This window comes from Danio rerio, chromosome 23 (genome assembly GCF_052040795.2).
Source record: "Danio rerio strain M-AB ecotype USA chromosome 23, GRCz13ab, whole genome shotgun sequence".
Classification (NCBI taxonomy): Eukaryota; Metazoa; Chordata; class Actinopteri; order Cypriniformes; family Danionidae; genus Danio; species Danio rerio.
In genome coordinates, this window is record NC_141043.1 from 9,335,001 (window position 1) to 9,571,360 (window position 236,360).

The window sequence follows — 236,360 nt, forward strand, 5'->3', positions numbered from 1 at the left end:
TTAGAGAAGGAGGAGGGTGGGTCAGTCAATTGACCTGTCAGTGGCCTCTGGTAGGTTTACACGAGAACAGCGTAGGCACGAACGGCACTCACAAGACACATTTGAGATATGACAACGCACACAGCGGCCTCTCGTGGATTCGCGAAAACAAAATCTGCAAAAGTACGTACCTCCCGGGATGTATTTTGTGGTCTCCAGAAATGTTTATGGGACTACATTTTTAGAATGAGCCTAGATTAGTATAAAAATACCAAATGAAAGCATTAAAATTATCCTATATAAGAAACAGTTACTGAAGTTTTTAGAATCTCTTAATAAATTGTGTCTATTTTAGTTTGTGTTAGGGAAAAAAGTATGAAAGCAAGCGGATTTTGGCAGACATGATATTTAGCAAATTTCCATTGTCTATGTTGTTGCTTTGTTGTTATCTATCCTATTAGTGTGTCTTTATATGTGTGATGTGTTGTTTTCTGTCCTGTTTTCATTAGTTGAGGAGTAAACTGACACCTCAGGAGATTCAGCAGTTTGCTCTCTTACTGAGGGAATACAGACTTGGTGCTCCAATAGAACAGTTTTGCACTGACCTGCTGCAGCTCTATGGAGACTCACGCAAGTTCCTGCTACTTGGTGAGAAACTGCACTCAATACAAATGGGCCACACTTTACAATAATAATTATTAGAATGTAAAATTGTGCTTGTTAATACTGTAGGTTAAAAACTTTTTTTAAGAATTTTCCTAGAGTTAAACAGTTTTTCCATTTTTTTAATCCATTCAGCTGATCTGTGGGTCTGGCGGAGGAGGATTTTAAGCTTAGCTTAGCATAAATCATTGAATTAGATTAGACCATTAGCATCTCCAAAATGATCAACAAATTATCAAATTTTACTGATAATTTTTTTTTTTAATTTTATGTTATCCCCGCGTGGGTTTCCTCCAGGTGCTCCGATTTCCCCCACACTTTAAAGACATGTGGTACAGGTGAATTGGATAGGCTAAATTGTTCATACTGTATGTGTGTGAAGGAGTGTGTGTGGATGTTTTCCATGGGTTGCAGTTAGAAAGGCATCCGCTGCATAAAACATATGCTGGATAAGTTGGCGGTTCATTCCGCTGTGACGACCTCGGATTAATAAGGGACTGAGCCAAAAAGAAAATCAATAAATAAATGAATTTCCTATTCAAAGTTGGAATCTTCTGTATTTACATAGTGTACTAGGATCAACGAAAAATACAAAGTTGTCAGTTTGGCTTGGAACTACTTTCATTCTGTGCTAAAAATCAAAGAACTTTGCTGCGGCACCATGGCTGCAACAGGTTGCATAATTGCTAGTTGAGGACTGTTTTCAGGCACTGCATAACACCAATATTCCTGTTATAACCATTGACTTCCAAAGTTAGTTTTTCTACCATGAATGTAAATGGTTACAGGTTTCCAACACAATAATGATTTCTAACATTTATATAGCGCTTTTCTGGCACTTTACACATAGGGGGAATCTCCTTATTCAACCACTAGTGTGCAGCATCCACTTAAATGACGTGATGGCAGCCATTTTGCGCCAGACCACACACCATACACCAGCTGATTGGTAGAGAGGAGACAGAGTGATTAAGCCAATTATGATATAAGGATGGTTAGGAGGCCATGATGGACAGAGGCCAGTGGGCAAATTTGGCCAGGATGCCAGTGCTAAACCTCTACTCTTTTTCGAAGGACATCCTGGTATTTGTAATAACCACAGGGAGTCAGGAGCTCGGTTTAACAACTCATCCAATAGACAGATTCTTCAAAACATTCTTCAAAATATTTTTCGTGTTCTGCAGACCCCCCAAAAAACTCCCCATGAAAAAGTAAAGATTAAGAAAATTATGAAACAATTGTCTTTGTTTAGGTGACCTATCCCTTTTATCCTGGGTATAAAGAGTGTGCTATCTTCATTTATAGATTATACACTTACACATTTGCACTAAATCAAAAGGTTGAAATTAGAAATTGAAAAAGAAGCCTGATGAGTGGCGCAGTAGGTAGTGCTGTTGCCTCACAGCAAGAAGGTTGCTGGGTCGCTGGTTCGAACCTCGGCTCAGTTGGCGTTTCTGTGTGGAGTTTGCATGTTCTCCCTGCCTTCGTGTGGGTTTCCTCCGGGTGCTCTGGTTTCCCCCACAGTCCAAAGACATGTGGTACAGGTAAATTGGGTAGGCTAAATTGTCTTTAGTATATGAGTGTGTGTGTGGATGTTTCCCAGAGATTGGTTGGGGCTGGAAGGGCATACGCATAAAAACTTGCTGGATAAGTTGGTGGTTCATTCTGCTCTGGCGAGAATGAAACAAGAAAATGAATGAATATTACCGATGCATTTTGAAAATCTTAGAATCAATACAGAATTTATTTTTTAAAAGTTTTTGGCCACAGCTCTATTTTCAGGTCAACCGGTATATGCAAAGGAAAAGAAAAATCATTAAGAAAAAACATTTGAAAATCTAAATATTTGAAAAATCTGATTCTTTTGGTCATGATGAAACTGCCAATACTGTATATTTTTGACTCTGGCATACAAAAATAAAAATTATAACATAATTTGGCAAATATTTAAAAAAGAAAAATAAATTCAAAGGGGGCTAATAATTCTGACTTCAACTGTATGTCCACACATGTAGCAAAATGACAATAAAGCTCGACTTGACTTGAACTTTCAAGATGAAGAATCTGCTTGCCTGTGATTCAGAATGCAGGGTTAACTAGCCTAAGTGTGAAATGCCCTGTTGAGGACCTGTTTAACGTCACAAGAGGCATGTTAGGACGACTATGTTTACTTCATACTGAAGCCTGAAATAGAACCTCTCTGATACAATATTTCAAAAGCCATGATTTATCAGATTTGGCATTGCAATGAAGGTTTGTGTAATCGCTGTCTATCATTAGCTCATTAGAGGGATTAGAGTAACATGAAGCGTAATGAATATTCATCAGCACCTGGCTTGCACTGAAACAGTCATGGTGCGACATCAGCCTTTCCAACGACATCACACTTTCACAGCATGACAGAACTACAAAACTCACTACTGACTCCAGGGAACAGAAATAGGATACAGGCTATAAATAACCACAATTTACAACTATAAATAACTGTGATCCAGATAAATCTGTCACAAATACACATTTTAGAAATTAAGTCATTAAATGTTTAATTGGGTTGTTTTTTGATGCACCATGAACTATTTCCTACAATGTTCGTCACCTTAGAAATATAAGGTTCTATCGGACATTTTTGTCAAAACTGAGTTATCGGCATAGTCTTATTAAATGACATCTTATTGTTTACATTTTAAGAGTTTTTACTTAAAAAAAAAAACAAATAACAAACACATACCGTTTGCTATGGAATGCAAAAACTTTGAAGCTCAATATCTCAAAATCATTTAGAATGCAGATAGAAACTTATAATTCCAAGGTGACGTGTTGTCAAAGTGTTTATTATACTATTTTACTATGAAATATTTATTTAAAAATTAGAATTTAGACTGTAAGTTTATCCAGTTTTAGAAATATTGTTATGAGATTCGCATTTTAAAAAATGAATAAAGAAAAAAAAAAATATATATATATATATATATATATATATATATATATATATATATATATATATATATATATATATATATATATATATATATATATATATATATATAAACTTTTTAAATAAAAATGTATTATCATCCATCAATAAAAAAAATCTGAATCTGGTAAAACTTGTTTAAAAAAAAATGCAGACTATAGGAAAATGACAAACTGGCCAGCTCATTCTACTTTCTTCAGTCACAATTTAATCACTTGAATAATTAAAAATTTTATTTGTTCTGAATCCTTCTACTATTGATAAGTTTCACAATATATGATTGTATAGCAGCAATAGGATAAATGAGCTCATGTAGGGATCAAATTCTGGACTTTGTCAATGAGGGTGGGTCTTTCGAAACCCCCCGGGCTTGAACTTGACATAAATGCATTGCAAACTGTCTTTGAAATTAATAGGAAATTACCAACATAACTTGTCACAAATCTGTCATAAACATGATGGTAATGAAGCTATTATAACTGTTTAATTAATGTTTTTATCACTTTTCAACAAACTAAATTTATTACAATTTTACATTGAAAGTGTGATTTGTCAAATAAATTTATAACAGCATCTTTAATGTGTAATGACATTTTAATTAAAATTCAATTTGTACCACTGTTGTTGTTTAATAAAGAAAAAGACGAATGAAGCTGTCATAAAATTTATGATAATTATGTTTACAACAGATAATCCAGACAAATCTGTAACAAATGCATATTTTAGAAAGTGAGTCATTAAATGATTAATTGGGTTGTACAGTAAATCGACACAGATATTTTACTTGTAGGGCTTGTTCAAAAGACCCATTTATAGTAGAAATCTTATAAATATCAGCACAATGCCACTTTAGCCATCAAAAAACTCTCCATCAGGTTAACGTTATATTCATGTCATTACACACGTCATTAAGTGTCAATTATCTTTTTATGTCATTTTAAACTTTAAGATGACAATGATTGAGGTTGTTTGCTATAAAACTTCAGGCACGTGGCCAGCCTATTGAAAGTGGTGGTTCCTTTTTTTTTTTGCAGTTTGTTTATCTATTTTTTTTATTCAGTTATGCATTTTAGTGACATTTTAAGAACTCTTTGCTGAAATAGCTTGTCGGATGGTGATCATAACCACACTTTTTTGATGCACCATGCAATAATTCCTACACTGTTGTCAAAGTGCTTACCATACTATTTTACTATAAAGTATTTATTTACAAATTTGAATTTAAACTGCAAGTTAATCCAGTTTAGAAATATTGTAATGAGATTAGCATTTTAAAAAATTAGTAAAGAAATATGAAAAAAAAAAAACTTCTTTTTAAACACAAATTTATTATCATCCATTATTAAAAGAAAATACAAATCTGGTAAAACTTGTTTTAAAATAAAAACTGCAGACTATAGGCAAATGACAAACTGGCAAGCTCATTTAACTTTCTTCAGTCACAATTTGGCCACTTGCATAATTAAAAGTTCTAAATCGTTCTTCTATCGATAAGTTTCACAATTTGTGATGGCATAGCAGTCAAAAATGGGATAAATGAGCTCATGTAGGGATCAAATACTGGAATTTGTCAATAGGGGTGGGTCTTTCGAACCATCCAAACCCCCCCTGGCTACGGACCTGAACTCGACACAAATGCATTGTAAACTGTCTTTTAATTAATAGTAAATGACCAACATAACTTGACATAAATCTGTCATAAACATGATGGAAATGAAGCTGTTGTAAAATTCATGATAATTATGTTTATGACAGATTTATGACTCTTTGATTTGAGTTATTTTATATTGGTATTGTCAAGCGCTCATGACAAAGACATGCTATAATGTATTTGATTATGTCAAACTGTAATAACAAGGCGTATAAAATGCATTTACATTTAGAATTATTTAACTAAATTAATGACACTTAATGACAGTTATCATAAGCATGCTCAAACTCTCATTCATATTCATGTCATGATTATAAAGATTTCATGAACACCCCCTTCATTGGTATATGTCCAAAGACCTCTTAGATGATATTTCTGAAGTGAAGTAAGGGATAAAGCAGCTCGCAGCAACTATGTGCAACACAGGCTCAATTACATAACACTCACTGAGCCACTTATACCTGTACACTCATCTAACCTGACACGCTTGTGAGAGGCTGAGTCAGCTTAATACTGCTCTGCATTTTCATCATTCAGACTGTTGTGGATTGTTAGAGTGGATTTTTAGAGTAGAGTCACTGCGCTGAATAGAAACCTGAGAATCCTGCAACATTCCTATGGGAGAGAGACTATTTTATGGAATTAATGTGTTTAGCTGGTGAGAAAAATTTAATTGATTGTCTTTGTTTTTACAGTGTGATTTAACGATTATTACATTTTTAAAAAATAACATAAAACATTTTTGTACCTACTGTACAAGAGGTATTCACATTACATAGCAAATTATGAAATCATTTATAATTTGTAATATTTTAATAATATAAAATTGTGAATATTTATAAAGTACAAATGTTTTATATCAGTGATTCTCAAACTTTTACTTTTAAATACCACCTCAGAAAAAAAAAATTCTCTCCAAGTACCACCATAATGACTGGTATTAAAATACAGTAGCATAGTAGGTGTGATTAAGCAGCTACAGCTCTGCACAGTCCAAATACGAGGCAGATTCATGCATTTATTCATTTTTTTTTCTGCTTAGTCCCTTTATTAATCCAAGGTTGCCTTAGCGGAATGAACCGCCAACTTTTCCGGCACGTTTTAGCGAGGCAGATTATTTCTTAACATAATGAATATTTATTATTGTCAGCCACTTTAAAAATTACTAATAGTTTGAACACTAACACTGTACTGCAATTACAGGTAAAAATAAATAAAACGTCAGCTTTTAAAGGGGTGGTCCAGAATGTAGTTTTAAGGCTCGGTTGTGTTAATAAGATGCAAAGCAATGTGTGCTTATGTTTCACTTGAAGGAAATCGCGTTATTTTTTCATATAACTCACTTTGATTATACAGAGCTACTCAGCTAACATGTAAACGACTGTCATATTTTCTAGTTCCTCTGAGAGGCCCGCCTTCAAGTGACTCTGATTGGTCATCGTCATAATGTGCTGTGATTCGAGAATCGGCTCCACGTCACGCCCGGACAAGCACGCGCGTTTTGTGTAAACAGTCAGTCAACAAGTGTCTGTAATGAATGAAAATGGGATGCGGCCCTTAAAAAAAAAAAGCAATGTGTTTAAGAGAGTGTTTGTGTGCGTGTGTATACTATGAAGTATCTGTAACACGAGAAGCGCATGTGCGCGGGAGTGATGTTTATTGCTCTTTTTCTCTCATGCTCGGATTAAGTTATTTTCTGTGGTGACAGAATAAAGCATAAGATGTGGAATTAGACCTTTGTGAGCCTGGATTGATTTGTTTTTGCTGTTACACTCCAGTTGGGAGAGCATAGCTGTATTCTTTTTTAAATCAACGCGTTACAGGACGTCTTTCACGCATATCTGGAATATGCCTGTGTAAGTAACATGAATTGTTCTCATATCTTTTGCGACTTTATTGTCAGAGATGCAAAACACACGTTTGACATGCTTAAAGAGCGTTTCGCGCGAATCTCTCGAGTTCAAAAATCTGAACTTCAGCGGACATTCGCGCCGCGTTCATCAATCAGAAGCTTGCTCTTGTGGGGGCGTGATTGTGACGTAGAACCTGTTAATGTTGTCCTGCGGGGAATCCTCCAGGCGACACCGACAACAAGTCATCAAACTGGGCTTGGCTCAGTTAGAAGCACCGCTGAAAGCCTCCGTCATCCAGGTTCAGTTTCTGGAGGAGTTTATGAGCTCACAGAGCTGGATGCACCTCTGAAAGCATGTAGTGGACTCAGACACGGCCCTAAACGTATTGACGCTGTTTTTTCAGCCTTCATAAAGCACATAATCACTGTTATTTTCTTTAAAAAAATTCATGTTAGCCATTTAGTAATGAAGCTACAGTCACCGGGCAGACAGAAGCCCTACCCATCACGCGAATCCGCGTCTGTTCTGAAGTGAATTTGACACGCGAAGGAAGTGGATTTCACGCCCGAATAAAGCGGGGTTTGACACGTGAATGAAGCGAGAAAACTCAAATGTTCACGCGGCAATTTACGCGTGAAAAGCGCAATTTATCCCCGCGTTCCACGCCTGGTGTGTACACAGCATTGGAAGCCCAACAACAGAAACGGAACAGCTCTGTGGAAACAGCAGGATGGCATTTCTCCCTTTTGTGATGTCACAGGGGACGGAAGTATTTTTTGTAGTGCCCAAAATTCGTTTATTGTAAGCTTTGCTAAGCTAACTCTGTAAAAACCAAAGTCTCCCTTTGCATTAAACTTTGAGCATTTTACTTTCGGAGATGCTGTTTATGTTCACACAGCTACATTATACATCAACTAAAGTTTAAAATATGAGATCATAGTGGACCACCCCTTTAAATTAAAATGTGCTTTCAAAAGTTCCTAATTAGTAAGAATAAAACTGTTGTACTTAAATGTAAAGTATTATTATAAAGTAGCCTATTCATCAAAACCTGGAAATGTTCCTTGGATTTCATAAATATAAGCTACATGTCATCATAATCATATGTAAACACTTTGATCAATTTTGAAATATATGATCCATGTATATATGAGTTCTTTGTCTATCTTTGAAATCTAAACGTTAACTTGTATTTTATATATATGAATTGGATTTGCATATTTAAATTAGAAAGTAAAACTGCTTACTGCGCATCAGAGTAGGCTTTGTGTGTTAGAAATGCAATTTTATTAAACTATACCTGTCAACATCGGGATACAAGAATATGTTTGCCCTCCAACAACCATTACAAATATTGAAAAGAAATAAGCTTCAAATGATAAAATACAAAAGATACATAAGAAAACAAACAAAAAAAAAAGTTTAGCCAATTAAGATTTGTTTACTGATCCCATCGGTGTTATCGTCAAAGTGCTAATAGTGTGTTAATTTTTTTACTTATTTAATTATTCAGCCATTCCTTCATGTACCACTAGAAGGAAGCCTGTGTACCACTAGTGGTAGACGTACTAGAGTTTGAGATTCACTGTTTTATATTGTTTCAAAAACGTAATAACCATTCATAAGTATCTAATTCTTATCAAACCCTATTTTTTTACAAAAAAAAAAAACATGCATTTGAATTTAATTCAAATTAACTGAATTACATTTAAGAAATGTCACAATTAATAAAATTATTTAAAATGTATATTTTATTTGAATATATTTTAAAATGTAATTTATTTCAATCATTCTGACATAATCACTTGGTGTGCCATAAATATTTATTATTATCAATGTCGCAAACAGTCGTGCTGCCTAATAATTTTAAGGATTATCTGAAGTATAAAGATAAATGAATAGAAATCATTTTTATAAAGAATTCCTACAGTGTAAAAGCACTAATTTAATGACTCTCTGATGAATAAAAGTATTATTTTATCTTAACTTATTTTATCTTACTACAGTATGTTTGAATGGAGCACTGTAAAAACGATTAGATGACTTTACTTTAAAGTCATTATTTGAGTAAAACCTGTTGCTTTAAAGAGATAATTTGACATAGCGATAAACCAGTTGTCTTTATAAGTAAATGAATTTGCTCCACGATTATAAGAATTAAAAGAAAGAACATTACCACGTTACATTAACTGTTCTAATCTCTATTACACAATGTTGGTGTTTTTAGTCTATTATATATATATATATATATATATATATATATATATATATATATATATATATATATATATATATATATATATATATATATATATATATATATATATATATATTAGGGTTGGGCATCTAAGCTATAATGCCGATCCGATACGCATCTCGATACAAAGAATACGATCCGATATATTAGCGATACATTTGTGACATATTGCGATGCAACACGATACGATTCACACCCATATCACGATACGATGCGATATTTCAGCACTAACTTATTAGATCAAGTTTATGAGATGATGTGAAAGAGGATGCTGTGCCATTGAATGAGTTTGATTATTTATTAACCAAGCAAAACCAAGACTTTTTTTTACAAACTGGCTTTTCTCTCAGAGCCAAAGTGTCAGTTTACAGTAGAGGGCCATTTTAGAACATATAGCACATATTATTTAAGTATTTTCAAGATAAACAGAATGTATAAGTGCAATATATATTAAAAAAATATGTATATATTTGCACTCTTTCAACATAAATAAAATTAGCATTGCACAACAAGAATTGTGATTTAACTTTTCAACTATGAAAACAAGTTTTACAAAGATATTTTGCCACTAATTATTCAAAACTTAAGGTTGTGAACTAGCAGTGTTATGCTGCTTTGAAACATCACTGTCACTGTAAACAACAGGCTTATAAAAATATAACAAACCAGCAATCTTCTTGCTGTGAGGTGGTCAAACTACCCACTGTGCCACTGTGACACCCATTATTTTTATCATTATTATTATTAATATTATTATTATTATAATTAAATAAAAATTAACAGGAGGAGGTGTTTAAAACCTTCGTTCTCCGTGACACTAGGCTGAATATCTTTGCAGATGAACAATGCAATAGCATTCGTTATTGGCGTAGAGCGAGCAGAACTGTTGCGCATGGAAAAAAAAACTTTCAATGCTTTTCTCACCACTTTTGGAGCTGGTTGAAGCAGTGCGAAAGCCGGGGATGCAGAAACACTGGAAGATGCTTTCACAACAACACCGTGGCGCCGCTTCAAGTGAGATATCAGATTAGTCATACTGCCCGCGTATTTTACAGATGCGCGGCACATTTTGCAAATTGCATCTGTCCTGTCATGTCGTCCATCCTTAAATCCATAATGTTGCTTGCCATACTTTAGATTTAAAACTCAGTGGGGAATAAAATGTTTGTTTTGCTTCTCGCGCTTTCTGAGGGCGCTCCACTAGCTTCATCCGCACACCTGATACACTGAGTTGTAGTGTAAGTGTACACATCCGCAAGTCGGTTGCTAAGGCTTACTTTATGTAGGTCGATTAAATTATGCGCCAAAAACAGGTTGACAACACTTGTTAATAAATAAAAAATACATTCTATATTAAAAATATAAGCTGTATCTCGGAAAAATCGATGCATCTCGCAAAAACCGATGCATCTCGATTTGCTTCCAAAATTTCATTCATCCTCTGCTGCTCAACCGATGCACTCGCATCGTGCACGCGCATGACCGCGTATCGATACATATCGGTTAATCTTCCCATCCCTAATATATATATATATATAATTTTTTTGAAGATCTATGTAATTATGTCTATTTTAGAGCTTCTAAAAGCTTGATTAATTTTTGTATTGTTTATTAGATTGATAATTTTAATACCTGTACAGAGACAAATGATGAAAATTTGCCTTCTGGCTAATCCTTGTGCATTTGCAGCAATAATGTACACTGTCCCTGTCAAATAAACAAATAAATAAAACAAAATTATTAAGAATTCAACTTAAGCTGTCAACAGTTCCAAGTTTAATGATAAATGAACAGAAATATTTTTAAAGAATTTATAACGTTAAAGCATTTGAATCGATTTAATTTTTGAATAAACGTATTAGTTATTTTATCTTACTAATAGAGTATGTTTGAATTGAGCACTTTAAAAAAAAAAGGGGTTAACTTTTCTTTTTAAAAAAAGGAGTAAACCCATTACCGTAAAATGATTAATTAAATGTATGTGCGTAATTATAAAAATTAGAATGTCAACTTTACAGTTCCAAGTTAAATGTTAAATGAAAAGAAACGTTATGTAAATAATTTTTACAATGTTAAAGCATTTAAATCAATTTAATGACAATCTGCTGATTAAAAGTGTTATTTATTTATTTTTTTTTACTATTGAAGCACTGTAAAAAAAATAAAAAAACATTAGTTTACTTTACTTTAAAAAAGTGGATAAACTGGTGGCTTAAAAATATTAAGTAAATGAACTATGTGCATAATTATAAACATTAAGTTAAGTCAACTTAACAGTTCCAAGTTTCAAAATGTTTACTTTTTTAAAGAAATCAATCACTTTTTACGGGGTATTTTGATAAAGGAAATAACTGCAAAACTCTTAATGCGTCTATTATAATACATTTATTATAACTTTCTAAAGTGTTTAACTTTTACTTTGAAATACTGAAGTATTCTCATGTGCATCCCATCAAGTTTATGCGGTCTAAAAATACAACACTTGTGTGCATTCTCACGTATTTCCTCTCCCTTGTGACCAGGAATGAGGCCCTTTATTCCAGATAAGGATGTAGGAGTGTTTGAAACATTTCTGGAAGACATTGGGATCCGAGAGGGAGGGATTTTGACGGACAGTTTTGGCCGGATCAAACGGAGCATGAGCAACACCTCCGCCACAGCAGTGCGTGGATACGATGGCTGGAACATCCCGTCTGGATCCCAGGATTTCAACCGCAGAATTGATGACATCACACACAACATTGAGGCTTTGGGCTTCGAGGAGGTCAATGGAGACATAGAGGAGGAGGATTATTACTTGTGAACCAAACAGAACGAACTGAGGGAATAATAATATGTCCGCTGTGTTTTATACATGTTTTTTAACTATTGTGATTTTTATTTGTGAGAGTATTTGAATTGTTGCACTGGACCGTTTACACTGTTAGACATTTTATTGCCTTTTTGCGGTAACTTACCTTTTTTTACTTAATTTACCACAACTGCCCTTTACCTGTAAATGTGTTTTATAGTATCATGGCCCTACCACAATTTTATTTTATATTAAAGTAGCCTTTCCCCAACTTCTTTTTATTGTAAAATGCTCTTTCACTACATCTTAATTTTAAAGGATCACATCAATTTTACAGTTTTTTTGCTGTAATTTATTTACATTTTACACTGGCAGTACAAAACCTTAATTTAATAAATTCCAAACAAGTGACAGGCTCATGTGAAACAGGCTCATGTTTTTTTATTATTAATTGTTATTATGTTCATTTTAAATGGTTTACACAAGTAAATTTCGTTGATCAATTTATTTTAAATGCATTTTGTGATACAAGATGTTAATTAATATTTATATCACTAACTGTCCTATTTTTGTCTCTAACTACAGTAGCAGTACTTGAATACTTTGATTACAGTTGAATATCGCAAATTCCTAATATGCCGTAAGCTACTGTAAAAGCTTTAAAATTACTCACAATGCAGTGCATATTACATTAGTGAACGTAAAAAAATTCTGTTATTTGACTTTTTTTTTTTTCCAGCAGCAGGGAAAAATAACGATCAGCAAAATAACGATCGTTAAATTATAGAAATTTACTTTAAAATAATGGCTGTTAAATTACAGAAATTTACCGTAAAATAATGGTGTTAAATTACAGAAATTTACTGTAAAACAGTGGCCGTTAAATTACAGAAATTTACCATAAAATAATGAATGTTAAATTACAGAAATTTACCGTAAAATAAAGGATGTTAAACTACAGAAATTTACCATAAAATAATAGCCATTAAATTACAGAAATTTACCATAAAATAATAGCCATTAAATTACAGAAATTTACCATAAAATAATGGATGTTAAATTACAAAAATTTACCAAAAGATAATGGATTTTAAATTACAGAAATTTACCATAAAATAATAGCCATTAAATTACAGAAATTTACCATGAAATAATGGATGTTAAATTACAGAAATTTACCATAAAATAATGGATGTTAAATTACAGAAATTTACCATAAAATAATGAATGTTAAATTACAGAAATGTACCATAAAATAATGGATGTTAAATTACAGAAATTTACCATAAAATAATAGCCATAAATTACAGAAATTTACCATAAAATAATGGATGTTAAATTACAGAAATTTACCATAAAATAATGAATGTTAAATTACAGAAATGTACCGTAAAATAACGGATGTTAAATTACAGAAATTTCCCTAAATGTAAATTTAAGTTAAATTTTTGTAATTTAACGTTTGTTATTTTGTTATTTTACGGTAAGTTTCTGTAATTTAATAGCAGTTATTTTAAAGTAAATTTCTGTAATTTAACAGCCATTATTTGGCACCCCATCTGCCTGAAAAAAGTAACATAGCAGAATGTTTTTTTACAGAGGATGTATGTGGTATTTTACAGGCTTTTTCACAGTAAATTGTGACAAAGTCTAACAGTGTAGGTCACTTAAGTTCAAATCAAATTATGATTATCCACTTTTCCACACACATTACACATATTTTCTATGCACTTCATGAAATACAAGAGTAAATGATAAACAAATGGTGAATAAAAAAAATTTCAGGTTTTAATAGAGTTAAATTTGGCTTTTAACAGTAAAATTGTTTTTATAAACGGGTTATATTTGTATATGTGTCATCATTCTCGTCACAATTCATCCATTGAATGTCACTAATTAAAATAAACAAATTACTTTCAGTAGATCATGAATAACATCAAAAACTCGAGACAAGTCTTTCTCCAGCAATATTAAAATGCATATTGACCATGGCGTCACAATAGGCTCATTCTGAGAATGTCGCCCTATATCCATTTCTGGAGATCGAGAATTATGTAGCCAGAGCTACATATGGCAGCATTTCTTTTTTAAAATGAACACTGGCGGTATGATGCCTCTGTTTGGACGCTGTTACTAAATTGTCCAGTAGCTGGACTTGTAATTCAGCAGACTTGAGATGCAGAGAGGAGTTGACCACAACAAAGCGGTTTGAGTCTGGCGAAGAACGGTTGCAGAAAGAAGGTAAGTCAAAAACAAAAGTCAAAAAATAAAATAAACAAGTAAATAAAAGGTTGAAAATGTGGTAAGATCTGAAAACATGGTAAAAATCTGGCTTTTCTTTTTCTGGATTGCTTTTTAAAAATGTCTGTTGGGTTTAGGGAAGTGGGTGGGCGCTGGTCATTAGGTGCTTTTACAAACACTATTGGTTGGGTTTATGGAAGGAGGAGAGTGAGTCATTCGATTTGTCAGTCAGTCGACAGCGGCCATTGGTGGATTTACCCGAGAAGAGCAAATACTTTGTTACTGTACTTAAGCAGATTTTTCCACTACTTATTTTTCTGACAACTTTACTTTTACTTCTTACATTTTTACACAAATATCTGTACTTTCTGCTCCATACATTTTTTTAATCGAGCTCGTTACTTTTCTTTTTATGTGTTTGGTGGCGCAATCTATATTATTTCTTGTCATTGCGCAATTTGAGCGTCTTATTTATGCAGTCAATACATTTTTTTCATTGCGCGCATGCGTGCTGTCCCGCAGCTTTTTTCAACCAAGGCTATCATGCACCGTACGTAGGGTAGTTTATGAAGAATACTAAAAGAAATGCAAAGATAATTTGCAGTCAAATACAATGAGAATTTATTTTAGCTAAAGAAAATATATTTTTAATATATTCAATAAAAAGATATATAAAAATATTTTAAGAGTTCTATGTTTTGGACAGAATTCAGTATAAAACGTAAGACACTATTTATAAGGATTTACAGGTCTACAGAATTATTTTTAGAGTGTATGAACATGAATGGCAGCTGTTGTTTTTGATCCAGCTGCCACAAAATGATGAATGTTGTGAGTTTGCGTCAAGATGATGATACAAGGGGTGGGGGGGGGTGTACTTTTTACTTAAGTACATATTTAAGGCGAAGTACATCTTTACTTTTACTTCAGTAAAAAAAAGTGTAGTCAGTACATTAACTTTTACCAGAGTCATTTTAACCAGTTAAACTTCCCAAATTCACATGCAGAGGGGTAAATGCAAAAATTTGGTATAATTTTAAAGAAAATCCTTTGAATTTTCTTAAAACACTATTGAAAGTTTTTAAAATATCTGTGTATGTTGTCTGTGTTATAATAAACACCTAAAAAAAGAGGCGCTTTGTTTTTTTTTTTTATAAACTCAAATTTGAAAGTGTACCTTTTACCGTTCTGTGTGGTCTAGCTTGCTGTAACTAATTTTGGTGGTTCCTGCACACGTCTGTAATCATAGGAAAAATAAAAATGTCTCCACCATAATTTATTTAAAAGTTATTGTATTCCAACTGATATGAGGTGCTATACAAGCCACAGGGACCGAACATTGTTTTCATATTTCACTATTCTTTTGTTTGATCAAACATAATTCACTGTGTTTGGATCACGTCAGACATATAAAAGGATTACTTATGCACATCACCTCAAAAATAGAGGAGAATGGCCCTGAAGCGCACGGCATAAGGTAAGAGATGACAGCTGTCTGCTATCTGGGGCTGATTATTGATCATAAATGTATTGTTATCATTTCTGCGCCATGGAAACACCGTGATTCATTCGGCAACTGTTTGATATGTGAATATAATTCAGTAAAAAGAATGCTAGAACCGTATGAGCACCGGCAAGAGCTTTCATTTGAGCTATAACTTGTACATGTGTCATATAAAAAATATATAAATGAACCATTGTAAAATACCTAGCTTAGGTATTCAAAATACTGTGTATTTAAGTGTAAATAACTTTTGCACAGTAGAATAAAAACAAAAGGGATGCATATGTGCATAAAATATAGATTCTACACTTTCAAACGAAACCACTTAAGGGGGTCTGGTGCAATGCTAGCCCTTTAAATCTTAAAGCGAAAGTTGATGTTGATGTTGATGTTGTTGTTGAGATCTCAAAAAGCATACACAGCGGCCTCTGATGGATCCGAGAAAACGAAAACTGCAAAAAAACATAGCTTCTGGGTTGTATTGGTTGCATCCAAAAATGTATATAGAGGTACGTTTTCAGAATGAGCCTGGGTTCACATTGCTGTACTATTCAAAGAGAAAATCTGGACTAAATCTGTGAATTCAAAAGAGCTTTGCTCACAGATATGATTATGACATTACCAACTCCAAGCATAACATCAAGCTAATGGGTATTTAAAAAAAAAAAGCTCACCATGTATATGGATTATTTGTAACAAAGCTTATTATTTAAAATTATTTGTTTCAGTTCTTTTGATTGGGAGTTGCCCATGCTGAAAGCTCTTTGAAATGCAGCAGACACGTGTGAAAAAGTTGGATATGTGCACTTTATTTGCCACAGAGTGTGTTGATAAAAAAGGGTTATTTTGCATCCCATTTGCATTAGTAAATTTGCAAACTATTTGCATGCAGGTTTGGTTATTGATCACGAATAGAGCTCCAGTGAGGAAGTACCAGAAAGAACTTGAAAAATTACCTAACATTTAGAGAAAAGGTCAGTCAGGAAATGTGTGGAAAATATGAGGATACGAGTAAGATGATCAGATGATGACGACAGTGATGATGATGAAATGTTTCTTTTTTTTCCCAGCCAATGCACATATAATCTGCAGGAGTATATCGCTGCTTTCTGTGGGGCCAACCAGTCGTGATATACTGTACTCAGCCTTGGCATTCTTTCCGGTGACTGCCACCTTGCCGCAGTCTAATGCCCTTCCCCTCAATGCCCTCTTATCTGCGCCAACCACAGATGGCTGATGGGCACTGAGCCCGGCATTGGGGGTTATCAAAATGGCACATACATCTGTCAGGCTAAATGTTTGTTATGTAATGAGACCGGGCAGAAGAACAGAGCCAGACAGGGTTTAGATTTAAAGTTAAACCTCTCTTCACACCCAAATAATCTTACTCAAGCTATTGGGGGACAACTGTGAACAATTGTTCTGGTCCTTGTGTTAAGACAGGACAACTGAGGCATTTTTGAAGGGCTGATTTGGAAACTTCAAAATGACAAATAAGACAATTGAGTTACACTGCTGTGATAAAATGTATGTTGTAAAGTAGCTAAATGTTTAAGACTTTCTGGTCTGGCTATGTGAGCCTATAGTCTGAAATAATTAATTTTCTTTGCTTGACATACTGACATAACTGAATTGTGAAGCATTGTCTTGAATATTGTATTGGTTGTGTGTGTTATAAAATGAATGAGATGATCTAGGGAGCACATACATGTTCATTCCTTTTTGATTTTACAGCCAAAAAAATGTGCTAAATGCTTCACATAAAAGAAATTGCTTAGACAACTTGGAAGTGTTTGATAGGTTTGATTATAAGCTGTCGCTGTCTACAAACTGAAATTAAACAGGAATTAAATTGTGAAAAATGTAAACATTGACCCAGCTAGGAATTTTTGATTTCCAGGATGTTTTATGAACGTTAGTTTCTGGTTTTACCAACATTCTCAATTGGTTAAATGTTACATTTATCTTGGAGTATTATGAATGTTATAATCTTAAAGTAAAATGTTATAATATATTTCTAAATCCAAGCCCGTAGCCAGGGTGGTTCGGGTGGTTCGAAAGACCCATCCCACACTGACAAATTTGTCCCATACATGAGCTCGCTTGTCATATTTTGACTGCTAAGCCATAATAAATTGTGAAAATAACCCATGAAAGGCTTTAAGACTGAGAAGAATCTGCTGCAATAAAAAAGCGTGAAGCTCCAAAAGTGGACCATATTAAAGTGAATTTTAATTAGACTAATGATTTAACTAATTAGGCTATTGTTGTTATCATCTAAAAATCACATATTTATCATATATTTATCATTTATTAATCATTTATATTTATTTTTAATTTTTCAATATTCAAATGGCCAAATTCTGACTAAAGAAAGTTAAATTTACAGGCCAGTTTGTTATTTGCCTAATAAAACACAATAGGCTACAGTTTTTCATTTAGAAACTTTAACAGATTCCTATTTTTTCCTAATGATATATGGTGTAATAAATTTGTATTTTTAAAAAAAATGTAATGTATTTTTTATGTTTCTTTATTCTAATTCTTTAGGAAATAATTTTAGTACATCAAAAAGTGTGCTTATGATGACCATCTGGCAAGCTAATCCAGCACAAAATGTGCTTAAAATGTCACTAAATGTAGTATTTAAACCTAACAATTAAATAGAAAATGAGGTGAATAACTGCAAAAGGTACACTTTTGGAGAAAAAAAAGAACTATCCTTCACTAGGCTGACTACTGATCTTAAAATAACACTTTTTTGTCCAGATTGTGGCATATATAGATAGATTATTGTTTGATACATACCTATTCTTTAGATTGTACGGAATATAAATAATTTATAATAACAAAACTGCATAAATTCCTCTCTCTGTTTCTCTCTCTCCATCAGAGAGCGCGCCTGACGCTTTATTTAAAACCCTTAATCACCCATCAGCCAATAAAATCGACGCACGCGCGATCTATTTACTAAAATTCTGCACTCTGAGCCAATCGCATAGGAGAAGGCGTGTCCGGGTAAGTCGCGCCGCGATAGAAACAAAGCTGAGCATCAACCGTCGCTTTTACTTGAGAATGGCGGCTGCTGCGTGCAGTACGCAGAGCACACTGAATCCATGCACTGGCAAACTGCACAGAGAGCATCTGCGGAAAAATAAAGATTCGCGAAGGAGACAGGCTGCGCTTTTATTTCTCACCAATATATCACTGGACGGACGGCCTGTGCGGAATAATGTCATTGCAACGGCCCCCAGTGATGCCGAGTTTCAGTGCGCTGATATCGCCACGGCTGTCAACGAACTGTCCGCTGCGGCAAGTAGCGACGGGACCTTCTCCAGCCTCCCTGTGCCCAGACTCGGGCTGCTCGGTGTCCCGCCCATCCTGGTGCTGCCGTCTGACTCTGGGTTCAGTAACGCGGGGAGCTCCGAGATGTTCTTGGAGAGGACGAGAGGCTCGTTCTCCTCTCAGAGTAACCTGCTGTCCCCGTGCAGTCTGCAGCCCACTCCGCTCGGACCGCGGAAGTCTCCAACGCTGCTGTCGGTGCAGAGCTGCGGCTCCTCGCTGGACTCCCGACCGCGGTAGGTTCTCACAGCTTCATGTTTCACTTTAAATGCAGTTTAATATAGCGGAGCTTAATACATTCTGGTGGTTAACAACAACAACTTCTAAGTGTCCACTAGGTTTCAAAGTAACAATGTTATCAGCTAAAGTAACATTTTGTTAATTTGTTATTTATTTATTGATTAATTTTATTTAAAACAAACAAATACCAGGACCACCTAGAACTACAGTAGGGGGAGAGAAGAATATAGAAAAAGCACATAAAATAAAAATAAAATACAATATATGTTATTTTTATGTTGTAATTATTTTACTTATTAAGTGGAGAATTTTACATTATATCATTAAAACAACATATAACACAATAATAGTATGTTCTTTGCAGCATCCACTGTAAATTTAAAACATTTAAGTAAAAAAAAAAAACAGAAACGTTAAAAACATTCATACTTACATCTCTGGAATGTTCTGATGATCTGTGGTATTTTTGTTTAGCAAAACACAAATTAATAATAATAATTCATTTTGAAAATGGTCCAGCAATGGTATAGTAGCATAATTTGCCTAAAAAACTATCTATCAGGAATTATCCAGACTTTAATACTTAATAGGCATGGGCTGGTATAAGACTCTGATGGTATGATAACCATGGATAACAATATCACGGTTTCACGGTATTGTAATTACTGCTCTAAAATATATTATTAAAATGTCTGGGTAAAAAACAAAAACTTTTTCCCATTTGAACACAATTTGTTTTATTTTGAGAAAAATTCATAATATTTTGGAGCAGTAAACATGTCAGGCGAAATTATTCAAATTAATCATTGATTTCTGCTGTCTTTATTTGTTGTAAAAAAACACTGATTTCTTTACCATTTTAAAACAGCATTTTTGGATATCTTTTCTGCAGGAAATCCTGTTGTTTTAAAAAATCAAAGCAAAAAAGTGTTAAAAAAAATCTTACACACCGTAGGACAGGTATAACAGAAAATACCTAAAATACAGTTATCGTCCTCTGCCTAATACTTAACTTGTTATAACTGATTTATTATTAATTTAGAAATCCAACATAAGCTCTTATACAATCTTATATTTAAATATATATATATATATATATATATATATATATATATATATATATATATATATATATATATATATATATATATATATATATATATTAAATTGTTGCAAACTTTTAGAAAGAACTGGGCTTGAGTTGGGTCAGAGCAGGTATATTTGAATATGGATTTTACGCAACATTACATCAACTCCACTGTGTATTTACTGTGTAAATTGCCTGTAGACATGTTTGAATTCCACTCTCGGCCTTTAACATCAGAATGTGATCGTAATCAGGTCTCTTATCTCCTGTGCTCAACTTGTTTGCTTTATTATACTTCCTTTTTTAACCCTGCTTACTTTGCATCTCTCATTCTTGTGACAAAGATATTTTGAAATCATAATATGTAGTCACGTTTTACCATCGTGTTATGCAAGAACAGAGTAATACATAGGAAAAAAAAATACAATTAATGTTTATTTATTGTCTGGTGCAGTATAATTGAACATGTCACTTCCTTAACTTGGATAAATAATGTAAGATGTTAATCATTACTCTCAATCACCACATTTAGTTTGAGAGACACTGTAGAGTCAGTCATGATAATGATACCATATGGGTGCTTGGAAATGTTTACAATTATAGATGACACAACCTCATCATCACAATTTTTTTTATCCACCAGAAACTTCAAAAGCTAATTACAGAGAGCAATGTACACTCTAAATGCAAGATGTATACATAATGTCAACACTATGGCTGCACAATATTGAAAAAATGACATTGCAATATATCATTTTTCTGCAATACACATTGCGGTATTGAGTATATGCCGGCAGCAATCTCTCTGCAACTCTCACATGGTCGCCGGAAGTGGTGTTAGTGATTCCAGCAGGGAGTGCTATACCTGCCGATTGTGTGGGTCCCAACGCCCCAGTATAGTAAAGGGGACGCTATACTGCTTAGTGAGTGCTGTCTTTTGGATAAGACGTTAAACTGAGATCCTGACTCTCTGGTCATAAAAAATCCCAGGATGACCTTCGAAAAAGAGTAGGGGTCCAGGCCAATTTTGCCCACTGGTTTTTGTCCATCATGTCCTCCTAACCATCCCCATATCATTATTGGCTTCATCACTCTGTCTCCTCTCCACCAATCAGCTGGTGTGTGGTGTGCGGTCTGTTGTAATATGGCTGCCGTTACGTCATCCAGGTGGATGCTGCACACTGGTGGTGGATAAGAAGATTCCCCCAAATGTGTAAAGCGCTTTGAGTGTCCAGAAAAACACTATATAAATGTAAGGGATTATAATTTCATTCACTCAGATGACTTGAATGGCTGTATTTGGGGAAAAACAAATCATACTTTTGGAGTAATTGGGATGTTTTTGAAGAGCATTTGCATAAACTGCAATACACCAATAACAAACATTGATAAATACAGTAGAGCAAAGATAACAATAAAATAAACAGTACTTTATGTTTTATATAAACAGTGCAGTCTATTAGTTTTCAGGTACACACGTTGAATAATCAAATAAAAAAATAACATGATAGTCTCCATCGTATAGAAATAAGTACAATTAATCTTTGTTAATTAATCAATTAGTCGTAAACGTTATAATCTATTGCACGTGAATGCTTTAAACTGGCTTAAAATGTTTACGTGGACCTTAAGAACTAGGGTTGGGCGATTAACCGAAAAGTAATCAAAATCGACATTCAGAACCAATAGTCGATCAAATTTTTCCAGGTCAATTTTTTTCAATTACTTTCACTACCGGAGTCACATGACTCTGTTCTGTTAAGGCTAATTTATACGTATTATATTATGATTTATACTTATTATATTATTCTGATATTATAATTCTGCCAAGCACACGCATAAAGTCTGGCACAGCCTTCACATACCCGCACACCTCTGAAAAAAATGTAGCACAAGCTTTGTGACTGGTTGGTTTGGTAGCGGTGATGAGGGTGGGCGGCAATGAGAGACGCATTTTAAGCAATGTGTGTTTTAATTTTAGTTGTTCTGCGTTGATGTTCAATAAATGATCACAGATAATCAAGTAATGCTGCCTTTATTCAGAAATCTCTCACTTGTAGGGCTCTATTTTGACTGTCCATGCGCAAAACGCAGGGCGCAAACGCTTTCAGGGCGTGTCAGGACGCGTTTTTGCTAATTTAAGGACGGGAAATCTGCCTTGCGCTTCGGCGCATGGTCTAAAAGGGTTGAGTTTATTTTCTTAATGAGTTATAGGTGTGTTTTAAGAATAAACCAATTACAGTCTCATCTCCCATTCCCTTTAAGAGTCAGCTGCGTCGCGCCAAGAGCGCATTCGCTATTTACAGGACGCAAAGTAAGTCTAAGTGGAAAAAATGAGCATTTCACAAGCAAACAGTTGACAGTTTTTTTTACAGAAAACTGTTAAACAGAGCATCTACTGCGTGAGAATGAGAGATAATGGATCACTTTCACTTTCACTCTTGGATAGGGAAACCTTTACGCACAGACATCAATTAGTCTATAAATAAATACTTTTGTTTGTTAAGCGCAAATATTCGTTTCAAAACTATTTCTAAATTCAGTTATAATTTCCAACAAACGAATAAATGAATAATAATAGCAAAATGTGCTCAAAAAGCAGTGGTTTTTCATATTTATGTAGGCTAGAAAATAATATGTTTTGTATTATTTTAATCCTTTATATTTATATTCTATATCTATTATTATTATATTCTATATATATCCTTAATATTTAAATTTTTTCATATGTAAAGATATTTGCCTATTGCTCTCTTGTGCGTATTAAGCAGTGCGGAAGCGAAGCGCAACTCTGCGCCGGAGTATAAACCGGGTTAGTTTTGGTCTAATGAAAAATCTATTTTAGATTCTTAAAATAGCAACGCGCCAGCAGTCCGCCTCAGAACGCCTTCCTTTTTAGACCAGCACGCCTATGGGCGCACAAATGAGCGCTAATGCATTTGCTATTTAAACAGCCTAGCGCAACGCCTCAAAACGACTCTTGCGCCAAGCTTAAACTACTGACTACTGCGTCACGCCTTGCGCCACACTGCGCCGGGTGTATGATAGGGCCCGTAATATGTGAGCATATTTACTGTACTAAACCTGTGAGTGAACTATGAGGGCAAAAACATGAAATAAATAGATAAAAATAATCATCAATTAATCGTAATCAAGTTAAAATGTTTTATGATATTTAGATTTTAGGCCAAATAGCACAGCCCTGTTAAGAACACATGCATTTTTTGTAACATTGTGGAATCACTGCTAAGTCAACTGGTCAACTATGACTCCATACTGCAGATCCTGCGATGTGACTATTGCGAATGCACACATTGCAATATCGATACTGAAATGATATGTTGTGCAGCCCTAGTCTACACAGACTATACTGAGTGGTTTATTTACCATACCTGTCCAATCAGAGTGTAATCTATTTGTACTCTAAATAAATATACACCTCTATTTACAGTGAATGAACCATTTGTGGTTGCATACACTCTAGTTAGCTGTTTTGGAACAGACATTTTTTTAGTTTGTGTCCAAAATTCTTTCTAAACATTACTCTGACTGTTTTCATTTTGAATATATATGTAACTGAGACTGAGCTACTGATTGCAGAAGCTGAAATGACAAGATTTGATCTACTTCACTTTTAAATGTTCCTCCAGACATGCGAAAGTATGCAAGAAAGACTGTGTTTTCATTCTCACCACTACACACATTGACCACAGACTGAACAAGCCCCTTTCTGGAATCCAGATGACTTCACAGCCAAACAAATGTTGCCTTAAAAAGGCCATTTGCGCGTGAGGTTTTCGACTTAAGCTTGGTTTATCTCTCCAGTCTCCACGTGAGGAAGTGAAAAACTTATCATACACAGTGAGAGAATGACATTTATGTTCAGCTCTTAATCTCCTCCTCAGTCCATTGAGCAACAGGAGGTCTTTATTCTTTTAAACTGTACCTCCCCCAACCTTCTTCCCCCTTTTTTATACTGTAAAAAGGGTGTGGTTGCTTTACATGTATATTCAAACCAGACTGACTTTGCTTTTATCAGTTGGAGCTTTGAGGTCAGCCCGTGTTGCGTGTACGGGTTGTGGTGGTGTTGCTCTTCCAGCACTGCACGCCACAGTACCTGCAGAGATTAAAGCTTAAGACACTCTGTCATATTCTCAACCCTTCAAAGGGTCTCTGCAGGCCTCAGGGAATGAGCCGTAGAATAAATCAAGGCTGAACTCATTTGATTCAAATGTTATGGCTTCTTAAAATAGCAGAAAATGCGCCCAACATGCATTTAAATTGACCTTTACATGCTTTAGAGCAACTTGTCTGGGCAGATTATATTTGTGGAGCGTAGACAATTTAAATAAGTATTCATAACCTTCTTATCAGGCAGAGTGAATGCAGTGAAAGATGCATTTGACATTCAAAAATAAGAAGAGAAATTCTGAAGAGCCCAGCGAGTAGGGGCTTGCATGAATCGTCAGAATGCTTTGAGGCTTTTAGGTGTTTATGTGTTGCTTAAAACAGCTGGAATGCAATTGATGGCTGACAGATTTTTTATTAGTTTTCGTAAGGGATGTTTTGATTTTGGAGGCGGCATGGTGGCTCAGTGGGTAGTACTGTCACCTCAAGTCCCGCGTTCAAGTCCCGGCTTGGCTAGTTGGCATTTTTATGTGTAGTCCTGCAATTCTGCTTGTTCTCCTCATATTCGCGTGGTTTTCTTCTGGGTGCTTCGGTTTCCCCCACAGTTCAAAGACATTCACTATATGTAAATTGGATGAACTAAAGTGGCCGTAGTGTATGAGTGTGTGTGTGAAAGTGAGAGTGTATGGGTGTTTCCCAGTTCAGGGTTGTGCCTGGAAGGGCATCCTCTGTGTAAAACATGACAGAATAGTTGCGGAGGCCAGCTAGTAGGTGCTGTGCAGGTAAACTTCACTCCTTTGACCTCTAAAGGTGCTATGGTCTTTAACCTCCTTGGTATAGCATCCGACTACCATGCGGAAGGTTGCCGTTTCGATACCAGCTTGGAGCGGGTTGGGTGGGGTAGGACCGGCGGGTTACATTGGTGCCATGACCCGGATGGTAGTGGGGTGTATACAACAACAGGGCACAGCAGATTTAGTTCTTCTTGGCTTTGTGGCTGTTCATCAAGACGACAACAGGGTTTGTTTGCGCTCGGGTTGATCATGGCTTGTTATTATATGTATATATTATTACAGTGTAATATAAAACATGGCGGTCCTTTTGATTTTCTTCTGGCTTGTTGCTCGAGCGAATGGCGTTTCTGTAAACCAATAGCATTCAGCAGCGTGCCTAGCTACGCCTTTCGGTTCGGTACGTCTTTTGACAGTGGAAATGACAATAAAAGCGTACCGAACCGTACCGTACCACTCTGTGGAAACAGGCCATTAAAACCGATGTCACTCTCTCATATACGCAAAAGGCGGATTTGTGTGAACAGGGCTGTGCAGATGTACAAATTTACATTTGTTGACCGAAAGTTTAGGCTACTTATCAGAGATTTAGGAATTATCGGCCCAATTTGATGAACATTTTTTATTCTTATGCCTCACCCAGTATATAAAAATACACGTAAATATATTTAGATCATTTACTTTAATCATTACTATTGGAATGTGAAGAGACTTGATGTTTTTGAAGACAATCACCTACAGTACTGCACCTTTTTTCTGTCCCTATTTTGAAAGATTCCTTTGCTAATACTTTGGCACTTTGATTTTAGTCACTTTTAGTGAATAAATAAGAACACTGTAAAAGAAAATAGGGTTCCATGCAATTCCTTCATGTTGTCCCAACACAAATCAATTAAGTTAACTTAATTGTATTTGCAAATTTAAGTGGATTGAACATAAAACAATAAGTTGTCCTAAAACAAACTCAAGAATTCTAAATAAGTAGTTTGAAGAAGCAGCAAAAATAGTTTTTGGGTGAAGATGCTTACAAGTAGTACTGCATGATATTGGAACATTTTTATATTGCAATATTTTTTTTTTTTTTGCGATTTATATATTGCGATATGAATACAATTTCATCAGATTACTTAATATCTCTATTTGGAAATAATTTATAATGTAAAAATCTAATAGGCAAACTTTTTTCACATTTTTGTTGTGGTCTGTGCCATTTGCATTTCTGTATTTGCGTGTGTTGTGAGTATTTTCATGCATAACAGTTTATAAATACAGTTAAGAAAAAGATACAATTGAAATAAATACAATTGAAATAATGTTTTATTGTTTACCTGAGTGTATAGTATTCAATTACAGTAACTGAATGATAAGATTAATTTAATAAAATTAATCGTAGTTAAGGTCACAAATGGTACAATTTCATATACCTGAATGCCGTGTACAATATACCTGAAAATCATTGTACAATCACAGATATTAAAAACACATGCAAATGTTAAATTATAATACAAACTCAACATTGCATATGTTCTGTGATGTGATTTTTGCGAATGATCACACATATAAGTGCTGCCCTATTTATAAGGATTTAAGTAATTCACACAGTGAAAATTTTGCATTGAATCAGCGTGAACACGGTTGTTTTTGCAGCTGACCATATTGTCAATTGTAAATGTACTGGTATGTGGTCCATTATTAGGGCAAAAAAAACATGACCGTTCTTGCACTGGACATGCTGTGATTATTTCTATAGATGGAAGAATGCAGAGAACAGAGAGTAGAAGCAAGAGAGCTTTCTCAATTTGTGTTCATTTATTTGTTATGTTAGAAGAGCGTTCTGAATGTGGATTGCACTGTTAAAATGCTGGGTTCCACACGATCGATTTGACACACAACATGAAGGATTTAAGCTACCTTACTAGTTTTACAAATTTAGGTGTCCCAAAAAAATCAAGAATTGTGTTGTTTTAGCTCATTTTAGTTTAAAAAAATAGCAAATGTCTTCCAATACACATTGTTTTTATTTTTGTTTGGTAAATTCATTGTGTTGGTCATTATCGAAAGGGTTACTGAATCACCTGCAGAACTTTTATCTGCACATTTACAGTATGGGATTGCATAATACATCTTGCTCTAAAGGGCCTGATACACTTAAAGTGAATCTCATTTGAAATACTAAGACATAATTTCAAACAAAATGAAGGCAAAATTAAGTTTGTTAGGAATTGGTTACTTAAAGTAGTTTGAAACAGCAAGCCAAAAACTGAAAACTGAGCTTAGGTTGGTATAGACACCTTTACACTGTTTTCATCCATTATTGATTTTCCTTGGGCTTAGTCCTTTATTTATCAGGGGTCTCTACAGAGGAATGAAGCGCCAACTATTCTGGCATAAGCTTCACACAGCGGAAACCGTTCCAGCTTCAACCCAGTATTGGGAAACACCCATACACTCTCACATTCTCACACTCTTATTTAAATTTGAATCTTAACACTGTTCTCAGCAGAGTAAATGGTATTGAAATCTTTTAAATCAACTGACTATGTTGCACACCTAGCAGAAACTGTTGCTTCTCTTTGTTTAGAGGAAGTCCTCACATCTGAGTTAACTGGAACAGTAATGCGTGTATCTGTATTAGGAAAGTGCTGTTGTTTGCTGACTGACCTTGCTTGGCTCATACTCTTAAGCCAATCGCATCCGTGACCTAATCAGAATTCAAAGCTGAGGTGCTGTAGGAAGTCGTCCAATGTTCTTTCTTAGATATCTTAGGTATTACTAGATCTTATATATATATATATATATATATATATATATATATATATATATATATATATATATATATATGTATATGTATATATATATATATATATATATATATATATATATATATATATATATATATATATATATAATTTATTTATTTATTTTTTGCCTAAAATATATTAAAAAATATAATATAATATATTTTATATGATGTAAAATATATCAAAATATTTAATCTATTTTATATATTATTTTTATTTTTTTTTATTGCAGCTGGAAGGCTTTTAAAAAAGTAATGTTATTTAAATGATATATATCCACACTTCAAAAAATATTTAGGCTTAACAAATAAGATTTATGTATTATAATTGCATTTAAAACTTTCATTTATTTGGATTACATGCTTTTAACGTAATTGAGCTAGTAAACATTATGTGATTGATGTTTGTTAGTTAAACATAAATGAATTAGTGCTCACTGATGGTACCATTACTTGCAGGGAGCTGTGTTTCAGCACATGGACATGCTTTCTAACATGCACAGAGCCAGTTCAGAGAGTTATTAAAATAAAGGGGAAAATGCAAAATACAATTGAATGCAACCCTTAAAAAAAAATTCAAATTTTCACATGTGCATTGAACCGTGGAGGCCGAAAACACATATGGTTCAATATTATACCAAGTATTTAATACTGTTCAATATTATAACGGTTATTATTAACAGTTCATGCAAATATGGTTCAATGTTTTACCAAGTATTTAATACAGTTCAATATTATAAAGGTTATTATTAACGTTTCATACACATATGGTTAAATATTGTACCAAGTATTCAATACGGTTCAATATTATAATGGTATTATTTACGATTCATACACTTATGGTTCAATATTTTTCCAAGTATTCAATACCTTTCGATATTATAACGGTTGTTATTATTAATGGTTTATACACACATGGTTAAATATACTACCAAGTATTCAATACGGTTCAATAGTATAACGGTTATTATTAACGGTTCACACAAATATGGTTCAATATTGTACCAAGAATTCAATACGGTTTAATATTATAACAGGTATTAACAGTTCATAGACATATGGTGTAATATTATACCAAGTATTCAATACGGTTTAATATTATAACAGTTATTAATTACGGTACATACACATATGGTTCAATATTATACCAAATATTCAATACGGTTCAATATCATAGCAGTTTTTATTTACTGTTCATACACACAGGGTTCAATATTATATCAAGTATTCAATATAATTTGATATTATAACAGATATTATTTACGGTTCATACACAAATGGTTCAATATTATAACAAGTGTTCAATGCGGTTCGATATTATAATGGTTATTATATAGGGTTGATGCAAATATGGTTAATTATTGTACCAAGTATTCAATATGGTTTGCTATTATAAAGGTTATTATTACCGGTTATAGTTTAATATTATACCAAGTATTCAATACGGTTCGATATTATAATGGTTATTATTTACAATTCATACACATATGGTTAAATATAGTATCAAGTAGTACGGTCCGATATTTTAATAATATTATTAATGGTTTAATATTAAACCAAACTGTTCAATGTACCATACGGTTCAATATTGTACCAAGTATTGCGGCATCCATAATATGAACGAGGGCAAATTCTATACTTGCAATTATTTTTTTAGAGGAACTTAACAAAATTGTTTTCTAAAAAGACCTGTAAAGACTACGCAAAACTCACTTTTGGAAAGTTCTCGAACATAATAATATATGTCAGCTGTCAGACAAAATCCAACCACAGTTATCCTATAACTTTTCTCTAAAATCAGACAGCTGTGTGTGTTTTAATACTTGTGTATTGACAGTTTTACATGCAATAACATGCTAAATAGTATGTTAGTTCAATACTCAAAAGTAGTATATCAGGGGTTCAAAATAACAAGCTTTAAAAATATATAGGTATCTGAAACTCCTAATTAATAAATGTTAATTATAGTTCACTCAAGAAAGAAAATGTACTCGTTATATACTCACTGTCAAATGGTTTCAAACCTTTATAACTTTCTATAATCTATTAAACACAATAAGATATTTTGAAGAAAGCTGACTTCCAACAAAGACTATAGAAGTCAGTAGTTAAAGGTTTTCAACTAATCGTGACAAGAGTGAGTAAATGAGGACAGAAGTTTAAGTTTTGGGTGAGCTACACCTTTAAACTTAATGTGACTTTTAAAATTATGTTAGCGGTTCATTGTGCTGTGGTGACCCCTGATAAATAAGAGACTAAGCCGAAGAAAAATGAGTGAATAAATGAAAATTATATTGAATTTAAAGTTAAATTACCAACCAAAACAGGTTTACATAATTATTCAGAAATCATTCTACTATGCTAATAGTCAGGCCCGGATTGGCTAATCGGGAGGACCGGGAGAATTCCCGGTGGGCCGGTCTGTTTTTTGGCCGCGAGGGCCGGTGTCCCTAGCTGCTTGCACTCTCAGCAGTCACACTTTTTTTCTTCTATTTATTTATTTGACCATAGCTTTACTCTTTTTAATCATTATTTTACCGTAGTGCCGCTCTTTTTATTTATTTTCTCGCAGCCCCGTGAGAAAAATGCAGCCTGCAGGTTAACTAACGTTAATGATGATGATGTAATGCAACTATTGACCCTAAACGGCGGCACCTTAGTGAATATAAGAATTCGAATAAAATGAATAAAACACCTGCTCAATGAAAATCAAATGATTCACTATATTAATAAATCTGACATAACTTGATCAGAAATCTAAAAATAGGAGAAAAAGATTGAGCCATCAAAAAAAAAAAGTAGTGCTGTGTTCTAAGGGTCGCAAGTCATTAGTTATTTTTTACTCTCACTGTAACAGCGCCAATGTGGTCCAGTGGTAAACACATTGCATTTCAATGTAGCAGACCTGTGATCGAATCTCCCATGAAAAATCTTTTTTTTTTTTTCGATTTTATTGTTAAGACATAAAATACTGTTAGGGCTGTTGACCATTTGAATTTCTAAAGCAGCAGTTTTCTTGAAAAAGACGTGATAGTGCCATTAGTAACTGAATTGGAATTAGTCGTGAACTGAGGTGGGCCGGTCTGGCTTGAAACTCCAGGGCTGAAAATGAGTCCCACTCCGGCCCTGCTAATAGTGATATGATATATCTTTTTAGAACTTTCTGATTTTATTAAATTATTATGTAAAAAAACTATTTATAAGAGCGTACATCTTCAGTCATGCGTTTATCATTCAAAACAACACGATTTCATGTTAATTTAGGTGCAATGCTACCAAACCTCAGATCAAAGACAGATACAGCCTCGTTCATATAGTGTTGTGGCCCATGCAGCACCTCCACCACACAAGCCCACTGATTTGACCTGACATTTCACCCACTCGTTCCTCTGAAGCACTTCCTCTTCAGCCTGTAATAAAGTGCTTCGACACTTCTGCACCACCAGCACTAGTAATCTAGCCTGGTCTTTCATCCCTGTGTGCTGTTGAAACACTGGAAGCATGGAATCAGGCCATATGTTCTCTCAGCGCTTTAATGCTGTGCATGTCCAGTCCCGGCAGGATTACGTCTGGGTATTTATTCAAAGCCATGTGACGTGACTGTGGCCTGACTGCATCAACCCGGCCAAACAGCTATTGATCCTCTGGAATGAGAGGCAGGGATATTGTGAACCTGAGGTTTATTAGATCTGTTGCATGTACAAATGGGATATAAAGAGAGCAGAGAGCAGTGGTGTATGGAGGGGATTAACATTCCCACTGACTCTTAACTTGTGTTTTTGTACATTCTTTCTTAAATGTCTGTTTATTTTTGCCAGCCTGATCTATGAGATTCCCTGCCTGGCTGATGAGACTCATCCACTCCTGTGGTTTCTGCCCTTAAATGGACTACATTTAAGAATGTTTATGTGTTAGTCACTTCTCTATTTGCAAATGTGTGAACCAATTGTTATGAAACCTAAAAACAAGACCCTTCCCAATTTAGTTATCTGTGAGATACCAATATCTGTAGAAGAGCCTTGCTATAATGTCAACATGTCAGGGATAGAAAGGGTTTAAAGGACTAAAAGCGTCTGCTAAATGACTAAATGTAAAATGTAAATGTAATAAGCAATTAAGTGTCATGTTAAAATTTTAGAGACTCAAAAATGTTGTGAGGTGTAAATGTATTTGTAACTTTTCATTTATACTTGGTTATACAATTTCATTTGTTGGAAGAAATGCCTCTACCAAAACTTTTGAGTCCCTCCCACCCACCTTCCTGTCACAACCAACCCATGAACACCCAGTGAACTCTGTCATTCACACACACACACTCATACACCACATCCAATTTTGCTTATTCAATTCACCTACTTGTATATCGCACCCAAACGAAACCCGCAGGACACAGGAAGATGTGCTAGTCCAGCTGAGACTCTGACCTAGGCCTGTCACAATATCTATTTTATGAATAGCACCAAAATGTATTGCGATAAATCATATTATTGTCATTTTAAGACCTTTTTGACACTATAATAGCATCATAATGTAAGCGCAGTCTTCCAAAGAACACGAAAATTTTATTACTAACAATATTTCCTAACAATTTAATTATAGTCATTTTAACAATTAAATATTTAGGCATTTAATCAGAATGTAAAAATGTATATCCTAACCAAATAAATAATAACAAATAATAATAATAATAAATAATAAATGTTAACAAAAAAGTGCTTAAAAGGAGCTAGAAAACAGTAACAGATTGATTTTCAGTCGTCAGGCACATACATGAAAATATACTATAGTAATTTATAGTAGGGCTGCACCATATTGGAAAAATCTGACATTGCGATATTTTGTCTGTATTTTCTGCAATATATTTTATGATATGATTACAGTTTCACCAGATGGAATTATTTAGATTGATTGGGGTGATTTTGTAAAGTTGTGAATCGTGTATAAAAAATAAACAAATGACAAGCAAGAATGATTACAATAGAGCAACGAAAAAAGTAAAATAAATAATACTTTATGACTTTTTAAAAAGTAATCAGGTACAGAAATTGAATAAAAAATGACTCTTGAAATGAAATTAGTAGAATTAAACTTATTTAAAGTTACAAATGCACTTTTTTGTGCCTGAATACTTTAAACTCTCTTGAAATGCTTTTGAAACGCATGTAAATAATATAGTTTCACTCTGTTATTGGTATATTTTGCTCTGACACCACAAATGTCATGCATGTTCGACTGTTCAACTATAATCCCAACTCAACATAGCATATCCTGCGATGTGATTATTGTGGACACACACATTGTGATATCGATGATGAAATGATATATTGTGCAGCCATGATTTATAATAAATACTATAGTGTTTTTTTTTTTTTTTTTAACAATACTGACACCTCAAGTAGAGATAGAGAGGTTGCAGTATCAGCTAAAATGTGTCTTGAATTGTTTTTTATGTATTGGTAAAGGGTATCTGCGGGGTCTTGAAAAGTTTTAAAATGTCTTCAATTTCAAAAACAAAATTTTAGGCCTTAAAAATATTGTGTTGTAGGTCTTAAATCGTTTTAAACAGGTCTTATTTTTTTGTTTTGTTTGTGTAAAGCTACCCAATCGATCCAACACACATCCGATCACAAACAAATACATATTTGTATATAACTAGTGTCTGCTTTTTTGGACACATTATTTAAATGTGGCTAAGAAATAAGTAATTAATTATAGGTGAATCTTATTAGATTGGGCAAGTACTTTTTTCCTTATGGGCCATTAAAAAATAGTTCACGTTTAGCCCTGTATAAGCCGGAAACTTTATTCGTCATGGTCTAAAAAATCTCTTAAAAGTCTTAAATTTGACATTGTGAAACCAGCAGAAACCCTGGGTGTAACGGAAGAACACTGGAAAACGGAGTTAGGGATCCATGTGCAGTTTTTTAAAGAGAAGTCATGCAGGAGCATAGGACAATCCAAAATATGCAGTCTAAATGTCAGGCTAGGCGGCAAAGAATCAAAACGGTAAACAAGACAAGGATCAAAACACAGCAAGACAAAAAGGGAAAATGCTTTGTAAAGTTAGTGGGAGAAACAAGACTCACCCGCGTGTATGAGCGAGTGGTGTAAATAGTCCAGATAATCAATGATCATGAGTTTTAGCTACAGTATGTGTGCTTGTCCAAACAACTGTCAGCTGTGGCAGAAGTAAGTCTATATATTGATTATTGTGACAGGCCTACTCTGACCAGCAACCTTATGACCAATGTGGCGATGTCATTGGGATGACATGAACACTGCTGTAAAACTACCACAGCACATGCAAGAATGTACTGGTATCAGCCAATTTCCAGAACTTTTCATATTTTAGATTTAATATAATATTACATATCCATTGCAAAATGTGTAATGTTAATATTTTCAAACAAATGCATTTTTATTGTATTTTCAGATACAATAATTTTTTAATAGTATTTTTATTTACAAATATTGTGATTTCACGATTTGATTTGCGATTTAATTTTGTTGTCAAGTTCAGCAATCTGTATTGTAGCTTTTTGCTGATAAAATGCAGTGAGTGTTAGTTAAAAAAGGAACTGAAAAGATAGTAACTTACTTAAACATTTATTCAAATTAGTTTAAAAATATTCAGAAATTAAACACTCATTTTTCTCTAGAGAAACTGTAAGCAAAATATCATCACTTCACCCTTCTGTAAACGAGTTGAACTCAAATTTGGGAGATAGTGTAGCTTATTATTATACAAACAAAAAATAATAGTGGGGTGAAGCAGTGGCGCAGTTGGTAGTGCTGTCGCCTCACAGCAAGAAAGTTGCTGGGTCGCTATTTCGAACCTCGGCTCAGTTGGCGTTTCTGTGTGGAGTTTGCATGTTCTCCCTGCGTTCGCGTGGGTTTCCTCCAGGTGCTCCGGTTTCCCTCACAGTCCAAAGACATGTGGTACAGGTGAATTAGGTAGGCTAAATTGTCCGTAAGTGTGTGTGTATGTGTGTGTGTGGATGTTTCCCAGAGATGGGTTGTGGCTGGAAGGGCATCCGCTGTGTAAAAACATGCTGGATAAGTTGGCAAGAAGTCGACAAGAAAATGAATGAATGAATGAAAAATAATAATTATAAAAAAATACAGAACACTCAGCAAACTAATATGGCTGATAAGAGCCTTTGTGTAACTTATATTGTCTTAAACAAAATAATTATCTAGGGCTGAGCGATTAATCGTAAAGTAATGGAAATCGACATTCAGAACCTATAATCGATCAAAATTTTCCAGGATGATTTTTTTCAATTACTTTTCCTATGTGTCACGTAACCCCAATCTGTTAAATGTTGTGGCTAATTTCTGCTTCTGTGGCCACTTTGCAGACTCATCTGATCTCGACGATGGTATGATGAGTAGAACGATGTACTCATTCTTGAGCCTTACTTTGCACTACATTGCACTTAAAATGCACTAAACGAAGCTGCCCCAGAGATGCCTTTAGACAGCATATAAAACTTGTCATTGAACTATGAGGGCCAAAAATAAATAAATAAATAAATAAAATAATCGTTCATTAATGGCAATCAAGAGAAAATATTAAATTAATTGAAATTTAGATTTTAGGCAAAAAGCCTAAAATTATCCCAGACGCTACACAAAATATCATGGCGTTAAACGTACAGCTGTGGTACTCCAAAATGGCTAAAACAGGTGTGAGACAGAAGTGTATATCACCTTTGCCTGCAATTTTTTAAAATCCTTCTTTGGTCACTGCATTAAAAGGCACCGTGTCTTTAGCGAGGTTGTGCGTTATGGCATTAGTTATCTCCTGGGTATGGTTGTGTCAGCTGTTTGTAAGTTCTTTCTTAAACTGGAAAGTCTACACTAAGGGCTTTGTAACTACTAGCTGGTTTGTAACTAAATTTGTTAACATGTTCTTAAAGCAAACCGTAGTTAGTAGATCGTATGCTCTCGGTAAAGTCATATCGGTTAAGTCATAGTCTCATTGAATGACGTAATATCCAATATCCAATAAGAAGCATTTAAATTGGTAAACTGCTTTAGCATTCTGCAGCTAATGCATCTATATATAACTGTCCTATGAAAATGAAATGACAAATTATTATATTTGTATAGTAGTACCTTACATTACAGTCAGTCACTACAGACAACGCACATACCTGCATTGCGAGCCGTGAATGCACGCAAAATGCACATGAAGTTATCAAAACATTCAATTTTAATTTGTTGTGACTTTAAAACAAAAATATTCCCATATTACTGGTGTCCTGTTTTTCTTTGATATCAATTCATCTATTATTGCTTCTAAAGCAGCAGACGCCATCATTTCACTCGTCTGCGCTTTCCTGTTTGTTTGTTTAGGCATTCTGCATAGTTTGGTTGGGAAATTCTGATTGGGCAGAATGAAAGTGTGCTCACTTAATTGGCTAGTTAGACTGTCACACACAGATGCCATGCACGAATTTACTCTGGGCGGGGGAAATTTGATAATACATATTTCATATTGCAGCCTCTTTTTGCGATTGCGATTTGATTTTGATTAATCGCACAACCCTATTAGCATCAAAGATACAACACATGAAACATTGTCCAAACTCAAATCAATTAAGTTAACTTAATTGTTTGTTACAAATTTTAGGTTTACATATTTTGAGTTGTCCCCAAAACACTTGTTTCAATTCATTTTTAATTAGTAGTTTCAACAAGCAGAAAAGGTCATTTTCTGAGTGTGATCAAATGTGTTGTTCTTCTGCATGATTCATTCAAACACGTCTATCTTTGACCGGACACACACCCACTCTGATGGAGTCTGTGATTTGGTCCCGCCTCACCAAGCTTATCTCTTAGTTTCCCCTCCATCCCATTTTCTGGGTTTGACTTGGACTCAAATGGATTGGGGGATTTACGAGGAAATCAAGAGAGAGAGACAAAAGGAGAAATGAAATGTCGGGATCAAGTGAGCGACAGATGGGCAGCGAGAGAATGAGGTTTATACAAAGCTGGCGGCTGCTCCAGAGATAAATAAAGAAAGAAACTTTAAGTCATTTGCCTTCAGTCTCTATCTTCAGCTTTACTTGCTTTCAGTCGTCTGCACGCAGGTGCGGTCCCTCACCCGGGGTTATGATAACAGTCATTTGGATCGTGCATATCACCACACAAATTGGGGAGAGCAGATGGAGGGTGCGAATAGGGGGGGCTGTTTGTGTTTGTTCTGCACACTAGGCTTGTGTAATACTTTTCAAACCAAACAGAAGGTCTGTGTGCCCTGGTTTTGTGCCCAAAGCATGTGGCAGAAATATGCGATGCTCATGTAGGGAAAGAGGGGTTTAGATGAGACAGACTGAAGATTATGTAACTGTAGTTATGGCAAGACATATAACCCTACAGGCTGACTTTGTACGGAATTTTCAGGGAAGATTAATTTGAATCCATGGATTCCACATAATATTTAGGCTTTTTTTTTTTGAAAATTAAGAATTAGTTGAGGTGCCATTTTAAAGAAATACCCCAATAATTGATAATGAAACTCTTTTTGCACATTTTTAACAGGCACTAGATGAAATGCTACAGAAATCGAGTAAGATTTGCTTGCTCAGCCACTTGATATTCAGGCTTTAAAGCTTGATCTCCCAGTTTAATGCTGCGTAATCCATGTTTCCCAAATTATTGTAGAGCTCTCTTGGCACCATTGTACATTCCTGCGCATGAGATATTTGAGTCGTTTGAAAAATACAATCTAAAATTACCCGTGAAAAAATGCTGCAGCGCAGCAGTTCTTGACCCATTGCTTTTCATAATAATCTTCTGTTTTACAGTCTCTGCCTAATATGGAGAAAATCTGTGAAAGGAAAAATATTGATGGAAAGTTATTATTATCATAAAGATGCTCTTTAATATGTATGGTGTCCAAAAATATTTGCACAGGAAAGAAAATTGTGTACAATAAAAGTCATGGGGAGCGAAGCAGTGGCGCAGTAGGTAGTGCTGTCGACTCACAGCAAGAACGTCGCTGGTTCGAGCCTCGGCTCAACCAGTTTGCATGTTCTCCCTGCGTTCATGTGGGTTTCCTCCGGGTGCTCTGGTTTCCCCCACAGTCCAAAGACATGCATTACAGGTGAATTGGGTAGGCTAAAATGTCTGTAGTGTATGTGTGTGTGTGTTAGTGTGAATGTGTGTGTGGATGTTTCCCAGAGATGGGTTGCGGCTGGAAGGGCATCCGCTGCGTAAAAACTTGCTGGATAAGTTGGCGGTTCAGTCCGCTGTGGCGACCCCGGATTAATAAAGGGACTAAGCATACAAGAAAATGAATGAATGAATGAAAAGTCATGGGCTGGTATAAGGGTGCTTTCACACCTAAACTTTTGTTTCTAAACCTGTCTTGTTTGCCCAGTTAGCGCGGTTCGTTTGGCATATGTAAATCCAGCAATCGTGCTCGGATCCACACCAAAACAATCGCTCAGAGATCGTCTGAATGAGGTGGTCTCGACTCAATTGTAACGAACTTTGGAGCGGATTGATTTTAGTGAGAAAGCGATACGATCCGAGTTTGGCTATATCACAGTGTTTTATGGATATGTAATAGGCATACGGCTATATGAAGAGAGAATTATGAGTTGGGCGAAAGGTCATTTCAGATATTCTAAGTCTCCTGGAAGTTCCGGGAGTCTTTTGCAAATGTACAGAGACTCCTGGATGCCCGCAAACAAGTGATAATCTCCCGGAAATTGCACGTCCCCATCCCAGTCCTCAAATACGTCTCTCACCCCTTTCCAACGCATCTCTCTTTGCACCCTGTCAAACACCACCAAAAAATATCACGGTGTCAGGGTATTGTGATTACTGCTCTAAAATCTATTCATTTTCAATTACTGGGTAAAAAACAAAAACTGTTTTCCTCTTTGAACACAATATATTTGATTTCGAGAAACATTTATGTTTTGGAGCAGTAAACATGTCAGGCAAAATAATTTAAATAAGTCATTGACTTCTGCTGCTGGAGATCCTCTTGTCATAAAAAAAAAAAAAAAAGTAAATAAAAATTTTTACATATACCATAGGAACGATATAGCACAAAATGTTAGCCATTTTAAAACCTTGACTTTTCCAAACCGCAGTATACCTTGAAAAAGTAAATCATCCCATGCCCATACAACACATAAAGTTGTTTATTTATGTGTTTGCAGGTTTATTTGCTTTTTTCTGTAAACTCTTGACATAATGTTAAAAATTAACATCTGAAAATAGAAACAAAGCAAAATAACACAAAAATACAATATCTTGTACACTACCTGACAAAAGTCGTCATCAATCCCAGTTGATCATTTGGAACAGTGGCAGAAAGTAGATTTTTCTGCTGAATCATCTCTTGAACTGCATCCCAATCATCACATATACTGCAGAAGACCTATTGAAACCATGGACCCAAGATTCTCATAGAAATTTGTCAAGTTTGGTGAAAGAAAAATCATGGTTTGGTGTTACATTCAGTATGGGGGCGTTCGAGAGGTCTGCAGGGTGTATGGCGACATCAACAGACATTTGTGCTGCCCATTACATTACAAACCACAGGAGAGGGCAAATTCTTCAGCAGGATAGCGCTCCTTCTCATACTTCAGCCTCCACATCAAAGTTCATAAAAGCTAAGAAGGTCAAGGTGCTCCAGGATTGGCCAGCCCAGTCACCAGACATGAATGTTATTGAGCAGGTCGGGAGTTAGATGAAGAAGGAGGCATTGAAGATGAATCCAAAGAATCTTGATTAACTCTGGGAGTCCTGCAAGAACGCTGTCTTTGCCATTAAACATGGCTTTATTAATAAGTTCTTTGAGTCGTTGCAGTGATGTACAGTATGGATGCAGTCGTCCAGGCTCATGGGAGACATACACAATATTAGTTCTTTTTTCACTGCACCATGACTTTATATTCTATACTGTACATTATTTCTGTTAGGTGACAAGACTTTTGTCTCAGCAAAGTCAGACCTTACTGTCCTAAGTAAATCATTCAAAATTAAGCCATGATGATATTTTATTTTGGTAAAATAAGTGTAATCTAGAGGCATTTGTCTTTCATATAAGCCACTTCTGATACAAAGTGATCAACTAGAAGTCAAGTTATTATTTGTTGTACCTAAAACTTGGATAGGCGACACAACTTTCGGTAGGTAGTGTATAAAAATATAAAAACACAACAAAAAACAATGAGATAATGACAAAAAAGCTATTTAAAGCTATATACATGTACACTTTTAAAATATGTTCTTAGTTTCTTACTTTTTATGTATTACAGGTCCTGTGTCATAGTGATTGAAAAGCCAGTTATAGTCACATTATGTAAGTAAAATGTTGAAGTTGAGTGGGCAATGAGCTGTAAGGAAGGTGCAGCGTGAAACAGGTCCTGTCCAGTTTTATTAGCCACAATGACGCATTCCCTTCAGGAGGGAAACAGTCATTTGACTCACACTTCAGCCACATACATAGCACGTATAAAGCAGCACCTCCCAAGAAATGACCAAACAGTGCTTGACTCAACAGGAACAAACTGGTGTATAATAATAGATGTACAGGTATGGGCTAACATGAATCCTGTGATTGCTGGTTTTTGTGTTTTGTTTTGGTTCATTTGTTTGAAGTCGTTTGGGGTTAAATACCAGTCTGCACTTGAACTGTTTTGACTAGTGCACCGATGTCGCCATTGAGTAGCATGTATGTTGTGTAGAATTCAGGTCGAGACTTACGTAACAACTCCGAGATGAGATGTAGAACTTCATGAGTAATAGTTTAAAGATTGCGGTCTCGATTACAACACCCGTGCTATAGAGCTGCACGATATTGGAAAAAATCTGACATAGTGGTATTTTGTTTTGCTGCGATATATATTGCAATAAGAGTATAATTTCACTAGGTAATTTGCATAGTTCTATTTGGAAAGATTTCATGAATTTAGATCGACTGGGATGATCTGCAAATACATAAATTACTGTATAATAAATTACAATATAACATGCACAAATAAAAGTTAAATAAACAGTGCTTTATGGTTTTCTGGGGAGTGTAGCGGATGCACTTTTCACTGGAGAGTTGTTCAAATGAAATACATTTCTTTCTATGGTTGTCTGATCACTAGATTAGACTAGTAAATGGCATAAATGGCACACAAGACTAAGAACTCCAATCTGAGAGTGTCCGCGTGTACAAAAATTCAACAATCAATCAAGTGTAAAATAGCACGGTCAAGTAATATTTAATCATATTTTTGTCTTTTAATCTTTAATAATCTAATATAGCGATGTGACAATTGCAGATACACACAATTTTGATATTGATGCTCAAACTAGATATTGTTCATTCATTCATTTTCTTGTCGGCTTTGTCTCTTTATTAATTCGGGGTCGACACAGTGGAATGAACAGTCAACTTATCCTGCAAGTTTTTTTACGCAGCGGATGCCCTTCCAGCCGCAACCCATCTCTGGGAAACATCCACACACATTCACACACACACTCATACAACTACGAACAATTTTGCTTACCCAATTCACCTGTACTGCATGTCTTTGGACTGTGGGGGAAACCGGAGCACCTGGAGGAAACCCACGCGAATGCAGGGAGAACATGCAAACTCCACACAGAACTTCGCCCTGTTCGGCCCTACTATGTAATAATATTCTTAAATGAAAATGATTCAGCTGTGTCTATTAAAACTCTTATAAGTGTGATCGCCAAAAATATTCACAGTGACTGATACAGAGAAAGCAGTTGGCATTTATAGGTATTTTCTACATCACAGTGTGGTTTTTCCTGTTACAAAAAGTCATGACAGAAATACTGGCATACAAGATCATAGTTTGGATATAAGTACATCTGTCTGTCATAGCAATTAAAACTGAGGATAACACTAAGGGCCCTATCATACACCCGGCGCAGTGTGGCGCAAGGCGTGGCGCAGTAGTCTTTTGGTAGTTTCAGCTTGGCGCAAGAGTCGTTTTGAGGCGTTGCGCTACACTGTTTAAATAGCAAATGCATTAGCGCTCATTTGTGCGCCCATAGGCGTGCTGGTCTAAAAAGGGAGTTGTTCTGAGGCGGACCGCTGGCGCGTTGCTATTTTGAGAATCTATAATAGAGTTTTCATTAGACCAAAACAAACCCGGTCTAAACTCCGGCGCAGAGTTGCGACTCGCTTACGCACTGCTTAATACGCACAAGAGAGCAAGAGGCAAATATCTTTACATATGAAAAAATGTAAATATTAAGGATATATATAGTATATAATAAGAACAGATATAGAATATAAATATAAAGGATTAAAACATTACAAAACATATTATTTTCTAGCCTACATAAATATGAAAAATCACTGCTTTTATGTCTTCTTCATCTCGGGAGGCTTTTTCAGTTCATTCATAACAATTTGCTTTTGTATAATGTTATTATTATTAGCAATATTATTTATTATGTCCATATTTATATTTGTTTTGTTAAAAACAAGCTTAGATTTGCCCATCTGTCAGTTTTTAGACCATATGGGGCACAGCATGTGTTTTAGGATATAACTCAGGTTTTTGAAGACATTTTGTTATTATTATTCATTTATTCGTTTGTTGGAATTTAGAACTGAATTTTTAAATAGTTTTGAAACGAATATTTGCGCTTACCACCGAAAGTATTTATTTATAGACTAATTGATGTCTGTGCGTAAAGGTTTCCCTATCCAAGAGCGAAAGTGAAAGTAGTTCCATTATCTCTCATTCTCACGCAGTAGATGCTCTGTTTAACAGTTTCCTGTTAAAAAACTGTTAACTGTTTGCTTGTGAAATGCTCATTTTTCCACTTAGACTTACTTTGTGTCCTGTAAATAGTGAATGCGCTCTTGGCGAGACGCAGCTGACTCTTAAAGGGAATGGGAGATGAAACTGTAATTGGTTTATTCTCAAAACACACCTATAACTCATTAAGAAAATAAACTCAACCCTTTTAGACCATGCGTCCTGGCGCAAGGCAGATTTCCCGTCTTTAAATTAGCAAAAACGCGTCCTGACACGCCCTGAAAGCGGTTGCGCCTTGCGTTTTGCGCTCTGCGCATGGACCGTCAAAATAGAGCCCTAAATCTGTAATGTATCAATTACATTGTTACACTAGTAGGTGGCGACTGTTAAATGTACTTAACATTAAACAATTCGCAAGATTAAAAAAAACAAACTTCAAAAGCCAAATGTGAATGGGTGGCTAAATGATTTTCTGCATAATTTTCAAACGTGTTTCATTGTTTTACCCAACTGTGTGTGTCCTCAGGAGCCGGAATGCGTCTGGTTCTCCTCGTCCACGCTCTATGAAGAAAATCCACTTCATCAAGAACATGAGGCAGTATGACACCAGGGGCAGCAGGTGTGTATATTCACCTCTCTGTGTGCGTGTGTGTGGCTTTTTGAGTTGTTAATGCCAGTGATAACAGCACAGGGTGTGTGTGTGTGTGTGTGTGTGTGTGTGTGCGTGTGTGTGTGTGTGTGTGTGTGTGTGTGTGTGTGTGTGTGTGTGTGTGTGTGTGTGTGTGTGTGTGTGTGTGTGGGTCTGCTTTTCCCACACTTGTCTTGTTTTCCCTTATCTGTGCTTAAAAACAAACATTCTGCCTATCGTCTTCATTCTCTTCTCAGTTTGGCAAGAGTCCATTTACACTTGCTTTATGATGCAATTTGTTATGTTAGGAGGATATCATATCTGACAGTTTATACACAGATATTGAACACACATTTTGTACTCATTCTACTTGTACTCATCAAACGGACCATGTCTTTGAAATGTAAAGGCAGATTTTGTCTAACAAAATGGTTTTAATTTTAAAAAGATAGAGAGGATGAATGATAAAAGGATTAAGATAACAGTTTCTGCAAAAATAAAAATCACAATAAGAGTGTTAATAATAAAATTAATAATACTTATTAAGCTTAGATCATCATAATATTAGGGATGTAACGATTCACTGTGAGCTGGTTGAAAATCGCTTAAAATATGTGACTATTTAAATCGATAGAAATGTTGAACGAATCACAATACATTTTATATGCTGTGTTTACAGGCGCAAACTCACTTTACCTGCACTTTAGCGGCAGGCAAAAGGAGGGGCGGCAGAGTAAAATGACTTTGGTGAAATGCGCCACACACTACACCAAACTGTGTGCAAATACTGCAAAATGATGTTTAATAACAGAACAATGAATATAATGCACATAAACACAAAAGCACAGTGAAAAACTCCTGTCACAGACGTCTATACACAAAAACTATTAACAAGCCAAACCAAGTGGACCGGATGATTTGCAGCTGTGCTTGCTCTGACGTGTGCTACAGAGATTACACAGTGCATCAGTGTTTTTATAGCAGATAGAAGATAGAGAATTTTTTTTTCAGACTGAAAGAGAAAGTTGTTCTGTTACAGAACCAGGTATAAGTTTATTTTTGCCCTCTCCTTTTCAAATTAGTTTATGTGTATTTAAATAATTAGCTTATTATTATTATTATTGAATATTTAAAATGTTCAAGATTATCTATTCTTAAGTATATCTGTTGTGAACACCAGCGATTCACAACAGAATCACTAGCAGATCGCTAGGAAACACGCAGTTTGCTGGAGAACTACAAATCTGACGGTATATGGACTACAAGTTCCAGTCATGCAACACACACAAACACACCTGCTCCAAATCTCTATTGATTAGACTCACACCGCTGATGCTGCTCATTGACTGATTACTCCACACATATCGTCACCTTGGAATTATAAGGTTCTATCTGCGTTCAGAATGATTTTGAGATATTGAGCTTCAAAGTTTTTGCATTCCATAGCAAACATTATGTGTGTAACATTTGTTTTTTTAAATAAAAAGTCTTAAAATAAGGATGCATGCAACGCACGTAGCTTTGCATTCATACTCCTGTGCGCTGTTTCTGTTGCTCTGCAATAACATTTCCAAAATGGTAGTTGGCAGTGAGGTGTTAATGTTCCTCTGTGAGTTTCTTCGCTGGTGTTTTGTTTTTTCTGTTTTTTGTTTTTTGTTTTGTTTCATTTATGTACAAATGGTTTAAACTCGTTCATTTTGAGGCAGGAACCGGCAGACGTGCAACAACATTAACCATGAGGTAAACACAAAACAAAACTTAACATCCGGAGCTCCTTCACAGGACTTCACACTTGTAAACAATCGCTCCATCAGCTCGCGCGGCTCAAGGCCCCACCCACACTTGTCAGCGATACCAAGCCGACCAATCACAGAGCTTGCGCTACGCATCGTTGCGATGTGTAGTTACATTTTTATGCCAGAAAACATAGATTTTCTGATATTATCTTTTAAAAATGTAAAATCCCAGCACAGTCACAGTTTTAGTTTGTTTATATTAATGAGTCTTCTTTAGTTTGTATTATACTCTTTTTTATATTATTTATTTGTTTTTAAAATAGCAAATTAGTTATGGTAGTAATATATATTACTTAACAAAATATGTGCAGCATTTAAGGAAAAAATGAAAGGGCTTTTCACCTTAAATTTGTTTTAAATAATTTAGTTTAAAAATTGTGACTAAATCATATCATGAGATTAGTATGGTGAATCGTATCGAATCTTAAGTTAGGTGATTACCCTCCTCGGAGGAGGACACACACACATTACCCTACTCGGAGGAGGACACAACACACAAACACACACATTACACTCCTCCTCGGAGGTCTGTAAACAAAGCAGCACGCTTCGTGTATCAACGTGGCTTTACACGCTATATAAGAATATAGCGAGTTAAACTGATACAGAACACGTTGTTAAAAGTAACAAATCACAACTAAATACATTTGCAAGCTAGAGTAAACGAGACAACAACTTTAATCGCACATACTTACACTTGTGAAATGGAGGAAGAAACCGATCCATGTTCTGACATAGTCCATCAGTACTCTTTACTGATCCTTCCTTTTAAAAACGGCCGATGATCAATTCTTTGTAAGTGTGTGTGTGTGTGTGTGTGTGTGTGTGTGTGTATGTGTGTGTGTGTGTGTGTGTGTATGTGTGTGTGTGTGTGTGTGTGTGTGTGTGTGTGTGTGTAAGTGTGTGTGAGTGTGTGTGTGTGTGTGTGTGTGTGTGTGTGTGTGTGTGTGTGTGTGTGTGTGTCTGACTTTTTTCTGTGTTAGAGGGCGGGGCAGCAGGTTTAAAATCTCACGGGTTTGCGCGCAACTACTTGTGTTTCGTGGATACGTCATCGCAAAACACCCAATGACTCGTTATCAAGACGACTCGTTTGAAGCACTATGAGTCAACACTTTTATAGATGAATCAACAGTTTTAAACACTGTACACTTATAGATTTAAGCCTTAGCTAGATATTTCACTTCACTTAGAGCTGTGTTACACACTACGTGGAAGGGCATTTTTAAAAACCCATAATATGAGCTCTTTAAGGATTATGTGACACTGAAGAATTTCAGCTTTACCTTCACAGAAATACATTTTCAAAGCTATCCAAACAGAAAACAAATAATAAAATGTAACATTTTTTAACAACACTTATCTGAAATGTGTTGAAGCAGAACTTTTCAGCACAAATTATTTTAGAAGCATTTATTGAAGAATGACAGCAATAATGAACCCAACAATCAGATATGACTTTAGACTTGCATATCTATTAATTGGAGCTTTAGCACAGAGTCTGCTCCGCGTTAGGAATGACTGGATGGGATTTGTGTTGTTCTCTAATGGAACTGGTTGTTCTCCGTGAGATCTGGCCCCATTCCATCCAAAGAATGAGAGCTATGTTTACTAAAGTCCCATTATAAACTGCCCCAAATAGACCACGGTCCATATTTTCCGCTTGTGTTCCCAGGCTTTGGGCTTTCACACACAAATACGCACGTACCTACTCACATTCACAGGGTCACAGACAGGGCCAGGGCGGGAGAAATAAAACTGATAAGATATTTTCCAGTACAGTAGATGATCAGCGATCCTGATAATCCTGGTGTTCAGTGACCTCATCTATGGAATAAACACAGATGCTCAGTATTATAACTAAAAAAGGCCAGCTAATGCTGTGGGCTATTAACTGTTCACTGTGAGAAACAATAGAGCACTATTCCAGAATTCATCATCATTGATGATGGTGTGCTATGCAAAGTCTTTGAAGTGATATTTATAAATGACCAAAAATGAATTGGCTGATAAATTACTCGTTGCCATCCGAGTTATATGTGCTATGCAACAATGTGTTATGCTAACTCGATTAGAACGTACTGTCCGATAACTGATTAATTAACCAATAATTTTTAATGTGGATAACAATAGTAAACTATGATAAACTGCTAAATGTAATAAATTCATATAAATATATTATTTGTATTCATAATTAAAGGAAATAAAAGATTGTAACTCTCAAAAGAACCAACGAAAAAGCTGTTTTAAATATACTCAAAACTGATGTATCTAAACTATGTGAAATATCAACACAATTTGGATCTTAACTGACATTTTTCACCTGTACCGCATGTCTTAGGACTTTGGGGGAAACCGGAGCACCCGGAAGAAACCCACACGAATGCAGGGAGAACATGCAAACTCGACCTTCTTGCTGTGAGGCGACAGCACTACCTACTGCGCCACTGCTTTGCCCTATATATAGGGCATATTATATATATATATATATATATATATATATATATATATATATATATATATATATATATATATTTTTTTTTTTTTTTTTTTTTTTTTTTCATATTCCTTAAAAATCTGTGGCTAATAGATATTCATTTATTTGTTTATTTTTCTTCAGCTTAGTCTCTGATTTTTCAGAGATGATTAGTTTTTTTTTTGCTTTCTTCGTTGATTAAGTAAAGTGACCAGGTAATGCAAAAGTTGACATCTAAATGGATGTTTTACTGATTGTTTCCATCTATCAATATTGATCAATCTGCAAAGGCAATCAAATTAATACTAATACATAATTATACAAATATATATATATATATATATATATATATATATATATATATATATATATATATATATATATATATATATATATATATATATTTAGGTAAACTTGAAGTATAAACAAGAATAAAACAATTCAAAAAGCCAAATCCTACCAACATGAACAGATCTGCTGCCTGAAAATTATTTAAAAAAGCACTACTTGATATAAAAATAAAAGTCTGTTGCTGAAATAACCAATAAAATTATTGACGTAATTGCCCTGACTCACAGTCACTGTCATTTCTCTAGCCATTTCTTTACTGTCATGCAGCCGTTGATAAAGGAAATGTCAGAAAAATTCTCTAGACTGCTGCCACAGAGCATCAGTTTCTTCTCAACTGCCATTTAACCACCCTGCCACATGTCTTGGGTTAAAATGCAGTCCATATATCCACAGCCTACCCAAATTTCACCACACTTCCTGTCTATTTGTGTGACAGAAGTGAGAGAGAAGTGTTCAGTGAGGCAGATAGTGCAGGTGTTTTGCCTTTGTGTGTGTGTGTTTTTGTGTGTGTGTTGGGGGGGGGGGGGGGCATTTATGTGTTTCTAAGGCTGTCGTTTGACCCCTCTGCTGTGACAGCTGTTGTGTTTGTTTCTGATCTGAATGTACAGAGAGATTACTGTGTGGTTTGTGTGTTGAAATGTCCTGTCTATGTGTGAATGTGTGGTAAATGTGCGCTATGTTAACTAGCTTGTGTTCACATTGTAGGATCGTGTTGATATGCGCCAAAAGGTCTTTGTGTGCTGCCTTCTCTGTGCTGCCATATGGAGAGAGCTTCCACATCAGGTACTTGAACACACACGCACACACACACACACACACACACACACACACACACACACACACACACACACACACACACACACACACACACACACACATGCTTGAATATTGAAATGAAAAGGTATTTTTCTTTGGTTATTGGCAGGTGCCATTAATGCCATGTGCTAAAGCAATCTCTGTTACACCTGATGGCTTTTTACAATATAAAGTAATGCCTTTTGGAGTACACAATGCTCCGGCAACATTTCAGAGGTTGGTAAGCCTGGTGTTGGGGGGTGCCAGGATGTGACGTGTATCCAGTGACATAGTTGTTCATTCAACAACGTAACAGGAACACATCAATCAGATAAAACAGGTTTTTCAGTAACTGACTTAAGCTAATTTAACTGTTAATTTGCCCACATATGCAAAAACAACTGGAGTTTATTTGGGAAAGATTGAAGGTACCAGTAAATGTCAAGATTGAAGCTATCACCTCCTTCACTATCTGGGAATGGCAGAATATTATCATAGTTTTTGCTAAAACTTTTCGTCAGACCTTGTTAAGTAATATTGTCATAAACTGTGTAGTTTAACACAATAAAAATAAATAAAATTAATAAAAACAAGTTACACAGTTATCACAGTAATTTTCACATATGCTACAACCATACTAAACCCTCTTTTGAATCAGGTGTGTGTCACTGTTCATAACAGATAAATATATTTTCTGTGCTTTTAAATTCACTTAAATTTTACAGTTAAAGGATTAACTGTCATTTACACATATGTTTATTGTAAAAGCAGTGGAACTATGTTTATATTTCTACCTTGCATAATGTACAACTTCTAGAAAATTATTGTATGTTATAATAACTCCATCCATATGAGTGGTGTATTTTATAATGCATATGCAGTATTTATTGTTTGTAAAACTATTATACTTCAGTTTCATCATATCATTCACAATGACTTACATGTGATTCACACGGGGCTTTAGCATCAACGCTTGACGAAGCGCCTGTCTGAAGTTAAGACTCATGCGATTGTCAAAGCATCGTCAGCCAATAAAAAAAGTTCTCAAACGGCTACTATCTGAGCTGGGGAATTTGCAAAAAAGTGATCTGATATGGCTGACGCTTCCTTTGGCGCTTGAAAGTTGAGAAATTGCCAAATTCTTCATGGGTTAGGGTTAGACAATTCAGTACGGAAACGCTTGACATCACCCATTTTAAGTATTTGGGAAACGTTGACGCTGACGCCCCGTGTGAATGTTGTGTGAAAAACACAAATTTTCGTTTTTTTTGTTTGTTGCAGAAAGATATAGTTTACCTAAAAAAAATAAAAATAGAAAATAAAACATTCTTACTATTTAAAAGGTTAGTTCACCCAAAGCTGTTATCATTTACTTATTCACCTTTACTTTTCACAATCTTGTTTAACATTACTTTTTCTGTATATTTTGGAAAATTCAATTCAATTCAGCTTTATTTGTATAGCGCTTTTACAATGTAGATTGTGTCAAAGCAGCTTCACATAAATGGTCATAGTAACTGGAACAGTGTAGTTCAGTTTTTTAGTGTTTAAGTTCAGTTCAGTTCAGTTTAGCTCAGTTCAGTGTGATTTAATCATTACTGAGAGTTCAAACACTGAAATGTTGATACCAGCAGCCGTTGACTTCCATACTATGTTTTTTTCTACTATGGAGGACAGGGGTTACGAGTGAGAATAAGAACATTCTTCAAAATATCTTCTTTCATGCTCAGACACAAGGTTAAGTAAACTTTTTTGGGTGAACTATCCTTTTAAATAGTAATTTTTGTACATCCAGATGGTAGCTGTAAAACAAAAAGGTGTGTGACTATCAGTAGTTGTAAACAAGTTGGGACCCCCTGGGGGGTCGCAAGACAATGAGAAGGGGGTCGCTTGGTGATTTCCAAAAATGTCATATTTTATTAAACCATTAGAATTATCATTTCACACATAACCTGCAGAATATTAAATAGTTTTTAACTTGTAATGCCTTATATATATGCTTAATATTTAATAGTTACATAAACATGCAAATAAAGTCATCAACCTTCCATTGGATTGCGACCCCTGGGGTTATTAAACTAGATTAACATCACCGCAATAGCATTAGTTGCAGCAGATTGATTTTACAGTACAATGTTAAACTTTATGGCACTCACATACATTAAAAATAAAGGCCACAACTGAACAAGGAGGAAAATCTGCTAAAGTCTCCAAAGTTAAACCAAGAATAGTCTTGTGCTATAAACATTTTGCTCATTAAGTGAGATTAAATTAAATTAAACATAAGAATAATGATTATAAAAATAGACAGTTGAACTTTTTTGTGCTGTCAATAAGCTTGTATGGTTCCTTTTGGTGTGTGTGCACTATTGTGTGCAATATCTGTATGCTTATAACCACCTCCGAGCATAGAGGGGGTCGCAAGTCACTGGTGTTGTTATTTTAAGGGTCGCGGGCGGAAAAGTTTGAGAATTCCTGATCTAAACGGCTGATTCATTGAATCGTTTATTAAGACAAGTACTTGCCACCATCTTCTATATTTTGACAGATACAAAACACCAGCACAAATACACGATTAGCAAATTATTGTTTGATTAACTTTACATTAAAACTCAAAAGTTCTCACATTTATTCAGAGCTATGCTAAAAGAATCATTGGTGGAATCATATCAGATGGAGAATCGTTCAGTGGGAAAACTAAAATCACAAGCCGAATAGTTTCTTGTGAACGATTGTGAGCCGTCACCATTCATAGCTGTCACTGATTTGCCTAAATCTCAAATAGAAAGATAAACTCATAGAGAGATGCATTAAGCTGAATGTTCCTTCAGTGGGGTTCCTCTGCTTTCCTCTTGGGGATTCGTGTTCAGGGTTAGATTCAGTTGAATAGGGCAGGGAGGAATTTTTCCCACATCCTGGAGCTGGACATGGCATGACACAAACTTGACCCTCTCTTCTTTCCCACCCTCTACGTTATGGCTACAGATATGCTTAAAGAAGCATTTGGATATTGGGAAACTGTGTCTTTTACCTCATATTTTTGGGAGATGGACATTACACTGCCATGTTATGTAAGGGCTGTAAGTCTGTAGATAAGGGATGCTGGAGGGAGTAAATATGAAGAGCAGTGTGCTGGGAACAACACTCGTACTTACTTCTATCTCGAAGGAAATGCCTGATGATTGAGTTCTCGGATTGAATTTGGTGAGTTAAAATTGACCATTGAATTGGCTTCGTGTTGGAACTTGTTTGTTGCCTTTTTCACCAGACAGTGTTAAATTAAATGAGATGAACATGTCTTTCTGTAAACAAGGTTTTTCTTAAGCGCTTTTATTTGAAAATAGCTTATAGATTTTCGTGTATTTTAATCGTGGAGGTTAGAAGTTATTTAGGGAGGGTAATTCCTCAAAGCATTTGATTGGACAGCTTGGTGAGTGCTAAATAAAGTCAGAGATGTCGGCATGTTTTTCTTAGAAGAGCATAAAAAAATGCTCAATTTACACACATTGGCTAAAATTAAATAGTAAAATTATGACATCATTTTCTCACCCTTTACTTGTTGATATGAGTTTGACATGCTAAAATTACTTGATTTAGAGTTTAAATTATCTCTACATGCCTCCTTATTCATTTCACTTTTTGTGTGCCGTGTATTAGCTTGCTCAATAATCATGAACAAATGGGTCAGGGTTTCATATATTACAATTAGTTTTCATAATTTTCAGAGCCCAAAATGAAGGATTTACCCAATTTATCTCTGACCACACCATAAATAAACAGTTAATTATTTCTTAGCCACAAATTTTAAATGTGTGAAAACATGGAAATATAGCTGAATACTATAATTTTTATTTAACAAAACATATGCATAGTCATATGTCCTGGCTAAAGGTCACAGATCACCAGTTAACTACACATAAATGGGGAGTTATTCTTCCATTAAAGCAATGTAATTGTAAATAAAATGATAATTAAACCATGTTAATGCAAAAGAAAGCGGGTAAAAAACATACTGTGTGATAATGAAAGGATGATCACACACGCATGGTTAATGATAGACCCATAAATTATCTTTTCAAAGAATGGTTAAACCGAAAGCTACTGGCGCTGCTTACAATAAGTCAACTCTGGAACTCTTGAAAGCAGCAAGACTGTAGGTGCATGTTTCTACCTTTTTGTTTAGTCTATTTGAAAGAGAATCGATCGCATCAGTTGTGTTTCTAGACACAGTTGCTTCACAAAAGGAAACGGGAGCGCGCACGCATTATAAACAGTCGCGTGCATCACCATCAGCTGTTAGCGCGAGTGATTATCCTCTTATTCGGTATTCACCTGCTTTGCTCGCGCGAAGTTGCGAACGCAATTATTTTTGTCAGTCGTGTTGCTTCTCGATCGCCTGTGCATGCATATTGGACCATCCTTATTGTCGAACCCTGCTTTTAAGAATTATAACCTGGGAAAATTATTTTCAATCAGCCACAGTGGCTAGTAGGAGTGTCTGTCTTACATTCCACCGCCGAAATCTACCCGCATTTGGGGGGTGTTAATGTAAAGCCCTGTATATATATCTCAACAACAAAACTGTGGCTAGTGAAAATGGCAAGTGGCCAGTAACGTTGAAAAACTACCAGCCACAGTGGTAGTTTGACTGGTGGTCAAAAAAGTTAATGTCAAGTCTTGCTTACAATGTTATTATTTTAAAATACAACAAGAACATTTCCTGTGTTTTTATTTTATTTAAATGCAAGTCGTGTGAAGATTAATCCATATTATGTTTTGTTTTAAATAATATTTTACATCAATGTCTGTGCATCCTTTTTCTTTTGATTATTATTATTATTATTATGATTATTATTATTATTAATAATAATAATAATAATAATAATAATAATTCAACAATTGAAAATAAGCATCTGTCCCTGTGTTTGTGTCAGTGACCCACTTCTGGATGCTCAGCGGAGGAGACACTCGTCGGGAGGGATCTCCACCACTCTAGAGATGCTTCCCGGGCTGGAGGGTGTGGAGCTGGGCCTGTACGGCAGGGTAAGAGTCTTTCATCCTGTCTCTGAAGCTTTCAGTCAGTCAGAGAGTCGACCTGCTCAGGAATGACAGCTTTATGTATGTCTTTATTTGATGCACCCGGGAGGTTAAAGTGGCTGTCAGGATGTCTCAGCTTGATAGATGGCTTGTTCTCTGCTCTTGTTTGTTGTACAGACAGTGTCGTACGCTCAGTTCCTGTACCCAACTAATGCTCTGGATCGTCACAAACCCTCGGTGGATCTGACTCTACCCCTGCCCTTTTCCAGAAACAGCATCCCTCGCAGTTATCCGTCCTCTCGCCTCAACAGCACCGTCGGACTGGACCTGGGTATGATACACTTACACAAACACCAACATTCTGGAGCTTTTTAGTAGACACAATGATTTTTTATTCTGTAAGAAGACCTGTTTGCTGTTTTCATTATTGGGAAATGAATACTCAAGGGTTAGCTCATCCAAAAATGAACATTTCCTCACTTTCAGCTTAGTCCCTTTTTATTTATCTGCCGTCGCCACAGCTGAATGAACCGCCAACTTATCCAGCGTATGTTTTACACAACGAATGCCCTTCCAGCTGCAACCCATCGCTGGGAAACACCCATACACACTCAATCTCACACATACACTGCCAATTTAGCTTACCCAGAAGTTTAACAAAAGAAACTCAAACAGGTTTGGAACAAGTAGATGATAAGAAAACAATGGCAGAATTTATTTTTAATAGGGCTGTGCAATTAATCGAAAATCCGGTTTCGATTACAGCTCATAACGATTATGAAAAACCATTAATCGAGATAAACGATTATTCCATCATATACCGCCTATATCCAGTTCCACGTGAAAGTGACTGAAAGATGTGCTGTAATGTAACTTTTGCAGCATGGGATGCGCATCATTCATATTTTTTAAAATCGCGAAAGAGCACGTACTGTTGTGTGTGTGTGCGCGCTGCGCTTAGCCTCGGACAGGTATTGTGTGTGTGCTTGTGTGTGACTGTGTGCGCGCGGTCCGCGCTTAGCCTCAGACAGCACACGCACATCTAATGCCATCCTAATGCGAGTGCTTTAATGTTCAATATATGCACGTTGTTTAGTGATTATTCATATTAATCCTCATTTGTGTAATAAACAAACAAGTTGAGAATCAAAAAGACACGTGAAAGAGAAACCATATCGGAGCTATTCACTATTCTTAAAGTGACAGCGTGCGATATTCCTGCTGCTGTTTTTATTATTAATCAAACAACAAAAGGACAAAATCCACTCGCTGCTCTTGACTGAAGGACGTTTTTTTCTTACAGTGAAGATGCTTAAAACACAGTTTAAACAGATTTAATAGCTAATTTCTAATAACTGATTTCTTTTATCTTTGCTATGGTGACAGCACATTATATTTTATTAGATATTTTTCAAGATACTAGTATTCAGCTTAAAGTGACATTTAAAGGCTTAATTAGAGTAAATAGGCAAGTCATTATGTAACAGTAGTTTCTTCTGCAGACAATCAAAAATATATATTGCTTAAGGGGGCTAATAATATTGAGCTATTAAAAAAGGTTTTAAAATATTTAAACGTTTTTTCTTCTAGCTGAAATAAAAATAAGCCTTTCTCCAGAAGAAAAAATATTATAGGAAATACTGTAAAAAATTGCTCTGTTAAACATAATTTGGGAAATATTTGTATATGAAAATAAATTCTCAGAGGGGCGAATTATTTTGACTTCAGCTGATAATCGTTTTGAATAATCGGGATCACAATTATGACCAAAATAATCGTGATTATGATTTTTCCCATAATCGAGCAGCCCTAATTTTTAATAGAACTCTTTAGTAGAACTAACATTAGTAGATCTCTTTAATACTATTCGGTAAAGATGGTTTCAAGAGTTCACACTTAGATATTGCTTGATAATATTAGAAGGTTTGGCATGCTGTCCCAGGAGAGAACCCTGAGGTGGAAGTTAATTGAGCCCAGGACTCCCACCTGGTTGATGAGCATGTAAGGGAGTACGAGATCAGGTAGTTCTCAAGAGCTCTGCCTGGTAAAAGGAGGAGATAGGGTGGACAGGGGGATTTTTTAAATAACAAAGATGAGGGAGTAATACTAGAGGGGCTATTTATAATGAATTTTGATTCATTTGTTTGGCTTACTAATGATTACGGATGGGACAACAGCCACGATCAATCAGATCACTGTCAAGGTTGGTTGCTAGAAAAAGGACCCAGTTGCAGCAATGAACTATACAAAGGGGTTTATTGACAGAATAAGGCACAAGTAGACAGACAAGGGAATAACAAGGTCCAAACGGTAGGGGCAACATCACAGGGAAGCCAGTGGTAGAGACAAGATGGTTCCAAAAATGAACAGCCAGCCAGGAGTAGGAACAACAGTGATCAAAACCATCATGGAGCAAGCCACATAAACTCCAGACTGGCAGACCAGGGAGGTCAGGACACAGGATAGGACTGGGAAATAAGACAGGAAGCAAACATGCAGCAATAATATATAATAAAACTAAATCTAAAATAAAATCAAATATAAAAACTAGAAGAGATGGACTGACTTGGGCAATCTGATAAAACAAAACTAAAGACTTCTAGAATCTTAAAGAAAGTAATTAAACAAATCAAACAACAAATAATAATCCACTACTAATAAGACTGGGACTGACAGAAAAATGAAGTAAATACTAGAAACAAACAAAAGAAAGTAGTAGTTACAAACAAACAATAAGTAGACAAGTGAACTAAAATAGGCAAGACCAAAAGCTCAGTAAAGATACAAGGCAAGGATACAAGACAAGCTCACGTGGAACAAACAAGCTAATAACTGAGAACACACAGCACATTATATAGAACGAAACACACGTTAGACGGGTAAAAATAAGCAGGATAACAAGGTCTAAATTAGAGGGCGGGGTAATTGAAAACAAGGAGGAAAGACAAGAGGAGCACATGACCAACACAAATTAAGACACAGCAATGTAAATAAGCACAGGACAAACAGGCAATAAATAAACACTGACAGGACAGACAGGACTGCCAGGTCAGGACCATGACAATCACGTGCTTCTCTTGAAATTAGTTTGTGAAACTTTACTTAACGGAATGAACATGGGCAGTAATGAGTGTTGAAAATAAAAAATGTAAAAACAAATTTATGTTAAAAAAAATCACTGGGAAACACCCATACACTCCCATTCACACACATAGACTATGGCCAATTTAGCTTATGGGGGTAGCCAGAGCACCCAGAGGCACCATGACTTTATATGCCATACTGTACATTATTTCTGTTAAGTAACAAGAATTTATTCCAAGCAAAGACAGACCTCACTGTCCTAATTAAAAAATAGAAATCAAGGCATGATCGTATCTTATTTTGGTAAATTAAGTGTAATCTAGGGGATTTTGCCTTTTATATAAGCCACTTCTAATGCCAAATAATCAACTAGAAGTCAAGTTATTATATGTTCTTCCTAAAACTTGTATAGACGACAGGACTTTTGCCAGGCAGTGTATATTTTTGATTACGTTTTATTTCTTTTTTTTTTTTTATTGCTCCTTCGTGTAATTACTCAGCATGTAAAACATGTCAACAACATAAATACAATAATACCAAAGAAGTTTCTCAGGGATAAAGTGTCATTTCATATTTTTCTGATGTTTGTTCATGCTTATTTTCTGCTATATCTATCACACCACATCCAAGAGCACCAAAACAACATTGTTAAATATTTAGTCCATGTAACAAAACAGTCACACATACACACGAGTGCGCACTTACTCCACTCATTTCTGCAACCACTTAAATCTTGGGCACTCTGGAATCTGAAAACATCTGTTACTTTTTCTTGTGACCTTTTTTCACTTTGTCAGACTTTAGATGTGTGTGTTGCAAAAGCATTTTAAAGCTAATTCTGGACTGTGTTTGCGCACGCTAAAATTCACAGTCGTTCATGTGAAATTAAATCACAGAAGCACGCAAAAGTGCACCCCCACAACAGACAAAGAAGTGTGTACTAGTCACCGATGGGAGCTTAATAAAGGTTTAATGCTATATTATTCAAAGAGTGGGCAGAGACATTTCAATCAACTCGGTGGACACGCTTATTATCGCAGTATTCCAGGCACAGATGTGTGAAAGTGTGTGTCATAATTACTAATGTAGCTATTCTTGGATTCTCTAGTGTGTGTGTGTGTTTGTGTGTGTGTGTGTGTGTGTGTGTGTGTGTGTGTGTGTGTGTGTGAGTCACCAAGCTCTTTCAGCTCTTTTTATTTAGCAAGTCTGCATTAGCTACACTTGTGTCAGCCCAGTGTGTGTCACTAATTGTGTTGAGTATAAGTGTCGTCTTAAAGGGATAGTACAGCCAAAAATAAAGATTGTGTCATCACTCACTCTCCAGATGACAGTTATTTCATTTTTAGCTGAACTTGTGCTTGTTGGGTCAGTGCAGAAAGCTGTCACACTTATACGTGTCACATTAAGTTCTGTGGTCTGAGGTTTGACTGAAAACTTTTCTTGCGTGTGTGTGTGTGTGTGTGTGTGTGTGTGTGTGTGTGTGTGTGTGTGTGTGTGTGTGTGTGTGTGTTTTCAGGTCTTGAAGACTCTGATTATGACCCTAATATGCTCAGTGACCCCCAGTGGCCATGTGGAAAACATAAAAGAGTGCTCATCTTTGCCTCATACATGGTAAGGTGGAGGAATATAATATAATATAATATAATATAATATAATATAATATAATATAATATAATATAATATAATATAATATAATATAATATAATATAATATAATATAATAAATGAAATAGTAATATTATACATTACTATTACTTTCGAAAAATGTTTTAGGTCCATGTGGAAAGAATTACAGCAAATATTATATTTATTTTGTGAAAATAATATTAATAATATAGTTTGTTATTATTATTATACTTTATGGAATATTTTTATATTATTATTATTATTATTATTATCATCATATTTTTTGTTTTATTAAAGTAGTGTTTGTTATATAACAAACACACATACACATTACATGCATGAGGATCATTTATTTTGTTAATTCAGATATACTTGAATGTTATATTTTAAATACCATACACTGTTATTGGACGTTTATAATATTTTTTATCAGTTTAGCATATTATTAATTACATTAAAATAGCAATCACTGAAATGCAGCCGTTTATTTTATTTTTTTATGTAGAAATTAAATATGACAATCGTTCTTCATTTCTAAAATATGATTGTTTTGTTATTTATATATGACATTGTGGTATTTTGTTTTTTAGCATTATGTTTTCCAATATGAATATTATTTCACCAGATAGCTTGATAAGCTCTTTTTGAAAAGAATTCTTTAATTTAGACAGATTTGAGAATATTCTGGGTGTAAATCATGCATAAAATATAATCATATATAAATACAATAAAGCAATAAATTAAAAATGGAATTTACAGTGCTTTATAGTTTTCTGAGAAGCCAAACAGTATTCAGGTACAGAAATGTAATAATCATATGTAAAAACACTGCATAATCTTCATTGTAAATAGTTAAATAAAATAAATATTTATTAAAATTACAAAAGGTGCAGTTTTTTGTGCCCAAATGCAAAGTCACAGGTATTATTATTAAAAGATGAGAAACTTTTATCATGGCTAAATCTTATGTTTTTGAAATTATGGCTCTTGCTCATAGTCCCAACATATAAACTCAATATTGCATGTACTGCGCGATGTGACTACTGCAAACATGCGCATTGCGATATTAATGTTTAAACAATATATTGTGCAGCCCTAATATATATATATATATATATATATATATATATATATATATATATATATATATATATATATATATATATATATATATATATATTAGCCCCCCTGAATCATTAGCCCCCTGTTTATTTTTTCCCCCCAATTTCTGTTTAACGGACAGAAGATTTTTTTCAACACATTTCTAAACATAATAGTTTTAATAACTAATTTCTAATAACTTTATTTTGTCTTTGCCATGATGACAGTAATAATAATAATATTTGACTAGATATTTTCAAGACACTTCTATACAGCTTAAAGTGACATTTAAAGGCTTAACTAGCTTGATTTGATTAACTAGGCAGGTTAGGGGCATTAGGCACTTTTATTCTAGCTGAAAGAAAACAAATAACACTTTCTCCAGAACAAAAAAATATTATCAGACATGTGAAAATTCCCTTGCTCTGTTAAACATAATTTGGGAAATATTTAAAAAACAAAACAAAAATTCAAAGGGGGTTAATAATTCTGACTTCAACTGTTTATATATATACAGTCAAGTCCAAAATAATTAATTCCCCTAAGGTATGACTGTACATAATATTTAATGATCAAGATGAGATTAAGGGTTTTTTTGTACATTCTCAGAAACTATGGTACAAATAATTTTCAAAAACTTAGGAACAATTTTGTACCTTTGTAAAAGTTGTACCTTATATGGTAAATAAAATACCTCCTACTGTTCTCTACCTTTTATGATACAATTGAAATAAAAGTACACAATTGTTCTAATATAAAAGATACAAAAGTGTCGAACAACTGTCTTTTTTACAATATCTATGAAAATAAATATTACTTAAAAGGCAAAGTGATTTTATGAATAATTTTCATATTAAAACATGAATCATCATATACAGTTGAAGTCAGAATTATTAGCCCCCTTCGATTTTTATATATTTTATATATTCGATTTAAATATTTTCCAAATGATGTTTAACAGAGCAAGGGAATTTTCACAGTATGTCTGATAATATTTTTTCTTCTGGAGAAAGTCTTATTTGTTTTATTTTGGCTAGAATAAAAGCAGTTTTTAATTTTTTATTAACCATTTTAGGGACGAAATTACTAGCCCCTTTAAGCTATATATTTTTTTCAATAATCTACAGAACAAACCACTGTTATACAATAACTTGCCTAATTCCCCTAACCTGCCTAGTTAACTTATTTAACCTAGTTAAGCCTTTAAATTTCACTTTAAGCTGTATAGAAGTGTCTTGAAAAAATATCTAGTAAAATATTATTTACAGTCATCATGGTAAAGATAAAATAAATCAGTTATTAGAAATGAGTTATTTAAACTATTATGATTAGAAATGTGTTGAAAAAAAATCTTCTCTCCATTAAACAGAAATTAGGGAAAAAAATAAACAAGCGGTCTAATAATTTAAGAGGGCTAATAATTCTGACTTCAACTGTATATGTTTAAAGAAACTCATAAATATTCATTATTAAGTTTTATAATGCAAAACAACTGGTAAAACAAAAAACGTTATGGTACAAAGTGTTTTGTCACTGTAGTGGTACCTTCATGGATCAGATTTGTTCTTTTGAAGAAGGTACAATATTGTATCTGCAGGTTTTAAAACACAAAGGTACATTATTGTTTCCCATGGTACAAATCATGTCTTTAAAGGTAGAAACTGCAGTGGAACAAATTTGTTTCTTTGCCTTAAGGTACAATTCTGTTCCATAAAAAGGTGCTGCCCCAGTGACAATGATTTGTACCTTCTTTGGTACAATATTGTACTATTTTTTTTCAGAGTGTATATTTATACATTTATCCCCCATTTTCATCTTGACTTGTATTTAAAAGTTTTCTGTGAATCTTGCATTATAATCAGCAGCTCAGCCAATTAGCTTTTCACAGTGTGTTTAGATGTTTAATGCAGCAAATTCTGACTTGTTTCTTGTGTCAGAACATAAGTTTGCTCTGAATATGTATTTGCATATGAGTATGTATATGACTCTGATAGCAGCATGTCTGACCTACAGACACAGATAAACACACTCTACCCTACTGACTTCATCGCTGACCACTGGATAATACCGATGACACACATGTGCACTCTAATTCATTCAAATCTCTTTTCATTGCTGCATATCTGACTAATGTAAATTCTCAGTATTTACGGCCTCTCTCTCTCATTCTCTCTCTCTTTATCTCTGGCTGTGGTTCGCTCACAGACGACAGTAATAGAGTACGTCAAACCATCAGATCTGAAGAAAGACATGAATGAAACTTTTAAGGAAAAATTTCCCCACATCAAGCTCACGCTGAGCAAAATCAGAAGGTATACACACACTCACTCACATATAAACTTAGTTATTGATCGAACATTAATGCGTAGTGTTTCATTTCCTTTATTGCGAATTTCTGGCCTGACATGAATAAAAATAACAATTATAAAAAAGAATAGGATTTAGCAGATTTTTTTTCTTCATTTAGAAGTTTTTTTAGGGGGGGTGGGGGCCGGGGGGATCTGTAAGCAAAATTGTAAAAAAAATAAAAATAAAAAGGGGAAAAACTTCTGTTCTTACACTGTAAAAAGTGGAAACTACATGAATGAATTAATTTCCACTTAAGTTATTATGGTTTTCAGTGATAAATAAGTTGGAAAAGCGTCATCTTCTTTCTTTTAGGTGTAAAAAGTTGTAGTAATTTTTTTTTTAAGTTGATCTAATGAGGCTTTTTTCCAGTGTAGTGCATTTCCTAAAATTTGGACCTTAATCAGAAAATGATGTGCATTTAAAGGTCACTGAGTTAAACTTACAATAGTGCACAAATATGATGTTTTGTTCATGTCTTTGTCATCTCCTTATTATTTTCACTCCCTCACTTTATCAGTTTGAAGAGAGAAATCCGTTTGGTGGGAGAGGAGTCCTGTCTGCAGCCGGTCACCATAGCCATGGCGTTTGTGTACTTTGAGAAGCTGGTCCTGCAGGGACGTCTGAACAAGCAGAACAGGAAGCTGGTGGCGGCCGCGTGCCTGCTGCTCGCTGCCAAGATCAGCAGCGACCTGAAAAAACAAGAGGTCAAACAGCTGATCGACGTGAGTCTTTACAGTCTGCACACATGCAGTTGAAGCCAAAATGATCATCCTGTGAAATTTTGCAAGGATATTTTCACAGTATTTTCTGTTTTACCTGTAAAAAAGTTTTTTTTTTATCTAGAATTTTGAAGCAATATTTAAAAACTGGGCGAGGCAGTGGCGCAGTAGGTAGTGCTGTCGCCTCACAGCAAGAAGGTCACTGGATTGCTGGTTCGAACCTCGGCTCAGTTGACGTTTCTGTGTGGAGTTTGCATGTTCTCCCTGCCTTCGTGTGGATTTCCTCCGGGTGCTCTGGTTTCCCCCACAGTCCAAAGACATGTGGTACAGGTGAATTGAGTAGGCTAAATTGTCCATAGTGTATGAGTGTGTGTGTGAATGTGTGTGTGTGGTTGGTTCCCAGAGATGGGTTGCGGCTGGAAGGGCATCCGCTGCATAAAAACTTTCTGGATAAGTTGGCGGTTTATTCCACTGTGGCGACCCCGGATTAATAAAGGGACTAATCCGTCAAGAAAATGAATGAATGAATTTAAAAACTGGAAAGATCAATATTATTTGCCCCTTAAGAATTTTTATTTTTTTTTTATTTTTTTTTATTGTCTACTGAATAAACCACTGTTGTCCAATGACTTGCCTTGTTAAACAAATTAACTTGTATAAGGCTTTAAATTGCACTTTAAACTGAATACCAATATCTCAAAATAACTAGTAAAATAGTTTGTCCTGTCATCATGGCAAAGACAAAAGAGCTGAGAAATTTGTCATTAAAACTATTCATTCATTTATTTTCTTGTCAGCTTAGGCCCTTTATTAATCTGGGGTCTCCACAGCAGAATAAACCGCCAACGTATCCAGCAAGTTTTTACACATTAACCCATCTCTGGGAAACATCCACACACACATTCACACACTACGGACAATTTAACCTACCCAATTCACCTGTACCAAATGTCTTTTGACTGTGGGGGAAACTGGAGCACCCAAAGGAAACCCACACGAAGGCAGGGAGAACATGCAAACTCCACACAGAAACACCAACTTAGCCGAGGTTCGAACCAGCGACCTTCTTGCTGTGAGGCAAACATGCTACCCACTGCGCCACTGCCTCGCCCATCATTAAAACTAATCTTTAAAATGTGTTGGAAAAGTATTCTTCTTTCTATTAAACAGCACTTGAAATTAATTGAAAAAGATTTGTAATTTTACAGGAGGGCCAATCATTTAGTCTTCAACTGTGTTTTGTTTTTTGTTTGTTTGTTTTTTCAAAAGTTTGAGTGAGTATATTTTTTTCTAACATTTTTGGAATTTTGAGATCAGCAAGGCTGAATTTATTTGACAGTAAAACTTAAAAATGATTACTAATATTATCATTATATGATGTGATTTGTTCCTTGGCTGGTAAAGCTGAGTGTTTATCATTCCTCCAGACTCATTTCTTCAGTCTTACAAGTCACATGAGGCTCCAGAAATCCCGAATCATGTGTTAAAATGTAAACAATCATGTGATAAAGAGACATACTGCTGATAAAGTAAAATAAATACTTTAAAATTCTGTATTGGCTGCTAATTTAAAATCATAATAACAATTTTCTGGAAAAAGGAGTCACACCTGACTGCTGAGAGAAAAAGCAATGAAGTTATTCTCATGTGTATATATGTCCCTTGGGTGTGTACAGCAAGTCAACTTTTTATATAAAATAAACTACTAGCAGCTCTAAATGAAAGTTTTTTAACAACATTTAATAACATTAAGTTTAAAAGTATGTCTTTGTCATGATGTAAGTACATCATGTTTTACTAGTTATTTTAAGCTACAAGTGTTCAGCTTAAAGTGCAATTTAAAGGGCTAGATTGTGGCAATTAGGCCATTTAAATGAACTTGGTAGATTTGGTTTAAAAAAAAAAAGATTGGGTATCAAATTCCATAACACTCTCACCAGTGCTTACTCCTTATTTGCGTCTAATACCCTAGTTTGTCACGAGGGTGCATGAATGAAATGTTCATGAGTTAAAGTGAAACTGCCGAACTGCAGTTAAAGTCACCCAAAATTACAGGAAACTCTTACATGAAAGCACTTCACGTAAACACTTTAATTATATTGATGTATGTTAAGGCAAATAACTAGACTACAGATGTTCATGTAAGCGTAGTCAGTAGTGTCGTCGAAGTAAGAGAAAGATCCAGAAGGGCATCCTGCTGATTTGATTGAGAAGGGCACTTTTTTGTCAGACCGCTTAGCAGTCAGGTATACATCCGTACTAAACTATCAAGGTGAAAGTCATCATAGCTTGCGTAGAATAGACCGAGCTCCCAACCCAACTTTGAGAATAGATTATCGCCCTATAAGAGTCTCATGATATAATATAATATAATATAATATAATATAATATAATATAATATAATATAATATAATATAATATAATATAATATAATATAATATAATATAATATAATATAATATAATATATAATTAATCAAATATAATCAAATATAATATAATTAAATAGAATCAAATATAATATAATATAATATAGCATAATATAATCAAATATATAATATAAATAATCAAATATAATCAAATATAATATAGCATAATATAATCAAATATATAGTATAATTAATCAAATATAATCAAATATAATATAATTAAATATAATCAAATATAATATAATATAATATAATATAATCAAATATATAATATAATTAATCAAATATAATCAAATATAATATAGCATAATATAATCAAATATATAGTATAATTAATCAAATATAATCAAATATAATATAATTAAATATAATCAAATATAATATAATATAATATAATATAATCAAATATATAATATAATTAATCAAATATAATCAAATATAATATAGCATAATATAATCAAATATATACTATAATTAATCAAATATAATCAAATATAATATAAATAAATATAATATAATATAATATAGCATAATATAATCACATATAAAATATAATTAATCAAATATAATCAAATATAATATAATGAAATAGAATCAAATATAATATAATATAATATAATATAATATAATATAATATAATATAATATAGCATAATATAATCAAATATATAATATAATTATTCAAATATAATCAAATATAATATAGCATAATATAATCAAATATATAGTATAATTAATCAAATATAATCAAATATAATATAATTAAATATAATATAATTAAATATAATCAAATATAATATAATATAATATAATATAATATAATATAATATAATATAATATAATATATAATTAATCAAATATAATCAAATATAATATAATTAAATAGAATCAAATATAATATAATATAATATAGCATAATATAATCAAATATATAATATAAATAATCAAATATAATCAAATATAATATAGCATAATATAATCAAATATATAGTATAATTAATCAAATATAATCAAATATAATATAATTAAATATAATCAAATATAATATAATATAATATAATATAATCAAATATATAATATAATTAATCAAATATAATCAAATATAATATAGCATAATATAATCAAATATATACTATAATTAATCAAATATAATCAAATATAATATAAATAAATATAATATAATATAATATAGCATAATATAATCACATATAAAATATAATTAATCAAATATAATCAAATATAATATAATGAAATAGAATCAAATATAATATAATATAATATAATATAATATAATATAGCATAATATAATCAAATATATAATATAATTATTCAAATATAATCAAATATAATATAGCATAATATAATCAAATATATAGTATAATTAATCAAATATAATCAAATTAAATATAATATAATTAAATATAATCAAATATAATATAATATAATATAATATAATATAATATAATATAATATAATATAATATAATATAATATAATATAATATAATATAATATAATATAAAAATAAGACTACAAATTTTACAGTGCTAATTCCAGAAATGATCAGATGTGCTTCAACATTAGGCACGTTCAAATCAAGACTTAGGGTGCTTTCAGCACTTTTGATCCTCACCCGGGTTTGTTTGATGTCAAGGTATGGCACATTTAGCTAGTGTGCATGTGTCTTCTAAACCCATGAACCTTACCCAAGTCCACTTGTATCTGGGGCACACGTGAACGCTGGTCCAGTTCACTTCTGGTATAAATGCAATCAAACCACCAACAGAACAGCAAACTATCACTTTTATAGCGTTCATTCGTGTGTGTGTGTGTGTGTGTGTGTGTGTGTGTGTGTGTGTGTGTGTGTGTGTGTGTGTGTGTGTGTGTGTGTGTGTGTGTGTGTGTGTGTGTGTGTGTGTGTGTGTTTGTGTGTGTGTGTGTGTGTGTGTGTGTGTATGTGTGTGTGTGTGTCTGTCTGTGTGTGTCTGTCTGTGTGTGTCTGTGTACAATGTACCGTTCCTTGGAGACAAGCGGGACTCAGCCAGGGCATGTATGTCCAAACTGTATGTCCAAAACCAAAAGAATCAATAAAAGAAGAACAACCGCGATGTGCGTACATCTTTCCATTTTGGCTTTCATGTCCGTCACACAACAGCAGCTCGATGACGCAAGCGTACAGGGGTTCAGAAGAAAAAAACACGGTGTGAACACAAACCAAACGAGGACCATCGAATTTGGATACGGTCCAGGCAATTAAACCAAGTGTAAAGGCATCGTTTAAAACACATCTTCTTAGCTGTGCCGTTTCCGAATAAGCACTGTGCTACGTCTGACAGATCGCACTGTTATGCCTTTCTTTTCTTTTTCATTCTTTTGTAACCTGTTTTGACACATTTTAATTCTTTTTTTTAATAATTTTCATTCTTTAATTTCTTATACTTGTTTTTTTTTTATTCCTGGTTATGTAAAGCACTTTGAATTACCATTGTGTTTGAAAAGTGCTATGAATAAACTTGTCTTGCCTAATCATTTTGTACACATCTGTTTGTTTTATCTCTACCCTTTAGAAACTGGAGGAGAGATTTCGGATCAGCCGTCGGGAACTGATTGCTTTTGAGTTCACCATTTTGGTCGCGCTGGAAATGGCACTTTATCTTCCGGAGAGTAAAGTCATGCCTCACTACCGCCAACTGGTACAGCAGACCTGAGATCTGTGTGGAGGATTTAAGTATTAACATCAGACCAGATGTGGAAAGCAGCCTGAAGCACGGGACTTTGCGTTCCCGCCATTGCAGTTTCAGGTATCAGAGCGAATGCACATCGACACGCAGCTTTAAGGAAGATCCAACACACCAAATGATGCTTGTTATAGAAATGGACCCAGCGGCATTCGTTTTCATGGCTGCCTGTTTTTATTGTGACCACCATGGGAATAGTGCTGAGGAAAAACAGCATGGATCTTCTTTTATTAAAACCAGAGGGTGTTTAACTCTCAAGCGACAAGGGAAAAGTTGAACTCCTGCTACTTCACATGCATGCGTTGAACATTCCGTGTCTATTTACCAAAAATAACTTTTTTTTTATTTAATGTAGACCTCTACTTTTGTACAGAACAACCTACCATTCACTGTAACACTAAAGCACTTTGATTGAAACTATACATGTTTTGTATCTAAACCTTATGCAATAATAATAGTTATTAGCACAGATTATGTAATATATATATATATATATCTATATGCACTTACTTTACAGTAGCGTTCTCTGAGTGACTGAATCTACCTTAGTATTTAAACCCAATATGTTTGTTGTTTTTGATGGGACTTCATTCTACTGTGAAAAGCGCTCTATGCTAGAGCTGATTTCAAAAGAAGCACGTTTTCAGTGCTGTTGTGCTTAATCTTTTATTTATATAGGATTTTTAAAAACCCTCTTTTTTAAGTTTCACAGAACAGATAAGAACATTTTCATTTTTAGGTGAATTATTATTTTAATTATTATAGATACATGTTATTATTCAGGTGTTTTTTTATTATTATTATTAGTTGTAGTTTTGTCCCACAAAAATGCATTACATTTGATCAAAAGTGACAGTGAAGGCATTCATGATGTCTTAAATAAACTAATAAATAAATGCTACTGTGACAAGACTTTTTGAGAGCTCTATTTTCACAATCTAGGCGCAAAGTCTAGCATTAAGGCATTAATAAAGCATTATGGGCATGTCCGAATCCACTTTTGCTATTTTAAGGATGGAAAAATCCGCTCCGCCTTCTGCACATGATCTAACAGTGTTGGGCTTATTCTCTTAATGAATTATGGGTGTGTTTTGAGCATAAGGTGCATTAAACCAATCAGATCCAACCTCCATTTGGCCTCTTTACTTTCTCTTTACTTGTTTTCTTTACTTTACTCCTTTACTTTCGTGGATAAGGAAACAGTGTTGTACGCACTCCACTGAAGACATTCATTAGCCTACATATTTAATTTTGTTTGTTAAGCACAAATTATTGAATATAAAATGAATTACATTTATTTCAAAACTATTTCTAAATTCATTTCTGATTTCCAGTAAATTAATAAATGAACAATAATAAAGTGTGGTCAAACAACTGAGTTATATTCAAACACATGTCCTGTTCTTATGCCCCATATGGTCCAAAACCTGACAGGTGGGCAAATCTAAACTTGTTTTTGTTAAAACAAACTTAAATATGCATATATTAAAAATACTACTAATAAAAGCATTATACAAAAGCAAACTGTCATGAATAAACTGAAAAAAGCCCTCCAAGATGAAGAAGTCATCGAGCGTTTAAACACATAAGCGCATAACTGACGCGCTCTGCGTTCGACTTTAGACCTGCTTTCAGTTGGTCAACAGTGTGGTCTATTTCTGTTCCTCAAAATAGCAACATGCCAACAATGGTCCGTAACACACCTCCTTTCTAGACCGGCAGACCCATGAGTCCACAAAGTGGCACAAATGGATTTTCTATTTAAACAACGTAGCATAAAACATGAAAATGTGCGCTGGTCTTAAAATAGCAACAAATCGCACGAAACACTTCTTGCACCTTATTGCACCGGGTGTATGATAGGCCCCTCTATCTTTCAAAAGATATTAAATCAAATCACTTGTTATTTGCATTTTTATTCATCCAAAAATTAATAAAATTTTTATTTTGTTCCCACAAGAAATATTAAGCTTTACAACTGTTGTCAACATTCAAAGTAATTGTAAATTTTTAAGCAGCAAATCTTAATATTAGACTGATTTCTGAAAGATAATGTTACATTTAAGACTAAAGTTATGATGCTGAATAATTGGTTGTATTTCAATGGAAACATTTTACAACATTTGCTGTAATTTTGATCAAATAAGTGCATCATTAGTGAACAAATATCTTTATAATCTACTGTTTATTCATTAACTACCATGAAAAATACTGTGTCTAGTCTGAGATTTTCCTTGACAAGTTGTAACATATACATGTTGCGTACTGTATTATAAGATTTCTCAGAAACAAGAAATTTGTAAATGTTATTTGTTGAAATGTCAGTCAAAACTTGAAAAAGTTGTTTTCTTTTCTTCCAGCACCAATGATCTATGCAATTTTGTTTTCCATTAACTCACAAAGCATCCAGTTCTCAGTGTATACCCCCATTTGATTGCAGACTTGCTTTGTTAATACTGTTGTGTGTAACTGTGTGTGAAACTCTTATACAGGTCTGTAGCAGGGGTGGTTCGGGTGGTTCGAAAGACCCACCTTTCACTGATAAAGGTCCAGAATTTGTTCCATACATATGCCCATTTTGCCATACTAAATTAAAAAATAATAATAATAATAATAATTACTTGTGAAAATAACTCATCGAAGAAGGCCTTAAGATCAAGTGGAATCATGTGTTGTCTGTTGCTTCGGTGTGACTTCCCAAATACTGAATGAGGATAGGTGAATGTTCTGGCCAGTTTGTTATTTGCCCAATAAATGACATCAGACTAGTTTTTAAGTTAAAACTTCAACAGATTCCTATTTTTTTAATGATATATGATGTAATAACTTTTAAAAAAATGAGTTGTTTTCATGTTTCTTTAAATCTTGTGATGTGTGGTTGACCATGTGACAAGCTAATCCTGCAAAAATGTGCTCAAAATGTCAGCATTTATACCTCATAATTAAATAGAAAATGAGGCGTATAACAGCAAAAATGTCCACTTTTAAAAAAAAAAAAAAAAACAACCACCCCTTTCACCAGGCTGGCTACAGGCCTGTAATATTATATTTAGTTAACAGAGTTGTTAACTTCCAGAATGAACTGTCACCATTTATCCTCCACTTGTTCCAAACCTGTATGAGTTTCTTTCTTCAAATGTCTGAAGAGCTGATGGTCGCCTTTGACTGAAAAAATACTATGGAAGTCAATGGTGACAGTTCATTCTGGAAGTGACCCACTCATTGGTGTGTTGGTAATGTTGTCCACCAATGTCAATAGTATATTTTTATGACTGCATTCTTGAATTAAGGCATTATTTTCCAATAATATATTGCGAATATGTCAGAATTTGTGGTGAGACGTTTGCACTTTGAAGCAGTACATATGATATGGCCGCCATCTAGAGGACGCCATTTGCAATCACATGTTAACAGGAACGTGGTTAGAAAGTGGATTTTTGCTGTAACAAGCGTCCAAATCAGGAGACATTCCTAAACGCACCTTAATGTTTGTGTGTGTGTGCTTTCCTGTGATCTGGAGCTTGAGAATGAATATGACAGGTCGCCTGGTCCTAATGGATATAAGAAATCACTTTTACAAACGCCCAAACAAAGTGCCTAGAAATATTTGTAGCCTAATTAATATTTTGGAAAAGAAAATTCAAGAACTTGAAATAAAAGAAAACCAGTTATGCTTCATGTTATTTACTTTATTATTAACACTGTGGTTTTTTAAAACTGTGATGCCATCAAAAGGCAAAGCACAGTAACACCATTCACTGATTATTTTTAACCCTTTGTCAGGCAAAGAACCATACCGTATGGTCACTCATTGATTACTATATACAATCATAATGACTCTCTGTGCCATTAAAAATGGAACTTCTTGTAAAGACTAGGGGTTTAGGTAGCCCCGGTGTCCTGGCCAAATTCCCTCCATTGACCCTTACCCATCATGACCTCCAAATCATCCCCATCTACCGAATTGGCTGTATCACTGTCTCTTCACTCCATCTATAAGTGGTGTGTGGTGAGCGCCACAGTCCAGTGGCTGTCGTGGCATCATCCAAGAGGATGCTGCACACTGGTGGTGGTGTGGAGAGACCTCATATCCTGATTGCAAAGCGCTTTGGGTGTAGGGCCTTACACAATTAATGCGCTATATAAATACACACATTACATTACTACATATTTAGTTTTAAGTTTAAGTCAAAACATTCAGAGGTCTTCTAATAAGGAGTATCACTCCAGGTTTTTTAATGAGTATTTCAATGAGTGTCCTAAGTGTTAGATTGATTTTTAACACTCAATTTAATTCAAACTTAGCTAACTGAGCCAGATCCATATCTGTCACTGGGCAGAGAGCTGATTTTTACTCATAACTCAGTTTTAATAAAATATTACAGTTTTCAAATTGCATTTTTCATATAATCCACTCATAGTGATAATAATATTTCATCTTAGGAAATGTTTGCAACAGACTGGTTTAATATAAAGTGTTTTAGGGGCCTAAAAAATTATGACTTTTGTGTGGGAAAAACCTTCAAATCATTATTGTCTTCATGTATGTGACTTAAATGTAAATGTGTGAAAATGGTGACGTCCTGCATATATGTATTATGTGTTTAGTCAATAGACGTGCAGGTATTTGACAACCAAAACAACGAGGAACTTCCTTTACTAAGTGACTTTGACGTTTGCTGGCCTGACATGAATAATACATTGTTTTAGGCATTTTTGCGGACCTGGCAAACATTATTTCATCAATGTTGTTGCTCATGCACAAAATAAGAGAGGAAAAGAGCAAATGCTTCCACGTTTTTACATTATTGTAATTTAAGTATGCCATCAGTTCTTATTGCTTATATAAGTATTAATTGTGTCTTTATCTACAGTTCTGCTGCGGTTGTTAATTTCAATGGTCAGAAGTAAACGAATCCTCCAGACAATAGAAAACAGACTGCGTAAAATACATTTCCTCTGGTCTCCTTGCGTGGAGTTGAGCAGATTTAGCTAATCTTCCGTTATGAATTCTGATAGGAAGTCTGGGAAGGAGGCCAGAAGCAGATAAGGGGGTTACGGTTGTACTGAAGTGCTGCTGAAATCATGTAAGCTGAGGTAGAGGAATAACTTCCTCCTGTAAACCTTCCGTATGCTCGTCTTTTATGTGCTGACTGATTTCCTTTTCCCTCTCCTGTTATGTTCACAGGTGAGATTATAGTTTGTGTATGAAGAATTGTTTGTCTGTTATATGTTGAGCTATCACACACTTTCATAAATGTTTTATAAATTCATTGACAACCTGTGAAGTGAGTGATTTAATTGCATTTTTATTTCAGAAAGACCATCATTTTCTTTTTTTTTCTTTTCTTTTTTTTATTAATATACGAAAGTGAGAATATATAATCACAGTATGTTAACAAGAAATCGAAGAGACAAAAAGAGCAACAATTTTGGCAAAAGAAACAACAACAGATAACAAAAAAATAAAGAAACAAACAAAAAAAACAGGAGGGGTAAATACATTACAAGTTAAAGAAAGAGATTATATAATTTACAAAGTTCAGTTATTTTTAAAGCCTTTTTTGTAAATGAGTTAGACACTGTTTCAAAGTAATACTGCATTTCAGTAAGCAAAATATAAAAAAAAAGGTTTTTGGTTTGAAAATTTACATTTATGGATATAAAATTTTGTTAATAAGACAAGAAGATTAAGAAAATATGTTTTCTTTTTATGTAAAGCCCCCGTTCCATAATCAACAAAACCAAATAAAACATTCTCCCACAGCAAGGAAAATTCCGCATCAACATTCTCAATTATAAAAAGTGAGAAGTCTTTCCAAAGCAACCTAGAGTAATTGCATTGCCAAAATAAGTGAACCAGGGACTCAGGGTGCTGCCCACAAAATGAACAATTAATATTAAGATCTTTTTTATATCGTACTAAAAGAGTATTGACTGGGTATGTACGGTGAATAATTCTGAATGAAACTTCTTTTATCTTATTTGTAATTAAGTAGTTATTTGGGATGAGCCATATTTTTCTCCAATCAATATCCGAAACAAAAGAATTCCAATAAAAAGTAACATTTGGAACTGATACAGTTCCATTAAGAAATAAAAAACGTATTGTTTTGTTTGAAGAAGTTGCAGAGAAACAATATTTTCCAATTATTGTAGTAGTAGGGTCTAAAAGAGGTAAAACAGAAGGATAGGGGATGCCTTGGAATAATCTAATAACACCAGATGGTTTAGCATCAAATACCACAGCAAATTCTTTAGGAAGACCATCATTTTCTTCAATGGTCTTGGGTTTGGTTATGACATAGACAGTATGATTAACCTGACAGAAAAACAATGGAGGTCTATGTAATGTCCTCACTAAGATAGTGAAACAAACAAAAGTGTGTGCGTTAGTAAATTTGTTGCATTATTATTTCAAATAGTAATATATTAATCTATTAAATTTTGTTAAACAGATTCAATTAGGGTGATGGGGGATAAAAAAACTGGGGTGGCGGTTCTCATTTTTTAAGAAGGGGACGGGAGGGTGTGCTCCAACTATTGGGGGAATCATACTCCTTAGCCTCCCTGGGAGAGTTTATGCTAGGGTACTGGAGAGGAGGATATGGCCAATGGTTGAACCTAGGATTCAGGAGGAACAATTCAGTTTTTGTCCAGGCCGTGGTACACTGGACCACCTCTATACCCTCACCAGGGTGCTTTAGGGTTCATGGGAGTCTGCCCTGCCAGTCCACATGTGTTTTTTGGACTTGGAGAAGGCATTCGACTGTGTCCCTTGTGGCATTCTGTGGAGGGTGTTCGGGGAGTATGGGGTCAGAGGCGCTCTGTTCATGCAGGGACAAGACAGCCCTTAACAGAGTAGAAGTCTGGTTCGCTTTGCCGGCAATAAGTCAGACTTGTTTCCTTTGCATGTTGGACACCGGCAGGGCTGCCCTTTGGCACCAATTCTGTTCATTATTTTTATGGACAGAATTTTAAAGCATCGGGGGTCTGGTTTGGTGACAGGATTTCATCTCTGTTATTTGTAGACGATGTTCTGTTGGCTACATCGAACATGGACTTTCAGCATGCACTGGGGTGGTTTGCTGCCGAGTGTGACGCGGCTGGTATAAGATTCACCACCACAGCCATGGTGCTTCACCGAAAAAAGGTAGTTTAACATCTCCAGGTTAGAGGAAAGTCCTTACCCCAGGGCCCGGTTTTTCAAAAGGTTTAATCCGGATAAAATTGATCCGGATTTAGTAATCCTGTTTTTGCGATCAGTGATCACGTAATCCAGCTTACTTTTTGAGCCAGTTTTTCAAAGCAACATCGGATTGGATCAATCTGATCCGGATAGGAACTTTACAGGATCACTAAATCTGGATAACCAGTGCTCAAACAGGATAGGACATCACAATGTAGAACTATAGATATGTAAAGAGTAGAATAGCCAGCGTGGGGTCAATATATCTTTATTTTTATTTGAAATGAAAACTAAGAACATTTAATAATTATTAAAATAATAATAAATAATAAAAACAAGAAAAACAACACCCCATCCTCTTTAAGCAGTCCGCTCATCTGAGACCTACAACACTGTACATTGAGGATATTTATAATAAGTTTCAAATATAGATGTAAATTTAAAAAAAGACTTAATGTCAAAAACTCCATAATAGCTTCAGACTTCCTCATCTGATGTGGAGAGAGCAGCTTGTCTGAGCGTAGCCTTTAGGAGGCGGATCTCAAGTCATTGGCCTTGGTTTGCTGCAGTTTGGTTAGATTTAGTTGTTTCTCTGCCAGACGAAGCTGTGCTTCTGCCCTTTAAGTCTCTTTTTGCAATTGTTGAAAGAGATTTCAAAAATCAGTCATTGCAATTCTTTGCATTTTTTTTTTTTGTTATTCTGTAATTATTGCATGCATCACTAATAAATATTCTAAAAAGAAAAAATATTTTTCATTGTGATGAATATATATATCAATTAGTGACATAATAAAATTGATTGTTTTTGGACAGTTTTGACAGCTGTGTGGGGGTTTATTTTATGAGACCAAACTCGTTCTACTTTGCTGTAGGCCTATACTGAAAGGCTGAATACGTCAAAGCCTATACTCACTATAGCCTGACGGATAAACAAATAAAATTAAAACCTTATGAATAAATAGTATATCTCGTAAGATAATGTATGATCCAAAAATAGTATTATTTAATAAATTTTTTAAGTTTTCATTACATTTCGGGCATGAAATGCTAAATCCACCCTTCTAATGGGATTAGTTTAATCAAGGTTTTTTGGATCAAAGTGATCCAGATCCTACAAAAAAGTTCTGAAAAACCCAAACTAAAGGTTTGATCCGGATCAAAACCAAGATTGGATTACGTGATCTAATCCGATTATGTAATCCGTTTTTTCTTTTGAAAAACCCATTTTCAAGATTTGATCCAATCCCTTATCCAAAATCCTAGTGGATTACTTTTGAAAAACCGGGCCCAGGTGTAGGAGCTCAAGTATCTTGGGGTTTTGTTCACGAGTGAGGGAATGATGGAACGTGAGATTGACAGGTGGACTGGTGCAGTGGCAGCAGTAATGCGGTAGATATACCAACCCATTGTGGTGAAGAAGGAGCTGAGCTGAGAGGCAAAGCTCTCAATTTACCGGTCAATCTACGTTCCTACTCTCACCTATAGTCATGAGCTTTGGGTCATGACCGAAAGGACAAGAACTTGGATACAAGCAGCCAGAGTTTCCTTTGCAGGGTGACAAGTCGCACCCTTATTGATTGGTTGAGGAGCTCTGTCACCCGGGAGGAGCTCGGAGTAGAGCCGCTGCATCTCCACATCAAGAGAATCAGCTGAGGTGGCTCTTTTTCAGATGCCTCCTGAATGCCTACCTAGGGAGGTGTTTCAGGCATGTCCTCAGGGAAGACCCAGAACATGTTGGAGGGACTATGTCTCTTGGCTGGCCTGGGAACGCCTCAGGATCCCCCGGAGGATTCTGTGGTTTTCTCCTAAGGCTGCTGCCCCCGCGATCTGCACGAAAATTAGATGAGATGAGACTTTTATGGATTTTGTAATCAATTCCATACTACCATATGGGGTAAAGTCTAGATTGGATACAGCTGTGGATACTCAAGTCAATATAGCATAATGTTTCTGGCTCTGTACATCAATAATTGATATGTTTACATTACTGTGATTGTTGGATTTGGGGCTGAGGTAGAGGTAGATTAATAAAATACAATTAATTGTTAATTTAATAAATAATGTAAATAATTGTTGTTAACTTACAGACACAGTTGTATCCCCTCTAGCAACAATCGTACTTGGGGCTGTCTGAATGTTCAAATATGACTGGCTAAAAAGTTTGAAACCAACTTATTTTAACCACTTTTAAGACAGCCACAGTAACAGTATTGCTGAGTCTGCTTATACCCTAGATAATGATCAATGTGGCTTTCATCAGAAAAGACATCAGAATGCTTACTGGATAATACTTTACACTAGGATAATACTGCACAGTGTTTAGTCAGCTGGCCGAGACTAAATAAACAAACAACTCCAACCATGAATTTGCCTAATGCAAAACTGTAGATACTGTTATTGATTAGTGCCAGTCATTTTTCTTGGAAGCAATAGTTTCATGGAGATGGGATCTCTATGTGTGGGATATCCTTCAACCACAACGACTAATGAGAAATCCTGAACACAAAGAGGATCTCCTTCTTTTTTTATCACAGAGGAATCCCTCACATTACTATATCATAAAATGAAGATGCAAAATAACTATACACTGAAAAAATGTGTCTGCAAAACACTTATTTGTGTTGCAAACCATTTATTTATGTTGAATTTAAACAAAATAATTTTAATTTAATAAAATTCAACTTAATTTGTTTGTTTAAATTCAGCCCAAATAAATTGTTTACAGCCACTTAACATTAAAAAAATTGAGTAAATCCAAGAAATCATCTCTGAATATTTTTTTCAGTGTACCTTTAGCTGCTAGACACATGCTTATTTAAAATATTACATTTATTCATTTATTTGAACAAGGATAATAATTTATTTTAAAGAAATCAGAAAATAAATGACACTGTATATAATAACATAATATACAATAAGTTCAATAGCAAGTAATGCATGACAAAATATTGCAGTTTATAGATAAGAAAGCATTTAATTGGTCTTGATGTGATGTGATTTACATATTTTTAACAGTTTTGACAGACATTCAATTTAGTAATGGGATTGACTGTTTTATGAACAGACTAATAAGTCTATTAGTGTTCCTGCAGCTCCTTCTGAAAATGAGCCTATATAGTCTGTATCGATTATATAAAACTTTAGACGTCATCAAGCACCTTTCCATTGCAGTTAATCTGTAAAGCATCATTACTGTCTGTCTCAAGTCATTTTCTTTATCGGCATAAGTCATTAATAACAGCACTTAAAGATGTATTTAACGCCTAATGGCACCGGAAGACTAATCCTCCTGTCAATAATAATGATAAAGAAATGTAGCCTATAGACCTTTTTCTTAGAACACAAAATTACCCATTATGCTTTGCGTGTTTGCGCAAGGAGAATGCTAAGAACTTCCGGTCGGCAGCTGATGGGTATAAACAGTCACATTTGGACAACTTTGAAACGATAGTTTAATCTATTTTACCTGCTTTTGTTGTCTTTGAACTAATACTCTTATGGATCAGCGCCACCTCCTGGACTGATTTTTTATTTTTATTTTTTAAATGCGATTAATGGGATGGAAAACAACTGCTATGAGGCATTTTCCCCTTTTTGTCAGATGTCATCTTGAGCCATTTAAATAAAGCCTTGTCATCGCTAAAGTCAACATTTTCTCTTTCTTTCAAATATATTACCAACCCAAACAAATGTAATTCTACAAAATGTTTAACACACACATAGCCTACTCTACTGTCCCACTCTTTAATAACTTTGACAAAGTGAAAATATAGTCTAGTGTCATTTTGAAATGACAGAAAAACACACACCGTGGTAAAAACAACACACTAAATGAAATATAAACGGCTCATAATTAGATTGAACAGCAAATCAGCTAGCAGAGTATCAGCCACAGACTTTTATTGGTCATTTTAGTAAACTGCATGACTTACATACCTGTTAAATTTCATGCCAGTCATCTGGTTTGCTCTATAATGCAGTGTGTGTGTGTGTGTGTGTTGAAGAGCCGCTGAGCTAACAGCTGACAGGCTGGGGAAAAACACACACACTGTATTTCTGACGGCAGACACATGAACTAGGAGAATGTTTTTCTCTCGCTTAAACCACATCTGACAGATTATAACGGCTTTAACATACACCTTTCTAAGCTGTGTGTTACAAAAACACTTTGTAATCCATTTAAAACGCTATTGAAACCCATTTTCGGAGCGCAAATTACCTATTGTATACGCTGTAAATGGAAGTTCTAACCATTCTACCAGAAGACGCTGGTCGCTATGGTGCCCTCCATGCACGAGCCAAGAAAAGTGTCTATACTATGTATTAATAGGCCTAATAAATTACAATATCTAGATCTCTTTTTACCTGTTAAACACTTGTTGAGCAAACTGAAAATGCACACCAATTTATGTTGGGTTTTCTTATTTTCTAAAATGTTCTTGTCGCCACACCAAAAGTAGTCTAATCAGGTGGCTACTTGTCAAATATTTCGCCAAACAGTCCTTAGGGATACAATGACTCGCAGTCAGATATATCGCTGAACATAAACAATCATAAAGCCCTTGTGCTATAGGAATGAGGAGGTTTGCTGAAGGTGCATAGCTGTAGTGCAGTGAGGGCTTTGCCTCTTTAATAATCTTGGGCAGTTTGCGTTCATTGAACAGTAAGAATGATTAATAAATCCATATGAAAAAGTCCCTTAAAAGTCATGTCTCGCTTTTAGTTTCGGGCTTTGGCACGTTTTGCGCTCACACTACAAACTTACCGCGCCAAAGCCCAAGTGAACCGGGCTCAGGCCCACCTCTTCAAACCGGGCCAGGGCCAGCCAAGTGAACCATGCCTGAGCCCGATTCAGTGCACTCACACTTTTCAAGCGATCCGGGAAACGGGCCTGGGCATGGTGTGAGTAGGCCCTGAAGAGAATGATCATGTTGCCATAATTCATTTAATCCCTAAGCTCAGTGGTCCTCAACCACCTGTCTGTAGATCAATTGGCACTGGGCCGCACAAGAAATCATCAATTATTTTCGTTTTATTTATCATCTATTTATCTAAACGATCTTTTATTTTGCAAAGTCTTTTACTTTGACAAATTACCGTATTCTCTTGCTTATGTTTCGGTCACTTAAGCACCCAAGTTTAACCTTTTGAAAGTATTTAAGTCTTTGGAAAGTGTCTTTGTTAAGGGGAAAAGGCCAAGTGAACAACCCGCGAACTGCCAAAGTATGGATTCGCAACCCAGTTGTCAACAAATCAGGTAAATCCAGCATGGCTCTGCAAGAAGATCAATTGATAGAGATCGAAAATGGCGGCGGCCTTTTAGGGGCTATATTTAGGGGCATATCGTCACCTTAGAATTATAAGGTTCTGTCTACATTCTGAATGATTTTGAGATATTGAGCTTCAAAGTTTTTGCAATCTATATAGCAAACAGTGTGTGTGTAACAGTTCTCTTTCATACATTAATGACAGAGACCATAAGGGTTCTCTAAATGTAAATTATCAAAGTTTTCTTACATTTGCAAGTTGGAGATAAATAAAAAAAAAACGGTAAATGCAGATAGAACCTTCTCATTCTGAAAACTCATTTTCTGCTTGGAATTTTAAGGTTCTATCTGCCAGATAATTCATTAAAGCATTACTTTTCAAGAAATACAATCAAAAATATATAAACTGGTGTTGTAACAATATGTTGATGCTTGAAAAAATTTAATTTTTTGCTTTCTATAACATTTATTTCATGTTTTAGGATGAATATTTTTTCTTGTTTTAAATTAAGCATACAAGGCTGTGCTAAATAATTTTTTTCCATTGCAAATGTTAATTTTATCTAATTAATATGTTAATATTTATAAAATTTTATTATTTATATGAATTATTGAATTATATTTATTTAATTAAACTAAGTTAAATTTTAAAAATATTAAAAGCTTTTAAAGAAACAGACGATGACCAAATGAGTTGAATAAACACTGAAAAGTATTTCTACTGACTATATGTAAACAAATAAATATATATTTCAAATTTAATATATTATATATATTTTTTAATACTCATATCTTTTTCAACAATTTAAAATTTAACGGTAACACTTTACAATAAGGTTCATTAGTTAATGCATATATAATAAATTTACTAACATGAACTAATCATGAACAACACATGTATACCATTTATTAATCATAATTAAGCATTTACAAATGTATTATTAACATTAAGTCCATGTTTGTTAACATTAGTTAATGCACTATGAGTTAACATTAACTAACAATGAACTACTCTATTTTCATTAACTAACGTTAACTAACATGAACAAATACAGTAGTAAATGTATTGTTCATTGTTTGTTCATGTTGGTAAACACATTAATTCACATTAACTAATGAACCTTATTGTAAAGTGTGACCAATTTAACATTTCATCTGAATGTCTGTGTCAGTGACATATACGATCACCTCACAATAAGAAGGTTGCTGCATGGTTCGACCCTCAGCTGGGTCAGTTAGCATTTCTGTGTGGAGTTTGCATGTTCTCCCCGTGTTCGCTTCAAATATAAGTCCAAATACGTGCGGTACAGGTGAATCGGGTAAGCTAAAATTGGCCATAGTGTATGTGTGTGAGTGAGTGTGTATGGGTGTTTCCCAGAGATGGGTTGCAGCTGGAAAGGCATCGGCTGCATAAAACATATGGTGTACAGTTGGCAGTTCATTCTGCTGAGGTGACCTCAGATTAATAAAGGGACTAAGCTGAAAAGAAAATGAATAAATAAAGGAATCTCAATGTCAAGAAATGCTTCTAAATCATCACATTGACATGCATCTCAATTTTGTGTGGTGTGGCATTATTTAGCCGACTCTGATTTTGTGTGATTTTGTCTTTCTGGTGTTTCCCGCTGTCAATGGAGCAGTCTGGCGAACTGACAAAGAAAGCTGATCCTGATTGGTCATCGTGCGTGCATTAAAAATGCTGATTGGCTCACAGAAAAAACTTTATAGAGCCAAGCTAGAGTTCGACTTTGCAGATAAACCTTTTTGTTTTTTAAATAAAAAGTCTTAAAATGTAAACAACTTAAAAACATCACATTATGTAAGCTGAAGATGAAGATGAAGATGTCATTTAATTAGAATATGTCATTAACTCAGTTTCCACCAATGACTTCTACGAGAGCACTGCGAGTCACGTGACAAGAATTGAATATTCATATTTTGGTAGGGCAATATCCATGTCAATTGTCCATGGTGATAAAAAGGTTGAGGACCACTGCACTAGCTGACCAAAAATGGACAAATTCGGAATCAAATTCGGAATCGCAAGGCGCAAACGCTTTCAGGGCGTGTCAGGACGCGTTTTTGCTAATTTAAGGACAGGAAATCTGCCTTGCGCTGCGACGTATGGTCTAAAAGGGTTGAGTTTATTTTCTTAATGAGTTATAGGTGTGTTTTGAGAATAAATCAATTAGAGTCTCATCTTCCATTCCCTTTAAGAGTCAGCTGCGTCGCGCCAAGAGCGCATTCGCTATTTACAGGACGTAAAGTAAGTCTAAGTGGAAAAATGAGCATTTCACAAGCAAACAGTTAACAGTTTTTTAACAGAAAACTGTTAAAAAGAGCATCTACTGCGTGAGAATGAGAGATAATGGATCTACTTTCACATTCGCTCTTGGATAGGGAAACCTTTACGCACAGACATCAATTAGTCTAGAAATAAATACTTTTGTTTATTAAGCGCAAATATTAATTTTAAAACAATTTCTAAATTCAGTTAGAATTTCCAGCAAACGAATAAATGAATAATAATAGCAAAATGTGCTCAAAAACCTGAGTTATATCCTAAAACACATGCTGTGCCCCATATGGTCTAAAACCTGACAGGTGGGCAAATCTAAGCTTGATTTTAATAAAATAAATATAAATATGGATATGATAAATAATACTGCTAATAATAATAACATTATAAAAAAGCAAATTGTTATGAATGAACTGAAAAAGCCTCCCGAGATGAAGAAGACATAAAAGCAGTGGTTTTTCAAATTTATGTAGGCTAGAAAATATGTTTTGTAATATTTTAATCCTTTAAATTTATATTCTATATCTATTCTTATTATATCCTATATATATCCTTAATATTTCATTTTTTTAATATGCAATTGTGCGTATTAAGCTGTGTGTAAGCGAGGCGCAACTCTGCGCCGGAGTTTAGACCGGGTTAGTTTTGGTCTAATGAAAAATCTATTATAGATTCTCAAAAAAGCAACGCGCCAGCGGTCCGCCTCAGAACGCCTTCCTTTTTAGACCAGAACGCCTATGGGCGCACAAATGAGCGCTAATGCATTTGCTATTTAAACAGCGTAGCGCAACGCCTCAAAACGACTCTTGCGCCAAGCTGAAACTACCAAAAGACTACTGCGCCACGCCTTGCGCCACACTGCGCCGGGTGTATGATAGGGCCCATTGTCTCACAGATTCGCCTTGCAGCAATCCTTACACTAATTGATAGAGCATAACAAATAACATGCAAGTAGTAAATTGTAATAGCCTAAAAAAAATCCCTTATAAACCTGTGTGAATACTGATACTTTTCTTATTGAATTTCAAATAGGGCCAATTCAAAGACCAAAGGCTTTTGTTTTTCAAATACAAATGGCCTACTGATGTTTTGCTTTTATGTTTCGTGTTAGGCTATTATTTGTGCATGAACATATGTAGATATAGTAATAAACATAGCGTTTGTTTGAAAACAACATTTTTTTGTCATCATTGCTGCAAAATTATATGAGCAATAATATCATTAAATTTGAAGGGGGCCTTACAATATTTTCCAGGGGAAAAGGGGGTCTCAGACAAAAAAAAAAAGGTTGGGAACCACTGGTCTAATCAATGGTAGGCAATCATGTCATAGTATATTTTAAAGAACAAAAGTAGCCATCCAATCACGCAATTTTCCATAGTATAGACCACTGCAATTAGTGAAGGCGGGACATGTGCCGTCCTATGACAGAAAACGGGGTAGGTAACATCAAAGACGAAAGCTATTGTATATATTTACAGCAAGATAAAATCATGGACATTAAAAGGTATGTTAAAAGAAACTGTTTAGCATCCTGAAACGTGGGCAGGTCACGTTTCAACCACTGAAAGACGTCAGTATACCACCTGCTTGTAAACAAGGCTAGCGTTTGTTATGTTACATATTTACATGAGGAAAGCCATTCGGTATCGCTAAACTACTGGCTTTAAGTTGGTCAGAGGTTTGATATTTGCATATTCATGCACCGTTTTTTTTTTTTGTTTGTTTGTTTTTACACAGAACATTGATAACGTTATACACTTTACTACTTACTTTGACTGCTATTTAGGAACTAGTCACAAAACTAACAGCAATTCCTGCATTAGGCCTATAGATGTGAGAGTAAAAGCTCAAAACATAAACATAGAAAGCACACGTTAACATTATACATTGAAAAATCTGTTTATTTTTTCCAAAAGTTATGAAAGCATAAAAATATCAATCTGTAATTTTTTTTTAAATGATGAAAGTAAACGTGTTATAGATGTGACAAAAAAGTATGCAATTACAGTATACAACATAATTAGTGCGTTTACAGTATACAACATACTTAGTAGAAATTCTGTGAATTAAACTGGACAACCCAAAATAAAAAAAAATACTAATCAAAAGATAAGCTTTGTGTCTCTATAGAACAAAAGGTTGATTTTATTTTTGCATTTATGAGGGAAAAGCTTTCATATGGATGTGACACTTCCGTTATGGATGTGAAATTGGCATTTGTGTGAATTTGGTAAATATAATAAATAATATAATAAAAAAAAATAATAAATAATAATCTCCCTATATAATATTAAATAATATCTAATAATATAATAGTTTGAAAACACTGACAGAGACATTTTTGAGTATTTTTAAAGTACTGTAAACTACTTGCTTACACAAAAAATGTAGAAACAGTTTCTCTATTTTGGTGAAAGTCCCCTAATGAACACCTTTTACATTTTTTAAATGTATTAAATGTCTTTCACTGCTTTGCAGATTATACTTAATTAAATATTTCAACTAAACACTGAACCTGATGAGATGTCTGAACTGTCTAAGCTAACAGTGTATTAAAGATGTTACAGACTGGATGATCAACAGTTTTCTTCTCTTAAACTCTGACAAAACAGAATTATTACTTATTGGGCCTAAATCTTGTACACAGCAGATCTCGCAACTCAATCTACAATTAGAGGGATACAAAGTTAGCGTTAGCTCTACTGTAAAAGATCTGGGTTTCATATTAGACAGCAATTTAACTTTTAAAAATCATATATCCCATGTCACAAAAAATGCCTTCTTTCATTTGCGAAATATTGCTAAGTTACAAAGTATGCTATCACTCTCAGATGCACTAAAGCTAGTCCTTGCTTTTATGACTTCTAGGTTGGAATACTGTAATGCTCTGTTTGCTGGCTGCCCAGCATCCTCTATTAACAAACTTCAGCTAGTACAAAATGCAACTGCCAGAGTTTTTACCTGGTTTAGAAAATATGATCATATCACCCCAACTTTATCCTCCTTATACTGGCTGCCTGTTAAGTTACGAATTGAATTTAAAATATTGATTCTTACCTATAAAGCTTTAAATAATCTAGCTCCTGTTTATCTAACCAACCTTCTCTCTCACTACAATCCAACTCGCTCTTCAAGATCTCAAAACTCAAGGCTTCTGGTAATACTTAGAATAGCAAAGTCAAGAAAAGGAGGTCAAGCCTTCTCATTCATGGCTCCTAAACTCTGGAATAGCCTTCCTGATATTGTCCGAGGCTCAGACACAATCTGCGAATTAAAACTAGATTAGAGACCTATCATTTTAGTAAAGCATACTTAGCAGTATGATACATGAATGCGCTCCACACAGGTTTCTGCATCTCGTATACACTATGAACAGCAGCTACGCTAGTTATTCTCTTTATTCTCCATTTCCACCTGGGGATACTCATCCTGAGGCTCTCAGACTTTGCAGCGCCACTGATTCGATCCAAAACCAGTGACAAGATGATCCCAAGGTTTCCATATCCTGGACCAGGGCCGTATCCTGAGCAGCTGCTGTGGTGGTCATGGAGGAGTGGAGAGCATGAGACTGATTCCTGTGATGCTCCTGTGACAGATGAGTCTTCGCTGAGGTCCAGCTTCCTGCCTCCAACGCCTAGACTGCAGCTCTGGACTAGACGTTTGCTTAGTGGAAAAACAGAAATGGTCGTGCCCAACTGAGCCTGGTTTTTCTTGAAATTATTCAATTCTTCACTTTCATCAATTGTTGAAGTTTTTTCCTCGCTGCTGTTGCCACTGGCTTGCATGATTCGGGATCTGTAGAGCTGCACATCAATGGATTTGCTCTTCAGTGTTTGGACTCTCAGTAGTGATTATTAAACCACACTGAACTGAGTTAAACTGAACTAAACTTAAACTCAAATAAAGGTGAATTGATTCATCTAAAGTAAACTGTAAATGTGAGGTCAAAATACTATTTTTCATAACTGAATGTCCACAAATGCTAAATATCATATTTTAAAACTTTTGTTTTATTGGATTACAACCACAAACCCAACCTAAATCTTTCATGTTGTACTCAAATATAATGTACAGTTTTTAGAGTACATTTTTTAAAATTAAAATAAACTATAAACCTTCACACCCAAATGTTCTTAAATGCTATATCATATTTTAAAACTTTGTTGCTTTATAACTGATGGGTAGTGCCAGACAGAATCTGTGGACATTTTTTGCTATTTCTGCGCAGACATTCCTAAAAAATCTGCAGATTTATGTGGAATGATTTTTGGGAGAATCGTAAATAAAAACGTAATATATTCAATTTTTAAAAATAACACCTTTTTAACTTTTATTTAATGTTTACTATGCTAATGCAATTAGATCCACGTATTTGATCAACAAAGCAAGTCTCACATATATGTACTAAAAGACAGAAAATATTACTTTACAAGTTGTACTGTAAAAAAGTCAAATGAACATTTTCATTTTAGTCAATAGTATTACTGAAATTAATTTAAAAACTGAATAAATATAAATTTGCACACATTTACACAAGTAAATAAAGATGATGGGCTGAAAATTTGTGGAAGATTTCTGTGCGTGCAGATTCTGTGCGGGCCTACTGATGGGGCACATAGGTTTACTGATAATAATTGGTGTGTGTTGGGGGTGGGACAATAAAATTTATATTCTAAATGTATATTCTAAATGTATATTATATTCTAAACATAAAAATGTATTAAGAGAAAAAAGACAGTATATGTTCTGTGTTGCATATTTTTTATAATATAAAGTGTTTAATTTTATTTATTAGGCCACCTGATATAATAAAGTCAGATCCAGCACTTTAAAATGCTTTAATGCATTTAATGCATGTAATGTTTCCCTTTCAAAAGTGGACATTTCACCATTTTAAAAAGTAGTGAGGAAATTCACTAAGAAGTCAGGAAATCAATAAACAGCATCTATTAAAATCTTTAAAACTTTTTAAGGACTGCAGGTAAAGTATGGCCTTCAGTACTGCCATTCAATGGCATGTAGTAATTGCAGCAGCTGCCAATATAAGAAAATATGATCAAAAATTCTGTTTACTACTGTATATTGTAAAAATATAAGTATTTTTTTTATTTTTTACAAAGTAGTTAGTAGTATAGCATGCAGTATAAAATATATAGAATAAGACTATTTATTTATATACAGTTAAAGTCAGAATTATTAGCCCTCCTTTGATTTTTTTTTCTTTTTTTAATATTTATTTTTTTAATATATTATGTTTTACAGAGCAAGGACATTTTCACAGTATGTCTGATAATATTTTTTCTTCTGGAGAAACCCTTATTTGTTTGATTTCTGCTAAAGTTAAAGCAGTTTTACATTTTTTAAACATCATTTTAAGGTCAAAATTCTTTGCCCCTTTAAGCTATATTTTATCCCAATGGTCTACAGAACAAACCATCGTTGGTTATACAATAACTAATTACCCTAACCTGCCTAGTTAACCTAATTAACCTAGTTAAGTCTTTAAATGTCACTTTAAGCTGTATAGAAGTGTCTTGAAAAATATCTATCAAATATTATTTACTGTCATCATGACAAAAATAAAATAAATCAGTTCATAGAAATGAGTTATTGAAACTATTATGTTTAGAAATGTTTCTGTTGAACAGAAATTGGGATAAAAAAATAAATAAATAAACAGGGGGGCTGATAATTTTGACTTCAACTGTAGATGACATTTCTGTTCTACTCAAAACTTTATACATTTGAATAGTGTTGTTTCAGATCAACCCTGTACTACTGTGCTGCTTTAATCAGCTTAAATAAGCAAACAACCACATCCTTTGTATTAGGTTTGTGTATGCAAAACAACAGATACTGTTTGTCCTAGATATTGATCAGCGTCATACATTTTTTCCTGAAACAAATGGCTCCATAGAAGGGGAATCCTTTCGTGTGGGATATCCTTTAACCACAATGACTACTACGGAAAAGAAATCCTGAAAGAGGATCTCCTCACGAAACAAAGCGGAATCCCTCCTGTTAAATTCAGTTGAAGTCAGCATTATTAGCCTCCTTCGAATTTTTTTCGTTTTTTTTAATATATGTTCCTTACGATGTTTAACAGATCAATGAAATTTTCACAATATGTCTAATAATATTTTTTCTTTTAGAAAAAAGTTTTATTTGTTACAATAAAAATAGTTTTTAATTTTTAAAAAACATTTAAGGTAAAAATGATTAGCCTTTTAATATTTTTTCTTGATAATCTACAGAACAAACCATCATTATACAGTAACTTGACTAATTACCTTAATCTGCCTAGTTAAACTATTAACCTAGTTAAGCCTTTAAATGTCACATTAAGCTGTATAGAAGTGTCTTGAAAAATATCTAGTCAAATATCATTTACTGTCATCATGGTAAAAATAAAATAAATCAGTTATTAGAAATGAGTTATTAAAACTATTGTGTTTAGAAATGTGTTGAAAAAAATCTTCTCTCCGTTAAACAGAAATTAAGGGAAAAATAAACAAACAGTCTAATAATTCAGGGGGGGTAATAATTCTGACTTCAACTGTATATAGACATAAGACAATACAAGCCAACATATGCTGTACATGCTGCATTTGGTAGACCTGTATATTCGCACAAGTAAATAAGCATAGGCATGATAAAAACTAATAGATTTACTGCCATAGTGTACAGTGCCTTAAACAAATTAAACAAGTTCTTTTAACATTTGTTTTAATCTGTTTTTTAACATTTTTTGGGTGGAAAAATAACTTGTTTCCCACTTCAGTCTACAACTGCTCCACACCACAAAAATACAAAGAAAATATTTTTGATAACTTAGTTGACAATTAAAATGTTACAACTTTTTTGAGTTTTCTAAAATCAGTATGTCCGTGAGATTTAGAGGTTGATTTTGCAACAAATCTGAGAATGAAATAGGATAATAAAAAAAACATTTGTTAAATGAACCATTAGGTACTTCATCTTTTCTGACCTTATGATTTGCTTTTATCACTTACTTAGCATGAAGTTGCATGTATATTCTCTTTATTCCAGACAAGTCCAATAGTACAAAAGACAGACAAAAGTTGTGTGTAAAAAGGAAACATGTCAAACTGAGACAAATGACACATTTGAGGGCTCAAAAAGGCAAAGAAATGCCTCTCTCGCATGCTTTAGGTGTCACATGCAATCGCTCCCTCGGCCACTCCCTCTGCGTTACCGGCACTTACTATTTGTGTGATGGTGCTGCGCGCATCAGTTCCCCGCATTCGTCAATGACGCCCAAATTGACACAGGTTATAAAAAGATTAAACTTCAGTCATGTTCATTATGTGAAACACTATCAAAATGTCCACTGTTGATAATAATAGAGTTCTGTTTTCAATAGCGATTTTAACACTTTTAATTTAGGAAGTCCTCGGCTATGCATTGGCTTTTAATCAGAAATCTAGTGTACATAGTTTTACGTTAGGAAATGCATTCTTGAATTAACAAACAGTCGGCAAGTGGCAAAGAACAGATGTAACACATTGATCAAATGTAGTTTTCAGTCACGCTCATGTAAGTCATGTTTAACTCTTTTAGTTTTGCCTTTATTCATTTTTGATTTCCGTCTTCAACACATGATTTATTTACTACACATTTTTAAACATAATAGTTTAACTAACTGATTTTTAACATCTACTTCTTTTATCTTCCCCATGGTGACAGTCAGTGCAAAACATTTCACTAGTTATTTTGCAAGACATTTGTATTCAGACAAAGTCCCTTTAAGTATTTTATAAGTCTTTTATTCAGATTAAAGTGTAATTTAGGGCCTACTCACACCAGGCTATCCGAACCGTGCCCAGGCCCGTGTGAGTGCGCTGAATCGGGCTCAGGCACGGTTCACTTCGCTGGCCCTGGCCCGGTTGGAAGAGGTGGGCCTGAGTGCGGTTCACTTGGGCTTTGGTGCGGTACGCTTGTAGTGTGAGTGCAAAACGCGCCAAAGCCTGAAACTGAAAGCCAGACATGATTTTTAAGGGACTGCTTCATATGGATTTATTAATCATTCTTACTGTTCAATGAACGCAAAGTGTCATAGTTTATTAAAGACGCAAACCCCTCACTGCACCACAGCTGCACACCTTCAGCAAACCTCCTCATTCCTGCAGCACAAGGGCTTTATGATTGTTTATGAGCGCCAAAAGTGGCGGATCTGTTCGGCGATATATCTGACTGCGAGTCATTGCATCCTTAAGGACTGTTTGGCAAAATATTTGACTGCATGTCACTGCATATCAAACGACTGAAACGATATAACTAGAGAAATCTCCACTGTGCTGAGCGAGAGCGCTCACTGAACAGTGCAGCATCGATGATGTAAGCGTGCCCAGGCCCGATTGTAGTGTGAGTGTGGGCCGTCGAGGGAGACGGGAAGGGGGACAAGCGTGCTTTGGCCCGGTTCAAGGCAACTGTACATAGTGTGAGTACGTCCTTAGTTCCTTCCAGAAACCATTCACATTATTACAGCGTAAATTTCCAGCCATTGAATCAGCTTTTATCACTTGTTCTTGTTCACTAATACAACGATTTACATATTTATACTTAGCATTATGCCTAGTTCAGACTGCGTGATTTTAGCCCCGATTTTGGCTCGCCGACAGGTTTTGAGAAGTCGCCGACAAATGCCTGAAATCACAGGCAAATCGCTGCTCGTGCACGTGAGTGACAATCACACAGTATGAACTTTCAAAGACGCGATCTGAGAGAATCACCGATGAGTCGCCGATGCCTGCGAGATATTTGGCATGCTAAATATCTGGAGCTGTCGGCGATTCAAATCATACCGTGTGAATTGAGTTTTGACTGAAAATAACATTGGCGATCGCCTACAGCCAATGACAGAGCGGCATTCACTTGTGTGTGCGTGTGTGTATACCTGCTGCAGGCTAGCGGGAGGCTGGGGGAGAAGTTAAAAGCGATCTTTTTCGGTTTATTTGGACCCACGAAATGGAGGAAAAACGAGTGCAGGTTTGACAGGACTCAGGAGCAACCGTGTCTGTTTGACGTTTCATACAGAAAGAAATTAGTTTATTATCAACGTTAAGGAGAAATGGCTAATTCCCTTTAAACCTAGGTAAGCAAATATGAATATAAATAGCAAATAATATAATTTTCTACCCCATTAAAGGCTACTTTCTCATTATGTAGTTAATAACAAAAGACATACTACGTGTTTTTGGCTGTGAGACGTAGTTTGGACGAACTTGTTGGCGATTCTTCCTATAGTAAAGTCATGCAATGTGAAAGTCCCTGTCACCGATCCATCTTGCAGTGTAAACAAAGCAGCGACGAAACGCCAGCCCAGATAGTCATGCTGTGTGAAAACATCTGTGACACGACTAATTTGAAAATGATGCAGTCTGAACTCGGCATTAGTTAACTTTTTTAAGTTAAAAAGTGCCGCTTACCTACCAGCTATATAACAATCCCAAAATACTTCCTTAGCTTTTTTATGATATTCAGAGACATACCTATTCTAACCAGGCTTATACAGTGCATCCAGAAAGTATTCATAGTACTTTTTCCACTTTTTTATGTTACAGCCATATTCTAAAATGGATTAAATTCATTTATTTCTTCAAATTTCTACACACAATACCCCACAATGACAATGTGAAAAAAAATTAAATTGTTAAAAATGTATTACAATTTAAAAATCTAAAAAATCACACGTACATAAGTATTCACAGCCTTTGCTAAATACTTTGTTGATGCACTTTTGGCAGCAATTACAGCCTTAAGTCTTTTTGAATTAGATGCCACAAGCTTGGCACAGCTGTCTTTGGGAATTTTTGCCCATTCCTCATTGCAGTACCTCTTAAGCTCTCTGTGCTATGGTGCACAGCCATTTTCAGATCTCTCCAGAGATGTTCAATAGGATTTAGGTCTGGGCTCTGGCTGGGCCACTCAAGGGCATTCACTGAGCTGTTGTGAAGCCACTCCACTGAACTTTTGGCTGAGTGCTTTGGGTCATTGTCCTGCTGGAAGAAGAGCTGTCACCCCAGTCTGAGGTCAAAAGCACTCTAAAGCAGGTTTTCATTCAGGATGTCTCTGTACATTGCTGCATTCATCTTTCCCTTTATCCTGACTAGTCTTACAGTTCCTGCTGCTGAAAAACATCCCCCCAGCATGATGCTGCCACCCCCATGCTTCACTGTAGAGATGGTATTAGCCTGGTGATGAGCAGTGCCTGGTTTTCTCCAAATGTAACGCCTGGCATTCACTCTAAAGAGAATTTTGATTCTTGTGGTCTGAGAGTCCTTCAGATGCCTTTTGACAAATTCCAGGCAGGGAGTGGCTTCCGTCTGGCCACTCTACCATACAGGCCTGGTTGGTGGATTGCTGCACAGATGGTTGTCCTCTAGTAAGGTTCTCCTCTTTCCATAGAAGAACGCTGGAGCTCAGACAGAGTGACCATCAGGTTATTGATCACCTTCCTGACTAAGGTCCTTCTTCCCCAATCTCACAGTTTAGATGGCCGGCCAGCTCTAGGAAGAGTCCTGGTGGTTCCAAACATCTTCCACTTGTAGATGATTGAGGCCACTGTGCTTATTGGGACTTTCAGAGCAGCAGAATTTTTTTGTAACCTTCCCCAGCCTTGTGCCTCGAGACAATTCTGTCTTGGAGGTCTACAGACAATTCCTTTGTTTTCATGCTTGGTTTGTGCTTTGTCATGCACTGTCAACCCTGGGACCTTATATAGACAGGTGCATGCCTTTTCAAATCATGTTCAATCAACTGTATTTACCACAGGTGAACTCCAATTAAGCTGCTAAAACATCTCAAGAATGATCAGTGGAAACAGAATGTACCTGAGCTCAATTTAGAGCTTCATGGCAAATACTGTGAATACTTACATGTGATTTTTCAGGTTTTTAAATTTTTAATAAATTTGCACCAATTTCAAAAAATGTATTTTCACATTGTCATTATGGGGTATTGTGTGTAGAATGTTAATACATTAATCTATTTTGGAATAAAGCTGTAACATAAACAAATGTGGAAAAGGTGAAACGTTATGAATACTTTCTGGGTGCACTGTATGCTTGCTTGTTAGACAAAATATTATGAGCATGAACGTGACTAAGCAAAATGAGTCATATTTGAACCTTCACCCATGAGTGATCCTTAAACATCTGAATGAGCTGCTGCACAATCATTCCAAGTTTAGAAGAAACTCTTTTTTCTTAGAAACATTTTTTTTTTATTATTTAAGCAAGCTTTATTCTTCTACAAGAAGAATAATCGAAACATAAACAATTATATCTTGTTCTGATATGTATAACATGGATTATATTAAAAATCCTAATCATTACATTGTATTTAGAAACATTTGTATTATAAATACATTGGGAGCATTTGAATAAAACATGTAGAACACATACAACATTGTCAGGTGTTTTCAACATTTGGCAGATTTTAATGCCAACAAAAAATACATGACTTTTTGTTCACTATTAAAGTAAACTACATAGACTGATTGAAGTTTATCAATGGTAATATTGATGACATCATTATTTAGCGACACACATGCAGCCTAATGAGACTGTGACTGGTTTTACATGTAATACTAAGAGTGAGTGATTGTGTGTTCTCTCGCAGCTCTGTCTAAAAACCATGTTGATGTTTTGCAGAATGGGCACGGCATTTTCAGTGTCATTTTTACACTTTCCACATGTGGCGTTAAAGACATGTTGATGTCTGTCCATCTCGCTACGTGCCAGTCTGTGAAAAGAAAGAGTCATAAGTGGTGGAGCTCAATCACAGATCATATTCTTGATCACCATTACAGCAAAAAAAATGTAGTCAAAATAAATGTAGACATTTCGAATATTGTTTATCATTTTAGTTTTTAATAATGGAATTAGCTATTTATTATATAGGGCTTTGCAATATGACAATATATATTATGTGGGCTAAATAAAAAGTATATTGCTTATCGTTTTTTTGTGGTGTCACATATGACATATAGTTTACAGTAGTGCTTTTTCATAATTTATACAAGCAAAATATTGTATACTGTGAAAATTGCTGGGTTCCACACAATTCCTTCATGTTGTCTGAACACAAATCAATTAAGTTAACTTAATTGTTTTTACTAATTTAAGTTGATTTTACGTGAAACAATTAATTTAACCCACAAAAAAAAAACAAGAATTGTGTTGATTCAGCTCATTGTACTTAAGTAGTGTCCTGCAGGCACAGGACGTGATCATGACGTCATATTGACGTTGTTGTACCCCAACATACCCCAACGTCATGGGAAATGAAAATCGGGTTGATGTCAGAACCCAACATCAGGCCAGCATAACCAAATATCATTGTCTAATCATGTTACATCTTGACGTGTGGATGTTCCCACTATGACATGTATTAGACGTTGTATCTTTAGATGTTGGATAGACATTGAATTTTGATCACCTGACGCCAAGACCAAAGTCTAACCTAATATTAACGTCTTATGATGTTGTGTGCCTGCTAGGTTTAAACAAGCAGCAAAAACATTTTTTGAGTGTGGGAATACAGACAGAAACATAAATAAAACATTGTGAGAAAGTTCCAATCTTAAAAATGTAATTATTTACATATTATTTATATTTTATTATATATTACACTGTAGAAAATGTTGAGTTCCACACAAGCGATTTTTGTTGGGACAACATGAAGGAATTAAGTTAACTTATTAGTTTTGCAAATTTAAGTGGATTGAAAATGAAGCAATAAAGTTCTCTCTAAAAAAACTGATTAAAAAATTGTGTCATTTCAGCTGATTTTAAGTAGTTTGAACAAACAAATAAATGTCATTTTTAGAGAGTATATTATTTACTAAATGTATATACATTTTATTTAGTGTTGCTTTGTATTTTTATGTTGGACCTAATCATTCTTTTTTTTTTTGAGTATTACAAATTTTATAAACAATTTTTGATATTCTTTTGTATTTAATCAAACAGTAGCCCTGAAGTAACATGGAGATGAGTAAATTTCTGACTATATTTACTTTAACACTTTTTTGCTGGCTGTTCAAACTACTTATTTAAAATGAGCTTTATTAACACAATTCCTGAGTTTGTTTTGGGGGGTTTGGGGTGGGTGCCAAATGAATTGTTTAATGTTCAATCCACTTAAATTTGCAAAAACAATTAGGTCAAATTAATCGATTTTAATATTTAATATTTGCACATTTAAAATTGTACATATTTAATGCCTTTTGTTTCACTTATTCATACATTTCCACTGCCAACGCAATCTCACGCAATTCATACCTTTTTGATTTAGTGGCTTTTTAGTGGAAAAAATTTGAAAAAAAAAGTGGAATTTGTACGATCTAATTCGTACAGTTTATTACGATTTGCTCATCGCCCAATGACGGTTGGGGTTAGGGGTGGGGTTGGGTGTCACCCCTCCTTTTTAAAATCGTACTTTAATTTTCGTACGACCGAACTCCTACGAATTTGTACGAATTAGCCACTACACCTCACATATACATTTGTAATTGTTCATATATCTGCACACTTCTGATTATTAATAGCAACCTGCACATATATTTATCTATTGTTAATCTCTCATCATAGTCAATACAACCTGTATATAATGTTCATAGTGCATCCACCTGTAAATATTACCCATATTTTTTTATAATTACACATTATTACCTACAATATATTCCTGGTTAGACTTAAACTGCATTTTGTTGCCTTTTACTTGTACATGTGTAATGACAATTAAGTTGAATCTAATCAAATCTAAAGCAATTGTCTGTAACCCAATTCTTTTACAGTGTTCTTTAAAATAAAAAATAAAAGATAAAGAGATAGTCATTAATGTGGTCAAAATATAAATCCTTAACTGATTGAATTTACAAATATATTATTATTATTTATTTTTTATTTTATTTTTTTATCAGGAAATGAGATCTTTGTAAGCAAAGTGGGGATCAGGCATTTGCTGTTATCGCTCCAAAACTCTGGAATGGGCTTCCACTTCACATCAGACACGCTCCAACTCTATCTGCTCCATCTCAAAAGCTTCTAAACCTGCATCTTTGTTCTTTAGCATTTAAGCCTTTTTAATGTTAAAAAGTTAGCCTTGTGTTTTAATTGTAATGTAGGACTCATTTTAATTAGTATTGATTGTGTTCAGCGCTTTGGGCAACGTTGTGTTATATGAATAAACTAACTAATTAACTTAGTCATATCGCCAGCCCTATTCGCTACTGGATAGCCCCTTGTCTAACATTACTACAGACAAGACATTTTCCTATACGCTAATTTAAATTAACACATTGCAATGCACAAATACTTACTCGCACTTCCAAGAAGGATTGGCTTTGTCTGAATTGTGTCTGTTTTTCCTGCAATCTGAAACGCTCAAGAGCTTAGAGTACTCGTTAGTAACTTTTTCCAGTTTTGTCGGACAGCATGGATTATTGCAGTCAAAGCATGGCAGATGATGAAACCCGTACGCAGACATGGCAGCAAAACTGCACACCTGTTTCAAACAGCACAAGTTAGAGAAGACAGCCCTGTAGGCCGCACCAATTATGAACAGTTGCTTTGTCATATTTTCATAGACTATGAGTATGTACTCACCAGTAGCACAGAGATGTTCATGCTTCAAGCTTTGTGTTACTCTTGTCACTGATGTTCAGCAAGGCAAAAGTAGGAATGATGCTGTATTTCAGTGCTTTACTTTTATACTCTGAACATCATTCCACCAAGGACTTAACCTGACGTAATCCACCAACCTCTTTCCTACATGACAAATTTGCATGGAACAAACAGCAGGGCCGCCTATGTCTGCCTCCGTTTTCCATAATGATATTGTAACCTGTGGCTATTCAGGTGAGGGAATGGACCTTTTTCGCTGTCTAGTGGGTGAGATATGGGCACAACAAAGCCCACTGAGGAACAAAAGAGTGACTACAATACTGTGCTGACAGTCCTGATGCTGCAGGGGAAATAACCTTAAGGGCGCTCTATCAAAACACTGCATATTAATGTTGTGTGTTAGAAAAACATTTTGTTGTATTGCAATGTGCACTAGCGGACAGACAATTGTACAACATATTATTGTCTTGCTGCTTGTTCAAACTACTTAGTTTTTTGGGGAGAGCTTAAATTCAATCCACTTAAATTTGTTAAAACAATTGTTAACTTAGTTGATTTGTGTTGGGACAACATGTAGTTATCCCTACAGAAAAATCCAGCTTAAACCAGCCTAGGTTGGTTGGCTGGTTTTAGCTGGTCAACCAGCCTGGTTTTAGAGGGGTTTGGGCCATTTCCAGGCTGGGAGTCCAGCCAAAACCAGCTATGTCCTGCTTAAACCAGGCTGGTCAAGCTGGTTTTAGCTGGATTTAGCTGGTCATTTTCCAGCCTGACCAGCTAAGACCAGGCTGGAAATGGCTGAAAACCAGCCTGGAAATGGCCAAAACCCCTGTAAACCCCTGTCAACCAGCTAAAACCAGCCAACCAGCCTAGGCTTTTTTAAGCTGGATTTTTCAGCAGGGATTGTATGGAACCCAACATGTTTTATTGTGCTCAGTTAAAATAGTTGGGTTGAAAAAACCCAAACATATAGTCTAATATACTTATTATAGCACCTTCCCAACTATGGGTTGTTTTTAACTAAGGGTTATATGGGTTTTTTAACTAAATGTTTTTTTTTTTTTACTATATTACTATAGTGCTACTATTAACTTATAATTATGGTTGTGTAAATAAATAACAATAACATAATAAATAAAATATTGATTTCCCCTACATTTTAAGTTCCAGACACAGTGTTTTTATCCATTTAATATAGATCGACCATGAAGCGCACAATTGAATTAGCAATTATTAAGAGTGCTGGTGAAACAGATAAAAAAAAAAAAAAACACGACACATAAAGTAATTTGATTAAAAAAAAAAACAAACATTATTGTGTTAGAGCTTAAATAAACGTTACAAAGCACAAACAACATTACACAGGCATATTGATACAGCTGTTCTTTGTCAGTTAAATCAGTTGACTGTTGAAATTAAAAAAATTTAACCCAACTGGTTGCGTTATTAAGTAATCAACCCAATAAATGTTAAAACAACCCAACACCAAACATTTAACCCAACTGGATGAGTTATTAATAAATAACTCAATAAAGGTTCAAAATAGCCCAACAAAGCTCCAAATATTTTAACTCAACCTTTGGATTAAATAGATAACTCAATGTTTGTTAGAATGTGTCTGGATCGTTTTTTTATACACTTATACACTCTAAGAAATTTGAGGTTGTTGTGACCCAATGCTGGGTCAAATATGGACTATCCCAGCCATTAGTTAAAATAGTGTCATTTAAATTTAATTGAAAAAATGAACCAAATGGTGAGTTTGTCCATATTTGATCCAATGTTCGGTTGTAACAACTCAACATTTTCTTTAGACTGTATTTCATCATTCATCTTTCTTCTGCTTAGTCCCTTATTAGGGATCACCACAGCGGAATAAACCGCCAACTATCCCAGCGTATGCTTTACGCAGAGCATGACCTTCCAGCTGCAACCCAGTACTGGGAAACACCTATGCACAGTCATTTACACACACAGTCATACACTATGGCCAATTTAGTTCATCCAATTCACCTATAGCACATGTCTTTGGACTGTAGTGAAAACCGGAGCACCCAGGGGAAACCCATGCAAATACAGGAAGAACATGCAAACTCTAAACAAAAAGGTCAACTGACCCAGCTAGGACTTGAACCAGCGACCCTCTTGCTGTGAGGCGACAGTGGTAACCACTGAGCCACCATGCCACCCCGCTTTAGACTGTATGTTTACTTCAAAAGCTGTTAACAAATGTAATGAAGTTTTTAAATACATGAACTCTTTCTAAAATAAATACAGATTGAGAAATGATTGACGAGGACAGACTCTAGTTAATTCATTGCTGTTATGCTTAGTAATTTAATTTAAAACTAAACAAAAATAAATAATAGCAAAAACAATTGATTGAAAATGACAATAGAAAAAATCTAATTGAGTTAGGATCATTTAATTACAGCAGTGATTGGATGTGGGGTCCATGTAAAATATGGACCATACACAAACCTTTTAAATCATTATGCATAAATCAATCATTGTTTTGTTTTTTTAAATGTGTCTTCATCCTAAGATAAACATAAAAGCTAAAGCATTCCACAAAAGTAAATGTATTGGTGAGAATTGTTTTTTTTTTTTCTGTCTCAGAGAACAAATGAACCACATAACTGTTTATAAAGCCTCAGGCATTCTGAGCTTTGTTTTGCAGATGACATATGCAAAACAATGCATCTGCCTCCGAGCTACAGTATTATTTCAAACCATGACGGCCTACAGTTTATTGTTATTGTTGAGTCTGTAGTTCCAGAGAGGGTATTCCTTTTGTGTGGAATCTCTTTTCCACGATGATTAGTGAAGAAAAGAAATGACTCACGTACCATATTAATAAATCAAAAACAATATGACGACCAGTCATAGGTTAAGTAAATGTAGTTGACCTCAAATACTGAAGTACTGTACCAAACCGCTGTGTTAAAATACATGTCTTTTACAGGGTGCTGGTATTATCTAAAACTCACATAAATGTTTTTTCCAAAAGTTTTAGGAAACTTCCAAATCATTAAATTCAGGTTTTCCAATCACTTCCATAGTCACAAGTGTGTATAATCCAGCACCTTGGCATGCAGATGCTTTTGCAAGCATTTTGTGCAGAATGGGTATGCTAAATATTCCACCAGCAACTGCTAGTGGAACCAGTTAGGGACAACAACAACTCGCAGAGTGGGTTCAGCCAGCCTGATCTCACGAGAAAGCGCAAGTAATTTACATTTTACCAGTTTAATGGCTAATTTTAAAAAGGAGGCGTGGCACCTAACCACACCCCTAAACCCAACAGTCATTAGGGGATTAGCAAATCGGACTAAATTGTACGAATAGATCGTACGAATTCATCCGAATTAGCCATTAAATCAAAAAGTTACGAATTTGCAGTGAGATTGCGTTGGTTCAGCATATGCTAAAGCGCTTATTACAGAGTTAATAGTTGCATAACTACAAGCTTTGTTCAGCCTTCAGATATATTCAAGAACATGGTCGAGGAGCTGCATTTAATGCCGAGTTCAGACTGCATGATTTTCAAAGTAGTCGTGTCACAGATGTTTTCACACTGCATGACTATCTGGGCTAGCGTTTCGTCGCTGCTTTGTTTACACTGCAAGATGGATCAGCGACAGGGGCTTTCACATTGCATGACTTTACAATTGGAAGAATCGCAGACAACTATGTCCAAACTACGTCTCACAGCCAAAAACACATAGTATATCTTTTATTATTAACTACATAACAAGAAAGAAGCCTTTAATGGGTAAAAAATTTACATATTTGCTCACCTGGGTTTGAAGGGCTTTAGCAATTTCTCCTCAACTTTCTTTTTTAACTTTCTGTATGAAATGTCAAACAGACATGTGTGCTCCTGTCAAACCTCCACCAGTTATTCCTCCATTTTTTGGGTCCAAATAAACCAAATATGAGCGCTTTTAACTTCTCACTCAACCTCCCGCTGGCCTGCAGGTATACACACACACACACAAGTAAATACTGCTCTCTCATTGGCTGTAGGTGATCGCCGATGTTATTTTCAGTCAAAACTCATTTCCAACCCGTGCTCATTGTGGAAACGTAGCCCCGCGGACGTTTCTGCGGACTGCGATTTACGTCCCGGGAGGTACGTATTCGAGCGATTTTTGTTTTCGCGGATCCGCGAGAGGCCGCTGTGCTCGCTTTTTCACGTCTCGGGCGCCTCTCGGGAGCGCGCGCCGTTCGCGCCCGCGCCATTCTCGCGCGAAAACCCGCCGGCCGCCCTCCTCTTCCTCCTCCTCCTCCTCCTCCTTCCCTAAACCCGAGTGACGGTTCGCAAAAGCCGTCCAGAAAAAAAAAAAAAGCAAAAGCCCTCGTCTTCGATTTCGACCGCGTTTTCGGATCCCGCTGCGTTCTCGCCCTTATTTTTCGGATTCCGTTTTTCGTCTTACCTGATTTCTGGAACCTGCTGTTCCCCGGACTCGATCCCGGTCGTCGTAAACCGCGGCCGGCTCCTCCTCCTCCTCCGCCGACGCAACGCTGTGAGCTAAGCGGACAAACTGATTGCATCGGGAAAGCCCTCCACTCGGAGGCGAGCCGTCGGCCGGCGAAGGCGAAGAGGAGGGGCGGAGCGGTACCACACCGCCCCGCGGCGTTCACTCAAAAAAACTAAACGCGGCCTTTACGTACCTCCAGGCCACATAAATCGCGGTCTCCAGAAACTTCCGCGGGGCTACGTTTCCAGACTGAACTTGGGTTGCTCATTTCACATCACATGATTTGAATCGCCAACAGCTCCAGATATTTTAGCATGCCAAAAAACTCGCAGACATCGGCGACTCATTGGCAATTCTCTCAGATCACGTCTTTGATAGTTCATTGTCACTCACGTGCATGAGCACCGATTTGCTTGTGATTTCAGGCATTTATCGCCGATTTCTCAAAACCTGTCGGCGAGTCAAAATCAGGGTTAAAATCATGCAGTCTGAACTCAGCATAAGTCTCACATGAAGTGAAATGCAAAGAGGATGCAGAATGCTGCCACTTAAACTTTGGAGATTTGCAATTGCACTTCTCTGATCTGCGATGATACCACAGACGAGTCCGGGTTTGGCATTTGTTTGGACAATGGTACTTGTATGACTGCATTGAGTCAAGTGTAAAGTTTAGTGAAGGGGGATTATGGTGTGGGATTGTTTTGAAGGGGGTGGGTTTGGCTTCTTAGTTTTTAAAGAAGTGAAAGCGACTCTTAATGCTTCGGCATACCAAGACATTTTGGCATCTCATGCTCTTAACTTTGTGGAAAGTGTTCTAGGTATAATTCCTTTCTGTTGCAAAATGATTGCACACCAGCAGACAAAGCAAGCTTCGTAAAGACATGGATGACCAAGTTTGGTGTGGAGGAATGGGACTGACCTGCACAAGAGTCCTGACCTCAACCCAAGGGAACACCTTTATGACAAATTAGTGGGGAGACTGTGAGACAGGCCTTCTCATCCAACATCAGTGCATGACCTCACAAATGCACATCCCATGAACAATCCAAAACCTTGTGGAAAGTCTTCCTAGACATGAAACAAAAGGTCTGTGCTTAGGAGAGCAAATAAAATGCTTGATTAGCTCCTGATATTGATGAGTAAGGACATCTTCAGTCCATATAAAACTGTATACAGAAATCGTGACCCACTGACTGTAGACCTGGCTGAATAATAAAAGGATCAGCAGACTGTTGAAGGGAAAACAAAATGTACTTGTTCAATGTTAAAATGACTTGAATTCTACGATAAAAAATCAGCTTCAAATGCCTTCAAATGTAGGAAGCCTAGAGTTAAATAAAAAAGAATGCTGAAGAAGCCCAAACCTTTGAGGGTGTATGCGGTACCTCAAAATACTTCAGTGAACTAAAGCAGATCCCCAAAGATCAAGAACATGCCAACTACCTTGATGGGAATGCCATTCTGAAAGTCTTAAGCAAATACAATCGATGGAGCGAACATCTCTCTGACTGAATTGCTTCAATAAATTCAATTACCTTCCACAACTCTGAGTGACTTTGACCTTTAATTAAATCCTGGAGGAAGAAAAGAAGACAATCAGTCAGTGGCAAAGATGCTGTATGGACAATGACCCTTTTGAACTCTTCAAAGTGGCAGGTCCAGCAATGTGCTCCAGAAAAGTCCCTGCTAGAAGCTTTCTGTGACATTAGGTCTGACTGCAGCCCTGTCGACGCAGTCTACACGGACAGGCAGATCCAGAAAAAAATACCAAGCAGCATATGGATTTTGCGCCTTTAAACAATGTAAAGATGTGTACTTTTTCCAATTCTTTGTAAGACTGTTGCTCGAACTCAATTAGAAATTGACATATTTGGCATAAAGAGGAGTTTCCCCACATCCAAAAGAGTGATGTCAGCATGTTTATAGCTCATTACAATGTTTATTAGACTTTTAAAAAATGAATGGGGTTTCATGAAAGTGTTTAGAATAATAATTTGTGTAATACAAGTCAAATTACTTAATGAAAAAAATAATAAAAATAAGATATTAAACAATGGCTGTTATATCAGTAAAATACTACTGTGCTATTTCAATCAGCTGTATATATCTGAATAAACAAACAACCAACCCTTTGTATTACGTTAGCATATGCAAAACAGTAGATACTCTGAGAGACTGTTCCATGACTATTCCTTTTCCTAAAAAATGCTTCCATATCGGGGAATCCTTTTGTGTGGGATATCCTTTAACCACAATGACTAATCCAGAAGAGAAATCCTGAACACAATGGATCTCCTTTATTCTGAGCACGGAGGAATCCCTCATGTTTTGCATTGTTTTTACCCTTGAGAAAATTATATGTGTTGTTCCAAATTAAATGCGCACTTGTAATTTACTTCTTTTTTAATGTAGGATTTAAAATTCACTAACATGAAATGTAGTTCAATATAAACAGTAAATATATATTTTAAAATTACAAAGAAGTCATACAGTTGAAGTCAGAATTATTACAGAAATTTGCGCACTTCAGTATTAAAAATAGGCAAATAATAGATATTGATAATTCAATAAACGGTTATTTTGTTTAACTGTAGGATGACTTGCAAATTGTTTATCGGCTTCTTTTTATAGAATAAGTGTTAAATACAGGCTAAATCCTTAGCCTGTAGGGTAATCTGTCTTTACAGCACGCCTTTGATCTGATACTTTCTTCACGCACTTTCTTCCACTTAAAGACTCTCACGTCGCACTTTGCTGCTGTCCGTCCAACACAATAACAATAGTTTTGATTTTTTCTGATTATTTTCTTCATGATCATCTTATATTTTTTATGTCGGCTGTATATTTGACAGGATAAGATGGTAAATCAAGTCGTTTTCTGACAAAAGAAGAACGCATATACCCCGCTAAACCGTACAACTTTTCACTGGTAAATTAGGCTAATATTCCTTTTTTTAAAAATGTCTGTGGGGAAGAAAATAATGAATAAATAAAAATTATAATCTCTGCACTTTATTGATTTTTAAGTTTTAAACAAATCTTCACTATGAGCAAAAGTTTTTTCTTGAGAATTTTGAAACTGTATTGCACATTCATTTCTCAAAGTCAAACTTTTATATTTACAATCAAATTTTACAAAATAAAAAAAACGAATTACAAGGTAAAATTATCTTTATAGATAATACTTTCAGTCTATGTACTTCTCTGGAATGTACTTTAGGTACTTCTCAGAAGTCAAAATTGCACATATACTTGACTTATGCTGGCAGAAAAGTCTTTACATGCTTGTTCATAGACATTTTACATTACATTTTACATTTAGTCTTTTAGCAGACGCTTTTATCCAAAGCGACTTACAAATGAGGACAAGGAAGCAATTTACACAACTAAGAGCAACAATGAATAAGTGCTATAGGCAAGTTTCAGATCTGTAAAGTCTAAGAAGGGAAGTATTAGTAGTATTAGTATATTTTTATTTATTTATTTTTTTTGTACAGTTAGTGTGATATTCAGAGAGGCAATTGCAGATTAGGAAGTGAAGTGGAGACTAAATAGTTGAGTTTTTAGTCGTTTCTTGAAAGTAGCGAGTGACTCTGCTGTTCTGATGCAGTTAGGGAGTTCATTCCACCAACTGGGCAGATTGAGCGTGAGCGAAAGTGATTTCTTCCCTCTTTGGGATGGAACCACGAGGCGACGTTCATTCACAGAACGCAAGTTTCTGAAGGGGACATAGATCTGCAGAAGTGAGAGCAGATAAGGAGCAAAGCCAGAAGTCACTTTGTAGGCAAACATCAGAGCTTTGAATTTGATGCGAGCAGCAACTGGCAGCCAGTGCAAACGGACTAGCAGCGGAGTGACATGTGCTCGTTTAGGTTCATTGAAGACCACTCGTGCTGCTACATTCTGGAGCAGTTAAAGAGGCTTGATAGAGTTAGCTGGAAGCCCAGCTAGTAGAGAGTTGCAGTAATCCAGACATATATATAGACATATATTGGTAACACTTTACAATAAGGTTCATTAGGTAATGCATTTGCTAACATGAACTAATCATGAACAACACATGTACAGCATTTATTAATTATAATTGAACATTCACTAATGCATTATTAACATCCAAGTCCATGCTTGTTAACATTAGTTAATGCACCATGAGTTAACATGAACTAACAATGAACTACTGTGTTTTCATTAACTAATGTTAACTAACATGAACAAATGCTGTAGTAAATGTATTGTTCATTGTTTGTTCATGTTAGTATATGCATTAATTAACATTAACTAATGAACCTTATTGTAAAGTGTGACCCATATATTTAAAACTCTTATTACATATACATGGCTTGTAATCGTTTTCATATATTTTTTCACATAATATTAAATACTCCTCAATTTCAGAGACAAGGCTTGAGACTAATCCGAAACTAAATTGCAGTTTGAGTCTTTTCATCTCAGGATGCAAACCATTAATGTCTTTCTTCATTATTAAAAATAAGCTGCTTAAATACCCCTATTTAACTAAGTGTGTGTGTGTGTGTGTGTGTGTGTGTGTGTGTGTGTGTGTGTGTGTGTGTGTGTGTGTGTGTGTGTGTGTGTGTGTATAAAATTGCCAGAGTTAAAATCCTGGTGTTACAGTGTTTTAGAGTGAAGTGTTGTTTTATGGTGCTGAATTAACATTGATGGTGTAAAGAGTATCCTCTGACTGGTGTAATTATCAAAAGCCTGGCCTCATTAACACTGGCAGTGCGACATCTATACATCCGGGACATTTTACGGGGTGCGCGCTTCAGTCAGCTAAAACTTTTCTCGCGGGCGCCATCTTATTTCAGTCACCGCGAGGAGCGACGAACCCAACAGTGTGTTTGTGGGTAACAATTGTTAACTGGAGAGGTTCAAAAGGTAAGTGATGTATTTCATAAAGTTGTGTAAATCTTTTTTTCGATTTAAGTTAAAGGGCCATGACACCCCCCACTTTCGTTTAAAGTCTACTTCAGAATTTTTTCAAAAGATGCATGATTAATGGGCGTGGAGCTTCGCGAGCATCGGGCAGGAGTGGGCGTGGCCAGCAGGGGAGAAGGGGAGCGAATAACTGTTGTTGACAGTTAGCTCACAAACTGAGACACAAACCGTGAGGAGACGCATGAGTTTATAGTTCACAAAGTTAAAATGCAAAGAAATAAACAGTAATTTAATGCCCTGCTACATTTGTAATTCGTAATTTCATATACACATAACCACAATTTATAACATTATAAAGATAAGTGTGTTTATGTAAACACTATAAATGAGGATTCTCCCTCGATCCCCGGGTCTAAATTATAGATCTTGAATGCAGACTCAGTGCAGCAGGTCTCCTGACGTGTCTATTTTAACCATTAGCCCTGCTGGTAATATTTAGGCAAACACAGCAGCAGGGTGATGTGTCTGAATGTGAACGAACTCCTGATAAAAGTCAACGTCCGCCATTCTTCCATTTTCGTACTGCTCTCCCGACAAAAATGCTTGCAGCACACACACAGCTTTGCTGTATGATTGGCCCTGACATGATCGCGGGGAAAAACATGCAACAAACCCCGTGGCTCATGGAAACAAACACATACGAGCCTTAATGAATGGCTACGTGCCGTTGGTCTGTGTCTCATAGCTTGCTTGAAACTGGCATGCCTTGCCTTCGGAAAGCACGTGCTCTCATGAAAAATTAAGCAGCCGGCTCTTCTCATAGGATAAGAAAACTCCGCTATGAATAATAATGAGAAACCGGTGCGTCATCATTGCACTTGCAGTACTGCGCTACGTCGCCGATTTTGATCCCGCCCCAAAAATCATTTTAAACCCGGAAGCTGAAATTAGCTGACAAAAGCTTAAAATTATCCAGTTTTCCTCACAATTAAAGCTGACAGGCGCTAACATTGTCTTAACTGATGCTCAACACGCACAAATTTGTTAATATAAAAAAAAAAAGTTCTCCAGGGTGTCCTGAACCTTTAAGCAGTAACTTGTTATAAAAGCCTCAATATGGGCTTCGTTAACGTAACGATACGTTGAATCGTTACTAACAAAGCTATGTTTTAGCTCAGTGTAGTTAATATATTTTTGGTATTCATTTGTACATGTTACATATTAAATCTGTGTACTGTTAGCTTTAAGGGCTGGCTGCAATATTATCCACCTCCCGGCACCTTTTTTTCTCGAGCCATTTGCTTCATTAGCGTTAACTAACGTTACGCGCATCTAGACAGACGAGCTGCTCATGAACTGCAAACGCATAATATAGATTTTAAAATTTTATTTTAAAATCTTATTTTAAAAGCAATATTTTATTGACATGCTGGCCCAAATGTGTTAACGTCTCCCACAGACACCACTTTCTCCCATTCGGGCTGCGGAGCAGACAAGACTGACAATGGATGTTTTCATAACCTGGACAAACACAACATGCAAGTTATTTCATACAGTATATAAATCGAAATGCTTAACGTTAAATGAATTGTTGTATAACATCGATTTGAACGGCATTTGATCCGAAAAGTATTCGAATAATTCCAGTATTTGTAAGGGTTGTGTGCCGTACTGCGCGGGCTTTTAGTTGTAACTTCTCAGACACACCATTTGCTTAACAGAGTTGCGGAGCTGCGAGGCCAGTGTTTGTTTAACGTTACGTGATCAGCTAAAACTGTGAATTAGTTACCTCAGAATCAGAATATCCCTGTCACACAGCCCTAAATATGTGCTCAGTGTTAAGTGATGCAACGAGCATCGTCGAGGGGTTACATCTTTTGTGGAGCCGGATGATTCCTTTTTAGTATTGACCTTATTCTAAAATGAGGAAGTGTGCCTGTTTTCGCGATTGTCTTAGAACTTCCGATTCAGTCGCCAATGGGAGAAATAACTAGGAATAATAAATGGAAGATAACGGTCAAACTACTTGCTCTACAAACAAATGTTTGCATGACTATACAGACCAAGTAGAATAATATAATAAGAAAATATCAAATTGCAACATCAAACAGCGAAATGAGCAGTTTTTAATGTCTAAAAATGAATGGAAGTGAATGAGACCGGAAGTCTCAAGCCAAAAAGATTCAAATGGCAGCGCCCACTCGTCGACGGAGAATAAGGTGAATAGGGGTAACGTTGGTTTTATATTCGCATATTCGTTCATTTAGCAGTCTCTGTATTGTTTACCATGTTACTTTGAATATTTGATTATAATTAAGATGCAAGTATAACTTCTAAACAAAATTAACATTATCTAATTGACTGTGAACAATGTTGTACTTTGATAGTCATTTGCTGCTAATATGATTTTCCTATTTAGAATTTGCAAAGAATACTTTTCTGAAATTCTCTTTAATAATTTAATGTCTGAATATCCGATTATAAAACCAACTTTACCTCTATCTTTTTAGTTGCAAGTTTATTTGGAATGGATTAATGATTGTTTTATTGTGTTTCCTTTTATAATTATTTTAAAATGATTGTTTTCATATTTAGTATTAAATGTATTTGTTGCCAAGGATTATAAATCATTGCAGGTATAAAATAATGCAATGTATAGAACTGAACATTTAAATCATATTTTGTCACAATACCCAAAATGAAAACAGTACTGATTAAGCACAGACATTTAATTTTTTCTCTTTTCTTTAGGTTAGTCTTGATTGTGAAAGTGCAGTTCAAGGCTCCAAGAAATCCATAACATTGCAGAAGTAATTCACTTCCACAGATTTCTTAAATTAAGGTAAGTGTCCTTAATTAATATCATTAAAAAGTATTCTCTTAGATGACATTAACCAGCGATTTTTGAGAACAAGTCCGGCCCTATACATAATCGTATTATGCATCGATCAATATTTATATTATAATATACATTTTTGAGTAATTATTATTGTTGTCTTGGCTGCTTTTTTTTTTCAGTGAGAAGCCGAGATGAGGATTTATGATGAGTGAGATGTATCGAAAGATGATCAAGTTGGAGCAATAGAGGAGCAAATATCAGCAAAGGAGGTGACATGAGATTATTTTTGTACAATATCATTTAACCATTTTAATGGAAAAACAGATCTTTCAGGTTACTTACACTCAAATCAAGGAAACAGATCTTCACATCTTTTTAGAGGTTTTGATTTTCTAATCTTTTAATAATTATAACTATGACAAATGTAAAATTTAAATGTAAGATCCTGTTACTTGTGAGCTGTTCTGTCCTGTTTTGTTTATAAATTTACATTACATTTTATTTCATTTTTATTTACATTCAATGACCCATATTACAAGAAAGGGTATGAAAGACATTTTCTTTAAAATTATTGTATGTTTCAAGTAAAATTATTGAATGTTTCAAGCATTTTTAATTAGTGGAATCTGCATTGACAGGGCTCAACAATAAGGACTGCCCGATGGCCCGGGGCCAGCATGAGACATGTTCGGGACAGTAGAGAGAATCGTTACTGGCCCGATCAGGCCAGTGCTGCCTTGTCATCAAATTTTTATTTGCCTGCTACTATTTCAATTGTGTGCAAATACAGTCTTAGAACCGAGAAACAATTTGTGCTTTTAAGTCTCAGAATGCTACGTTTTCTGTAAAGTCGTAAACCCCATATTGCTTTTTGGTTCCTTTTATCTGATTGGTTGTTGTGAGCACGTTATTTTTTTCCACAACCTGGTAAAAACCAGAACAGTGAAGAGATGACAACATCAAATTATGAGGCTAAAAGATAACATCTGTTTCCAACATTGTGGAAAAAGATATTTACATGGGTACAACACAACGAAAAAAATGAAGCGATGTTTTGCATAATTTTCCATCACTTTTAAGTCTGCCACTTTATGTTTAGCAATAAAATACCTGCACATTTTCCATACTGCTGTATTTTACTGCTAAATATTTTAACATTTTAAAAATATTTAAATTCTAGATTCAAAGACATTATTTTTGACCCATTATTTAAAATATGTGGCTAAAAAAATAGCTATTTTTTATTTATTTATCTTGGTTGGGCCAGTGAAAATGTCTGAACTGCTGGTCCAGTCGGGCCAGTAGAAAATGTCCTTAGCGTTGAACCCTGATTGATAAAGTTTGTCCGTTATTTTACCTGCTAAATTTTAATTTTTAAATGCATGAATGTAATAACAGGGTTGTTTGTTTTGTTTTTCATATTTCACAGCAGGACTTTTGAGATGCACCAAGTGGAAGTCATCATCATGTCCAACTGGGGAGAAGTTCTTGCTGAGGCCATTTCATTTTTTGCTCATACAGGAGCAACCAATTATTAAAAGAGGAGACCAACATTTCACTATCGCCAGGAACTTCACAATGCAGATACGGCAGCACATATTCTAAAAATCTTTTCCAAGGTTTTAGACACCAAAAGATTGGTAAGTAATATTTAATATAATTAAATGCTGCTTAAAGTGCACTGCTGAGCATCTAATGTTGATAAAAATGTTCTAGGTAAATCAAGATTTTGTACCCGTGTTCAATTTGGACACATCCTCCAAGCTCTTGGAAAGGAGGGATGGACATGGACCTTTAAGCCAGAAATCATTAAAGAAGCGGGAAACTTGACTAAGACCTCTCCTGTGCAACATTTGATATCAGTCAAGAAAACTTCAGAGAATGCCTCAGATTCGTGTAAGCAAATGTTGTCAGTAAATAAGATTATAGTCATGCTTTTAATCTGATTCCACTTTATAATGTTGCTGTTTTTATGTTACCACAGACTGGGAGAGGGATTTTTATCTATGCTGTTTTTACTGGTTTACCTTTTTCCACCATCCGCTGGGTGAAAATAAGTGCCTCTGCGGTTGCAAAACTTGACATTTTATTAGGTAATATCTTACACTCCTGTATATATATACAGCAAAATCAACAGTGTTGATTCAACTCTGAGAGAGTTCATTTTAACACTTTACCGGTGTATATATAATCCACACCGGCCAGAGTTAAAGTAACATTTTCGAAAGTGTTAACAATTTAACACTGGCTCAGGAGTTATGTGTTTTTTGCTTGTTTTATCAGTAATTATTCATATACTTTATTAAAATCCAAAACATACTATGCTAGTCATGCATTATAAAACATTTAAACTTAATTATTGTTGGTTCAGAGCTAATTAGTTGTATAATAAACCAATACAAAACAACAGTGTTTCACATTTCATTTTTATTGAAAAACTAAATTCCATGCATGTTGATGTGTAAAAACATTTCAAGTGTTAGCTCTTGTAGTCATACAGAAATGTTTTGTTTTCAATAAGTAGTTTAAACCCTGCCTAAAACAGCCTAAAAGCATAAAAAACATATGTATTCACATTTGGTCCATATGCATTTTGAATGTTACAAGGTTTAATGTTTAAAATCATCAGCATCATAGCCTGAAAGCATCACAATGCATATTTAACAGTTTTCAATCACATAATAAACATTTTCATCCAAAACAAGAAAATGTATGATTTTATAGAACACTGGCAGCTCATCTTTGATCTCTGTGCATACTGCAAGTTTATATTCAGTACCATCAAGTATAGTCCAACAGGTAGAGCAAATGTCTCTTTGTATTTTGGTTTGCAAAGCATTGGCCAAGTCTCCACTCAGACAAAGAAAGAGAAAGTTCATTGGTCCAAATAATTTTTGCTGGTTCCCACAGCAATGTCAGGATATGTTTTTAAATATTGTGCACTTAGGAGAGCAGAAGCACCTCAAACTTGTCATCCACAGCAACGTAGTACCAGTCAATTTTGTCTTGACTCCTCCCCATGGATAGAATATAAGGTTGATGACTTTTCCTGAGCTGCTCATCAATGCTGAAACTCAAAACTTAAAAACAAGTTACTCTTCCCATTGTAGTCTATTAAAACATATAGGTAAAACAAAAATGTTGCTAACTTGTATTTAACATGTGACCAATATTCCTAAGCATTGTTATATACCAATGTTTCCAACGTAACCCTAAATACTAAACTACACTACTCAATTGTATGTGATCTTTTCTCATATTTAAAACGTCAGGGTAAATGTTTGATTAAGATTGTATAATAATAAATTATAAATAAATTTAAAAAAAACTTTTCAAAAACTAGTGATTAAAGAGCCCACGCAAAATATTGCTAAAAATACAAAATGTAAACATTGTACTTTAAAGATTTCAACTCTCACAACTCTGTTATTTATGTGTCTGCCTGCATATACATTAAGCAGTGTAATATTGCGCTCATGAATTCTGAAATCGTATGAATGTAAACAGTGTATTATGTGACACTACTATATAAATGATAGAGCATGATGAACGAAGCGTTAGACATTTTGTTTTGTACAATATACATTGTATATATGCAAGTATATATATAGTCATACTGCATAACCATAAAATGTGTTATTGATTTAAAGTAGAGTTTAATTAACTTTAAGTGTGTGTGTGTGTGTGTGTGTGTGTGTGTGTGTGTGTGTGTGTGTGTGAGTGTGTGTGTGTGTGTGTGTGTGTGTGTGTGTGTGTGTGTGTGTGTGTGTATATATATATATATATATATATATATATATATATATATATATATATATATATATATATATATATATATAGAGTGTAAGATATTACCTAATAAAATGTCAAGTTTTGCAACCGCAGAGGCACTTATTATTACCAGTAAAAACAGCATAGATAAAAATCCCTCTCCCAGTCTGTGGTAACATAAAAACAGCAACATTATAAAGTGGAATCAGATTAAAAGCATGACTATAATCTTATTTACTGACAACATTTGCTTACACGAATCTCAGGCATTCTCTGAAGTTTTCTTGACTGATATCAAATGTTGTACAGGAAAGGTCTTAGTCAAGTTTCCCGCTTCTTTAATGATTTCTGGCTTAAAGGTCCATGTCCATCCCTCCTTTCCAAGAGCTTGGAGGATGTGTCCAAATTGAACACGGGTACAAAATCTTGATTTACCTAGAAAATATTTATCAACATTAGATGCTCAGCAGTGCACTTTAAGCAGCATTTAATTTTATTAAATATTACTCACCAATCTTTTGGTGTCTAAAACCTTGGAAAAGATTTTTAGAATATGTGCTGCCGTATCTGCATTGTGAAGTTCCTGGCAATAGTGAAATGTTGGTCTCCTCTTTTAATAATTGGTTGCTCCTGTATGAGCAAAAAATGAAATGGCCTCAGCAAGAACTTCTCCCCAGTTGGATATGATGATGACTTCCACTTGGTGCATCTCAAAAGTCCTGCTGTAAAATATGAAAAAAAAAAAAAACCCTGTTATTACATTCATGCATTTAAAAATTAAAATTTAGCAGGTAAAATAACGGACAAACTTTATCAATTGAGTTCAACGCTAAGGACATTTTCTACTGGCCCGACTGGACCAGCAGTTCAGATTTTTACTGGCCCTGCCAAAATTTTCACTGGACCCACCAAGATAAATAAATAAAAAATAGCTATTTTTTTAGCCACATATTTTAAATAATGGGTCAAAAATAATGTCTTTGAATCTAGAATTTAAATATTTTTAAAATGTTAAAATATTTAGCAGTAAAATACAGCAGTATGGAAAATGTGCAGGTATTTTATTGCTAAACAAAAAGTGGCAGACTTAAAAGTGATGGAAAATTATGCAAAACATCGCTTCATTTTTTTCGTTGTGTTGTACCCATGTAAATATCTTTTTCCACAATGTTGGAAACAGATGTTATCTTTTAGCCTCATAATTTGATGTTGTCATCTCTTCACTGTTCTGGTTTTTACCAGGTTGTGGAAAAAAATAACGTGCTCACAACAACCAATCAGATAAAAGGAACCAAAAAGCAATATGGGGTTTACGACTTTACAGAAAACGTAGCATTCTGAGACTTAAAAGCACAAATTGTTTCTCGGTTCTAAGACTGTATTTGCACACAATTGAAATATTAGCAGGCAAATAAAAATTTGATGACAAGGCAGCACTGGCCTGATCGGGCCAGTAACGATTCTCTCTACTGTCCCGAACATCTCTCATGCTGGCCACGGGCCATCGGGCAGTCCTTATTGTGGAGCCCTGTCAATGCAGATTCCACTAATTAAAAATGCTTGAAACATTCAATAATTTTACTTGAAACATACAATAATTTTAAAGAAAATGTCTTTCATACCCTTTCTTGTAATATGGGTCATTGAATGTAAATAAAAATGAAATAAAATGTAATGTAAATTTATAAACAAAACAGGACAGAACAGCTCACAAGTAACAGGATCTTACATTTAAATTTTACATTTGTCATAGTTATAATTATTAAAAGATTAGAAAATCCGAACCTCTAAAAAGATGTGAAGATCTGTTTCCTTGATTTGAGTGTAAGTAACCTGAAAGATCTGTTTTTCCATTAAAATGGTTAAATTATATTGTACAAAAATAATCTCATGTCACCTCCTTTGCTGATATTTGCTCCTCTATTGCTCCAACTAGATCATCTTTCGGTACATCTCACTAATCATAAATCCTCTTCTCGGCTTCTATATATATATATATCTATATATCTATATATATATATATATATATATATATATATATATATATATATATATATATATATATATATATTAATGCATAACTAGTGTATCTTTAGTGTATTTGGTGTACTTTTATGTGTTAAATTGAAACAACTTCAAGTATTCCTATACTTTAAGTATATGCTTGTCTCATACTTTATCAGTGATGTTAAGAGAACTTTATTTGTATTACAAGCACATTACAAATAATTTTGTGTGTCTTCACAACCCACAGAGAAAATTTTGCCCAATAATTACTTCAGCTAATTCCAAAAAGAAATAGCCAAGTACACTTGAAGGATAACCAGAGAAAACTACAGATGAAGAGTAGTGAAGAGTCCCACCACTACTTACATTTTTTGAAAAATTTAAGTTCTCAGAACGTTGAGAAACATTATTTTTAATAACACTTTTTATGCTATTGTTTTACAACCCAAAAATAAACTTTACAGAACGGGCTCCCAGCAGGATATTTTTGGAAAAATTAGGTATGTGTTCAGAGGAAATTTCCTGGTGGTATTTTTAAATAACCTAAAAATAACCAGATTGTTGCCTCATCGATACTTTTAGGTTTTACAACATTTTTTCGTTTTTTAAGTTTAAATATTATAAATGAAATTTTGGTGACTTTTCATAGGGCTACATTTTCTTTTGCATGACAATGTCAATGTAAATCCAAAATTATAGATAAAATATTCTAAATTTAAAGTAGTCTATAGAGTTAAATATAATCAGGAATCAAACCTGTGAGTTTATTCAATGTTTTTTTTTCTCTTTTTCTATTCAATGCTAAATTAAAACAACTTTTAAGTATTCTTATGCTTGTGTAAACGAATCTAATACTTGATTAGTGATATTAAAGAGATTATTTGTATTACGAGCACATTACAAATCATTGTAATCGAGTGTCTTTGAATTAAATTTCCTTATGGAAAAAAAGAATTAGCCAAATACATTTGGAGTAAAACCACTAAAAATTCACCGGCAGGGATTGTAGGTGTCAACTACTTGTATACTCATGAGTTCACTTGCAGTACAAATGAGAAACCTAACTGTGGACTATTTGTCCACTGAAAGTTTAGTATTTGTACACAATACATAAGTATACTTTCAAAGACTGAAAAGTAGCCCAATTTAGTCCCAAGCGGTATTCAAGTAGTTGTACACTTACAAGTATATTACCAGTGGATGTTAGTACTTATTTAAATATATAATTCAGCATTACTTTTGTAAGGGATAGGCTTCAACACAGTGAGTTTTGTCCTGTATCATAATAAGACATTTCATAAACGTGTAAATCGACTTCTCTGATTCAGTTTATCACTGTGCTGATTATATGCTATTGAATGATGAAGTCAGCTAAATCTTCTCAGAAATATAAACTCAGAGCATTTCCACTGCTTTCAACATTAATAAAGGTCACATTTGTCCCCAAAGAAAAGTAAATAGCTGAAAATAATATTTAAACAAAAATTCATACACAAAATCATATAAATATTACATTTTAAAATACTTTATTGAATAAAAGCATAGTTTTACAGCATGTTAATACATATAGCATGAATGCAAAGTTCAAACATTGGACAAAATGTATGAAAAACCTTCATAATCTAAGATAATAATATAACTGTGATATATAACATGGCTTCTGAACATGAAAATCAAAACAAAATCTGTTGTACTGTTATTTATCAGACACAGAAATAACCTGTTCAGTATATTTAGGCAAGTTTTTTGCACTTCTATGAGAAGGATACTTTATAAATAGACATATAAATATGTTGATGTTAAATATGTTTAACAGAATTCCATAAATATACAAATTATTAAGAGGTTTTAAGAGGTATTTCATTACAAAATATCAAGAGCGTTTAACTAAAACATGTAGAGCACTTACACAAAAGTACTGTTTTTTAATTTAGAGGTATTCATTGTTTGGCTCATTTAAATGCAATACATGACTATGGCATTAACTTATCTGATCTTGCAGACATGATTGACAAGTTTTCTAGTTCTGACACACGTGCAGCCTAATGAGACTGTGACTGGTTTTACATGTAATACTAAGAGTGTGTGATTATGTGTGCTCTCGCAGCTCTGTCTGAACAGCATGCTGACATTTTGCTGAATCGGCACCGCTTTTTCATACTGGCATTTACACTCTTTACATGTGGCGTTAAAGACTGCCTGAGGTATCCGGTCCATGTTATATTCTGATCTGTGAACAAAAGAAACACAAATAGAGCCTATAAATTATCATCATCGGCAAAAAGTTAATTAAATAAAGATCAGTCCTGGATGTCTTTTTATCTTTATAAAACATTTCAAACATTATTCAAATAATCAAGAAAGAAAAATGTCTGAGGCTGAGTCAGAAATTGCATACTTCCATACTATATAGTATGCTAAAATCAGTATGCGAGCAGAGTAATTTGTTGGAACTCAGAGGCTGCTTTCGAAACCGCCTACAACTCAGTAGGTATTGCATTTGAATTTAAACATACTACTCGGTCGTTAGAAATGTACGTTCTATGCAGTATGAATATGAGTAGTATGAATGGAATTCAGATGTACTACATCTGCCATTTTGTCATGGTCACGTGTCCTACCTGCGTCAGTTGCGTCGCTTCACTCCAATTCATGTATTCTCTTGCGGGGCATCATGGGATAATGCAGCATGCGTCAGATGCACACTTCAGAATCTTGCTGTAAGTAGTAAGTCTTCCGGGTACTTTTCGCAAACTGATTTTCGAATCCTATGAATTCGGACATACTACTCGGCTCGCATACTGATTTTAGCGTACTATATAGTATGGAATTATGCGGTTTCAGACACAGCCATAGAATTAAAAAATCTGTATGGCAGAAGTACCCGGATGACCTACTACTTCTGGAGAGATTCTTAAGTGAATTCCCCTTAAGAGAATTCATGAATAGGAGCAAAGCAACACAACTCATGCGGGTAGGTCACGTGATCATGACAAAATGGCGGATGTTGTACATCCAATCCCCTCTCATACTTTTCACATTCATAATGTACACTCTCAGAAATACCGGTACATGAGCTGTCACTGGGGTGGTACCTTTTCAAAAGGTACGAATTTGTACCTAAAAGATTCTTCAAATTTGTAGGTACAAATATATAAGTTAAGGTACCAATATGGACCCTTTAAGTACAAATGTGTACCTTTTGAAACCCCAGTGACAACTCACATACCTTTATTTTTAAGAGTGTGTACTTTTCTAACAGCTGAGTAGTACGTTTAAATTCAAATGCAGTTCCTAGTGAGAAGTAGAAGGTTTCGTCATCAGTGGCTCTTCTAACATTAAAACACAGAAAAAAAAGTTACTAGCATAAAATGACACTTACTTGCAATCCCAAGAAGGATAGGCTTTTTCTGAAATGTTATGGTAGATCCTGCAGTCTGAAAAGTGGAAGAGCTGGGAGTACTTCTCAATAACGTTGTCCATTTCTTCTGGACTGCATGGATTGTTGCAGTCGGAGCAAGGCAGATGATGATGATGACGATGATGATGCCCGTAAGCAGACATGGCAGCAAAAATACACACCTGTTTTAAAGAAGAAGATTCAATTAGTGGACAAATACACTAACTATACAGTATGTTCTAATATCTGAGCACTGTCATAAAGATTGCTGGTTAGATGTACCCACCAACAAAGCAGAGATGTTCATTCTGATCCTTCTGTCCACTCTTGTCACTGATGTACAGCAAGGCAATAAATAGGAATGATGCTGTATGTAGGTGCTTGAGAGTTGCTTTTATACCCTGAACATCATTCCACCAAGGATTTACCTGACGTAATCCACCAACCTCTTTCCTACATGACAAATTTGCATGGAACAAACAGCAGGGCCGCCTATGCCTGTTTCGTTTTTCCATAATGATACTGTAACTCTCTGTGTAGTGGGTGAGATACGGTCACAACAAAGCCTGAAGAACAAAGAGCAGCTACAATACTGCTCTGACAGTCATGATGCTGCAGGGGAAATAAGCTCAAATGCGCTCTATAAAAGAGCACTTCATAATATTGCATATAAAGATAATACTGTGCGGATTGTTTTTGTGATTTTGCTGCATTGCAATGTAGAATAAAGTAAAATGTGTGTCTGCGCCAATAGACTTGTGGTTAAGTGCATTGTCAGCACGTTACATCATCACATCAACCTGAGTTTGATTCATGGCTTGAGGTTCTTTACTGATCCTATCCTTCCTCTATTTGTCTCTGCTCCTCACACATCTCTGTCTACACTCACCACTGTCATGTCCATTAAAGGTCCTGTCCATTAAAACTCACTCACTTTCCTTTGGCATAGTCCTTGCTTTATTGGGGGTTGCCATGGTGGAACGACCCACCAGTTACTCTGGTAGTTCTACTGGCTGCTGCCCTTCCTGCCACAATCCAACTCTAAGACTGCACTCATGAACCATCAACATCCATTCATTTTTCTTGGTATCTTTATTAATCAGGGGTCACCACAGCTGAATGAACCACCAACTTATCTAGCATAAGTTTTACACAGCGGATGCCCTTCCGGTGGCAACCTTGTACTGGGCAACATCACACTCATACACTACTGACAATTTAGCTTACCCAATTCACCTGAAGCACATGTCTTTGGACTGTGGGGGGAAGCCGAAGCAGCCTTAGGAAACCTATGCAAACATAGGGAGTACATGCTAACTCCACACAGAAATGCCAACAGACCCAGCCGGGAATCAAACCAGGGACCTTCTTACTGTGATGTGACTGTGCTAACCATTTAGCCACCATGTCACCCTCCATCAACATCCATACATCCTCTTATTTACACACACACTCACACTACGGCCAATTTAGTTTATCCAATTCATCTATACCACATATCTTTGAACTGTGGGGAAAACCAAATCACCTAGAGGAAACCCACACAGACATGTGGAGAACATGCAAACTCCACACAGAAAGACCTCCATGGTCCAGCTGGGACTCGAACTCGGGAGGCGAAAGTGCTGGGTTAAAAGAACACGTAATCTTTAAAAAATAAAGGAACTCCCCAAAACGTCAAGATTTTAAAGGGAAAAAAAGGAGATCTTTTCTGGAACATGGTTTTCATATAGTCCATCCTTGAAGCCTTTTCTGCTTATGCACCAAACCACAGTTCAGAATATCTCACCTTCTCTATGGTTATACTGGGCAACTGTAATACCTTTGCAGGGCTTGACAGTAAAATCTTGCAGTAATTGAAATATTTGAAAATTGAGAGTGTATTCGTTAGTCGTTAGTAGACGTTTGTTCTCTTTGAGGTTTATAGGTACCTGTCATGGCACTGTGGTCTTAGAAGCAGAAAATCAGGTATGTGAAGCTTGGTGAAGCTATGACGGAGGATTTCTGGTCATCCTCACAATTGTCTGGCAAGCTAATTCATGTAGAAAATGTTTGAAAGCCTAGACCAGGGGTAGACAAGTTGGTCCTGGAGAGCTGCAGTCCTGCAGAGTTCTACTCCATCCTAAACTATGCACACCTGAATGAGCCAACCAAGTAGGAGCTGTACCTGAAATTGCCCCCAATACCCTCATTCACAACTCCCTACATAAATCTACTAATATAGTCTGCTTAATGGAGTAAATGAAAGCAAGAGAGTGAGCCTCCCTTGGACAGATTAGATTTTCTTTATCAGTTCTTGTGATTGTTCATTCTTGTCCAAGACAGTCTAGTTCTATTCATGTATTTTTGACTTTTAGATTTCTATTTGTTTGCTTAATCCTCTTTTGTCCTTATGATCTAGTTATACCTTAATTTTCCCTGGATAATAATCACTGCCTGCTGGAGGTCTTTTTGTGTTAGTCTTTTGTCAGGTTCTGGTTCCAATTCTGTTCTGTGTTCAGCTCCCCATGGGCAATGACTTCTCAGGCTTGTCATGATTTTGCCAAGTACAATGCGATCCTGGATTAACATCTATATTGATCCTGGAACATCCGTTTTGTTCAAAAATGCATTTCATACCTATTCCCTACCTCTAAACCCAACCAAAACTGTAAATTATTTCCAAAATAAGAGGGTAATAACAGTTGGATAACAATCATGTAAATCTAAATGTAAGCCTAAACTTAACCTAACTGATAAACGTATTCCTTAATTCTGTTTGGCTGATTAGAATGATTTTCCAGGATCAACAAAGATGTTAATCCAGCAACTTGTTCTACTTGGTGAAATCAGGTTGTCGACTTTTCAGGCCTGTTAGTCTAATGTTTATGCTGCTAGCTCTATCTAGTATCAAGTTCTGGCCTGTGTACATAATCACATACACTAAAGGCAGCATGCGAGCTTAGTAGTATGTTCGAATTTATAGTATTCAAAAATCAATTCATGCTTATTTCTATAGCGCTTTTATAGTGTAGATTGTGTCAAAGCAGCTTAACATAGAAGTTCTAGTAAATCGAAACTGTCAGTCCAGATTTCAGAGTTGAAGTTCAATTTAGTTTAGTTCAGTGTGGGTTAATTTTCACTGCTGAAAGTCCAAACACTAAAAAGCAAATCTATCAATGCGCAGCTCCACAAGTCCCAAACCAACCAAGCCAGTGGCGACAGTGGCGAGGAACAAATTTTACCAATTGACGAAAGTGAAGGAACAAAAACTCAAGAGAAACCAGGCTCAGTTGGGTAAGACTATTTCTCCTTTGGCCAAACTTCTTGTGCAGTGTTGCAGACTAGGCGCTGGAGGAATCAAAAATCAGTATGGGAGAAGTACCCGGATGACTTCTGGCGAGATTCTGATGTGCACATCCGATGGACGACACGCTATTCCATTATGCCATGTGAAAGAATTAATGAATAGGGGTGAATTGCCGCAACTAACTTTAATGGAAAGGCACAGTCCTTAAGTGGTTTAAGTCTTTTCTTTCTGAAAGAAAGTTTTCAGTTAAATTAGTTAACTTCTCATCCTCATTTGCTGATCTCACTTGTGGCCTCCCTCAAGGCTCAGTTTTAGCTCCCTCACTTTTTTCATTATATATGCTTACGTTAGGGGCCATTTTAAGAAGTCATGGGGACTTTCCATTTTTATGTTGACAACACCCAAATTTACTTACCTATTAAGTGGAATGACCCTCTTGCACTTAGTACCTTACTAAGTAGATGAGATCTCTGTAGATGAGATCAAAATCTGGCTGTCCCACAATTTTTTATAATTAAATGAGAATAAAATAGAGGTCATTGTCTTCAGCCCTACTGATAATGTTCAGGCCTCTTGCCTAGATTTGGGCTGCTTATCTGCCTTCAGATCGCCCCGTGTCCAAAATCTAGGTGTCATCTTTGATGAGTCATTGAAACTCGACAAACAGATCAGTTCTGTTATTGGCTCCAGTTTTTATCAACTACATCTGCTGTCTAAAGTTAAACACTTTTTAAATCCCACCACTCTAGAGATGCAAACCGGGCTCATTGTGGAAACGTAGCCCCGCGGACGTTTCTGCGGACCGTGAAATACGTCCCGGAAGATACGTATTCGAGCAGTTTTTGTTTTTGCGGATTCGCGAGAGGCCGCTGTGCGTGTTTTTTTGCGTCTCAAATGCCTCTCGGGAGCGCACGCCGTTCGCGCCCGCGCTGTTCTCGTGTGAAAAGCCGCCGGAGGCTGCTGTGGAGCGACCGTCTGTCCGACTGATTGGCTGAACGACTGAACGATCAGTCGTTCAGCCAATCGGCCGACCCGGCCGCCCTCCTCTACCTCCTCCTCCTTCTTCCCTAAACCCAAGCGACGGTTTGCAAAAGCCGTCCAGAAAAAAAAAAAAGCAAAAGCCCTGGTCTTTGATTTCGACTGCGTTTTCGGATCTCGCCGCGTTCTCGCCCTTATTTTTTCGATTCTGTTTTCCATCTTACCTGATTTCTGGAACCGCTCTTCCCCGGACCCAATCCCGGTCTTCCCCACGGCCGGCTCTTCCTCCTCCTCCGGGCCTCCATTTTGCCGACGTAATGTTGCGAGCTAAGCGTACAAACTGGTAGCAGCGGGAAAGCCCTCCACTCGGAGGCGAGCCGTCAGGCGGCAAGTGCGAAGAGGAGGAGCGGCGTCACACCACCCCGCAGCATTCACTCAAAAAAACTAAATGCGGCCATACGTACCTCCGGCCACATAAATCACGGTCTCCAGAAACGTCCGCGGGGCTATGTTTCCAGAATGAGCTTGGGTTGTAGAGATGGCTGTCCATGCATTCATTACATCAAGGTTAGATTACTGCAATGCACTTTACTGTGGCATGTCAAAATCCCAGGTTTCTCGCCTTCAGCTGGTCCAGAGCGCTGATGCTAGATTTATTTGTAATAGCAGAAAATATGACCACATTACCCCTCTTCTAAGAGGCCTTTATTGGCTGCCTGTGCAATTCAGAATTGATTTTAAAGTGCTTTTACTGGTTTATAAATCCCTCATGATAATGGCAAATGGCGGATGTAGTACATCTCGGTTCCATTCATACTACTTGCATTCATGCTATATAGAACCTACTTTTCTAAAGGTCGTGTAGCATTCATAGCATAAATTCTAATGTAGTACCTACTAGAGTAGTACACAATTTTGGACACAGCCCTGGTTCTGTCCACTGCTGCTTTCACTCTTGTCTAGCCTTAATTCTAGTGTTGTCTTGTTTGGACTGTTATCCTTTGTCTGTCTAGTTGTGTGTTGTCCTATCAATAAGCACATTATGTTCACTATGCCAAATGCGTCCTCTCTCCTGCAAGCCACCTGATGCTTGATTGTTTATCATTTTTCGATTTGCACTTCAATGTTTTTACCAGCTGTATTATTCATCATTTTTCTTAATGCAAATAACGATCTTCAGCTGAAATGAAAGATACAGCCTTTGTGGCCCACACTTCAACCTACACACGTTCTCCAGAATGCTATTGCCCAATAAAATGTTGCTTCTATGTGAATGTCAACGCATTGTGTTGGCTTGTTTTATTTACAATTTGTTTGTACTACGGAAAGGTCACGTTCAGAGTGAAAGTGCTCAAGTGAAACTTACATTCTATTTGAACGACAGACAAAGGCAGGGCTACCAGAAATCATTAATTGTCTATTCTCTAATGCTTGCCTTATTGTGACACATTATAACAGTATTGTGTGAGTGGTTTTTATAAGCGCTTATGCACTTACCTGGAAAATCTACCCATTAGGAGCACCACAGGCATATGATCAACATAAGTTTAGGTTATAATAATAAGTTCAGTAAATGGGACTTGCCTGAACAATGTCAAAGCATGAATAATAAAACATCTGTCTAGTGCTACTATGGTATTGAAAGAAATGTAGTTTTTCTTTGGAGATCCTGCATGGTTTTGGTTTTCATAACTCATTATAATTATGTGCTGGAGTTTTATTTTAATTTAGTTAAGACACTTGTTTTTATTAATTATTAATATACGTTATAGTAGTTTTAGTCATTTATATAATTAGATTAACACAATCTAACAGCAATTCATTACTTTTTGTTTTAGTGTCGAATTTGTATTAATTTGTACAGTCTCGTTTGTATATCTTAGTTTTGATACCAGTTCATTAATTTATTCACTTTCCTTTGGCTTAAAGCCTGGTTTATACTTCTGAATTGAATGATTGGCATGACCCATAGCGCCTGCCTTGCGTGTAGTCATGCATTTATACTTCTGTGCGCTGTTTGTGTGGCTCGCAATAACATTTCTGAAACGCCAGCTGGAAGTGAGGTTTTTATGTTCCTCCAGTTTTTTTCGCTGGTGTTTTGTTTTTTCTGAATGCTACCTTAATGTTGTAGTAGGTCAAACTCGCTCATTTTGGGGCGGGAACCGGGGGATGTGCAATAACTGTATTCTTAAGTAAACACAAAACAAAACTTTCCATCTAGAGCTCCTCCACAGGACTCAACACTTGTAAACACTTCTAAGAGGGTTCACTCGACTCTCTGCCCCACCCACACTCGTCAGCAATACAACGCCGTCCAATTACAGAGCTTGCGCTACGTGTTGTTGTGATGTAGTTACATTTTGTGAGAGGTGCGCATGTCCACATGCAGGCTTGCATCCGCGTACGCGTGCTCTTGATGCAGAAGTATAAATCCCACGTGCACACAAGGTCAGGGAGAACAAGCAAACTCCACACAGAAATGCCAACTGACCCAGCCAGGACTCGAACCAGCAATCTTCTTGCTGTGAGGCAACAATGCTGACTACTGAGCCACCCTGTCGACCATACTACTTCATGTGATTTTATTTGTATGAAGAATAAGTAACGTAAGAATAAGTCACTTTTTCTGGCAAGATGTTATATGCTTCCTTGTGACCAGCCTTTTAGGGAGACTTAAATAAGTTTGGCTGTCATTTAAATACATCAGTTAAATATCAGATAATTCAGGAATTTACCTTAGGTGTCAGATTATCACCAATTACTGCAAGGTTTCTAAAAGTACAGTTATTTTTCAAATATCTCATAAGGTATTTTCATATTTCCAATACAGTATATAACCAATACCAGTGGTTCTCAAACTGTGGTACATTTTTTTGATTGATTGATTTCAAACTTGATTGATTGATTTAACTTAAATTAATGAAATAATTGACTTTAACTGCATATTATCTAATAAAAAATAAATAAATATGTAATTGTACAAATACTGAGTCAATAATGTATATACCACCACAATAATGTGCTATACCACCACAGTCAAAACAAAGAGCTACAAGCCTGTTTGTTTTTGGCTTATGCAAAACATCAGATAATACTGTGTGATAAAATCATCGACTCTTACCATGACAAACCATATTCCCGCTTCCTAGCATGGAGAGAATTGGTTCACCGTTGTTCATTCCCTAATGTGGGAGTAGATGATGGAGAAAATCTCCTCCACAATCAGAAAGGATTCATCTCTTATTGTGGTTTTCCACAGACAGCATTAGTCTCTATTTTAGAGTCAGGGGCACTTTTTTTAACTATGTTGCCGATATTTCCAACTATGTTTATTTTTATTTTAATATGTCATTGAACTTGACATTGAGATCCTGTTTAGCACTTGAATCTATGAAAACTGATCATCCTGTGATTTTTAGCATAATAGAAAAAGTGGACCTTTTAAAGAAAAAATACTTTGATGTATATATATATATATATATATATATATATATATATATATATATATATATATATATATATATATATATATATATATTTTTTTTTTTTTTTTTTTTTTTTTTTTTTTTTGCTGGATACCTAGTCATATGGGATTCATTAAAAATTAACATGCAGATAAAACAGCTAAGGAAGCCCTACAGTTGGAAATAACATAATGTAAAATTCCTGTGTCTGATGTTAAACCTGTTTTAAATCTGTATTTTAATAAGAAATGGCAAATGGAATGGGATGAATGTAGAAACAACAAATTGAAGTGAATCCATTTGTAAATGAAAGAAATAATTACCATTTTAAAAAGTAGACATGATCAGGTTGTACATACAAGATGCAGAATCTGACACTCAAGACTCACACCTTCATATATTGAAAGGGGAAGAAAAACCAGTAACTTATGTAAGAATATTTTGACGATAAATAATTTATTTAGTATTTAGTTTAGTAACATTTAGTATTTTTAATAGGTAGGTGTGATATCTTCCAAAACGAAGATAACAAAGTTGAACATTCCCTAATGTGGGAGTAGATGATGGGAAAAAAGCTCCACAATTAAAAAGGATTCATCTTTTATTGTGGTTTTCCATAGACAGCAATAGTCCATCTCTGTTTTAGAAACAGGCACTTTTTTGAACTATAACGCCAATATTTATTGAGTTACTATTATTTAATTCACTTGTTTCAGATGTCTTTAGACTGTGGGAGGAAACCAGGGAAAACCCACAGGGAGAACATATAAACTCCACACAGAAAATGCAGACTGGCTCAGCTAGGACTTGAACCAGCGGCCTTCTTGCTGTGAGGCTGCAGTGCTAGCCACTAAGCCACCGTATCTTCCAAAATGAAGATAGGCAATGAAGATAGGCTATAAATTTATGTTAAATTTGGAATAATTCGAATAGCTAGCTAATGATTAGCGATATAGGGACCAGTTGCGGTCAATCATATCATATGCTCCTCTCGAAATTAGATTGTGAAACTTCACAAAGTCAAACACCAACAGAAGCTCTATGAACATTATAATGTTTTACCAGATTCAGGTCAATGCGCTCCTACTTGTTGCGTTGTATAAAAATGTCTGATGAATAAGACATAAGAGATAATTGGGTTCTGCTGTCTTTTATTGCCAATGTGCTGCTCGTGATAATGTGTCAAATATGTCTTATGATGTCAAATATGTCTTACGACGAATATCTTGTACGTCATTAAACTTCAGTCTTTTCATTCATCACTGTTTTGTCCTAACTGATCTTTAGGAAAGGCTGTGATGTCACTGACAGAAAGAGTGGAGGAGAGAATGTGTATAGGTGTGTATCATTTTTTGAAAAATATTTTATATATATTTCAAATTTGTAAAAAAAAAAAAAAAAAATGGGGGGACTGACAATTTTAATGCAGCGTTTTCCTAATTGGACCACTAGAATTAAATCAATTAAAGCCTATTAAACAAAAGATGACCTTTTCTGTTTTACATTCAAACAGTTGTGTTAGCTACTGTATTGTTGTGGGTTGCTAATTTGTGAAGTTGTTTAATGTCAGATGAGTCAGTAAATGATTGATCCCTGCCCACTATATGCTGCATATATCTGTTGTTTTTAGGATGTCGGTAAGCAAAATGTCAATCGTGTGAGAGGAAGGCAGTGGAAAAAAAGGGAAATTAGGGGAAAAGTGGAGAGGAGAAAGCTGATTTGATGAACAGGAAAAGATTCTGCTCAACAAGACTCTGATCAACATTTCTTGGCAACAAAGCCAAGCAACCATGACACCAAATTTATCCTAAAGCAGACACCGTCAGGCTGTACCCTTTCATTTCAGACACAGTGGTACAGCAAATTTAAATAGCTTCATTTTAAACCAAATACTGTAGATGTGTTTTGTTGTTGTAGTAAAGCTTTTAAGTATTGAAAGAAAGCTCTTGAACAATTCAGTTCACATGAAATATCAGGTTGCAACAAGACAGCTGTATAACATATAAAGATAGATCAGTTAAGGCAGTGTTCAGGCATCACACTGCAAAAAATGCTTTTCTTACTTAGATTTTTTTGTCTAGTTTTGAGTCCAAATATCTCACAATTCTTAAATAAAGAAGAATTATCTAGACAAGCAAAACATATGTCTTGTTTTCAGCAATAATATGCCAAAATTAAGTAAGTTTTTACCTAAAACAAGCAAAATAATCTGCCAATGGGGTAAGCAAAATAATCTTATGTCAAAAGGAAAAACAAGATTGTTTTTCTTACCCCATTGGCAGATTATTTTGCTTGTTTTAAGAAAAAACTCACTTAATTTTGGCACATTATTGTTGAAAACAAGGCAATATGCTTTGCTTGTCTAGAAAATTCTTCTTGATTTAAGAACTGTGAGATATTTGGACTCAAAACTAGACAAAAAATTTAAGTAAGAGAAGCATTTTTTGCAGTGCACAACAAGAGAAAGACAGAGCAAATCTGTTAAAAGTTATTGACGCTGTGCAGCTGTTTTTGCACTATAGAAAAATTGAAGAGTCTCTAAGTGACATCTAAAATTTTAGTCTAAAATTAGCATTTTCTCAGTCTCTTATATTCATTTATTTACCCTTAAAGCAATGTAAATAACCTATTATTTACCATGAATATGAAATTACTACACAAAGAAACCTGTGAAAATAGCTAATTTTAGAAGAAATCTTCAAATGGCATTTATGGCCTTTGTAACTGAACTCTTAAATTGGACAATCTCAACTCATCTCTTCAAACATAAATACAGACCATTTGAGCTGTTGCACATATGAGGGATGCTGCTGCAAATAAAAGTAATACAGAGGTTTCATATTGTCTCATCTCTATGAATGCACTTCAGTGTCAGGCTTGTGCACATGTGCATTTAGCACCACCTGGATATTATTATAAAATATAATGATATAAATCATAAAATGGAGGTTTACGAAATGCTTGGTGTTGTGGATGTGCAGTTCAGAGTGCGTTTTGAGCAGGAAGGGTTGCTGAAGCGAAGGAATTTGGAAAACCTCCTTTTCAATAATGCGGTACAAATGTACCCAGAACTTTACAAAAGATCTCTTAACACACAATTGACAACGTTCGGATAGTCACTCTAAAAAACGTTGAGTTTTTTATTTAACCCAATGGTTGAGTTAAACATATTTGGTGCTTTGTTGTTGTTTTTTTTTAACCTTTATTTGGTTATTTATTTAATAACTCAACTAGTTGGGTTAAAATTATGAATTTCAACAGTCGACTGATTTAACTGACACAAAACAGCTATATTAATATGTGTGCGTACTGTTGTTTTGCGTTATAAAGTTTGTTTAAGCTATAACGCAATAATTTTGTAGTTATTTTTTAACAAATTACATTCGTGTCGTGGTTTTTATATCCGTTTTTATATCACCATCCAAGACCATCTTATAGAAGCGTTTGGATGTGGTTAAAATGTATTGAACATTGTGGACACTGAGTGTAGCCTGCCACAGCTGCTGGTAAGTCTCTACAGCACACAGAGCTCCATATTCTGCACATGATTTTTGCTTGCACATTAAAACTGTCTGCACTTTGTTCTGTTTCTTTATTGTTTGTAGTTCTTAATTTATTTTAACAAAAGTGTCTGGAACTAAAATGAAATGTTAAAAAAGCATTTTCAGTATTTTTGAAAACTGTATGTTTTTTATTTACCCAGCCATTATTATAAAATTAATAGTATTACTAGTAATAGAAGCAATAGCAACACCAGAAAGGAAAAAAAAAACATTTAATCAAAATAAACCGATGCATTGGGTTAAACTATAAAACCCAATGCATTGGTTTAAAATAATAACCTTGTTGTTGCTATAATAACCTATAGTTGGGTTATATGTTAGGGTATTTTTAACCCAACTATTTTAACAGAGCATAATGTGCAGTCCAGCAGTGTAACAACAGCAGTGCTTCAGTGGATTTGTCTAGAAGTTTGTGGGTTTTTGTATTAGGTAGAAACACTCTCTCTCGTCACTCCTGTGTCCTCAGCAAAAGTCCTCAGTGATTCTCAGAAAAATAAAAAAAATTGCCATCACACAAACAAGATCAGCTGGAGAGCAAAACAACAGCTCAACAATCTGTGGCCTGCAAGGAAAGCTGAAACATCCAGTTTGGAAGATTTAATTAAAAATCTTATTTCAATAATGAAAATGCTAGAAGCTTTTAAATGCATTTATTTAAGTTTTATTTATTTATTTATTTATTTATTTATTTATTTATTTAAACAAAATGTCTGTTGATTTTTGTCAAATTAAATTTTGTAAATATTATAAAATATATTTATTTCATAAAATATCCAGCAATTCTTTTGATTATGATTTCACAAAAATAGGTTTAGTTGGCATTTCTGTGTGGAGTTTGCATGTTCTCCCTGTGTTTGCGTGGGTTTCCTCTGGGTGCTCCGGTTTCCCCTACAGTCCAAAGACGTGGTGCAGGTGAATTGGGTAGGCTAAATTGTCCGTGGCATGCACTAAATTCCAGGGGTTTCATTACCACGACGTAAAATAGGCCTGGCTCGGTCGGTGTTTGGGAAACAAAAACAGCAAAAACAGCTGACCTCATTTTACTCCGTTTTACTGTCTCTGGGTTTTTGTACTTCCATTTTAAACCAAATAATAATGGTTGTGGTAAGAATAACCGTGTTTTTGTAGTTTAAAATATGGTATTCAGTCATGTTTAAACAAATAAATACCACATTTTCTGTAATAAATCGTGGTTAATTTTTCTTTCTCGATCTTAGTTAATTAACATAACTCATATTTATTTTCTATTTTTATTTAAAGTCTCATATTTATTTTCTATTTTATTTAAAACAACTGAGATCAGGACAGGTATATGATGTTAACTAATATAAAAGTGATCATACATGAAACCCCTGGGATCAGGACATCTGATGTTACTGTATATAAAAGTGATCATACATGAAACACCTGAGATCAGGACAGGTATCTGATGTTACTGTATAAAAGTGATCATACATGAAAAACCTGGGATCAGGACAGGTATCTGATTTTACTGAATATAATATAAAAGTGATCATACATGAAACACCTGGGATCAGGGCATGTATCTAATGTTAACTAATATAAAAGTGATCATACATGAAACACCTGAGATCAGGACAGGTATCTGATGTTACTGTATATAAAAGTGATCATACATGAAACACCTGAGATCAGGACAGGTATCTGATGTTACTGTATATAATATAAAAGTGATCAAACATGAAACACCTGGGATCAGGACAGGTATCTGATGTTACTGTATATAAAAGTGATCAAACATGAAACACCTGGGATCAGGACAGGTATCTGATGTTACTGTATATAATATAAAAGTGATCAAACATGAAACACCTGAGATCAGGACAGGTATCTGATGTTACTGTATATAATATAAAAGTGATCATACATGAAACACCTGGGATCAGGACAGGTATCTGATGTTACTGTATATAAACGTGATCATATATGAAACACCTGGGATCAGGACAGGTATCTGATGTTACTGTATATAAAAGTGATCATACATGAAACACCTGGGATCAGGACAGGTATCTGACGTTACTGTATATAAAAGTGATCATACATGAAACACCTGGGATCAGGACAGGTATCTGATGTTACTGTATATAAAAGTGATCATACATGAAACACCTGGGATCAGGACATGTATCTGATGTTACTGTATATAAACGTGATCATATATGAAACCCCTGGCATCAGGACAGGTATCTGATGTTAATATATATAAAAGTGATCATACATGAAACACCTGAGATCAGGACAGGTATCTGATGTTACTGTATATGATATATAAAGTATTTGACACAAAAGCCCTGGGATCGGGACAGGTATCTTAAGTTATAACAGTATTAATGTAATCTGAGAGGTATCTTAAGTTAATTTGTTTAATATAACATACACTGACTTCACATGAAACACCTGCGATCAGGACAGCTATTTTGTACTGCATATAAAACTGGACACGAAACCCCTGCGATTATGGCTGTTTTCACAATCTGCGCATGATCCGTGACCTATGCAAATTAACAGATAGGCCAGGCCCACCCGATGATGTAATATCTGTACTAAAACCCCTGGAAAAAAGTGCCTGCCAATTGTCCGTAGTGTATGAGTGTGAACTCTGTAAGGGCTGCAGTAGGTGGGATTGTAAATGTGTCATAAAGGCAGGGTAGAGACTGTAGGTACACCAAAAAAAGTCAGACACAAATTTTGATCACTTTTTGTTGGAAGATTCTTGTTTTTGGAACAGATTTCTTTTAATATGTTGAATTTTTTTCTGTCAATTATTTATGCTTCGAGGTGTTTAGAAGCCAAAACAAACTCCCCTAAAAAGTTCAATTTACTGAGATGTTTCGAACTGCCCAAACAATCTTAAATATAACTTTGTTTTGTCCAGATTTTGTTTAAAATGTTAAGGTTTTAGTTCATTCTTTCATTTTTTTTTTAATATACGAAGGCCTTTGTCATGGTATGTTCCCCAAATTGCCACTGGGATGCTGTAAAATTATTTAATCATTCATTTTCTTGTCAGCTTAGTCCCTTTATTAATCACAGAGAATGCCCTTCCAGCCGCAACCCATCTCTGGGAAACATCCACACACTCATTCAATCTCACACTCATACACTAGGGACAATTTAGCCTACCCAATTCACCTGTACCACATGTCTTTGGACTTTGGGGAAAACCGGAGCACCTGGTGGAAACCCACGCAAACGCAGGGAGAACATGCAAACTCCACACAGACACAGCAACTGAGCCGAGCCGAGCCGAGCCGAGCTAGCGACCCAGCGACCTTGCTGTGAGGCGACAGCACAACCTACTGTGCCACTGCGTCGCCGTGCTGTAAAATGCCAATTGTTATTCTATTTAGAATTTATTATATGAACATCCTCAACTGTTTCTGAGTAGTTCATCAGTACCCTGCTCATACTAGTTCTTCAAAAATTGTCTTCAGTTTTCAGCATCTTCTTAATATTTTACCACTTTCCAGCAGTGACTGTGTTTTTGACATCCAAATTTTGAACTAATTTAAACTTGTTAATGAATTTTAAAATATGTAGTGAAATGCATTTTAAAAGTAACTTTTCAACCGAATCATAATTTTTGTACATGTGTGCAGATTTAATACATTTGCACTGAACCATCTTCTCTCACCCAATCAAATCACCTTTGTGTTAAAAAAATTACATGGGAAAAAATCTCATTCTGCTAAACAGTACTTAAGCTCAAAAACTGCTTAAAGTAAATCTGATTTAAAGCAGGACACCATCATGCAGGCATTTCAGAGCCCAAATGAAATAGCCATCATGAAGATCCATGAGGTTTTGTATATTTTATTTGGAACTCATATATTAATCCTAAACAAACCTTTGTTTTTATTGCTGTTGGGTTTTGCGTACCAAACTGGATGGTGCAAGCCCCCAGGGTAAAGGGCCCTGGGACTGGCTCAGTGCATAATCCATCTCTGTCCATAAGGGACTACCATTACCTCTTTGTTTTGTCTTTATTTTAGGATTAATCTTGTTTAAATGTTGGCCGGATACTGCTTCCGTCTTCCCTTGACCTTCAAAACTTCTAAGAGTTTCAAATCTTGTTACAAACAGGCTTAATGGCCCTTTTCAAAAATCTATATACATTGTTCATCAATAAATATTATGGTTCGATTGAATCAGAGGTGAGATTTAACGCAGTGTGTATTTGCATGTGGTTTGCACACTATGTTTTTCTAAGGCTGAATATGCAAAGCAAAGCTCCATTTGCAACTTGCCTCTGATATTGGTAAGATAGTTAAATTAGGGGCAAAAATAATAATCTATCTTTTCATTCAATAAACCAGTGGTTCTCAAACTGTGGTATCCGTACCACTAGTGGTACGTGGGCTTCCTTAGTTGTACGCGGAGGAATCAAATATGTAATATTGTACATGCTACATGTATCTCAAAAAATGATCAAAAATGATTTGTATATAGTCTTTATTTATGAGGTCCAAGCAGCATTACCAGATAAATAGGCTACTATATGTTAATACTTTACATTTAAGTACAGGACTTTTTTATTATTATTATTTTTAAGAACAGCAGCCTACCATTTTTACCTTTTAAAAGCACATTTCAATATAAACGTTGACGTTTTATTTTGTTTGTTTGTTTTTTACATATAAGCACAATACAGTGTTAATGTTCAAAGTATTTATAATATTTAAAGTGGCTGATAATAATAAATATTCTTAATGATATGAATTAATCTGCCACATTTTTAAATGTACAGAGCTTCTTTCCTGGGCCCACGACACTACTGTATTTCAGTTTTGTTTCTGAGGTGGTTCTTGGTGAAAAAAGTTTGAGATCCATTGCAATAAACAATTTGTTCATTTACTTAATCTCAGGTCAGATGTAGGGTGAACTTTCCTTTTAAGGGACTTTTCAGGCAGCCAACTAGAAGAGTTGTGCAATCGAGACAGCCCTTATAAGCAGGAAGACAAAATAAAAATAAAAAAGTTACTTTTTTTTAAAACAAGGCCAGTTTTATTAGATCATTTATCGATTGGATCTTTTAGAAAATGCACTTGATATCCTAATTTGCATGATTGCCATAAAAAATATGTATAAAAAAATTTAGGCTGTAAAAAAATAAAACTGAATATAGGGTGCTATGCTTAACAATGTTGGGGAAAGTTTAGAAAGTATTTGGAGAATTATGGAGAAAGTTATTCGCCAAAAAAGTAACTTGCATTACTTAATTACTTTTTATGGTACTTTTTCTGACCTGGCTGAGGCAAGGGTGAAGAGCATGGACAGAGGGGACATGTCCCCACCAATTTCCACAGATAATTAAAATGTCCTCACCAATAATTTAATCGCCTCCAAAATAAAATATGCTTTGTCGAAATTTTATAGTTAGGCTCACTGCAGTGAAACATGGACATAAGGTGCTACAAATAAAAAAAAAGTGTCAGTCACATTAAGTCAAGGTCGCTACAAGTCCACCATAACAGTAACGTGCAATTAATAAAAAGTTTGTTTTGATTTTGGTCTCCACGATTATTACTATAAACAACAACTGAGATAAAATGGTTATTGTGTCATGCCTCCCCCTTTCCAGAAGTCTGCATTCATTCCTTGTCAAAGTAAAGTCATGTAAATTTGCTTTTGCACCATAAGACATGCTTGATTTAATGTTGTTTTTTAACACATACATTTGGTAACAGCGCCACCTAGTGGTCACAAGTTATAAACCGCTCACTAACATCAACAATTAATCAAAAATGTGCTAATAACTTTAGACTGCATATGTTTATTGTGGTAAAAATTATTTATTTTGGTCTCAACTTCTTCCTTGGGTCATGCTAAAACACTGGAACCAAATATACAACGCAATCTAAAATAGAACAGTTTTTTTTACCCCCAGTATTTTCAATGGAATTTCTGCGCTAGCCTGTTGCTACTAATGGCACTAGTGGTTACAACGGTCTTTCATCTCATTTCATGCTTGAACAACTGAATGAATGCTTAAGTCTTTTAAACTGAACATATTTAATTACATTACAACATTGATTCTGTAAAAACAACTTGAAAATAGTCGCATTAAGCTTTCACCGGGAAGTTTATCGTTGGCTCTAAAACTCTAGCTGTGCAGAGAACCCATTTCATAGTAAAATGAGGGGTGCAGTTAAGGAGTTTGCACAATATTTACCCCTGAAATGCACTTTTACCAAAATACTGTGATGTAGGCTAATTGATATGTCCATTTATTTATTTATTTTTTTTGTAAAATTGAAAGCTAAAACATTTGTCATTTGATTTTTTTTTCCACACAGTGTATCATCACTGTATTGTATTTATTTGTTTATTTCACTTTTCCAATAATAATATGAGATGTCATTTTAATGTACTGTTGTTATTTAAAACTAAGCAAGTCAAATGGAAAATCTGGAAATTATGGGAGTTTTCTGGGAGAAAAAACGAAAGGGAGGGTGTCGGGAATGTGCTTTAAGGGGGCTTGAAAAAATGTGATCCATTTTGTTCTTTGTTCTTTTTTATATGTGGATAAAACAATTGTATTCTTTAATTGTATTCTGTACGCTTTTATAAAGTTTCTTGAAATAAAACAAACGCAACTTAATTAAAAAGAAAGAGCATTTTAAAGATGTGCATGTTGTGAACATAGACTGGAGGTTGTGAGTGGGTTTGGCAACCCTGAAAGCAAAACAAAAATTCAACTGCCCCTGGTCATGTCATCTTAAAGAGCAATGGGGCCCTCTAGTGGTCCATGGGCCCTCCGCAACTTTTGTATTTCTCACAGGCTTGTTTAGTTGCACGTGGGACACGTAGACTATTTCGTTGCTCTATTTGTTCACGACTGACCTTTCCAATTTCACATCAAACACCGTGAGCGAATACCTGATGACGCTGTTTACCTTTTGCCCTTTAATGCGTCGTTATTAATTAATGACTGAGTGTCGCAGTCGCTCGCTCACAATGCCGAAGGCAATGCAGAATAAACATGCTGGAAACTACAACAGGGAACCCGCATGTAAATTTATTTGGGAAACACGTAAGTGGACCACGTCATTTAGATGGGTCGGATCATATAAAAAAATCTCAGAAGGAGAGACAAATTGGTTTATTTATCTGATGATACTTCTAGTGCACTGAGGAGGTTTAAACTGAGCTCATAATGATGCTTGTATGTCTGGTGAGTTACATGACTTTTTTTTGTTTTGTTTTACTACTGCTGGACCTATGCAAAAGAATGAGTAAAATAAAATAAAAATAAAAAACTGTATATTGTTGTGTTTATTTTGAACACATTTCTAAACATAATAATTGTATAACTCATTACTATAATGACAGTAGCTACATAATAATTGACTAGAAATTTTTCAAGACACTTCTATACAGCTTAAAGTGATATTTAAAGGCTTAACTGTTAATTAGGTTAACTATGCAAGATAGGGTAATTAGGCAAGTTATTGTATAGCAATGGTTTGTTCTGTAGAATAATGAAAAAAAAAAATATATATATATATATATATATATATATATATATATATATATATATATATATATATATATATATATATAGCTTAAAGGGTCTAATAATGTTGACCTTAAAATAGTTTTTTTTATTTATTAAAAACTCCTTTTATTCTTGCTGAAATAAAACCAATAAGACTTTTTCAGAAGAAAAAATAATATCAGACATACTGTGAAAATTTCCATGCTCTGTTAAACAATCTTTGGGATATATCTAGTTTTTTTTTGTTTTTGGAGGGGGGTTGTATAAAAAAATTGTATATAGCCTACTTTTGGGCGAAGCAGTGGTGCAGTAGGTAGTGCTGTCACCTCACAGCAAGAAGGTCGCTGGTTCGAGCCTCGACTCAGTTGGCGTTTCTGTGTGGAGTTTGCATGTTCTCTCTGCGTTTGCATGGGATACCTTCGGGTGCTCCGGTTTCCCCCACAGTCCAAAGACATGCGGTAGAGGTGAATTGGGTAGACTAAATTGTCCGGAGTGTGTGTGTGATTGTGTGTGTGGATGTTTCCCAGAGATGGGTTGCGGCTGGAAGGGTATCTGCTGCGTAAAAACTAGCTGGATAAGTTATTAACCCCGGATTAATAAAGGGACTAAGCCGACAAGAAAATGAATGAATGAATAGCCTACTTCTATCACAAGGAGTATCAGCGAGTGTGATATTGCTTTTATAAAACAGTTCAACAGCGTAATGTAGATATGTAAATAAAATTAAAAGTTACGAATAAAACTTTTGTATTGCCTACTCTTCAGATCTTTAAACAGAACTGCATTTATAACTATGCTATGCTAATATGAAATAAAATAAGATTACATATATATGTGCAACAGTTCGACAGCATAGTCATGTATATAACAAATCTAATCAAATTCCCTTTTTTTGGGGAACTACTTTCTTCTGCCATGTATTTAAATCTGCAGCTGACCATCTAAAGAGCAGAATCCTTTGTTAATTAAAAAACGTCACTTCAGAACTAGTATTCGTAATATTGCAATGTCTTAGTAATAACATAACCTTAACAAATTACATTTCACAACCAACTACTATCAGACACCCATCAGACTCCTGAATAAGTATGGGTCGAGTCATCAGAGGAGGTAAAGATGCTGGTAATGACATGCTGGAAGTCTCATCGCAAATCATCAAAACACATTTTGAAATAGACACTGTCCCTATAAATAAACTGCATATTTGCAATCTAAACCACTGCTTTCTCAGCTAGAAAAGTCTCAAAAGTTCATCTTGACGTTCAAACTGTTGTCAAACTACTGTGCGTTTAGTCCTGTGCTTGGCACTCGCTAGAGTGATCACTAGAATATCGCATATATAAAATGTATAATGAGTGTAAAAAAAAGTGCATCAAAAGGAATACATTAAAACACTTCAAGTCTGGTTGTAATTTGCCTTTTAAATGTTTTACCAACATTAAAAGGTCAGCAAAAAGTTCTTAACACAAATGTATATGTGTAGTAAATACCTGTAGTTACTGAGAAAGTTATAGTTACCTTCTATGCCTACTAGAGCTGCACAATTAATCATAAAAAGATCTTGATTCGACCCCCTAGACCAGGGGTGGCCAACCCTGTTCCTGGAGATCGACCTTCCTGCAGATTTCAGTTGCAACCCATATCAAACACACCTGCCTGTAATTATCACGTGGTGTTCAGGTCCTAATTAATTGGTTCAGGTGTGTTTGATATGGGTAGCAACTGAAATCTGCAGGAAGGTGGCTCTCTAGGAACAGGGTTGGCCACCCCTGCCCTAGACGATCTTAATACAGCATTTCGGTTTTGTCAATCATATTGTTAAGTTCAGGAGAGAAGCAAAGAAGGCTGCACAAGCCTTCACATTGTTTTACATACGTTGTTCAGCATTGTGGACACCTCCAAATGGTGTTGAAAGAGTCACATGCTGTATTTATAAGATATAATTTACCCCAAAATTGTCATTTCTGTCTTCATGTAATGATGTATTTGCGAACGTAAAATCACACGTGACGTGAGCTGACTGTCTTTTACCACAGAGAGGGTGGGCGCGCACCTCTGAATTAAGTCTACTCTAGTGAACAGAACCTGCATATGCTGTGAATAAGAGGTAATAAAGTTGTAAATAACATTCCGTTTGTGGCACAGAGAAATCGTTTGGAAGCCGTGTGAGAAGTGAACCACTCTTAACAGTGAAAATGAAACAGAAAGCGCACACATTGTTGCCAGATGTAGCTGACTGATTCCAGCCCAAAAAGTATCCAAAACCCGCCGAAATGCAAAAATACCCACCCAGTCTTCTGTATTCACGAAAATTAGGTCAGTGACAGATTTTAAGCAGAAAATGACAGATTGTAAGCAGGGGCGGACTGGCCATCTGGCAATTCTGGCAAATGCCAGAAGGGCCGGACCATTTTTTTAAAATGTGGGCCGGTCAGTTTTTTATTTTTATTTTTTATTTTATTATTATTTTTTATATGTATTGTTTTTACATGCAGGCAGCTTTTATCTCGTGCAACATGTGAATATTATGATGACATTGATGATGGTAATAATAGTAAATGTTAAGCATTTGGCCCAATCGGTGATAGTTTCGAGAGGGGCCGACTCAATCAAAGGTTACGCGGAGATAATCAAAATCTGGCAAGAATGTCAAACAAACAGTACGTATGGTAATGTGGGCTGGTGTGGCTATAGTGCCAGGGCTGAATTTTTGTCCCAGTCCGTCCCTGATTGTAAGCATATGTCTCAAACACAATAATTCAACATCAGAATTATCATCAGCATTAATGACCAGGACAAATCTAAAGTCCACCATTCCAAGTCTATACAAAATTTAGCACTTTAACCAACAGTAGACCTACACAAAGCCTATTGCTGTTTTACCACATTGAGAATAACAATAATAATAGCCCACTCATATTAACCTTTATTTTACATCTACAGAATTGTGAGAAAATCCTGATCTTTATTTTAGTCAAAAAAAATTCTCATTTTAGCCAGAATCGTGCAGCTCTAATGCCTACCCTTTAAATATTTAACTGATGAATGACAAATGAATTATGCTAAGTTTGATGATACAGAATAAACACTTTGATTGTTGTATTGAAGCTGAACAAGTAAAGATGAAGAAAAGGAGAAAGAATAAAAATACAAGGGCCCTAAAAAAGAACAAATGCAGAACCAATTTACTAAGCCATGGCCATTGTGGTACAAGAATGCAAATAGCAGGATCAGGAATGCAAATAAGAAAATACTGGGGCAATAAACATTATAACTGTTGTATATACACCTGAAGGGACTTTAATGCACAGAGAACAGCAAAATATGGCAAAAGTAATAAGTTAATAACAATAACAAAAATGCATAAAGCTTAAGAAACATACAGCTACACACATGCAAAAAATCTACCTTTACTGGCCATATATATATAAATTACATAATATAATTAAAAGGACCAATTCTGGTCCTTTTGGTCATGGGAGGTGGCAGAACGAATGCCCCCTGGCAATGGTCATATGTGTGTGTGTGTGTGTGTGTGTGTGTGTGTGTGTGTGTGTGTGTGTGTGTGTGTGTATATATATATATATATCTGCTTTGTTTTTCAGTTGGTGTTGCTGGTGACAGGACTGTCCAGCGCAGAGCGTTACCCCTGCTCCACATGCAACTGCACAGCGGCAGAATTTCTAAGTGTTTCAAATCATCTCATATACCCCATTTTAAATTATGACGTCAGCACTACATCTCTGTCTCCTTGGACATACAAGTAAGCAGATTCACATAATAGCACTATTCTTTAATTATGGCTGCATGGAGTGAAATGTGTGTTTTTCCAGATGCACTAAGGATATGGACAGGATTCCAATGGTGCTTTGTAATGCGGTCTGTGATCAGCCATGCTGGAAGTTCAGCAAAGCTGCCAAACCAGCAGGAATAAAGGTGCGAATAAGCACTTTTCGAAGGCATCCATGTGATAATGGCCGCTACAGACTCTCCAGAACACAGTATAAACTGATTGTTGGATGCACTTGTGTTAAATAATGCGTTATAAAGAAATGTTATGCATGACATTACCATTATGTGTGTATTTAAATAGATTTTTATTTATTTATTTTTTTTATTTTACTGTTATATACTAATGTAATATACTGCTGTATGTTGTCAAATTTACCAGGTTGTAACCATGCATGTGCAACATGCTGTGCAAACATTTTTTCAAGAATCAAAAGTGAAATAAAGCTTTAAGATTTTTTCCTGTTGTTGTCTTGCTGAAATGTCCACCCTGGTTTCATCTTCATCATCCTGCTAATGTTGGACTGAAGCAGCTGATATTCATTTACACTAAGGAGGGGCTGAGGGGGTTGCTGAGCTACTGTCTGAGCTTTTCATGTCATTCTACACCTCCCTTCTACACCGCCCTTCTACACCTTCCCTCCCTTCATGTGTTCAATACTTTTATTCTGTGTCATTAATTTTATTACACATCACCAGATTTGTAGACTAATTAGACTTGTTTTCTTTTCATATATTGCTTTGGTTGTTACCAACATCTGGTAATAAATATGTTTAAAATAAATATTTTCAATATGTTAGAAATATGTTGCCTGAGAAAATTGGTGACGTGTTCAATAATTATTTCCCCCATTGCATATATAGTGTATTACTAATTATGTATTGTCAATAAATGGCTCTGCAACTTGTTAATCTGAAACTGTTTTTCGAGTTTCAAAAAAACAAAAAAAGCATTATTTTATAAGTCATTATGCAAAACAAATGTTGAAAAAAAAAGCTTGTGTGTAATTTACTCACGCAAATAATTCCGCATTTAGTGTGGAAGCATTTTTAAGTCGTTGTGCCTGTTATCAGAAGTGCGTCTTCAATAATGTTATGTCAATCAGACATTGAGAACACGTAAATAGTTTCTGTGAACAAGTTGTGGTATTTGCACTTCGCCTAAATAGACTTTCCGAAACTGTCTATTTTTATTATCCTTGCCAGGGGGAAATAATCATGTAGAAGCAGATGTTTAGCCAGACTTTTACATACATACATATTGACTGGCTTCAATATAAACTGTTTTAGACAAACAAGTAAGTTTTGAGTTCTGAAACTTACAGCATGTTTTAGTACAGTGACTAAAATATCCCTGCCTTGGAATTATAAGGTTCTATCTGCATTCTGAATGATTTTGAAATATTGAGCTTCAAAAATTTGGCATTTGATACAGCAAATAATATACAGTTTTCTTATACAGTAACATGACAGAGACCATAAATGCACACCCATATAACCCTGCAGCCCAAGACCAGTTAAGCTGTGCTAAAAAATTTGTCCAGTGCAGATGTTAATTTTATGTAATTAATATGGTTATATTTATTGAATTATATGCTTTAGAGGAATTATATTTAATATTATATGCCCCGTGAATTAAATTAAGTATTTGCCCTTCAAGGCTTAATATCAAATTTAAAGACTACAGACAATAAGCTAATGAGTTGTTTAAAAGTTTAACAAGTTTAACTGACTTTCGACTTTGCAGATAAAACCTTTATTTGTTTTTAAATAAAAAGTCTTACAATGTAAACAACTTATAAAAAACATCATATAATGTAAATGAGTCATTTAATAAGAATATGTGAATATCTCAATTTTGACAAAAATGTCAAACCATAATTCTAAGGTGACTATATGTTAAAAGATCTCTGTTCATCACCACTAAGGTCACAAGTTCTGTCTTTACAGATTTGCCGTTTCCCAAATCCATCAATCCAGTGAACATTCGCAAACTGCGTCACAAACTTGTACGCTTGCAACTACACCTTTGGAGCTGTAGTTAGAAACATATTTCCTGGCTAAATTTTATTCCTAGTTATCCACCCTATGCCCTTTTCATTTAGAACATTCTAACATTTAAACTTGGAATGATTTGAAAAAAAACAAAGCATTAAAGTCATCTTTCTTACGTGTAATTTGCTTTCAAAGTATTTTTACAGTTCAGTTTTAGTGATCTTCATGTTTACAATTGTGCTCCCTTAGCAGTGCACTTTGAAAACATTTATGTCATTTTCAACACAGCCGTGGCTCATGACAAAAGCTATGGGTGACCTATTACTTAAAAGTGGAATTAATGTTACGTCTCCAAAGCTTGTGAAACAAAAAACATAGCATATGTTAATGCTTTTAATTTATAGTAGGTTATTAATTAAGTATCTGTACTGTATATGACATGGGCCTGCTAGTTAGAACATTTCTGCAGTGGTTTGCATGTGGCAAACTGTAAAAGTAGACTTTTCAAAAAAAATAATAATAATAATAAACAACATCCAACTTAATAATAATAATAATAATAAATAATATTAATCATTAATATTATTCATTGTATTGTTGAATTAGGATTTTTTTTCATTTTCTAACAAATAATAAATAATCAATTTCATATCTTAGTAAATAGTCTCTTTATATATGATTTATATATGATATTAGAATATCTTTTGTAAGGGATTTTGTTTTTTTTAATTTAATATGCAATGTTCTCAGTACTATTTGTAAAGGAAATAGGCTCTATATGTATTCAATTAATGTGGAAAACGAGTGCATGTTTTTAACAAATAATATTTTTCCAATGTGCGTGCCTCTAAAACAATATAATTTGCACAAAAAATAGATCCCCATTTAGAGCATTATTATGGGAGTTTGTTGTGGAGTTCATTCAAGCCTTTCTGCAACGATGAGTCACACACAATGTCGTTACAAAGTTCATGTACACACACAGCGCTCGCGTTTAACTTTGCACTGTTTTTGCATGGCAAGTTTGACAGAATATATGTTATTATCTGCTGCATGGATCTACGTTGTGTTCATGTACAAAAAAAAAAACTGATTTAACAACCAGATTAAAGCGTCTTCTTTTATAATTGTACTGACACGTGGGTATGTTAAAGATGCCAAAATCACTGAAAAAAAAGAGACTCTTTGACTTATTGACTGTGGACACACTATACCTACACACAGTTCTGTCTAAACAGCTTACATAAGATGATATTCGTCATGTCAGCATGAAACAGATGCAATGAAGTAAAAAAAAAAAAAAAAGATAAAAATAGAGCAGGACTTGTTTTTTTGTCCATGGAAAATTGATTGGATGTTTGTAGTTTGCTGTTTGTTGATCTCATGTGAATAACAGGTTGTTCTGCCTTCATTGGCAAACACTTAATCCAAGATGACGAGAGATGTTGAAAATATTTCACAATACTCAAGTCAGCGTTGACTTCCGGCTCACACAAACTTTGGAATGAGAGGTATTCCCTTTCCCTCGTGTAACTCATTTCATGTGTCATCTTCCACAGACCCGCGTAATAGTATTTTGCCTCAAGCTTTACAAAGCTAGCCTCTATTGTTTAGCATTTAGCGCATCAGAAAAAAAAGCACAAAACACAGCAGGTGTGAAATAGCTGGATAGCATTAGCGTTGACGTTTGTTATTTTGGTTTTGCTTCCTTCAGAATACTCAAGCAAGGTGGTCATACCCGTGGGTTTGCACCATATTTATAGAATAGAATATATGAATAGAATTCCAGTGAATGTTTTAATGAATTATGTATGTGCGTAAGCTGCATCTCAGCTACAGGATTGTTACTAGAAGGGATTCAGCTGCAGCCGGAAGTAACAAAAACTAATTTGTAATATTTATTAAATTACCCATTAGTTGTATGTTATTAACATCCACCAACCCTCACAGTAATTATTTTTGTACAGTTTCAGAGGAAATATGCTATATTGATGTGTGCAGATGCAGCTGATACAGCAATTGTATTATATTTTAAATGATTAACTTAGTGTTTCAATGATATTGACAAATTTAAAGATTTAAAAAGTCCTAAATTGTTGGATTCATCTCTTAATGTATGAGTTAAGAAGTTCTATTTGATTGATGTCATCTTTTCATATGTGTTGTCCTTGAGGTCCTCAATGCTTGGTATCATCTCTTCACATGTGTTGGATCACATCATGGCACTGCACAATCCAATAGTATCTAAATGCAACCTTAATGATTAGATTGCATCACTCAACGATGCAATGTCAGACACGATGCACTCAATGGAGTGAGTGAGGTCATTCTGATGGGTTAGAGGCGGGGTAAGGTGAGCGTATTAAAAAGCACTGGATGCAGCTCAGATTGCACTGCACCAGGTCTGCATCTAGACTTCTTTCGCACAATCTCTACAGGCCTCGAGATGAGTATCCCCATGTGGAACTAGAGAACAAAGAAAATAATTAGCGTAGCTGCTCTTGATAATGTTTTTAAACAAGAGATATTAAATATCAAAGCAAAAATGAAGTGATGAAAATGAAAATATCAGTTATATAAACAAACATAGAAACAAACTTAAAGCAAAGCATATAAGTATTTTTTAACAAAATGTCTGGTACATTAAGACAGGAGGAGTGTGTCCTACAGGTGTTTGTCAAGCACTCTCATGCATATTGTTTTTGATGCATTGTGTGTATGCTTTACTAAAAAGATAGATCTTTAATCTAGTTTTAAAGTGAGAGTGTGTCTGAGCCTCGGACATTATCAGAAAGGCAATTCCAGAGTTTAGGGGCCATAAATGAGAAGGCTCAACCTCTGTTAGTGGATTTTGCTATTCTAGGTAGGCTACTACCAGATGCTCTAAGTTTTGAGATCTTAAAGAGTGGGTTGGATTGTAGCGAGACAGAAGGTTTGTTAGATAAACAGGAGATAGATTATTTAAAGTGTTACAGGTAAGAAGCAATATTTTATAATTAATACAGAACTTAACAGGCAGCCGGTGTAAGGAGGATAAAATTGGGTGATGTGATCAAAGTTTCTAGGCAGAAAGTATCTGGCTGCTGCATTTAGCATTTGCTGAAGTTTATCAAAAGAGGATGCTGGGCAACCAGCAAATAGAGCATTACAGTAACTCAGCCTAGAAGTCATAACAGCATGAACTAGCTTTTCTGCATCTAAGATGGATAGCATACTTTGTAACTTAGTGATATTTCTCAGGTCAAAGAAGGTGGTTTTTGTTAAATGAGACAGGAGATATTCAACTGTTAAGTTGCTGTCTAATATAAAATAAAATATTTCACAATACTGAAGTAAAGTCAACGTTGACTTCCGGCTCAAACAAACTTTGGAATGAGAGGTATTCCCTTTCCCTCATGTAACTCATTTCATGTGTCATCTTCCACAGACCCGCGTAATGGTATTTTGCCTCAAGCTTTATAAAGCTAGCTTCTATTGTTTAGCATTTAGCGCATCAGAAAAAAAGCACAAAACACAGCAGGTGTGAAATAGCTGGATAGCATTACTGTTGATGTTTGTTATTTTGGTATTGCTTCCTCCAGAATACTCAAACAAGGTGGTCGTACCCGTGGGTTTGCACCATATTTCACACTGAAAATAATTCCAGTGAATGTTTTAATGAATTATGTATTTGCGTAAGCTTCTTCTCAGCTACAGGATTGTTGCTAGAAGGGATTTAGCTGCAGCCGGAAGTAACCAAATCTAATTTGTAATATTTATTAAATTACCCATTAATTTTATGTTGTTAACATCTATCAACCCTCACAGTAATTATTTTTGTACAGTTTCGGAGGAAATATGCTATATTGATGTGTGCAGATGCAGCTGATGCAGCATTTGTATTATATTTTAAATGATTAATTTAGTGTTTCAATGATATTGGCAAATTTAAAGATTTAAAAAGTCCTAAATTGTTGGAATCATCTCTTGATGTATGAGTTAAGAAGTTCTATTTGATTGATGTCATCTTTTCATATTTGTTGTCCTTGAGGTCCTCAATGCTTGGTATCATCTCTTCACAGGTCTTGGATCACATCATGGCACTGCACAATCCAATAGTATCTAAATGCAACCTTCATGATTAGATTGCATCACTCAACGATGCAATGTCAGACACGATGCACTCAATGGAGTGAGTGAGGTCATTCTGATGGGTTAGAGGCGGGGTAAGGTGAGCGTATTAAAAAGCACTGGATGCAGCTCAGATTGCACTGCACCAGGTCTGCATCTAGACTTCTTTCGCACAATCTCTACAGGCCTCGAGATGAGTATCCCCAGGTGGAACTAGAGAACAAAGAAAATAATTAGCGTAGCTGCTCTTGATAATGTTTTTAAACAAGAGATATTAAATATCAAAGCAAGAATGAAGTGATGAAAATGAAAATATCAGTTATATAAGCAAACATAGAAACAAACTTAAAGCAAAGCATATAAGTATTTTTTAACAAAATGTCTGGTGCATTAAGACAGGAGGAGTGTGTCCTACAGGTGTTTGTCAAGCACTCTCATGCATATTGTTTTTGATGCATTGTGTGTATGCTTTACTAAAAAGATAGATCTTTAATCTAGTTTTAAAGTGAGAGTGTGTCTGAGCCTCGGACATTATCAGAAAGGCAATTCCAGAGTTTAGGGGCCATAAATGAGAAGGCTCAACCTCTGTTAGTGGATTTTGCTATTCTAGGTAGGCTACTACCAGATGCTCTAAGTTTTGAGATCTTAAAGAGTGGGTTGGATTGTAGCGAGACAGAAGGTTTGTTAGATAAACAGGAGATAGATTATTTAAAGTGTTACAGGTAAGAAGCAATATTTTATAATTAATACAGAACTTAACAGGCAGCCGGTGTAAGGAGGATAAAATTGAGTGATGTGATCAAAGTTTCTAGGCAGAAAGTATCTGGCTGCTGCATTTAGCATTTGCTGAAGTTTATCAAAAGAGGATGCTGGGCAACCAGCAAATAGAGCATTACAGTAACTCAGCCTAGAAGTCATAACAGCATGAACTAGCTTTTCTGCATCTAAGATGGATAGCATACTTTGTAACTTAGTGATATTTCTCAGGTCAAAGAAGGTGGTTTTTGTTAAATGAGACAGGAGATATTCAACTGTTAAGTTGCTGTCTAATATAAAATAAAATATTTCACAATACTGAAGTAAAGTCAACGTTGACTTCCAGCTCAAACAAACTTTGGAATGAGAGGTATTCCCTTTCCCTCATGTAACTCATTTCATGTGTCATCTTCCACAGACCCGCGTAATGGTATTTTGCCTCAAGCTTTATAAAGCTAGCTTCTATTGTTTAGCATTTAGCGCATCAGAAAAAAAGCACAAAACACAGCAGGTGTGAAATAGCTGGATAGCATTACTGTTGATGTTTGTTATTTTGGTATTGCTTCCTCCAGAATACTCAAACAAGGTGGTCGTACCCGTGGGTTTGCACCATATTTCACACTGAAAATAATTCCAGTGAATGTTTTAATGAATTATGTATTTGCGTAAGCTTCTTCTCAGCTACAGGATTGTTGCTAGAAGGGATTTAGCTGCAGCCGGAAGTAACCAAATCTAATTTGTAATATTTATTAAATTACCCATTAATTTTATGTTGTTAACATCTATCAACCCTCACAGTAATTATTTTTGTACAGTTTCGGAGGAAATATGCTATATTGATGTGTGCAGATGCAGCTGATGCAGCATTTGTATTATATTTTAAATGATTAATTTAGTGTTTCAATGATATTGGCAAATTTAAAGATTTAAAAAGTCCTAAATTGTTGGAATCATCTCTTGATGTATGAGTTAAGAAGTTCTATTTGACTGATGCCATCTTTTCATATTTGTTGTCCTTGAGGTCCTCAATGCTTGGTATCATCTCTTCACAGGTCTTGGATCACATCATGGCACTGCACAATATCTAGAGGCCTCAGGATAAGTTTCCCTAAATGGAAATAGAGAACAAAGAAAATAACTAGCGTAGCTGCTGTTCATAATGTATTTAAAAAAAGAGACATTAAATATTAAAGCAGAAATGAAGTTTTATAAATGAAAATAGTAGTTATATAAACAAACATAGAAACAAACTTAAAGCAAAGCATATAAGTATTTTTAACAAAATGTCTGGTGCATTAAGACAGGAGGAGTGTGTCCTACGGGTGTTTGTCAAGCACTCTCATGCATACTTGTTTTTGATTCATTGTGTGTAAGCTTTACTAAAAAGATAGATCTTTAATCTAGTTTTAAACTGAGAGTGTGTCTGAGCGTGGGACATTATCAGGAAGGTTATTTCAGAGTTTAGGGGCCATACATAAGAAGGCTCAACCTCTGTTAGTGGATTTTGCTATTCTAGGCTACTACCAGACGACCTGAGTTTTGAGATCTTAAAGAGCGGGTGGGATTGTAGCGAGACAGAAGGTTTGTTGGATAAACAGGAGCTACATTATTTAAAGAGTTACAGGTAAGAAGCAATATTTTATAATTAATATGGAATTTAACAGACAGCCAGTGTGAGGAAGATAAAATTCGGTGATGTGATCAAATTTTCTAGGCAAAAACTCTCTGGTGGCTGCTGTATTTTGCACTTACTGAATTTTGTTAATAGAGAATGCTGGGCAACCACAAATAGAGCATTACAGTAATCCAGCCTAAAGGTCATATTAGCATAAACTGCTGTTTACAGGATTTTGGCCCATCAATAATGTTTTGTCTAAGAAGGAAATTGTTGGTCAATTAAACAAAAGGAAATTGTTGGTTTTTCAGTCTTTGACATCTTAACAATTAACATTGTTGTAAGTTTCTTCAGCAAATCATGGTAGTAAAAAAAAAAAAGAAAAACAACAAAAAAACGAGATTGACTGGTCATTATTTTTATTTTGAAAAAGCTAAATTAAACAAAATATGAATGTAAATGAGTCTAAAAATTAAAGCAGTATTAAACATTTTTATTGCCTTAATACTTGAAACTATACACGATAGTCATTTTCTTTTCGGCTTAGTCCCTTTATTAATCTGAGGTCGTCACAGCGGAATAAACCGCCAACTTATCAGCATATAGTTTAGCGCAGCGGATGCCCTTCAAGCTGCAAACCTTCTCTGGGAAACTATACACGATATTGGAAATAAATAAATGAATATGGAAATATGGAAAGAAAAGCATTAGGTTCGTTCTACTCTATAAAATCTTTTGTCTGAGGTACTGGTCTGGAATTACACATAGGTAAACTTATGAAATATAGAAAATTGCATGTAGTGTAAATCTATAGTAGCGTGCAGTTAAAATGTATTAAAATAAACATCTGAATGTGTAGTTTTTGGGTGTTTCCAAAATACACTTTGACAATTAGAAATGGTTGCTGCATGTTTTAAAAAAACCCCAAAGATTTAGCCTGAACTGGCTTGATCTGATATCCAAAATATCCCATGAATAATAAAACGTAAATGTTTTTTTCGGTAGTTTCCTATTTTAATTTTAGGGACAACATTTCACAAAATTTTATCTTTCTTCTTCTTCTTTTGTTTTGATTTGGCGGATCGCACCAGTTAAAACTTTTATCTTACATTTCCTATTTCGTCACATCCGGACCCTTGCTCTTTCCTTTCCGCGTCGGCCATTTGTGTTAATCGGTAAGAACACCACGAGCTCTAGTGTTTAGTTATATTTTAACTGTTTTGAGCGCATATTTGCCACATGTTTGGTATTGCATTTATGTACGGAACAGTTATACACAACATGTGTCGCATGTATGCTTGCTAAACCGTTTTCCGTGAGCGTATTTGTGTTAAAATGCGGCAGCAGGGCTCAGCCGCTAACGTTAAACATGTGGAGAGACGCGCTCTTTGAGGCCGCTCTCATAAAAGGAATTGATTGAAATAGTAAATTAATGAAGTTTAAATTGTAAATACACAAGTATGTGTCTACATAGAGCTAATTTAAATACAATTTGACCGGTTTCTCTGTTTACCGCAGACCGAGTTGGTTGACAGTCATCAATAAAAGCGAAGATGCAGAACGACGCTGGTGAATTCGTGGACCTGTACGTCCCTCGTAAATGGTGAGTTTACCACAAACTCGATTTTATGAATGTTTATATTAGTGATATTGTGAGTTTCACACACGGTTCTAACTGTCTGTCTTGTTCTGTGCTTCCACAAATGTTTAAGTTGCTCAAATTACACATTTAAATTCACTCTGCATTGGGGTAAAGATAGTTTTTTTTATTTCAGAAAAGTATTTTTTCACGTTCTAAATAGGAAATCATATCAGCCAAAAAATATTATCAAAGTAACATTACAACATCGTTCACAGTAAATTAAATATTGCTAATGCTATTTTGAAGTCTGAATATTTGCATGTGATTTCACACCAAATATTCAAAGTGGCATAGTAAACAACACTGGGATTTTGACAAGTTTTCACTGTGAAACATTGAATGACTGTGAATATAAAGCATACTTTAACTCAATACATTCCGTCACCCTCATCTTGGTCAAGCTGTTTGTTTTTTCTTGTTGAACAAAGACATTTAGAAGAATGTTGGAGAAAAACAGCTATTGCTTTTATAGTATTTTATTGTTTTTATCGTAAATGGCAGGTAGGGATGTGCAAATCGATGCTCGAGTATCGATATATCGATTCTTAGAAGCTTTTTATTTGGTATCGATAAATTTTAAGTGGATATTTTAACTACATTTTAATAATTTCTGCATAACTAAATGTTTTAGCGCTGTGACGCTTTGTATACAAGACGTTACACCAAACAATCTGCGGCGGAACGTGACGTGAGCGATTAATGTGCATTTCAGATAACTTATGTACTCGACACACGCAAGTCACACACTTCTGCATTGTGGAATGACATGAAGGCAGAGAGGTAACGCAAGGTGTTGTGGTACTCATCAGCTGAAAAAGTGTTGCACGAGCAGTATTTGTCATATAAAAGTCGTACACGGCAACAATACAAACAGCCTTTATAAACACAGGCAACATACCTTGAAACTTATAAAAAAGCGGAACAAAAACAAGCTGCCCAGTGTTCCACTGCTCAGTCTCCCTCTGTCCAACAAAAGACATTATAGGAGAGTTTTAAAGGTGGCAAACCTCTCTCTCTCTCTCTCAATTCAATTGTTGCTTTATTGGCATGACAAATGCTTTGCCAAAGTTTACATTAAAAAGAATACACACATGCATACATACATTTAAACATAGTAAACACAGCAAATGGTTGAATAGTATTATAATATAATAATAATTAAATAAAATAATAATACAGCTCTCTTTTTCTCTTTCGTTACCATTAGGTACGCCCTCCTCCCCCTTGAAGTCGCATTAAATGTATTATCTATATAGCGCCATATCACAGCTTTTTTTAATAAACAAGCTAAATAACCGTATGTTATATTTAATTTATACAACACCATGTCATTTCTGTTCTGTGCTCGCGTCACTGCAGCTAAAATATATACAGATGAAGACATCCCAATCTCTCGAAAGTTATCATTAGTTTGCGGGCATCCATGAGTCTCTATGCATTTGCGGGAGACTCCTGGATGCCCGCAAACTAATGATAATCTCCCAGAAAGGGCGTGTCTCCCGCCCGGTCCTCAAAAACGTCCCGCATACCTCCTCACTCTTTAGATACGTCGCGCACATCCCATGCTGTGATGTGGAGATTTCTCCTCTATCTAGTGTCTAGTTATGACCTCACCTGGAAGCTCTGTGTGTCTTTCGCAAATTCATACCGGCTCTGTGATGCCTCTAAAGGAATTAAAAGACCCGGGAATCATGGCGACGAGAGTGAATGAGCAAGTAAACAGATCGCGAGAGGCACAGTGATGGTCTAAACATTACATTTGATAGGTTAAATGAATAGAGCAGTAAAGATATCGCGAGTGCAAATTCTCCACCTTTCATTGACAGATCTGCTGTCAAAAGTAAAAAAAAATAGCTAAATATTGGAATGGTCCTGTATGCATTTAGGCCTTTTTTTATTTTTTTATTAATTTTTTTTAATTGTATTTACTTATTTATTTATTTTTACATAAAACAGTTTTTTGTTTTTGACTATTACAAATTCACTAAAAGCTGGCTGGAATTATTAGATGAAACTTTTTTTAACATAAGTATTTAAAATAACTTCTTGTTATAGACTCATTGCTATAAGAAGCTGTGTATATGCCTATTTTCTTTTAGTAGACCTTTTAGATTTATAGATGTGCATTTTAACTAATTTTCATCATTTGCAATGTTTCCAAATTGCATTGTTTTTTTTATTTTTCTGTGGCGGTTCATTCTGCTTTGGTGACCCCTGATAAATAAGGCACTAAGCTGAAGTAACTCAATTGTGTGTAAATGTTGCAGAATTTTCCATTTTTTGGGTGAACCATTCTCTTTAATATTGTGGTAAAGTTGTTTTGTATTTGCACATTTAGACTAACCTTATCCACTTGAGTCGTGACAAATTGAACACCGTTTCTGAGTGAAAGCTGCTGCTCATTTGAATTGAGAAAATATTTGTTTATGACCACTTTCTAGTCCTATCACACATTAAAGTGAATTTTATGTAAAATCATGGTGTCACTTTAGAATTATAAGGTTCTATCTGACATTTTTGTCAATTGAGTTATTGACATTCTTATTAAATGACAACTTATTTACAATATGGGATTTTTTTTTTGTAAGTTGTTTACATTTTAAGACTTTTTATTTAAAAAAAAAAACAAATGTTACACACATACTGTTTGCTATGGAATGCAAAAAAATTTGAGCTCATCTCGCTTCGTGTGACATCCCACTTTATTATTATAAATTATAAATTCAGAAAACTATTCTTCTACATTCTAGATGGGGAAATCATTTTAGCAGACAATGTCGAAGTATGACCTGTCACAGTCATTTAAATATCCTAATGCTAATGTTGTTTTAAAGTCATACTTGCATGCGATTTCAGATCGAATGTTTAACAGGGGCCTTCCATAGAGAAGTGTTTATTCATTTTTTAATGCCGAGTTAGTTAAACATATGTTGCGCTCATACCAGTATGCCATGATGATTCATCTGCATTAGCCTTTGTATTGAACATGAAAGTCTGAATGTGTATAGAAAACCAACTTTACCTCAATCCCCTTCATTATGAGCACACACATCCTTAATGAGTTAGTAAATATTAAATATTGTTTTTCTTTTCTTTCAGCTCTGCTAGCAACAGAATCATTGGTGCCAAGGACCATGCCTCCATCCAGATCAACATTGCTGAGGTTTGACACTAGTTAATCTAGCATTAGTGTATATTCTAGTTATGAGAAGTATATTGTATGTAATATTATGTGTATATATCAGGGGTTAGAGATGCGCGGATGGGCTATTATTTCATCCGCAACCGCATGACAAAATTAATCATCCGTCCGCCATCCATCCGCACTAACATTTTAGACCAATTTTTAAAACCGCACCCGCCCGCCATCTGCTGATTGGGCTCTTTATTTGAATGGCTTATTCCTTTTTTTTATTAAATTAATGTTTCTTTATTGATCATTATATAATAGAGAATGACTTTAATGTAGACATGCAGTTAATCCAAACGTGTAAGTCATTAATTGACGACGCTTTGAAGTGACGCTAAAGATACGAGGACGTGTCTTTTCACTTGATTCGATTCCTCGGTCCTTCAGTCTTTTCCTTGCGTCCTTCCCTCGTATCCCGGTGGGGTGGAAACACGAGGAAAGAAAGCAAGGAAAGGAAACGAGGATGCACAAATAAGAAATGAGAAGCGCCCGAGCTCTCAGAATATCAGCAGTGAACTCCGTCTCCAATCGGCGCACAGGGACAAAAATAAATAAATAGCCTAAATTAAACTCATTGTACTATACAACTTTTTTTATTGTAGCCTAATAGAAAACGCATTGACACATCATTTCAACATGCTGCTATTTAGCCTACTACTAAATGCCTATTTCACTTAATTTTTTAGTAAATAGATAGAATAAGTCATTTACATTAATGTTTACATTTGTAGTTGTCCATAGCAACCCCAAAAACGTATACCTGCTTGCCTTGCACATCTAATTAATGGGCACAGTTTTTCGACTATTTTTTATTTTTTGCTGTGGATGTTATTGAGCTTGTAGAAATCTGAAACAACACAGTTCTGCGACACAGATTAACCTTTATTGATATCTCTATCAGACAATACCTATTTTATATGCCAAAAGAAACAACAGGCAGTAAAAAAAATATTAACATAAATATCTTAATGTAGGCATAGGCTATTGTCGCATGCTTTGGCAAACAGTTGAAAATTTTTTTAATAAAAACGTCATATCGTGCCTAAGCCTTGTAGGCTCAGTCACCCCCACAATTAGAAATTAAATTAGAAAAATAGATATGCCATCCCTCTTTGAGCGAACCTGACCAGGCTAAAGTGCATGTATGACAAGTGCCCCAATAACCCATGGACTTAGGATCATCCCCATTCCCCTCAAACTTGAAATAATACGAAATATATAACGAAAAAAAATAACGAAATAATACGCCATTAAATTTGCGACAAAGAAATTCTGGTAAAATAGCCTCGGAACGTAAAAGCGAGGCCAACATGTCTAGAATAGAATAGGCTAAACCAATATGAACGTAAAATTATCAGCTGACCGAACTCAAAAGTTTATATTGAACATATGTGTAGCCTAAATAACATAGGCTAATTGGTTTAATATGCCTGACCTTAGGTCTAGTTTGATTTTTTTCTTGGCACAATGCAGGAATAAAATAGCATCTACAGTGTCAGGATTCAGACGGGAGCGCCTGCATAGCCACTATAATGCGCCCTGCTGCACTGAAGGAGCGCTCGCTCGCAGCACTTGTTGCTGAAATGCATAGAATTCTCTTGGAAAGGTGCTGTAATCATGGGAATGCCTGGTCTTATTTCTCCCAAAGGGAAAGTAGATTTTCCTCTGCTGATCCGTCTATACGGAAGTTTGTAGAGGAATACTTCTGTACACTTCATCCAGAATTAGTGTATCCGATTCCTCCTCCCATTCTGTGAAGTCAGTCCTAGGCTTTTTCGTTGGTGCGCCAGCTATGAATATAAAATCAGTACAACCGCCCGCCACCCGCCCGAATTTAATTAAAATATTATTTTTTCGTAACGTCATCCGCCCGATCCGCGGTTTATCCGCGGAGTCCGCGGCTATAACCGCCAACCGCGCATCTCTATCAGGGGTCACCAAACTTGTTCCTGGAGGGCCGGTGTCCAGCAGATTTTAGCTCCAACCCTAATCAAACACACTTGATCAAGCTAATCAAGGTCTTACTAGGTGTACTTGAAACAACCAGGCAGGTGTGTTGAGCCAAGTTGAAACTAAACCCTGGAGGGACACCGGCCTTCGAGGACCGAGATTGGTGACCCCTGATATATATCTATAATATAGTAAACTAAGCAAAAACATTTTTTGTTGCAGGAAACATGTTACCTGCAACCAATAAAAATATTTGATATTAGCCACTTCTCATACAGGTTTTGTTGTGCTATAAATAAGAAATTAACATTTCAACTACAATTAGTATAAAAATGGCAAATTTAACAAATATAAAAATCTTTTTCTCAGTCTCTTGTGTGGATCTTTACTCCTGCTGTCGTCATCTCTTTGTATCTATGCAGTTTACTAATTGGTTTATTTTACTTTTGTTTGACTTTAATAATCATATTCTGCCACTGTCCAAACAAATATAAATTAGTTGTCTAAATTAGTTTGAAAAGTTGTCTAATATTTGTTTAAATAATTAGAAGTTAAATATAGTTTTTTGGTACCTATTTAACTTTTGGATTTTTTTTATACAATGTCAAAAGCGTGTTGTTTTATGGTATCTATGGAGTCTTAAATTCCACAGTATAAACATATTTTGTATGTGTACTACGTATATATGATTAACAGTGTTAAGTATGATTGTTTTTTTTTTCTGCAAATGTGTTGTGTGGTATTAAAAAGGTTTTAAATTTAACTCTTAGAAACCTGCAGATACCTTGTGTTTGATTTATACATATGTCATATGCTGGATGACCGTGGAACATTATTTCATGATTTTACATGGTTTCTTCCAGGTGGACAGGGTTACAGGCAGGTTCAATGGACAGTTCAAGACCTATGCCATCTGTGGCGCCATCCGTAGAATGGTATGTTCAGACACTCTTAAAGCTCATTCTGCTGCACAAGTACAACATGTGTAGGGAATTACAAAGGTGGTGTGGGTGTTCATATCAGTGGGGAAGCATACAAGGTGTTATTTTGAGACTTTTGCTTGATGATCCACAGGGTGAAGCTGATGACTCCCTCCTGAGGCTCGCAAAGACCGACAGCATTGTGGCCAAGTAATCTGTAAGTATGCAGCTACTTTTATCAATTCATCTGTCAGCACTAGGGCTTTCGTTCTTCTTAGCCAGCATCACTGAGCACTTTACAGACTGACATTGCAAGTCCAAACCTTTGTATTGATACGGTTAAACTTCCGGTGTAAGCTCAATGTGGCAATTTTAAATTTTGTTAGGGTCCTTTCACAGTATCGATGTTGTAATGAAATTAAAATACATTCAGTTTAATAGACTTAAGCATTCATTTATTCAAGCATAAAATGAGATGAAAGCTTGTGTAACAGCTATCGCTGTCAGGATCAGCAGGTGAGCGCAGAAACTCTATTTAAAAAACTAGGGTAAAATAAACAATCATATTTTTAAGACATGGCGGGAGGAAATGTAATTTATTGCTGTGCTTGTCCGATCTGAGACGCACTTTATATGGTATATCAGGCGGTGAAGATCAACAATTTTATTTATTTATTTTTTTTTGAAGAAATTGGACCTTAAACATGGTATGACTGCACGATTAATCGAACAAAGATCACAATCTCGATTCGACCCTACACGCGATTCTAGATATAGATATTCAAGATATAGTAATTAGCAACAGTAGACCTACACACAGGCCTTATATTATTAGTGTTGTTTTAACATATGTTTGAGAATTAACAATAATAATAGGCTAATCTTTCATTCATTCATTCATTTTCTTGTCGGCTTGGTCCTTTTATTAATCTGGGGTCGCCACAGGAGAATGAACCACCAACTTATCCAGCAAGTTTTTACGGAGCAGATGCCCTTCCAGCCGCAACCCATCTCTGGGAAACATCCACACACACACATACACTACGGACAATTTAGCCTAACATTCACCTGTACCGCATGTCAATGGACTGTGGGGGAAACCGGAGCACCCGGAGGAAACCCATGCGAATGCAGGGAGAACATGCAAACTCCACACAGAAACGCCAACTGAGCTGAGGCTCGACCCAGCAACCTTCTTGCTGTGAGGCAACAGCACTACCTACTGCGCCACTGCTTTGCCCTAGGCTGATCATATTAACCTTTATTTTACATTTACAGGATTGTGAGAAAGAATCGTGATCTTGATTTTAAGCAAAAAAAAAAAAAAAACTGTGATTCATATTTTTGACAGAATCAAAATTTGATGGTATTTTTTTATAAAGGAAAGAAGGTTCGCTGGAAGTGCTGAGGCTGGCTGGCTGAAGTTAAAAGTCTGCCCTATTGCTGATTAAATGTGTATTTGTTGTGCTGATGGTTTTTTGTTTTTCTCTTTATAGGAACACCTAAGTTGAAGGATGGGCTCTCAAAGTTTCTTTGGTTAAAAAATAAAAAGTAAAATGAAACTCTTGTGTTTGTGTGTTTAATATATATGATGTGGTTGTGAATGTATGATTCCTTTAGTTGTATTATGAGAATTAGTAAATATTGATTGATCTTTGATTATTTATTGGAATAACAAACTTGTATTACAATATTTAGAAACACTTCACTATATTAGACTGTTAATTAACATGAGTAAACAATGCATGTACAGAATTTATCACAGTTCAACATCTGCTAATGCATTTATAAAATCCAACGCTGTGCTTTGTATATGCACTTAAAATAAACAATGAACTATTTTCATTGTACTGTAAAAGAATAATTAATACTGATAGTTAAATACCTTAATTGTGTCGTATTGTATAGTGTTATTAATATTTTTTATATTATTAATAACAATGTGTTATCTATTTCATTTACATTACTTTCCTGATATTCAGTTTTACCAAGTGTATGTGTTTGAGTGAGATGCCGTGCAGATGATTTCCATGCGATAAAATTGAATATTTTGATCAGCAATGACTAAAAGAACACACAAAAACTCTCAGCTTATAAATAATGCAAGCACATTTCTCTAAGTAATTAGTTAATGTGTCTATTTTGTAGTATTTTTATTTTACTTGAATAATAAAAAATGGTTGTATTTTTTCCCTATGTGCTAGTGTGTAGTACTGTCTAACAAGACACTTTTAGTAGAAAAATAACAACAACGTTGCTCCTCCGTCCGGTAGAGGTCACGGTGAGTTTAAACACTGCGCGCCTCTTTCGCTCTTTTAGAGCAAAAGTGTGTAACTGTACTGTGGGCGACATGCGCTTCTTCCACTAGGGGGCGTTTGGCGGTCCAGAACGATATGATACTAAAGATTTTGACAATTTTTTCACGTGTATAGTAAACATTTAATATTTTTTTTAAAGAAACTTAGTTTAAATATATAAAAGTGCTGTATTCTGTACGTAATTATTACACATTCACTTACCTAAACATTTATTTGGCATTCGTTTGAATTGCATTAAATCATGTTTAGTATATAAGCAAATTATTTGTGCTTTATTTTTGTATCTTTTAATAAATCTGTATTTAACTAAATTATTTAATCCCGTTTAGATTATATTTTACGTTTATTACAAATTTACGTTTGTAGAATTGTTTTATTTTCATAGACCCACTTAATTTGATTTATTTATTTTTTACTTTAATTGACAATAGAAGAACATAAAATCAAAATCCAGGAGATCACATACAGATCTTTAAAAGGGTCAATAATATACAGTAACAAGAAAAGCCCTAATCACATATTCATACAAATAACATAAGGCGGAAAGAAAAACATAGTATTAACAACTATAAATACTAATAATATTAAAATTACTAAATCAAACAAAAAATAAACAAGTGAAATTATAATGACACTTAACAAGCAGGAAAGATACTAAAATTGAGAATCTCTTTTAAACTTATTACATCTATATAATATTTCAGGAATCTTGAGTTTTTTTTTATTCTTAATAAGATGGGGTGCCTTTAGGAGTGAGTTAAATTCTATTCTAAAATGAAAATGGATGGATAGCTATTTGCGAATTTCTGTTTGTGAATGAAAAAATTGCCAGATAAAGTAATATAAAAATATAATGTTTTCCAGGGGTTTGTCTTTTGGGTATTATGATTTAAAAAAATCAATGTATTTGAGACTAAAGCAAGTCACAGCATTGGCAGAATCAAATATGTCAGAACCTAGGAGTACAAAAAGTCCCCTGTGCCCCTTTATGAAATACAATTGGACGTTAAAAGTAGTCGTAACAAAAAAATAGGTCTCAAAAAAAGCTCTGACACTTTATATTGTTGTTTACGTTGCTGTACACCGCTATTTCTCTTTACAAAATATAATTAAAAAGTGAATGTAAAAATTTATTTAGTAGTCACTTACCAACCTCCAGTAACAAGCCCCGCCCATTTCAGACTTCACGTTTCACGTTGTTTCCATTCCAGCCGCCCGCATCATTTCTACGCGTCAATGGCTGTCCTTGTGCAGACGCTGAGGATCTGTAATCCACGCGTGGAGGAATGAATGATCTTACACTGCATGCACGTGTGTTTTAATTACTTGTTTGATTCAGTTAAAGGCTGCGTTTGCTGTAGACTCGGAAATGATTTGATCTTGAATCGACCTCACACAAGATAATCTCAAACCTGGGCAGACCTGCAGTCTGACAGCACTCAAGTGCATCTCTGTTTCTTTGTAAATATATTGCCATATGTGGATTTCTGCAGAATCCAAAACTTACTTCGTTTCTCCTTCAGTCGTCAGAGCAAGGTTTTTCTAGCTCAGAATAACACTTTCTAACTGCGTTTTTTGTTAGCGCGACTCGCTCTGCTCGTCCTTTTTCAAACTGAATTGAACTGAACTGAACCGAATCGCTTCTGAATCACTGAAACACAACAGTCGGCTGCTCCACTTCCAGATTCAAATCCGTATCTAGTCTGAATTCGTCTTTTGGTCGTTATTTCGGACTCAAATGCACACAGCGTCTGCAAGGGAGTGAAACTCCCACACGGAAGTGACTTACACACGTTAGGCCAGTGATTAGTCTGTGTTGTTTTAGGAGGCTTTATTATTTGCGGCCATTGACATATTAGTTATTAAAATGATCCCTGAAAAGGCACCAGGAGGGGACGTGTTACATGCGCCAGGAGACTTGAAGAAAGAAGCGCACATCCCCAGCTTCGAGAAGTACAAAGAGCTCTACATCAAATCAGTCGAGTCTCCTGAAGGTGAGTATCGTGTTTTAGACTGTTGTTATCAGGATTAATAGGATTTGGGGTGTCTCGGAGCCTTATGCCCTTGGTAGACAGCAGTTAAATATGTCTAGGGTGCTTTATTTTTAAGTTAGGGTTATGTGTATTGTTTGAATGAATGTTAAAATAGTCCCTACATTGTTACTTTCAATCACTAAAGCTTAATTTAGCTCTTTGTGTATATTAATGCATCAAAATAAAGTAAAATCTTGTGTTTATAAAAAATAATTTGTGTACATGGAGTTTGGGTGTTTCCCAGTGATGGGTTGCAGATGGAAGGGCATCCACTGCGTAAAACATATGCTGGATAAGATAGAGGTAAAGTTGGCTTTATATTCGCATATATATTTTAATATCGCATTATTTTATATTTGTTCATTTAGCAGTCACTTTATTGTTTACCTAAATATTCGATCGAAATTAACATGCAAGTTTGGCTTTTAAACAACATTAACACTATCTGATTCGCTGTTAACAATGCTGTACTTTAATGGTCATTTGCTGCTAATATGATTTCCCTGTTTAGAATTTGCTAAAAATATTTTTCTGATATTATATTATTAAAGAGAATGTCTGAATATCCGAATATAAAACCAACTTTACCTCTGTCTGGATGAGTTGGCGGTTCATTTCGCTGTGGCGACCTCTGATTAATAAAGGAACTAAGCCGAAAAAAAAAATGAATGAATGAATTTGTCTATAAAATAGTGTGCACAAAGTCAGCATATATTCTTTATATTAGTATGTTTTATGTTTAACCTTTTTCTAAAAGCATGTGACAAAATATATAAATGTTTTATCTTGAACACTTATTGAAAAAAACTATGATTATACAAACACAAACTTCACTACATAATGTGAGGTTATAATAAGGCTGTGTCTCAGAGCCTTATGCCCTTGGTAGACAGCAGTTAAATATGTCTAGGGTGCTTTATTTTTAAGTTAGGGTTATGTGTATTGTTTGAATGAATGTTAAAATAGTCCCTACATTGTTACTTTCAATCACTAAAGCTTAATTTAGCTCTTTGTGTATATTAATGCATCAAAATAAAGTAAATTCTTGCGTTTATTAAAAATAATTTGTGTATATAGAGTTTGGGTGTTTCCCAGTGATGGGTTGCAGCTGGAAGGGCATCCACTGCGTAAAACATATGCTGGATAAGATAGAGGTAAAGTTGGCTTTATATTCGCATATATATTTTAATATCGCATTATTTTATATTTGTTCATTTAGCAGTCACTTTATTGTTTACCTAAATATTCGATCGGAATTAGCATGCAAGTTTGGCTTTTAAACAACATTAACACTATCTGATTCGCTGTTAACAATGCTGTACTTTAATGGTCATTTGCTGCTAATATAATTTCCCTGTTTAGAATTTGCTAAAAATATTTTTTCTGATATTATATTATTAAAGAGAATGTCTGAATATCCGAATATAAAACCAACTTTACCTCTGTCTGGATGAGTTGGCGGTTCACTCCGCTGTGGCGACCCCTGATTAATAAAGGAACTAAACCGAAAAAAAAGTGAATGAAGGAATTTGTCTATGAAATAGTGTGCACAAAGTCAGCATATATTCTTTATATTAGTATGTTTTATGTTTAACCTTTTTCTATGAAAAGCATGTGACAAATTATATAAATGTTTTATCTTGAACACTTATTGAAAAAAACTATGATTATACAAACACAAACTTCACTACATAATGTGAGGATATAACATTAGGCTGTGTCTCTGAGTCTTGTGCCCTTGGTGGACAGAAGTTTAAGAGATCTATGGTGCTTTATATTTAATTGGGGCTAGTTGTATTGTTTGAATGAATGTAATGAATGTCACTAGACAGTTACACTGTAAAACCTCATTTGAACACTTATTGAAAAAAAATTATGATTATTCAAACACAAACTTCACTACATAATGTGAGGATATAACATAAGGCTGTGTCTCAGAGCCTTATGCCCTTGGTAGACAGCAGTTAAATATGTCTAGGGTGCTTTATTTTTAAGTTAGGGTTATGTGTATTGTTTGAATGAATGTTAAAATAGTCCCTACATTGTTACTTTCAATCACTAAAGCTTAATTTAGCTCTTTGTGTATATTAATGCATCAAAATAAAGTAAATTCTTGCGTTTATTAAAAATAATTTGTGTATATAGAGTTTGGGTGTTTCCCAGTGATGGGTTGCAGCTGGAAGGGCATCCACTGCGTAAAACATATGCTGGATAAGATAGAGGTAAAGTTGGCTTTATATTCGCAAACATACTTTAATATCGCATTATTTTATATTCGTTCATTTAGCAGTCACTATATTGTTTACCTAAATATTCGATCGGAATTAGCATGCAAGTATGGCTTTTAAACAACATTAACACTATCTGATTCGCTGTTAACAATGCTGTACTTTAATGGTCATTTGCTGCTAATATGATTTCCCTGTTTAGAATTTGCTAAAAATATTTTTCTGATATTATATTATTAAAGAGAATGTCTGAATATCCGAATATAAAACCAACTTTACCTCTATCTGGATGAGTTGGCGGTTCACTCCTCTGTGGCGACCCCTGATTAATAAAGGAACTAAGCCGAAAAAAAAATGAATGAATGAATTTGTCTATAGAATAGTGTGCACAAAGTCAGCATATATTCTTTATATTAGTATGTTTTATGTTTAACCTTTTTCTATGAAAAGCATGTGACAAATTATATAAATGTTTTATCTTGAACACTTATTGAAAAAAACTATGATTATACAAACACAAACTTCACTACATAATGTGAGGATATAACATAAGGCTGTCTCTGAGTCTTGTGCCCTTGGTGGACAGAAGTTTAAGAGATCTATGGTGCTTTATATTTAATTGGGGCTAGTTGTATTGTTTGAATGAATGTAGTGAATGTCACTAGACTGTTACACTGTAAAACCTCATTTGAAAAAAGTTTTGAAGTCAGTGTTGAAGGTAATGATTTAATCAAATACCTCATCACTTCTACTTAAATAGAGTAAGTTCACAGTACTCATATCGAGTAGTTTTAAACTCAAATGGTTTGTAGCAATCGGTTTCTTCAAATAGTTTAAGTTGCCTTGACTTATTGAGCTTTACAGCACTCAGTTGGTTTGAGTTCTCTTCATTTATTGTGCTTTATTGTGCTTAAATTGCTTTTACTTGAATGGATTAAGTTCACAGTACTCATTAGGATTAGTTTTTGAACTTAAATGGTTTGTTGCGATTGGTTTCCTCAAATGGTTTGAGTTACCTTAACTTTTTGGGTTTTACAGTGTATGTTTAATCAGCGAAGCTTAGTTTAGCCTTTCATTTATATTTAATGCATACACAAAAAAAAAAAAAGGTGTTTTACTGAAAATAATTTGTGTATAGAGTCCGCACATATCCTTTATATTTTTTTGTTTTATGTTTAACCTTTTCTCTGAAAACCATGTGACAAAATACAGTAATGTTTTATGCTGAATTGTTAAAAAAACCTATAATGATACAAATACATGCTTAACTACATAATTACATGTAAGGATATAACATAAGGCTGTCTGTCTGAGTCTTATGCCCTAGGTAGACATGATGCTTTATTTTTTAAGTTAGGGTTTAGGTGTATTGTTTGAGTGAATGTAATGCAGTCACTACATTGTTTAATCAGTAAAGCTTAATTTAACCTTTTGTTTATATTTAATGCATGAAAATAAGTTAAAAAAAAATTTATGAAAAAGTAAAGTTTGTGTTTATTGAAAATAAATTGTATACACTAGTACACACAAGTCAGCATATATAATTAAATACACCCCATTTTGAAAATGACTTTGTATCCATTTTGTTGCACTTAAACAAAACATATTTATTAAACAGATATATTTATTAAAATAATATTTTAGTCACCAAACATATTTAGAACTTAACAGATAAATAAGTAAATTCAAGCTAAATATTGTTAAAAGGAATTACAACCTACAAAGTTTCCACTAAATTTTTAAATTTTTTTGCTTCTTTAGATTTTTTTCGCACTTTTTTTTTTTAAATTTGTTTTTAATATTATTCTTTTTTCTTTTTTTTTTCTTTTAATATTTGGCAGGGACGGTGTACATTAATAAGCATTTCTGCAAATGTACCAGAATTAGCCAGTGGGCTGTTTTTCATCTGTTGTCCCTGGACAACCTAAAAAAAAACAATACAATAATTATACAATCGATCAAACATGGTTAAAACGTACTAAAATATACATAGTTGTGTAGATGTTAATATAAAATGAATATTTACAAATTAAACTAAAACACCAACATATAGTTGTTTTAGTAGTTTTGAGACCATTGTTTTGTTAAAAAAGCTTCAGATTTGGCTTCAGTACTGACTAATCTAATGTACAGTATATTCACAATATAATATTGTATATCTTCTAGGGTTGTCCCGATACCAGTAATTAATTTTAAGATACTATACCAGCTGAAGTATCACAATACTAAGTAGTACTGCAATACGGTAATTCATAACTCAAATTATATAGAAAATAGTCAGAAATACTATATTTTATGTAATAAGCCTACTTAAATGTATTTCATAATTGCCTTAAGGAAAAAAAAGTATTATTTTCCCCTCACTTAACCTAAACCTTATTCATCCTTTCTGTTATTTTGTAGATTTGACCAACAAAAAAAAATACATTAAAATAAAGATACAAATTATGCAAAAGGAAATTTGTTACAAAAAGAGCATTTTTCCAACATTTTTCCTGTTCCTCTTTTTGGATTTTCATCTATTTTTTTCTCAGTCTTATAAGGTAACAGTTCAAAGTTTCACTTTGTGAGTCGTTTTTTTGTAAATAAGATTGTCGCAGTTGTTGTAGATAAATACTAAATCATATTAACAGGAACAGAACTAAACCGATTCAAACTGAAGCATCAGAAAACGTGCAATAGTTTACCATAAAAGGCGCAAATTCTACATAGTTTTGCAACCTTAAAGGACTCTGCAGACCATTAAAATAAAATGTTTTATTGTTGCACAAGCGTGTGAGCATTTTAGTGACTTTTCCACATGCATCAATACCTATTGTAGATAACCCATTTATGACGATGATGCCATTTACAAACTACAGTGGCACCGCCAATATTTTGGTGTCATAGTATTGCGAGACTACCATAGTACCAGTAAACCGTGCAACCTTAATAGCTTCCTATTAAAAATATGATTAAATTAAATGATAGATTTGTGAGGGGTGTACTTACATATACTAAGCACTGTATTTTGTCTTTTATGGTTTGCCTTTTTTATGAAAGTCATGTGAAGAAATCATGAATGTTTTATCTTAAACACTATTTTTATTATAATAATATAAATACAAACATAAATACATAATTACTGTAACTGTTCAAGAGAAAACATTTTTTTTCAGATGAATTTCATAGAAAAGGCAAAACATAAAAATATAAAGGACGTATGCTGACATTGTGTGAAACTAAAATAAAATATTAAATTCATTTTTAGCCCACCTGCACTAAGAGAAAGTTAATATTATATTATTTCTGTTGTTTTCACTTGTTTCTAAATAATTATCATGTGTTTTATTTTTTTATAAACAATACCCTTAACAAGTAAATATATCTATTCATTATTTTCTTTATGCTCTATCTACAAATCCACTGTGCATTAATGTTATTGATATTTTAATCTCATTGTGTTTAGAGTTCTGGGCAGATGTCGCCAAAGACTTTTTCTGGAAGACGAAATACACCGGCAAGTTCCTGGACTACAACTTTGACGTGACCAAGGGTGAGATTTACATCAAGTGCATGGAAGGCGCCACAACCAACATCTGCTATAATGTGTTGGACCGCAACGTCCACGAGAGGAAACTGGGTGACCGAGTCGCTTTCTACTGGTTAGTATTTGTGAACATGTGGTTGACATGCTTTGTTTTACACAGAAGTCATGCATGTACTATTTTAAGAATGGTCATTTCAGTGTTTTGATATTTATGGTGTCTATTTTTAGTCATTGTTGTCATCCAAAACAACATACAGTAAGCACACTTAAAGGAGTAGGTCAACCAAAAATGAAAATTCAGTCATCGTTCCAAACCTGTTTGAGTTCCTTTCTTCTGTTGTACACATAAATGTTTGCAGCGGGTAACCATTGACTTCAATAGTAGCCTACTTGTTTTTTCTACTAGTATTATGGATGTTAATGGCTAAAAGTTTCTAAAATTCGTGGAGAAAAAAAAAGTCACAAGGTTTGGAATCACTTGATGGTAATTAAATAGTTATTACATTTTTATTGTGAGGTGAAAATTAAGTCATCATTTGAAACGCTGCTTTCTGCAGCGCCACTTGAGCTCCAATGAGGGGGAGCTTGAGCTCTCGCTCCTCCTTCTGTAAGCTGTTTTAATGCGTACACCTACCTCACCCCTAACCCCAACCCCCAGTGGCATCACTTGTGTAAAGGCCGATTTATACTTCTGCGTCAAACACCGGCGTATGCTACGGCGCTGACGCATAGCCCATCGCCATGGCCTTCGCCGTCACTGACGTGCACCTCTCAAAAATTGTAACTACACGTCGCAACAACGCGTAGCGCAAGCTCTGTGATTGGTCGGCTTACTAGCGCCGGCGAGTCTGGGCGGGACCGAGAGCCGCGCGAATGGCGCAAGCGATTGTTTACAAGTGTGGAGTCCCGTGAAGGAGCTCCGGATGGAAAGTTTTGTTCTGTGTTTACCTCATGCTTAAAGTTGTTGCACGTCCACCGGTTCCTGCCTCAAAATGAGCGAGTTTGAGTCACTTGTACATCCAGGAAGTGTTCAGAATAGCAAAACAGAAGCGAAGAAACTCGACACAGAGGAACATTTACACCTCACTGCCCACTAGCGTTTCGGAAGTGTTAATGCAGACCAACGGAGACAGCGCGCAGAAGTATAAATGCACAGCCACGCGCGTTGCCTGCACCGTGAATTGCGCCGGTCACTTGACGCAGAAGTATAAACCAGGCTTAAGAAGTACAGCAAGGAGGAGCTGGAGCCCAAGTGGCTCTACAGTGAGTACCACTTGCATCATTTATTCACCATGGTGGTGTTCAGATACTTTTTGCTCTTCTTTCTTTTTTAAATAACAAAAGCAGAATTGTAATTTGCACATATCCATGTTGAGTAAACACAGACAAGCTTTTAGCTTTTAAAAAAAGATGCAACCCATGTCCCACATTATCGAGGGTTTGCAGAAAATAAATAAATTAAATAATAACCATGGCCTTTGGACACAATTCTATGATCATAAGACTCTATTAGCTGCACAATTCAGTCTGACTTTCCTCATCAAAACAGCTTATTTGAGAACGAGAAGTCAAGGTAATTAGTAACATGACACTGTACAATCCACTTTCGTACTTGTCTGAGGTAAATTAATATATTTTGTTTATCTTATAACCCTTTATCGAACAAAGAACTATGTATGGTACCTTCACTGACATTGATTCCAAAGTAATTTTATTTTTAGATCTCTTGTAATAACCCCCAGGAGCACACCAGGTTTTTTTTAGTGAGTATTCACACAAGTGGCCTATAGGGATGTCAAACTGTCAAAAGGCTGCAGCCCTGCACAGTTTAGTTCCAACCCTGCTTCAACACACTTACTGGTCGGTTTTAAACAAGCCTAAGAGACTTAATTAGTTTGATTAGGTGTGTTTAATTAGGGTTGGAACTAAACTGTGCTGGGCTGCGGACCTCCAGGAATTGAGTTTGACATCCTTGCTATAAAGGGTTAATATATAAACCGCTGTTTTCACTTTTACTTGACAACCAGAGCTTCAGTTCTGACTTCTGAGATTTTTAAATAACTGAAGAAACAGAACATTTCTTATATAATAACTAGATAAACTAAAGTGTACTGAATGATAATTAGTATTACATTAGAGGTGTATAAAGGTCACTTTTTTTTCTTGTTTATTGTTATTATTTAATTTCTTATGTATTTTCATTTAATACAATTCCTGGCTTGTAATATCTATTTCTCAGTTAAAATAGGCAATACATTTTGGTGCATTAGAACAAAACCAGTTTATTAAACAGATGTATTTCTTAAAATAATATTTTAGTCACCAAACATATTTAGAAATTGAAAGATAATACAATTAAATTCAAGCAAAATATTGCAAAAATAAATACAACACACAAAATTTCATCAAATGTTTCTTTTTTTTTTTTTGCTTCTCGATCTTTTTTTCCTCTTTTTTTTTTTTTTTTTTTTTTACAAAATTTGTATTTAATATTTTTCTATAACATAAATTTAGGTGTACTGGTTTTTGGACTGTTCTCGTAAGTTTTTTTTTTTTTTTTTGTTAAATAAGCTCCAGATCCGGCTTCAGTACTGACTAATCCAATATATATGCACAAATATAATATTGTACAGCTTCCTATTAAAAATATGAACTTTAAAGATAGATTTGTGAGGGGTCTACTCAAATATGCTGAGCTCTGTATGCTGGCTTTGTTCTGTAAATAAATGAATAATCACAAAAAAAAAAAAAAAAACTCCACTGATACACTTTTGAGATTTCTAGCCATTATGTTAATAATCATGATTTATAAAAATGCTGTTTTTTTCAGGTAGAAACAGTTAACTGTGGTGCTAAAAGAGTTTCAAATCATTCATTATATTCACTGAAATTTATCATATACCCTGACTTCCCACAGATCATGGAATTTTTTAACTATCTCAGAATTTTAAAAGGTATATTCCAGACATTTGAATTTCAGGGAATTTTATATATACATTTCTCTCCAAGTCATGGAATATCAGAGTCAGAGAATTTTGTTTGTTGCTTTAAATTGTAGATTCCATTTATCAAAATGTTAATTCTCCATACTGTATCATGTTTTTATCAAATATCACCCATTTTGCTTATTGTTAAAGTTGTTTCCGGCAATATTTTATTCAGTTGGCCGTCACCTCATGTCAAATGCAGTCACCAAGCTGTACCTATTGTTATCTAAGGCAAACACACCAGGAAAATGTACATTTAAAAACCTTTGGCTACAAAATGAATCTGTGTTAGAGTTGGGGCTCTTGCTTCTCATCATTTCCTCTCAAACTTTGCGGTAAATTATCAAATATTTGTCTTATGATGGCTTTTAAATTAATGAAAAACTATTTCAAGCTTAGACAATAATTAATATTAAGTAAAACACAACAGAACTTGGTTATACCATTCACTAAAAGTCAAGGAAATTCAGGTTTTTAGTCAATGAAATTTGACATTTGGCTCAGAGTGGGAACTGTCTATATCCCACTACACTTAGAAAATAGGACACATGGAACCATTCTGTGATGCATTTGCATATATTTTGATAAAAGATTAAGGCAGGTACTGTACACCACATAAATGTGAGCAGGTAATTGTTTTAATTTCTCCTTTTTTGGTCTGAATAATAAAAAATGGGTGCATACTGATAAAACAACAGAAGGTAAAGAAAAATAATAGCTCAGACTTGATTTTTAAATGAACTATTACTATAATGTCTTTTAAAGTAGGGTGATAGCTCATCTCAGCTCAGCCCCATTTTTCAAGCTTCAGTCGGCCCAGTTCTAAAACCACTAGGTTAAACCATCCTTGCGTTAAGGTTAGGACCTGGATATTCGGCCACAAACCTACATAGACTTGCTGACAGGCAGGGGTGAGTTACAGCAAAACAACTGGGATAAATTTAGGCTCTCTCAAGCTATTTTAGTCGATCATAGAAGCTTGAACCACTCAGAATGAGATGTATCTTTAGTGTTGCTTTTTTATAGAGCTCATTTGTTCAAGCACAATGCAGTGAATCCCTTTTACTGTACTGGATGCTTTCACAAATTTTTTTGGCAATCACTGTTCATTAGCAGTCAGATCTATTGAAGTTAGCATTATAGACGCAACAACACATTTCATGGAGCAGTTGCTCAATCTCGACTTTTAGCAATGGCAGTTTGGCAATTGTAAATTTTTCAATTGTTTCTTTGTTACGACATTATTCATTACAGGATTTAGTGTGAAAAGCGTGAATCCCTTTAGCTGTAGTGGTGTTTTGCTAGCTTTTGTTTCTGTGTCAGAATGCAGCTCTATTTTTAGATCAGCTGCTGAGTCTGGCATACAAAGTCGAGGAAAAATAAAAAGTTACACGTTAACCTGTAGAGGACTTTTAAGGTAACCTCTTACACCAAACAGTGTTATTTGAGGTTTAGAATGAGTGAAGCATGTAATCAAAAAGTGTAGAATTTGATGATGCAGGGGAATCTGAAAATGTATTTTACCAACTTATTCTACGCCTCGAGTTCAAACATAATCATAACATCAGTACTCAATGGTCATTATATATTATCATTATGGCTGTAAATTAATAAAAAGTAGGTTTGGCTCATAAAAATTGTTTGTTTGTTTTTGAAATAAGTCTTGTTAGGGCTGGGTGATTTGGCCTAAAATCTAAATCTCAATTAATTGTACATTTTTTGTTTACGTTTTTTTTTTTTCTTTAATGAATTTTTTAAATTAAAACCCATGTCCCACAATCTCTAGGGTTTACATAAAATAAAAAAAAAATATTAATTTATAACCATGGCCTTTGTACACAATTCTATGATCATAAGACTCTATTAGCTGCACAATTCAGTCTGACTTGCCTCGTCAAAACAACTTATTTGAGAACGAGAAGTCAAGGTAATTAGTAACATGACACTGCACAATCCACTTTCGTACTTGTCTAAGGGAAATTAATATGTGTTTATCTTATAACCCTTTAATGAACAAAGAACTATGCTTGGCTCATTGACATTGATATCTCCTGCAATAACCCCCAGGAGCACTTCAGGGTTTTTTTAATGAGTATTTACACAAGTGGCCTATAAAAGGTTAATGCATAAACTGCTATTTTCACTTTAACTTGACAACAAGAGCTTCAGAGTATACACAGTAATGAGTACAACATAGACAGTATACAGTATTTTAAGAGAAAAAGTAAGAATAGAAAAGAAAAATAAATAAAAATGATAAGAATTTTTTTTTTTTAAACAGCAGTGTGGTCTAGTTCAACACAATATTACAATATCATGGTGTGTACAATTAAGGGTACATAGTACATTACTCCTGAGCCGCCACACACTCCAACACTGGTTACCTTTCGCAGAAACCTACGATCTCTCTCACCCAATAGACTATCCACCATTGTTTCAGACTCTCTTCCTCCATCTTGCAAACTCTCTGCACTTGATTCGAACAGTGCCACTGATACACTCTGCTCCACACTAGCATCATGTCTAGACCAATTATGTCCTCTTGCATCCAGGCCAGCCCGTGCCAGTCCTCCTGCACCCTGGCTCTCGGATGCTCTCCGTGAGCATCGCTCAAAACTTCGAGCTGCAGAAAGAATTTGGCTGTAAACTAAAAATCCTGCACAGCTCTTAACATACCAAACTCTTCTGTCCTCTTTCTCAGCTGAGGTTACTTCGGCAAAGCAGACATATTACCGTCTGAAAATCAACAATGCCACTAATCCTCGCCTACTTTTTAAAACATTTTCCTCCCTCCTCTATCCTCCTCCTCCACCCGCATCCTCCACACTTACTACTGATGACTTTGCTACATTCTTTTGCACCAAAACTGCAAAAATCAGTGCTCAATTTGCTGCACCTACAACAAACACGCAAGGTACACCACCAACACCACACACACTCACCTCTTTTTCTCAGCTCTCTGAGTCTAAGGTGTCCAAACTGGTGCTATCTAGCCATGCAACCACCTGTCCACTCGATCCCATTCCCTCTCATCTCTTGCAAGCCATCTCTCCTGCAGTCATACCAACACTGACTCACATAATTAACACATCTCTTGACTCTGGTTTATTCCCCACTTCATTTAAGCAGGCTAGGGTAACCCCACTGCTAAAGAAACCCAACCTGGACCATACGCTACTTGAAAACTACAGACCAGTATCCCTGCTTCCATTCATGGCCAAGATTCTGGAGAAAGTAGTGTTCAATCAAGTCCTGGACTTTCTTACTCAAAACAATCTCATGGACAACAAGCAATCCGGCTTTAAGAAAGGCCACTCAACTGAGACTGCCCTGCTCTCGGTCGTGGAGGATCTCAGACTGGCTAAAGCAGACTCTAAATCAGGGGTCTCAAACTCGCGGCCCGCAGGCCATTTGCGGCCCTCAGTGCAATATTTTGTGGCCCGCGCCGACCGCTGTACTCTGACAGAATCAGCGGAGCGGGGAGAGAGAGCGCTCCCCGCTCCGCTGATTCTATCCGTACACAGCGCGCTTGTCACTCAACGCGCGTTGTCGCGCGGGCTCTGATCAGGGGTGTTATCGCGCGCCTACTGTAGGGCGGGACCAAGGGTGTGTCGCGTCGCGGGGGCACTTTTAATCATTTTGGAAGGGCACATTCTATGCAAAACTAAAAGGGCATGTGCTCTGCACAGGTTGAGCCCTATGTGTGCACGTGCCTGCCCTGCATCTTATATATATTGATATTATAGGTAGATAAAACTGGTACAGACTGATGTGACTGGAGTGGGGTGGGGGTGTTTTATTTATACATGTATACGCCTTTTTTTTTTAGGTGAGGGAATGGAAGTTTTGAGTGAGTTCCCCCACTTTTTTCCCTAGGACTTCAATAAGTCAAAGTACAGGTCTAGATTTAATGATGATCATCTTCAAGCCATACTGAGGGTCTCAACTGCTTCCGCTCTAAAGCCAAATGTGGTTCAGATTTGTGAGAAGAAGCGCTCTCAAGTCTCTGGCAGCAAGGAGTAGGCAAAAGATGCCATGTTCAGAAGAACTGTTCATAATCTTTACTCAATGTTCTATTAATGTTCAGGACACTTCATGTTCAGAAGAAATAATTAAAACTGTTAATAATGACATTTGAGGACTTTTTTTTTGTGAAATCCCTTACCCAGACTTTGCCTCCTGCGGCCCCCAGGTAAATTGAGTTTGAGACCCCTGCTCTAAATCATCAGTCCTCAATTTGCTGGACTTGTCAGCTGCTTTTGACACTGTCAACCACCAGATCCTGCTATCTACGCTCGAGTCACTGGGCGTTGCGGGCACTGTTATACAATGGTTCAGATCTTACCTCACTGACAGATCATTCAGGGTGTCTTGGAGGGGTGAGGTGTCCAACCTACAGCATCTAAACACTGGGGTACCTCAAGGCTCTGTTCTTGGGCCACTTCTCTTCTCCATCTACACATCATCTCTAGGACCAGTCATCCAGAGACATGGATTCTCCTACCACTGCTATGCTGATGATACCCAGCTATACCTCTCTTTTCATCCTGATGATCCCTCGGTTCCAGCTCGCATTTCAGCCTGCCTGTTGGATATTTCACACTGGATGAAAGATCATCATCTTCAGCTGAACCTCGCAAAAACGGAAATGCTTGTAGTTTCTGCCAACTCTACTCTACACCATAACTTTTCAATCCAGATGGATGGAGCAACCATTACTGCATCCAAAATGGTGAAAAGCCTTGGAGTAACGATTGATGACCAACTAAACTTCTCTGACCACATCTCTAGAACTGCTCGATCGTGCAGATTCACACTCTATAACATCAGAAAGATCCGACCCTTCTTATCTGAACATGCAGCTCAACTCCTTGTTCAAGCTCTTGTTCTCTCCAAACTGGATTACTGTAACTCTCTACTAGCTGGGCTTCCAGCTAACTCTATCAAGCCTCTTCAACTGCTCCAGAATGCAGCAGCACGAGTGGTCTTTAATGAACCTAAACGAGCACATGTCACTCCGCTGCTACTCCGTTTGCACTGGCTGCCAGTTGCTGCTCGCATCAAATTCAAAGCTCTGATGTTTGCCTACAAAGTGACTTCTGGCCTTGCTCCTTCTTATCTGCTCTCGCTTCTGCAGATCTATGTGCCCTCCAGAAACTTGCGTTCTGTGAATGAACGTCGCCTCGTGGTTCCATCCCAAAGGGGGAAGAAATCACTTTCGCGAACGCTCACGCTCAATCTGCCCAGTTGGTGGAATAAACTCCCTAACTGCATCAGAACAGCAGAGTCACTCGCTACTTTCAAGAAACGACTAAAAACTCAACTATTTAGTCTCCACTACACTTCCTAATCTGTAATTGCCTCTCTGAATATCACACTAACTGTACAAAAAAAAAATATATATATACTAATACTACTAATACTCCCCTTCTTAGACTTTACAGACCTGAAACTTGCTTATAGCACTTATTCATTGTTGCTCTTGGTTGTGTAAATTGCTTCCTTGTCCTCATTTGTAAGTCGCTTTGGATAAAAGCGTCTGCTAAATGACTAAATGTAAAATGTAAAACATAGTAGGTTTATGGCCAGACGGAATCTGCAGACATTTTTTGCTATATCTGCTGAGAATTTTGGTAAAAATCTGCGGATTTCGGTGGAATTATTTTGGGAGTATAACTAGTTATAATTAGATAACTAAAACTTTAATATGTGAAAAAAAAAAAAAACTTTAACTTTTAATGTTTAAAATGCAAATCCAATTAGATCCACTTTATTTGGTAAACAAAGCAAGTCTCTCATATGATATATCTACTAAAAGACAGAAAATATTACTATAAAAACGGCATTGTATATAAATCAGATGAACATTTTCATATTAGTCAATAATATTGGTGTAATTAATTTTAAAAAACTGAGTAAATATAGATTTACACACATTTACAAAAGTAAACAAACAGAATTAATGATGGGCTAAAAATCTGCGGAATTCTGCGCACGCAGATTCCGTGTAGGCCTACTTTATAATCAATGCCAAGACAAGTCAAAGGAGTTTCCCACAGCTTCTGAAATGACTTGGATTTTCCTTTTAATATATGTCTAAACTTTTCCTTGACTATGGCTTCTTTAATCAGGATTATCCAGTCCTTGACAAGAGGGAGTTCTGTCCTGACACATTTATTCATAATTTAGTTGTAATTTAAATGTAATTATTTTATTTATTTATTTATTTATTTATTTATTTATTTATTTGCCTTCAGAGTTCACTGGTAAGTTTTGTACAGTAAATATGCTGACATATTACAAGTGAGAGATTTTTGAATGAAGGAAGCAATACTTGATTTTAAAATAATTGAAGGAAACACACACTATCTATGATTCTTTATTAAACATTAACATTGAACAACTGAAATTAAAGCATACATTGCCAGTCATGTGACTCCACACGTGGTAGGGGATGTAATTGAAAAAATGACCTAGAAAATGTAAATTTGTGTGTTCAATTTTTTGTGTATTAATATATTGGTGTACTCAAAAGCTCAGGAAAACAATATTTTGTGTTTTATTTAAATTTGTAGGAAATATTTTTGTTTTTAAGTATAATTTTGTAGCTGCAAGCTGCCCAATGAAAACATGCCTTCAGAAAGTTAACAATTAATTTGGTTTGTCAAGAAGCAGCATTTATTGTGTAGATAAAAACATTCATCATAGCTAGACCTTTACAGAAACTCCCAATAAAATCATTAATGCTGTAAAATAAATCTCTTGTAATGTGTTTGCAGTTTGTTGAAAATGACAACACTTTGAGAGAATGCAAATTTCAATAAGTATTATATAAGAGAAAAGAAAGCATCAGGAATTTGACAACATCTGAAAGTGAACAGCTATGTTTAACTATTGCATAAAAATCAGCCATCTTAACAATGTAAACAGACAAAAATAATTAATTGTCACAACCGATTTGCTTCACTGGCATAGTAACATCAACCTGAAAACATTCAGAACAATCAGGAAACCGAATTAAGTTACTTCAGTGCTTTCTCATTGCTTTTTTAACATTGCTTGATGGCTTACTCATATTTCAGCATCCATACTTAAATCATTACTGATTTTTGTGCAAGAAAACCAAGCATGTCCACTGTTTGGATTCAAATGCATGCTGATATGCATCTACATTTATTAATGTGCTGAAAAGTCTTTCAGATAGTGTGCTAGTGTCAGGCACAGCCGCAAAGAGAGACACTTTTGTATTACAGGTCCCATGAAGTAAAATTTATTTATTTATTTTTTTTTTTTTTAGACGTTGGTATTAGTATTATTCATTTTTAGCATAGCTATAAGATAGTGTGCTTCAAAACAGTGGCAAAATTCACGTTAAAAGATATAAATCTGATATAAATTTTTCAATTTGCAGTTTGTTACTTCACGCCTAAATGGATCAATGGGTTTATTCTGTCACCTCATACTATGATTTCCCATTAAATTAAAAACTGTTTCTTTTCTTCCCCTTACCTCCCAAAGCTAAAGAAGTACACTTTAAAATAATCAATGATATTTTATTTACCCATCTTTAGTGTTTCTTAGACACAGAATGTACAATTAAATCTGTTGACATTGAAATGGCTGCACATTTGTTTGTTTTTTGACTGTTTATATAGCTGAACCTTCTGGTCTGATTCATTCGAGTGGTTAAACGTTTCCTTCAAGTTGTCCTCTCAATTTTCTCAAAATGATATTTTCTTAAGTTTATTAGGGGAAGATGTTAATATTCAATTTGCATTGACCAATTTTCTAGTTTTGAATTTTATATTTATGAATGCAAGAGCCTTAAAACCAAACCCCTTTTTTTTGTTTCCCAAAGGAATTTTAGTTATCCTGTAAATCTTAAAAGTTGGTAAAATCAAAATTTGGATGAAGACAGTTTAGTTCATTGAAAAAATTAAATTAAGAAGACCCGGTAGTGTAAATAATTTATTTATTTATTTATTTATTTATTAATTTATTTATTTATTTATTTATTTATATTTGCTGTGTTTGTATGACTATTCTATGTTTAAAATTGTATATTTTTTATATTTATAATATTTTATATTTATTTGTGCTCTGTTCTGTAAATGTAGATGAAAGTTGTTAATCAAATTTTGCCTTATTGTATTTGTGTTATAATGCAAAAAAAAAAAAAAATATGGTATCCCATCAAATCATAACCAATCAAATTCTTTCTAATATCTGACATGTTTTCATCCACCTATTTTTATGCTCATTTTGGATATGTGCATAAAATATTGGTTAATGGAAACTGCAAGATGGACATAAAATAAAAAATGTGCATAAAAAAAGATATGCGCATAACTAAATAGGATTTTAATTCAATAAGAAAAGATGCGCATAAACTACAATGGAAACACTTTTACCGAACAAATTCCAGTATGCGCATTAAAAGGTCATGTGATTTTGTTATAAATGATGATGCATGTGATGATAACTGTGATGATGGAAATGTGTGTGAATGGACAAACCAGTAGGCCGAGCACACTGTAAAACATCTGAAATGGTGTTTTAGTCATTACAAAACGCCTTACCGTTTTAGTAATAGTGTTATTATATTATTAAATAACTTCAGAATCAGGAGCGTCTGTGCTCCGCGTCTTATGTCTTCAAACGCCACCACGTGTTCACTGCGTGTCAGCATTGCCTTCTGAGCCGTGAGCTATTTATTAAATGAAGAAAAGATTTACGCAGCTTCTACTACTGCAGCAAATTCCGTCTGTTAATAGTTGGCACCAGATAATCAGCAAGTGACTACTTTGTTCTCTTCGACTCATTGGATGGAAAAGCTGCTTTATGTACTTGTCTTTTATGTGATATTTCAGTTTTGCACAAAGTTAATTTACTTAACATAGCTACTGGCATTTCAAAGCTTTTCACTGGACTTTTATATTTCTGATTTATATGCAAATCGCAATATGCAAATATGAGATATTTGGAAAATGTTGAGATATTGTGCAGCCCCAGTAATTATTCAGCCATTTTTAGTAGTATTTAAGCTAAATTATTAGCCAATGCATTCATAAATTATTAGTATTATTATTATTATTATGCAGTGTTTCATCATTGGATTTGAGCTTGATTGGATGTAGTTAATGATCATGATTAATGACCTCACATGGGTATTTTCCTATTTAATAAGACTAATAAATGAACCTTCAGGAACCTCCAAAATAGATTTATATGTGCACTTTAATATCTTTTCTGTCATTTTTGACAAATTTAAAGCATCCTTGTTGATATCAAAGACCTGAACAGCATATAAGAGTAACTCATTGTTTACAGGGAAGGAAATGAACCTGGAGATGAGAAGACTGTTACCTACAGAGAACTGCTTCAGCAAGTCTGCAAGTTTGCCAATGTCCTCAAGTCACAAGGTAAAGTTACGATGTTAAACTGGTTAAGAATAGTTTAACAGTGACCAAACTTTGGGTTAAAGATTTGACACTGATGTTGTGTATTAAGGCAATGTCCTCTTGTTGCTCCTTTGCTCTATTTCTGTCTCTGACTGTTCAGGCGTGAAGAAAGGTGACCGTGTTTCTATTTACATGCCCATGGTTGTGGAGCTGGTGGTGGCCATGTTGGCCTGCGCTCGGATTGGAGCAGTCCACTCTATTGTGGTCAGTTCTTTGCCATTATCTCAGTATTCCCTATACCTGCAATGCTGTATTAAGCAGTCAGGTTTTTATGAAGCGAGTAAAAACGACGTATCTGTACATGTTTTGCAGGATGTGATCTTTATCAGACTACAACATTTGGATTCTGTTCCAGATTTGGCGCTGTTTCAGATATTAAATACACAAGACAATTTTGAACATTTGTGCATCATTTTATTGATTACATTTTTTTTCTGTTCACAATCCAGTTTGCCGGCTTCTCCTCTGAGTCACTGTGCGAAAGGATCATGGACTCTCAATGCTGTCTTCTTATAACAGCTGGTAAGGAAGACATGCCAGAAAAGTCAGACATAATTTACTCAAAGTATAATCTCAGCAGAGCTAATCCCAAAGTTAATCAGCTGAGTTTCAGCTCCTGCAAAAGAGCACTGCATTTTGCTTTGTTCACAAATCTATGGATTTGAAGCCGTGTTAATCGTATTACTATCAAGAGCTATTTAGCTTTCGGCAGCAATTTTTGAGCAGCAGTCAGAAAACTCAGAAAAATCAGAAGGTGAAGTTCAGTATTACGTTCTGGATTACATTTATATATAATATTATACAGTTTTAATCATTACCCCCCCCGACCCACCCGGAATTTATTTATATTTTTTAAATATTTGTCAAATGATATTTACCAGAGCAAGGAATTTTTTCACATTATGTCTGATAATATTTTTCTTTTGGAGAAAGTCTTATTTGTTTTTTTTCAGCTAGAGTAAAAGCAGATTTAATTTTTTTAAAAGCTATTTTAAGGACAAAATAACTTGCCTAATTACCCTAACCTGCCTAGTTAACCTAATCAACCTAGTTAAGCCATTAAATGTCACTTTAAGCTGTATAGAAGTGTCTTGAAAAATATCTAGTCAAATATGATTTACTGTTATCATGGCAAAGAGAAAATGAGTTATTAAAACTATTCTGTTTAGAAATGTGTTGAAAAAAATCTTCTCTCCAATAAACAGAAATTGGGTAAAAAAAAAATAATAATAAACAGGGGGGCTAATAATTCAGGGGGGTTAATAATTCTGACTTCAACTGTATATAATAATTTATAGTCAACATTTGATAGTAAGCAAAAATTTTCCAAGAATGACAATGGTTGGTTGTTGAAGATACTCTTCTCTGCAATGATTGGTCTACTATTTATGAAGCTTTTTTTTCTGCTTCTGAAATAAATAAAAAATGCAAAAATGTAAATGCTGTTGGGAAAATATATATTTTTAAATCTCACAGTGCTGACTTTTACTCAATTCAAACTTTCTTCTTGGAAGTCTGAGATTACATCTTCCAGTTCAGATTTTGTTTACTTTGAATTCTAAATTTACAGGTATGTGCCCATTTTTTTATATATATCAACATGTTCAATAATTTGTTTCAAAAAGTGTAGCTTGTGTGTTCTATTTATTCACTACAGACAAAGTAAAATATGTCAAGCCTTCATTTGTTTCAATTTTAATAATTATGAATTAAAGATAAAAAAAACTAGTATTTAGCAAAATTAGAATATTTCATGTGACCAAAAAAAAAAGAATTTAAAACACATGTTGGCCTTCTGAAAAGTGTGTTAATGTACTGTATTATGTCCAGTCCTTGCTAATTACAAGGAGGCATGGCATGGAGGTGATCAGCCTTTGACACAGTTGATGTGCAACACAATCTCAAGGCAATTGGTAACTTTTTGATTTAGTGGCTAGTTCGTATGAATTTGTACGGTCTAATTCGTACAATTTAGTAGGATTTGCTCATCACCCAATGACAGTTAGGAGTGGGGTTGGGTGCCACGCCTCCTTTTTAAAATCATACTGAACTCTGAATTGACCACTAAACTGTAAAAATGTAAAATACTTTTGTTTCCTCATGAGATCAAGCTGGTTAATCTGAAGGATAAACAGAGAAGTAGGAAGTTTCCAGAACTTCGTCATATCTTTAATATCAACCAAGATTTTTAAACTAATTATTTTTATAAATAATTTTATTGATTATAAAGATTTTCATAACCATTTCAGATTTTTTTTAAATCAAACTTTGACGCTTCACTTGCTTTTGTTCATATTTTGGACATTTCTACCTATTATTATTTTAATAAACTGTAATGACAACAGAACATGGGTTGCTCTACAAATATCTTTTTTATTATATGAAGAATAAGCCATTATCACAAATAAAGTCTAAAACACAGGGCATCAGAATGTTGCAAACTGATAGGGTCAAATATTCTTTTTCAGTTATCAAATAAATAGCTCCTTAATTATAGTTTTGTAGCTATCAAATTACGTTAAATTCAAAATGAATGGAGAAAAAACCTATTTCTGTAATTAAATAATCTTTTTTGGATTTAACAAACTTATCCATTAGGTTTTTCCTAACTTTTACAAAAACTTGCTTCCTTTCCCACAGCTGTTGATTTTTTTAGCCAAGAATTATTGTCCATCTGGTTATCCCTATGATCACGCATGGACGGATCTCAAGGTGTCTGTATAGTCGTGCCTGTTTCAGACAAAATCTCTTCAAAATGTTTCATTGTTCGACTCAAATGAAACCTAGCGCCGTGCAAACTGTTAGCTCCAGTCTCAAAAATTTTTTGCGCTCCACCAGCCGAAATTATGTCGTGCGCACCCAAATCGAACCTCCGCAAACATCGTGATGACGTCACATATGCCGTGCTTACTCAAGCGAACAAGCGGATGTGTCGAGTATAAACCAGGCTTTATGGTAGCCCAAGTTGCATCAAGTGGTTCTTGATGCTCTGAAATTAGCCTCAGTCACCCTTGCGTGACAATCCTCTCAAGACTGCACCTTTTCTGGCCACATTTTTTCCCTTCCTCTTAACACTCTATTAATATACTTAGATACTGCTCCCTGTGAGCAGTCATCTTCTTTTGCAATTCCCTTGAAGACTTTTCCTTATCGAGGGTGCCAATAATGGTCTTCTGCACAACTGTCAAGTCAAGCAGTCTTCCCCATGATTCTCAAGCCTACCAAGCCAGACTGAGACAATTTCAAGGCTTAGCATTAATTAGTGGACTAGATTGAGACACAGAGAGCCTACAATGTTGAACTTTGTCATTATATTCTAATTTTGTGAAAAACTGGTTTTGAGTTTTGTCATCTTTAATCCATAATCTTTAATTGAAACAAATAAAGACTTGACATATTTCACTTTGTGTGCAGTGAACTAATATAACACACAAGTTTCACTTTTTCAGAACAAATGTGTAAAATATAAAAAATAGACTTTTAATATTTTTTTTAATATTCAATATACTTTGAGGTTTATTTATGAACTAATTTCGAGAGGATCACGTGCTTATGATTTATCACGGCCGGGCTCATATTAGCTAGTCATTATTTTTTAATCATATGAGCCCTAAGCTATTTTAAATAACCACAGTTTTCAGTCCACTTTATCTTCGTTTCAAAGAAACCCCCCCTTCCTCTACAATTCTCCTCCTTTTCCATTGATCGGGCGGCACAGCGGCCCAGTGGTCCGCACTCCGAGCCCCACAGCAAGAACACAGTCGGTCCCGCCTGGCCAGTAGGCGTTTCTGTGACGAGTTTGTATATTGTCCCTGTGTCTGCGTGGGTTTTCCCCGGGTTCTCAGATTTTCTCCCAGCATCCAAAGATATACATCATGCATAACAATCAAGCACTTGTCTAGCCCCTTTTCTCATGTGTTCCCTTAGCTACCGCAGCCGGGGAGTTCTTTTGATAGATCATCAGCTAAGTGTTAACTCTTGTAGATATTTAAATCTTTTGGCACTTACCTGTACATCTTGCTTTTATTATTATTATTAATATGACTATTATTATTATTATTATTGTTTTTTTTTTATTTGGCACAGTTCACTTTCTCATCACCTGTTTTGCACTGGAACCAGAAATTGTCAACTAAACCACACATCTGTACAGTCTGTTTTTATTGAACAGTAATGATTGCGCTCCTGTTTCCTGTTGTTTGTCGTGCAACCGTAAGGTGTGTTGTACAAAAAAACACCACTGACAAACCGTCGCTTTAGCACTGAGGGGCTGCTCACATATCGTTCACAATTCTCAAACAAGTAATTTATTTCATAGATGGGCGCAAATAAAGCAATATGGTCGTGAAATGTGTATAGGTTGTTTTCAATCACATGGTTCTGGTGACAGTGTGGTAGTGCTTGCATCTGATTTTTATTTAACACATTAACATATAATACACATAGCTAGGCCTGAAAAGAATCTTTTTTGGTGCTGTTAAACGAATTATCACGTTCAAAAAAGGTTTTACACATGGATGTATTGAATTATTGTTTATTACATGCCGCCTTTTCTTCCGCTTCCCCCTTTTATTAGCAAAAACTTTTGGAAGTCTATAAAAGCTGTTCAGCATGTCTTATAATAGCTGATTTGAAACAATTATAAACGACCTATTATACTTTTCAGTTATAACGGTAGACTAGTTGCCCCAGGCAAACATGGAACAGCCAAACACAGCAACACCCTTTTTTGGTTTATCCGTAAGTAAAACTTGTATCAGAGCTACTGCAGGGTGTAGTTAGAGTGCTGTTGATAAACTGGTGCACCAAACTATAGGATCCTAATACATTTTTTCTCAGTCGCTTTGGTGCGTTTCTCACAACACCAGTGCATTTCTGCACAACAGTTAATGCATTTCTCAAAACAATTAGTAGCAACTGCAAAACCTAGCTGATAACCTGCAAAAGCGCGTCACATGCTCAAAATGGATAGTTCATTCCTCCAAAACAAGTATTCATGTCAATCAAAGTGTCAATGTCATCAAAATGAAAAGTCCTGACACCATTGTTTATGAAGAAGACAGTCAAATGGCTTTGTCATGTTTTCATTATGTCAGTTTACTCTGTACATTTTTTTTCAATGCAAAAAGTCAGATTTTGGTGACACTGCCTGAAAAGGCTCAAGACAGCACTAAATACTATTTGCACAGCCTTTTGAAAACTACAGTAAAGTTAGACATCACTGCATTTAGTGAGGTGTCTGAGTACAAGACACTGAATATGTATGTTTCACATTTTTACTGCATTTGCTCTTTACAATCCTAATTTATTCACAGCATTGTGCAAAATAATAAACACACCCTTATTTACAACAAACATAAACTTCCTTTGAGCACAACTGTACACAATATTGCAGTACATATTGTAACTGAGCCTACAACACACACAGGTCTGTAAATCATTCATCAAATTGTTCAACTTTAAAGACATTTTCAGGAAAATAAAGATTTAAATTTGTTTTATAAAATTTGCTTGACAGATTTTGACAACTAGTTCATTTTTTATGTAAAGACTCAAGTAATGCAATGAGGACTATTCGTTTTATATGGAATGACTATTCAGCATTTATAAGTTTAGTTAATTTTGACTGACATGACATAAGCAAATGATAATGTTAAAAACAGCAGAGAGTTGTATGAAAGCAATTGATGCATGTCCAAAAGCATTTGCAATTTGTTGGAAATAATGAGAAACTGCTACTAGGATGTGCACAAATGACTAATTGTTTTGAGAAATGCATGACCTCTTGTGCAAATGTAAATAGTGTTGTGAGAAATGCACCAAAGGGACTGAGAAAAACTGTAACTCAATGCACAAGAATTTTCTAAATGTTGGATCATAACGAACATTACCCTTACTGAAATTAACCATACCATAGATTGCATGTTTGTTTGTTTGTTGCTCACCAGATCTGCACCAATGACGATTCATGTGAATGCACCTTTATTATGAGAAATACAAGCAATAAGTCAATATTATCAAATAAAAGAAGGCATTTGCTTACACTTTTTTATTCTGTGGCAAAAAATCCCAGATACTAGAAGTGTAGGTAGAGCCAAAGTCTTTGAGGCTGTATTAACTGAGATTACTGAGAAACTGAGATTAACACAAGGTTCATGAGCTTATTAGGGGCTTGGGAGTGAACCATAACCATAAAATACACATTTCAGCCGTGATAAGACCGTCATTTGTTATCAGCCTAATATAAATATACTGTCTTGTCCTTTCGGAAAGTGAATAAAAGTTGTTTCATTGTGTGTTTCTCTCTTTCTTTTCCTCAGATGGCTTTTACCGTGGTGATAAACTGATAAACCTGAAGCTTATAGCTGATGAGGCTCTCAAGAAATGCAGAGACAAGTATGATAATGACTAATTGACTAGGAAAAATGAGTGTTCATGCAATGTTTATCATGTACATACACAGTGGCCAATTTATTCATTTAGATTGACAAATGTGGAGCAATTGTAACGTATAACCTTGTTAGAAGATAAAATAAAAATATATATTTCGTGCATATTTTGTTGAGGAAGAAATACTAGAGTAAAATTATTTTCATTGCTTTCTTGCTAAGGCCTTTAGTCACACAGTAAAATATTTTAGATTAGATTAGCATATGTTATTACATTTTAAAGTCACCCTTTATAAATGTTTGTTTAGTTCAATTTTTATTTCTGTGATGTAGAGATGAAATTTTTACCAGCCGCTACTCTAGTTTAAAACAGAAATATTTTAAAGGGGACCTATTATGCCTAGTCTCTAATGCCCCCAGAGAATGTATGTGAAGTGTCAGCTCATTATACCCCACAAATAATGTTTCTAACTCTGGAACCGGCCCCTTTTAGTGCCATTTTTGTGACTGTCACTTTAAATTCAAATGAGATTTTCAAATGAGGGCGGAGCTACAGTTGTCATCAGTATAGGCAGCATAGTGACTGCCTCACACTCAGGGTTGTTTATGCTAATAAGGGAGCGATCATAAATGGGCGGGGGTTTCCCCCTCTGATGACATGTACAAAGGAAGAATGTCAATCAAAAGGTGTGTTTGACTTGAACCGCGGCTGCAATCAATGAGATTAGCCAAGCGGGGGCAGAGTTGAATAAGAGCAGTCAGGTCGGACACTTCGGGCATTGTAGTTTACTGCAGTCATGATGACCAATCACATGGCTTTATCATTTATTTATTTGTTTGTTTGTTTGTTTGTTTATATGATTGCAACAACAACAAAAGTGTTACAGTACAAATAAAACAGAAAACAGTCTCTACAAACTATAGTTAATTTTCAACAATATGGGAATTGTTCATTTAATTTAAATAGCCCATAACAAAGGTCTAATGAGAGAAATAAGAGAAAAAGGAGAGGGCACATGAAAAAGAAATAAATATGCTATCATAGGCCTATTAAACATAAAGCAATAAGCACAAAATATAAAAGTTTAAACATCACTCTTAAGCTGCGGTCACACTAGAGTTTGTGCGTGCGAAATTCTGTTGTACGGCACTGCGAAAAGGGGTGGGAATAAACAAGATTATTAGACATTAAAAAAGCGAGGGATTGCTTCAAATTTCTGTCCAGAGAGGTCATGTTTTGATCCTCGATTGGTCTCACGCAGTCAAGTGATGCGATTTTGCAGGTCAGAGTTTACCAAGCTTAAACTTTGCACCGCAGCGAACTGCAAAACTTAAAGCATGACCCTGCGTTTCCGGTCTGACGCATTCGTGTGCGTATGAATGGAAGTCTATGGGGAGAAAAGTCAAGTGTGACCGCAGCTTCAGACTATTAGATGTTGAATGACTGGTAATACTTGGTTTACATTAATGGATACAAAACTTTCCAATAATGTGCTTTATACAAAAGATTTATACAGCCTATATAGCTACACTTTCCGTAGAAACTTCACTGAAAAAAGCAAGATAAATTAATGTTATTTTTAAATTTCTTTATAATCAGTTTGTATATTATTATAAATAAATATCTAACTACATTTGTTAGAAAACCGTTATGGGGTGGCATGATCAATGATGACTATTGTCATCCAAGTCTAAGACTTGTATGAGTTGACATTTATTCATTAAAAATATAAATAATTAAAAGTGTTTATGGAGCTAAATACAGTAAATAGTCTGTATGAAAAAGTCGAAAATAAGCCTATGCAAGCAATCTAGCCTTTATAAACAAATTATTAAATAAAAACGATAATTACTGCGTAAAATATTTGTAGTATTTTAATAAGCATGGTATGTACAAGATAGAGATGACATAAAAGCATAAAAAGTTAATTGTTTGGAAATTTGTGAGATGGAAGTTGTCTAATAATAAACCTGAAACACACAGGGTTGTTGTCATGCGGTGAATCCAGCCAATCGTCTAATATCTGTGTCATCATCGCAGCTCCTGAAGTTGCTCTTCAGATGCTGCACCGGCTGATCTCGGAGAACTGTCGCGGTACTTTGATGCCACATGTGACAGTCATGTAGTGTCAGTGCAGCATCAATACGGACAAAATTTCTAACCGGCTTGTATCGCTTTAAGACAGATTCCTATTCGTCTGCACATCGATGTATGAAGTCGAACATATCTAATGTGTTTCCGCAAACTGTTTCTCTCAAACTTGATTATAAAAAACAGAAATAATTTTTACCAGTAGACGCTGGCTATATTCACACACTGTTACTACACTGCTTTGCTTAAACCCTGATTGATTTTTTTTACAAAATAGGTCCCCTTTAAGACATCATAAATGCCTTTGCTGTCTTTTTCAAACAATTTCAAGCAGTCTTGCTGAATAAAAGGGTTCTTGTATAGCATTTTGTTGAATTAATGGACACCCAAAATTATGTTCAATCATCTTCTCAAATGTCTTTGACTGTAAGGTCTTTCCCAGTGGAGAAATGTATAATGCTGAAACACCTCACCAAGGAGGATGAGGCATCTTCCGGCTCACTGTCGCCCCCAGCAAAACGAGCCTGTCCCGACCTACAGGTAAAAGCTGAAGCTCTGCACCACGGCCGAACAGCTAACAGACCTCACGTTTTTGCTTTTTTGTCTGAATTGGTTTCTTACACTTATGGACATCTCCACATTGCTACAGGTGTTTGTAAATTTATCCATCAGGTCTCGAGCTTATGTTAGTCTCAAGCACAGGAAGTCTTTTATCAATGAATCTCAATATCAGCAATAAATGTGTTTATATTATTTGTTACAACAATGGTTTTAAACAAGACGAACTTGTTTTCATTTTTAGCAGTTAAAATAAAAAATCAAATAATAATAAAATAATACATTTAAAATTGCAGTTTCCTACTAATGCTTTAAAAAAAATTTCATTGAAATGTATTTAAATATAATTTGTTCCTGTGGTGTTAAAGCTGCATTTTCTACAGTCGTTTTTTTTTTTTTCAGTAATCAGTGTTGCATGGTCCTCCAAAAATTATAAGTAAAATGAAAAAAAAAATAGTTTACTTTTAAAAATGTAAATTAAAACATTTATAAAAACACACCAGTATTTTATATAGAAGCCAAAATGTTCATAGTATTTTAAAGAATGATTAAAAATATGTTAGCGATGATAAATGATTAATCTTGTCTAATGACATTCAAAATGAAAGTTTGCATTTACATAATTTTCTGTGTACTGTGTGGATTTATGATGCACGCGTGTGTGTATATGTATATATGCATGCATACATACATACATTTGTATGCGTATATAATAAATGTTTATTCATTTTAGATATAAATTATATTATACATAAGTCATTTGTATGTAAATATTTTGTGTGTGTGTGTGTGTGTGTGTGTGTGTGTGTGTGTGTGTGTGTGTGTGTGTGTGTGTGTGTGTGTGTGTGTGTGTGTGTGTGTGTGTGTGTGTGTGTGTGTATATATATATATATATATATATATATATAAAATACATAGTGCATGTACATATATTATATAAACTACATTTTTATAAGCGATTAGTTACATTTAATTGTTAAAAACACAAAAAATATATTTTTAATTTGACTAAAATATTAATATTCTCAATAACTACTCCTAATGTAATAGTAAACCGTGATTACATGAAAAGATTGAATTATCAGCTTCAGAACTCTCTCATAAACACAGGCAGTAACCACTAGGTCACAATTTTGACACCATTCTGAAGGTTAAACATCTTTTTGTTGACTTTGTAATAAAAGTTAATAAGAAGCCTCACTCTTTGCTTATGAAATTCGTAGTGTTTCACGCACAATACTACAACACCTGAATCGGTGGAGAGTTCAGTGGAGCAGTTCAGACGAAATGCATTATCCCTTTCATTCTAATCTTTTAATGTTAACACTTGTCCTGTGCATCTTCTGCAGTGTTTAGTCTCTTTCATCGTCCCATACTTTAAAGATATCTCTGGTTATTTAACAAAGGCTTTGCATTACTGTTGTAAATCCATAAAGGTCTGGCATGATTTCTCTTGAGCTGTTGTGCTGAAGACCTTTGAAACTTTCAACGTATTATGTGTGACATTCATTAATGCAGGCTGACCCATTTTAATTTTAATGTTGTCAATGTGACCTTAATCCAAGAGATCTTTGCCATTTATTCCCCCTTCAGTGTGAGTCCATTTCTGTGTCCTTCTCCTCTTTCAGTGTGAGTAACCTCTCCATTAACCCCCTTTAGCAGGAGAAACAGAAAGAAAGAGTAAGGAAGGTCCGTCCCCCTCCACAGGTATTTCATGTCTCCTTTGTGTTTTTGTTTTTCTGATTAACACCAGTTTGTCTGCTCTCTTTCTCGTTCTCTTGGGGATGGTTTGAAAACTTTAGCACAACCCTCACTTTTTCACACAACTCTGTTTTTTACACTGTTGTGTGTGTATGTGTGTCACTCTCTGTGTTTGCTTTTGCAAATGCAATTCACTATTTACGCACTCATCAGACTTGGCATTTAAGCTATTAATTAAAGGCACATTCTGGCTTATTAACAACTTCTAGCTTTCCCAGTGCATGACAAACATCCAACACATTTTGTAAAAGTAAACAATTGAATTTTTAAAAACCGTTAATACTATTTTAAACACAAGCTGAGCAGTTACTAGCAGGGTTCATACGGTCATGAAAAACCTGGAAAGGTCATGGATTTTTGACATTGCATTTTCTAGACCTTGAAAAGTTTTGGCAAAGCAGAAAAACCCACAAAGGTTTGAAAAAGTCATGAAAAACAAATATCTGCATTCTTGAATATAGGTTACATTGTTTCCCATAGGAGTTTTTCCATCTGTGGTGGCAGGCCTTTTACACAGATCTACCAACTACGATATGGCAATATTTCAATGACAAATGTTGTGAGCACAGTATCACAAGTCGGGATCGCATTTATGTAATATGAGCATGCAAATCTCTTTGCTTGCGTGCCGATTTTCCTTGTTCGTGTACAAAACTTCATGCACGCCCTCATATCAGCTCAAGCGCAGATTTTCTTGTGCACTCCTAAATAACCGCTGCTGAAGTACAATTTAGTTCGTTAACAAGTATGTCTCCAGCATTTATTAGATTTGCTTGGAGTATTTATGAATGTCTTTAATAGACCTACAGAACGGCATTAATGCTTCCTGAAGTAAAGTGAAACGGCTATAAACTCCAGCAAGATAAAGTTTGTTGTACAAAGAACCATAGACCTTTATCTATAGACGAATTACCAACCTACATCACACATGCTGTCACACGGGTCCCCGTATATGGTAAAAAAAATTACCAGCTGCAATAGTAAACATGTTGTTTAGTGCGGAAGGATGCCAAATTCAACTGCAGACGTCTTTGGCTAAAATTGAGCTGAATGAAGTGACGACCTAATTAGAAATGCGGGACTCTGCAGTTCTTATGTTATATCAGGTAAGTTCATGCTATGCTGAATCATAGACATTACTCATTTTCGTTCTGTAATAACCTGCAAGTGTGACTTGAAAACAACATTACCACTGTTTATTTGACTGAACATGTTGTACTTTGATAGTCATTGGCTGCTAATTTGATTTCGCTATTTAGAGTTAGAAAGTAATACTTTCATGAAATTATATTATTAAGGAATGTGCGAATATAAAACCAATTTTACCTCTGTGTACGTTCACATACCTTGCCGTACAGGTGTAGTACTAGGCAGATCCTCAGTTTTTAGCACTACATATTGTTGAATCTGGTAATCATGGAACATTATTCATGCACATGACCACACAGAATAAAAATGTTGGCATCCAAAGACTTGTAGGGCTTTAACTTCTCTCTAGTAAAATCACTTGGAGCTTCAATGAGATTGTATATTTGGGGCTGGATGCTTGGTCATTTCATCTTATCCAATATTCATTGGGAGACTGCTATCGCAAATGAACCTGTCAGATGAACGCCGCTCACTTTAACGTTAATTTTGCTGAATCACTACGCTTATCACTTATAGTTCGCTGAAAGCATTATGTAAATAACATATATAATATGTAATCAATATATCTTATTTCTAAGACAACAACAAACTCTGTACCGCATCGGATGTCATTCACTGGCTGTAAATGCTTGCGCTCATGTTTTTTTTTCGACCACCTAGCTGCGTGTGCATCCTGTATGTTTACAAACATGATAATTCGTCTATAAAGTATAATCATTGAAACTGTTCATCCTAACTGAAAGCCATACATCTTATTTGCTGGCCTCACGCATTACGCACATGTCAGTCAGTCATCCAGCATGTCACTGTAAAGAGTAAAACAAATACCGTACAGCACTACAACGGTTACAGAAAAGTTTGTGCTGTTATATTTCACTTACCTTTTAATACGTTTTGGTGCGATTTTATAACCTGCTCTTAAAAAAACAACAACTGTTTTGAATAAGATGCTGTGATGTAGCCGTGGTGGGATGAATTTTGGTGTGGCGCCTCGCCATGGAAAAATGAATGCAGCGGAAACCTTGGGTTAGTTGTCTTGACTTCTGTTCTGTTCTTGGTCAATCACATACTCTCACATTATTAGTGCGGTGTAAGCATTATCCAAATCAATTTTACATAGATTTAAATATAAATTGAAACTAAATGCTGCCTGTTTTACGATATGCTGCATTAAATTTGAACATGCATTGTTTTTCTTTTACCATGCATGTGTAGACATTGCATGAAACATTGTTTTTTTGGGGGGGATTTACTTGAAAGTCTTGGAAAAATCATGGAAAAGTCATGGAATTTTAGTATTAAAAATATGATGAACTGATTTGCTAGAAATGGTGTAATTAACAGCAGACCACAGATGATGTATTCAAAGGGTCTGTAAAAGAACATTGGTGGCCAATTATGGAAACTAAAGTAAGCAACTTGCAATAGTGTACACAACTCCTCCAGAATTGTGATGCATTCCATTTTAAGCTAGAATGATATACAGCAAATCAATACTTTATTCTAAACTGAACCTTTTATTAATGTAAAATGGTGCAGATTGCTTCAGTTTGATAGGACGCATTTGATTCTGCTACTAACTGCTGTTTAAATTATTGTTCATCTTTTCAAAGTTGACATTTTGTGTGTATGAAAGAAGAATTGTGACATGCCTCAATATCTTCCAGATTTTCGCGCTAGAGGAAGTGACACATTTTTAGCAAGTCCCAAGCTTTCTCTGACAGTGCTTTAAATATTATTCTTTCATTTATTTTTTTTCGGCTTAGTCCCTTTATTTATCTGGGGTTGCCAAAGCGGAATGAACTGCCAACTTATTTAGCATATGTTTTATGCAGCGAAAGCCCTTCCAGCTGCAACCAATCACTACAAACACCCATACTCTCCCATTCACACTTATACACTACTGACAATTTGCGTGTCTTTGGTGGTCTTGTGGGCGAAACTGGAGCACCCGAAGAACAGCGCTACCCATTGCGAAATCGCGCCACCCACTTTAAAGGTTATAATTCCTTTTAATTATAATGGTTAATAATAAATATGTTTTACAACCGATGTAACAGCGTTGATCAGATCATTGGGACAGAATGTATATTATCACTGAAATTACAAGAAATTCAGAAAATAAGTTTCATGTAAATGTTGATTTAACTTATTATAGCAAACGGACACAAAAATACAACAATTAGTCTGAATAATTTAAGATTGTATGAATCAGGATTAGGAAACAGTATAGCAGGAGTTTTTAAGTTTCATTTTCTAGACAAATTGTTCTTAATAAACATAAAACTTAATATTTAGAGACAACATGATGTAATTTGCCTTGTTGTTAAAAGTGGCTGCGAAGTCGTGTTTTGCACACGTGCGCTTTTCTCATAATAATAAAATAGATGCATGTAATTTGGTAGTGGTGAGAAATCAGCAGTTAAGAAAGGATCTGATCATATATAGTTTGAATAAAGTACAAAATGGCATTTTTTATGTGATTTCACAAAGTCCTTTACATGTAAATCAAACTGAAGGCTTTTAGACACAATCTAGAAAGTTGGCCAGGGTCTCTTTTATTTATTTATTTATTTATTTATTTTTTATCTTTTTGAGTTACGTTACAAGTTGTTCACATGTTGGCTATTGAAAGCAATTCGTAAATGAAAAATCCTACATGGACCTTCATTATGACTTTAAGTTGAAAAGTTAAGGATTTTATTCATGAAAATAATCCAGTGTGCCGTCTTATGAGTGTTAATTCTGACTGTAGAGTGCCTGGGATGTCAGTTTATTATGGAAGCCTGCTTTCTCCACTGAGTAACAAAAATTAACAAGTTTTTATCTCCCAATTGTAACTGTGTATCACAATTGGACATTATGACTTCTAATTGTGACAATAACTCACAATATTGTCAAAATTCCACAACTTCACATGACTTGGTATACAGTTGAAGTCAGAATTATTAGCCCCCCTTAAAATTTGTCTTTCTTTTTTAAATATTTCCCAAGTTATGTTTAACAGGGCAAGGAAATTTTCACAGCATGTCTGATAATATTTTTCCTTCTGAAGAGTCTTATTTGTTTTATTTTGACTAAAATAAAAGCAGTTTTTAATTTTATAAACACCATTTTAAGAACAAAATTATTAGGCTCTTTAAGCTAAATTGTTTTTGATAGTCTACAGAATAAACCATCATTATACAATAACTTGCCTAATTACCACAACATGCCTAGTTAACCTAATTAACCTAGTTAAGCCATAAAATGTTAAGCTGTATGGAAGTGTCTTGGAAAAAATATAATAAAATATTATTTACTGTCATCATGGCAAAGATAAAATAAATTGGTTAGAAATGAGTTATTAAAATTATTATGTTTAGAAATGGGTTGAAAAAAATCTCTCTGTTTAACAGAAATTGGGGAAAAAATAAACAGAGGGTCTAATAATTCTGACTTCAACTGTATATCTTTTTAACTGTGACATTGGTTTTTTGCAACTTTACAGACAACAATTCAGTGTTTGGGGTTAGATGTTTTATTATTATTTTTTTATTATTATTTTATTATTATTATTTTTTTTCTAATCAAGACTTTTAATAAAAAATATGTAAAAACAACAGCATCATGAAACATTATGCATTTTGTTTATTAATGAATACAAAGTTCAAAAGAACAATTTATTTCAAAATAGAAATATAAGTAAAATCTTTTTTTTCTTTCACCTGATTGATTTATTAATCTTTTTTTTTTTAATAAATGTGTTTTTTATGAGGTAAAATGCTAGTAATCACACACTTTTAAATGAGTATTGTTTTAATATTTCTTAAAGTTGCAGTTTTTATTAGCATTGCTTTACTCCAAGGGGGAAACAGGCTTTCATTTTGTAGGACTGATTTTAGTAACACTTCCAAAAAACTTTCAATAACTGTAAAATGCTGAATAGTTATCTAATACTTCACTACATTCAAATATGTAAAATATCAACAACTGATCTGTTCAGCATCATAATGTTTATTGATGGTTAATATGAAGTGTTTCTATATAATCTAGTTACCAATTCTGATATATGATCTAGCACTAAAAACGTTTTTTTTTTTTTTTTTTTTTTTTTTTTTTTTTTCTCCCCCCTCAACAGTAACCTCTCTATTAAATGACTAGTGTTTCCTTGTGACCATTTTCTAAACGATTTCCTTGCATTAACTTCATTGCTCCACTGGAGCAGTGTTTCCCCAACCCAGTTCCAGGAGGTACACCAACAGTACATATTTTGGATGTCTCCCTTTTCTGACTCATTCATTTCTGGAGTCTTTTACTAATGTTCTGATGAGTTTATTCAAGTGGGTTTATTTAGGAAGACGTTAAAAATGTGTACTGTTGATTTGCCTTCAGAAACAGGGTTGGAAAACACTGCAGTAGAGCACGATTTCATCACAAATGTATCTGGGAAGCTGTTTTATTACAGTAGTGACTAGACTGTAATAGTTCTCTCCTGTTTAGTAGAAACCTTTTAGGTTCAGACTAATTGATTTGACCATTCTCTCTGTGTAGTCAGACACTAACTCTTTCCTATGAGCCCTGTGTTAATGCTTTCATCACTTAAAGGGATAGTTCACTAAAAATGAACATTCTGTCATCATTTGCTCACCATTTGCTTGTTTTAAATCTTTGAGTTTCTTCCTCCTTTTAAACACGAAAGAAGATATTTTGGAAAATGTAATAAATTTGTAACCATTGACTCCCGTAGTGTTTGTACTGTGGAAGTCAATGGTTACCGGTTTTCTTCAAAATATCTTTGTTTGTTTTCAACAGAAAGAAACTCTAGGAATCACTTGAGGGAGTAAATTTAAATATTTTTTATATGCGCTGTCCCTTTAAATGAACTCCAAGCTCTCATATAGTTTTCCCTCAGTCTCCAAACTGCATGAAAAGTAGATCTTTAGACTTGAATGTTGTGTTTATGTCTCTCTTTGTCTTGTGTTTTTTGTTTTATTAACCACTCCTGATCTTTTTAGATGCTTTCTCTTTCAGTTCTGAAACGCCTAAAGCAGGCAGGCTTCTGTGCTGCATTCAGTTTGGTGACTGAACTGAATGAATTGAATATGTTCGATCAAAGTACAAGCCAACATGAACTTGTAAATAATGTATAACATGCATTATTGGCAAACAATTCTTTTCATTTCATCTCTTGCTGCTTTCAAGTCATTAATAAATGTTTGTATTTGAGAGAAATTAATGTTGGATCCACAATGACCTTCCATTATGAAGGAAATTAAAACTCTAATTTACAGAGAAATGTTTGTGCCACGTATTGACTAGGACATTTAAAAACAATTTTTTATTTACTTTTTGGAAAATACATATTTAAAAAGAAAAATCAAGATTTAAAGTAGTAAAAATAGTTTTTATATGCGATGTTGTCTGAATGTTCTAATGCATCAGCACTGAATTACATATTCTATGTATTCTAAAAGATATGGCATATGCAAAAATAAAGAGAAAAATTAAGTTATTAAAAATAATGTCAATTGAGTTATAAATTAGCTAAAATAAGCTAGAAAACTAAAGTAAAAATGAATTTGAAGTAATGAAATATAAAAAAATGAAACTAATCAGTAAATAACTAATATAAATAACAAAAATAATGCTGAAAAAAAATGATGGTTAGCTAAGCTTGTGAACCGTAAGTTCGTTTTACGCTGTACGAGCCATTGTGTTTTAATTAAAAGACTTTTACTTAACATAATAGCAATAATGAACAATTGGGATGTGCTCACAATACAAAAAACTGGAACTAATAAGAAAATAACTACTAAACATAACAAAAAAATTATTTTGAAAAAATGATGGGAAGTTTGTGAGCCGTAAGTTCCTTTTTCACTGTACGAGCCACGACCCTGTGAGCATCATTGATTTCCAATGCGACTTTTATATATAAAGGTTTGGGAGTGGGGGGTTGGCAGGGGTAAGGTTGGGAATTTATGGTTGAAGGGGTACATTAGTCTCAAAATAAATTATTAGAGGGTCCCATGTTTTGAAAAATGTTTTGGTTGATCCTCTGAGAAAATATTTAATTTTTTATAGCATTACATCACTAAGCCAAAGTGACAGTTTAGTTGGCATTGGTGATTTATAAAAATAATTTAAACTTATTAATTCTATAGATAGATAGATAGATAGATAGATAGATAGATAGATAGATAGATAGATAGATAGATAGATAGATAGATAGATAGATAGATAGATAGATAGATAGATAGATAGATAGATAGATAGATAGATAGATAGATAGATAGATAGATAGATAGATATGGCATTTTTAATCAAATTAAAACCTGAATAAACTACTAAAATATAATGTACCAGGTTATGTGTGTGATTCCTGTTTTTGAAGCTTGCTTTGAAAAAAAATGCTTGTAAATGAGGAACTGCAATTGCTTTATATAGATTGTTGCGTCATGATATAAAAAATAAAAAAAACAGAAAGCATTACCATATGATGGATTACCAAACTACGCTTTGTTTATGTAGATAAAAAACATTTATCTAATGTGTTTTTACAGCAGTTTAATTCAGTGGATGTTTTCATCTCAAACATAACAAAAAGGTACAGTGCACAAGGGTTAAAAAACAACAACAACAATAAAACGCTTGAGCAGACTTTACAATTTACAAACTTCCCTTGATTTGAAAGCAGCATTATTATTATTTGTTTTTCAAACCAGCATTATTTTCATTTACTGTCTTCTCAGGGTGAATTGATAACACAAGCTTCTAGTTTTTTTTCTTTTGTTTTCCAAAGTGACACCAGCAAGAGCAAACGCCATTTACTGAAGCTAATGTAATCTGAACGCTGTCTGTGCTGTGATTGGTGCAGGTGCCGTGGAATCCAGAGGTCGATATGTGTTGGCACTCTCTGATTGGTGGAGCATCGGAGGAGTGTGAGCCTGTCTGGTGTGATTCAGAAGACCCGCTCTTCATCCTCTACACCAGCGGCTCTACTGGAAAACCTAAGGTGCTTACTCCAGGCAATAACAGCTCTAATGTCTTTAAAACAAAGAACAGGAAAGAGTATTGTATAGAAACATTCATTGTTTTAAAGGGTCACGAAACACCAAAACAAATTTTTTGAGCTGTTGACAGTCGTATATGTGTCCCACACTGCTAAAAACACTATTAGGACACCTATATTTCACTAAAAAGTGTAAATTGGTTGTTTTTGCGTTATTTCAAGCAAATTCGTACTTCCGGTTTGAAACGAATTTTTGAAGCTGCGTCACGGTCATGACATAATAGCGTGTATTCCAGCGTGCAGACTGGGCGTCTGTGCCAGAGTGTGTCTTATTACGTCTTACAGTGTGATGCATTAATGCATGAGTAAGGCTTGGTTCAAACCAATCAGCGCGCTCTATTGTGCAACTTCATTAATATTCATTAGTGTCACCGTGTTTACACGACAGAGACGCCACGTTGTGTTGGCAAACAAGCGTGAAGTGTTGCTTTTATAGTTTGCTGCCGTTTTGTTTTCATTTTCTCTCTGTGAGAGCTCATCTGGAGTCACATGTGGATTAACAGTGTACGCGACGCTCGACAACAATAACTTACGTGTCTAAGGAGGATTATTGTTTACCTGAGAGCTGCTCTCATCTGCAAACGCTGAGATCTGGATTCGCTTGTAGTCTTCTCTTAATAAAGACGCGGCTCTAGTTGCTGGTGATTGTCCTGTCTCTACAGATTTGGTAAGTGAGCGACCAGTGCTCTGTGTTTATTCAGTTTGTTCGTATCGAACTAAGTTAACTATTGCACGAGTGTAAACATGTTAGCACCACAACCAAACTATAACCTCGTGTAGGGTTTTTATCGCATTTTGTGACCGGAATAACATGCGGCTTTCTGGCGCTACCTGCCGTGTGCATCTAAGTTTCCGGGAGATGCTGAGGGTTTTTTTCTCTCATTCGCCGTGCGGTGTCAAACATTGCATGAAAAATACACGCTTAGAGCAGATCCTCGAATCAAATATCTTTTTTGTCGCGAGGGGCATGAATAAATTCCCTGAATCAAAGAGCCAAACTGCAGTTAAAGTCCAACATTTAATAATTTGCCAAATAATTCGACTACAGATGTCCATGTAGGTTAAACACCATCACATTATCCTATGTGTGTATTTTGACTCTGAAACTCGCGCGTGCCCAAATAGACACTCCCATACCCTCCCACTTTAGTTCCTCCGACACTCCCCCCTAAACCGAGCTGGACACACCCACTTTTCTGACTTTTTCCAAAGTAGAGGTGTGAAAACACCCTGCTGAAACGAGGGGGTTTCATGGCCCTTTAAAACATGAAGGGTTAGTTCACCCCAAAATAACTTCTTTTTTTTTTGTCATTTACTTTTGACCTAGCTAATTCTAAAGCAATTTCATGACATTTCACAGAGAATAACATTGCTTTTAGAGTCTCTCTGTGTGAATTATAGAGCCTAGTTTGCTGTACACTGAATTCTGACAACTGTCATGTAACATGTAACAACACGTCATACTGTTCAGTAAGTTTGTCCTCCTGATTGGTCACCTTCAGATGAAGTTCGTTCAACCACACGATTCCAAGCTTACTGCTCTAGAACTTTTTGGCATGTTTATAAAATAATGGAGAGCCTGTGAACCGTAGGTTCCTCTCACACGGTATAAGCCACCACCATGCGTACATCACCAATTTCCATGCGACTTCAGATAAGGAAATAATCACTAAGAAGCTTGGATGACTGCAAAAAATGCACCACACACCACACTTGTGTCAAGTAGAGATTAACCGATAATCGGTTTTACGGTCTTTTTCCCCCTCTTATATTTAAGCATTTTATCAATATTTGGGTATCAGATTCGTAATGAAGTTCATTATTCATTGATAAATCTTATTGGTGTTTTGCTCCATTTTAATTAAGAAAGAGAAAATCCAACAGGCCTCATGGTGAACTGCATCTGGTGGTTCTTTGCCTCTGAATTGTGCATTTAAAATCTTACAAACCGCAAGCCATTGATTATACCTTATTCCTTGGACATTTGCTACGTTATAGAGCCTTTAAAATTAGTTTTGCTCTTTGCAGTAGAATATTCGACTGAATTTGTGTCAGTTTTGATGTGCTAGACTTCCTAGTCCCTGTATTAAATCAGCAGACACAAGCTGAGAGATAGCTCATGCAAGAGAGACTGTGTACATGTGAGTAAATGACACGGGCATATCTAATAACTTGGCCCACATGGAATCTGCGCATGCAGAATTCCACAGATATCCGCAGATTTTTAGCCCATCATTAATTCTGTTTGTTTACTTGAGTAAATGTGTGTAAAACTATATTTGATTAATTTTTAAATTAATTACAGTAATACAATTGACTAATATGAAAATGTTTATCTGATTTATGTACTATGCAGTCTTTTAGTAGATATATTATAAGAGAATTGCTTTGTTTACCAAATAAAGTGGATTTAATTTGATTTGCATTTTAAAGATTGAATAAAAGCTAAAAAGGTATTTCTTTTTTTTTTCACATATTAAGGTTTTAGTTATAATACTCCCAAAATAATTTCGCAGAAATCCGCAGATTTTTACCAAAATTCTTCGCAGAAATAGCAAAAAACGTCTGCAGATTCCATATGGCCACACTAATAACTCGTATATCATGTAGCTACCTCTTTGCAAATATTTTGTACATATTTTCACGTTGGTTTATTCACATTTGGTCTTTGGTGACGCACATGTCTGTTATCGAAAATTCACAAATAAAACAAGGAATTGCTATTGTTACTGCTAATGTTTAAGGGAAGCATGTTTATTTTGAGCTGTAGAAAACTGACTGGAACTACCTTTGCATTAAACTATTGTATTGCACACCTTCCAGCTATGGAATTCTTTATTCCAGAATAAAGATTTTCGACAGACCTTGGAATAAAATATTTTATTTTACATAATGTTAATTAATGAACTATTTGGATGTTCACTTTATCAAGACAATGTTGGCTAATCTGGGCAAAACCGGACTTTATTTTATATATAAGTGTTAGTTTAAAAGCAACTGTCTCAAGGCAAGTATGGGTGTTTTATAGTATTGGGCCAACTTTGAGAAAAGATGAGGATCCACTTCAAATGTTAACTATGAGAAAATTTTAGGTGTGGGTGGATGATTTGTTTGAAGCAGCAGATTCGGGTAATTTCATCATTAAAGATGTAAATAGGTTAAGTAGGCAAGTTGGGCTAATTAGGCAAATCATTGTACAGTTGAAGTCAGAATTATTAGCCCCCTTGAATTATTAGCCTCCGTTTATTTTTTCCCTAATTTCTGTTTAAAGGACAGAGGATTTTTTTCAACACATTTCTAAACATAATAGTTTTAATAACTCATTTCTAATAACTGATTTATTTTATCTTTGCCATGATGACAGTAAATAATATTTAACTAGATATTTTTAAGTTTTAAGGCTTAACTAGGTTAATTGGATTAACTAGGCAGGTTAGGGTAATTTGGCAAGTTATTGTATAACGATGGTTTGTTCTGTAGACTATCGGAAAAATATATAGCTTAAAGAGGCTAATAATTTTGTCCTTAAAATAGCTTTTAAAAAATTAAAAACTGCTTTTATTCTAGTCGAAATAAAACAAGTAAGACTTTCTCCAGAAGGAAAAATATTATCAGACATACTGTGAAAATTTCCTTGCTCTGTTAAGCATAATTTAGAAAATATTACAAAAAAAAAAAAAAACATCAAAAGGGGGCTAATAATTCCGACTTCAACTGTATAACAATCATTTGTTCTGTAGACAGTCGAGAAAAAAAAAAATATTGCTTAAGAGGTCTAATAATTTTGCCCTAAAATGGTTTTTAAAAACTCTAAACTGCTTTTATTCTAGCAGGAATAAAACAAATAAGACTTTCTCCAGAAGAAAAAAAATATTATAGGAAACACTGAAAAAATCAGTGCTCTGTTAAACATCATCATTCCAATACAGATTCCCCTTGAACTGTGCAATGTTTGCTTTTCATTTATATCTGTTATTTGGTCCTCATGCTCTGTCACTCCTCTAGGGTGTATTGCACACAGTGAGTGGATACATGCTCTACACCGCCTCCACCTTCAAGATGGTGTTTGATTATCACTCTGACGATGTTTACTGGTGCACCGCTGACATCGGCTGGATCACCGGCCACTCATACATCACGTATGGGCCCTTGGCCAATGGGGCGACCAGTGTGTTGGTAAGGGGAACACCCTGATAAGCATTATTTGTGTCAGATTTTTGCATAATGCCCTGTGATGTCACTTTTATTGTGTAATTAAAAGTATATTGACTCATTTACATTGGCACTTGTTGTTGTATATGAATACAAACTTGTAATATTCTGTCTCTAGTTTGAGGGTCTTCCAACGTACCCAGATGTGAGCCGAATGTGGGAGATTGTTGATAAATATCATGTCTCAAAGTTCTACACGGCACCCACTGCCATCCGGCTCCTGATGAAGTATGGCAGTGATCCCGTTCACAAGTGAGTTTGGGCTCTGTCTTTAAAGAACTTAAAGCATAACTTGTCTTTAAATACACACTTATATATTTTTACAAACTCCTTTAGTATTATTATTATTTTTAATCTTTTTTTAATCTTTCATATGATTAAAGTTCAATATTAATAGAGGTAAACAGTATTGTATTGTAGTTTTGTACAGGTTAATCCCATCCCCTGAGCCCTTGTTCATGAACTCAATTAACAAAACAAGAATAATAAATATGTAAATACATAAATCCCAAATGAAGTACACTAGATGTACTTAACCATAACATCAGAGAATAACTGCATATAGATAAAAAAAAAAGCTCCTTTAGAAGAGGAAAATATGTTTTTGATTATGAAAAGGATGAGAGTTAATTCTGCCTCAAGTTTATTTTTTTCTGGACATTTTAAATGGTCCTGTTTATTTAATTCATGGCCATCAAATATTTTGCTATCCGTTTACGGAAAACACTTACTAAATGTCATTCACTGTAACTATATATCAAAAATCTCATCAGCCATATTTTAGGGATATGCACTGTGATCCTCATATTAATTTAAAAATAGTCCTTCATTGTCAACAATAAAACTATAATAATTTAAATTATAAAGTAATTTTATTATAACAATCGATAAAAATACAGATGATTTTTTTACATACATTCTCTGATTTAACATTAATCCACCTGTTGTCTGATATGTTATTTTCATTTGAAACCTCAAAGTGGTTGCTTTATTTGCAGTTTATATGTGTTGTTTGCAGAGCTTGACATTAATACCCGCCAAATTTGGCTAGATTTCAGCTGTGGTGGGTTAGACAGACGCTCTCACTAGCCACTTTAGCTAGTTGAAATCATTTTTAAATTACCAGTGCTGGCTAGTCACTAAAGATTAGAATTATAATGTATGATAATTTGTCAATATGCGTTCAAATCAGTGGTGTAGTCCTAAAAAAAGGAGTGTACTATTACACCCGACCCAAATTTTGAATGAAAGTAGGCAAAGAAACGATGAAGGTCAGTGTTTCTTTGATTCATTAGCTATCTATACCTATTTAATGATTTCTGTTTAGCTAAAAGTGTCCCCTAGCAGACTCTGAGCTTGTTTAATAATTTTTTAATATTGAGGAAAAAAAAAAGAGTCAGTCAAGATACTTATAAGAATTTAGTTAACTTTTGTTTAAGTTACCTCAATTGGGCCTGTGCATATATGGAAAGTTAATGTAAAGTATGCATACTTTACATTTAATAGGTTCCTTTAAACATCAATCAGCCATTATTTTTGATTGTCACGTTCATGCCATGCTTGTTTTAAACCAAACTATTAGGAGTCCAGGCCCGGATTGGCTAATCGGGAGCACCGGGAGAATTCCCTTTGGGCCGGTCCGTTTTTTTTGGCCGTGAGGGCCGGTGTCCCTAGCTGCTTGCACTCTCAGCAGTCGCACTTTTTTCATTTATTTATTTATTTGACCATAGCTTCACTTTTTTTATTCATTAATTTGCTGCAGCGCCGCTCTTCTTATTTATTTTCTCGCAGCCTCGTGAGCAAAATGCAGCCTGCAGGTTAACTAACGTTAATGATGTAACGTTAACTATCATAATTCGACCCCAAACAGCGAATTCAAATAATTAATATTAATGAATAATACACCTGCTCAATGAAAATCAGATGATTAACTACATTAATAAATCTGACATAACTTGATCAGAAATCTAAAAAGGGGAGAAAAAGATTAAGCCATCAACAGAAAGTAATGCTGTGTCTTGCAGGTCACAGTCCAATACTTTTTTTTATTCTTGCTGCATTAGCGCTATAATGCACCAGTAGTAAACACGTTGCATTACTACGCCGTCCGACCCGTGTTCGAATCTCACCTAAAAAATTAATATTATTTTTTTTGTTTTTTTTTTTTTTTTTGTTTTTGTAATTTTTATTGTTAAGACATATAATACTGTTAGGGCTTTTGAACATTTGAATTTCTAAAGCAGCTGTTTTCTTGAAAAAGACGTGATAGTGTCACTAGAAACTGAATTGGAAATGACCTTATTTTAATATAGACAGTTGTGAACTGAGGTGGGCTGGTCTGGCTTGAAACTCCTGGGCTGAAAATGAGTCCCACTTCGGCCCTGTAGTAGTCTGTCTTTTGTTGCTATTATATACTAGTAGTTACCCTTTTAAATCGCATACTGCTACACAATTTTTAGGGCGGATCAGGATCAGATCTTTTTGGGGTAAACAAAGAAAAATGTGTTATTTATTTATTTATATATATAAATTAAGTTTAATTGTCATTTGTTGCTTTTTTTTAAGAACATTGTTGAAACAAAAAGTTTTTGCTTGTTTTGACACAATATTTAAAAATTGTGGTAAGGAAATAATTAGTTTGGTGTAGTCAGAGAACAATTGGGTAAATCCTTAGTGTTCAGCCCTAAAAGTCACGTGAGATAAAACTAATTGTAACGTGACACTATGAAACTCACTTGCTAATGCTCATTAAGCAATCATTCACAACACAGAAAAAAGTTTAAAGAATGAGGAGGCTTGTGGATATAACACATCATTTAAATCAAGTAATTTTAACGTCACGTTTTAAAGTCAAATTAATTCAAGTAATATATATTTTCCCAACATAAAAATTGTGGCTGTTGACAAGGACGAGTGGCTAATAATGTTGAAAAACTACAAGCAACTGTGGCCGGTGATCAAAAAAAGTTAATGTCAAGCCCTGGTTGTATGCATATAAAAACACTTTTGTCAAATTAATTGGATTCAGACACCAAAGTATGATGTATGGTCTGCAACCCTTATTCATCAAAGTTTTCTACACGTTTATGCAGTAATCAGGAATAGTTGGTTGGAAAATTACAGGATCTAAAAGTGTAAAAACACTAACTGAAATATGTAAAATTATTAAGAAAATTGCTTTTTCTGGTTTAAATAATTCTATATTTTTTATTTGACACATTGTGTATAAATAGTTTATTTATTAGAGTGTTTGTTTAGGAAAAAAAAGTTGATACTATTATGAATGTGTATTTGTGCTTGGAAATGTGAAAACACTTTCTCTTATTTCCAGGTAACACTAAAAAACCACCATATTAGATTTGACTTTTAATTTCTCTGTTACTGAATTGCATCTGTATTCTCTCATGCACTCTGTTGGCTTAAAAAGTCTTCTAACAGAGCACCATTTATAAATCTATTCACTGTGGACTAGTGAGTGTAATTGATGCCAGTGTGTGCCAGTTTCTGACCTGCACCATCAGTACACATCTCTTATACAGTACCAATATAAACATTTACTTTGTTTTCATACTTCCAACATTTTAAAATAATAAGGAAGTGTGGAACTTTTTTGGTCCTTGCATAGGCACAACATATTTATTTTATTTAGATAAATGCTGTCATTTAAAGCGATAGTTCACCCAAACATTCAAATTGTCATTTACTGACCCTTCACTTGTCACAAACCTACTTGAGTTTCTTTCTTCTGTTGAACACAAAAGATAATATTTTCAAAGGGGTAACCGTTACGGGTAACCATTGACTTAAATAGTATTTGTTTTTCCTACTATAGATGTTAAAGGTTACCAGTTTCCAGCTGTCTTTAAAATATCTTTGTTTGTGTTCAACAACAGAGAGAAAATCATAAAGGTTTGGAGCCAGGCTGAGTAAATGGTTCATTTTACAGTGAACTGTTCCTTCAAGTATTTGGATTTTTTTTTTTTCTTCATTTAACTTATGCCTCGTTTTTGCTAAGCGGTACGGTTCACTACAGTATGGTTCGGATTGTGTCACCTTTTTCTAGGTTTGTGTCTCCGCTGCCTTTTGGTAGGCATGGTGTACGACAGAAAGCTATGATTGACCTCATTCTCACAAGTAAAGCAATACAGGTCCTTCACCTGTCTTATAAGATTAACTTCTCACAAAAAATATGCTTTATATCAGTGGTGGTCCGTTATCAGCGTTAACATGCTGCATTAACGTGAGACTCTTATCGGGTGATTAAAAAAAATATCGCTGTTAATCTGGGTTGGGAGCTGGGTCTATTTTACGCAAGCTATGATAACTTTTACCTTGATATATATATATATATATATATATATATATATATATATATATATATATATATATATATATATATATATATATATATATATATATATATATATATTAATATATATATATATATATATATTAATATATATATATATATATATATTAATATATATATATATATATTAATATATATATATATATATATATATATTAATATATATATATATATATATATATATATATATATATATATATATATTAATATATATATATATATATATATATATATATATATATATATATATATATATATATATATATATATATATATATATATATATATATATATATATATATATATATATATATATATATATATATATATATATATATTAATATATATATATATATATATATATATATATATTAATATATATATATATATATATATATATATTAATATATATATATATATATATATATATATATATATATATATATTAATATATATATATATATATATATATATATATATTAATATATATATATATATATATATTAATATATATATATATATATATATATATATATATATATATATATTAATATATATATATATATATATATATTAATATATATATATATATATATATATATATATATTAATATATATATATATATATATATATATATATATATTAATATATATATATATATATATATATATATATATATTAATATATATATATATATATATATATATATATATATTTATATATATATATATATATATATTAATATATATATATATATATATATATATTAATATATATATATATATATATATATATATATATATATATATATATATATATTAATATATATATATATATATATATATATATATTAATATATATATATATATATATATATATTAATATATATATATATATATATATATATATATATATATATATATATATATATATTAATATATATATATATATATATATATATTAATATATATATATATATATATATATATATATATATATATATATATATATATATATTAATATATGTATATATATATATATATATATATATTAATATATATATATATATATTGGAAACGGGAGATGAGCCCCTGGTCTAATGTGCCACCTGGCTTGAGAAACCCGCTCTCAAAGACGTTTAGGCTGCATTTACGCTGCAGATCTTTATGGTCAATTCCGATTTTGTGACTGTATCCGATTTTTTTTGATTACCTGCTTACGACATCTTTTAAAAGATACTCGTATCTGATCATCTGCCATTACTCTGCACACTGCAAGGACGCAATGACCAGGAAAAAAAAAAGAGCGGGCGCTGACTAACAGCTGGTAATTAAAGTGTTCTTAACCCACGGGCAGATCATTTCAACTTTTAACTTTCACGTAATTCTTCACAAAGTAAAAACAAAACAATAGTTTTATTTGATTAACAATTTTTGTGAATTTTTTTTTTGACTAGAAACGTGACAGCAAAATATGTAAATATGTGTTTTTATAGCATTGTTATTTTCTATACCAGAATACTGTTACTGGCTACCCGGGAAACCATCAAATAGAGCTATTTAAACTATCTTGTGAAACAGTATTCATATCTTAGTATTTATTGCAGAACAATAAAATATCGCAATATCAGATTTTTCCAAATATCATGCAGCCCTAATACAAACTCATACACACTCTTACATTCTTCGAAGTATTAGTATTTACATGAAAATGACCCAAAACATACATATTTGTGTTAAAAACAAAAGTTTTACAATCAGTACAAACCTCTGATTATCTTTTATTCTTCACCCGCACCTGTAAACTCTTGTTAAAAAGTAACTCTGTCATTCTGAGTTTGTTCGGGTTTTAGGTTGCTAAAAGAATAATTTTTCTTGCTTGCTTTTTTTTTTTGTGTGCTTCACTCTCATGTTTATGTCCATTTCTAAATGAATGTAAGCTTAAATTCTTGGCATGTGGCTGCTTGTCACAAGAAGAAATGGTTTGTTTGAACTTGGGTCAACCATAGCCTATATGTTGTTAGGGAGTCATGTCTCGGCTGTGTATTTAAAAAGCATACCATACCATACTATCCTAACTTTTGACTGGTGTATTTTGTTTTATCAGATATAAGCGAACTTCCCTGAAGATTTTGGGTACAGTCGGTGAACCAATAAACCCTGAAGCCTGGCAGTGGTACTACAATGTGGTGGGCGAGAAGAGATGTCCGGTGGTGGACACATTCTGGCAGACTGAGACGGTACGGTCTATATTATAAAAGAAAGATCCAGTCAGACCAGAGCAGGAATAGTCACGCTGCTCATCTTATCTCCTGTAAAATCACTGGTCTTGTGTATATATCTTCTTCAGGGTGGGCACGTGATGACGCCACTGCCAGCCGCTACGCCAATGAAGCCCGGCTCTGCTGTAAGTGAACACTAGAACACTAGGAATGAGTAGTGAATGCTTGCAGTGTATGTAAAATACTTGGTTGATGGAATTGTTTTGAATTTTTTGTTATTCTTACAATGCTTGGAATTATTTTATGAAATATACAGTAAAATATGATTGTGAAATACTATAAGACTATATTATAATTTAAATTACACATTTTTATTTTTTATAGATGAGATCTGTGCTGATATTCAGGACAATTTACTGAATTTTTATATATATATATATATATATATAATATATATATATATATATATATATATATATATATATATTTTTTTTTTTTTTTTTTTTTTATATATATAACTCTCAGTGAATGCTTTTGGATACTTAAAATGTTTGTTTTGCATGGTGACTGAATAATATGCAATAAATAATATCAGCTTTCATTGGATTAAAAGTATTATTTTACATAATAAATATAACACACCTCTAGTGTCCACTAACTTCTGTATGGTGGTTAATATTTTAATTTTGCAGACATTTCCCTTTTTTGGGGTTGTACCTGCTATTCTGAATGAGTCAGGAGAGGAACTTGAAGGACCAAGTGAAGGCTATCTGGTATACTTTTCATATATTTTTAGGCAAATTATATGATTTTATTTTTAATCTTAATTTATCTTTAATTTACCACAAAATAAACTCTTCTCTTCCTCAGGTGTTTAAACAGCCATGGCCAGGTGTGATGAGAACAGTATATGGGAACCATCTGAGATTTGAGACCACCTATTTCAAGAAATTTCCTGGATATTATGTGACTGGAGACGGTAATTTGAGTTCCATTTTGTTTTGCTTAGTCTTTGCAGGATTTTGTGATTCTGTTGTTTTAGAATGTAATAAAGCTAATGCAGCAAAATTCAGAAGAGCATGTAGATTTTGTATATATTTTAGGCAGCCAGATGCACCATTTGTCAGTTTTACAGTACTGTCTTGTACTTAAAATAAACTCGTATCAAATTAATATGAAAAATACAAAAGAAAGAGTAGCTCAGTTATACTTAGAGCTTCAAACTGGGCAAAAACATATTTCTTATGGATACAAATATAAGTCAATTAAATTTTCACAAATAATAACTACATGGGTGGCGCAGTGGGTAGCACGTTTGACTTACAGCAAGAAGGTCGCTGGTTCGATCCTCGGCTCAGTTGGCGTTTCTGTGTGGAGTTTGCATGTTCTCCCTGCGTTTCCGTGGGTTTCCTCCGGGTGCTCCGGTTTTCCCAACAGTCCAAAGACATGCGGTACAGGTGAATTGGGTGGGCTAAGTAGTCCGTAGTGTATGAATGTGTGTGTAAATGTGTGGATGTTTCCCAGAGATGGGTTGCGGCTGGAAGGGCATCCGCTGCGTAAAAACTTGCAGGATAAGTTGGCAGTTCATTCCGCTGTGGCGACCCCAGATTAATAAAGGGACTAAGCCGACAAGAAAATGAATGAATGAATGAATGAATAACTACGTGGATAATATGCATATAAATAATAATTTATTGCACTGTATTTTTAATAATAATGGGCATAACAATGCAGAACGCCTAATTGATTGAACAAATAAATGCAAATATATTGCTACATTTCTTAACCAGAGAGTTGCATGTGGAGAGGAAAAAGGAGTATGGACCCTATCATACACCCGGTGCAATGCGGCGCAAGGTGCGACGCAATTGTTGTTTGCTAGTTTCAGCTCATTTTGACCTTTTGCGCCACACTCTTTAAATAGCAAATGCATTTGCCCTCATATGTACGCCCATAGGCGTTCCGGTCTAAAAAGGAGGTGTTTCAAGGCGCATTGCTGGCGCGTTGCTATTTTGAGGAACTAAAATAGACTGTTCAATAGACCAGATCAAAGCAGGATGTACAGCAATACGCATATATCTTTACAAACGAAAAATAATTAAAGGATTAATTTAATATTACAAAAATGATTATTTTCTAGCCTACATAAATATAAAAACCTTACTTTCAAGCCTTCTTCATCTTTGGGGGCTTTTTCTGTTTATTCATGACAATTTGCTTTTGTATAATGTTATTATTAGTAGCAGTATTATTTATTATTTGCATATTTTTGTTTGTTTTATTAAAAACAAGCTTAGATTTGACCACCTGTCAGGTTTTAGACCAAATGGGACAAAGCATTTGTATTTTGGATATAACTTTTTTGACCACACTTATTACTGATAATTTATTCATTTGCTGGAAATTAGAACTGAGTTTAGAAATAATTGTGAAACAAATCTTTGCGCTTAACAAATTAAATTAATTTTTTATAGGCTAATGGATGTCTGTGTACAACACGTTTCCCTATCCACGAAAGTGAAAATAAATAATGAGGAGGTTCATCTCACATTCTCATGCTGTAGATGCTCTGTTTAACTGTTTTCTCGTTAGTGAAGCGCTCAGTTTTTCCACTTGCAAAGTCCGCCAAATAAATTGCAAATGCGCTATGGCGCGACGCAACTGTCTCCTAAAGGGAATGGAAGATGAGATTCTGATTGGTTTTTTCTCAAAACACACCTATAACTCATTAAGAGAATAAAATAAGCTCAACCCTGGCCTGTTAGACCATGCACCATGGCACAAAGCTTATTTTTCCGCCCTTAAAATAGCAAAAGTGGATTCTGACATGCCCTTAATGCTTTTGTGCCATGCCCTTTGGACTTTGTGCATGGATCATCAAAATAGAGCCTTATGTCTCCTACACTCTCAGACAGACACTCGCACTAGCCACTTTGGCTGGTTGAAAATAATTTCAGCAGGATTCGATTATGGGATGACAACAAGGGTTGGACAATAATATGCATGCAAATGCACGCACGACTGACAAAAAAATTGTGCCTGTGCAAGCAAAAGAAAGCAGGTGAATTCTGAATGAGAGGATGGTCTCTGGCATGCACTGGTGTGATGCTCGCTCCCGTTTCCTTGCGTGAAGCAACCGTGTCTAAAATGCAACTGATGCGATCGGTTCTCTTTCAAGTAGACTGTACAAAAAAGCAACACTGCCCTGCTGCTTTCAAGAGTTCCCAATTTTTTTTTCTATTTGGAAGCGGACATAGTTGCTGCTTTTGCTTAACCATTCTTTGAACAGATATTTTTTTTTAACCGTGATCATCCTTTCACGATCACACACGGTTTTTATCCTGCTTTCTTTTTATTGCTGTTATTTTTGTTAATATGGTTTAACTATCATTTTTTTTGCAATAACATTGCTTTAATTTAATTGGAGATCAACTCCCTATTTATGTAGAGTTAACTGGTGATCTGAGATCTTTAACCAGGACAGATTATTGTGCGTAGTTTTAAATGCACGACAATAATAATTTAAATGTTAATATTTTATTTTATTTTTTTTTTTAAAGAAAAGTTTTGCTCAATAAAGTGCATGCATACAGTAATATTTTGCTTGTTTTAACATATTATTGAAACTTTGTGGCTATAAAGTATTTATTTATTATTTATTTGTTTTTGGTGTGGTCAGCGATTTTAAATTTGGTAAATCCTGAATTTTGAGCTCTGAAAAGTCATGTGAAATAAAAAACTATTGCAATGCAACACTATGAAACCATAACTATTTGATCAGAGCAACACACAAAAAAGCTAAATGAATGAGCATGAGCAATGGGAATGAGCAAAAAGTCATATTTATGCTTATAAAATACATTTTCCCAACAACAAAATTAAGTAATAATGGTGAGTGGCTAGTAATGCTGGAAATCTATTAGCCACAGTGGATGGTGATCAAAAAAGTTAATGTCAAGCCCTGATTCTATATAATTTCATTGCAAACAACCCAGGAAATGCTGCAAAAATTGAAATGAAACCATTTAAAACATTTACTTCAAACATGTAAATCAGACAAATGTCACATGAGCCTCTGTTTATGTAAAATGGATACTGTACAATAGTTTGAAGTCAGAAATGGATTGTGGTTTATGTAACCATGTGATATGTTTCTCCAGGTTGTCGCCGAGATAAAGACGGCTACTACTGGATCACTGGACGAATAGATGACATGCTGAATGTTTCTGGTGAGGAAAGGATGACGACATCTGTACATTTCAACAGAAAATTTCTCCTGTTTTGTAATTTCCCCAAGAGAACGAGTGGCGCGGACCCACAGATGTTGAAATAATCCAGATGAACGAGTTTCAAAGCAAAGTTGAAATGATGAAATCCAGGCCACCAATTCCAAACATTAACCTCTTTACTGATAGTACTCTAGAGATTAACACAGCATTAAAGTAGCCTACTTAGAAGAAGTAGCAGTGGAGTAAAATGCCTTGTGATGGATGTGTTTGATTCAGGGCACTTACTGAGCACTGCAGAGGTGGAGTCGGCTCTGGTGGAGCATGAAGCCGTGGCGGAGGCAGCGGTTGTGGGAAGGCCTCACCCTGTCAAAGGCGAGAGTCTCTACTGTTTCGTCACCCTTAATGATGGAATAAACTACAACCAAAAGCTGGAGGCGGAGCTTAAGAAGCAAGGTTTGTGTGTTCAATTGAGTAGTTCAGTGTTTCTCAACCATGTTCACTGCATGTTTTGGATGTCTCCTTTGTCTGTCACACCCATTCTAAGTCTTTCAGTCTCTGCTAATGAGCTGATGATCTTAATCTAGGGTGTTTGGTTAAGAAGACGTGAAAAATTGTGCAGAGCTGGAGGTCCTCCAGAATGTGGTTGAGAAACACTGGGGTAAATTAATTTGGACATCCTATATTATTTCATTTAAAGGCACTGATTGATAGTTAAAGTTGAAACTGCTGTCTTCAATACATTGAAATAATTGAAGTAATATGTAATTGAGGCAATGTCAAACTTAATATAAAATATCTCAGAGGTATCATAACAATAACACTATATATATATATATATATATATATATATATATATATATATATATATATATATATATATATATATATATTGTGTTACATCTTCTGATATCATTAGATTTTGTGATGACACTTTAGGTCACAATTCACAATATTAACAAACTACTAACTTACACTACTAGCTTAATAAACTACTAATTAGCTGTTTAATATTAATTAGTAAAGTAAAAGTTTTGGGTAGGATTAGGGATGCAGCATAAGATCGTGCTTTATAACTACTAATGAGCGGTTAATATCTTGATAATAGGCAGGTAATAAGCCAGTAGTTAATAACATGAATATTGAGCTAAACTAAAGTGTGACCGTTTTTGTTTTGGTCAGGGTTTTTGCTTGTTGTTTTGTTTTTATGCTGATAATCTTGCTAGCAAAAAGCAGAAAAAAGTTTGATCAAATGAATTTACCTAAAAAGCGTGATGTATCAAATAAAAGTTGTTACGTTGAGCATATTTTTTTAAACTAAGTTGTTTGAGTAAATAATTCTTTTAATTAACTATTTTTTAAAAAGCCTGCTGTAAATAATTAGCAAAACTTAATTTTCTTCAGATAATTAGATATTGATCTTGAAGTATCATTAAAATATAAAAGGTATTTATACATTTATTTATTAAAACTTAACTTAAATATTTAATGATTTAACAACAAAGCATGCGTTTAGGGGTTGTTTACAATTATACGTGCTTGTTACTTGCTTAAGAGTATCAGGCATTAGAATGCATGCAAGTATATAATATAAATAACTCATGTGATCACGACTTCAAAAATATATCATTAGAATTTGATGAAGAACCAATATCTAATAACTTCTTTGTCCTCTTCAAACAGTGAGAGAGAAGATTGGTGCCATTGCTACACCTGACTACATTCAGAATGCTCCTGGCCTTCCCAAAACCAGATCAGGTATTATTACACTGTTTTGCCGCATTTCCACCAAAAAGGGTTGAGCTTGACTCTCTGTTGAATGCTACTTGTTTACAGCGAATCGGTCACTTACATCAGGTAAACGACAATACAGAAAACCGCACAGCAACAGCAAGCTAGCATCGCTTACACAAATCCTGTCTAATCTTGTGACAAATAGCCACATGCCAATAAGCAAGAACAGAATCTTCTGTATGTTCTTTGTTATTGTTTACAAGGCTGTTCACATTTCAGGTCAAAATGTGTGTAGAAGCATTTGTGTGTTTTCTGCACATCTACATTTGAAATAATGAACCTGATAGTGCTAAGAATGTGAACGGCCTGTATGGCTTATTTATTGAGCGAGAATGTCATACACCACGCCTGCCGAGTACAGTTGTACAATTGTTGGTATTATTATTACAATGTTTTTGCGTGTCTACAAAATGTTTTTTAATTTAAGATTTTTTTAGATATTTGTACTAGAAACAAGACAACGAAATCTAAGAAAATCATTTTTTGCAGTGCGTTTAGTTTCTTTTCTTTTCTTTTTTTTTTTTTTTTTTTTAGAGAAAGCTTTAATGTCTGACAACTCTGCTTTTGTTCAGCAATTTCCACTTCACATCGTATTCAAACATTGATGTTTGCCTTCAAAACAATCACTGCCTATTAGGAGTGGGACAAATATTATCAAGATATTGATATGCCAATTTATCCCAATATTTCTGGGCACGATACATTATCAATACTCTAGAGGCAAGTATTAATATTTATCAGAATATAAAATGATCAATTCATCAGTCTTTCACTGCTGTTGTTTACCGCTTTGGCGGCAGTACATGCAGATAACTCTGGTCTACATTTGCTCTAATACATTTAGCTACAAAAAAAATGTAACAATATATTTGCATTTATTTGTTCAATTAATTAGGCTTTCTGGATTGGTATGCCCACCACTGTTAAAAATACAGAGCAATAGATTATTATTTATATGCATTTTATCTATGTAGGGATTATACATTTGTGAAAATGTAATTTATTAATATGTGTAAAAAAATTTTTGAGGCTCTAAGTAAAACTGAGCTATTCTTTCTTCTGTATTTTTAATATTTATCAAGTATGAGTATATTTTAAGAATAAGACAGCATTGTAAAACTGACTCACAGTGCATCTGGCTTTTTGCTAAAAATATATAAAAAAGTATACCAGATAGCCTTCACTTGGTTCTTCAAGTTCCTCTCGTGGCTCGTTTAGAATAGCAAGTACAACCCCAAAAATGGGCAAATGTCTGCAAAATATTAGCCACCATACAGAAGTTAGTGGACACTAGAGGTGTATGACATGTATTATGTAAAATAATAGTTTTAATCACATGAGAGCTGATATTATATATTGCATATTACTCAGTCACTATGTAAAACAAACACATCTCGAGAATCCAAAAGCATTCACTGAGAGTTAGATAAAATATTTATATAATATAATATAATATAATATAATATAATATAATATAATATAATATATAAAATGATTCAGTCAATTTTCTTGAATATCAGCACATCTGTAATTTAGAGATGGGACTTTTTAGCCACAAACTGCTCGCTGCACATAAGCATTTTCAAGCTTTTTTAAAAGCTGTGTGCTTGTTGCGAGTCTATGAAATGTGCTGTTGATAAAATAAATACATCTCATAACTTCTGAATAATTTTTTTCCTCTTGTTTACAAATATCATGGTATACATGGATGGTTTTCCTGTGATATATCGCAGGATCCCTGATATTTGATAATCGGGATAAAGTATCATGATAATATTGTATCGTGAGTTTACCTGTGATTCCCACCCCTACTGCCTATGTGCAATTTTTCAGGAAATTGGTAAAGATTTATCATTCGTTAACACACTCTGACACTAGCATATCCTGTTCTGATTCCATTTTATCTTCTTCCTTTTCTTCATTTTAAAATCGTTGCTATATAAAGTGCTCTACTAACTAGTCACAGCACTGACATTTGTGTTAGTCTTTAGTTGCTTTCATTGCTTCTATTGTTCTTTGTATTAAAAAAAAAAAATCAGTGGTTCCCAACCTTTTTATCACAGCGGACTGGGGGGTGGGTCAATGTAGGTTGCTAGGTAGGCTACCATCAACCGTGTTCTTAGAAGATGACAAGCTGACAAAACATTGCTGCATCTCTGAGACAAGTTTTATTTATGGAGAAAATTAAAAAAACTCTGCAGTGTTTGTCTGAGATAATAAGTCTACCAAAATGTGTACATACAAAACATGAAGCTGATCAATCGGTTCTTGTCATGTGTCTCGCGGTACGTTTGTGTCATTCTGAAGATGTTTTCAACTTTGTTCGCCTGAAAGAGCAGTGCAAGGGGTTCGCACCTTCCAGGCAAACCCAGTTGAAAGCATCTTCAGAATGCCACAAGTGCACTTTGCTTTTCAGTGTTTGGAAACTTAGTAGTGATTATTATTAAACCACACTGAACTGAGCTAAACTGAACTGAACTTAAACACTGAAAAATGGACTGACACTGTTTCAATTTACTATGTTCTTTTATGTGAAGCTGCTTTGACACAATCTACATTGTAAAAGAGCTATACAAATAAAAGGTGAATTAAATTGAATACATTTTGGTGTTTAAGTGACCAAGATGAACTAAGACAATATGGTAAGTTTTAAAAATATGAGATTGTTCAGACTCCAATAATAAATAAAATGGAAATAATAGAGATTTCTTCTTTGGCCCGGTATCAATTGATCCACACATCTGTACCGGTCCACACCCGGGAGTTGGGGACCACTGTGCTAAATAATTCAATTGAACTCATACGAAAGTGTGTGTTTTTTTTCTCTCTCTCTTTCTCTCTCCAAGGTAAAATCATGCGTCGGGTACTACGGAAGATAGCATGTAATGAGCGGGATCTGGGTGACGTGTCCACATTAGCGGACAGCTCCGTCATTGAACATCTGTTTGAAAACCGCTGCTATACAGCTGTGTGACCACCAGAGGCACCAAACACAACGCCGCTGTCTGGCCCAAAACAAGCTTCAGATCTGCAAGGAGTACGATCGGGTGGAATTTAGGACAACGCTAGTAGCAGACAAAATGGGGGAAAATAAAAAATAAAAAGCTTAGAGACACATAAATCCTACTGCTGTCTGCCAACCTTAAGAAATCTGTAGGAAACCCTAAGTTTGACAGTGGCACAGAGTTTTAACTGCTTTTTTACAAGATCCACTTGTATATTAGAAATCGTTTTACCCAGAAGTTTATTTTTCTTAGCGTTCTTGTTTTGGTTGTTTATGATTTCTTCTCTTTTCTCCATTTCCTGTTCATTTATTAATCTTTATATGACTGCACTGTTCTACTGTGTGCCAACATAGCCTAAATAACGGGTTATCAGTTTGTTTTTTCACCACTAAAATGAGAAATCAAGACTGTATGTCTCTTTTTTTGTGTGTGTAACTTGTAACAGCGCTGTGTTAAATCGCTGCTTTGGTAGAAGGTTTACTTGTTTTAACATTCAGGCTAAATGTATAGAGCTTTCTATACAAGGCAAGGCATCCATTAACGTACCAAAATAACATGCAGATGTTTTAATTGGTATAAAATAAACCATGTTTATTTAAATACTGGAACAGTTTGCGAAAGAGCTTTGATTGACTGCGTAAAGGCTGTTAGTCTGAAAATGTAATTAACCGGAGTTAATGCTCTGACCTTCATGATGGTTGGCGCACTGCATTTATCAAGTCATATTTGTGTTGAAATCTGCCATTTCATATTGTGAAGAAGATTTTCAGATGATTTGTTTGTTGGTGCATCTCTCATGCACCAGTATTGCATTTCTGGATTGTGTTTGTTATTTTAGTTGTCTGATTTATTTTCTTTCAGCTTGGCATTATTTTTTCAGTGCGTTTCTCAACCCTCTTAACACTTACAAGCTTATATGATGAGCGACTGAACTTTTGAAATTAAGACTGTTTTTTTTTTTTTACCTGTTATTTTTCTTTTCATTAATTTTCCTTGTAATCAATTCATTTGAGCAGACTAATGTCTCAAATAGAACTGGGTGAATTAAAGTGCTGAAATGCAAACAAAGTGGACTCTTTTATTTGCGTTACCTAAATTACTCATGTGTTTCTACATATTACTTATCAGACCAATAATTGATGTATGCAGTGTGAATTAATTTTATGAAGAGGTTACAAAGAAATGCATTGTATTAGAAAAATTATAATATTTTCTTCTTAATCAGCTATTTAAATGATTTGAAGGTTGATATGAACTGCGGCTGTTGAATATTTAGGTTTCCCACTGCGGTCACATGTATTAATTGCAATTTAAGATGTTTGAACTAAAATCAGTTATTTCAAAATGTGATGTGTTACAATATTATTGTTTTGTCTGGTTTATTCCCCTGCAGAAAAATCCAGCTTAAACCAGCCTAGGCTGGTTTTAGCTGGTCGACCAGGCTGGTTTTAGAGGGGTTTTGGCCATTTCCTGGCGGGTTTCCAGCCATTTCTAGCCTGGTCTTAGCTGGTCAGGTTGGAAAATGACCAGCTAAATTTAGAAATGGTTCTGCCTAGAAATGGTCAAAACCCCTCTTAAACCAGCCTGGTGGACCAGCTAAAACCAGCCAACCAGCCTGGGCTGGTTTAAGCTGTTTATTTCAGTAGGATCATCCATTCATTTTCCTTTGGCTTGGCTTCAGCGGAATAAATCGGCAACTTATCCAGCATATGTTTTACACAGGGGATGCCCTTCCAGCTGCAACCCAGTTGGAACCCTGTGGGATCCATACACACTTATTCAAACACACACTATGGCCAATTTATCTTCTTCAATTCACCTGAACCTCATGTCTTTGGAGGAAACCCATGCCAACTAACTTCACAAAGAAATACCACCCAGCCGGGATTCAAACCAAAAACCTTCTTACGCTAAGGCGTACAGTGGTAATTACTGAGCCATTGGGTCACCTTTATCTGGTTAAGTCTTTATTTATTTTACATTTTAGTTTGACCAATTTTTACTATTCAAACTAACTAAAACAGCACTATTTTCCAAAATTATATTTAAAAAGACATTGTTTTTGCTACAACCTAATGTTAATATGCTGTCAGCAAGTTTTGATCTTAAAATTGTCAAATTATTCTATTAAGCCGTTTCTTTTACATAAACCGGATGATTCACACATGATTCGGATTAATCGATTCCTTTTACAAAGCTATAATACTCGTGTCATAAGGGCAATTTAGCTAAATTAATTATGTCTTGTCATTTTTGGAGATACAAACTCGGATCTAAAACAACACGAAGGTTAGTGAAAATGTTTCTCTGCGACTAATTAAATACTTTTATTCATTCACCAATTAAAAAGGCTGTAATGTGTATAAATTACATTTTCTGCCTTTTGTTATTTATTCAGACCAAAAGTCAACCATATCCTCCACAAGATGGCGGTGATGCCAAAGTGTTCGTTTTAAAAAAGACCTCTCCACAAAGGATCCAAAACAGGTTTTATTGTCACTTTCCATTGCAAAAAGCTGCTTTTCTACATGAACTGCACACGTTAATTAACCCATAAGTTCATGTTTTGGTGCTCTTGTGCTGGGTAAAGAACCCACTGGCCATCTGTTATTCAAGCCGTGTGAAAGTGATTGAATAATTCATGCTACACTGCTCAGTTTGTGTCTGGGGATCGACTGTGAGGAGCAGAGGGCGGTTTGCGTTGTGCATTAAGGTAAAAAGTAGGTTAATGATAACGTTTTTAATTTCCCAACAAGAGATGATGAAGTAATGATTGGTTTAGCCATTTAGAAACTATGATACTTTATTTTAGGAGGTATTGGAATTGAATTAAGGGACAGTGCACCCAAAAATTAATCGTTTTTTTCTTCTAAATAAAAATGTCAATTAAAAAGGTCTTCTTTCTTCTGATAGACACACGCATACACAAAATATTTTTAAGAATGTTGGGAACTGGTATGCACTTGCTGTTTAAATCCAAAGATGCAAATTAAATGTAATATCGTTTCAAAATAAACTTAATAACGGGAATGTTGTGTAAAACATTTGAAAATAAAGCACTGTTTACATCCAATAAGTCAATGAGAACAAAATCATCAGTTTCTGCACGCTCATGGCAGCGAGGTAATACTATTGAACCACTTTGATAACAGACTTTAGGTAAGGCAGTTATGACAACATTTCAGATAATTTACAATGTTCCATCATGCCTGATCTGTAAAAAAAAAAAAAAAAAAACATGAAATTTTGATCACACTGTGAAAAATGCTGGGTTTCACACAATAAAGTTGTGTTGGGACAGCATGAAGGAATTAGGTTAACTCGTTAGTTTTTTACAAATTTAGGTGGATTGAACATAAAACAATCAAGTTGTCATTCAAAAAAAACAAATTATACAAATGAGTAGTAAATGCACATGCTGAAATGTTTTCATTTATATATTTTTATGTTTCTATAATATTTATGCAAATTTTTTTCTTATTGGATAAAAGTTTGCTTGTTTGTGCGCATACATTTTTTTCATGCAAATTTTCAAAATGTATGCATATCCTTGTGTTTTCATTAATCATTTTAATGTTATATTCCTAAATTTGCATAAAAATAGGTGGATGTGAACATAGCTATTGACATACAGTTGAAGTCAAAATTATTAGCCCCCTTTTGATTTTATTTAATTTTTTTAAATATTTCCCAAATGATGTTTAACAAAGCAAGGACATTTTCACAGTATGTCTGATAATATTTTTTCTTCTGGAGAAAATCTGATTTGTTTTATTTTGGCTAGATTAAAAGCATTTATTAATTTTTTAAAAAACATTTTTGGAACAAAATTATTTGCCCCTTTAAGCTAAATTTTTTTTCCAATAATCTACAGAACAAACCATCGTTATACAATAACTTGCCTAATTACCATAACCTGCCTAGTTAACTTAATTAACCTAGTTAAGCCTTTAAATGTCACTTTAAGCTGTATAGAAGTGTCTTGAAAAATATCAAGTAAAATATTATTTACTGTCATCATGTCAAAGATAAAATAAATCCGTTATTAGAAATGTTTTTAAAACTATTATGCTTAGAAATGTGCTGAAACAATCTTCCCTCCATTAAACAGAAATTGGTGAAAAAATACACAGGGGCGCTAATAATTCAGGGGGGCTAATAATTTTGACTTCAACTGTACATAGAAATATTATGGAAGTCAATGGCCACGGTTTCCAGCAATCTACAAAATATCTTTTGTGTTCAAAAGGAGGGAAAACCAAGTTAGGAACAAATCAAGGGAGAGTAAATAATGACATTTATTTATTTATTTATTTATTTTTATATTTATTTATTTTTATATTTATTTATTTATTTATTTATTGTGAACTAAAGCAGATATGTCCAAACTATGGCCCGCGGGCCAAAGTTGGCCTTTTGCAACCTTTGATCTGGCCCACCATTCCATTTAAGAAGAGAGGGAGCATAATGGGTTGGTGGTCTGGTGAATATCTTTGACAAATATTGTGATTTTGAATGTAATATAACCTTTTGTGTGTTTGTTTTGGTTATTTCTTTAGTTTTGTAAATTCATCAGAATTTAAATTTTAAAAAAAATTAAATACTGTCACTCGGTTGTTTTTGCTGTAATAAATTCATTTAACATTTTTTAAAAATATACTGCATTCGTTAATATAATTTAAAGCAATGTTTTCTAGATATTTTTTAATATTAAGAAATAAATTAGGAGATATCTCATAGAAAATTTAATGTACCTTAGGCTCACAGCCCTCAGTTAAGTTTGGTTTTTGGCCCTTAATTAGAAAGAGTTTGGGCACCCCTGCTTTAAAGTTTATTTTTCTAAATTCAGCTTAAGTATAAATAAAACATTTGTCAGCAGCTGCTCTACTGGTTTTACTCTCTCCATGATGATCATATAAACAACAGGCTGTGTGTATTTCTATATTAACATTTTTTTTCCACACGCTCACACTATTTTCAAATGATTTACTTTACTCTTATTTTTATAATTACCTCTTCATTTCACTTTCCATTCATGCCTTCGTGTGCTTTCATCTTCAGGCAGCATTGATGTTTATTCTGTGACACCTGAGGGAGGCAGGAAGCCCCGTGTCAGGTTATAGTCGATATTCTCCAGGAGGTTTTGCAGTACAGCTGAAACCTCTTCTGTTGTGTCTGTTTGGCTGAAGGGCATCATGGCTTGTGTTTGTGTGCTCTGAGGTGAACTGCAGAGAGAGACAGGAGAAAAGCAGAATTCACTGTGCAGTTTCATTTGACTTCAGGGTCTCTCTTTGTTGCTGGCTGCGTTTTAATAAAATATAAAGCTTCTTTTGTTACTTTTTTCTCTTTTTTTGTTACTCATCCTGAAGTTTTAAAAACATGAAGACATTCCAGTTTGAAACTCCTATTGTTGTAATACATGAAGTTTACAGACTGTGATACAAGCATTTATTTATATAGCATTTAGCATTCATATTTTTTATTTTTGCAATTTATATATATATATATATATATTATGCAGCAGTGATGCATTTTAAATTATATATATATATTCTTTTTTAAAAGTAATCTATAATGAAAATCATATTTTGAAAGACTGTAAAAAAAAAAAGGATGTCGACTGTATGATGATTGAAATCACCAAACAACCTTAAACAATCACTAAATGGAACTAATGAAAAAATAAGGACCGAAGGAAGGAAGGAATGAACAAACTAAAGAAGGAAAGGAAGGAAGGAACGAACAAGCAAATGAATGAACAAAGGATCTAATGAGGGTAGGGACAAAAATTATGAATGAAAGAATGAATGAATGAGCGAACAAATGAAGGGTGGAATGAAGGAATGAACAAATGAATAAAGGAAGGACAGAACAAAGGACTTAATGAAGAAAGGAACAAAAATATAAATGAACGAAGGACCAAATGAATAAAGTAAGGATTCAAGAAAGAACTGAACAAACTAAGAAAGGAATGAACGAATGAACAAAGGACCTAATGAAGGGAGGAACAAAAATATGAATGAGCGAACAAATAAAGGGAGGAACGAAGGAAGGACCAAATGAAGGAAGGAACGAACAAATGAAGGAAGGACAGAACAAACAAACAATGGAAGAAAGGTTGAAAGGAACAAAGGAATATAGGAAGATCACTAAATGCACTACCGAATGATACGTTTACACATCCCTGTACAAACTGCATGTAAATGCAAAATGACTTTTTTACGGCGTAATACTTACTACTCAGTACTCACTTCTCTCCAGTACTTTTAAAAGGGTTACTTTTTACTCATACTTTGAGTAATATTCACAACAGGTGCTTTTATTCTACTTGCCATACATTTTTGGGCAAGTAATGGTACTTTTACTTGAGTATGATTTTTAAGTACTCCTGCCACCACTGATAGTATGACAGTATGTTGGCTTTCTCAGGCCACTATAATAAACCCAATTGTGTTGCATGTTTCATATCATTTAAATACGAAACTTATTTTATTTACTTCCAAGTAGGGGACATATGGCAGAAACATTCATGTCTGACAGCCAAAGAAAGCAGATGCTTATAGCTTGAAGGCCATCAAAAGTTTTGGCTATGGATTTATGATGATAAATGTGAATTGTGGTGATCTACTTTTACTCCAGCACCCACACAGTGTGGACTCAGCCTGACAGAAATATCACGTTGCAATTGTCTGTGTCACGGGCGACCCCACACACACCCCATTTATATCCTCAGGTTGAGCCTCCTGTTGAAGCTGTCTGGGCTGTTTCGTCTGGCAGACTGCGGGACACCCGGGGAGGTCTTGGGGATCGTGTGTGTGTGTGTGTGTTGGCGCAGCTGTCGTCAGCATTTGACCACTGAACATGTGCGGCACGGAGCTGCTGCCGTTGTTTCCTCTAATGGGCCTTCATTATGCACACACTTGTCACACTCCAGGAGAGAGACAGGCCTGGGACAGGTGGGAGAATGGAGAGACTAACAGATAGAGAGCAAGGGAACAAAAGAAGGCATGAGGGATGTGAGATACCGAGTGAATGTACATGCTAGGAATGGAATATAGAAATAAGATGGATAGATAGATTTAAAAAAACTTGGAGAAAAGGATGGAATTATGATCAAATTTATTGAAAAAAGGGGGAGAACATGTATAATTTCCTAATATACAAAATTAGGAATAAAGTTGACTATAGTTTGTGTACTCATTCTGAGATTAAATGTAGATACCAGAGATTTATAATAGATATTTAACAAATTGTGATGAGAAATTTGGAATTTAATAATAATAATATTTCCTTACATTTATATAGCGCTTTTCTGGGCACTCAAAGCGCTTTACACAATGGGGGGGGGGCGATCTCCTCATCCACCACCAGTGTGCAGCATCCACCTGGATGACGCGACGGCAGCCATTTTGCGCCAGACCGCACACCACACACCAGCTGATTGGTGGAGAGGAGACAGTGATGAAGCCAATTGAATATGGGGATGGTTAGGAGGCCATGATGGACAGAGGCCAGTGGGCAGATTTGGCCAGGATGACAGGGGTAAACCCCTACTCGTTTCGAAGGACATCCTGGGATTTTTAACGACCACAGAGAGTCGGGACCTCGGCTTAACGTCTCATCCGAAAGACGGCGCTCACTGAGCAGTATAGAGTCCCCGTCACTATACTGGGGCATTAGGACCCACACAGACCGCAGGTTGGGCGCCCCCTGCTGGCCTCACTAACACCACTTCCGGCAGCAACCTAGCTTTCCCATGTGGTCTCCCATCCAGGTACTGACCGGGCGCAGCCCTGCTTAGCTTCAGTGGGCGACCATGTGAGAGTTGCAGAGAGCTAGAATTTAGCTTTTATATAATGTTTACCCAAAACAGAAATATATATTTTTATATCAATATTATATTTTTATATATTAAAATGAAATGTTCACAATAAAATGACTATTGTGGACTAATTTGGAATAGGATTGCGTATGAATAATTTTTGAGGGATGCAGTTTTTAAGCTATTAATGATAAGAAAACTCTGGATAAAAATGAAATTCAGGAATAGCAAAGATTAATAACACTATGTGCAGACTGTTAACCTTTTTCCTCCTCATTAAAGCCTCTGTTTGCTTTTCTTTTGATGCCACTGCCGCCTAGAATCACTCGGGATATTAAAAACATCGCATCTGATTTGTCTTGCAGTATCCAGGTATTCCCAGTAAATCTCCACTGGATTTCCCCATTCATTTCCTCTCTGCAGCATGTCAAGAAGAGTGATGATATTCCCCTAAAAACCCAGTTTTAAATATGAGTAGAAAAATCCCTGCATCTTTCAGTTTCCCCTCTGCATTCTCTCTGCTGGAGTCTAAGGGGATTCTAAAGTGAAAATTAGGCAGATACAGAGTAATGGGCAAGAAAAGGAGAGAGCGCGGGGTGAATATGAACAGGAGAGCAGCTGGTGATCTCAGCTGGAAATCAGCAACCCCAATCACAGCACAGGCTGTTCGCTTCACTGTCTGGCCTTCAAACTCGCTCAGATTCACTCATAGCGCAGGTGTTTAATAGCTGCTCTTAGACATGTAAACAGAGATCATTTACTTCACTCCTCTAGCCCTCTTGTTAAAATCATTATCTATAATTCTGATGTCAGTGTAGAAGACCATGGGATTGAGTCATCAAGCTTTGCTGCATCAAGTGTCTGATATTGATATTCATAAGAATGTTCTGGGATGTTAAATTGTATCTACATTTAAAATAATGCAAGGCAAGGCAAGTTTTTTTTATATAGCACCGTTCATACACAGTGGCAATTCAAAGTGCGTTACATAAACAAGAATAAAAGAAACAAGTAAAATTAAAATAGAAACAAATAATAAAAATGAGTAAAAAAAACATAAAAACTGGTAAAATGTGATATAAAAGAATGAAGAAGAAGAGAAAACATAATAGTGCAATCTGTTGGACACAGCACAGTGCTCATTCAGTAAAGGCACAGCTAAACAGATGTGTTTTCAGTCTTGATTTGAACATGCCTAATGTTGGAGCACATCTGATCATTTCTGGAAGCAGATTCCAGCAGCGGGGGGCATAGTGGCTGAAAGCTGATTCACCCTGCTTTGACCGAACTCTTGGAACTTCTAGTTTATATGATCCTAAAGATCTGAGTGATCTGTTGGGTTTGTATTCAGTCAGCATAAATATAACATTTAGTGATTTATAGACCAGTAATAATACTTTAAACTCTATTCTGAATGTAACTGGCAGCCAGTGTAGAGACCTGAGGACAGGTCTGATGTGCTCTGATTCTGGATGTTCTGGATGAGCTGCAACTGTCTGACTGTCTTTTTAGGAAGACCAGTGAGGAGTCCATTACAGTAATCCACCCTGCTGCTGATAAAAGCATGAACAAGTTTCTCTAAGTCTTCATTGGAAACAAAACATCTGATTCTTGCAATGTCTTTGAGATGATAGTGTGCTGATTTACTAACTGCTTTGACATGACTATTGAAACTTAGATCTGACTCCAGAGTCACACCAAGATTCTTGACCTTATTTTTTGTTGTTTGACCCTTAAAGCCAAGGTACGCATTCACCTTAAGAACCTCATCTCTGTTCCCAAACGCAATGACTTCAGTTTTCTCTTTGTTTAACTGAAGAAAGTTTTGGCACATCCAACTGTTCAGCGTGAGAGTCAAAGCGATGTCACTGAAGGAACACCATTGCTATATTTTTAGATGTAAGGCTCATTGGGCTCAACACATGATCAACATTCACCACATGATCGCTGTAATCAGAATTATTGGTTGTTACTTAGTTTGTTTGTAGGTACAGTAGGTTTGCAAACGTGTACTTTTCATTGCATCAACCTTAAACTTCAGCCGTTTTTTTTTCTCGCAGTCACAGATGCTCCCTGTGATCTTAACTAGGTACAGCTGGAAAGTGCGAGCTATCTGTCAGGGTACACACAACGGTGCTTCCAGACGGCGGCTGTCCACGGTGCCCAGCCACAATTCGGGACACTTCATGCTTCTGCCGCACCCTAGAGCGACATCTAAATAGTTTCATTTTAAATAACATGCGAATGTGCGTGTCTTGTGTTCCGTGTCGCGGCTTTGAGCAGCGCATCTGGTGCCTCAGTCAAAGTTAATTCAGTGTGCGTGAAAGTTTTAGCTGACTGAAGCGCGTACCCCGTAAAATGTCCCGTATGTACATGTCGCACTACCAGTGTTATGAGGTCAGACTTCAATAATTACACCAGTCAAAGGATACTCTTTACACAGGGTTCAACGCTAAGGACATTTTCTAATGGCCCGACTGGACAAGCAGTTCGGATTTTTACTGGCCCTGTCAAAATTTTCACTGGCCCCACCAAAATAAATAAATAAAAAATAGCTATTTTTTTAGCCACATATTTTAAATAATGTGTCAAAAATAATGTCTTTGAATCTAGAATTTAAATATTTTTAAAATGTTAAAATATTTAGCAGTAAAATACAGCAGTATGGAAAATGTGCAGGTATTTTATTGCTAAACAAAAAGTGGCAGACTTAAAAGTGATGGAAAATTATGCAAAACATCACTTCATTTTTTTCGTTGTGTTGTACCCATGTAAATATCTTTTTCCACAATGTTGGAAACAGATGTTATCTTTTAGCCTCATAATTTGATGTTGTCATCTTTTCACTGTTCTGGTTTTTACCAGGTTGTGGAAAAAAATAACGTGCCCACAACAACCAATCAGATAAAAGGAACCAAAAAGCAATATGGGGTTTACGACTTTACAGAAAACGTAGCATTCTGAGACTTAAAAGCACAAATTGTTTCTCGGTTCTAAGACTGTATTTGCACACAATTGAAATAGTAGCAGGCAAATAAAAATTTGATGACAAGGCAGCACTGGCCTGATCGGGCCAGTAACGATTCTCTCTACTGTCCCGAACATCTCTCATGCTGGCCCCGGGCCATCGGGCAGTCCTTATTGTTGAGCCCTGTTTACACCATCAATGTTAATTCAGCAGCATAAAACAACACTTCACTCTAAAACACTGTAACACCAGGATTTAACTCTGGCAATTTTACTGCGAGTCTGTGCAACAAATTATAATAATTCACTAGTATTACTAATATAGCTATTCATTACAAGCACAAACCAAAATGTTTATAAACAAAATTCCTTTGCTTGGCTTTTTAAGAGATTTACAAGTTGAACTGCTCCAATCTGGGTCTGTTCTTAAATGTAAACACATGAAAATGAAGCTGCTGGTTCAGCAGGTTCAGAGGACGAGAAACCAGTAAGATTTACTGCAAGTTTGCACAGATGCCGTGAGCTGCTCTGAAACAGCAAGCAATAAAACAGAGACAGAAAGACAATGGCTTGCTCATATATGCAAACTTATAAGAGTTTAAACCTTAAATGTAGCAATGAGTTTTATAGCACTCATTAAAATATACTTCAGAAATGAGCATTTTCAAGATTATTCAAACGCATTGCTTCACACTTAAATTGTAAATGCATTACTAAGTAAGACTTTACTTGAAAGGGTTGTTCATAAGACTGTCATGACACTGTTATAATCATGACATGATACAGATGCTAAGTGTCATTCGCATAGTTATGTTTAAATGCAAAGGTGTCCAGTGTTGGGGGTAACGCATTACAAGTAACACGAGTTTCGTAATAATAATAATTTTTCTCAGTGACAAGTAACATTACTTCACAAATTAAGTAGTAATATTTGAGTTGCCTTTTAGTTTAATTAAATCACTTATAAAAAACAAATAGCTGAATCAAAATGAATGCAGTCATGTTGAATCACACCATAGATATATACATTAGATGTCGCCTACCCTGTTGCTGTCTATTGGAGGGAATGCATCAATAAAGCCGCCATTTTGGAACATGGTAGCTCTCCTTTGAAATGAATGCGGGACCAAAGTACAGTGGAGGACTGTGGCCATCCAAAGCCAGAGATATACACATATATACATAAATCTATGATCGGGAGTTTTTCTGGATGTCAGTATGCAATTTTTTTTTAATTACGAAAATTATAATTTTACATCACTTTTCTACATTGATGGATCACTGATCGCACGGGCATTCCTGACAAAAAGCTTGTGTTTGTGTGTACAGAAATGTACTATCCACCCTCCCTGTTAAATCTGATCTAATCGTGTCCTGAAACACACCTCCTCTCCTGCTTTCACTTCTCATACTGACGGAGGGAGCGACTCGTTTGTGAATGAGTCTCCGTTATGAACGACTCCTTCACTAGCCCACAATAATAGAGGCACAGCAGCATCTCGTTGTCATATTTCTTTTGCGTTGTTTGCTGATTTTATTCAACAAAACTAGCATAAGCCGAGTATTTAGTGAGAGTTGGAGCTACTTTGCCTTATGGTAAATGCAGTAAGTGACTGTATTATCATCAACATTATCCCAGTTTGTCCTGGGAGCACTGTACCAATGTGGCGGCGCTATTGACGCATGCTCAGAGTCCCTATGCGATATCTATTGTATATATCTTTGGAATCACACACTCAAAAACAGAATGTAGGAACAGACAGAAACCAATATGGCAGAACCTTTACATTTATGCGATGGAATTTTTTAAATTAATCTGAACGAATCAAAGAAAAGGAAATAGGGGCAAAATTTGAGGAAAGTCTCAATGGACAGTGATTTTACTTCCCTAATAAGACAAAAAGAAGGTGACTCGGTGGTGCAGTAGGTAGTGCTGTCGCCTCAAATCAAGAAGGTCGCTGTTTCGAGCTTCGGCTGGATCAGTTGGCATTTCTGTGTGGAGTTTGCATGTTCTCCCCTGATCGCGTGGGTTTCCTCCGGGTGCTCCGGTTTTCCCCACAGTCCAAAGACATGCAGTACAGGTGAATTGAGTTGGCTAAATTTTCCGTAGTGTATGAATGTGTATGGATGTTTCCCAGAAATGGGTTGCTGGAAGGGCATCCGCTGAGTAAAATAAATGCTAGATAAGTTGGCGGTTCTTTCTGCTGTGGCAAACCCAGATTAATAAAGGGACTAAGTCGAAAAGAAAATGAATGAATAAATAAAACAAAAAGTAGAAAAGTAGTAAACGCATTGCTTTACACTTTCATTAATATTTATATATGGCATATAGCTTGAGGGTCAGGAAGTTTTCAAAAGATTAGATTACCCTACATTGTAATTTTTATTTTTTATGTAAGGTAAATGAAGGTGTAGGCTATGGTGTGTTGTTAATTGCAGAGCTCCTGTTTTAAAAAAGGGAAAATCCTGCAAGTTCTGAAAGAGATCAAGCCTCAGCCTGGTTCAAAAAAATAATAATGCATTACTTATTATAATGCATTACTTATCATAAAAAGTAACTAAGTAACACAACTAGTTACTCTTTCGTGTAGGAACTCAACATTGTAGTGCATTACTTTCTAAAGTAACTTCCCCCAACACTGAACGTGACATCATTTGAAATGCCTTTGTTATTACAACTTGACCTAAAATGAATCATAACGTATGTTGGTCTTTGTTATGACAACTTGACATTACTAAGACATCATAACTTGTCATAAATCTGTTAATAACATGATTGTCATGATGCTCTTAATAGTTGATGATGAGATGATGTGAAATGTGAGAAGTGGCACAATGCAGTGAGACACAAATATTTAATAATTCTCCAGTCTATACAGACTGGTCAAAAACTCTAGACTTCTGTTACACGGCAGCAGCAGGATGTGTATGAAGAGTTTATTTGCAAAAACAGATAAATCCATTTTACAGAGACAGACATTCCAAGACTCCAGAAAGTTCCAGGAGTATCCCGCAAATGCATAGAGACTCTCGGATACCCTCAAATGAATGATAATCTCCCGGAAAGCGCGCGTCTCCTGACCAGTCCTTAAATGCGTTGCACACCCCTCTCTCCACCGCATCCCTTCTAGCTCTTCAGGTACGTCGCGCACAACTCACCCCCACTGCTCTTCAGGTATGTTGCGTTGTGCGCAAAAAAATCACAGAAAAAAAAAACTATTTGGGTCTCAGGAGAATATAACAACCCCGTCTCATTCTGAAAACGTAGTCCAGTGGGCGTTTCTGGAGACCGCGAAATACAACCCGGAAGGTACGTAATTGTGCAGTTTTTGTTTTCGCGAATCCGCGAGAGGCCACTGTGTGCGCTTTTTCGTATCTCGAACGTCTCTCGCGAGTGCCGTTCGCGCCCGCGATGTTCTCGCGTGAACCCACCAGAGGCCGCTGGCTGACTGAGCGAATGATTGACTGCGCGACCGGCCAATCAGCTGACCCACCCTCCTCCTTCCCTGAACCCAACCAGTTTTACCGATTGACTCACCTGTCCGCACACTTCCCTAAACCTAAGCAACAATTGGTAACACTTTATAATAACTACACACTATAAATCATTTATTAAGCATTAGCAAAGAGTGAATTCCTTGTCTGTCAAATTAACTCTACATTAATAAGCGTTAGTAAGCAGTTTATAACTGCAGCTACAAATGCTCTATTCTTGACTTACAAACATATTTAAAATGTGCTTAATTATTTTACTTTCATACTTTGGTAATGATTTATTTTTCATTACTAAATTAAGTATCGCATTATTTACAAACCATTTGTATTTAAGAGTAATTGAATGTTTTTAGGATAATTCAGTATGAGTTAGTAAATGATTAATAAACTATTGAAATCAACGTTTATATGTCCTATTATTCAGGCATATATTAATGGTTAATTTGTATGTTAATAAATGCTTTATTAACTCAACTTCATGCAGTTTTGTGACCTGATCTAAAGTGAGGACTATTCATGCTTTATAAATCCCTTATAAATGACAAATAAAGGCTCAGTTAAATTCTAAACAGGAAAAATGACATAAACTATATTATTCAAATGAAACTGTACTTCAAATAAAAAATAAATCTTTGCAACCTTATCTAAAATCAGTGTAGAGTTTAAACATTGAATCTTATTATATCGTTAAATTATTATATTGTTGTTGTTGTTTTATCCAGTTGGATGTCGGATTTTGATACTCCTGTTATTCAGCAATGTTTAAACTTTACAATAATTTTACTTTTTAGTAAGATTGCTAAGATTATTGTTCATTTGATTCTGAGCCTTTAATTGTCATTTATAAGGAATTTATAAAGGATAAGTTGTCCTCACTTTAGATTAGGTCACAAAACTGCATGAAGTTGAGTTAATAAAGCATTTATTAACATATTAGTTAACAATTAAAATATGCCTGAATAATAAGATATGTAAATGTTGATTTCAATAGTTTATTAATCATTTACTAACTCATTCCGAATTTTTCTAAAACCCCTCAAATACTCTTAAATACAACTGGTTTGTAAATAATGCAATACTTAATTTAGTAACGAAAATAAATCATTAACAAAGTATGAAAATACAACTAATAAGCATGTTATATAGGTGCTTATAAGTCAAGAATAGAGCATTTGTGGCTGCATTTATAACTTGCTTATGAACATTTATTAATGTAGAGTTAATGCTTAACAAATAATGAATTCACTGGATGCTAATGCTTAGTAAATGATTTATAGTGTGTAGTTATTATAAAGTGTTACCCAACAATTTAGAGAAGCCGTCTAGAAAAAGAAAAGCCCTCGTCTGATTTTTTTCACCACGTTTTCAGATTTCACCGCGTTCTCACCCTGTAATGAACTCGTTCACTTTATTTTTTGGATTCTGTTTTTGTCTTACCTGATTTCTGGAACCGCTCTTCCCCGGACTCGAACCCGGTCGCTGAGGTCAACTCCTCCTCTCTGCATCCGAAGTCCACCGACGTACACAATGAGCTGACCGGACAAACTGGTTGCGGCGGGAAGTGGTCAGCCGGTAAGCGAGAAACAGGAACAGCGTCACACCGCCCCATAGCGTTCACTTAAAAAATGAAATACAGCCGTACGTACCTCCCGGGACGTGTTTCGCGGTCTCCAGAAACGTCCACAGGACTACGTTTTCAGAAGGAGCCTGGGTTGGGATATAAGACCGTAAAGTGATTTCACTGGCCATGCAATGGATGGAAACACAATGAAGAGATATACAGTAGTCCTATTTTCCAACTCATTCTCTGCATTACATAGTTTTTGCACAAAGACATCATCTTCAAGACAGGAATTTATGTATGAAATTTGCACAAAATGTATGCTAAAATGAAAGAGTAAGTTTACTGGTGAAAGGATTGATCTAATATGCCTATTTATGGAAGGTTTGCAAAGAAATGTCATGCTCGTGTAAAAGTATTTGTAGTATTTTTAAAATAGAAAATACAGTACTTTATTTTGATACATTTATGGCTGCTGTATTTTGTACTCTATTTTGATACATGTAAAATTGAGGTATTTGGTATTTTATTTTAAAATACATTTCAATGTATTTGCCTATCCCTGGCTATAGGAACATCCAGATTTTCATTCTGAGGTATGTGTATGTAAAAACGCTTGTAAAATTATGTTTTCAAATGACCTCTTTTTACCCCTAATATCAATATCCAACACAGTTTAAAGCATCATTATTTTGATAGATTGATAGAGCAGACAATTGATGTGCTATATTAAATATTGATACTATGGAAGAGTTTAACCTATAGAGACTTTATACAGGGTTACAAATTGAGAATAAGTCTTATATAATACCGTTACTGACACATATGCTGAAACCCAATACCATATTAGGAATAGCCATATACCCATCAGGGAATTCTCACAGTCAAGGTAAAATCCATAGTGCACCATCCATCTATTATTTCCATCTCTTATACTTGTTTACTCTTTTCGGTCTGTCTCTTTCTATCCGTTGCCTTTCATTCTGTCTTCCTGGCTCATTACCTCATGGGAAACATCTCCGGCTGTCAGCCACAAAGTTGTCCATGCTTGTGAGAGACTTTCCCCGGCTGGGAGACTCTGATTTTTCAAGGCAATTGATTCAGACAGCTAGAAGACTGTGTAAAGGAAGATAGTGCCTTTGTGTTTACCTGTTGTCTTAGTGTAGCTGCTGTACATTTCTCTGAATTATGTGGATTAGTACTTTTACTGAAAATTAGTATTAGTGGATTAATAGTAAAATGTTAATTAATGGAATTAAAATGTTAATTGATGGAATTATTCGCAAAATCTACATATATCAATGTTTGATTTTTTTAAAATCCTCAAATATGAAGATAATTAAAACAAGACAAGCCGTT

General features: G+C 34.9%; 5 protein-coding genes and 2 long non-coding RNA genes across 17 annotated transcripts in view; 5 read left to right on the forward strand and 2 right to left on the reverse strand.

The window, feature by feature from the left end:
• ccm2l (CCM2 like scaffold protein) overlaps positions 1 to 12,594 on the forward strand; it is a 46,498-nt gene extending 33,904 nt beyond the window's left edge. For 2 of the 5 annotated variants that reach the window (XM_087306589.1, XM_087306587.1), the window contains 2 exons: positions 489 to 627; positions 11,900 to 12,594. In XM_087306589.1, the coding sequence (XP_087162715.1) occupies positions 489 to 627; positions 11,900 to 12,180 (420 nt within the window). In that variant the 3' untranslated portion in view covers positions 12,181 to 12,594. Of the gene's footprint in view, positions 1 to 488; positions 3,234 to 3,434; positions 3,506 to 6,664; positions 8,773 to 11,899 lie in introns of those variants that run through there. The other 3 variants (XM_087306590.1, XM_087306588.1, XR_015523203.1) reach the window with 2 other exon arrangements.
• A 6,386-nt stretch (positions 12,595 to 18,980) lies between these two features.
• On the forward strand, positions 18,981 to 69,675 carry cables2b (Cdk5 and Abl enzyme substrate 2b). Of its 3 annotated transcripts, XM_087306591.1 has the most exons (9): positions 18,981 to 19,491; positions 43,590 to 43,682; positions 49,017 to 49,094; positions 54,041 to 54,149; positions 54,321 to 54,474; positions 58,744 to 58,838; positions 62,159 to 62,265; positions 62,820 to 63,024; positions 68,013 to 69,675. In XM_087306591.1, exons 1-9 carry the CDS (start codon positions 18,989 to 18,991, stop codon positions 68,151 to 68,153), a joined length of 1,485 nt encoding a protein of 494 aa, XP_087162717.1. In that variant the 5' UTR covers positions 18,981 to 18,988; the 3' UTR covers positions 68,154 to 69,675. The 3 variants fall into 3 exon arrangements, with proteins under 3 accessions (XP_087162717.1, XP_087162718.1, XP_087162719.1); XM_087306592.1 differs by lacking the exons at positions 62,159 to 62,265; positions 62,820 to 63,024; positions 68,013 to 69,675 and adding an exon at positions 61,967 to 62,119; XM_087306593.1 differs by lacking the exons at positions 18,981 to 19,491; positions 43,590 to 43,682; positions 49,017 to 49,094 and adding an exon at positions 52,061 to 52,310.
• Positions 39,350 to 153,230, reverse strand: LOC147831221 (uncharacterized). Its single transcript, XR_015523206.1, has 4 exons — positions 153,064 to 153,230; positions 138,129 to 138,354; positions 63,448 to 63,557; positions 39,350 to 41,721 (listed from the first exon to the last, which is right to left on the reverse strand). It is a non-coding gene; the product is annotated as an uncharacterized LOC147831221 (long non-coding RNA).
• On the reverse strand, positions 117,102 to 119,918 carry LOC147831222 (uncharacterized). The gene is made up of 3 exons (XM_087307953.1): positions 119,273 to 119,918; positions 118,969 to 119,168; positions 117,102 to 117,816 (listed from the first exon to the last, which is right to left on the reverse strand). Exons 1-3 carry the CDS (start codon positions 119,291 to 119,293, stop codon positions 117,573 to 117,575), a joined length of 465 nt encoding a protein of 154 aa, XP_087164079.1. The 5' UTR covers positions 119,294 to 119,918; the 3' UTR covers positions 117,102 to 117,572.
• On the forward strand, positions 137,072 to 142,051 carry LOC110438310 (uncharacterized). 2 transcript variants are annotated; one of them, XR_015523205.1, is made up of 3 exons: positions 137,072 to 137,478; positions 141,408 to 141,565; positions 141,636 to 142,051. It is a non-coding gene; the product is annotated as an uncharacterized LOC110438310 (long non-coding RNA). The 2 variants fall into 2 exon arrangements; XR_015523204.1 differs by having other exon boundaries at positions 137,072 to 137,337.
• On the forward strand, positions 151,213 to 159,331 carry rps21 (ribosomal protein S21). Its single transcript, NM_201191.1, has 6 exons — positions 151,213 to 151,242; positions 151,586 to 151,670; positions 154,809 to 154,872; positions 157,713 to 157,784; positions 157,924 to 157,986; positions 159,266 to 159,331. The coding sequence occupies exons 2-5, from the start codon at positions 151,621 to 151,623 to the stop codon at positions 157,981 to 157,983; spliced, it is 246 nt and encodes an 81-aa protein (NP_957485.1). The 5' UTR covers positions 151,213 to 151,242; positions 151,586 to 151,620; the 3' UTR covers positions 157,984 to 157,986; positions 159,266 to 159,331.
• A 1,961-nt stretch (positions 159,332 to 161,292) lies between these two features.
• acss2 (acyl-CoA synthetase short chain family member 2) lies at positions 161,293 to 220,224 on the forward strand. Of its 4 annotated transcripts, none has more exons than NM_001328353.1 (19): positions 161,293 to 162,081; positions 167,797 to 167,992; positions 180,195 to 180,286; positions 180,426 to 180,529; positions 180,775 to 180,847; positions 186,646 to 186,721; positions 189,238 to 189,346; positions 191,024 to 191,071; positions 199,134 to 199,271; positions 203,334 to 203,504; positions 203,659 to 203,792; positions 210,017 to 210,149; positions 210,260 to 210,316; positions 210,824 to 210,904; positions 211,002 to 211,110; positions 214,292 to 214,360; positions 214,637 to 214,813; positions 216,041 to 216,115; positions 218,998 to 220,224. In NM_001328353.1, the coding sequence occupies exons 1-19, from the start codon at positions 161,955 to 161,957 to the stop codon at positions 219,123 to 219,125; spliced, it is 2,097 nt and encodes a 698-aa protein (NP_001315282.1). In that variant the 5' UTR covers positions 161,293 to 161,954; the 3' UTR covers positions 219,126 to 220,224. The 4 variants fall into 4 exon arrangements, with proteins under 4 accessions (NP_001315282.1, XP_087161678.1, XP_087161679.1 ...); XM_087305552.1 differs by having other exon boundaries at positions 161,320 to 162,081; positions 180,638 to 180,847; XM_087305553.1 differs by lacking the exon at positions 191,024 to 191,071 and having other exon boundaries at positions 161,320 to 162,081; positions 180,638 to 180,847.
• The last annotated feature ends 16,136 nt before the right edge of the window (positions 220,225 to 236,360 follow it).

Excerpts from the sequence above, each read along its gene's own strand:
- cables2b (XM_087306591.1), top strand. The coding sequence starts at position 18,989 with ATGGCGGCTGCTGCGTGCAGTACGCAGAGCACACTGAATCCATGCACT. Across the intron at positions 19,492-43,589 it reads TCGCTGGACTCCCGACCGCG|GAGCCGGAATGCGTCTGGTT; the intron begins GTAGGTTCTCAC and ends GTGTGTCCTCAG. Across the intron at positions 54,150-54,320 it reads AGCTGGGCCTGTACGGCAGG|ACAGTGTCGTACGCTCAGTT; the intron begins GTAAGAGTCTTT and ends TTTGTTGTACAG.
- acss2 (NM_001328353.1), top strand. The coding sequence starts at position 161,955 with ATGATCCCTGAAAAGGCACCAGGAGGGGACGTGTTACATGCGCCAGGA. Across the intron at positions 189,347-191,023 it reads GAGCCTGTCCCGACCTACAG|CAGGAGAAACAGAAAGAAAG; the intron begins GTAAAAGCTGAA and ends AACCCCCTTTAG. Across the intron at positions 216,116-218,997 it reads CCTTCCCAAAACCAGATCAG|GTAAAATCATGCGTCGGGTA; the intron begins GTATTATTACAC and ends TCTCTCTCCAAG.
- LOC147831222 (XM_087307953.1), bottom strand. The coding sequence starts at position 119,293 with ATGAACATCTCTGCTTTGTTG. Across the intron at positions 119,169-119,272 it reads TGAACATCTCTGCTTTGTTG|GTGTGTATTTTTGCTGCCAT; the intron begins GTGGGTACATCT and ends TCTTTAAAACAG. Across the intron at positions 117,817-118,968 it reads TATCCTTCTTGGGATTGCAA|ATCAGAATATAACATGGACC; the intron begins GTAAGTGTCATT and ends TTTTGTTCACAG.
- rps21 (NM_201191.1), top strand. The coding sequence starts at position 151,621 with ATGCAGAACGACGCTGGTGAATTCGTGGACCTGTACGTCCCTCGTAAA. Across the intron at positions 151,671-154,808 it reads CTGTACGTCCCTCGTAAATG|CTCTGCTAGCAACAGAATCA; the intron begins GTGAGTTTACCA and ends CTTTTCTTTCAG. Across the intron at positions 154,873-157,712 it reads TCCAGATCAACATTGCTGAG|GTGGACAGGGTTACAGGCAG; the intron begins GTTTGACACTAG and ends GGTTTCTTCCAG.